The sequence below is a fragment of the Wyeomyia smithii genome, chromosome 2, assembly GCF_029784165.1.
Source record: "Wyeomyia smithii strain HCP4-BCI-WySm-NY-G18 chromosome 2, ASM2978416v1, whole genome shotgun sequence".
Classification (NCBI taxonomy): Eukaryota; Metazoa; Arthropoda; class Insecta; order Diptera; family Culicidae; genus Wyeomyia; species Wyeomyia smithii.
Genome location: NC_073695.1, coordinates 127,229,712 through 127,452,820, shown reverse-complemented (window position 1 = coordinate 127,452,820; position 223,109 = coordinate 127,229,712). Strand labels below are relative to the sequence as shown.

Below are 223,109 nucleotides of genomic sequence, written 5' to 3'. Positions count from 1 at the left end.
ATCTTTTGGAAACATCTTCGTTTGTATCTTATTTTCTGAAATCGGAACAAGAGAGTAATACTTTTGTGTGGCAGCTATTATTATAGATTTTTTGAAAATATTGCTCCATTCTGTTACTCCTTGTTCATATTCTTCATATAATACCCAACTAAATGATATTTTTGATGAATTTTTATTACTTTTCTGATTAGACCAATCATACAATTCTTTTGCGCTTGTAATGGGATGTTCATGATCTTTAGCTAAACTTGCATTTCCTGCCATTCGTTTTAATATGCCACCAATTGCATCGCATGGGCCTTTACCATGAGAAGTCGCAAAAAAATGCCACTCTGCATCGACGTTATATTTTGTTTTGAACTTGCAAAGTTTTTTCTATTTTTATATTGTGAGGCAGCTCCATCAGACATTAATATCGCTTTTTTCAACTCTATTGTTGTTTTAAAAAAACTCATTAATTTGGCGATGAACACCTGAACAGCAACAGTATCATGAGATTCTGATTCAGTAAGTGTTCCAGATTCTGAATAGTAAACAACGAAGGGATGAATGGTGGCTTGACTATCATTCCAATAACTACACGAATCACAAATTGATAAAGACGTATTAAAATGAGCTTGCCTGTTCAATATTTTTAATTTTGCGATAACGTTTTCGTTTAATTTGCGTAAGCTTGATGAGCACCGATGATCAGGAAAGGGTTTACAGCATTTGGGCTTGGTGTATTCCATTTTCACTTTATTCATCTTCACAAAATGCAAACTGTTACTAACACATCTGGAGTAGTGCAATCGTATTTATAAACGAAAACAGATATTATAGGTAACCCAGTAGTTATTGGTTGCGTACTTTACAAACAGTTATTATTAGTAAACAAGTAGGTAGTGTTGCACGACAAACATATTTTTTATAAAACATTCGGCAAGGGGGAACGTGTAGGTAGGCTAAGGTTTAGCGCTTGAGTTATTTATTCAATCGTTTTGTTGTCAGAGAATGAATTGTATATTTTTGATCAAGCATTCCAATGAACGTATGGTTTTTGCTGGAGAACCATGGACAAATTAAGAAAAACGTGTATTTTCCGAAATATTAATAATTTTTTGAGCTTAAATTCAAAATAACTCGAAAACCGATGCATTTAGAATGTTCAATACCAAGAGCTTTTTGATTTAAAATGACTCTTTGCATCTTTTAAAATCATCAGAATACAAATATTTTAAAAAAATTTTAAATTAGAACTTTCATAAAAAAATTAATCTACCATAAAAAAATTTATTTTTCATTTTTCCATCCTGGACTTTTTTTTAAAAGTTGCGTATTAACATCAACCTTCTTAAAAAAAAAAAATTCAACTTTTTTTTTTTAAATTGAAATTTAATGTTTATTTTTAATTTTTTTTGGTCAAAAATATTTTTTTTTGTACAGTGTATATTTTTTTTATGGTGCATTTTCAATTCCATACAACTCATTCTCAGACAGTTTTTCTATACAACCAACGGTTTCTGAGCTACAATGCTTCGAATAAAACCTATGCCAAAAGGCATACGCCCTTTTAGAATGTAACTCATGGGTGTAAAAAATCTCTCCATCTGTGAAAAATGCTCAGTTTGCTAAGCCAAATACGTGTGCAAAGTTTCATTCAAATCAAAAGTGGTCGATATTCGACCATAGGCGATTTGGCGCGATCTTGCTCGCCTAAACTTCGCAATTCCTTCACGACCCAATATTGAACAATCGATCATCGATATAGAAGCTGGGATGGACAGTTGTAAACTTTCCACAGAACAAACTGGTGAAGTACGCCAATTTTTTTCAAAAATTACTAAGACACTGCCACGTCATGAAAATTCGTCTGATATAAAGACAGTTGAGGAATTACGTAAAAAACCTGTTTTCTATTTAAAAGCAGATAAGGGGAACAAAACCGTCATCATGGACAAGTCTGACTATGATGAACAAATAACCCAAAAAACTGATAAAGGTCCATATTGGCAACTGCGACTTAATCCTCTTGCTGATATGGTAAAACGTGTAGAAAATACAATAAAAGAATGCAAACCCGTTTTGGGTAATGCGTTACAAAATCTTCGTGTTTCAAATCCAGTTCTTCCAAGAATAAAGGGTCTCCCCAAAATTCACAAACCTGGAAATGAAATGAGAGAAATTATCTCAGCGATAGGGGCTCCCACAGAAAAATTGGCTAAATGGCTGGTAAAAGAATTTCAAGCCATGCCCCATAAAATTCCAAGTCGATCAGTAAAGAGCACCGGAGATTTCGTTGAAAATTTAGGATCCTCGGGTAACATCCAATCTGATGAGATAATGGTTTCATTTGACGTTACGGCCTTATTTCCTAGCGTTCCAGTGAATGAAACCTTAAACCTTTTAGAGGACTGGCTTCTTTCCCAATATTTTGATAATACTTGGAAAAAGAAAGTTGACAGTTTGTTGAAACTTTCACGCCTTTGCATGAAAGAAAACTACTTCACATTCCGTGGTAAATTTTACAAACAGACTAAAGGGGCACCAATTGGGAATCCTCTTTCTCCCTTTCTATGTGAGCTCTTCATGGCAAATATAGAAAGTACATTAGAGAAGAGGAACATCTTACCGATTCGATGGTGGAGGTATGTGGATGATATTTTTTGTATTTTGAAAAGGGCGGTTCTTGAAACTTTTTTCATATCCCTTAATAATACCCATAAGAATATAAACTTCACAATTGAAAAAGAACTTAACAACAGTCTCCCTTTCTTGGACGTCGTTGTAATCAGAAAGTCTACGGACTTGGAATTTGAAATTTATCGGAAACCCACGAATACGAAACGGGTAATACCTAACACTTCAAACCATCCCTTCCAGCATAAAATGGCATCCTTCCATCATATGATCCACCGCATGGAAACTTTACCTCTAAGTGAAGTAGCCAAGCAAAAGGAACTGGAATATATTTCCGAAATTGCTAAACTTAATGGCTACAATGAAAGTATCATTCAAGCCATTGTTGATAAAAAGAAGCGTGCTCAAATTCGGAAATCTTTTACAACACTCACCCCAATAACAGAAGATCTGAAAAGGGTAGCCGTTGAATATGACGTTAACTTGACACGCCCCATTTCTACACTAGTAGAAATACCCAACTCAAAACAAAATTAGGGTCTACCAAAGACCCTATTGATACCCTGAACAAAGCTGGAATTTATGAAATTGCATGCAGTCACTGTGACATGGTTTACATTGGGCAAACTAAACGTAACCTAGGGATACGTTTCAAAGAACATTTCGCAGAAGTGACCAAAGCAAGTAAAGTTTCAACAAATGCCCCACCACACCTTTTCAAATCAAAAGTGGCTGAACATATTTTTAACGAGGAACATCCACTAACTTCGGATAACATTCACCTCCTCCGCCCCGTTAATAATTTATGGAAATTAGACGTAGCTGAAAGTTTAGAAATTTATAAACAACACTCATGCACGCTTCTCAATAAAGACGCAGGTAATCACCCCTCATGGCTATTCAACCTGCTTCCCAAAAACCCCAGACATGGTACGGTAAACAATCGACCGCATAATTCCCTACCTAACTCCAATTAAGGGTGCTAAATTTTCATTTTTACCTACTACAAATAAAAAAACAGGATTTACGCTTTGCTCTTTACCAGTCCTCTGAGTCCACTGAGGAAGACTGTATGTCACAGTCGAAATATATATTTGCGGACTGAATTTCAATATTTATTTCCAAAAAATTTAGTAGAGTATAACGGAAACCGATAACTATTTCTTCGATTGATCTCAATCACTCTGCTAAGACGCTCGTTATAGATTTTCTAAAATTGCTCAATAAATGTTTTCGATTCTAGGTCGCAACGCTCACTGCGATCGAATTTTTTTTCATTTGTAGAGTAATAAGAAGAATCTTTCACGCGTTGACCGTTACCGTTAAGCATCTGGCATTCGTTAAGTTTAAGTTGAAATAGTTTACGTGTGTTGAATTTTTTAAATATCTACTAATGCGTAACAATTTAAAGTGGTTTGATGAAAGTGACTCGTCAGAGATACACTCAGCTTTTTTACTTTGTGTTTTTCTACACGGATTTTCGAATAAACGGGTTTTTCACGCGTATTTTCAAATCGAAGGACTTTTTAATTACCGCGTCTTTCCACGCGGTACATATCAACGCGTGAAAAAAAAACTCAATAAAAATTAATTTACCTAATGTACAGTAGATAAAAGAGTTTTATGTTGTATTTTAATGGGTAAATCACATATTACGTGTTATATTTGCTCATACATCGAAGAATAGAATGGCTAAATTAAATTTGTGCAAGTAAAAGGTGTCCTGATTTCTAACTTCGACCAGATGGTATCCCTAGACCAACATCGCTAACCACAGAACCATGTATTTGCCAACGTTATGGCCATGGTTCAAAGTTCTGTAACATGGACCAAAATTGCCTGATTTGTGGAGACTCTTCTCACAAAAAGGACACATGTCCTGTGAAAGAGAGTAAAAATTTTCGCTGTGCGAATTGTAACGGCAACCATATGTCGAATTTTTATCAATGCCCAGTCCGTTTAGCAATTGTTAAGGCAAGGTAAACAAAATTCAATAATGTTTGAAGCCATTCAAATAGGTACCAATTTTACAATTAAAATTGTTTCCAATTTAAAATTTAGCAATGATTTTAAATAAACCGATTAAGATTTTAAATTGGAATGCTCGCCCATTGAAGGCCAATGAGAATGAGCTTTTTAATTTTTTAACAGTTAATAATGTGCATATTACAATTATTACTGAAACATTTTTGAAACCTAACATGAAATTAAAATATGATCCCAATTACGTGGTTCATAGATATGATAGGATTCAGGGTTCCGGCGGTGGAGTTGCAATTGTTATTCATCGCCGAATCAAACATCGTGCTCTTCCCCATCTTGGGACGAAAGTTATTGAAACTTTGGGAATTGAAGTTCAAACTGAACTTGGGATTTTATTTATTGCCGCAGCATATTTACCGTTTCAATGCACACGCGAGCACAAAAATTATTTTAAAGGTGATTTACAAAAACTCACCAGAAATCGTTCGAAATTTTTCATAATCGGCGATTTTAACGCTAAACATCGATCATGGAATAATTCTCAAAGTAATTCCAATGGCAGAATTTTATTCAATGATTGTTCTTCAGGATACTATTCTATTTTGTCTCCGAATAGTCCTACATGCTTTTCTTCTGTAAGAAACCCTTCAACAATTGATTTGGTGCTAACAGTTCAAAGTCATGTATGTAGTGATTTGATCACACATGCTGACTTTGATTCTGACCATCTTCTAATAACTTTTTCTTTATCACATGAATCAATTTTAAACCCTATGAGCTCTGTTTTTAATTATAACAAGGCTAATTGGGAAAGATACAAAACTCATATTGAGAGAAATTTCAATAATGAGCTTGATTTGCAAAACGAAGTGAATATTGATTCCGCTTTGGAAGCATTAAAATGTGCAATTGTTGATGCCAGGAATTATTCTGTTCCAAAGGCTCAAGTGAAATTTGATTCACCAATAATTGACGAAAATCTTCAACTTCTAATTCGTTTGAAAAATGTCCGCAGACGTCAATATCAACGTCCTCGTGACCCTGTTTTTAAAACTATTTATAAAGATTTACAGAAAGAGATTAAACATAGATTTACTCTTCTGAGAAATCAAAATTTTGAGACTAAAGTTGAAAAATTGAAACCATATTCGAAACCTTTTTGGAAGCTGTCGAAGATTCTTAAGAAACCTTCAAAGCCTACTCCAGGTTTAAAAGATGGTGAACGTTTCCTTGTATCCAATGAACAAAAGGCTCAAAGACTTGCTCAGCAGTTTGAGAGTGTTCATAACTCAAATTTGAATTTTGTGAGTCCAATTGAAAATGAAGTCACACGTCAATTTGATTTAATTTCTTCCCAGAATTTTTTACCTGCAGAAATAATTGAAACTAACTTGAATGAGATTAAATCAATTATTAAAAATTTCAAAAATATGAAAGCACCTGGTGACGATGGAATCTTAAATATACTAATCAAACATCTCCCTGAGAGCACAATAGAATTTTTAGTGAAAATTTTCAATTGCTGCTTCAAAATTGCATATTTTCCCAAATTATGGAAAAATGCAAAAATTACTCCAATTTTAAAGCCGGATAAGAATCCAGCTGAAGTTTCAAGTTACCGACCAATCAGTTTGCTTTCTTCAATAAGTAAACTGTTTGAGAGAATTATTCTTAACCGAATGATGTCACACATCAACGAAAAGTCAATTTTTGCAAATGAACAGTTTGGATTTCGCCATGGGCATTCCACAACTCATCAATTGCTCAAAGTTACTAATATGATACGAGCTAACAAATCTGAAGGTTATTCCACTGGAGCAGCTCTTTTAGACATAGAAAAAGCATTCGACAGTGTTTGGCATAACGGTTTGATTGCGAAATTGCAAACTTTTATTTTTCCAATTTTCCTAATCAAAATTTTGAAAAATTATCTTACTGATCGAACTCTGCACGTTGTCTATCAGAATTAAAATCTAATAGATTTCCTGTCAGAGCAGGTGTGCCTCAAGGTTCTGTCTTGGGCCCAGTCCTGTATAACATATTCACTTCAGATCTTCCTGATTTGCCTCCAGGCTTTTTTTTTTAAGGGGGGATTTGTTAGTAGCTTTAGTATTTATGATAAATATTAGTAAATAATGCGTATGTGTGTCCAATCACAAATGGTGATTTCTCAACACTGTTAGAAATTTGTAATTTTAATTGTTAGGATTTGTTTGCTTTCGCAATTAGGACTTATCATTCGTAGGGACTTAAACCTACTTGTCAGAAAAGGGGAAGTAAACTTACAACTAACTTAATTGCTTACTTATTGGCTATAAAGAGAGCTTATCGTAGCAATTGAGGATTGCAACGATTTTTGTCGAAAATTGTTAATAATTTTATTTGACATAGCTTCTAATGGTTCAACACCAGTAAGTCTATGTAATTCGAGTGTACCAAACCAAGGAGGACGCTTCAAAATCATTTTAAGAATTTTATTCTGAATCCTTTTGAGCGTTTTCTTCCTTGTTGAACAGCAACTTGACCAGATCGGTACAGCATAAAGCATTGCTGGTCTAAAAATTTGTTTGTAAATCAAAAGTTTGTTCTTTAAACAAAGTTTAGAATTCCTGTTAATGAGAGGATATAAACATCTCGTATATTTGATGCACTTGGCTTGTATACTCTCAATGTGCTCTTTGAAAATAAGTTTTTTATCATAAATTAGTCCCAAGTACTTAACCTTGTCGGACCAACTTAAAATAACCCCATTCATCTTGACAACGTGATTATTGTTTGGCTTGAGGAAAGAAGCCCTAGGCTTATGCGGAAAAATTATCATTTGAGTTTTTTCCACTTTTGCAAGTAGGAAGAAAAAATATCTAAACTTTTCTGCAATCGACTGCATATGACACGAAGACTTTTTCCTTTTACGGAAATGCTTGTGTCATCGCAGAACAATGACTTTGTGCATCCTGGAGGCAAATCAGGAAGATCTGAAGTGAATATGTTGTACAGGACTGGACCCAAGACTGAACCTTGAGGTACACCTGCTCTAGCAGGAAATCTATCAGATTTTGAATTCTGATAGACAACCTGCAGAGTTCGATCAGTAAGATAATTTTTTAAAATTTTTATTAGGAAAATTGGAAAATTAAAAGTTTGCAATTTCGCAATCAAACCTTTATGCCAAACACTGTCGAATGCTTTTTCTATGTCTAAAAGAGCAGCTCCAGTGGAATAACCTTCAGATTTGTTAGCTCGTATCATATAAGCACAGACTAACAGACGTAACACTGGAACCTAGCTCCATCGCCACAAAAAACGTTCATTTCAAATTTTCAATCGAATAACAGTCATCGCGCGAAAACGTCGTCTGGGGCGCTGTTATGCAATCTCATACATATTTTGTAGTTCACCATTTGAAACATGCAGTAACGCTGGCGCTGATGTCGAAATACATGACGCAGCGCGAACACGACAGCAGATGGTGCTGGTGTTACTAACGTAAAGTACTGGAATCATCCAAACGATGATTTTATTGAATATTTGTTCGACGTGTTATGTCTGTTAGTCTGTGATATTAGTAACTCTGAGCAATTGATGAGTTGAGGAATGTCCATGGCGGCCAAACTCCAAACTGTTCATTTGCAAAAATTGAATTTTCGTTGATGTGTTACATCATTCTGTTAAGAATAATTCTCTCAAACAGTTTACTTATTGAAGAAAGCAAACTGATTGGTCGATAATTTGAAACTTCAGCTGGGTACTTATCCGGTTTTAAAATTGGAGTAATTTTTGCATTTTTCCATAATTTGGGAAAATATGCAATTTTGAAGCAGCAATTGAAAATTTTCACTAAAAATTCCATTGTGCTCTCAGGGAGATGTTTGATTAGTATATTAAAGATTCCATCGTCACCAGGTGCTTTCATATTTTTGAAATTTTTAATAATTGATTTAATCTCATTCAGGTTAGTTTCAATTATTTCTGCAGGTAAAAAATTCTGGGAAGAAATTAAATCAAATTGACGTGTGACTTCATTTTCAATTGGACTCACAAAATTCAAATTTGAGTTATGAACACTCTCAAACTGCTGAGCAAGTCTTTGAGCCTTTTGTTCATTGGATACAAGAAAACGTTCACCATCTTTCAAAACTGGAATAGGCTTTGAAGGTTTCTTAAGAATCTTCGACAGCTTCCAAAATGGTTTTGAACATGGTTTCAATTTTTCAACTTTAGTCTCAAAATTTTGATTTCTCAGAAGAGTAAATCTATGTTTAATCTCTTTCTGTAAATCTTTATAAATAGTTTTAAAAACAGGGTCACGAGAACGTTGATATTGACGTCTGCGGACATTTTTCAAACGAATTAGAAGTTGAAGATTTTCGTCAATTATTGATGAATCAAAAATCACTTGAGCCTTTGGAACAGAATAATTCCTGGCATCAACAATTGCACATTTTAATGCTTCCAAAGCGGAATCAATATCCACTTCGTTTTGCAAATCAAGCTCATTATTGAAATTTCTCTCAATATGAGTTTTGTATCTTTCCCAATTAGCCTTGTTATAATTAAAAACAGAGCTCATAGGGTTTAAAACTGATTCATGTGATAAAGAAAAAGTTATTGGAAGATGGTCAGAATCAAAGTCAGCATGTGTGATCAAATCACTACATACATGACTTTGAACTGTTAGCACCAAATCAATTGTTGAAGGGTTTCTTACAGAAGAAAAGCATGTAGGACTATTCGGAGACAAAATAGAATAGTATCCTGAAGAACAATCATTGAATAAAATTTTGCCATTGGAATTACTTTGAGAATTATTCCATGAACGATGTTTAGCGTTAAAATCGCCGATTATGAAAAATTTCGAACGATTTCTGGTGAGTTTTTGTAAATCACCTTTAAAATAATTTTTGAGCTCGCGTGTGCATTGAAATGGTAAATATGCTGCGGCAATAAATAAAATCCCAAGTTCAGTTTGAACTTCAATTCCCAAAGTTTCAATAACTTTCGTCCCAAGATGGCACGATGTTTGATTCGGCGATGAATAACAATTGCAACTCCACCGCCGGAACCCTTAATCCTATCATATCTATGAACCACGTAATTGGGATCATATTTTAATTTTATGTTAGGTTTCAAAAATGTTTCAGTAATAATTGCAATATGTACATTATTTACTGTTAAAAAATTAAAAAGCTCATTCTCATTGGCCTTCAATGAGCGAGCATTCCAATTTAATATTTTAATTGTTTTATTTAAAACCATTGCTAAATTTTAAATTAGAAACAATTTTAATAGTAAAATTTGTGCCTATTTGGATGGCTTCAAACATTGATTTTGCCTGCAACATGGCGTTCATAAGATCGAACATTGCCTGTTGCAAAAAAGAAAGTTTACCTGCCGTAATAGGGCACAGGCAGTTGACATTAGAAAAAATATTTTCGGCAGCAATATTAGCTGGAGTAATAGGTGTACAATTATTTTCTAGCGTGTTTTGCTTACCCATATTAACGGTCATTTTCGAACTACCAACACTAGGCGGTATAATGTTCGAACTACCTGTAACCTGTGCATACGTTAAACGGGTATGCAAAGGAGTAGGTAAACAATGCGTCACTGGTACGCTTGGAGAATTTTGTTTTGAAGTTGGTTTTAATTGAGAAATTGAATTTTGTTTACCTTGCCTTGCCTTAACAATTGCTAAACGGACTGGGCATTGATAAAAATTTGACGTATGGTTGCCGTTACAATTCGCACAGCGAAAATTTTTACTCTCTTTCACAGGACATGTGTCCTTTTTGTGAGAAGAGTCTCCACAATTAAGACATTTTTGGTCCATGTAACAGAATTTGGAACCATGGCCATAACGTTGGCAAGTACGGCATTGGGGGAAATGCTTTTCACCTCCGCCATACTTCCTATAAATTTCCCACTTTACACGCACATTATACAAAGCATGTGCTTTTTCAAAAAATTTAAGTTGTCAACCTCATTGCGGTTAAAATGAATTAAATAAGTAACAAGGGAAATTCCAGTTCTCTGACTGTTTTCGCCTCGTGATTTTTGTTTCATTAGAATTACTTGGGTAGGGGCTATGCCAAGTAATTCTGTTAAAGTAAGTTTGATCTCATCAACGGTTTGACCGTTGATGAGACCTTTCAAGACAACCTTGAACGGCTTGGCGTTCTTGGTGTCATATGTAAAAAAATTGTACATCTTGTCAGTTAAATACTGAACAAGACGATCACGACCCTTTACTGAGTCGGCTTATAAGCGGCATTCACCTCTACGGCCAATTTGATAGGTAACTTTAACGTCAGAAACAAACGTTGAAAGTTCCTTTTTGAATATATTAAATTCAGAAGAAATAGTTACCACAATAGGTGGAACTTTCTCCTTTTTTAAAGATTTTATATTTTGTATAGTTTAATTATTAATAACTTCCATTTCACCAGCTCCTTGCTCAGGCGAAATATCAAAAGGATTGTCACTACAGACACTCGAAGTGTCAGAAAGAGATGCCTCTCTTTTCCTCCCCGCAGCGATGCGAGGTTTCTTTTTCCGTCCAGCCATTTCAGGTGATACGAAAAAAGTTAAAACAAATGTTAAATTCAAAAGTAGGTAGTCTTGAGAAAGACTGATGGGAAATAACTTTCAGGTAGTCTTTAAAAGACACACTGACAAAACACAAACTTTGAAGCTATAGGCAGTCAAAGACCAGTCCACAAGCAACCGAAAAAACGTCTGATCTGTAGGACAGTTCAAGACGCACTGATTTGCCTCCAGGTTGCACAAAGTCATTGTTCTGCGATGACACAAGCATTTCCGTAAAAGGAAAAAGCCTTCGTGTCATATGCAGTCGATTACAGAAAAGTTTAGATATTTTTTCTTCCTACTTGCAAAAGCGGAAAATCACTCCCAATGCTTCTAAAACTCAAATGATAATTTTTCCGCATAAGCCCCTAGGGCTTCTTTCCTCAAGCCAAACAATTATCACGTTGTCAAGATGAATGGGGTTATTTTAAGTTGGTCTGACAAGGTTAAGTACTTGGGACTAATTTACGATAAAAAACTTATTTTCAAAGAGCACATTGAGAGTATACAAGCCAAGTGCATCAAATATACGAGATGTTTATATCCTCTCATTAACAGGAATTCTAAACTTTGTTTAAAGGACAAACTTTTGACTTACAAACAAATTTTTAGACCAGCAATGCTTTTTGCTGTACCGATCTGGTCAAGTTGCTGTTCAACAAGGAAGAAAACGCTCCAAAGGATTCAGAATAAAATCCTGAAAATGATTTTGAAGCGTCCTCCTTGGTTTGGTACACTCGAATTACATAGACTTACTGGTGTTGAACCATTTGAAGCTATGTCAAATAAAATTATTAACAATTTTCGACAAAAATCGTTGCAATCCTCAATTGCTACGATAAGCTCTCTTTATAGCCAATAAGTTAGCATTTAAGTTAGTTGTAAGTTTACTTTCCTTTCTTGACAAGTAGGTTTAAGTCCCTACGAATGATTAGTCCTAATTGCGAAAGAAAACAAATCCTAACAATTAAAATTACAAATTACTAACAGTGTTGAGAAGTCACCATTTGTGATTGGACACACATATTCATTATTTACTAATATTTATCATAAATACTTACGCTACTAACAAATCCCCCTATAAAAAAAAACACAGAACCACGGAGACCACATCACATTGTCTCAAGAATAAACTGTAAATTTACAAACAAATATTCAGATTAGCAATGTTATATGCAGTCCCCATCTGGACAAGTTGTTGTACAACCAGAAAGAAGGTGCTTCAAAGTATCAGAACAAACTTCTGAAAATGATATTGAAGTGTCCTTGCTGTTTTAGCACGAATGAACTACACAGGCTGACTAATGTGGAAACATTAAAAAATATGTCGAACCAAATTATCAATAAGTTCTGACCAAAATCGTTGCAATCCTCAATTACAACGATTAGCTCACTTTATAGTCAGTAAGATAGGTGTAAGATTAGATTAAGGTTTAATTTTAAATTCATTTTTTTTTTCTTGACAAGTAGGTTTATAATTTTCCTAAAATTATATTCACTTAACTGCGGAAGCAATTACAATCTTTTAATGTAATAAAGCTTAAAATATATGTAATCGTGTTGATATGTCACCGTTTGTGGCAGAACACACAATAAAAATTCTGAATAGATATTAGTAAATGATCTATTCATCACTAAACATCCCCCTTTATAAAAATAGTGGGAGGGTGGTATTCAAGACACGACCGCATGACGTTGACTACGGTATTTTTATATTCAACTAATGCAAATAGTAGAGGGAATTGCCACTCCAGTATTTGCTGCAATTTTATCTAACAGTGCATTTCTGAATGCTGAGACGTTTAAACGTTATGAATAATTATATATACTAAAAGAATGGATCTCTCTTATTTAATCGCTGTCATTTCATACATATTCGAATCAAACCTTTGTTCGTTTGCACTACCAAGACAATCATTTAATTTAGCGAATTGGGTAAAATTTTCCTATCTAAGCAAAAAGCAAACTCAACGAAACTATCTGAAATTGGAGACCAGAACGATCCAAGCGAAAATTTTAAATTTAAAAATTGTTTGACATTAAATCGTTAAAGCTCATACTAGGTTAGCTCCAGCCCAGCATATAACTTTATGTATTTAAAAAAAAAGTGGAAGAGGTTGTTTATAATATACGACCGCAAGTTAACGTAGAATTACGACAGCCTGTCTTATTTCAATGATTTTTTTGCAATAGCTTTGGAAATACACTCGATAAGGGTTAATCAATTTAATGGTGTGAAGCGGTCGAAACTCTGCTGTGATACTATAACCACAGACTAACAGACATAACAAGTCGAACAAATTTTCAATAAAATCATCGTTTGAATAATTCCAGTACTTTACGTTAGTAACACTAGCACCATTTGCTGTCGTGTTCGCGCTGCGTCATGCATTTCGACATCAGCGCCAGCGTTACTGCATGAGTCAAATGGGGAACTACAAAATATGTATGAGATTGCATGACAGCGCCCCAGACGACGTTTTCGCGCGATGACTGTTATTTGATTGAAAATTTGAAATGAACGTTTTTTGTGGCGATGGAGCTTCGTTCCAGAGTTACGTCTGTTAGTCTGTGCTATAACCGTCTTCTCCAAGACGTTACATCCTTGCTAATAAAGTGTTGTGAATTTTCTAAAACAGACTCAGCACCGTGAGCAGAACGTGCCGAACTTTTCTGTTTGAAATCGGATTGAATCGCAGTATCAACAAATCGTAATAAACATCACACTGCTGTGCATTATCAGCAGCATCAAACCACAGTTGCAGATGGAGCTTCGTTCCAGAGTTACGTCTGTTAGTCTGTGCTATAACCGTCTTCTCCAAGACGTTACATCCTTGCTAATAAAGTGTTGTGAATTTTCTAAAACAGACTCAGCACCGTGAGCAGAACGTGCCGAACTTTTCTGTTTGAAATCGGATTGAATCGCAGTATCAACAAATCGTAATAAACATCACACTGCTGTGCATTATCAGCAGCATCAAACCACAGTTGCAGTTTAGTAATAACCATTCACAGAGCTGGTAGCGACTGAGTGACTCAAAAATAGGAACTTTAGAGACCAAATAACTGAAAAAAGAGACCAAATAGTAACCGAAAAGAGACCAAATAGTGATCATAAAGAAAATTTATAAGGATGAAATTCAGACTAAGAACCAAGACCAATCTATTGATTTGTGAAGAAGGCTTGTAAACTTTAGGATAAAAATGATTACATTAAAAAAGCAAGACAAACGTATAACAGGATGACCACTCAAAATCAAGTTTTGATTTCTCGCTTTTTCTTGGTTTTCCCAACAATATTTCTTAAATTTTCCCGTTTTTGAAAATAAGGAAAAGACAATGCTAGAAAACTATATTTAGCTGTTCGTCGACTCTGACAAGTTTGTACCTAGAGCCCAACACAATTTTCGCTCTTTCTAACTCCAAATCGTTTGCAAACTTCGCCATATGGCCTAATGGCTTCTGTTATGGGAAAATTTTGACCCTCGAATTTCAAGTTTCAAAGTAGGCAATGTAATTGATTTTTTCGAGGATGCGAATAATGAAAATCGGAAATCTAAAATATAGCTAAACAACCCAATTTTATCTTTTATTCGATCTATTTCTCTTCAATTGGCCATTGAAACCGCTACAAACAGCACGTGGTTTTAAAATACTTATTAATGATGAAATCCTAGACAGTGACGAGATCAAGGATGGCGGCCTATTTAATTTCTACTCCAAATGAAAGCTCTACCAGTCCTCTCCACAACGACGTGGTGTTTATAAAGGGTTAAATTACAAATTCAAGAACAATAGATCAATAAAAAGATCAAGAATTTCTCGAAACAACTTTCATAAAAACCGTTTGACTCCTTGGTGCGCGAGTAATCCATCAATAAGAACTAACCAAAGTGGTTTTCTGACTTTTTCTCTACTTTCAATCATTTAGACACAGAAATATCTCGTGCCACCAGTAAAACGGTTTCGGCGAGAATTGCTCTCGTGCGTAAATTATTTTTACTTATTTTCACCTAGCAAATTAGGAAGCGTCAACTTGTAAAACATGCTTCTAATGGCATGCATACTAGGTAACATTTTATACACATCTACAGAAAAATTAGGAACTGATGGCGCCAAGATGTTTTTTTTTTTTGAATAAATTTCTTTGAATAAGTCCTTTCCTCTTTCCCATTGACTAAGGAAAACCAAATGTTGATGGGAATAGAAAAGGACTCGCAAATAGTAGAAATTGATTCATTATGTTCTTCCAAATACATTCAGTAGCCTTGAAGAAGGCCGGTTGCTGCAATTGCAATTTTCATTTAATTATCGCATGAATGCTTCATGGTCAGATAGTGCGCGATATAATAACAAATCTGACATAACAAATCTTTCGTACGTTGTGGAATGGTATAACTGGGAAAAGGGGTGTGACTTAATTATTTTTGGTTATACCATTCTACAACGAAAAATACATTTATGTTTGTCGGTATGTAAGCGAAATTTGAGCGTGAAAGCGCATTATTTTATCGTCAACTGTGTACCTGCCAACAAATGTAACATTGTGATGGCACCGGAGGCAAGCGACAAAGGAGCCAGGAAATTTGTCGCAACAGGTCTAACCTCGTTATAAGAAGAACCAGTTTCGGATGCTTCCCGTTTGGCGCATTACAGCAAACGTTCTACTATTACTTCCCGCAAAGTTCAGACCGCCGCACATAGGAGTATTTGACTCGAAAAGCTGGCCAAAAGTCCGTCATACAAAATACATGATTTCCATTATTTTGTATCGATTTCAGTTGAAACATACCCTCATGCTATCCCAGAACCCATCGGTGCTCAATCACATACGCCAAACGGTTATATTCCAGAGTTTTTCCACAGGTAATTGATCAGTTTGAAAAATACGTGCTATTGTCCGGGTGGCATGTGAAATTGAAAAAAAAATCGAACAGTTTTTTCTCTCTCACGGGACATAATGTACAACATGAGGAGAATGTTTTGCAATATTTAAAACGTTAGATGCATAAAATAATCCCAGATTGTTTACGAAAAAAGTGATAGTGAAAGCCGACCGCGAAAAATCCATAATATTGTAAAATTAATTTTATGATTTAGTAACCTTCCGGGCAAGTCCCGTCAAAACCTTATTTATTAACAGAAAGGTCAAAGCCTTCCTTCTTAATATATGCGGAATGAAAAATCTTCCTCTTGGTTATTTTATTGACATTTTGATAAAAGAAGATTTATATGAAAATTGTTGAAGCTTTGTCATAGATCATGTGTAAAAAGACACTAAAAAATGCAGTAAGCGACTTTAAAGTAATTGTCATATCGTTGGATTTTATATTGGAGGTGTGCCATGGCGTGACGTACTTCTCCTGGTAGGGGTCATTAATGTGTGGCAAAACGTAAAAATGAATTCTGATCAAAATTTACGTGACGTACTTAACGATGTCACCTTGTTTTGTACTTTCTCTAGTTTTATTGGTTGATTATACGAAAATAACACGTTTTTGATGTAAATAGATAAATAATTACTACCAAAATAGAACGAATTGGATTTTTGGCCAGCTTTTTGATTCAAATACTCCTATGTGCGCCGTACGTTTGCTGAATTGTTTCCTTTCTCCTGCCAACCTACTGTTGCCTTATAAAGGCAACAATATAACATGAGTATCGTGTCGTGTTGCGCGGCTTGAAGGAAGAAAATGTTCCCGTTCTCGTGTCGGATATAAGGGTTGCAATTCTGCTGTGATGTCAAACAATAGCCGTCTTCTTCAAGACGTTGCATCCTTGTTAATGAAGTGTTATGAATTTTCTAAAACGAACTCAGCATCGTGAGCAGAACGTGCCGAGCTTTTTTGTTTGAAATCGGATTTGTTTTGTATATACCGCCTGTTATGCACAGTATCAACAAATCGGAATAAATATCACACTGCTGAGCACTTGCAGCAGCATCAATCCACAGATGCAGTTTAGTAATAACCATTTATTATGCTCTTCCAAATGCATTCAGTAGCCTCGAAGAAGGCCGGTTGCTGCAATTGCAATTTTCATTTAATTATCGCATGAATGCTTCATGGTCAGACAGCGCGCGATATCCGCTCTGATATAACAAATCTTTCGTACGTTGTGGAATGGTATAACTGTGAAAAGGGGTGTGGCTTAATTATTTCCGGTTATACCATTCTACAACGTTCGAAAAATATGTCGTAATATGTCGTAAATATGTCGTATGTCGTAATACTAATATACGAAAAATACATCTGTGTTTGTCGGTATGTGAGCGAAATTAGAGCGTGAAAGCGCATTATTCTATCGTCAACTGTGTACCTGCCATTGCCAGCAAATGTAACATTGTGATGGCACCGGAGGCAAGCGACAAAGAAGCCAGGAAATTTGTCACAACAGGTCAAATCTCGTTATAGGAAGAACCATTTGCTTCCTATGCTTCCCGTTTGGCGCATTACAATAAACGTTCTACTGTTACTTCCCGCAAAGTTCAGACCGCCGTACGTTTGCTGAATTGTTTCATTCCTCCTGCCAACCTATTGTTGCCTTATAAAGGCAACAATATAATATAAGTTTGTTTCGCATATACCGATACCGATACACAGTATCACTGAATCGTAATAAACATCACACTGCTGCATCAAACCACAGTTGCAGTTTAGTAGTTTAGTTTAGCTGTAGTTGCAATTCTCATAAATTATCGCATAACTGCTTCATGGTCAGATAGCGTGCGATATCTGCTCTGACATAACAAATTTATCGAACGTTGTGGAATGGGATAACTGGAAAAATATATGTTACTTAATTATTTCCGGTTATGCCATTCTACAACGTACGAAAATTTTTATTTCGTACGTCGTAATACTAATGTACGAAAAAGCCGTATGATTTCCTTACACATCTACGGAGGACTTACACCATAACGAAGGCGGTGCCGCGAAAGTGATAGTATTTAGGAATACGGAAAAAAGAATGGACTACGCAGCTCACAGTTTGTCAGTATGTAAGCGAAATTTGAGCGTGAAAGCGCATTATTTTATCGTCAACTGTGTACCTGCCAACAAATGTATCATCATTGAGATGGCACCGGAGACAAGCGACAAAGGAGCCAGAAAAATTGTCACAACAGATCAAACTTCGTTGTAAGGAGAAACAGTTTCTGATGCTTCCCGTTTGGCGGATTACAACGTTCTATCAGAGCCGTAGCTACTCCGTTTTGCGTGGGGGGGCAGAGAATTTGTATTTAAGAAAACGTTATTTTTTGTAGAGTAAGCAGTTTAAAGCCGTTATGTGCTCGACAGAAAAAAGTACCTTTAGTGGTGTCCCGGAAGAATTTTCGTTTTTCCGAAAATCCGGTTTTCCGGGTTCATATTCCAAAAAAAAAACAAACTGCGAATATGCGTATAGTTAAAAGTAAGCAGGGATATAAACTTTAGAATTTTTTTCTTGCAGTGGCCAGCTAGCTTGTTGCTAAAACCATGGAGGAAAAAAATCTGCATATTTTAATGAGTTTGCAGAATTAAAAGAACAGGTTTACATAGTGTAATTGTGCTTCAGGGGACCAACTTTTACGCAGGCTCAGCCATTTTTACTATAACTGAGTAAAAGCTTCGTACATTTACTTCGTACGCCAATGAGATGTATGAAAAAAAAAATAACATTCGAATATCGTTTAACGGTAAGGTTTAAAAGTTTTGTTATCTCGAAGAAAGCCCCATGCTAAATTTCAGCTAAATCGGATTTTGGGAACACGTGTGATCGATGTTTCAACTTTTTGACTAATGAAAAAAAATGCACATCGATTTTTTTTATACCAAATGGCTTGAAAATTCATGAAACGTCGAATCTACGGTAATTAATCGGATTTTTTTTTGGATAAAATCAACTTTCTGGCGCTTTTGAGCTGGGGCCAATGGAACAAATTGTTTAGCGGTAGAGCTGATGATTATTTTTTTTTATAAGACGAAACTTTTGAGCCCTATCACTAAACAAAATTTGTTATTTGTTATTTGTTATTTATTGTTAAATCATCTGACACATTGGTGGTCTTAATGATAATATATATTACTAACTAAATGCTAATTAATATTTACAAACGATAAGAAACACTTTAAAAACAATTGAAACGCGCTTCAAAAACAATTAAACCTGTCGTCTACGAAGAATTTGTTTGAATGTGGTTACTGTTGATGTTAAAATCGAATGAATCTGCTACGACGTTGAAGCTAGCTGACATGAAACGAACGGGGTCGTGTTGCCCATATGATGCAGTGCGATGCGGTAGCGATAGAAAGTTTCTCCGCCTTAAAGACCTTTCCGGAGCATACAAATTTAACTGCTGCAGAATTTTCGGGGCGTCGATTTCACCGGTTAAAATTTTGAAGACAAACACAGCCTGTGTATCGAAACGTCTTTGCTGCAGTGTTTCCATGCCCAAAAGCTGGCAGCGATCCGAGTACGCCGGTAGCTGCTGCGGGTCTCGCCACGGAAGAAAACGTAAAGCGTACCGTACAAATTTCCTTTGCACGGATTCAATTCTTGCAATCCAGTTTGCGTTGAATGGACACCACACTACGGAGTTTGTTTCAAGGACAGATCGCACCAGAGAGTAGAATAATGATCGGAGGCACAGTGGATCATGAAAATCCGAGGCTACCTTGAAAATAAAACCGAGTTGTCGGTTCGCCTTTGCTATGATCTCATTATAGTGTGGCCTGAAGGACAGGGCTGAATCCAACGTAACACCCAAATCTCGGACCTGGTTAACCCTTGTCAGAGTTTGACCAAGCATAGTATAGCTGAACATTTCCGGACCATTTTTCCTATGGAACGAAATCACACAGCATTTCAGGATACTAACTGTTAACAGGTTAATGGAGCACCACTTTAAAAAAACGTCGACTAGTCGCTGAAGTTCGAGACAGTCTGAAGTATTTCTTATTGTCTTGAACAACTTTACATCGTCTGCAAAAAACATTCGGCAATTTTCTGGCAACACTAACGATACATCATTTATGTACAAGGCAAAGAGCAGTGGTCCTAAATTACTGCCCTGCGGAACGCCTGATACATTTGAAAAATGAGCAGAATGTTGCGATCCAATCTTCACGTAGAGTGTACGATTTACCAAATAGGACCTCAACCATTGTACCAGAGCGGGGGCCATTCCAAGTTTCTCCATCTTAGCGAGCAGGATACCATGGTCGACGCAGTCAAATGCAGCTTTCAAATCAGTATAAACCGCATCAATTTGGGCTCCTTCGGTCATATTCTGCAGGCACGTTGCAGTGAATTGAACGAGGTTAGTAGCGGTAGAGCGTTTTGGATAAAAACCATGCTGATCGATCGAGATATAGTGTTTACAACTAGCGAAAAGTGCATCATAAAAAACGATTTCAAATACTTTTGAACAAGCGCAAAGAGAGGTTATGCCTCTGTAATTCTGCACGTTGCGTTTGTCACCTTTTTTGTGCACCGGAAACATGGTCGATATTTTCCAACTGGTTGGAAAAACACATCGTCGAAGCGACAAGTTAAATAGCAAGCATAGTGGGCGTACGAAAACAGCTTTACATTTTTTCAGGACGCAAGATGGAATGCCATCAGGCCCAGGAGCGAAAGAGGAATTCATTTTGTCGATTGCAGCTTCCACTTGACGGTCGGTAACCGTGAATGAGCTGAAGTCAATGACGTCTCTGGGGATACCATCTAAAGCTGAATCTATTTCTGTAGTTGTAGCAGTAGAGCAGCGGAAGATCTGCTGAAAATGTTGAGCAAATAAAGCACACTTTTCGAATGTCGTGTTTCCTTGACGATTGTTCAAAAACATGTTCTTCGGTAGACCTTCTTCTTTCCTTTTGCTGTTAACAAACAACCAAAAACGTCGGGGGTTTCGTCTGATACAACTCTGCATCCGAAGAGCATACCGTTTGTACAGGTAGCGATTATAAATCCGACAGGAGTTACTAGCATGATTGAATGTTTGTTTCGTTAACGGGTTACGTGTTCTGCAATATTTGCGTAGCGCCAAAGACCGCTGTCGTTTCAGTTGACGCAAGCGAGTGTTAGACCATGGAGGCTTAGGTGCTGGCCGGCGAACAGGAACACACTGAACAAGTGTAGTCTTGATGGTGTCATTAAAATACCCAATTGCATCATCGAGGGAGGTTCCACTTTCCAAAAATTGCCAGTCGATTTGAGAAATTAAATAGCTCAAATGGTCGAAGTCAGTTCTGCGAAAATCTAAATTTTGTTCGGTTGGACAATTCTCAAATTCAACGGGCACTAATTGCTGGACCGTGATTGCCAGCGCAGGGTGGTTGAAGTCTAGAGGTACTAGCGGCTCATCTGCCTCAGAAAGTGCACACAATGTTTCATTATTAGTCAGGGCCAAATCAAGGAGACGGTCATTACTATTAGGCTGAAACCATCTAACAAGGCTGAGCTCCCAGCTGAGATCTGCGACTGGATATAGTCGATAACTGGCATATTATCATTTCTACAACTCCAAATCAAACCAGACTGGTTGTAGTCACCAAATAGCAATGCGGGATCGTCCCGGTTCAAACGAGACAAAACAGATCCGATGGATTGGACATGATTTTCAATAGCAGTGACATCGGCTCTGCGATCAGGAGGCAAATAGATAACGCCGACACTGATTTTGTAAAGCGGCATTGTAACTAATACCCACAACTGTTCGAGAGTATTACAAACGGGAGCGGGGTCAGAATAGCTACTAAAACGGTTAGACACAGCAATCAAAACTCCTCCACCACGCGTCTTAGAACTATTGCTCTGATTGCGATCGCATCGATACACGGTGAAAGCGCTGCCAAAAAGCTGTACTGAATGAATCTGATCGTCTAGCCACGTTTCAGTCAATACAACTATGTCGTACTCACAATCGGTAACGGCCACAAAAAAGTCATCTATTTTTGTCCGGAGACCGCGAACGTTCTGGTAGAATATCCGTAGGCCAGGATTAGTCACGATGTCGGAACGATTTGTCGGTAAATGTCTAGAAGGTGCGGGGATATCAGGTGTTGAATTGTTATATACAGTAGAATACTTGCCAACACTAGCAAGCTGGAAGACCCCTTCTCCATACTCAAACACAGGACCGGGACGACTGTTGAGCGCAGGCTGCAAACAAAATTTAGAAAATCTGTTTTCATTGGCACCCTAATACATAGGTTACGGCTGGGTATTTGTATTCGAGCTCGACGTGAAGACCGCTATTGATTAGCGAAACTGTGTATCTTCCACTTAATTTCTTCAAATGTTCAAATGTCTTGAGGGTGCGACCATGTGCCATCGAAAAACTAAGGACAGAAGAGAGTTTTTAAAAGTTCTACTCTGAAGCAACATTGAAGAAATTACAGCGTTAGAAATCCAGCTTCGAGAGTCACCTCATTTAAAACCAATGTCAACCAACGATACTGAGATATTCTATTCACGAAAAAATACTGATAAAATGGAGCGATTCAACCGTCAGCCTAAATTCTGAATTTTACGTAGGCATTGTTTGATCAGTGTTTATTATCAGGCCGGGTAGAGTGTGGAATGCCCAGTGCGTAGTTCGGTCAGACTACAGTTTTTATAGTCCGATTTTATTTCGGACCGAAACGGAACAGAGTTGTTCGAGCCAGGTAAGGGACTGGGTTATGCTTCCGAGATGTGAATAATTCCGGCCAAAATATATTGAACTGAACATGAACATGAATCACAAGAAGAAATTAAGATTTGAAAAAACTAGTATTGTGTGTCGTTTTTTCCCACGATACTAAGTCAAACTAAGAAATCAAGAAGTGAGGAATAGAAACTTCTGGAAAAATTGGTCTAATTTCACAGCCAAACTTGTTTTTCATTGTTCTAATGTAATCAAACATATGAAACTGTGATTGGTTCTTTTTCAAAAATGACACTTTGAAAAACTGATATTTTCACTCCCAGACGCTGAACCGGACATCCGAAAGGGAAGTATGCGGATCGTCAGTTTCAACTTTGACGCGAATCAGGCTTGCTCACCAAAAGATTGAAAAATGTATCCTCTTTGGCATATGAGTTCGACCAAATAACTGACTGATATCGTTACCATTGAAAAAATACTGGAGACTATTCAACAATGCTTATTGCTTATATTTCAGATTTTTCTTTTGGATTTTTCACCTAATATCAATCACATACATGAGAAAATTGCGTGGTGGGGCAATGAAAACGCCCCCCCGGTAGCTACGGGCCTGATGAGTATGAAGGTGGAAATTCTGCTGTGATGTCGAACTATAAACGTTTTGTTTTAAAACGCAATAGCGTAAGTGCTGCATTTCTGTTTTCTGCTACCATCTAGCACGAGAACAAGTATAAATTACAACCAGCCTTTCTTAGGGCCACCAACACGTTCTTGAGGCAATGTTGAATTTTTCTTGGTTTGCAAATGCTAAAATTTGCGGTTTTCCGTATGTTACACATGATGAAAAATCTTAACTACTTCAATCACATAATTGTTGAGCACCAAAAGGTACTATTATATTTCACAACAGTAACAACACTGGCAAGTTTGCTCAATTATCACTATTTCGGATAACCATTCGCCGATGATTCTAGTACTCCCGTTTTCTTTAGTAGAATTGCCTGCCATTTTCAACAATTCTGCAGCTACCGAAAACTCCATAACAGCCGCTTGATAGACAGGTGCTTAAGTATCAACGCGCCCAGCGCGATCAGCCAGAAATTGAAACCCGGCTTTTCTTTCTCCGTCACGATCAGCATCCAACGTTCGTGTGGTATCGGTACAGTCATGGAATGAACAAAGCGCGTGTCAAAATCATTCGCACAGTAACACGCAACACGTATAAAGCTGCGTGTGCGAGAGCTCTATCGGTCCGGCTCCGTCGGCTGCCAACATGAAATGAAATTAATATTTTGTGCATTCGCATTACGAACCAGAGACAGGAAGAAACTTGAAATAAAGGCGGAGTCTTGTACCTGTAAGACTCCGCCTTTATTACAAGTTCTTTCCAGTTTGTCTCTGGTTCGTATGTTACAACATAGCTCTAGAAATATCAGGAACAGAAAGCGACCTCGAGTAAACAACAACAACAAATTGTTTACAAAACAAAAAATTAGGCAAACATTTGATTCGTCTAATGTCGTTCTTTGATAGTGAGATCACAACCGAGCGAATATTTGCTTGTATTTTTTTTTGTTCATCCCGAAATTTGGTATGAGCAAACAGCAGCAAATGGATTTCAATGTGTCACTTCACCTCAAATGTATTGATTTTACCTGAGTACTCCTTTTAGTTATCAGTGCACGTGAAACTGATCTGATTTCACCTAAGTAAAGGTTTCTTAATCGTTAAAAAATATCAAAACCAAATTTACAAGTCATGATTCATTTAATTATTATTTTATTTCTTCATCAAACCGGTTAATACAATTGAAGGGTCAAGTAATACGGTAAGTTTAACCTATAATCGACGTTAATAAATTGAAAATTGATCTGATTTTTCGAAAATGCGACTTTAAATAAATATTTTAATCAAACTCAAAGTCAATGATTTCTATCTTTCCCAGCACCAATACGAATTATTGCTCGCGCAATTATATAGTTCTTCGATGAAAATCGTCGAATGATGGAGAAACCTTCATGCTTATTAACTAAAATCCTCATACAAAAAGCTGTTTTTCAATCAATTGAGATACAAACTCCAAAACGCTGTTCATGCGCAAGAAGTTTTGATTTAATAGTGGTACTTCATCAGTTAACCGTGGCATTTTCGGTTCACCCTGAAAGTTTGGCCCAATCTCGCACCAGATTCAAACAGCCTTCTGAATCTCGTCATTTCCTATGGTAAATTGGCAAGCATGACCAGGAGGGCAAACTAAATACTACAAGGTATACAGCCCTAGGGTTGTATGAAATGGTGACGTGGGACTAAACGCTGTAATTACTGTAATTACAGACACAATAAATTCGTTTGTTCAGTGATAAACGTATTTAAATTCTCAGCCTTTCCTTAATTTTTTTCAGAAATATATTAATTACACTCGAAAGAATTTTATTTACACTTAGTGATGTTGTGCCGGTAGTGTTTTTTTTCTTTTGTACAAACAACATTCAACAATTACAACCAAGTTAAAGCTTGAAAAGATTCATTTTTGTTTTTTGCTTCTCAAGTTTGTTTTATTTGCCAACAAATACATTCACTGTATTACGAAGACAGTTAATATAAGTATATTATTTTTTTTGTTAAGTTGGAAATGAAAAAATATCTAATCAATGTTTAGTCAATGTTTAAATGCAAAAAAAAAAAGATTTTTAATAGATTAATTCTTTCTTTTAGGCTCTCGCTGGCTCTTACTCTTCTATAATTTTATATTTCTAGGAATTTGCTCGTTCGAGATTATGTCGGTCACGATTATTCAGTGAATGTCGAATATAAAAAATTGATAAAAATAACTTATAACCGTTGCAAAAAGTCAATTCTTGTTGCTTGTTGAGTAATTCATGGTTTTTATGGTTATCATATTAATGAGATAAACTTTCAGTCACCATCAGTAGCAGCGTTACAGTTTTGATTGCACGCGAATAGAAGTCGTGCCCGTTGCAATGATAGAAGACGAGAAACTAGCGGCGCTCTGCTCCACGTATACTCTACGGTACTGTTGCTTTTACCAGCATGTTTTCTTTCAAGACATCAGTTTCTATTACGCTTCTATTAGTTCTATTAGCAGGTTTAGAAATTGTTCAAAGCAAGGTGTTGTTTCAAACTTTTCGAAAAACCTTTACCTTCGAGACATCAAATTAGTCTAGATTCATGAAAGCAAACATAAATTGACCTATTGGGACGGGGAGACTCTGTCAATTTCATTTTGGATATTGATACAGAATAAATCGCAGGAAATGGTTGGTGTCTATTCATGTCGTCTGTGCTAGGAATACTCGCATGTAATTGGTTCATTGTTCGCGTAAATTTGTCCTTGGCACATTTTATGGATTTAAGGCGCTTTGCAATGAAAAAATAATGATAACTAGCATATTACAAAATTGTTATACATTTTATCTATCCAACAACATATTGGTTATTGTTATCCATCATGAGGTTACGCTGTTACTATCGTTTGAAATCTGACGCAACATTTGCCAGTTTCAACTCCAATTTTACAGAATGCATACGAGTATAGAAAACAAAGACGTAGTCCCACGTCAAAACACTTGCAATTGTCACTCGGAACAAAATAAATTATATTGCAACGGTAGCCTTCATGAGTCAAAACAAAGAAATTATATTTTCTAGTGGCAGTTGAAATATTGTTGGGCCATGGAAACTAGACTTGTTATATTTTCTACGAAGTTTATTTTCTGAAAATAATTTGCATCGTGTAATAGCACAGCAAGTATACTTGCGAAAAAAATGAGCGAAAAGACTTTGATGTCATTCTATCAGACAGAGTTTTGAAGAAATATTTGTTATAGTGTAACAGCTTAACAAATATATTTACCCGAAGAAAAATTTTGCGCAAATAAATTGTTATTGAATCAAAACACGGTTATTGAATCAAAACACGGAAATAATGTTTTCGATTGACAGTTGAATTGATGTTCCGCAAATAAAAACTAGATTTGTTTCAGATTTTCCGCAGTTTATATTTCGCAAATAATTCGCTTCGTGTAATAGCATAGCAAACATATGTTAACATAAAATGAACAAAGAGATATTCAAGCAAACAGGTTTTTAGGCAAGAATTTGCTATATTTTTAAAGCATAACAAATATATTTGCTCGTAGAAAAAAAGGTGCAGTTGAAGGCTCCCTAATAAAATTTAACGAATTTATGAATTCGATTTTCTAATTATAGTTTATTGCTATTTTTAACAAATCATGGAAACAATGACACTGGAATCACACAACGTTGTGAATGAATCTAAAAGATGTGGAATTGCTAGGGGAACGACGGAAAAGATGGTCACCCTAAAAAAATAATTTATTATTCTGTTTAAAAAAAAACAATATTTTAACCAACGATATTCATAATATTTTTTTCCTGTTGGGGGGTTTTGGACCACTGCGTCTATTTATTTGAACTATTGTTGTGTATCCGGTTTGCTGTACTGCGCTTCAAGCTTGTCTACCACTTATTATATAGGTGCCAATCGGGAATAACTTGTTTTATGAAACTAGTCACCCTGACTGGCGACGCAGACCAGATTCCTTTGGGTTCTAGGGAGCCCTTATTGAAGTACTGAAGTCTGCGTCAAATTAGTGCTCCGCAATTGCAGAGCAAATGCTCCGAGGTTTCGCTTTCTGGGTTGCAGAAGTGACAAATATCATCTTGGGCTAAACTAATTTTCTGAAGATGCTGTTTGCTCGGACAGTGACCAGTTATTAGGCCAGTGAATATACTAAGATCGTTTTTATTAAGGCTCAGCAACTTTCGAGAAATTTTTGGGTTTGGTGTTATAAATCTTTCTGATTGGTTAAGAGATTTCACTGCCTTCCAATTGGCTGTAATCTCTCTTTGTGCCCATTTGTTTAGCTCAGCCTTCAGGACACAGTCTGAGGTACCACAAAATGGTTCTGGACCAATGAAGGTTGATTAGAAACCAAATCTGGCGAGTTCATCTGCAACTTCATTGCTCTCTATTCCGCAGTGACCAGGAATCCAGTAAAGATTCATATAATTCAACTGGCTCATCTGTTGATATTCATAATATACAACATTGACTAATGCTTTTCATAAAATGATGCAAAGACTGCCCATTTTACCCGCACAATAACTGACCATCTTGCCCATCAGGGAAATATTTTTTTTATCATTCTGATTTCCGAAAAAATAATATTTTCACTCAACTATCTTCACCCACATGTTTGAAATATGCTTAACTATTCCAATGTTATTGAAAACTACAGTTTTCTAAAGTTTTACATCAGCAGAAGCTTAAATTCAACATAGCGAAAACTACATCACATTGCTCTGCTATCAAGAGTAAACTTAGTTTGATTATTTCTCAAATATTTAACTATTGTTTTAATTTATCTACTGTTTCGGAATCCATAAAATTATGTTCGTATGAGACTGCCATGAATAATTTTAGAAAAAGAACAATTGTCTATTTTGCCCGCCCTGTCCGTCTTGCCCGTTGTTCCCCTACGACTGTTCTTTGTTTTTTTTCCACATACATCGAACTGTGTGCTTTACTTTTGTCTGCAAATAAGTGCGAAGTAGACCCGAAAAAAATAACATTACCAAAACATTAAAAAACCTTGAAAATTGCGGTAACTGTACATAGTTATACCATAATTTAACTATGTTTTTCATTGTAGATACATCAATTTTACATTAAATATCATTGTCCAGAACAATGAAAACATCGTTTTTGCCATTTTTACAATGAAAAAAGGGGGGGGGGGGGGGGCGTTATGTATCTTAACAGCATTTTTTCAGGCATTTTTCCCATACATTTAGAAGTCACTGACAATGTTTTCCATGGTAAAATTATTGTCGGTGGTAGATTCAACAACAAAAAACGTTGTTAAAACATGGTAATGATAACAATCGTTTACAAGCTTATACAGTAAAAATACCGTGTTTTTTATGAACCATAAAAAACACGGTATTTTTACTGAGCGCTGTTAGTTAAGCTGTGTAAGTTGTTAGTCGGAATTTGATAGTATTTAATTCGTTAGTATTTGACACTTCAATTAGTTTATTTGATAGCGACTTTCAAGATTATAAATTGAAAAGGGTTGAATGTTTTCAATATTGTTTTAAATATGCAGTGAGTGATAAATGGTTTTAACATAATTTAGATTTTATAAATGTTTTATTAATTTTGATATTGCGCCCAAATTTTAAATTTGAGCACTTGAATATTATAGCACGAAAGGAAAAATATAATGAAAGAACTGACGTAAAAAAAAATTAGCTGAGGGCCAGCGATTCCCCACTGTGCTAGGTGCTATGAGGGATTCGTCTCAACACGTGTTTGCATTACCCCACATGCGCACACACAGTACTTCCACTATAGCTACCACTCAACAGTTTAGTATGCTTTTTTCGCCAAAAGAATTGATGGATATTTCTTTATGCAGGTTAGACATTCATAATCTGCCGTATACACAAGAGCTTGAATTGAATCTCAACCAAGATCGCGCTCTCTGGTTTGTTAGATAATATGTAATGAGAACACAAATAAACGTTATCATAACAAGTTTCGAGCAAACATGTCAAATAAGTTTGAACAAGCTTTTCATAATTTATATTACAGGTGTTGCCTATTATACAAATTATAGCTCAAAAAAACCTACTTGTTGAAGTTGCTATTTATGTGCCGAGCACTAACGCAGATACAAGAATGAAACAAAAATCATAGTAAAAGTAAGCAATTTATGACTTGCTATTGTCCTTGTTTCTATAATCGCATGAGGTCGAGGTGAACATTTCGGGCTTAACATGTTCAGTGAGGAAAGGAATCTAGTATACGCTGGTTGTTTGAATTGGCGATACCGTAGTCACGCCGCAGTGAGGGTATTCCACGATCTAAATAATACTATTCTTAATTATTCTATAGCTCAACAGAAATATTAGTGTGAGTAAACATCGACCGTGGATAATAAATGAACAGTGGTGACGGAATAATTGACCTTGAACTTGTGCCTAGCTACCTGTTGATAGAAATTGAATATCGTTATTGGACTAGCATCCGACTGTATAATAAAATAAGCCTTGGTATAGAATGGTTATGAAGAACGGATAGTAGTGAAATTACTAAGAATCATTTCATAATGACACTGCTGTAGGTAACTGCGTTGAAATGCATGAATTTAAATTTCCATTGATTTTATATGCAAATGAGAACTTGACTTGACGGGTCTCGTTACATATCGAGAAGATGTGGTTATTTCTACCATCAATGTAGCAGTGATTAAATAAAGCGTTGAAAATGTGCTTAATTCATTTTGGCGAAATGAAATAAGTGAAGGCAGCCGTTATGTGATACATCAAACAAGGTAATTGTTCATGCAAAATAATAGCGATTTTAATTACAGTGACGTGTCGATTTTATCACGGTTGTTTTTTTTACGTTTTGTTTTTATCACTCTCAAACTTATCACGTTTCATCACGTTTCTAAGATACATGAAAAATATTATAAAAACACGAATTAATTCACCTATCGGAGACATCTAGCCTTTTTCATGCGAACTTCATTATGTGTTGAAATAGATTTCAATTCACTTCAATTCAGTTGATGTTCTAAATTTTATATTTTCATTTGGCAAATTAAAAACAGCACTATTCATGAGGTTCCATTACAGCGAGAGTTGAACATCCAGATGATGAAAAAGTGCAGGTGCTCAACCCTAAATTGAAAAATAATGTTATTTATAGTGATTTTTTAAAACACTTCTACTTTCTATAAAATTGTTTACAGGTTGCTCAAACGTGATTTATGAAAAACTGACTTTATTATTAAACTATGAAATCACTTTTTGCAATTCCGTCTGATACCCACATTTTTTTCATGTTTTTTTTCTATTTTTGAATATTTTTCATGATTTAGTTCAGCATCACATTCAGTTATTTGATTCGCAAAGCTTATTAAACATCGCAAAAAAGTGATTTTTTCAAATATTTTTTAGATAAAACGCTTCGAAACACATTGAAAAAAATTAAGAAATTAAAAAAAAATCCTTGACATTCTATCGAGGGGCTGAAATATAGGCATTTTTATATGTGATAGAAAACTTAGCATTCTTACAAAACTGACATCAGAGCTCAATATACCGATTGATACTATACCAATTTAGCTAATTTATATTGTCAATGAAGGAAATTGTTTGGGTTCTATTGAAAAAGCGTTCTAATGAGTGGAAATAGCCGGTTGGTTTTGAGGCAGGATTCAGCTATATAATGACATGTGATAATTTCATTGTTGTGTTTTTTTATAACATATGAACGAGCCGTGGATGCTGTAATGCCGGACTTTGGATTGGAGGTGTTGCTTCCCGTTCACCCAGAACGGTACCAAAATTCACCGGAGAGGAAATATCGACGATTTTCCGTTTCACCTTTCAGCGTGAATATCTCGCTGGTCACCACTTTAGCCGTAACAAATTCACCGTGCCTGTCACGCTGGTGGCAACGGGTTCCTTAGCGCACGAGAATAGCGGAGTTAAAAACTTCACTTCGAAGTCGACCAGCACATTAGAATACAAAGGTTTTTGGACTTCGTACCCTCGATCGAGTGAAACAATTACTCTGTGTGGTTCGATTGGGGATTTAATTTCTACTGATCGGTTTGTACAAAGCTAGGCTTAATAGGTATCGGTATCCGGCTATCAGTTACTCCTCTCGCTACATCTCTCTTATCAGAGATTCAACTCTACAGAGTGCGTTTAGTAGTCTAGCGTTACGTTTAAGTTAAGTATGTTAAGCTCGCAAGAGTAATCTAAGTTTTAACAATTTAACATGCATACTATTTACAATTTTACAGTTATTAATTATTTACTTATACATTGGAAACAATTTTTATGATCAGAATATTGATCATTCCGGCCACCTTGAAATGTAATTTCAACCTTCAGATCTCTTTCATCATTCATTAAGGTTTCTCTATGACAGCTTCATTGAATGAAACTCGACGAGAGTATAGCATGCTCATTCGCCTCCGTGAAACATGGTTCGCGTCCATTCAGGAAAGGATTGATCCTCGGTTGTGTAGCCTTCTTCACTTCGTTTTCATCTGTAAACAACAAAAGACTCGGTAGAACGAACAGGGTTTTGACGAAGAATACGTCTTATGGCAACATATACAGGGACCCAACTTCAATACAATTTCAAAACCAAAAAATCGAGAGCGTCACAAAAATTGTCCAAATTCAAGCGTTTTAAACTCAGTCAGTTTCCAACCGATTTCTGTCATTTTTGCAGCAATCGATTGGAAAATCTTTTAAGCACTCGTCCAAATGCAGAAGTTTGTAATCTGATTGTTCGAACTATTGTACTATTGAAAATTGTTGAACATTGTCGAAACGCAAAAGTCGACTTTTGATTGGTCGCTTGCTGCCTTTCCCTATAAAGGACGACAGAATGGAGTACCGTTGAATTATGTTTTCAATAACTCTCATAACACAAAACGACATCTTCAGCCCATAGAAACATCTGTGTAAAATATCAGTCAGATCAAAAATAATTGGTTGAATCGCTTGCGCTATGTTGCATGATTTTTCAGTTGATCAACCAAAGATATTGCAGTGCCAAAAGTACCGGGCAAATCCACCTGCATCAACTAGCTTGGAGTATTGGAACCGAGCTGTGACAATTCCTTACCTTGATTCTCTTGTAACCGCACTGGAAACACGGTTCGATGTAGATAGTGCACCTGCCTACGCGTTGTCCTTGCTGCATCCCGCTAACGTAATACACATGTCGTTGGAAGAGTTGAAGCGCAAAACCGACAGTTTCGTATTTTTTTACGAAGTTGACAATTTTGTTGGAGAGGTGGAAGTTTTGTATTAACATTGCAGCAGCATGAGAGCAGACCGTAAGAACTTGGAAGTGCTGAGTCTTTTAACCTGCTAGCTACAGCCCGTTCTTTCTTCCCTGCGACTTCAAAATTCGAGCAATGTACGGAGGGTGTGAGTGATTAGACTTGTCGTGGTTTGCGAAGTTTTTATCGTTATTTAATGCTGCATACAAAACCTGATCGTGATTAACTGAGGTATCGGTTCCTGCTACACCTGTGTAACGTGAAGTACAGTTTCAAGTGTTGCTAATTTTGCCGTGAATTTACAAATCATCTCGCGGCACTTTACCCATTCGCATCTGCGAATTACGGTTGGCGTCATCAATTGTGTTCCTCTGCTCGAATTCTGATCTGTCATTTAAATGACCACCAACAACCTTGTCACTCGCTCTATGTCCGCCAAAACGAACAAAGATGCTACAATGTCAACATCGCAGTCTCTCACCCCCGCAATTTTCGGCAACAACTTTAAACGTTCCAGGGATGATTTGGACCGCACCGATGATTTCGAAGAATTGTTAGGACGGATGCAGATGATGATCGACGAGGGAAATAAGCGTATCGTAAGGAAGATCGATGATGGAAACCGTTCTCTAATGCAAGAAATCGGCACTCTTCGGTGCGAAATGGAAAAGCTAAGAGATGACACTTCTCGTGATATCAATCAGCTAACAGAAAAGTTTACGAAGACGGAGCTAGACGTAGGAACAAATAGAGATGCTATCGCCAGACTAGAAAATTCAGCTGACCTCCTGCTTACTGGTGTACCGTACAACCCATCAGAAGAAACGAGAGTCTTATTGTTTTTTTGTTTTTTTTTTTTTTTAATAGGGGGGGAATGTTTGTAATGATTTATTTATGTACTAATATCTATTCAGAATTAGTATTGTGTGTTCTGCCACAAATGGTGACATTTCAACACTATTATATATATATATATATATATATATATATATATATATATATATATATATATATATATATATATATATATATTTGTACGCTTTTTAATGATATTGAATGATATTGAAAAGTCTTGAATTCCTGTTGATAAGAGGATATAAACATTTGATATACTTATTGCACTTTGACTGGATATTTTCAATGTGCTCCTTGAAAGTAAGATTCTTATCATAAATAAGCCCTAAGTATTTAACTTGATCAGACCAATTTAAGACCACACCGTTCATCTTAATAACGTGGTTATGGGTGGATTTGAGAAATGAAACTCTTGGCTTATGAGGAAAAATAATTAACTGTGTTTTAGAAGCATTAGGGGAAATCTTCCATTTCTGCAAGTATGAAGAAAATATATCTAAACTTTTTTGTAGCCGACTACATATAACACGAAGGCTTTTTCCTTTTGCGGAAATGCTTGTATCGTCACAAAACAGGAAGATCAGAAGTAAAAATGTTATATAAGATTGGGCCCAAGATACTCCCCTGAGGCACACCAGCTCTAACAGGCAATCTATCAGATTTACCATTTTGATAGTTAACCTGAAGAGTGCGGTCAGTTAAATAACTTTGTATCATTTTTGTAAGGTAAAGCGGAAAACTGAAATTTGACATTTTAGCTATTAAACCTTTATGCCAAACACTGCCAAATGCCTTTTCTATATCTAGTAGAGCTGCTCCAGTCGAATAGCCGTCAGATTTATTAGTTCGAATCATATTTGTTACTCTAAGTAACTGATGAGTAGGGGAATGCCCATGGCGAAAACCAAACTGCTCATTTGCAAAAATTGAGTTCTCATTAAAATGTGTTATCATTCTATTGAGAATTATTCTTTCAAAAAGTTTGCTAATAGAGGAAAGTAAACTAATTGGTCGATAACTTGATGCCTCAGCTGGATTCTTCTCGGGTTTTAAAATTGGAGTGACTTTGGCATTTTTCCATTTCATAGGAAAATGTGCTAGTGCAAAGCATCTGTTAAAAATTTTAGTGTCTTTTTGTTTAAAGCTGCTCCTGCTCTTGGCTACTCTGACTCGGATGTTCCAGTTGTCTTTTCGAAGCGACTGGCCCGAGTTCCTATTGCCGTTGGCTCTTCACCACCTATACTTTTCCAGTTTGCTATAAAAGCGGCTAGAGATGACTTCTTTCATCGCTAACTGTTTCAAAGGAATCTCAACCTGTCGCAGCTTGGATTCGACGTTACCAAACGGGTTTACCTTAAAGAAAATCCGAGTGAATCTGTCCGTCAGCTGAAACGATATGCCTTGAAACTAAAAAAAGGAAGGCCGGATTCAGAAGGTTTTTACCAAGCATGGGGTCGTCTTTGTTAAAATCAATGCCGATTCTCCAGCCGAGGCTATACGTAACCAGGATCAGTTAAAACTGCTTAGTTCGAAAAATATATGACCTTTCCTAGTCAAATCATTTTCCTTCCATGATATTTCATGTTTCCACTCCTTTATTGTCCGTTGATTATTCCCCTCCTAAAAGTAAAGAGAAAATTCTGCTGATGTTGTTGCTGTTGGGCCTACTGCTGCTGCCGCTGCTGCTGAGGATTCGATGCTGCTGTTGCTACCATGGTGTTGTGTCTACGCTTCTCAATGCCGTAGTTTCGATGATAATCAACAACTTCTACAAACCTCAAAGTACATAACCACATTTAGTATTAATAATCACGATGGAGAATGAAATTTATTTGTTAGTTTTTTTAGTCTTAGCATTATATTCCTTTCGTTTAGTAGTTTAGTTTATTTGCGTTTGCTCCTCTCTTTCTTTTTCGATGATGTCGGTTAATCAAGTGAGCATTGCTCGCGCAAATAATGGTAGGTATAGCCAGTATCCCGCGTGCCGTGATGAATGTGGCACTCAAAAGTGATAACATTGATATTTGTCATATGAACATTCAGAGTTTATGCGCTCGTGGAATGAGCAAATTTGAAGAATTTAAAGACCTATTTGTAAATAGTAAAGTCGACGTGATTTGTGTGACTGAAACATGGCTTCATGATTCAATTTCCGACGATTCTATTGCACTTCCTGGTTATAACCTACATAGACATGATCGTTCTTACAGCCGTGATGGAGGCATTTGCGTTTATTTCAAGCCTGAATTGCGATGTAGAATCCTATCGAGCTCTACTTTATGTGCGGGTGCAGATGACAGCAATTGTACTGAATATTTGTTTATTGAGGTTCAATATGTTACCGAAAAGTTTTTGCTTGGCGTTTTTTACTGTCCGCCTAGAAAAGACTGTGCTGCCGTTTTAAACAGTAAGCTATTTGATTTTTCACTTCTCTATACCAATATCATATTGATTGGTGATTTTAACACGAACTTAAACAAAAGAATAATAGGGTTTCGGCTTAGCAGTCTTTAAACTCTATGTTTAGAACAAATTTGTTGTTATTCGTCCCAACGTTTCTGCACTTGTTGGTGCCTTCATCAGGGGAAACTGTTGAGGGGTGTCATTTATTATAATTTCACATATTTGATATATATACATATATATATATATATATATATATATATATATATATATATATATATATATATATATATATATATATATATATATATATATATATATATATATATATATATATATATATATATATATATATATATATATATATATATATATATATATATATATATATATATATATATATATATATATATTTATATTTATATTCAACTTACAATAATTGTATTGTTCTACGTCAGATGAGTTTCATATTTTTAACTATGGTTAGCAATTTTGAAAAAACTTACGGTCAATTACAAATAGCTGAATAAATTAAACACTCATTAAAGTAAATCTTATTGGAAATTTTGAAAAACTTAAGCTTACATTCGTGCACTTGGTAGTGGGTGAAATTGTATATGTTGTCGGAGTGCTTAGGCGGAATTTCAGTTTTCTGTTTCAGTGTTGTCAACTGTTATACTTCCTTCAGGTCTGTTTTTTAGTTTTTGTAAGATGCCCGCGTACGCTGTGTTGAGCTGATCAACATCAACACGACGATTTACTATGTGTGGGGTACAATATATGTGGTACATTTCTAAGAATGGTAGTGAAGCTGCGTGTTTTGCTTCGTCTATTATGTCTGTTTTGTCGAAGTCGAATCTGTGTTGTGTGTTGATACAGTGCTCTATGAGAGCAGTTTTCTCTCTCAGCTCTGATAATTGAGTGTTGGTTTGTGTGTCGGAATCTAGAATCTGGTTGAGTTTGTTTACATGAGATGCATGTCCGTAGAGTCTGGTTTTTAACTTGTTGGTTGTCATTCTGATGTAGTTGGTGTTGCAGGCACTGCACGGAATTTTGTAAATTATGTTGGTTTTTACCTTTTTATTTACAGGATCATTGACATCACTGTAGAAGCTGCCTACGGTTCTGTACAGTTTAGTGGCGATGCAGATATTCGGATAGTCTTTTTTAAAGCACTTAATGAGTCGGTCACTAAGTTTAGGAATGTAGTGAAGTGATCTGAAAGTGAGTTCTGTCGTCGATCGTTGATTAGCTGATGTTTGGTTATGCTGTGGATCAGGAACGGTTGTGTTAATCGGCTGGACCTTGATGGGCGGAAGATTTATGTTGTGTGAGCGAGTTTCGATCGGCACCTGTTGACTGCTGTTATCAGTAGCAGAAGCGTGAGTGGCAGGATCTAGTGGCTGGAGGGACGGCGGTGGTGCTGACGGTAGTGAAGGTATATCGGGTTGCGGTGGCGAATTGGTGTGTTGTTTCGAATGTTGCTGGTTGATCAACCGAGACACAAGTGTACGCGGATAGTTGTTGGCTTTTAGGTGTTGATGAATGATGATGTTCAGGTGTGTAGCATTCTTCTCCGATGTTAATGATGTGACGCGATGAATAAAGTTGCGGGCAACATTAATTTTGTGTTGATGATAAGAAAAGAAGTTCAGCATTCTCCCCGATGATATAGGTTTACTATACCATTCCGTTGAAAGTAATTGGTTCTCCTCTCGTTTTATTAGCATGTCTAGGAATGGGAGTTTACGGTCTTGCTCGATCTCGATTTTAAATTGTATTCGGTTCTCTTGGCGGTTAAAGATTTCTAGAACTGTGTTGATGGCATCTTTGGGAATGGCGAGAAACAAATCGTCTATATATTTGCGCAGAATAGGGACCTAAAGGGAAGTTGGACTAATGATGTGTTTATAATTGATTCAAGAACTATATCAGCTAATATTGGGGACAAAGGGCTGCCCGTTGGGGTTCCATACGTCTGGTAGTAAAATTTGTTGTTATATCGGAAATAGCTTGCCTCCATACAAAACTCTATTATTTCCAAAAATAGATCAATATTGATTGATGTTTTTAGCCATTTTACAGTCTTGGTGTCTATGAGTTTTAAGTTATGTAAGCTGGTAACAAAGTTGTTGTTTTTCTTTTGAATTTTATCAGTTGGGTCTCTAGTAACGTTACGGTATGTGGCTTGGACTTCAACGAGGGCCTGCATTTTTTCGTGATATTCCTTTGCGTACATAACGACAGTACGATTTCCCTTGTCAGAGGACAGGACAAGGATTTCAGGATGAGATTTTAAGATCTTACCGGTTGTCTTTTGCACCGCCATACACCATCTGCCTATTCATTCAAGTGCATCTACCTGTGATCCAAATCCATGGATGTAGTTAAGAATGATATTGGTAGCTTGGCAGCGGTTACTGTTTTGTACCCGTTTATCCTGATGGGACTGGATGATGGTTTCCACGTCGGACATGACATGGAAAAGCGGGGCTTGTGAAAGTTGAGTGACAGGGAACGCGAACTTGGGGCCCAGACTCAGTAAGGCAGAAGTCTCAGCGGGCACTTGTACGTTGGTCGCATATAGTCAAGGATCCTGTGAATAAAAAGGAAAAAAGCAACATAATTTACAAAATTCCGTGCAGTGGCTGCAACACCAACTACATCGGAATGACGACCAACAAGTTAAAAACCAGACTCTACGGACATGCATCTCATGTAAACAAACTCAACAAGATTCTAGATTCCGACACACAAACCAACACTCAATTAGCAGAGCTGAGAGAGAAAACTGCTCTCATAGAGCACTGTATCAACACACAACACAGATTCGACTTCGACAAAACAGACATAATAGACGGAGCAAAACACGCAGCTTCACTACCATTCTTAGAAATGTGCCACATGTACTGTACCCCACACATAGTAAATCGTCGTGTTGGTGTTGATCATCTCAACACAGCGTACGCGGGCATCTAACAAAAACTAAAAAACAGACCTGAAGGAAGTATAACAGTTGACAACACTGAAAAGAAAACTAAATTCCGCCTAAGCACTCCGACAACATATACAATTTCACCCACTACCAAATGTACGAATGTAAGCTTAAGTTTTTTAAAATTCGAATAAGATTTACTTTAATGAGTGTTTAATTCATTCAGCTATTTGTAATTGACCGTAAGTTTTTTCAAAATTGCTAACCATAGTTAAAAATATGAAACCCATCTAACGTAGAACAATACAATTATTGTAAATTGAATATATATATATATATATATATATATATATATATATATATATATATATATATATATATATATATATATATATATATATATATATATATATATATATATATATATATATATTTTTTTTTTTTTTTTTGTTTCAGGTGGAGGGGAAATTTGCATCCAAACCCCTGAGGTGACCAACCTCAGGGAGTGTGGGGTTGGTTTGAATCAGTGACCGGACCCACTAAAACCCCTTCAGTCTCCAGCCCATAATACTCCCCGGGACCACCGCTAGGTATTGCTTCGGGGAGCGGCTTTTGTGCTCTGTGCACCCTCTTGGTTCTTTAGGTCTTTTTGCTAACTTAGCTAACTAACCTGGAGACTGGCCGTTAGCTAACACTGGCGTGTCGGTGGTCAACCTGTCGCCTGTTTTGCAATTCTAAAACTATTTGAGAGGCGGCTGTACAAACCGCCCTCCAAATGTTTGGGTCTTTACACATCCTCCGAACTAGGTTGTCCGGAGTGGTGTCTGGCCCGCTCACTACCATCATGTCGCTCCGCGCATTCCGTTTCTTCCGCATCCGCGCACTCGGGACACATGGGGGACCCCGCATGCCCGAATCTGTGTAGATACTGCCTGAAGCAACCATGACCTGACAGAATCTGTGTCAAGTGGAAGGTAACTTCTCCATGGCGCCTCCCGACCCATCCGGATACGTCCGGAATAAGTCGATGCGTCCATCTACCCTTTGCAGAATTGGACCATTCCTGCTGCCATCTGATCATCGAGAATGACCTTCTGGTGCCTCGTATACCCCTTGTGTCACGTTGATCGAAGCATTTTACGTCCTCCTTAATGGCTATGCTGATAGGCATTATGCCGGACAGGACGCAGATTGCGTCGTATGACACTGTACGGTACGCGCTCACAACCCTCAGGCACATGAGCCTGTAGGTACTTTCCAGTTTTCGACGATGACTGTTGGTACCTAACGCTTTGGACCACGCTGGCCCACCATACCTAAGTATGGACGAAACCACGCTGGCAACGCTGGCGGTTGTTCACAACCGTAACCTCCGTTTTATGGTGCGCTAACTCCAGTTTCCTAGAGTGCATCCAGTCTTCGACCTTGCGTATGCAGTGCGCGGCCGTCAACTCGACCTCTTCGATCGACTCGCCGTAGACCTCTAGCGTGATGTCGTCTGCGAAACCGACGATCACAACCCCTACAGGGAACTTTAGTTTCAACACCCCGTCATACATGACATTCCACATCACCGGGCCCAGGATGGAACCTTGCGGTACCCCTGCGGTGATTGGGACGCACTTCTGACCCTCCTCCGTGTTGTAAACTAGTACCCGATTCTGGAAATAATTTTCCAAAATCTTGTACAACGACACCGGTACGTGGATGCTCCTAAGCGCGAGCGCTATGGAGTCCCAACTGGCGCTATTGAATGCATTCTTCACGTCAAGCGTGACGATTGCGCAATAGCGAATGCCCCAACTCTTACGCTGGAGTGCTACCTCTGCCGTCTTGGTGACAGAGAGAATAGCATCCAGCGTGGATCTACCTTTCCGGAAGCCGAACTGGTTACTTGCCAGACCGTTTACACCCTCTGTGTACTTCACCAGTCTGTTGAGGATAATCCTCTCAAGCACCTTGCCCGTAGTGTCCAGCAGACAGATAGGTCTGTATGCCGATGGGTCCCCTGGCGGTTTCCCAGCCTTCCACCCACGGACGGTCGGAGTATTGGCTCTACCCGTCGCCTGCCGCCTCACGTTCTGGACTACGCTATAGCAGACCGACTGGTGGTCACTATAGGTGTAGCCATCGTCTACCCTCCAGTTCACGATCAGTCCTGGGCTGGAGAACGTCACGTCGATGATCGACTCCGCACCATTTCTGCTGAATGTACACTTGGTTCCAACGTTGGCCAGATCTAGGTTGAGCTTTGCCAAAGCTTCCAACAAGATCTGACCCCTCCGGTTCGTGCGGCGGCTTCCCCACTCAACAGCCCAAGCGTTGAAGTCGCCCGCCACTACTAAGGGTGTTAGTCCCGTCAGCTCCATAGATAACAATATATATATATATATATATATATATATATATATATATATATATATATATATATATATATATATATATATATATATATATATATATATATATATATATATATTTTTATATATATATATATATATATATATATATATATATATATATATATATATATATATATATATATATATATATATATATATATATATATATATATATATATATATATATATATATATATATATATATATATATATATATATATATATATATATATATATATATATATATATATATATATATATATATATAGTTGAACGTTCCCGGCGATGCTCGGGATCAAAGGTTTTAAATTTAAGAAACTTTTTTTTTATAATTCATTACTGCTTTAGCACAACTTACTTAAAAAATATTTCACATCTTATACGTTCATCATCACTTTAAATACTTCAATATTTTGAGAACAGAACACACATCAACTGTAAGTCGCCATATCGGATTTCTAAACGACGTATGGAGTTTCGGAAATATTGAAATGGTTGGCCAAATACCACTTTAGATTATTTTTTTGAAGCCGGAAGCCGCCGTTTTGGAAAATGTTGTGTGGAGTCTTTCCAGTTTCGAATATACCTATACTGGGTGATATTCGGGTCATTTGACAATCGTTTACAGTAAAACCTCTTTTTATGAAATTAAGCTATGTAAGAAGAATTGAGCATGACCATTTATGCTTTTCTCCTCTATAATGAAATCTAAAGAGATGCTTGTGATTTTTTTCAAAACGAAAATGTTTGTTGGTGTCCAAGGAACACGTCTGAGAAGAAGTGAAGGTTTTCTGATAACTAACAATTGTGCTGTAATCCACAAAACTATGTATAAAATAAAAAATGACTTTCAATACTTAAGTCGCCTCTTAATCTATGTTCAAACCTTTCCTCCAGCTAAATGTTCCAAGATCTAGTTTGGGTAAAGGTAAAGAAGTAAATCGAATCCCATAATGTGTTACCATTCACAAATCTACGAATACATCAAAAATGTAAATATTTAATGCTCGACTCGCACTGATTCAAAACATGGATTTTTCTGCAAAAAAATATTTGGAAATGTTAAAGAAACAACGAACATTTTATTGAAAGAAAAATCACATGTCATCGTTTTGAATTTTGATTTAGATGCGATTTGAGCTTATGCTTAAAAAGTCAAAGTTTTGATCGAAGTAAACCACGAACGCGAACGGACGTGATTTTTCTCCTGCGTCAGTTTCCTCGCTGGATATATTTCTTTATTGTTTTTGGTGAAGGTGTTTGTTTTGCAGGTCGGTTCAGGAAGATGAGGCTAGGACTGAAGTGGTGTCTCTTGAAACTGAGGAAGAAAACATCTGGGCATGAACCAAAAAATTCTGCTGATCTTCTAGAAAGATCTCGAAGCCGCCACAAGGAGAGATTTTCGCAACAGAAGCCGAGGATACTGAATGTTCAACGAATTTTTTCTGCAACTTTATCCAGGCTGAATGATACTCGACAGATGGGCATCAATGAATAGGATGTGGATCAATTTTAAATGGTTAGAGCGTTCTTCTTTAGCTTAGCATTTCGCTATGATTGTGTTTAATATTGGTGCAGTATGACAGTTGAAGTTCTTGTCAATAAATATAACATGCTATTAAATACGGGTCAATTTTTTGATACAAATGTATCAAACGAATTGAATGTCTGAAAATAATAATAAAATCTGCAAGATTCTAATATTATTTTGAGGCGGGGCTCACCGATTGGAAAATTACTCCGGAATGTACTGCAAGTACTCAGTCATTCTGTAAAACGTCTTTGGAAGGTCGGTAGAGCTAACACCTTCTAGATCCCGAAACAAAGATAGTTGCAGAAATGAAAGATAATTGCAACTGTCTTTTTTTGTGGGATTTTTTGTGGGATCTAGAAAGGTTCCACACACACACATGCTTAAAAATTCAAAGTTTTACATGTATTATATGTTTTTTCAAAATCAAAGAAAGTATTTTAAGGTGTTTCTTTGTATGCAGAAAATCATCTTCAAAAATGCTTCAAACATACGTAGTTTTTCCAGTAATATGTCAACTTTTAGCAATACGTGTTATTTTTTCTCAAATGTCTTTCCTGAACATTAACTTGTATTTTATTGGAAAACTATCACATATCATAGCTTTGAATTTTGATTTGCAGACAAATTGAGCCTAAATATTCATGATTTTGCACTTTTTACTTAGTTTTGTGAATAATATATAAATTTTCAGCAATCAGATACCTATCATTTCTTCTCAAATGTCATTCCTGAACACGAACGAACATTTCATTGAAAAAAAATCACATGTCATCGCTTTGAATTATGATTTATAGACAAATTAAGCCTCAAAATCTTGGTTTTGCATTTTTCACGTAGTTTTATTCAAATTATTTAAATTTCAAATGATCAGGTACTTATCATTTTCCCTTAATTTCATTTAAAAAAACAACACAGATCATAGATTCGAATTTTGATTTAGAGGCAAATTCAGTATGAAAAGTCATGATTTCGCATGTTTCACCTAGTTTTGTAATTATTATCTCGAGTTTTTGTAATCAAATACCTGTTATTTTTACTCGAATGTCTTTCTTGAACATCAACGAACTTTTTAATGAAAAAAAATCACATGTCATCTCTTTGAGTTTTGATTTGGAGACGAATTGAGTATAAAAAGTCATAATTTTGCATGTCTTACGTAGTTTTGTGAATAATATTTCATGTTTTAGTAATTAGCTATTAATTATTTTTCCTAGAATGTTTTTCCTGAACGTAACAAACATTTTAATGAAAAAAGAATAACATGTCATCGCTTTGAATTTTTATTTAGAGGCAAATTCAGCTTGAAAAGTCATAAATTTGCATGTTTTACGTAGTTTTGTGAAAGAATATCTCAAGTTTTAGTAATCAGATACTAATTATTTTTCTTCGAATGTCTTTCCTTAACGTAACAAACATTTTAATGAAAAAAGAAACATGTGTCATAACTTTGAATTTTGATTTAGAGGCAAATTCAGCTTGAAAAGTCACAATTTTCCATGTTTTACGTTTTGTGAATAATATCTCAAGTTTTAGTAATCAGATACCAATTATTTTTCCTCGAATGTCTTTCCTGAACGTAACAAACATTTTAATGAAAAAAGAATCACATGTCATCGCTTTGAATTTTGATTCAGAAGCAAATTCAACTTGAAAAGTCATAATTTTGCATGTTTTACGTGGTTTTGTGAACAATATCTCAAATGTTAGTAATCAGATATTAATAATTTTTCTTCGAATGTCTTTCCTGAACATCAGCGAACATTTTCCGGTTAAAAAACCTTCATGTCATCGCTTATTTTTCTGATTAAGAACGATTTTAATTGATACTGATTACTGTACACTACAGAGACGGAGGGAATAATATCAATAAGATCAAGCGTTACGGAATTCCATTTTTATATAGTAGATAACACCCCTCAACAGTTTCCCCTGATGAAGGCACCAACAAGTGCAGAAACGTTGGGACGAATAACAACAAATTTGTTCTAAACATAGAGTTTAAAGACTGCTAAGCCGAAACACTATTATTGTTACCCCCTACAGTCGACCTCTACCACACAAATTAAACAAAAGAAATAGTAAAAGTTCGCAGTTTAGCAATGTAACCGACAATTTTGGATTTAGCTGTGTGAATCATCAGCCCACTCATTTTTATTCAGGGGGTTGCTCTCTAATTGATCTGCTATTAACAAATAATGACGAGTTCATTGTTAACCCTTAAATGCGCAATGTTGTTTTAAAACAACACTACTAAAAACGTTTTAAAATATACGTATTTTAGTATTTTTCAGGAATATAATTCATTAGAACAGCTCTCTAGATTCTATCGAAGAAAACTTAACAGCTGGAAGTACTGTATTTTAATGTTTTGTTTTTATTTTTGTTGTCAAAATCTCGGAAACGAAAAAAAAAACATGGCGAGATTCCCGACTAGTGGTGACTGTCTTTGAAAATAAATTTTAAAATAAGGTTAGTGGTTAGTGAAAATGTCTGAATTATCAGTAATTAATCTAACAAAAGGTCAAGTTTAAAGCTACTGTTAACAAAAGTGATTGTTAAGACTTTTTTCTGCTATAAAGTCACAGTGTTGTTAAAACAAAATGGTAATATTTGCACATTAAAAAGTAAATCTTTCATTTTTTTTTATGCATATTGGTTAGTTTTAAGGCAGTAAACCTGTTAAACATAAATTTTATGTTTTCAGATGATTTTTTAACGTCGCGCGCCTTCAAGGGTTAATTTCAAACAACCTGGTTTTTCTAAGCATGACATAATTTTTTCATACCTCAATATATCTCGCGTTTCCGCTGTTCAGCCGAAATATTTCAGAGACTATGGACGTATTAACTACGGAGAATTATATCATAGTTTGGATCAAATCGACTGGTCTTTGCTTTACAGTGTGCACGACTCTAATCTCGCAATTGATTTCTTAAATACTCAACTTTTAGAACACTTTGACACGTTTGTCCCAGTTCGTGCTTACCGTCCTTCAGCGATCAACTTCCATTTTACAGAAGAAATTCGTAATGCCATGATTTCGAGGAATGCTGCGTATAGTCAATGGACCAGCAGTAGATGCGATTTCGATCATGCTCAGTAGAGACGATTGCGCAACCGCGTGAATAATTTAATGAAGAAAGCTAAGGCTGATTTCATTTCGTCAGCTTTGCATTCTAATAACTCTAGCAAATATTACCAAATATTGCTAAATCCGTAGATAATCAAGCACAGTTATCACATTCAAGTGATGAAATATTAACTTTTTCAGCGAAAACTTTACTCGTGATCATGAAATACCCCCAACTCCTCCCAAAAATCCAAATGGTTTCAAATTTGTTCCATGTAATGAGTTAGAAGTCGGAAAAGTTATCGATTCTTTCACTTCGAACGCGGTAGGCTTAGATGGAATTTTCTCTTAGATATATAAAATTGATTTTACCCTTCATTATTACACCTATTACATTCGTTTTCAACCTTATCTTTTCGTCTTCTGAGTTTCCTCGTTCCTGGAAAGCGTCAAAACCTAGAACTAACTCCTTAAATAATTTACGTCCCATTTGCATACTCTGTGTTTCATCCAAGGCTTTTGAAAAGATTGCCAAAAAACAAATACAAGAGTTTATCAACACTTTTCACCTGCTTACACCATATCAATCAGGATTTAGAACTAGTCATAGCACCACTACAGCTTTGTTAAAGGTGCAAGACGACATTCACAAGATAGTGGACAAGAAAGGAGTAGCTTTTTTGCTTTTAATAGCCTTTTCAAAAGCTTTTGATAGGGTTTCCCACGCTAAATTACTGCAAAAACTATCAAACCAGTTCAGCTTTTCACGAGAGGCAGTTTACCTCATTCGGTTTTACCTCTGTGATCGATCTCAATTTGTTTTTTTTGTAAGATTTGGACCACTGCGACCATTATTTTGATCTTTTGTGGTAATCGATCTCAATTAGTAGAAACGCAAGGAACTCTATCGAATTCGGTCAGCATAATATCAGGGGTTCCTTAAGGGTCAGTACTTGGGCCTTTGCTTTTTCCATTATTTTTTAATGATTTGCCAACAGTTCTCAGACACTGCAAGATACATATATTTGCTGACGATGTTCAGCTTTATTTCTGCTCTGTCAATCTTTCAGTTGATGAAATGGGTTTACTCGTTAATTCGGATCTTGAAAATGTTAGCCGATGGCAGAACGAAATCTTCTCTCTGTAAATGCTTCCAAAACAAAGGTTATGTTTATTAGTCGTCGAGAAATTCCGTCTACATTACCGAGTAAAATTTTCACCTTTCAGCACAATCTTGAATGGGAAGCTCATATTAATACCCAGTGCTCAAAAATCTACGCAGGTTTACGTCACTTAATGCTAACTGCAAGCATGCTGTCTATTCCGGTTAAAATTACATTGTTCAAAACACTTCTACTTCCCCAGTTTACCTATGGGTTAGAAATAATTTCAAACACCTCTGTTGCTGCTTTCGACAGATTAAGAATTGCGCTAAATGGATGTGTCCGTTTGATTTTCAATATTAATACCTTTTCTCGAGTTTCCCATCTCCATAGTCAACTACTGGGATGTTCTTTTCACGTTTTCCTAAAACCGCGGTATATATCTACTTTATTTAGAATAATCTATCATGGTCCCCGTTATCTTTCAGAAAAACTCAGGTTTTTCAGAGGCACACGTACCAGAAGCTTTGTTTTGCCACAATTCATTACTTCTCACTACCGTGATTCGTTTTTCGAGCGAGCAATTACTTTATGGAACCAGCTCCCAGCCGACATTAAAAATATTAATTTACGAGGGAGGTTCATGCGCAGGTGTATAGATTGGCTAGAAGAAAGGAATTAAAAATGTTGAAGTAAAAATCAATGGATCTTTTGTTAATGAGTTCAAAATAATTAATTAACATTTAAGATGTGGTTACATTCAATCCAATTGTAGATTTAAAGAAGGAGAATGCCTTACTCTACAAGTATACTTTGAAATAAATAATAAATAATAATAATTCAAATTGCACTTGCTCTACCATGTGAAACATGCACGATTGAACGCTCGTTCAGCACATTACGGCGGGTGAAAACCTGGCTGAGGTCAACAATGGTTGAACAGCGGTTGAGTGTTCTCTGTTTGCTGAGTGTTCATCGGCAAATGGTTAACAACAATCGTGATAAGACACATGAACCGCTTCCGGAACGTTAACGTTTGATGCCCGAAGATTTTATTGAGAATCTTGACTGTGTCTTCAAACTTCACGTCCTTGAAAAGCTTTGACAGGATGTAGTTGAGATAGTGCGAATGGGTGCCCAGCTTCCGGAGAAATAAACACACCTTCAACCCATAATTCAGCTGACCTGCATCGTTCTCGGAGAGGTCCTGGTAGCGGTTAAACCAGCGTCCGAAAGTAACCCCGTCTTGCCCCCCCCCCCTCCCTCTCCTATTTGAAATTCTGGCTACGCCCATGGCGCGTGTCGCTAGCTATATAAGGTATGTGGCTAGCGTGCGTGGCTTGCTATATAGCGTGTAAGACTTGCTTTATAGTGTGCGTGGCTAGTTGTATAACGAGAGTGCTGTGACATGCAAACTGCACTTACTCGTTTCTTTGGAAACGAATGTACAGTGCAATCTGAACTGCTCTTACTCGTCTCTTTATAAATTAATGTGCAGTCTCCCAACGGCGTGTGCTTTGCACGCAAAAAAACGAGTAGCACCCGATCTCTACTCTCAGATAGAAAATCTCTCTCTCCTTCGTCCCTTACTCCTTCCAAATATTCCATTGGAGACGTGCACAAGAATCTGCGAGACGCACGAAGATTTTTTGCACAGCACTGAGTAGTTAGACGATCCCTGATGACAGCACATTTCGTAGTTGCTCATCCGTGATGGACTCGAGCTAGTGAGGTTGCACGGAGAATCACGTATTGGGCAACAATTCAGTAGCTTTCACTTTATATAGATCCTTCGCGACGCCGGTCACGTCCTTACGGTCGAGAGGGGATTGAGTTCACCTCTGCATCTCCACGACTGCGACGTGTAAATTTACAACATGCATATATAAAATCAATGGGTGAGCAATAGGGTGGCAATGCTTGTATTAAAAAAAATCATCATCGAATTTCAAAAACTGATCATGTACATTTTGTTCATTGACCCAAAAAAATTATTTGTACAAAGTTTCAGCTCATCGGACATGATTTGGGGGTGCCACAAAGCGCTCAAACTTGTGATTTTTCGACCTTCGAAAAATTACCATTTTTTTTCGATGCCAAATGTAAAAATGCATAAAACGTCGAGATCTAGTGTTATCTCGAAAAAAAGTTTCTGACCGAAAATCGACGTTCCAGTATCAATAATTTGCCTTATATACGTGTGAACTACACACTGAATGTTTCTGGTCACTGCTAGAAAGTGCTAGAATGAAATTACCAAATAAAAGTGAAATTGATATTTTTTAACACTTTTCTGATGTACTACTAGAGATACTAGAGATTGTTTTTACTTAAAAGAAATTTTAAATTAATTTTTACTACGTAGCTTGACAGCTGACTTGCATGAAAGTCCTTGCGCGATTTGTCCTTGCGCATTTAACCCGAGTTTTTTCACCATTGATTTGGTTTAAATCTTTGCGCTATATGGATCCTTCAAACGAAGGGGAGCTTCCAGTCTTAAGATTACTATGTCCTAATCTTAAATTTTTTTAAATGTCATTTTTTATTTGACTGAAAGTTTAAATGTCATTTTTGATTTTACTGAAACTTATTAAAAATTACAAATATTTTCAGAGCCAGAACGGTTTGTTCGATCCGTATAATATCTTAGCCAAAACGAATTTGTAATTTTTTATATTTTTATATAAAGTACAAAATAAGGTCTTCAAGTCAAAGAACCATTACATGGTGACGTTTTGCATCTGAGTTCGACAGATACTAGTAACTCTGTTTATCTTCAGGCGATGCAGTTCTTGATTTTAGCGGATCATTTTAATTGTGACCAAAATGCCCTTAAAAAGGTGCTACGCACCCGATTTTTCCGCCAGAAAAAAAAACACAAAATACAAATCGTAAACAAAATTACCATTATCTGTCAAAAAAGTGAGGTTAAGAGATTTGGTGCGATGGTCTAGAGCTGAGAGTCTGTAGGTCTGTACAACGTTTCAGCCAGATCAAAAATGTTGCTCAAAAATGATTTTGTAAAAACAAGGACTAACAAAAGTTGTTCAGCTTGCATTAAAAATAAATAGTTTTAAGAATGTTGTCATAAAAATTCAATTATTATCGGAATCGAAAAAGTAGAACCAAAATTATGACATCTTTCAAGCGCATTGTAATTTACAAAAGTTGTTGGTGTGCCAAAAATTCAATCTAGACCTTCTCCAAAATGCTCCTGTGGCTTGTACGATAACTGGATCTCCATTCTAGGGTAAAAAGACTGACTTGCAATTGTGTCGTAAAGAGAAGAACTCTAGACAATTAAGACAATTGAACGTTGTTTGAATGAAACATACTTCTTAAAAGTAACTTTCGCAGTAGAGTATGTTCATCGGTCGAAGCAATTTACGTACGCCAAGCAACGCAAGTAATTCACAGTTTTTCTAAATAGTTCTCTTGTCGCTTCTGTACAAAATTTAGCGGATTAGCGATTAGCGTTTCGAAGGCCAAAATTTTAGCGACGCTAACAGTTTCGCTAACCAGCTCAAAAATTAGCGAAATCGCTAAACCGCTAATTGAATATTAGCGTCGCTAAATAGCGATTAGCAAATTAGCGGAATGAGGCCCACCACTGCATCCAATTTATGTTTATTCATGTTTGCTGAAAGACGTTCCAGTGGAAAGCGCGATCACGCCTTATATTTTGTATGAAGTAGCCGTCATTACGCCGTGTGTGTATTTGGGCCTTTAGAACAATCAAAGATAACGAAAAAATGAACACCATCAATAATAAATTATTTTATGTACAAAATTTTATGCGCATCTTCAATCAATCAAATGTAATAAATAAACAATATTATTAGTTGCCAAGGTACAACAACATTGTTGCGTTGGTTTCATTCGGATTTTATCGTTATTTGTAACCGATTTATTAATGCAAGTTTGTCTTCACGACGAAGCTTTTTTTTTTAATCTCGTAAACAGTGATAACATTACTGGTTGAAAAAAGGTTTACACTTTGACTGTTTTATCTTGCTAAAGTTGTTCTTGGTGGATTATCGTGTCGACTGTTTTCACTGTTGTTGTATGGTAGATTATCGCTGGCTTCAAGTGTTTATTTCATTTATCGATGATTTACGGCGAATTCATTTGAATGCCAGAGGAAGTTTTTAGTTTCGGATTTTCTTGTGCAACAAAAAGCTTAGTGAACTCTGGAAGCAGTGTTTTCATTTTATTTGTCGAATACCATCGATAAACGAAATTGTCAAAGTATGACAACTGTTCTATTGAAAAGAGTTTAATCAATACCTGCCTACCTACTTTACAAGAATTAAAATGTTGTACTACACAGCTCAAATATTGTTGAATATGAATTTATGTGATTCGTAGTGATTCAGTTAAAAAAATGCTAAGAGAAATAAGCTTAGAAGAACGAAAAGGAAAAAAAATAAATTTAACAAATTTAATCCATGCTCAAAAGATCAGGTAAATGAATTATGTGTTCCGAAATGGGTTTGAATTGTGATGTACTAAGAGATAAAACTAAACATGTCAAACGCCTTCTCGTTCGATTCGTTTCGTTTTTGAATTATTTTCATCCATACTTATTAAAAATCAAAACACTCGTATATGACGTTTGAATATTCAGGAAAGAAATCAATATTCTTTAACATGAAGCGTTGTAGCCAACATTTAAATCATAAAAAAACCCATTTTATTAATAAGGTAAATACCGCTACCACACACGTATAATTTTCAAATAGGTACACGTAAAATTTTCAAGCATACCTCAAAGGACAATCATCTTTTGCTCAAACATCCTAATCCAAATTGCACAGCATCGATTTCATTATTGGGTTTTGTTGTGACTGAGGTATTTCATAAAGAATTATCAAATAATTGTTTGGCCAATCACAAATAATGATGTTTGACCACTATCAAAGGAACCATTCAAATATTACATAACGCGGAATTTGGCAATTTTCAATACCCACCCACCCCCATGTAACGCAATTTTACATGTTTGCCACATGCAATATAACGCTCCGCTGAATACCCCCCCACCCCCTAGAGCGTTATGTATTATTTGAATGATCCCAAAGATGTGTAATTGAAACTGTTAACGTCAACCAGTGCCGGATTTAAGTGGGGGCTTGGGGGCCGATTTACAGCAAGAAGATTTGAACAGACCATTTCAATCTGAAACTTTTCTTCGATGTTGTTTTTCCGCCGGCGCCAATATCACAACTACATCCACAAGAGTTCACCTTGGATTCTCTCGGAATAACACACATTAACACACCATTTGAATCGAACCAGTTTTCCGAATCAGGGATACCAGATGTGCTTTGCAAATTGCAGACTTTCAGAGTTCGTGTGCAGATTTTATTGACCTGCAGATGTGTGTAGTTTTTTCCTAGTTTCTGTATATTGTTGTCAGGGTCGCCTTATATTTGCGCAGTCTCTCTCAAGTTGTGCACAAATTTTGCCAGTGGATCGCATTTTTTTCAAATTGCGGTAGGTTTTTTTTTCAGATATCAAGAAAAAATTTCCGGTTTTCGAGCAGCTGCAGACATCTTTCAAAACCATCTGGCACGCTGAAATAGTGTTGCGGATTTATTTGCGGATTTATGTTGCGTACAGGGGCCTATAAACGTCAACATTTTGCCTACCAATCATAAATTCATCACGGCGGTAATATTTCATTTCAAATGCTTACAAAACTTATCTTATTCATTAAAAGTGCACATTGTACTGAAAACAAATGTTGAGCTCTTGTTTTTTTCCATCTAAAACGACATTTACTCGAGCATAAGTCTACCGACAAAATGGGACGTTTACTCTATTACACTTGTTTTAGGGCAAAACAACCAAAAAGTGGGTACCAGAAACACTGGTACCAGAATCAATGGGTGGTAGATGGAAATGTATGGAGTTTGACAGCCACAAGAGCCCCCTGGTTGCGTTGTTAAGGGGTTAGATACCTTTTTGGTCGAGAAAAATGAGGGAAGTTTGAATTTGCTTTTAAGTGCATAGCACCATTTTCATTGCGTCAAAGTGGTATTTTTCTGAACAACAAGAAAATACGTTTGATTTTGAGATACAGGCCCGGTTCGATTTTGGCAACACGCCAGAATATTTTGTGTTGCCAAAACTAAACAGTGCCAAAAACGAACGTTTTTTTTTTTTATTTTTTTTCATTTTTTAAGTAATTATAGGTCGTAGGGGATCATCAAAGGTTTACATAGTATGTAACAGTCCACTGCTCCCCCTGCCAACATTTATAAATGATTAAATGAAAGAAAAAGCGTATGTACTTAGGTGCAACCAAAACGGTACGACTAAACACCTCCGCACAACCACCTGGCTGTAAAATGTTGGCGAAAATACGTAACCTTCCAAGGGGGTGTGACTAAATGTTACAAAAAATATGTTTCGTCTTCCGCGTGACCCTTTTTATATGAGAGAGTTATTACTTTTGCATAAACCGTAACTACACACTACCTCAATTTCAATAGCACAATTAAACCACTTCTATCGTATCTATATTAATTCCATTGCCATTGCGACGCAAACACTTTTGAAGTAGTGTGCGTAAACACGAAGACAATATCCATTCATGCAAGTGTTTGTGTCAGCATCAATCGGATCGACTTCCTTTCAAAGGCTCTCATTTTTCATTCGGCATTGTTTACAAACGCTGTTTTCCGAGACAAAGGTAAATTAGCGTTCATTGTGTACATAATATTGACCTAATTAAATCATAAATTTCGACAGATGGTTAAGGTGGCTGTTGAGAAGTCGAAGCGCAAGAGCTTAACGCTGATGCAAAAAATGGAAATTATTAAAAAATTGGAGAATAATACTGGAACCAAAATAGCAATTGCGAAAGACTATGGAGTAAACCGTGCAACCATTCGAAAGATTGAGCTTCAAAAAGGCAAGCTAGTGCAAGCGTCATCCAGTCGTGGGTTCAAAAGTTCTAAAGTGAAGTACGCTACTCTCGGTAAATATCACCTGTTAGAGCATGCCTTATTTTATTGGTTTATTCAAATGCGTGATAAACATCAAATCATTACAAACAATTTGATTCGTGCAAAGGCCAGGGTTTTCGCAAAGGAGTTTAATATTCCTGCAGATTTTAAATTCAGTGAGACATGGATGCGAAACTTTAAGACTCGTTTTGGCATTCGGCGCCTGAAGGTTTCAGGGGAGAAGTTGTCTAGTGATGCTGCCAGCGTGGAACCATTCAAACTGAATTTCTTGTCTTACTTGCAAGAGCGAAATTTGACCGCGCAACAGGTTTATAATGGCGATGAATCATCTCTTTTTTATAAGGCTCTCCTCGGGTACACTCTGGTTCACGCTAAAGAAACTACTGCTCCAGGGCTAAAGATGGCAAAAGATCGAATAACTTTTATGCCATGCGCAAATGCTACAGGTACTCATAAATTACGGATGTTAGTTATTGGAAAATCTAAAAACCCAAGGGCTTTCAAAAATGTTCAAATTCCTGTAGATTATGCCTCATCGAAAAATGCTTGGATGACGCGCGAAATATTTCAGAAGTGGTTTCACGAGTCTTTCGTACCAAATGTACGAGATTTTTCCAATAGAGCGGGAATTGAAACAATGGCCGTTCTCCTTCTTGACAATTGTACGGCACATCATTTTCAACACGAGCTGATTTCGGATGACGGTTTGATTGAGGTAAAGTTTTTGCCACCAAACGTGACTCCGTTGTTACAGCCCATGGACCAGCAGGTCATTCAAATTATTAAGACAAACTACCGCGACAAATTACACCTTGAAATCGCTAATGAGCCTGACTTCGAACAACGTATTAAAAAAATCAACCTTAAGGACGTTTCTTTTTGGCTGCATGAAGCATGGATGGATGTCTCCGAAACAGTGATTCAACGATCTTGGAAAAATATAGGCTGGATAGTTGGAACGAACCTGCTGCACGAAGACAGCGTCCCTTTGCGTATTTTGTTTAATCCTCAGATGAACATCGAGATAAATGAAATAAAGAAATATCCCGAATATGTGTTGATGAATACTCAGACGCTGAAATTTTCGCTCTGGTATTCAATAAGGACGACAAAAGCTCCGGCGACACAGATGAAGAAGGAAATGACGTGAATGCCGTGGCTGAACACGATGAAGAAGATTTAATTTTGAAGAGCATCGTACCTCCAGATCCATCATTGACCCGAACGCAGCAAGTCGCACAAGAACTGGCCCGAGTGATCGAATGGGCTGAGGACAAACATTTGGAGATAGCCGATATTCTCCACCTCCGGAAAATTCGCAGTGTTGCGCTGCAGTTGTGCTTAAATGAATAAACTTTTGACGAAACATTTCCGAATATAACATTGTTTATCATCAATTAAAATATTCTACATTGTTTATTATGAATTATGATGCCCTGGGGGAAAAAACGAAAGATTGAATTCAAAAACAACTTTTATGGGTGAGGGGGTTTACATGCAAATGAGGCTTTGGGTGTCGCTTGATGAGTTAGGTTCTATAATAAAATAGCCGCCCCGAGAATATCCGAAACACAACCGGTACATGTCCGCATGTAAGGCGACCTAAACACCTAATATGACCACTAATGGATGAGTTTTCAAGCCACATAGTGGTAATGGTAAGATTCTTGGCACTGCTTTCTCATAGTCATTATATTACCGCAACATGTTTAAGCCATATATCCGGAACTTGCTAAACGATTCCGACGATCCTCATCAGTAACATGTATGACCATCGTAATCTTCTTTGGTGGTTGCCAAACTCAAATTGGTTGAAGGAAAAACGAGAAAATAAAAAATTTATGATAAAATAAAACCGTTCATTTTTGGCACATGTGCCAAAATCGAACAGTGCCAAAAGCGAACCGTGCCAAATACAAAACGTGCCAAAATCGAACAGGCCCTGTATACCAATTATTACTGGAGTAATGGCCGTTTCCCCGAAACGCTATTTTTTGCAGAGGCTTGCGGTGATCCTGATAGAGACCTAGCGGATCAACCGAAATCAAAAAACTCATATTATTTCATTAGTTTAGAAGTGTGCCGGGTCCTTGAACGATCGCTTTTATGAGTATTTTGTTTTCAGTGCAAACGGGAACGTTTTTCCCAGAAAATGTACGTTTTGAGCGCAAAAAATTGCATTAAATTTTTTTTTTTTGCGGCAAAATGTAACTGTAAGTTTCAAAAAGCGATCGTTCATGGACCGGCGAATTTTATAACGAAAATTTAAAAAAAAAGATGAAGGAAATCGGTTCAGTAGTTTTCCCGAAATCAGGACCACGACAAAGTCATATTCTGGAAACAACTATTCCGAGATAATCGCGTTTCAAGTTTAGCTTATGCGGCCGTGGCGAGGCGCGTTGCAAATCGCTCTAACTTTCTTCCTGTTGCTCAGATCTTTATGAAAATTTGTGGAAATGTTCTCAAGATGTTGTGTTTGAAGATAATGTAATAAAATTTTTTCCGGTTTTTTGAAAACTAAAAAGGTATATAACCCCTTAAGTTGGGAGTACGATATACTGAAGGAATTGAATGTTGATTATGTAATTCATACAGTCATATCAGTATTATGGGCCCGCTAATCAAAATTGTGATTTTGAATTAACGATTGAAAGTCGAAAAAAATAAGATTACACCTTCGTTTTTTCACTAACTTGTGGTAAATACATTGAATTTTGATGTTAAAAATACTTTATGGGCCACTTTTTGACTCTCCCAATATTATGGGCCAATGCTCCCAGTATTAAGAGCCAGACGAATATTTTTTGTTCCAAAGACAAAGACATTATCTTAAGGAGTAATTACGACGGTGAAGTTAACATCGAGAGGAACGTTAAAATATCATATAGATATTGAATCAATTACGCTAATACATTATTGTAATATTTTGCTTAGGCTTTTATCAAAGTTCTTGTTTTTCTCGTGCCTTAAATATTCATATGTTTGAACAATGGGACACCCGAAACAATGTTCAATTCTAAGAGATGGCGCTGTAGTGGTAGTGGTAGTAAAATCGAAAGTTCAACGAGCATTTTGGTTAATGACCGAAAAAAACTGCTATTAGTTACCCTGTTTTTATATTATTTTAACTTTCTAGTACTTACTTTTACTATATTCAATGTATTTTTATCAAAAAACTTGATTTTGCTGTACTACAATATTGACTCAACGGATTTGTATAAGAAAATCAAGTTTTTTGATAAAAATAGATTGCATATAGTAAAAGTAACTACTAGAAAGTTAGAATAATATAAAAACAGGGTAACTAATAGCAGTTTTTCCAGTCGAATTTCGATTTTACTACCACTACCACTACAGCGCCATCTCTTAGAATTGAACATTGTTTCGGGTGTCCCATAGGGGCCTTATAACTCCGTCGGAAAAAGCACAGTGGTCCTAGCTAGAAGGCTAGAGTTCGATTCCCGATACAGTCATTTGTCATTTCGAGGTTGAAAATTCAGTCGGCTGCCTTAGAGCATAAGCGCAGATGAAAACTGTGGAAATGCGGGATAAACGATCAGCGAGCTCTTATTTAAACAAGAAGAAGCCTCAATTTTCAAATTGGGTACAGTGATCAAAGATTAGAAATCACTGTTTTACATGGTTAATATTGACTTCAAAGCAAGATCATGAAAATTCAGGATGAACGAGCATTAGTGCCAGTTTCTGTACTACCTAAAATGCTGATACATAAATATATTCAAGAGTTATGGTCATTAGTGCAGAGAGCACGCATAGTCACGCAGAGAAATGTTGTTCACCTTCACCAAACTTCAATTTGACCATCAAAAGTCATTAACATGCGTTAAAAACCAATACAAAATGAAGCCCAGCCGATATTACTGGATGGCCCATAACACTGGGAAAACCGAATTTCATGACCAGTATTATGGGCCAATTTTTAGCAGCGTATGAAAATAGTAAAAATACGAAAGTCAGAACGGATATTTCATAATAAATACCAATTATTTACAGTATCATTCATTTTGTTGAACAAAACTGTGGGTTTCACGAACTCTTGCCATATTTTATAGCGGAATGAGGCCCACCACTGCATCCAATTTATGTTTATTCATGTTTGCTGAAAGACGTTCCAGTGGAAAGCGCGATCACGCCTTATATTTTGTATGAAGTAGCCGTCATTACGCCGTGTGTGTATTTGGGCCTTTAGAACAATCAAAGATAACGAAAAAATGAACACCATCAATAATAAATTATTTTATGTACAAAATTTTATGCGCATCTTCAATCAATCAAATGTAATAAATAAACAATATTATTAGTTGCCAAGGTACAACAACATTGTTGCGTTGGTTTCATTCGGATTTTATCGTTATTTGTAACCGATTTATTAATGCAAGTTTGTCTTCACGACGAAGCTTTTTTTTTTAATCTCGTAAACAGTGATAACATTACTGGTTGAAAAAAGGTTTACACTTTGACTGTTTTATCTTGCTAAAGTTGTTCTTGGTGGATTATCGTGTCGACTGTTTTCACTGTTGTTGTATGGTAGATTATCGCTGGCTTCAAGTGTTTATTTCATTTATCGATGATTTACGGCGAATTCATTTGAATGCCAGAGGAAGTTTTTAGTTTCGGATTTTCTTGTGCAACAAAAAGCTTAGTGAACTCTGGAAGCAGTGTTTTCATTTTATTTGTCGAATACCATCGATAAACGAAATTGTCAAAGTATGACAACTGTTCTATTGAAAAGAGTTTAATCAATACCTGCCTACCTACTTTACAAGAATTAAAATGTTGTACTACACAGCTCAAATATTGTTGAATATGAATTTATGTGATTCGTAGTGATTCAGTTAAAAAAATGCTAAGAGAAATAAGCTTAGAAGAACGAAAAGGAAAAAAAATAAATTTAACAAATTTAATCCATGCTCAAAAGATCAGGTAAATGAATTATGTGTTCCGAAATGGGTTTGAATTGTGATGTACTAAGAGATAAAACTAAACATGTCAAACGCCTTCTCGTTCGATTCGTTTCGTTTTTGAATTATTTTCATCCATACTTATTAAAAATCAAAACACTCGTATATGACGTTTGAATATTCAGGAAAGAAATCAATATTCTTTAACATGAAGCGTTGTAGCCAACATTTAAATCATAAAAAAACCCATTTTATTAATAAGGTAAATACCGCTACCACACACGTATAATTTTCAAATAGGTACACGTAAAATTTTCAAGCATACCTCAAAGGACAATCATCTTTTGCTCAAACATCCTAATCCAAATTGCACAGCATCGATTTCATTATTGGGTTTTGTTGTGACTGAGGTATTTCATAAAGAATTATCAAATAATTGTTTGGCCAATCACAAATAATGATGTTTGACCACTATCAAAGGAACCATTCAAATATTACATAACGCGGAATTTGGCAATTTTCAATACCCACCCACCCCCATGTAACGCAATTTTACATGTTTGCCACATGCAATATAACGCTCCGCTGAATACCCCCCCACCCCCTAGAGCGTTATGTATTATTTGAATGATCCCAAAGATGTGTAATTGAAACTGTTAACGTCAACCAGTGCCGGATTTAAGTGGGGGCTTGGGGGCCGATTTACAGCAAGAAGATTTGAACAGACCATTTCAATCTGAAACTTTTCTTCGATGTTGTTTTTCCGCCGGCGCCAATATCACAACTACATCCACAAGAGTTCACCTTGGATTCTCTCGGAATAACACACATTAACACACCATTTGAATCGAACCAGTTTTCCGAATCAGGGATACCAGATGTGCTTTGCAAATTGCAGACTTTCAGAGTTCGTGTGCAGATTTTATTGACCTGCAGATGTGTGTAGTTTTTTCCTAGTTTCTGTATATTGTTGTCAGGGTCGCCTTATATTTGCGCAGTCTCTCTCAAGTTGTGCACAAATTTTGCCAGTGGATCGCATTTTTTTCAAATTGCGGTAGGTTTTTTTTTCAGATATCAAGAAAAAATTTCCGGTTTTCGAGCAGCTGCAGACATCTTTCAAAACCATCTGGCACGCTGAAATAGTGTTGCGGATTTATTTGCGGATTTATGTTGCGTACAGGGGCCTATAAACGTCAACATTTTGCCTACCAATCATAAATTCATCACGGCGGTAATATTTCATTTCAAATGCTTACAAAACTTATCTTATTCATTAAAAGTGCACATTGTACTGAAAACAAATGTTGAGCTCTTGTTTTTTTCCATCTAAAACGACATTTACTCGAGCATAAGTCTACCGACAAAATGGGACGTTTACTCTATTACACTTGTTTTAGGGCAAAACAACCAAAAAGTGGGTACCAGAAACACTGGTACCAGAATCAATGGGTGGTAGATGGAAATGTATGGAGTTTGACAGCCACAAGAGCCCCCTGGTTGCGTTGTTAAGGGGTTAGATACCTTTTTGGTCGAGAAAAATGAGGGAAGTTTGAATTTGCTTTTAAGTGCATAGCACCATTTTCATTGCGTCAAAGTGGTATTTTTCTGAACAACAAGAAAATACGTTTGATTTTGAGATACAGGCCCGGTTCGATTTTGGCAACACGCCAGAATATTTTGTGTTGCCAAAACTAAACAGTGCCAAAAACGAACGTTTTTTTTTTTATTTTTTTTCATTTTTTAAGTAATTATAGGTCGTAGGGGATCATTAAAGGTTTACATAGTATGTAACAGTCCACTGCTCCCCCTGCCAACATTTATAAATGATTAAATGAAAGAAAAAGCGTATGTACTTAGGTGCAACCAAAACGGTACGACTAAACACCTCCGCACAACCACCTGGCTGTAAAATGTTGGCGAAAATACGTAACCTTCCAAGGGGGTGTGACTAAATGTTACAAAAAATATGTTTCGTCTTCCGCGTGACCCTTTTTATATGAGAGAGTTATTACTTTTGCATAAACCGTAACTACACACTACCTCAATTTCAATAGCACAATTAAACCACTTCTATCGTATCTATATTAATTCCATTGCCATTGCGACGCAAACACTTTTGAAGTAGTGTGCGTAAACACGAAGACAATATCCATTCATGCAAGTGTTTGTGTCAGCATCAATCGGATCGACTTCCTTTCAAAGGCTCTCATTTTTCATTCGGCATTGTTTACAAACGCTGTTTTCCGAGACAAAGGTAAATTAGCGTTCATTGTGTACATAATATTGACCTAATTAAATCATAAATTTCGACAGATGGTTAAGGTGGCTGTTGAGAAGTCGAAGCGCAAGAGCTTAACGCTGATGCAAAAAATGGAAATTATTAAAAAATTGGAGAATAATACTGGAACCAAAATAGCAATTGCGAAAGACTATGGAGTAAACCGTGCAACCATTCGAAAGATTGAGCTTCAAAAAGGCAAGCTAGTGCAAGCGTCATCCAGTCGTGGGTTCAAAAGTTCTAAAGTGAAGTACGCTACTCTCGGTAAATATCACCTGTTAGAGCATGCCTTATTTTATTGGTTTATTCAAATGCGTGATAAACATCAAATCATTACAAACAATTTGATTCGTGCAAAGGCCAGGGTTTTCGCAAAGGAGTTTAATATTCCTGCAGATTTTAAATTCAGTGAGACATGGATGCGAAACTTTAAGACTCGTTTTGGCATTCGGCGCCTGAAGGTTTCAGGGGAGAAGTTGTCTAGTGATGCTGCCAGCGTGGAACCATTCAAACTGAATTTCTTGTCTTACTTGCAAGAGCGAAATTTGACCGCGCAACAGGTTTATAATGGCGATGAATCATCTCTTTTTTATAAGGCTCTCCTCGGGTACACTCTGGTTCACGCTAAAGAAACTACTGCTCCAGGGCTAAAGATGGCAAAAGATCGAATAACTTTTATGCCATGCGCAAATGCTACAGGTACTCATAAATTACGGATGTTAGTTATTGGAAAATCTAAAAACCCAAGGGCTTTCAAAAATGTTCAAATTCCTGTAGATTATGCCTCATCGAAAAATGCTTGGATGACGCGCGAAATATTTCAGAAGTGGTTTCACGAGTCTTTCGTACCAAATGTACGAGATTTTTCCAATAGAGCGGGAATTGAAACAATGGCCGTTCTCCTTCTTGACAATTGTACGGCACATCATTTTCAACACGAGCTGATTTCGGATGACGGTTTGATTGAGGTAAAGTTTTTGCCACCAAACGTGACTCCGTTGTTACAGCCCATGGACCAGCAGGTCATTCAAATTATTAAGACAAACTACCGCGACAAATTACACCTTGAAATCGCTAATGAGCCTGACTTCGAACAACGTATTAAAAAAATCAACCTTAAGGACGTTTCTTTTTGGCTGCATGAAGCATGGATGGATGTCTCCGAAACAGTGATTCAACGATCTTGGAAAAATATAGGCTGGATAGTTGGAACGAACCTGCTGCACGAAGACAGCGTCCCTTTGCGTATTTTGTTTAATCCTCAGATGAACATCGAGATAAATGAAATAAAGAAATATCCCGAATATGTGTTGATGAATACTCAGACGCTGAAATTTTCGCTCTGGTATTCAATAAGGACGACAAAAGCTCCGGCGACACAGATGAAGAAGGAAATGACGTGAATGCCGTGGCTGAACACGATGAAGAAGATTTAATTTTGAAGAGCATCGTACCTCCAGATCCATCATTGACCCGAACGCAGCAAGTCGCACAAGAACTGGCCCGAGTGATCGAATGGGCTGAGGACAAACATTTGGAGATAGCCGATATTCTCCACCTCCGGAAAATTCGCAGTGTTGCGCTGCAGTTGTGCTTAAATGAATAAACTTTTGACGAAACATTTCCGAATATAACATTGTTTATCATCAATTAAAATATTCTACATTGTTTATTATGAATTATGATGCCCTGGGGGAAAAAACGAAAGATTGAATTCAAAAACAACTTTTATGGGTGAGGGGGTTTACATGCAAATGAGGCTTTGGGTGTCGCTTGATGAGTTAGGTTCTATAATAAAATAGCCGCCCCGAGAATATCCGAAACACAACCGGTACATGTCCGCATGTAAGGCGACCTAAACACCTAATATGACCACTAATGGATGAGTTTTCAAGCCACATAGTGGTAATGGTAAGATTCTTGGCACTGCTTTCTCATAGTCATTATATTACCGCAACATGTTTAAGCCATATATCCGGAACTTGCTAAACGATTCCGACGATCCTCATCAGTAACATGTATGACCATCGTAATCTTCTTTGGTGGTTGCCAAACTCAAATTGGTTGAAGGAAAAACGAGAAAATAAAAAATTTATGATAAAATAAAACCGTTCATTTTTGGCACATGTGCCAAAATCGAACAGTGCCAAAAGCGAACCGTGCCAAATACAAAACGTGCCAAAATCGAACAGGCCCTGTATACCAATTATTACTGGAGTAATGGCCGTTTCCCCGAAACGCTATTTTTTGCAGAGGCTTGCGGTGATCCTGATAGAGACCTAGCGGATCAACCGAAATCAAAAAACTCATATTATTTCATTAGTTTAGAAGTGTGCCGGGTCCTTGAACGATCGCTTTTATGAGTATTTTGTTTTCAGTGCAAACGGGAACGTTTTTCCCAGAAAATGTACGTTTTGAGCGCAAAAAATTGCATTAAATTTTTTTTTTTTGCGGCAAAATGTAACTGTAAGTTTCAAAAAGCGATCGTTCATGGACCGGCGAATTTTATAACGAAAATTTAAAAAAAAAGATGAAGGAAATCGGTTCAGTAGTTTTCCCGAAATCAGGACCACGACAAAGTCATATTCTGGAAACAACTATTCCGAGATAATCGCGTTTCAAGTTTAGCTTATGCGGCCGTGGCGAGGCGCGTTGCAAATCGCTCTAACTTTCTTCCTGTTGCTCAGATCTTTATGAAAATTTGTGGAAATGTTCTCAAGATGTTGTGTTTGAAGATAATGTAATAAAATTTTTTCCGGTTTTTTGAAAACTAAAAAGGTATATAACCCCTTAAGTTGGGAGTACGATATACTGAAGGAATTGAATGTTGATTATGTAATTCATACAGTCATATCAGTATTATGGGCCCGCTAATCAAAATTGTGATTTTGAATTAACGATTGAAAGTCGAAAAAAATAAGATTACACCTTCGTTTTTTCACTAACTTGTGGTAAATACATTGAATTTTGATGTTAAAAATACTTTATGGGCCACTTTTTGACTCTCCCAATATTATGGGCCAATGCTCCCAGTATTAAGAGCCAGACGAATATTTTTTGTTCCAAAGACAAAGACATTATCTTAAGGAGTAATTACGACGGTGAAGTTAACATCGAGAGGAACGTTAAAATATCATATAGATATTGAATCAATTACGCTAATACATTATTGTAATATTTTGCTTAGGCTTTTATCAAAGTTCTTGTTTTTCTCGTGCCTTAAATATTCATATGTTTGAACAATGGGACACCCGAAACAATGTTCAATTCTAAGAGATGGCGCTGTAGTGGTAGTGGTAGTAAAATCGAAAGTTCAACGAGCATTTTGGTTAATGACCGAAAAAAACTGCTATTAGTTACCCTGTTTTTATATTATTTTAACTTTCTAGTACTTACTTTTACTATATTCAATGTATTTTTATCAAAAAACTTGATTTTGCTGTACTACAATATTGACTCAACGGATTTGTATAAGAAAATCAAGTTTTTTGATAAAAATAGATTGCATATAGTAAAAGTAACTACTAGAAAGTTAGAATAATATAAAAACAGGGTAACTAATAGCAGTTTTTCCAGTCGAATTTCGATTTTACTACCACTACCACTACAGCGCCATCTCTTAGAATTGAACATTGTTTCGGGTGTCCCATAGGGGCCTTATAACTCCGTCGGAAAAAGCACAGTGGTCCTAGCTAGAAGGCTAGAGTTCGATTCCCGATACAGTCATTTGTCATTTCGAGGTTGAAAATTCAGTCGGCTGCCTTAGAGCATAAGCGCAGATGAAAACTGTGGAAATGCGGGATAAACGATCAGCGAGCTCTTATTTAAACAAGAAGAAGCCTCAATTTTCAAATTGGGTACAGTGATCAAAGATTAGAAATCACTGTTTTACATGGTTAATATTGACTTCAAAGCAAGATCATGAAAATTCAGGATGAACGAGCATTAGTGCCAGTTTCTGTACTACCTAAAATGCTGATACATAAATATATTCAAGAGTTATGGTCATTAGTGCAGAGAGCACGCATAGTCACGCAGAGAAATGTTGTTCACCTTCACCAAACTTCAATTTGACCATCAAAAGTCATTAACATGCGTTAAAAACCAATACAAAATGAAGCCCAGCCGATATTACTGGATGGCCCATAACACTGGGAAAACCGAATTTCATGACCAGTATTATGGGCCAATTTTTAGCAGCGTATGAAAATAGTAAAAATACGAAAGTCAGAACGGATATTTCATAATAAATACCAATTATTTACAGTATCATTCATTTTGTTGAACAAAACTGTGGGTTTCACGAACTCTTGCCATATTTTCCACGACCGACTTTTTGCGACTGTGGTGAAAACAACAACAAATTATCAGCTGTCGGGAGGCTACCGACATTTATCCGAAAACTTAAGAGTTTAGCTCATTAAAGCAGCGGTTTCGCACAAAAGGCATATATAGAAATGTTGTTCACGTCCATTAAACTTCAATTTGACTATTTAAAGTTATTGACATACGTTAAGAAGCAATACAAAGGGCAGACTGGCCCATAATACTGGTTGACCCACAATACTGGGATGACTAAGTTTTTTTTTCTCGTAAGAAAAAATTCTCACAAATTTTTGGTAACTTTTCAATAAATGTTTTTAACTCGTACGACAAAAAAAGGTTTTGTTTTATTTTGGGGCTCCACTTAAAATTGGCCCCCGGGCCCCCACAATTGTAAATCCGGCTCTAACGACAACAATATCGCACGCTAGCTTGTGGGGCTAATAGAGGTCTCGATCAACTAGATTAGTTGAGAATATTCGTTATCGATATTGTTTTTGGGAAGCAACCTATACACCAGTGAGCCGCCGAGACACACACCGTTATAGCAACTGTTACATCAAAACAAATAACGGCAATGCAAAATTATACAGCTCATCCGTTTTGATGTTGACAGTTGCGTTAACGGTGAGTATCTCGGTGCCTCTCTGGTGTATACGCTGACTAATTTTTGGCATATTTTGCATGTGTAGGATAAGAACAACGATACACCGTGCCACAGTGCTCAGTCGAAAAAATTTCCAGTTCGAAAAAATCCTCGACCAGACCGGAAATCGAAAACTAAATCGCAACCGTGTGAGAGGACTGACCAATCGATATTGCTAACCACAGGGCCGCGGGGACCACTTGAAATTGTTATGATTCGCGTTTTCAATTATGGCTTATCATTCTTATGGACTTAGACCTGCTGGTTAAGAAAAAGCGAATAAACTTTCAACTAAGCAATTACTAACTAATTGACTATCTAGAACGCTTATTGCAGCAATTGAGAATTCAGCGATATGTCCGTGTCGCTTGAATTCTCAAGCGATAAAAAACTTGTTTTTTAATGTTTTCGACTGAACAACCACGGACACCTGATTCAGAATTTTCAAGACGATTGGGTAAGGATTGTTGTACACTGTTTTGAAAAAGAAGCTCATATTTTTTCGAATTCGTTTGTTTAAAAATACAGTAAAATTGTTGGTTACATAGTCATTGGATACGCCGATGACATCGTCCTCATCGTCAGAGGTAAAGATGCCGCAACTCTGTCGAGCCGAATGCAAACGGCTCTGAATACCACCATGTCATGGTGTTTACAGGAGGGTCTAAACATAAACAGTCCTAATTCCATTCGGCAGACGAAGGAAGATCTCCATCACTCCTCCAATACTGAATGGAGTTAGACTGGGCTTCAGCAATGAAGTCAAATACCTCGGAATTATTCTGGACAAGAAACTGAACAAGTCTGCACAACTGGATCATGCCGCTAAGAAAGCGATCTCAGCGATCTGGGCCTGCATAACTATGTTCGGTAAAACCTGGGGACTGAAACCAGACTTGGCACTCTGGTCTTACAAGACCATTGCCCGACCAAGAATCACCTATGCTGCCCTAGTGGGGTGGCCTAAGGTGAACGGAGTGACTGCGCAAGCCAAACTCAAAAAAGTTCAAAGACTTGCATGTCTTTCGGTTACCAGCGCTATGCGAACAACTCCAACTGCAGCCATGGAAGCTATGCTTTGCCTACTACCTCTACATCTTCATGTGAAAAAGGAAGCAGAGCTTGGCGCTTCAAGGTTGCAAAGGTGGAAAACTATACTTGAAGGGGACCAAATCGGCCACCTTCGCATACTTAGGGAGTTCAAACTAACTCCGCTATTAACCACAGTCTCCGTTTTAGGACCAACATGGATATTCCATATAGAGTGATTGAAACAAACCGCTCTATGTGGAACAATAGAGGGCTAATCTTCCACCTGGCATCGTCAGTTTTTATACGGATGGCTCGAAAATGGGATCCCTAACGGGATCTGGTATATACGGACCCGGTATCAGGGAAACGTTTTCCCTGGGAAAATGGCCCACCGTATGTAAATATGTCTGCAACGCAACTACAGACATGCGAAAATCGGTATATTCTCGGACAGTCAAGCAGCACTACTAGCACTTAAGTCCGTCAAATGCGCTTCCAAACTTGTTTGGGAATGCATTGAAACTCTACGGGAACTTTCCCGACAGAATTCAGTTTTTCTGTTTTGGGTGCCCGGACCCTGCGGAGTCGAGGATAATGAACACCCTGACAACCTAGCAAGACAGGGATCAGCTCAGCGGTTTATTGGCTCCGAGCCGTTTCTGGGTACGTCCATTTCCGCTATCAAAAGCGAACTACTAACTTGGGAAAGGCTAGAAATAGTATCCCAATGGCAACAGGCACAGGGTTGTAGACAAGCTAAACAGTTTATCTATCCGAACCCTGGAACCGCCAGAAAGCTACTTAGTCTAAATCGTAGTGACCTACGGATAATCACGGGACTCCTTACCGGACACTGTCCCGCTTTTTATCATTTAAAGAAAATCGGTGTAGTGTTGAACGACATCTGCCGATTCTGCAAATCTGAACCAGAGAGTTCAGAGCATTTGCTTTGCGCTTGCGAAGCATTTGCTTCCTCTAAGTACAACTTCTTGGGAAGTTACCTTTTAACTCCATACCAAGTGTGAAGTTCTAATCCCAAACAGGTAATTAGTTTCATCAACTATGTTGTACCTAATTGGGGTACAGGTTTACAACAAAACAGCTCTACTCCATCAATGAGTACGAGCAATCCGTAACCTGTGCACAGCAATCGGGGCCCGCCACAAAAGACAATCAGCAAGAATGTCGCAGTGGCATTTCAGTACCCAGTGCCCTTCAGGCATACATTAGTATTGAAGCATGTGGAAATTGATGTATTTCTAATATTCTCTAAAAATAAAACACCGCGAAATTTTAAAAAATTCTATCGAAGGGACGTTGCGATGCCAATAAACAGCGATACTTAGAATCGATTCTTGCATCAAGAGTAGGTACTGATATTCTGATAGTATTGAGGATAAGGTATCGATACCTACATGTATCGTTGTGCGATACCAGTTCATCTTCTTCTTCTTCTACTATATATAAATGGAATTCCGTAACGCTTGATCTTATTGATATTATTCCCTGAGTCTCTGAGGTGTACAGTAATCATCATCATTTTGAATCGTTCTAAATCAAAAATAATAAGCGGTGACATGTAGGTTTTTTAACATGAAAATGTTCGCTGATGTTCAGGAAAGACATTTGAGAAAAAATAGGTATCTAATTACTAAAACTTGCGATATTATTCACAAAACTACGTTAAACATGTAAAACTATGACTTTCTGTGCTAAATTTGCCTCTAAATCAAAATTCAAAGCGATGACATATGATTCTTTTTTCACTCAAATGCTTGTTAATGTTCAGGAAAGACATTTGAGGAAAAATAATTAGTATCTGATCACTAAAACTAGAGATATTTTTCACAAAACTACGTAAAACCTGCAAAATTATGACTTTTCATACTTAATTCGTTTTCAAATCAAAATTAAAAGCGATGACATGTGATTCTGTTTTTCATTCAAATGGTCGTTGATGTTTAAGAAAGTCATTTGAGAAAAAATTAACAGGTATCTGATTACTTAAACTCGAACTATTATTCACAAAACTACGTGAAACATGCAAAATCATGACTTTTATGCTGGATTTGCCTCTAAATCAAAACTTGAAGCAGTGATCTGTGATTTTTACTATACTAAAATGTTCGTTGTGTTTAGTAAAGATATTTGAGGGAAAAATAATAGGTATCTGATTATTTGAAATTTAAATATTTTCCACAAAACCACATGAAAAATGCAAAACCATAATTTTTTAGGCTCAATTTGTCTCTAAATCAGAATTCACAGCGATGACACGTGTTTTTTTTTCTTTCAATTAAATGTTCGTTGATATTCAGGAATGACATTCGAGATGAAAAAAAGTTATCTGATAACTGAAAATAGAGACATTATTCACAAAACTAAGTAAAACATGCAATATCATGAATATTTTGGCTCAATTTGTCTCTAAATCTTAATCTTAAAATGTTTGTTTATGTTCAGGAAAGACTTTTGAGTAAAAATAACAAATTTTCGATTACTGAAAATTTAGATATCATTCACAACACTACGTTAAATAAGCAAAATCATGAATATTTGAACTCAATTTACCTCTTAATCGAAATTCAAAGCTATGATATGTAATTGTTCTTCACTGAAATGTTTGTTAATGTTCAGGAAAAACATTTGAGAAAAAATAATAGATATCTTATTGCTAAAAGTTGAGACATTACCTTAAAAACTACGTATGTTTGAAGATGATTTTCTGCATACAGAAAAACACATTAAAATACTCTTTTCAAAATTTACATATATTATACATATAATACATGCAAAATTTTGACATTTTGAGCAAAAGCTCGATTGTAAATTGAATTTCTTTTCAATAAAATGTTCGTTGTTCCTTCAACATCTGCAAATATTCTCTTGCAGAAGAATTTATGTTTTAATTTGGTGCGAGTCGAGCAGAAAAAAATTACATTTCTGATGTTTTCGTAGTTTTGTGAATAGTAATACATTACGGGATTCGAAATGCTTTTTTGCTTTTAGCAAAACTAGATCTTGAGACATTTGAATTTTTAATTGGTTTAATCTTTTTTTTAATTTCTACGTTGTCATGTGGATTTAAACGTTAACTTCTTCTCAGACGTGTTCCTTGGACACCAACAAACATTTTCGTTAAAAAAATCTACATGTTATCTCTTTAGATATGATTATAGAGGAGACCTAAGCATGAATGGTCACGCTAAATTCTTCTTACTTTGACTTCTTTCTTCTAAAAGTTACAGAAAAAGTGATTTTACTGTGAACGATTGACGAATATCCGGTTATCACCCAAGTGTGGTTTATTCGGAACTGGAATGACCCCACATAACATTTTCCAAAATAACGACTTCTGGTTTCAAGAAAATAATCTAAAGTGGTATTTGGCCAACCATTTCAGTACTTTCGAAACTTCCGAACTCCATACATCATTTTGAAATCCGAAATGGCGACTTCCAGTTTTTGTAAAACATCCCAAATCACAAAATGCAATCCAATACAGTTATACCTCGATATAAGGTAACTTTATTTTTATTTTCGTTACGTTATATCGAAGCACGAAAAAAATTTTTTTTTCATTGATGCAAAAATCTTGATGGGTACTCAGAATTGCGCAAAAACTTATTTCTCTTCACCTAAAAGTACATCTAAACCTGTATTTTGTCCCTTTAAGACAATTTCGTAGACAAACATAACCAGTCACAAAACATCGAGAAAATAAATATCAATTTTACCCCATTTCACGGTACTTATTGGTTTTAAAACTTACTCAAAACATTTATTCGGAACATTATACACACCAAGAATAATTGTACTTTAATTTTGGGAAGTTAGAAAAAGTTACGTTATATCGAGGTAAAAGTTACGTTATATCGAGTTACGTTATATCGAGGTTGCCTTATACCGAGGTTGCCTTATATCGAGGTATGACTGTATGGGTATTTCCGTTCTGTGCATTCTCAGAATGTTAAAGTACTTAAAGTGATGATGGACCTATAAGATGTGAAATATTTTTGAAGTGAGTTGTGCTAATACTGCAATGAATTATAAAAAAAAGATTCCTAATTTTGAAACTTTTAATCCCGAGCATCGCCGGGAACGTTCAACTAGTCTATTAAATAAAAATAAGTTGGTGTCTGTAAAACGGCGTTTCACTTGAAATAGAATCAACGGATTTGAATGATTCTTTTTGTGTTTGTTTTGTTTTGATCTCCGACGAGTTAATCAGCCATAAAAATAGGAATAATCGACTGATAAAGTTAAAAAAGTTAAGGGTATGTGCTTGAGTGTACAAACGTAGGCTTGCCGTGGGACTATGGTGGGTCTAAAGATTTAATTCTGCCATAGCCATAGTATATAACACACAAAATGTACAAATACCATATACAATAATCCATGAAGCATACCAATACTAATACGCACATGAACTGTCCCATGTAATTTCTCATCACTTTTTGCTTAAACCTCAAAAACTTTTTCACATACCCGGTGCTCTCAAAAAATTGCAAGAAAAAGATTTTTGTTGCTAAATTGATTAGAAAAATATGAATTGCGGTTAGTCCCATGTAACAAATAAACGCAAAACAAGCTCAGTGCTGAAAATAACTAGCATAAAATTATGGTCAATATCATAGAAATACCAGTTGAAGTACTAATAGAAAAAATAATTAATTTGTTGGCCATACAATTCTTCTGTCATAAATACCTCGGATAAATGCTACTCAGAAACACCCACGCTACTCAGACACACCCACGCTATTTACACACCCACGCTCAGGGATGCCACATGTACAGATTAATCTGTATTTTACAGATCTTTGGCCGAAGTAACGATACAGAATCTATAGATACAGATATACAGATTTTTGGCGAAAAGTACAGATTTACAGATTTTTCGAAATTGACATTAATTTTTAAAAACAATCCAAATTTTATTTCATTAAATATTAAGCAAATTGAACATATTTTCAACTCCTCACACGTTTTAAGCTAAAAATGTTGTTTATGTACCATAAAAAACTTAAAAAATACAAAGTTCTTTATGTGTAAACAATACAGATTTTTTTTACAGATATTTTTGTTCAAGATACAGATGCTCAGATTTTTTCAAGGGAAAACACAGATTTAAATGTGGCAACCCTGCCCACGCTACTTCCACACACACACACACACGTTACTTACACATACTTATACATACACACACATACACGCCACTCACACATACACACGCTATTCACACACCCACACGCTACTCAGACACACACGTTTGATATACGACACACTATACCTACACTATCGGCAGCACTCAAACGGCTTCCAAGTCTTCCAGTGGTCCCTTCCAACGGCTTCCAATGGTCCAACGGTCGACCAGGGAACGATCTTCTCTCAACACGGAATGTCCTGTTATAGCGTCACTTAGTGTGGGGAACTTGGGTGATTGGGGGAAAAACCAATCACGTGGAAGCATTCCTGCTTTCTTTCTTTGTCGCTTACATTAAGTGATGAATGCAATGCCAATTGGCTGGCATTGCTGGCAATGACTGAATGCGTGAAATAATTTCGTCTATATTTCTGAAGTCTGCGTTAGGGAAATATACCAATCGTATGAAAAATGGATGTGGATATTCAACCTTCAAACTTTTACACAATTTTTACGAAGCTTTTTCGCGGCGACTGTTTGTGATTTCAGGTTTTGGATTTTCGGCTTTGCAGTCTCAGTAGATCAAAACGAATATTTTCTTCACATCCAACGTTTCGGCCGTTGGTTGCGGCCTTTTTCAAAGGAATACTAAAATAGATGGGTGTATTCAACAATATTCTAAAATCATTGTGGTCTATCGTTCACTTACAACAAAAAAACAATATCGCACGCTTAGCCTTGGGGCTAATAGCAGTCTCGATCAACTAGATTAGTTGAGAGATTTCGTTATCGATATTGTTTTTTTTTGGCACATTTTGCATGTGTAGGATAAGTACAACGATACACCGTGCCCCAGTGCTGAGTCGAGAAAATTTCCAGCTCGAAAAGATCCTCGACTCGATCGGGAATCGAACCCGATATCACAACCGTGTGGGAGAGCTAGCCGACCGACATCGCTAACCACAGAGCCACGGGGACCACATTTAGGTCCAAGGCTGATTAAAGTCAGAGTTTCTGGTGGAATGTTGGTAGCTGTTCTCGCTGATATGGTACTAAACACACTTATAGAAACCACGATTAGGAAAATAGATTTTCCAATCCCATACATGAAAAATTATGTCGACGATTTTTTCCTGACACAACCAGCAGACAAAGTTACATCTACGCTAAACATCAAACTTCAACAGCTATAACCAAAACTTGCAATTCACCGTTGAAATAGAGCAAGACAAACACCTCCCTTTCCTTGACACTATGATCACACGACATGAAAATCAAAAAATGGCAACAGAATGGTACAGCAAACCGATTGCCTCAGGAAGATTACTGAACTTTAACTCATTCCATCCATTAAAACAGAAACTAAACGTAGCCACCGGTTTCATAAACAGAGTCACCAGTCTTAGCACAAATTTGAGTATCACAGCCAAAAAACAAATAGTACACCGAGAACTACGCCGCAACGACTATCCAGTCACCCTCATCAACCGTATATTTCATCGATGCACCACAGCAAAGCTCCTAGCAGAAAACACCAACGGCACCACCTAAGAACCGATCCAGCTTACGTACATTTCCCTGCCATATATCTCACACCTCAGCGAAAAAATCGCAAAGACACTGATGGAAGATTATGCCAACGTAAAACCCGCATATCGCAACCAAAACACGATGAAACAATGTTTCACTAGAGTAAAGGATCCTGTCGAAACAATGTCCCAGCACAACGTCATCTACCAGATACCATGCAGCAACTGTGACGGCAAGTATATTGGCATGACACGCAACACCCTGAAATCCAGAATCTACGGCCACAAATCCAATATGAACAAACTCGATCGACTTATAGAGTCAGGTCATACATACACAGACCAAGCAGTGGTAGAGTTAGGAAATAAAACAGCCATCTTAGAACACTGCATCCACCACCAACACCGCTTCACATTAGCAGAAACCAAAATATTAGACCGTACTCTGAACCCACAAACGCTCCCACTTTTGGAGTGTTTCCACATCAGCAACACCGCTCATACCGTTAACCACCGAACAGACGTCGATGGAATCAATTGCACATATGCAGGACTTTTACACCAAGTGAAAGCAACACAAGAACGAAGACAAGCCACCAAAACCTTACAGCCAAACACAACCACACACACAAACACCATTAACAACCATAGTCTCAACCAATAGACTCACCAACAACTCTCCGAGAAAAATACTTGCTGCGCTATTCCCACCAAAGCTTTACCGGTTTAAGTTAAAGCTCACACACAAGGGCTAAACAGTCAGTGAGTGGAATCAAACATAAAAAAGTGATAACGAAAATCGAAGAAAAATTGCCGATAGAAAACGTTGAATAACAATAGTAGAATGGTAGGAGTGAAAAAAACAACTAATAATTAACAGTTTAAACAAAAATCCCCCTTTCCCTTCAGCTCAAAATACCCTAGTTGATTAATTCTGATTACACAAACCCGCAAAGCTCATGCGCTAAACAAAAAACGATACCTTTGTAAGTGAACGATAGACCACAATGATTTTAGAATATTGTTAAATAAACCCATCTATTTTAGTATTCCTTTGAAAAAGGCCGCAACCAACGGCCGAAACGTCGGATGTGAAGAAAATATTCGTTTTGATCTACTGAGACTGTAAATTTTTACGAAGTAATAAAAAAATGGTAACTGAAATTATCATGTTATACAAATCTTGTATATTTCAGGTTTTCAACGGTATATTAACTATTGAAATCGGAACAGCTGTTGTTGAGGTTCACAGGAAATAAAACAATGGCGACTCCGGTTTCGACAGCGTATATTATAGCTTCAACTATGAAATTTATAAACTATAATTTTAAACATTATTTGATTATTTCGTAACTTACAATTCGGTTCGCCTTTTATTTTTATTACTTCACTGCTTTACAACTTTTCAAACTTTATTTTATTTACTTAACTTCTCTTAATTTAACGTCCATCCACGTTGACTGCTGGATCAAGAAGACTTGATCGAAGCCGACCAACGGTCAGCTAAGGCTCATGATCGTGGCGTCTGTCAGTTGAACTGGCGCGTCGCTTGATCAGGCGACGCGACGCCTCGAGTACTAAAAGTAGCTAGGGTGGTCAGCTGGGCGTTTTCTGCGTCAACAGTCTCCCCGGGTGGAGTCATCTAGAGCTTCACCTCTCTTCTTCACGTCCAGCAACGCCAACCGTGACACAGGTCGCACTGGAGTTTTACCACCGATCTTCACAACGGCCCGGCGACCTCGACCATCTCGATTTCGGATTATCCGTAAAATTCGCCCGCGTTCCCATCCGTTTCGTACCGTGGGGTCTGCAACCATCACCAGATCCCCTGGCTCCAGCTCTCGCGTTTCGTCAAACCATCTTGGTTGCCGACGAATCACCGGTATGTACTCAAATAGCCATCGTTTCCAAAAAACATCCAGCTTGCGCTGAATCTGATCCCAGGACTTTCCTAGGACTTGTCGTCGAGCCAGCTCATCGGAGTGGATTTTATCGTTCATTTCATCTGTTTGTCGATTTACCACGTTCGGAGCCAGCAAAAGAAAATGGTTCGGAGTAAGTGTCTCTGATTCTTCAGAATCGAGCGGTAAATATGTCAGTGGTCTAGAGTTTACGAGTCTTTCAGCCTCCACGACCAGTGTTTGCAACCCCTCGTCGTCAAGCTTCCCCTCGACGTAAGCATCACCCATTGCTGCTTTAACCGATTGCACAAGGCGCTCCCACGCACCTTCCATGTGGGGAGCTCCCAGTGGAATGAAATTCCATTTGGTGTTGATACTAGTAAACGTTTCGGCTAGTCCCTGGCTTATCTGATGCTGTAGCACACGGTTGGCTTCTTGGAAGTTGATCCCATTATCGCTGAAAAATTCAGCAGGCGATCCACGACGACCAACAAATCTCCGAACACAGGAAATGCAGGATTCGGTCGACAATGTATAAGCAATCTCTAAGTCAACTGCTCTCACCGTCAAGCAGGTGAAAAGAGCCACCCACCGTTTCACATTTGACCTCCCCATTTTCACCATTTGTGGTCCAAAATAGTCTACGCCCGTGTATCTAAAGGCTTTCTCATGATGTGCCAGACGCGCTTTTGGAAGTGGAGCCATCAGGGGAACCATCGGTTTTGCTCGACGAACCTTGCAGAGTTGACAGTCACGAAAGACTTTCTTGACTACTATGCGCAGCCGAGGAATGGTATAGAGCTGACGAATTTCGTTGGTTACTGTTTGAGCGTTACCATGATGATAGTCGCGATGATACCAATCCACTAGAAGCTCTGTTATTTGATGTTTTCTTGGTAGGATTATAGGATGACGCACATCATAAGACACCTTTGCTGCCCCAATCCGACCTTGCTCGCGCAACACACCTTTTTCATCCAAAATGGGTACCAATTGGTAAATAGAACTGTCTTTTCCAAAGGTTTTTTGATTAGGTTTGCTCGGCGCTTCGAATAACAAAGCAGCAATCCCATCTTGGTAAGTTTCGCGTTGCGCTTGTTTAATAATCATCGTTTCTGCTGCTCGAAGAACCCAATGCTGTAGTTGCCCAATTATTTTGGTTGTTTTTTCGAAGCATTATGACTGAAGCGTAGTGCATATGCAGCTGCTCGCAGCATCCTGTTTCAATTCGAAAACCGGCCAACGTTTATAATTGGCTCCTCTGAGTAGTGGTGTAAGATCGATGCTCGCATTTCTTCTTTTGTGTCAGCAACGGGTTCTTTGGTCCTTCTAACCACTTACTGCACTGATCGAAGTACGGCTCGCTGCCCCATTTTGTTGCTTCGTCCGCCGGGTTGCATTTCGACGGTACCCACCGCCAATCACTGGATACCGTGTGCTCCAGAATTTCGCCCACTCGGCATGAAACAAACTGCCTATAGTTGCGCGGATCTGCTTTTATCCAGGCTAATGCCGTTCTAGAGTCGGTCCAATATACTATGTTGGTGACAGGAACATCGTGATTGTCTCGGACGAATTTCGACCATCGAACTCCCAAAACACATCCTTGTAGCTCCAATCTGGGAATCGACCAGGGCTTCAACGGAGCTACTTTAGATTCTGCAACTATCAAACTGCACTGAGGATCGCCGTCTCGATCATAGGTTCGTAGATACGGCACACGCATACGCCACCTCACTTGCGTCAACGAAAACATGCACCTCGGAATTCACGTAGGTTTTCCCAGTAGCTTGAGGGAAATAGCATCTTTGGATTCGAATATTCACGATGTAACCAATCATCTGTATCCACCGCTGCCACTTTTCGAAAATACCATCGCCGACTTGCTCGTCCCATTCAGTTCCTGCTCGCCACAGATCCTGAATGAGTGTTTTGCCATGAATGATGAATGGCAAAAGAAGACCCAGCGGGTCAAACAGCGTCATAACGCACCGTAGCACCTGCCTCTTTGTTGGCCGAGTGGTTGTTCGAATCAGCGGTTGCATCTCTTCCGTCATCTGGGTGCAGAAGCTTAGTTCATCAGTTAACGGACTCCAAAGCATGCCTAATACTCTTTCACTTTTCATCCCATCGTCTAGGTTCAGCCATTCATTTGTTTCCGACTGCACTTCACATAATTGCTCCAAAACTAATTTTCTGTTCGATCGCCAGTTGTGCAGCTTGAATCCTGCTTCACCGTGTACGTATCTAACGTCATTAGCTACTTTTGCTGCCTCCTCTTCCGAGTCAAAGCTCGCTAAATAATCGTCGACGTAGTGGTCATTTAGTATCGCCCTTGACGCCTTCGGATAGAGCTCGGCGTGCTGCGTTGCGTTCAAGTTTTTTACAAACTGTGCGGATGCCGGCGAGCAGCTACTACCGAAAGTGGCCACATCCATCAGATAAATGGTAGGTTTTTCCGAGGGATGGCTGCACCATAAAAACGTTGAGAGTGTTTGTCTTCATCTTTAATCAAAATTTGATGAAACATTTCTTGGATGTCCGATGTAACTGCCACTCCGTATCGACGGAAACGAAACAGGACGGCCGGGAGAGACGAAAGTTGGTCCGGACCTTTCAGTAACGCACTGTTCAGCGACACACCATCTACCTTTGCTGCAGCATCCCAGATGATCCGGACTTTCCCTGGTTTTTTAGGACTTGTCACAGCTCCAACGGGCAGATACCACACCCTTCGCGGATCAGCAGCATTCAATTCTGCTTTCGATGCCTTGTGTGCGTATCTCTTCGCCTCATATTCCAGGATTTGTTATATAGGTTGTTTTTCAACGCCGGGTCACGATTCATTCGTCGCTCTAGGCATTCTAAGCGACGTTCAGCCATTGTATAGCTGTCCAGGAATTCTATGTCATCTTCTCTCCATAATAATCCCGTTTCAAAACGTTTATCCTTTCGTCTAGTGGTGGCTTCCATAATGGAAAGCGCTCTTTGATCTGCCTCCGACAGGGCAATTTCACACTGACTCGCACCTGTTGCTTCAATGGCGAAAAATTGTTTCACCGAATCATTGAGTTCCTCATTGCACGTACACTTGCTCACGTACAGGCTGTGAGGCTCTTTTTCGTTGTTTCCACGTTGACCGTAGATGCACCACCCCAATCTGGTTTTCACTGCTATTGGACCAGTTCCGTCACCTTCCTTCACCTTCAATGGTACCGCTAATCGTAGATTTTCGATGCCGATAAGTATTTGGGGCTTAACGTTCTGGTAGCTTCGAAGAGGGACGTCCTTCAAATAACCATACTGTTTTGCTGCCTCATCTGCCTGAAAACTTTGGCTGGGTAAACAGAGACTTTCTACCCTCCTGGCGTTCACGAGTTTGTGTCGTTTTTCCTGCCCCATGCCGCTAATCTAATGAGGAATCCTGTGTGACGTCTTTTCCATGCGTGAGGTGTTACCTGTCCAACGCAGGCACAAAGGTTGTGGCGTTCCTTTTACTTCAAGCGATGCCGCCAATGCGCTGTCGACTAGCGTTAGATTTGAGCCTTCGTCGAGAAAGGCGTAGGTTTCGATGGTGGCATTGGTCCCGTGAACAACGACCGGATTTATTCTAAACAAGATCGGCGATGTCGGCAAACGATGAGTGTGATTTTCTGCTATTTGTGTGAACGATGTCGGTGCTTTCGGGGGGCCTCGAACAGACAACACAAGTATTGACAACCTTCTATTTCGCAGCTTTTCCGATTACGACATCCTCGGCGTCCATGGTTGAACAAACAGTTCTGACAAAGTCCTAACGAACGAATCCTTCTCCATCGGTCGTCGACATCCAACGCTTTAATCGCGACACAGTCGTGCACTCGATGTCCACTCTTAGCGCAGTGGGCACAATCAACTTGTTTCGATGTTTCCCTCGGTTCATTCGCTATCTCAGAGGATTTTTTCAGACCTTCCACAACATGAGTGTTCAAAAAGCTCTTATTTTTCTGTCGATCACGAACGCTACTTTTCCTAATATCGGGCTCGAAGCCTACTACACTGGATGCGTCCTGTACGATCGACGCCATATAGTCACCAAAGGTTCTTAGGTCAACGTATTGTAACCTACGCTTGTATCCGGCCCACATCATTCTTTGGACTGCTGGAAGTTTAGCAACGAGCTCTTGCAAAAGCGACGGATTCGATAGATAGGCGTGTTCATTCGCTGCTTCTATGTGATCGCATAAAGCTTGCACCGCCATACCGAAGTCAATCAAACCTTCCAACCGGTCGGACCTTGGAGCAGGAATTTCTCTCACCTTACATAACAGGAAATCAGTAACTCTGGACGTCCAAATCGCGTTCTGAGGGTATCGATCACTTGAGAGACTGCTGCTGGCAATACTAATCGGCTGCGCACCGCTTCTAAGGCTGGTCCAGATAAGCTCTTTTGTAGACGAAGCATATTTTCCCCATCTGTAAAACCGCACGCGTCTATTGTGTAGTTATAGTTCGATATAAAAATCGGCCAATCGGCGGGATAACCGGAAAACCGAGGAAGCTCCTTAGCCAGGGACTGCCGTGCTGCTAGCTGTGTAGGACAACCGAAGGCACGAGAGTAATTCACTTGTCTTTAAAGCGTATTTTGTAACGAACGAGGGGGAAATGTTTGATTCTATCCCGGCGATAGCATAGGGTTATAACGAGTTTGTTGTCCGATAATATTTTGTTCGAAGTGTAACTCCGACGGAGGTAAGTAATTGATTTCACCCGGGCGCGCGTGTGAAACTCGCTGCTGCTCGCGGGGATTGTGTTGAGTATTAAAATATCCTGGGCACGCATCAATTTGCGGGTGCCTACGAATATTATTATCGTTTTTGGTCGTGGGGCAATAATCATAGTCTAATACGTTTTTATTATTGTTTGAGACTTGACATTTACCTGCAGGTTGAACATGGCTGTTGTGCCTATCGGCGAAAGTAATGGCTTCACTTACCGGCTGACCAGTTTGGCTTACCGGATTCCTCGATGAGTCGAAAGAGCGAAGCACCTCGACTTCGTTGGGTTGGCTGTGTTCAGCGGGGAAACGGAACTGTTGGTAGTGTCCTGTCCGTCTTCGGGATTGCCCCAGTTGGCTTCTGCCAACAAGGCTTATTCACTGCTGCCTTCACGCTCGCTGGGTTTAATGAGCTGGACTCTTCCGTATGCTGGAATGATTCGCGGTTGTTACCTCCGGGCTGGAACTTCTCTAGCATTTTTCGGCAGCTCTCGAGCTGAGCTTGTAACTCAGACAGTTGCTCAGGTGTTGGTGTAGCGCGGGCCTCACATAGTTCCACCTGATCCTTCAGCTTGATTAATGCTTTTCGACGTTCATCCATTCCCGACAGAGATCTCGAAACGGGTCGGCTTAGAACTGCGAGGGGAATTGAAACCATCGGTGGCAGAATAGATCTGGGTGTTTCCAATGGCATCGGTGAACGACGATCAGATGCAACGCGTGGCGCTGCTGGGGGAGTACAAGTCGCTGTGGCGTTATGGCACTCGTCGCGCTCGAAAATTTCACTGCATTGGCTGCGCGTTTCGTTCCCCTCTACAGCATTAGCAATCAACTTCTGCTGCTCATCTAAATGACGACGTTGTAATTCCAACTCCACACGTGCTCGTTCTAACCTCTGTTTCTCAACTAGGTTACTCAAGTCGATAGAAAATGTTGAGCTTGCGCGACTGGACTTGCTCATCAGCGAGATAGTTTCACCAGCTTCCATGGCATTACATTTGCCGCACGCCCAAGAACGGTTCGTTACGTCGTCCCTCACTCCCGCGCATGTGAAATGCTGCCAGCAATCACATTGGTCACACTGGACCATATCCTCTGCATCGTCAGGACGCTGGCAAGCTCTACAGTTGGCATCTTTATTTGGTTGCTCCCCATGTGCTGACGCCATTTTGTCCACAATGGAAACGAATTTTGAAGATTGTTGAGGTTCGCAGGAAATAAAACAATGGCGACTCCGGTTTCGACAGCGTATATTATAGCTTCAACTATGAAATTTATAAACTTTAATTTTAAACATTATTTGAATATTTCGTAACTTACAATTCGGTTTGCCTTTTATTTTTATTACTTCACTGCTTTACAACTTTTCAAACTTGATTTTATTTACTTAACTTCTTTTAATTTAACGTCCATCCACGTTGACTGCTGGATCAAGAAGACTTGATCGAAGCCGACCAACGGTCAGCTAAGGCTCATGATCGTGGCGTCTGTCAGTTGAACTGGCGCGTCGCTTGATCAGGCGACGCAACGCCTCGAGTACTAAAAGTAGCTAGGGTGGTCAGCTGGGTGTTTTCTGCGTCAACAGTTGTTTAAGTGCTATTAGCATCTAAAATCTTCCATTCCGCCAACCAAAAACGTTACATGTTTAATCCAGTTTTCACAGAATGTACCTTAGTATTGTGAAAAAAGACGTAGTCCCACGTCAAAAAAAATAAAAATCTATTTTCGCGTTTTCCCGCCTTTTACTCCAAGAACAACGACATTAGATTACTATGATTGCAGGCTATGAGCGGTAGGCAAGCTGTTGTAGCGTCGTTGTCGAGGCATCGTTGTTTAGTAAACAAGCACCTGTTAATGATTCACATATAATGTGAAATTCGTTTTCGCTGCCTACTACACATTTTACAGCGGTAGAGAAAAGTGTAGTTTTGATGTAGCACGAAAGCCAAAAACGAATAAATTTAGTGCAAAAGAGCTATAGCGTGGTAGCACTACTGCAAAAACAAACTCGAAATGCATGTAAATACTCTCAACGTGGCTTTGATTCCATTTAAGAGCATATGCTTGATTTATACAATACAATCACATTCTTGGTTTATTTAAGCAAAGTTGCAAATAATCGTCTTATGCATCAGTTTACTAAAAAAATAAAACAAGAATAACACTACAAATGCGATGATTTGATTTTCCATTGCTCGGATCTAAGCAATCTTTGCAATTTTCTCTAAAATGCACACTATCTTAGATCATATTTGCTCATGCTGCAATGATTATGTTAGCCGGTAAAAGGAACGTGTAGTTTTTGCTCCTCAAAAAGCATTGATTTTTGTTTATGTTTCATTAAATAGTCACTATAGCATTCCTACAAATCTCTGGATTCACAATTAGTTGTTGAATGTTGAATTGAAAACAATAATGTTGCAAAGTTTCAATTGCACTGTGCTGAAGCGGCAGGTCTGCCTCAAAAAACAGATGAAGTGTTAATGTCACTGAAGCGAAAATTTCGAAGTTTCGGGTATCTCGATGTTACTTACCAACTTACCGTTTCATTTCAACGTCTGTATGTACCTTCGCGCCTCGCAGTTAAACATGCGTGTTGCATTACAAAACTATCAATCAACTGTAATGTTTTTGAAGCAGTTGTTAGATACAGGGAATCGAGAAATCTATGTTGACATTTAAATCGGCTATTTAACATTCCCTGCGGATTTTTGTCAGCTGACAGATTTTGTGGTTGAACTCATCAAAAAAATGTTCCCGAAAATCGCGCAAAACTATGAAAACCATCTCTGGTTAAGCGAACGTGCGATTTTGACGCCAAAAATAAGGATTTAGATGAGTTGAACATCATAATTCAAGGTTAAATTAACGGCCAACTACATTCCTGAAAATCGGTGGATTCTGTCTCTAACCAAGACGACGTTGTGAGTTATCCTACCGAACTTTTGAATTCACTAGAATCGCCCAGCCTATCCCCTCACAATTTGCGGTTGAAGATTGGATCGGTAATTATAATGTTGCGGAATATCAATCAACCTCGACTGGGCAATGGCACCAGGCTTGTGGTAAAAAAAGCTAATGGCAAATGTCATTGAAGCAACAATTCTGACAGGAAACTACAAAGGAGAAGTCGCATAAATCCCGTGTGTCACAGTTATTCCTACCGACTTGCCGTTCAAATTTAAACGTCTGCGTCTCGCATTCGCGACCCAAGGATAGTCACTGACAATTTATGGCATAAACCTCGAGTATTCATGCTTCTCACATGGACAGCTCTATGTCGCATGTTTACGTGTCGGAAGAAACTCAGCATTATATATATTAACTCCAGAAGGAAGGACGAAAAATAACGTTTTCCACCAGGCTTTGCGATAACTCTATATATATATATATATATAAATATATATATATATATATATATATATATATATATATATATATATATATATATATATATATATATATATATATATATATATATATATATATATATATATATATATATATATATATATAGAGTTATCGCAAAGCCTGGTGGAAAACGTTATTTTTCGTCCTTCCTTCTGGAGTTAATATATATAATGCTGAGTATATATATATATATATATATATATATATATTTATATATATATAGAGTTATCGCAAAGCCTGGTGGAAAACGTTATTTTTCGTCCTTCCTTCTGGAGTTAATATATATAATGCTGAGTTTCTTCCGACACGTAAACATGCGACATAGAGCTGTCCATGTGAGAAGCATGAATACTCGAGGTTTATGCCATAAATTGTCAGTGACTATCCTTGGGTCGCGAATGCGAGACGCAGACGTTTAAATTTGAACGGCAAGTCGGTAGGAATAACTGTGACACACGGGATTTATGCGACTTCTCCTTTGTAGTTTCCTGTCAGAATTGTTGCTTCAATGACATTTGCCATTAGCTTTTTTTACCACAAGCCTGGTGCCATTGCCCAGTCGAGGTTGATTGATATTCCGCAACATTATAATTACCGATCCAATCTTCAACCGCAAATTGTGAGGGGATAGGCTGGGCGATTCTAGTGAATTCAAAAGTTCGGTAGGATAACTCACAACGTCGTCTTGGTTAGAGACAGAATCCACCGATTTTCAGGAATGTAGGCCGTTAATTTTACCTTGAATTATGATGTTCAACTCATCTACATCCTTATTTTTGGCGTCAAAATCGCACGTTCGCTTAACCAGAGATGGTTTTCATAGTTTTGCGCGATTTTCGGGAACATTTTTTTGATGAGTTCAACCACAAAATCTGTCAGCTGACGAAAATCCGCAGGGAATGTTAAATAGCCGATTTAAATGTCAACATAGATTTCTCGATTCCCTGTATCTAACAACTGCTTCGAAAACATTACAGTTGATTGATAGTTTTGTAATGCAACACGCATGTTTAACTGCGAGGCGCGAAGGTACATACAGACGTTGAAATGAAACGGTAAGTTGGTAAGTAACATCGAGATACCCGAAACTTCGAAATTTTCGCTTCAGTGACATTAACACTTCATCTGTTTTTTGAGGCAGACCTGCCGCTTCGGCACAGTGCAATTGAAACTTTGCAACATTATTGTTTCCAATTCAACATTCAACAACTAATTGTGAATCCAGAGATTTGTAGGAATGCTATAGTGACTATTTAATGAAACATAAACAAAAATCAATGCTTTTTGAGGAGCAAAAACTACACGTTCCTTTTACCGGCTAACATAATCATTGCAGCATGAGCAAATATGATCTAAGATAGTGTGCATTTTAGAGAAAATTGCACAGATTGCTTAGATCCGAGCAATGGTAAATCAAATCATCGCATTTGTAGTGTTATTCTTGTTTTATTTTTTTAGTAAACTGATGCATAAGACGATTATTTGCAACTTTGCTTAAATAAACCAAGAATGTGATTGTATTGTATAAATCAAGCATATGCTCTTAAATGGAATCAAAGCCACGTTGAGAGTATTTACATGCATTTCGAGTTTGTTTTTGCAGTAGTGCTACCACGCTATAGCTCTTTTGCACTAAATTTATTCGTTTTTGGCTTTCGTGCTACATCAAAACTACACTTTTCTCTACCGCTGTAAAATGTGTAGTAGGCAGCGAAAACGAATTTCACATTATATGTGAATCATTAACAGGTGCTTGTTTACTAAACAACGATGCCTCGACAACGACGCTACAACAGCTTGCCTACCGCTCATAGCCTGCAATCATAGTAATCTAATGTCGTTGTTCTTGGAGTAAAAGGCGGGAAAACGCGAAAATAGATTTTTATTTTTTTTGACGTGGGACTACGTCTTTTTTCACAATACTAAGGTACATTCTGTGAAAACTGGATTAAACATGTAACGTTTTTGGTTGGCGGAATGGAAGATTTTAGATGCTAATAGCACTTAAACAACTGTTGACGCAGAAAACACCCAGCTGACCACCCTAGCTACTTTTAGTACTCGAGGCGTTGCGTCGCCTGATCAAGCGACGCGCCAGTTCAACTGACAGACGCCACGATCATGAGCCTTAGCTGACCGTTGGTCGGCTTCGATCAAGTCTTCTTGATCCAGCAGTCAACGTGGATGGACGTTAAATTAAAAGAAGTTAAGTAAATAAAATCAAGTTTGAAAAGTTGTAAAGCAGTGAAGTAATAAAAATAAAAGGCAAACCGAATTGTAAGTTACGAAATATTCAAATAATGTTTAAAATTAAAGTTTATAAATTTCATAGTTGAAGCTATAATATACGCTGTCGAAACCGGAGTCGCCATTGTCTTATTTCCTGCGAACCTCAACAATCTTCAAAATTCGTTTCCATTGTGGACAAAATGGCGTCAGCACATGGAGAGCAACCAAATAAAGATGCCAACTGTAGAGCTTGCCAGCGTCCTGACGATGCAGAGGATATGGTCCAGTGTGACCAATGTGATTGCTGGCAGCATTTCACATGCGCGGGAGTGAGGGACGACGTAACGAACCGTTCTTGGGCGTGCGGCAAATGTAATGCCATGGAAGCTGGTGAAACTATCTCGCTGATGAGCAAGTCCAGTCGCGCAAGCTCGACATTTTCTATCGACTTGAGTAACCTAGTTGAGAAACAGAGGTTAGAACGAGCACGTGTGGAGTTGGAATTACAACGTCGTCATTTAGATGAGCAGCAGAAGTTGATTGCTAATGCTGTAGAGGGGAACGAAACGCGCAGCCAATGCAGTGAAATTTTCGAGCGCGACGAGTGCCATAACGCCACAGCGACTTGTACTCCCCCAGCAGCGCCACGCGTTGCATCTGATCGTCGTTCACCGATGCCATTGGAAACACCCAGATCTATTCTGCCACCGATGGTTTCAATTCCCCTCGCAGTTCTAAGCCGACCCGTTTCGAGATCTCTGTCGGGAATGGATGAACGTCGAAAAGCATTAATCAAGCTGAAGGATCATGTGGAACTATGTGAGGCCCGCGCTACACCAACACCTGAGCAACTGTCTGAGTTACAAGCTCAGCTCGAGAGCCGCCGAAAAATGCTAGAGAAGTTCCAGCCCGGAGGTAACAACCGCGAATCATTCCAGCATACGGAAGAGTCCAGCTCATTAAACCCAGCGAGCGTGAAGGCAGCAGTGAATAAGCCTTGTTGGCAGAAGCCAACTGGGGCAATCCCGAAGACGGAAAGGACACTACCAACAGTTCCGTTTCCCCGCTGAACACAGCCAACCCAACGAAGTCGAGGTGCTTCGCTCTTTCGACTCATCGAGGAATCCGGTAAGCCAAACTGGTCAGCCGGTAAGTGAAGCCATTACTTTCGCCGATAGGCACAACAGCCATGTTCAACCTGCAGGTAAATGTCAAGTCTCAAACAATAATAAAAATGTATTAGACTATGATTATTGCCCCACGACCAAAAACGATAATAATATTCGTAGGCACCCGCAAATTGATGCGTGCCCAGGATATTTTAATACTCAACACAATCCCCGCGAGCAGCAGCGAGTTTCAAACGCGCGCCCGGGTGAAATCAATTACTTACCTCCGTCGGAGTTACACTTCGAACAAAATATTATCGGACAACAAACTCGTTATAACCCTATGCTATCGCCGGGATAGAATCAAACATTTCCCCCTCGTTCGTTACAAAACACGCTTTAAAGACAAGTGAATTACTCTCGTGCCTTCGGTTGTCCTACACAGCTAGCAGCACGGCAGTCCCTGGCTAAGGAGCTTCCTCGGTTTTCCGGTTATCCCGCCGATTGGCCTATTTTTATATCGAACTATAACTACACAATAGACGCGTGCGGTTTTACAGATGGGGAAAATATGCTTCGTCTACAAAAGAGCTTATCTGGACCAGCCTTAGAAGCGGTGCGCAGCCGATTAGTATTGCCAGCAGCAGTCTCTCAAGTGATCGATACCCTCAGAACGCGATTTGGACGTCCAGAGTTACTGATTTCCTGTTATGTAAGGTGAGAGAAATTCCTGCTCCAAGGTCCGACCGGTTGGAAGGTTTGATTGACTTCGGTATGGCGGTGCAAGCTTTATGCGATCACATAGAAGCAGCGACTGAACACGCCTATCTATCGAATCCGTCGCTTTTGCAAGAGCTCGTTGCTAAACTTCCAGCAGTCCAAAGAATGATGTGGGCCGGATACAAGCGTAGGTTACAATACGTTGACCTAAGAACCTTTGGTGACTATATGGCGTCAATCGTACAGGACGCATCCAGTGTAGTAGGCTTCGAGCCCGATATTAGGAAAAGTAGCGTTCGTGATCGACAGAAAAATAAGAGCTTTTTGAACACTCATGTTGTGGAAGGTCTGAAAAAATCCTCTGAGATAGCGAATGAACCGAGGGAAACATCGAAACAAGTTGATTGTGCCCACTGCGCTAAGAGTGGACATCGAGTGCACGACTGTGTCGCGATTAAAGCGTTGGATGTCGACGACCGATGGAGAAGGATTCGTTCGTTAGGACTTTGTCAGAACTGTTTGTTCAACCATGGACGCCGAGGATGTCGTAATCGGAAAAGCTGCGAAATAGAAGGTTGTCAATACTTGTGTTGTCTGTTCGAGGCCCCCCGAAAGCACCGACATCGTTCACACAAATAGCAGAAAATCACACTCATCGTTTGCCGACATCGCCGATCTTGTTTAGAATAAATCCGGTCGTTGTTCACGGGACCAATGCCACCATCGAAACCTACGCCTTTCTCGACGAAGGCTCAAATCTAACGCTAGTCGACAGCGCATTGGCGGCATCGCTTGAAGTAAAAGGAACGCCACAACCTTTGTGCCTGCGTTGGACAGGTAACACCTCACGCATGGAAAAGACGTCACACAGGATTCCTCATTAGATTAGCGGCATGGGGCAGGAAAAACGACACAAACTCGTGAACGCCAGGAGGGTAGAAAGTCTCTGTTTACCCAGCCAAAGTTTTCAGGCAGATGAGGCAGCAAAACAGTATGGTTATTTGAAGGACGTCCCTCTTCGAAGCTACCAGAACGTTAAGCCCCAAATACTTATCGGCATCGACAATCTACGATTAGCGGTACCATTGAAGGTGAAGGAAGGTGACGGAACTGGTCCAATAGCAGTGAAAACCAGATTGGGGTGGTGCATCTACGGTCAACGTGGAAACAACGAAAAAGAGCCTCACAGCCTGTACGTGAGCAAGTGTACGTGCAATGAGGAACTCAATGATTCGGTGAAACAATTTTTCGCCATTGAAGCAACAGGTGCGAGTCAGTGTGAAATTGCCCTGTCGGAGGCAGATCAAAGAGCGCTTTCCATTATGGAAGCCACCACTAGACGAAAGGATAAACGTTTTGAAACGGGATTATTATGGAGAGAAGATGACATAGAATTCCTGGACAGCTATACAATGGCTGAACGTCGCTTAGAATGCCTAGAGCGACGAATGAATCGTGACCCGGCGTTGAAAAACAACCTATATAACAAATCCTGGAATATGAGGCGAAGAGATACGCACACAAGGCATCGAAAGCAGAATTGAATGCTGCTGATCCGCGAAGGGTGTGGTATCTGCCCGTTGGAGCTGTGACAAGTCCTAAAAAACCAGGGAAAGTCCGGATCATCTGGGATGCTGCAGCAAAGGTCGATGATGTGTCGCTGAACAGTGCGTTACTGAAAGGTCCGGACCAACTTTCGTCTCTCCCGGCCGTCCTGTTTCGTTTCCGTTGATACGGAGTGGCAGTTACATCGGACATCCAAGAAATGTTTCATCAAATTTTGATTAAAGATGAAGACAAACACTCTCAACGTTTTTATGGTGCAGCCATCCCTCGGAAAAACCTACCATTTATCTGATGGATGTGGCCACTTTCGGTAGTAGCTGCTCGCCGGCATCCGCACAGTTTGTAAAAAACTTGAACGCAACGCAGCACGCCGAGCTCTATCCGAAGGCGTCAAGGGCGATACTAAATGACCACTACGTCGACGATTATTTAGCGAGCTTTGACTCGGAAGAGGAGGCAGCAAAAGTAGCTAATGACGTTAGATACGTACACGGTGAAGCAGGATTCAAGCTGCACAACTGGCGATCGAACAGAAAATTAGTTTTGGAGCAATTATGTGAAGTGCAGTCGGAAACAAATGAATGGCTGAACCTAGACGATGGGATGAAAAGTGAAAGAGTATTAGGCATGCTTTGGAGTCCGTTAATTGATGAACTAAGCTTCTGCACCCAGATGACGGAAGAGATGCAACCGCTGATTCGAACAACCACTCGGCCAACAAAGAGGCAGGTGCTACGGTGCGTTATGACGCTGTTTGACCCGCTGGGTCTTCTTTTGCCATTCATCATTCATGGCAAAACACTCATTCAGGATCTGTGGCGAGCAGGAACTGAATGGGACGAGCAAGTCGGCGATGGTATTTTCGAAAAGTGGCAGCGGTGGATACAGATGATTGGTTACATCGTGAATATTCGAATCCAAAGATGCTATTTCCCTCAAGCTACTGGGAAAACCTACGTGAATTCCGAGGTGCATGTTTTCGTTGACGCAAGTGAGGTGGCGTATGCGTGTGCCATATCTACGAACCTATGATCGAGACGGCGATCCTCAGTGCAGTTTGATAGTTGCAGAATCTAAAGTAGCTCCGTTGAAGCCCTGGTCGATTCCCAGATTGGAGCTACAAGGATGTGTTTTGGGAGTTCGATGGTCGAAATTCGTCCGAGACAATCACGATGTTCCTGTCACCAACATAGTATATTGGACCGACTCTAGAACGGCATTAGCCTGGATAAAAGCAGATCCGCGCAACTATAGGCAGTTTGTTTCATGCCGAGTGGGCGAAATTCTGGAGCACACGGTATCCAGTGATTGGCGGTGGGTACCGTCGAAATGCAACCCGGCGGACGAAGCAACAAAATGGGGCAGCGGGCCGTACTTCAATCAGTGCAGTAAGTGGTTAGAAGGACCAAAGAACCCGTTGCTGACACAAAAGAAGAAATGCGAGCATCTTACGCATCTTACACCACTACTCAGAGGAGCCAATTATAAACGTTGGCCGGTTTTCGAATTGGAACAGGATGCTGCGAGCAGCTGCATATGCACTACGCTTCAGTCATAATGCTTCGAAAAAACAACCAAAATAATTGGGCAACTACAGCAGTCGGAGCTTCGAGCAGCAGAAACGATGATTATTAAACAAGCGCAACGCGAAACTTACCAAGATGGGATTGCTGCTTTGTTATTCGAAGCGCCGAGCAAACCTAATCAAAAAACCTTTGGAAAAGACAGTTCTATTTACAAATTGGTACCCATTTTGGATGAAAAAGGTGTGTTGCGCGTGCAAGGTCGGATTGGGGCAGCAAAGGTGTCTTATGATGTGCGTCATCCTATAATCCTACCAAGGAAACATCAAATAACAGAGCTTCTAGTGGATCGGTATCATCGCGACTATCATCATGGTAACGCTGAAACAGTAACCAACGAAATTCGTCAGCTCTATACCATTCCTCGGCTGCGCATAGTAGTCAAGAAAGTCTTTCGTGACTGTCAACTCTGCAAGGTTCGTCGAGCAAAACCGATGGTTCCCCTGATGGCTCCACTTCCAAAAGCGCGTCTGGCACATCATGAGAAAGCCTTTAGATACACGGGCGTAGACTATTTTGGACCACAAATGGTGAAAATGGGGAGGTCAAATGTGAAACGGTGGGTGGCTCTTTTCACCTGCTTGACGGTGAGAGCAGTTGACTTAGAGATTGCTTATACATTGTCGACCGAATCCTGCATTTCCTGTGTTCGGAGATTTGTTGGTCGTCGTGGATCGCCTGCTGAATTTTTCAGCGATAATGGGATCAACTTCCAAGAAGCCAACCGTGTGCTACAGCATCAGATAAGCCAGGGACTACCCGAACCGTTTACTAGTATCACCAAATGGAATTTCATTCCACTGGGAGCTCCCCACATGGAAGGTGCGTGGGAGCGCCTTGTGCAATCGGTTAAAGCAGCAATGGGTGATGCTTACGTCGAGGGGAAGCTTGACGACGAGGGGTTGCAAACACTGGTCGTGGAGGCTGAAAGACTCGTAAACTCTAGACCACTGACATATTTACCGCTCGATTCTGAGGAATCAGAGACACTTACTCCGAACCATTTTCTTTTGCTGGCTTCGAACGTGGTTAATCGACAAACAGATGAAATGAACGATAAAATCCACTCCGATGAGCTGGCTCGACGACAAGTCCTAGGAAAGTCCTGGGATCAGATTCAGCGCAAGCTGGATGTTTTTTGGAAACGATGGCTATTAGAGTACTTACCGGTGATTCGTCGGCAACCAAGATGGTTTGACGAAACGCGAGAGCTGGAGCCAGGGGATCTGGTGATGGTTGCAGACCCCACGGTACGAAACGGATGGGAACCCGGGCGAATTTTACGGATAATCCGAAATCGAGATGATCGAGGTCGCCGGGCCGTTGTGAAGATCGGTGGTAAAACTCCAGTGCGACCTGTGTCACGGTTGGCGTTGCTGGACGTGAAGAAGAGAGGTGAAGCTCTAGATGACTCCAGACTACACCCGGGGAGACTGTTGACGCAGAAAACGCCCAGCTGACCACCCTAGCTACTTTTAGTACTCGAGGCGTCGCGTCGCCTGATCAAGCGACGTGCCAGTTCAACTGACAGACGCCACGATCATGAGCCTTAGCTGACCGTTGGTCGGCTTCGATCAAGTCTTCTTGATCCAGCAGTCAACGTGGATGGACGTTAAATTAAGAGAAGTTAAGTAAATAAAATAAAGTTTGAAAAGTTGTAAAGCAGTGAAGTAATAAAAATAAAAGGCAAACCGAATTGTAAGTTACGAAATAATCAAATAATGTTTAAAATTATAGTTTATAAATTTCATAGTTGAAGCTATAATATACGCTGTCGAAACCGGAGTCGCCATTGTTTTATTTCCTGTGAACCTCAACAACAGCTGTTCCGATTTCAATAGTTAATATACCGTTGAAAGCCTGAAATATACAAGATTTGTATAACATGATAATTTTAGTTACCATTTTTTTATTACTTCGTAAAAATTTACAGTCTCAGTAGATCAAAACGAATATTTTCTTCACATCCGACGTTTCGGCCGTTGGTTGCGGCCTTTTTCAAAGGAATACTAAAATAGATGGGTTTATTTAACAATATTCTAAAATCATTGTGGTCTATCGTTCACTTACAAAGGTATCGTTTTTTGTTTAGCGCATGAGCTTTGCGGGTTTGTGTAATCAGAATTAATCAACTAGGGTATTTTGAGCTGAAGGGAAAGGGGGATTTTTGTTTAAACTGTTAATTATTAGTTGTTTTTTTCACTCCTACCATTCTACTATTGTTATTCAACGTTTTCTATCGGCAATTTTTCTTCGATTTTCGTTATCACTTTTTTATGTTTGATTCCACTCACTGACTGTTTAGCCCTTGTGTGTGAGCTTTAACTTAAACCGGTAAAGCTTTGGTGAGAATAGCGCAGCATGTATTTTTCTCGGAGAGTTGTTGGTGAGTCTATTGGTTGGCTGTAAGGTTTTGGTGGCTTGTCTTCGTTCTTGTGTTGCTTTCACTTGGTGTAAAAGTCCTGCATATGTGCAATTGATTCCATCGACGTCTGTTCGGTGGTTAACGGTATGAGCGGTGTTGCTGATGTGGAAACACTCCAAAAGTGGGAGCGTTTGTGGGTTCAGAGTACGGTCTAATATTTTGGTTTCTGCTAATGTGAAGCGGTGTTGGTGGTGGATGCAGTGTTCTAAGATGGCTGTTTTATTTCCTAACTCTACCACTGCTTGGTCTGTGTATGTATGACCTGACTCTATAAGTCGATCGAGTTTGTTCATATTGGATTTGTGGCCGTAGATTCTGGATTTCAGGGTGTTGCGTGTCATGCCAATATACTTGCCGTCACAGTTGCTGCATGGTATCTGGTAGATGACGTTGTGCTGGGACATTGTTTCGACAGGATCTTTTACTCTAGTGAAACATTGTTTCATCGTGTTTTGGTTGCGATATGCGGGTTTTACGTTGGCATAATCTTCCATCAGTGTCTTTGCGATTTTTTCGCTGAGGTGTGAGATATATGGCAGGGAAATGTACGTAAGCTGGATCGGTTCTTAGGTGGTGCCGTTGGTGTTTTCTGCTGGGAGCTTTGCTGTGGTGCATCGATGAAATATACGGTTGATGAGGGTGACTGGATAGTCGTTGCGGCGTAGTTCTCGGTGTACTATTTGTTTTTTGGCTGTGATACTCAAATTTGTGCTAAGACTCGTGACTCTGTTTATGAAACCGGTGGCTACGTTTAGTTTCTGCAAATATCTTATAATACCAATATAGTTCACTCTCGAATTCCTCATATAATTTCGAGAAGACGCATAGGGGACACCCCCTCTTGTGGTGAAAAAGGTAACTAAACTCATTGCACAGTGGTACAGTAACGCAATTTAGGCGGACATTAGCTTTTTGATGTGATTTTGTGGTTTTAAAGCAAAAGTTTCTTCTGAGGCGTTGTTTCTTATACTTAGTCCTTTATTAATGTTCAAATGAAAATTAGGGTGGCCCTAAAATCAACGAAACGAAATAAACTAGCTTTTTTATTTGCAGAAATAATTGTATACATTTTTCGGCAAAGTTGTAAATCGACTATTTTTTTGTAGCGATTTAAAGCAATTTGACGTAACTGACCTAGGGTTAAAAACAGATTTTTTGCTTTATTTTTTCAGTTCAAATGTAATAACAAAGTTTTCTTTGGTTAACCTTAAGAACACAAAAATACGCAACTTTTGACGGATAAACATTGTCGATATGTTGTATAGGTGAAGAGCTTTTATTTTTTAAATAAAACGTTCAATAAAAACATATTTTTAAGCTCTTGAGGTCTGAATACACTGTTATTAAATTTGAACTGAAAAAATAGAGCCAAAAAACTGTTGTTTTCGGAACCCACTCTAAGCCAGTCACGTAAAATTGCTCTATTTCGGTCAATTTATTAGCTACAAAAGAGTTTTTTTTTTGCTCAAAATTAGTTAATCTACAACTGTGCCGAAGAATGTAAAAAGTTACTTCTGCAAATAAAAAATTAATTTTTTTATTTCGCCGATTTTAGGACCACCCTAATTTTAATTTGCACATAAATTAAGGACTAGCTATAAGAAACAACTTCTTAGAAGAAACTTTGACTTTAAAATAAAAAAATCGCATCGAAAACCTCATGTCCGCCTAAATTGCCTTACTGTACCACTGTGCATTGTTGTTGCATTTCTGTGATCGTATGACACATTCTTACACACGAAACTGAAAATATTCAATTTTAGACTTAGTTGACTCAATTTCATATTTTCACAGAAAAAATGACAAATCATGTGGAAAAATTACTTATTACAGATTGCGTACGTAATTCCGGACTAGAAATGATAAGAGGAGGAACCTGCGACTCTAGTTGAATCTTCTATATAATATGCTTGTATTTCACAATGACCTGGTTGTACTGAGATTCGAGCCCGCAATCTTCCGCTTTGTACCAATTAGTAGTAAATACATGGCTAGTTTGTGCTTGATTTAATATTAAATGTCAAATACTCAAAACACCCGTGACGAAGAAATCTCCTAATACTAATGTTGTGAAATAAATTTCTAGAACTTTCTTAGCCTCAATAATGAACTTTGAGTACTTTATGCGAACAATATACCTGCATGCTTTTTCTTGCGTGCTCGAAGATTGCTGCATATACTTTCACAGCTCCTTAAGGGATTTTATTAGCGCTCCAATAGAGCGGAGTGTGGTTTTTTTGTCGACTAGTTTGAAACGTTTGTACCAGCAAATAATTGTCAGTGTTACGTATGTCTTAAGTATGTGGTTGTATCTCGACCATATTTACTGTTTAAAAGTCGTGTGAAACTTTCACTTGTAAATTCCTTGTTTCCACAATGGTGAATATATGTACACTGCGATCACTTTTTACACGGGCTGTTTTTATGCGTTTTTCAAACGGGACATTTTCACAATAACGCGGATTATTTTTACTCGATTCGGAAGATTATTTGTATGCGGTATCAAATAAGTTTAGTATAAATATATCGAATCTAATCTTTTAAATGCGGTACAACCAACCGCGTAAAAAGCAACCCCAGTGTATATTATTGTTTTAAGCTTTCACTTTCTTGACGTAAACTAATAATGCGATATATTTCTTTAATTTTAAAATTCTTGAAATAAAAAGAAAACAATTATGACAAATCTTCCATACTTACAAAGTTACAATTTGACATCTACTCATTCGAGTTACACTTTATTAAACATTTATTATATTCACTTGACATGTAGAACAGATTAGATGTACAAGTCACCTATTTTGTTATAAGAAGCGACAATTGGTTTATCTCCACGATAATAAGAAAATCCACGAGACAGTTGTGATCAGCTGATTACAGTTGAGGTCGCTACTTCGATAGAACCCCGATCGAATGTCCTGTAGAACAACATCAGAAGTGGCGCTCCTAGCGGTCGAAAAGGTGACTAGCGCTTCTGTCATTTTCAATGTGTCTTTATGATTTCACGTAAGTGAACTATATTGGTATTATAAGATATTTGGTTTCTGTTTTAATGGATGGAATGAGTTAAAGTTCAGTAATCTTCCTGAGGCAATCGGTTTGCTGTACCATTCTGTTGCCATTTTTTGATTTTCATGTCGTGTGATCATAGTGTCAAGGAAAGGGAGGTGTTTGTCTTGCTCTATTTCAACGGTGAATTGCAAGTTTTGGTTATAGCTGTTGAAGTTTGATGTTTAGCGTAGATGTAACTTTGTCTGCTGGTTGTGTCAGGAAAAAATCGTCGACATAATTTTTAATGTATGGGATTGGAAAATCTATTTTCCTAATCGTGGTTTCTATAAGTGTGTTTAGTACCATATCAGCGAGAACAGCTACCAACATTCCACCAGAAACTCTGACTTTAATCAGCCTTGGACCTAAATGTGGTCCCCGTGGCTCTGTGGTTAGCGATGTCGGTCGGCTAGCTCTCCCACACGGTTGTAATATCGGGTTCGATTCCCGATCGAGTCGAGGATCTTTTCGAGCTGGAAATTTTCTCGACTCAGCACTGGGGCACGGTGTATCGTTGTACTTATCCTACACATGCAAAATGTGCCAAAAAAAAACAATATCGATAACGAAATCTCTCAACTAATCTAGTTGATCGAGACTGCTATTAGCCCCAAGGCTAAGCGTGCGATATTGTTTTTTTGTTGTAAGTGAACGATAGACCACAATGATTTTAGAATATTGTTGAATACACCCATCTATTTTAGTATTCCTTTGAAAAAGGCCGCAACCAACGGCCGAAACGTTGGATGTGAAGAAAATATTCGTTTTGATCTACTGAGACTGCAAAGCCGAAAATCCAAAACCTGAAATCACAAACAGTCGCCGCGAAAAAGCTTCGTAAAAATTGTGTAAAAGTTTGAAGGTTGAATATACACATCCATTTTTCATACGATTGGTATATTTCCCTAACGCAGACTTCAGAAATATAGACGAAATTATTTCACGCATTCAGTCATTGCCAGCAATGCCTATATATATATATATATATATATATATATATATATATATATATATATATATATATATATATATATATATATATATATATATATATATATATATATATATATATATATATATATATATATATATATATATATATATATATATATATATATATACATATATATATATATATATATATATATATATATATATATATATATATATATATATATATATATATATATATATATATATATATATATTTATATTTATATATATATATATATATATATATATATATATATATATATATATATATATATATATATATATATATATATATATATATATATATATATATATATATATATATATATATATATATATATATATATATATATATATATATATGTACTATATTTACATTAGGCCCAGCTTTTAAATATTTGAATAGATAACGTGAGAATTTCCTTAAGGATATTCAAAGGAATGACTGTTTATTTTCAGAAATGTATTGAAATTTTTTGATCATGGTTAAAAGGTGCTTTATAATGTTCAATAAAATAAAAACTAAGTATATTACGAGCGCTGGATTTAAAAAAAAAAACTATAAACAAATCAGAGCTAAAACATATCTTGAGTATGTTTTTTAGTAGCAGTTAGATATTTCAGCTTTTGCAATACAACAGTCAATAAAACTCATGGCGGGGCGGTACGCAGTTTGCCGGGTCAGCCAGTTAAAACTAAAAACCAAATTTTTTTTTGTTATTTATTCCTCAAGATGAAAACGTTTAATTCAATTAAACCGTTCATTTTCATTTACTGAACCTAGAAAAAACAGCTTCTGCGAATACCGAAGGCCGATTACGCTTTTCCTTTATAAGCTCCCGTTTTCGAAAAAAGCGGCTCGCATGGCTCAGTAGATTTGACCTTCGGAACACCGTAGAAGAGGATCGTTCCCGTAGGTTAATCTACAGAAATTTTTGTTGAATTAGCATCGCTGATGAGATGGCATGCATGCATGTGATGCAACAAAATGGCACAGGAAACAGCAAATTTTCTGTTTCGTTCGTTCTTCTTTAGGCTGTTTTGATTTTTTTCGATACTGAGCGGTGTGTATCGATATTGATTAAGTATCACTGGTAAAACATTAATACCAAATATTCAAGTATAGGAGGTAGAAGGATCGGTTCTGTGTTAGAATCGATGGTATCGCAACGTCCCTAATCGAAACCGGGAAAAAACGGGAAATTGAAAATTGATTTTGAATGGCCACCCTGTTAACAGGTTAAGGGTTACATTAAACTCATGTATCAGATATGTGTACAATCGAATAGATATTCTAGTGTGTCACATTACCACGAATCGCTCATAGGGTGGCAATTCGATAAATTCTACTGCCATAGAATGTGCATTTACATTCACAAAACTATTAAATCTAGGAAACCACATTACATATTTACCAAACTCCAGTTTATGAGTAGCTAGCTGACCCGGTAAACTTCGTCCCGCCCACTTTTGTGTTTAATTAAATAATTTTAAACATTCCAAATTCATTGCTTCCTTGCGATTTGTTTATAGTTTGCGAATGTACGACGAATCGCCCATAGAATATAATCAAAATCAAAAGATAAAGAGTTTGATATGATTGGTTTTATCGGAATGACAGCACCTCTATTCTCAGAGCCGGCTTTATGATTGTGGAGGCCCGGGGCCCAGTTTACAGTGGGGGCCTCAAAATAAAACAAAACCGTTTTTTATCGTACGAGTTAAAAAAACATTAATTTGTTATTGAAAAGTTACCAAAAATTTGTAGGAGTTTTGTTTCAGCAGTGGTGGGCACCGCTAACCGAAAATTTAGCGACGCTAATCGCTAAGTCGCTAACCGGAAAATTTAGCTCGATAATCGCTGAACGCTAAACGCTAAACCCACATTAGCGGAACTTTCGCTAATCGCTAATCGCTAACTTTTTAATATGTAAATAGTCATATCGCTATATTTATTGCTCGTGTTTTGTAAGATTTGACCACTTTGATCTGTTTTGGTTAAACAAACGAAAACAATTACTTTCTTAAGCCATTTACAGTAAGAGGTTTACGGAACGGTACTCTTATTTGATTTTTAATAAACAAGAATAACAAAAAAATATTTAGCTTGCATTGAAAATAGATACTCTTAAAAAAAGTTTTCATAAAAATTCAATTATTATCTAAATCGAAAAAGTAGAACCAAAGTTGTCATAATTTCAAGCGCATTGCAATTTACCGAAGTTCTTGGTGTGCCGAAAATTTAATCTAGACCTTGTGCTTGTTCTTCAAAATGCTCCTGTGGCTTGTACGATAACTGAAACTCCATTCTAGGGTAAAAAACTGACAAAAGTAACTTTCGCAGTAAAGTATGTTCATCTTTCGAAGCAATTTACGTACGCCATCAGCAATTCACAGTTTTTCTAAATATTTCTATTGTCGCTTCTCTAGAAAATTTAGCAAATTAGCGATAAGCGTTTCGAAGGCCAAAATTTTAGCGACGCTAACAGTTTCGCTAACCAGCTCAAAAATTAGCGAAATCGCTAAATCGCTAACTGAATTTTAGCGTCGCAAATTAGCGAATTAGCGGAATGGTGCCCACCACTGGTTTTCAGCAGCGATGGAAACGAAACGATTATGACCCGATTGTCGTTTTGTCCCAAACTGTACAGATTGCGATGTGTTCAAGTAATGAATAAACTTGAATCCTCTCAGTACGTAACAAAATGTTGATGCATTGCTCACTCGGAAATAATAAATACATAACTAGACTATATACAGCTCTTAGAAGAGAATGATCCGCGCAACTCGTTGTGTTTTTTTCTCCGTACGTGGCTCGTCGCACGAGGAAAAACGATAGCAAAAGAGAATAATAAACTTGACTTGTCCCCTTCGCATCACAGTGACGCAGTAGCAATGATGTGGTATGGTGACGGCGGGAGGGAGAGTTATTTTAGGCTATCGGACTACTTGGGCAACGATTGTTTTCAGCAGGTATGCTACACCAATTAATGAAAAACTGCTGGAGTAGTGTGAAACATGATGTTATAAAATATTTTTTTGTTTTATTCATTTAAAAAAAAGGCTGCTTAAGCAGGTAATACAGAAATTAATAGGTACCAAACTTTGCTATTATTCAATTAACCGAATTATCCTATGTTAAGCTTGCGGTTATGCCGAAGAATTTATCTACCTCTCGTTTTGGTTATGGTTTGGTGAATGGAACATTTTCCTCATATTAATTTTAGAGGTAGTGCTAAGAGGAGAGAGAGAGAGAGAAGGTGGCTACCTGATATAAATAAATTTAAAAACGCAAGCTTGGCATAGTTTGCGTGATTGCTAGTAGACACTCAAATGCTTGAACCTATCTCCTAAAACTAAATTCTTTTTAGTCGTATTGAACTAAGATTTTTAGTAAACATAACAATAATTCTTTTCAAGCAACAATACGGTTCAGGGTACCTACGTGTAATATTTTATTTTTTTATCGTTTCCTTTCGGATTGACTTTTTACAAAGAATTACTGCGTTACTTATTGTTACGTAGGAGGGAGGGAGAGAGGGGGGGGGGGGTAGTAGAGACAGTTACGTAACTATCATGTTTGCTCGAAATTGAAAATTTCGGAGAGGAGTCAGACTGATTAGTGGTAAGTAATTTTAGGGGGGGGGGGAGTCATGTCGAACGCTACCTATCGTTACATAGGAGGGGGGGGGTCTGAAATCTAGATTTTCAGCGTTACGTAATTTGTAATATAACACGTCGATGTTGCACCATCATGTTTCATATCAGAGCATTTCCATCACAAAACCGGGCAATCAATTTAGTCGACCATTGCAAATACAGTGATCACCCGATTATATCACCCCCTTGATGATGTTTGGAGTGATAAAATAGGGAAAGTGATAAAATCGTGAATTTTTTTTTTTATTATTATTTTGTTATAAAAGATGGTAAACCAATAATTTAACACGTAAAATCAGCGATTTTGATTACTACAAGAAATCGAATCATATGAAAAAGCAGTTCTATCCGTCTGTCTGCTTCTTTGATTCTTATAGACGTGGGAACTACTGTACTAATCGGCGTGAAAATTTTTATGTAGGGGTTTTTGAGGCCGGAAAAGGTTATTAGAGTAGCTCGAGACCCCTTCTTCTTCTTAAAGGGAGGGCTTCCATACAAATATAACACAAACTTCTACGTAACTTAAAAACTAATCAAGCAAATGGAACCAAATTTGACATGGTGAGGTTATTAGGAGTAATAAATATGTCATTGGTCACTTGACACCCCTCCCTCCTCTGAAAGAGGGAGGGCTCTCATATAAGTAAAACATAAATTTCACTACTAGTTCGTAGGTTAGGTACTAGTGTTTGCATAAGTTGTTCTCTTAGTGTCATACATATCTCAAGCAGCTAAAAAAATTAGTTTCAGCTATTTTCTAAGGTTACGGAAGAGGGATCAGAAATGACCCAAAATGTGTTTATGTGGTTTACTGACAGCCCTTTCACAAAATATCTCTTCAATACATTTCAAAACACATGAAAATTGAGACTTTTTGTGCTTTTTCTTCATTCACCCATAAGCAGAAACAAATCGATGACGTACGTAACGTATCTAACAGTCACAATCCCTGGCTTTTTGGACCGATAGGCCTGAGCAAAACTAGAGAGGGAAAAAAATCGATGAAGTAGTTGAAACAACACCAATGATTTTAAAAATAGAAATTAATCGAGGATACTGTCTACAGACATTAAAAGTCGAAAGTTTGTATCTTAATTGACAGTGGAACTGGCACTTGTAAATAATTGCGAGATTCGGAGATGGTGGACATACAATGTTATATGATGATAAAATTGGGTGAAAAAGGTGATAAAATCGGGGGCAGATAAAATCGGGTACTGATATAATCGGGTGATTACTGTATTTTCATAGCCAAAAAAAAAATCGGTTTTCGATGGTTTTGATGCCAAATGACTTAGAAACGCATGAAACGTCGAGAATTGGTGTCATCTGAAAAAAAAAAATTGCAAAAATCGACTCTCTGGGACTTAATCGTTTTTTCAATTGTGGAAGGCGGAGTTTAAAACATTTAGAATTTATTTAATGAAATTGATTGCTAGTCTCTCGAAATAGCCTGTATAATGATATATACTATAAGTAGCATCGAATACATCATAATTCATAATATTGTGAAAAATTAAAAAGCACTTCGGTTCGTTTGATTGGTGTGACGTCTTCGACAAAGTTGTAGATAATAATTCTGTCTTTCCAAAAAAATACATTTGAAAAAATCATTTATTGAAAAATAAAATAAAACGAAAAATTAAAAAACAATTATGTATTCAAATGAGCTCATTTTTTAAAAATCGGATTTTTTAATAAAACCTACAAAAGATTGCCAAAACAATGAAACCAGTCCGACCATTTAGAAGTTAAGAAAAAAAAGTTATCGTCTTTTGAAAACAAATTTTTTTTTGAAAAAACAAATTGTTTGAATCGTTTTTTCAAAAGGAATATTTTTCTTTTGAAAGGACAAAATATTATCTACAACTTTGCCGAAGACACTATGTCAATCAAACAAACCGTTTCGACTGTAGACATATTTTTAATTTCCAATAGAGCACTGTATGAGGAATTAAGAATATTTTTACGGTCAAAAAGGTTTATTTGATTGTCATAGTGTACCTGGCAAAGTTGTAAATAATAACTTTGTACTTCCAAAAAAGATGTACCCCGTGAAAAAAAATAGCTTTTTTTCTGATTCCTCCATGACCGGTTTCGTTGTTCAGGTAATCTTTCGAAGTTTTTATAAAAAAAATCGATTTTTTTCAAATGGGCTGTTTTGGATAATCAATTTTTAATTTTCTTTTAATTTGTTTTTAAAAATCAATAATATGTTTTTACAGTCTATATTTTTTTGGAAGACAAAACTCTAAGTTACAACTTTGCCGAAGACGTCACACCGCTCAAACGAACCGTGTTGGCTCTAAAAGTATTGGTAATCATCAATACCATCATAATAGCATTTTTCAATAGCTTTTCAATGTGAGTTGTGTTTAAAAAATTGAACCTATAGCACAAAAGGGCATTTTTTGCCTATGAAAACGACTATGCACAGTTTCAGCCAATGGGCACGTTCACGTTCTGATGATGTAAACTTGACAAAAAAAGTATGGTTGAACTGTCAAAACGACGCAAACTTAGAAACAACGTGTCAATTGTGTTGCTTATGGATTGAGATCCCTATCCCTGGCGAAGGACATTATTGTGGTAAGGGGCTGTCCACATACCACGTGGACAGCTTGGGGGGGGGGGGTTGTGTGATGTCCACGGTCCTTACAAAAATTTTATAATTCATATGGGCATTTGTCCACGGGGGGAGGGGGGGGGGTTAAAATCGTTGAAAATCTGTCCACGTGGTATGTGGACGGCCCCTAAATAAAACGAATAAATTGTCTGGTACAGCATTCGCATAATCAAGTACAAGTGTCCTAGAGAGTATATTTTTCAAACAAAATCAAAAAAACATATTCCATCAGTATCCACCGTTTCATGTACTTTCAAGACACTTGGAATAGAAAACATTATTCAAATTCCATGCACCTCCCGTGTGTGATTTTGTAAATGACATGGAAGCATTCAACATTTTCCGCGAGACACAATCTCAATTTTGGTTGAGTTATATTTTTTTGCACAGAGTAGATTTTTGAAACATTTTGTAAATTTGTTTTGAAATATCTTGCCATTTTACATGGTATTTTTTTCCAATTCAACATTGCCACCCTAACGACAATGATGTGGCAAATATTATATTTTCAGGAATTTTTCTATTGGTATTGAGTGAAAAGTGATTTTTTTCTTTTTATACTCATTTTTACACAATATTATGAACCACTCTATGTCAAATAAATGAACCACCCTAATGAAACATAATGTTTTCGATGCTAGTTATAGTGTATATCATTATACAGGTTATTTCAAAAGACTAGCGATCAATTTCATTAAATAATTTCTTAATATTTTGAACTCCGCCTTCCGCATCTGAAACCGCCATTCTCTACTGCGAAAACTTGCCGAACTTTTTGCGGATATGTTAACCTTTTCTACCTTTATGTCCATCCTGACACACGTTTTATACAAGCAAGATCTCTAAACCAACTGGGAAATTGAACCTGCCACCAAAACAATCTCATTATGAGAGTAGGAGACAACACACTTTTTTGAAGTAGAATACTTCTCTCAGGAAGTTCGGCTACATAGGGATGTGAAATGAAAATCTAAAACCGAAAAAAGTGAAAAATATGTCCAATTTCAAATGCTAATAAATCGGTTAGTATTCGATGGATTTCCTTCGTTCTTGCAGCAATAGATTGGAAAATCTTCTAAGGTTCTTCCCAAAACAAGATAATTGTAATTTTTTTATACACACTATTGTTCTACTGAAAATAGTAAAGCCTTGTCAAAACGAAAAATTCGACCTCTGATTGGTCGTTATATGCTTGATTCCCAAGCACGGTCGACAGGATCATATACCTTGCAATTGAAAACATGCTATTTGGCTTATATAAGAGCCTGTTTCAGCCGGAGCCGCTCATAATAGTTCTAGACAGCGACAACAGCAGTCGTCCTTCCTTAGCAGCAGCACTAGCCCTGTGGTTGGTCACCACGTCACAGGAGCAGCGCGGTTTTTCTTAGCGTGTGTAGCCAGACAGCCATTATTCCCCCCGTGTTGGGGCAGCATAAAGATTGCCATCAGGAAATCCAATTTTGGAAATCAAAATGCCTTTTTCAAGGTAAATAAACAAGTCATTGAAAGTTAATAATTTTTGTCAACGTAAGCAAGCATTCTGTGTTGCATCCTAGCAATTTAAATCTGTCGCACCCGTCTAATTTACTGAATGTGAAATAGCTTCCACAGTACATGTTGTCCGTGTATCTTAATTCCCCCAATGTTAGGGCAGCTCAAAAGTTGTAATCAGTAACCGATTTTGTACCACAAAATGCTTTTTTCAAGGCAAATAAAAATATAATTGAAGGTTAATAATTTTCTGGCATCAACACAAGCAGACATTCTGTGCGGGATGCAATCAAATTCTGTTGTAATTGTCTAATTTTCACTTTATTTAGTAAACCCCTCACTGTAGGGGCAGCGCAAAGGCTGCGATCAGCATAACCGACATTGAATAATAAACTGCCCTGTTAGAACGCATTCACAAAAGCAGTTAGTTCGACTATGCAGAGCTAATATGAAGTCGATTCAATCAATCACCATTAACAGAATTTCGTCGTCTCCCAGCTGCCAAGTTGCAACATGATGCAACACGCAACAGCGAGCAAACGAAATCGCTTGATGTTACAAACCGCAATAAGATACGGGTTGAAACCGTTGCGTGTGTGAGAGCACCATCGGTGTTTATTCGCTGGATACAAAAACCAAATGCGAATTGTGGAATAATTCGTCTAAAGAACATAAGGAAATGGTAAACCTGAACTGAAAGGCGTGGCCTATTACGTAGCACCCTTCGGCTATAAAAGAAGTGTTTCTGGGAAAACTAGCTACATTCATTAGTCGGAAGGTGAACTGGATGGACCGTCCACTTAGTTGACAGCAGATATCAGCAATTAGCAGTAACAGAGGATAGCAGCGGGTTGCGCCTGTGGCTGCCTTCAAATTAAACAAATCACTTGCCCTGTGGTTGGTCACCACGTCTCAGGCCTCTGCCAGGCTGACTTTCGTACGATAGCGGCGGTATAAGCGGTTGATGCATTTGCCAACACTTACTCCAGTAAAGCCGTGTCTAATTTTTAATGTGAAAACACCTTTCTATTGTGTTGGCCGTGCGCATTAGGTCTCTGCCAGGCTAAACGCGAAAAGGGGCGCGAACCGATTTGCCCGGCCGTAGGTTAATGTACAGTCGTAAGTAGAGCTGTGTAAAAGTATTCTACTTCAACCTTGCGGTCGTGGCTTTGCACATAACCCTTCTGTGATTTTTTCACTCTCTTTTTGACAAAAATCACAATCATTGGCTGAATGATCATGAATGATCTTTGTTCATCATATGTACATATTGCGACTAATCCCATATACTCAGCTGTGCACATTTAGATACAGATGTTGTTGTTAGCATTCACGACAAGAGGCGAATAGTGCGAAGGAAGAGAAAGAGAGTACGCCAGCAGGGATACTATATACATGGTGCTCCTTTGCAATCCTCGTAACTCGTCTTACACATAGATCTGCTTGCAAATGTGAGAAGAGTAAATGTATATCACACACTGACAGAGATGTTAAGAACACGATCCAAAGTTGTAGCGCGTGAAAATTGCTCTTCCGTTTTTTAGATTTATTAATGGTTTTCTCTGATAAATAATAAAAAAATTCTCATTAACAAATCGCTTTATCAAGAACGTCGTAGGTGAAGCTTGAAAATTGTGAATAATTTATCAATCAAAGTGCAAATTAGCCAAAAAGGTGTTGTTTACTCGTGAATGATCCTGACGGTGTTGAAGAAAATGGCGAGATATATGTGTTGTGAAAATATATGTGTGCTTTACTTGAGCGGTGCTATGGAAAAAATGAGAGTGTTGTGTTATAATAGCCCTTTTTGAACAGCGTTTTACTAATTGGAATGAAATTAGAGAGTTACATAATTGTGCAATAATGAGAAAGTAGATTAACGAAATGGTGTGAGACTATGCCACCAGTCATAGTGGTATGCGTGAATTTTGGCTTTTGCTTTGACACGTTAGCACACGTTAGCATAAACGAGCTTCGCATAATATATATGAGAGACAGGAGATTTGATTTTATATCCCGACAGTGCGGTGATTTCCTTTTACGAGAATCACTGTATTGAGCAACCAATTGGCCAGATAAGTACCAAAATTACCAAAAATATATTTGTCATAATATTGCTTTTATTGGTGATTAGTGCATCCTATACATTTGTGTTGGCTGCGTGTGAAGCGTGAAGAGAGATGATGGTTGCTTGTGTTGTCCCCGATTGAAGTTTGCTTGTGTGTGTGTCGAAACGTGATGAAGTCGATGCGAAGTGTTGCTGTGTTTTCAAATATTTGCTCGGCGGCGGCATGTGTGCGCAGTAGGATTATTTTCAAGATTCATGAACCTGGAACTAAAATTCAATTTATGATTTCGTAGCTTTTGAACGAATAGTGTACTCTTTTGGATATTTATGTTCAATTCGTGTGAGTCGGGGTAACATGAGTCCACACTGACCATACCAACTAATTGTTGTTAAAAATTGTTATTAGTTCAACATTTTGTCAAAAAGCTTTGCTCAGTTCGGTCAAAAAAAAAAATTTGTACATATACACTTTATCGAATAATTAAGTTGGAAACATACAACACGCCGTCCATGATAACCGCATTTCAGTTGTGATCAGTTTGGCATTTTGCATATAAACTAAGAACTCTTCTTTGTTTCGTACCCATATTTGCCTTTTTCTAAACTTGTAGTAACTAGTAGTAACGAGCATTGATCCAACATTTGCTTCCTTTAATTGACCGGCAGGTGTCAGTATTGATTAGCATGCAGGCGTGAATAAATTATTAACCGATGTACAATTCCTACTGATTCTGGTCAGTAGCTCAAGCTCAGTAGATCAAGCTCAAATTCAAGCTATCTGATCCATTCCAAGTATTTACGGGTATTTTATTCGATGGTACGCTCCAATTTTATGCTTTTACTAGCATTTGGACGAATGTTGCAAAACCTGAACAGTATTTTTTTAAATCAATTTTGAAAATCTCAGTGGTCGGCATAACAATAGACCATGCGACTGAATGTTGATAGCGATTGTTTTGGCATTTTGTAAATGAACATCGAACTCTGTTTGGTTTGATATGCATATTGGCATTTTTCTAAGTTTTTTTGCTTTGAAGGCATGCAACTTTTCCAGTTTGTCTACTCAGTAGGTATTATAGTTTATATAAAATTCTCCGCGAATTATTAAGTCCGCGCTTTTTAGGCAAATATCCTTAACCGGTAACCCTGGTAGGTTTCTTCCCCGAATCGCATTATTACTCAAGACAAGAATGGTGCATAAGTAACCGCGTTTTACATTCGGCTTTGCGCGCGGTATTTTGACTGCGCTCAGTGTAACTATCCTCATACATCGGTTTCGAAGTTCAATGACCACGTATCATCGACCTTACATCGTATAATGCTCGGGTGTGCCTCGTATTGACTCTTTGGTCAGAGACCTTTTCCCCCTTACTTGCTTTATCGGTTATTCGAGCTCTTATTCGTCATGTCACGAAACAACGCGGCGTGATATTTTCCACTGGTACCAGTAGTTTGCTTAGTTTGCATTTGGCGTGCGGTTGTTGCGTTTTACGAAAACCATTCGTTTCATGGTTAATTTGAAAAGTTCACGGGATGAAACGCGAAGTTTAGTGGGATACAGACTGTTAACGATTGGTAGGTTGCCGAAGATAACTAGATACTTCAATTCTCCTGTATGCCGATGCAGCGATCGTTGCGTGGTTCTATTTATATCGTCTCCTGGTGGCCGGTTGCCCAGAGACCGAGACGTAACCATATCGTGCGCGAATTTGTGTAGGAAAGATCGCACCATTAACCTCGATGGATCCAGATCAATTCCTTTCCACTAACACCAATTCCTTCCTTTGATACTTGTGGATGATGCAGAGGATTCCTCGGTCTCTAGTAGCAACAAGTATTAAACTAACACTCCCGATATCCCTTCCTCTATTGATCTGCATTGGGCGTGGCCAGCTACGTTATTGACCAGTGAAAAGAAAGATCACCAGGAATTGTACACTGAAAATGGCTTGCTACTCCTAGGCACCATTTTGACGGTTCTTTGTACAATTTCAGCTGATTCTGGTCAATCGCGGGCAACACACGGGCGATCAAATATGCTATGCAATGCTATGCTATGCTATCACACACTGACAGAGATGTTAATGCATCACAAAGGAGATTTCTATGTATTCAAAAATCGCTAGAAACGATTTTCTTCCATCGCTGGTTTTCAGAAGACTCATTTAAAAAATCTACATTCAACTTCTTCAGAATATCGTTCTCTCAACTTGAAAATGCTAAGTTTGACAGCATTTTATTCTTAATAATCGTACATAACCTATTTTCAATCAACATCATCTTCATCTTCGAAAAAGACCTCTCTCCAGTTGCGTTCGAGATCATTATGCCTTATTCAGACTCCGCCACATATCACCTGATATCGCCAGATGATATCGGATATCACCTCGGGTGTTCTTTCTACAGTCAGATGATGTGGTTTGACATTTACTTTGGTAATTGAAAAAAAAAAAAAGAAAACAAAAACAAGTCAAGGCAAAAACAAGACAACAAGAGCAATGTAATTAGCAGAGCCGAATTCCCACAAAACGAGAAAAAGTTTTTTCGCTATCAAAAATGAGATTCAATCAAAAATTCGATTTACAGCAAGAAAATTTGAACAGACCATTCCAATCTGAAACTTTTCTTCAGTGTTATTTTTTCGTGAGCGCCAATATCACAACTACCTCCATAAGAGTTCACCTTCGATTCTCTTGGAATGACACACATTAACACACCATTTGAATCGAACCAGCGCGCATGGGGGGCAAAGCAGAGAAAGAAAATAATCCACAAGTTTTTTTAATGCATTGCTGTTGATTCCAAATAAAAATAAGCTTACTTGTCTGAATCAGGGATACCAGATGTGCGTTGCAAAATGCAGATTTTCAGAGTCCGTGTGCAGAATTTATTGTGTTGCAGATGTGTGTAGTTTTTTCCTAGTTGCTGTAGATTATTTCCAGGGTCGCCTTATATCTCAAATTGTGTGCAAATTTTTACCTGTGGATCGCAATTTTTCAAATTGCGGTAGGTTTTTTTTAAGATATCAAGAAAAAAATTTCGGATTTCGACAGTCAGATCTGGCTGTAAACCGTAAGCAAGCACCGAATTTATTATTACATATGTTCAAAGTGTGCGATCGCCACAAAACCTCGCGTGTATATCAAAGTGGAGCTCAAAAAACAAGATTACTTGAAGAAAAAAATCAAAAAGTCGTTAGTGCCTTGCAAAAATTATTTTATATGAGAATTTATTTGAGCCTAATACCTCGTTCACATTACACTGCAAATTACCGGATATCAGGCGATTCGTGCTGTCGAGGCCATATCACCATGTCATATTCATATCACCTGATATCCCATACAATCGAACTGTCATTGGATATCACTTCGGCTACATGGTATCGCGGATACCATGTTCGAAAACCAATAAAAACCAGATTTGCAGCAGTTGGCGACACGGCCAAAAGACATTTGACGCAACCCTAAAAATTTCGAAATTCGCGTTGCATGTGAAATAGAAGGAAGGATATATTTTAACTCTTGTCATCCCACACATTTTGACAATTGCATATGAGAGTTCGCGTTGGTGCGAGCGAACTAGCTGAAATCTCTATCCTAATTACATTGCTCTTGTTGTCTTGTTTTTGCCTTGACCTGTTTATGTTTTCTTCTCTTTTCAATTACCAAAGTAAATGTCAAACCATATCATCTGACTGTAGAGTGAACACCCGAGGTGATATCCGATATAATTTAATTTAAAAACGTTTGAACTCAGTCAATTTCCAACCGATATCTGTCATTTTTGCAGCAAATGATTGAAAAATCATTTAAACACCCGTCCAAATGCAAAAAATTGAAATCTGATTGTTCGAACTATTGTACTATTGAAAATTGTTGAACCTTGTCGAAACGTAAATGTCGACTCACACTTTTCCCTAAAAAGGACGACACAATGGAGTACCTAGTTAGCCGGGAATGCACTCTTTGGTCTATATAAGGGACTGTTTCTCCTCAAGCAAATCAGTTTACTAGTAGCAGGCAGCAGCAGCGGAATCAGCAGAAGGCAAAAGCGGCGTCGGTAGTGGTTAGCTGCAGTACCTACCTCTTTCAGTTCGGCTTCCCTTCGATCTGAGTTGGACCCGACCAGCGGTAATCCAATTCAGATAATTATTGGGTGAATACAACCCGAAGCGGAAAAAGACTTGCACCGCCAGGTGGTTTGTTTGTGTTCAATTTCCACGAACGGTTCAAAGCAGAGCGAATATGGAACGAGCTGCGTGCAACGTTGCTTTCCGCAAAAGGACCACCGCTTGGGCGTTCAAGTCCGTCGTACAATCTTTTATCGGCAATGACGTACCATTTTTCGTTTGCGTTCATGATTGACCGAAAAAACAGTTAATCAATTTGAAGCATTCTTTCGTTGGAGGCTCATATGCTGGTGGTATGCTATTGCTCCTACAGTACCAATTTTCACTAACCGGGACTTCATTCGTAATGAATTAACCTACGCTTGAATCATCTGCATCGAATATCGTACACGCTCGTCAAATTTAACTCTAAACTGATTGAGATGTCACTCATTCTCGTTAAAAGTGAACCTACCCTGCACAGAGTTTTTATGATATTATTCATTTATGGGTGAAGTCACCATGTGTCAGAAATTGAGTAGGAATCACCCTCTTCTCAGAAAACCGCTTTGAAATGAAACAGAGTAAAAGCTACTCAGTTTGCTCGTTTTGACCTTTGATCCCTTTGATGAATGAAATTGCCAGAGGGTTGTTGCATACAATTTTAACAAAAACAAACCTTATTAAATCATTAGTGTATCTTCTGCCTTAGCAGCTTCATTAAAAACTGCAGCAATACGGTTCACTGTTACCCTGGAACTGTGACTTGAGGTTTTGAATAGAACACATGCCAAAAAATCCATAACCATTCTCATATCTGGAGGAACTCAAAAACACAAATAAAAAACACGTTTTTCCAAACAACAACTTATTTTTAGCGAAACGTTTTTAAATGTTTTCAATACCACTCAAAAAAAGAGTAAAGCAGAAAATTATGACAATCTGAGTAACTGTTACTCAGTTCGGTAAACGGAACTTACTCAATTTTTGACGTTTTAATAGACATTGTAAAACTGAGTCAAAGTTGCTCACTTTAGAGTAAAATTAAAGGAGCGTGTAGAGCTTGTAGAGCAAGCGCACCGGTGAGTTGCCATTTGAGTTGCTATTTTCACAACGCTGGCCGTTGCTATTTTGGATAGCAACCGATGTTCGCACCGGTCGTTGTTATTGGGGATTACCAATTCATCTATTTCTTTTTAACGTCGGCAGTTGCTAATTTCTAAAGACCGTCACTAACTAGCATTAGCAAAATGTTTGTGTGTGTCGTATTTCCCAAAAATTCTGCGCATCTAGTAATAACCAATTTTTCTGTCCGTCAATTGTTTCCGAAATGATCTGCGTTCTTTTTGCTTCATAAAATATCCCCTTTATTTCAAGCAACTCTGTTTTAACTTTGTTTCTGTTCTCCAAAATTATCGATAGCACAATTCTGGTGCAGGTTTCTTCGTTTGTGCGTGCATGGATTTTTTTTATCCTTGTATGTTTAATTAAAGTAATTGTGTGGTATACACCAGATGTGAATTTCACGAATTTTATGAATTTCTCACAACTCACAAGCTATCTGCGCCTGCCGCGCACGCCTGTATGTTTGTATGTTATGTATTCAAATTACCAATCGTGGCGGCGTCATCAAGCTAGCCCACGATTGGATGACAAGTAAATGAGGTAGCTATGTTTTCTCCCACTAGTTCGTAGTACTAGAAATAAGCAGCGCTGTAAGAACTAATCTGTAAACGGAAAAAGAGAAATAAAGATGATTCTAAGTTATAACATCTGATCCATGTTCTTATAATATAGACCGTGGAACGTTTCGCAACGTTGCCTTTAATAACTATTATACTCAAAATTGGCGAATTGTCATTAATTGTATTTTGTACTTTGTGCTGTCTCGATTCCTACAATTTGCTATTAATATTTGCAAATTTGCAACCAAAAAAAAATTAAATGCAGAACGCGGAAATTGTTCTCGAGTATTTGGTTGCTTCTAGTGACGAAGAAAATGATTTCGCGAAACAAATCTTTTTATACGCGAGTATGAAAAGGATTTTTGGAAAGATTCGGGGTGGCTCTCAGCCTGGAAATCGGTAAAATATTGACCGCTATGCTGAGGAAGTTTGCTATCCAGCGTTTTAACAATGTTTGTTTCTTCGGAAACACCGGTCTATACCGATGACCATTTTTGACGCCGCTTTCGAATTCGTCTTACGTTGTTTTCGAAGATTAAAACAGCTGTAGATGCGAAAAATGGTTTTTATTCAACAACCGGACGCAACGGGAAACTGAGACTAACATGCCTTCAAAAGAGTCAGCAGCAATAGTCGGTAATACTCTCGAGCAATTCACTCAAACCTTCCAGGTTTATTGAAATAATGACTTGTGAGGACTTGAGCTTTATGCTTCATGTAGATTAGAGTGCCAACCAAAATGGTCATCTCGAATAAAAAAAAAAAAAACTATGAATGTTTACCCGCCCGAAAAAACACCCTGTGTTAAATTTCAGCTCAATCGTAATTAAAATAGACTGGTTCACGCCGATACTTGCGGCCAACGACGTGTTTAACCGAGGTAAAGCGTTTTGTCTTCTGGGGCCGACCAATTATGTTCGAAACACTCATTATTTTCCTAATATTGTTACGAACATTAACTATCGAGCACAACAAAACAAACAACAGTTTGACATTATTCATCAAAAAGCAACGATGCGGCACGTTGCTATTGCGTTGCCAAATTTAATAACTCGCTGCTACTCGAGGTGAGGATTGTTATTTCCCAAATCAAGATAGCAACGCCCGGTGTGGTTGCCGCGTTATGGTGGGAGTTGCCAAACTAGCTTTAGAAACTTCAATTTAGCCACTGGTGGGCTTGCTCTAAGTTATGTTCAAAATAGTCATCATTCAAGCCACTTGGTAATGGCTTTATGAGTAAGATAGTATTTCTCACACCATCGGCGGGGAAAAAGATAGGGTAGAACAGGGCTTGTTGGTTACGGGGTTAGTTGGTCAAGGTTGGTCAAGGTTAGTTGGTGAGGATAACTTCAAATCTACGCATCGAAAAAATTGTGTTATATGGCTGATATGATCAGATAAGCAAAGAAACTAAATGACTAAATAAAGTGCAGTTGTGCAAAACGTGATTTAAAAAAAATTTCGTTGTCCTTCGATTTTAAAATAAAGAATAAAAAACACCTCGAAATCTAGAGAAACATTTCAAAAGGTCCTATCTGACATCGATGCTTGTCAGAGAAAAATGAACTTGAAATTTTGTGAATCCTTTTCAATTTCCAATTAAAACCGAAATAAGATTCCATCCCTTTTATTACCTCAAATGTAAAAAAAGAACGTCATCTGAACTTCTAGTGCTTTCTCAATCGTTTCAATTCTTTTTTCCAGTTTTTATTGATGGTTTTGTTACATAGGACCTATGTTGTTTTCGTTATCACATGGGACCTATCTGATTGGTCTCTTAGTAACTATCAATGACACATTGGACCTTTGATTTAAATGGCTTCAAAGGCTTTATATGAAACAGTATATCATTGTGATTAACGTTTGATATCCGAATTCGAGATTCATTTCCATAAAAATATTGTCTATCATTTCTTATGAAAGTTTGGTTTTTTAAACCAACATTTTTTTTATTTTATTCTCTTTTCTAAATCAAAATTAATAGTAATCAATTAATCACATGATTTTTCAGTGAGGCAGCTGGGGTGTAGTGGTTTGTGAAACGGTAGCTTAAGACAAAGTGAGGAATCAAAGGGAAATGACAATGTCAAACTCGATTAAAAGAAAAATGTCATGTTGTAGGTTATACAAGAACATTGAAAATACGTAAATATATAACACTAATTAATTGAATGATTTATTTGTTTTGTTGCAATGATTATTATAATTTATTTCATTTTCCTATTATCAAAATTATTTACTATGCGCATCATTTTCTTCGGGATCCAGATTTCCATCGAAGTGACTATAGAACATAAGGAAAAAATGTGTGTTTGAAAACATAAGGTCGTCTCTCGTTAGGTCGTCGTTTACCAAAGGCCTTCTGAATTTGCTGGCAATATACAGCTGTCGTTCGAATCATTCTCGTGGGATTCCTGAATCGCAAAATCTAGCACTTGAAACTCGTCCGCTGGACACAGGGGGGGGGGGGGGTGCGCTCTGTCCGTGGAGTTAAGGTAGCAGCCTCGGAGAAGGAAGGTACCATAGTTACAACCAACATATATGGTGTCACGTTTGAAATTTTCTGAATAGTCAGAATTAACAGCAATATTCTTCATAGAATCAGTGACCTGCAACTAGTTGATTTTCCATTTTTCATCATTTTCAATGATGTTCCTTGGCTGGCAATGATTCAAAAAACCCCTATGATAGTGTGCGAAAGTTTTGTAAATTTTCCTTCTACTCGAATGAGTCCATGAAACGTCTGTTTCCATCTGGAAAATTCTTCATGAACAAATAATCGCGACGTGAACGACTCTATGAGACTTCGTGAGGGGAACCTACAACGATGACGAGGAGATGTTCGAGATCTGTGAATCATATTAGAGGTAATAATGTAGCATCTAAGCTAAACATTTCAATTAATATTTACCAGGTGCACGCTAGTCGTCCGTACCGCTACGTTTTCGGCGTCTTCTGTGGACATCGATTGCGACTTCATTTTTACTTTTTTTCACTTTCTCAGACCGGTGAAGAATATTACACAAAGCTCGAGGTCCAATCTGCAACTGTCAAAGTCTTTGTTCGTATAACAGATTGGCCTACTAGTAGACAAACGTCCAATCAGAGAGCTGTGCGATATTGTATTATTATTCAAATTGGACGTTTTCTTGCAAGATCTGGAATTTTTATGGATATCAAATATCTATTTTTTTCTCAAAGGAACTTATAGATAAGAAGCTCTTCCATGCGAATAAACATAAAATAGGTTTTGTTTACAAATGTCAGATAGGACCTTTTGAAATGTTCCTCGAGAAATGTGTATCAAATGACAATTCGCTTATGTATGGTCGAACAGTCATTTTAACACAGCAAGAAGCAATTCATTTAAGAAACGAAGGACAACGATGAACATTTCAATAAAACCACGTTTCGCTCAGGAAATTACACTCTTTCAGCTGATCTATAATCTAAAACTTTAGAACCCGATTGCGAAGTTCGGTTCGGGTTTTCAATTTAATACGTGCTTTCTTTGACTTAGTGTCTATCACTGTAATTTCAACATATAAAGTCGCTTTTTCGGCGGGGGATACGTGCCGCGTAAAAGGAAACCGCTTAAAAAAACCGCGATTTTGTAACTAACGCAGTTTTTTTCACGCGGATTTCAAAATTTACGTGTTTTTAACCCGGATTTTAGAACTTAAGTGTTTTTTTACGCGGATTTCAGAATTCACTCGGTTTTTAGAAATTACTTGGTTTTTACGCGAATTTCCGAAATTATCCGTTTTTTTACACGCACTTCGAAATTCACGCGGAGTTTTACGCGGATTATAGAATGTACGCCTCGTTTTACTCGGATTTTGGAATTTAAGCGTTTTTAACGCGGATTCTTTTTTCGCGCTACGTGAACTCTTATGGATGAAGTTGTGATATTGGAGCTCACGAAAAAATAACACTGAAGGAAAGTTTCAGATTGGAATGGTCTGTTCAAATTTTCTTCCTGTAAATTGGATTTTTGATTGAATCCCATTTTTGATAGCGGAAAAAAACTTTTTCTCGTTTTGTGAGTACCCCAAAAATGCAAGGGGCCCCTCTTAAATCCGGCTCTGTCTATTCTGAAAATATCAACATGGGTGGTATTCGGTCATTTTCAGCTGTTCTTCTGGCATCATTCTTACTCCGGAATGACCCATATTGGGTGGTGTTTATATATATAAATATTGGTTGTTTTAGAGAAACTAAACGTGGTCATCTTTGAATTCAAAATGGTGTCCATGGTCAATGCCTGGCTTCTATTCATCATCTCGATTACGGAAATATCCATATTGAGTAGTATTCGGTCATTTTCGACTTTTTTCCAGATGTTGCCATCTTACAATTCAAAATTTTGTCTGAGGTCAGTTATTAGCTCATTGCATTATGCTGACTCCGAGATACTTATATTGGGTGATATTTGGTCACCTTAGGCTGTTTTGACGTAGAATACGTCTTACGGCAACATAAACAGGGGTCCAACTTCAATACAGGGATCCAATTTCGATAACCGAATACATCGAGAGCGTCACGAAAATTGTCAATTTCAAACGTTTTAAACTCAGACAGTTTCCAACCGATTTCCGTCATTTTTGCAGCAATCGATTGGAAAATCATTTTAGCACCCGTCCAAATGCAGAAAATTGTAATCTAATTGTTGTATTGAAGTATTGAAAATTGTTGAACCTTGTCGAAACGTAAATGTCGACCTTTGATTGACCGCTTGCTGCCTTTCCCTAAAAGGACGACAGAATGGGTACCTAGTTAGCCGGGCATGCACTCGTTAGGCTAGATAAAGACTGGCAAGTTCAGTTTACTAGCAGCGGGCAGCAGCGGCGAACAGTAGTAGCGATGGCAATGGGCAATGGCGGTGTGGAGCAGCAGCGGGCAACAGTGGTTAGCTGCAGTTCCTACCTTTTTTAGTTTGGCTCCCCTTCGATCTGAGTTGGACCCGACCAGCGGTTATCCAATTCAGATGTCGTTGGGTGAATTCAGCTAGAAACTGAATGAGACTCGCACCGCCAGCTGGTTTGAGAAGCCACCATCATCCAGCGTGTATGTATGTATAGGGTGTGTGCACATATATAACGTGTTTGAATATCTATAGCGTGTGTCGTTAGCATGCGTGGCTAGCTATATAGCGCGTGCATGTCTGTAGCGTGCGTAGCTTCGTGTGCATGGTTAGAGCGTGTCTGTTCATGTCTATAGCATATGTGGCTTGCTATATAGCGTGCATGGCTAGCTATATAGCTTGTGCATGTCTATAGCGTGTCTGTGCATGTCTATAGTGTGCCTCGCTTGCCAAGTAGCGTGTGTGGCTTGCTATATAGCGTGTGTGACTTGCTATATAGCGTGTGTGGCTTGAGTGAGCATGTCTATAGCGTGCTTGGGATGTCTATAGCATGTGTGGCTTGTGTGTGATTGTCTATAGTGTGTCGTGCGTGTCTACAGCGTGTGTGGCTTGCTATACAGCGTGCGTGGCTTGCTATACAGCGTGTGTGGCTAGCTATATAGCGTGTGCGTGCTATAGCGTGTGTGCATATTTATAGCGTGTGTGTGCATGTCTATAGCATATCTCTAGCGTGTTTGGTTGGCTATTTAGCGTGTGTGTGCATATCCACAGCGTGCGTGACTAACTATATTGCTTGATTTATATTATCATATATAGTTGCAAATAAATCACCTCATGTTGATTTTAAATATCCCAGTAAATCATTCAGAACTAAATCAAAAATTTGCCGTATTGAAAAAACAATATTCAGTTGCCAAAAAATGGCTTTGACCAACATTATTAACCTCTCTTGACGCCAGCTAAGCCTCAAAATTTACTGACTGTATTTTAATATTTATTTGAAGAATGTTTGAACCAGTGAGCCTGAATCACATAACTTTTCGCTCAAACCCTATGATCGCGCACGGCCCTACGTTGTGTTGAATTTCACCCTTTGGCATCACGAGAGGGCAATTAAGGCCCAGGGAGAAGGTTTCTTTCGCGCACCACGAAACGCACAAACTTTACTTAGCTACTGTACATTTATTCTAGGGGTATTTACAAACTGGCAGCGTGACGGCGCTGCCGCCGTACGCTTATCGACTAACAACTATTTGAGATGGCAAGCACACTTTTATAGCTGGTCGCAAACAATGACCAGCTTTGGCGGGAAGCGCAAATAAAGCCTAATTGTGGCAAAGCAAAAACGCGCCAACTAGCTTGGCTTGGTTCTCGCGTCACTCACGGTGTTGCGGACAGTCGTTCCTGTCGCAGTGCGGATGGTGTGACGCAACACCCTACTATTTGCAGCATTCAGTTGTAAAATTATCTACGCTACCGTAAACTGCAGAAAATTGTTCGTATTAAACCTAGGTCACCGAGAATGCACGTTTATGACCTCTTCGTACCCACTGCCTAAATTAAACTATTTCAGTGCAACTTGATACAAAAGACAGCCTCAAAACAATTAAATTTAATTCTTGTTTTAGATACAAATGCAAAGAATACCACAAGTATCATTAATCAAATGAGCATGACACCCCACAATATTATCAGGAGATGTTTCTAATAGAACATAATTTTCGAAAGGTATTTTAAATATATATATTTGGACAGGCAAAATATATTGTGGACATTGTCCAACATATATTTTGGACACCTGAGATATTCTTGCATATATTTTAACATCTGATATTTTTTCTATATTTTAACGCATTTAATGAATTGTTTCTTACCCTTGAAAGTAGGGAACCATTGATATACAACGTGGACAAGATTTGAATAATTCAAGACCAACACCAACCACACCCGCCTCCTCAACTGTGATCTACCGCGCACGAGTGCCTTCTTATAAATATATAAGCTCTGTAAATTTTTATTTACCAAACGCTTTTTTTGTATACTGACCACCAGTTGATGTAGTGTCTACGTGGTACCAATTGAATGATTCATTTTCCATTTAAAAAAAACATGCAGCGGCGTAGTGAGGGGAGTGATATAAGGGTTCAAAATACTCACAGATCCTCAAAATCTGAGTAGTTTTTATCTGCGTAATCCTTTTTGAGATTATAGGTATAACACCAAGGTAACTTCAATCTGATAAAGACGGTAAACAATGAGCTGTCAAAATGAACAAAGCGCTTGCCTGGCAATGTGAAATTCGCCGCTCTTTTTTTTCTGTTTCACAGATCAAGATGATGTCCAAAATATAATTTTTCTCATTTTTTTGAATACATTTTGGACAGTACAAATTTAAGAGTTTTGAATGATTTTCTAAGAGTAGTAAATAAACAAAAATGTGTGTTAACCTAATATAAGTGCGGTAAGTCAACATTCAGATTTATAGCTTCTTGAAGTACAGTCGGTTTCACTCTGTTCCTCTTGATTTTGACTGAAACATGGAAGTCTTGAGTCAACAAATTTTAAATCATGATTTTTTTCTGTAATTTTGAAACATTTTGTATATATTACCATACAGCCTTGAAACGACAGTTCAGATATTGGTTTAGAATACTGGTATGAAGATTATATGCTTCAATTACGAAATAAAAGCTGATAATATACCCAGCCTGTCCAAAATATATGCATGTTGAAAATATATTATCTACCCTACATGGCTTTAAAATAACTAGATTTTGAGTTATTCGTGATTTACTGTGAAATAAAAAGTTGAATTTTAAAGTTTTCCTACAATAATCAAGGTCGAGTAAAAAAATTGAATAAATAATATTAGGTTTACTAAAGGGGAGGAAATGTATGTAATTTAACGAGGATGCGAAAAATGAATAAGCATAGCATAGCATTGCATAGCATATTTGATCGCCCGTGTGTTGCCCGCGATTGACCAGAATCAGCTGAAATTGTACAAAGAACCGTCAAAATGGTGCCTAGGAGTAGCAAGCCATTTTCAGTGTACAATTCCTGGTGATCTTTCTTTTCACTGGTCAATAACGTAGCTGGCCACGCCCAATGCAGATCAATAGAGGAAGGGATATCGGGAGTGTTAGTTTAATACTTGTTGCTACTAGAGACCGAGGAATCCTCTGCATCATCCACAAGTATCAAAGGAAGGAATTGGTGTTAGTGGAAAGGAATTGATCTGGATCCATCGAGGTTAATGGTGCGATCTTTCCTACACAAATTCGCGCACGATATGGTTACGTCTCGGTCTCTGGGCAACCGGCCACCAGGAGACGATATAAATAGAACCACGCCACGATCGCTGCATCGGCATACAGGAGAATTGAAGTATCTAGTTATCTTCGGCAACCTACCAACCGTTAACAGTCTGTATCCCACTGTATCCCACTAAACGCGTTTCATCCCGTGAACTTTTCAAATTAACCATGAAACGAATGGTTTTCGTAAAACGCAACTACCGCACGCCAAACGCAAACTAAGCAAACTACTGGTACCAGTGGAAAATATCACGCCGCGTTGTTTCGTGACATGACGAATAAGAGCTCAAATAACCGATAAAGCAAGTAAGGGGGAAAAGGTCTCTGACCAAAGAGTCAATACGAGGCACACCCGAGCATTATACGATGTAAGGTCGATGATACGTGGTCATTGAACTTCGAAACCGATGTATGAGGATAGTTACACTGAGCGCAGTCAAAATACCGCGCGCAAAGCCGAATGTAAAACGCGGTTACTTATGTACCATTCTTGTCTTGAGTAATAATGCGATTCGGGGAAGAAACCTACCAGGGTTACCGGTTAAGGATATTTGCCTAAAAAGCGCGGACTTAATAATTCGCGGAGAATTTTATATAAACTATAATACCTACTGAGTAGACAAACTGGAAAAGTTGCATGCCTTCAAAGCAAAAAAACTTAGAAAAATGCCAATATGCATATCAAACCAAACAGAGTTCGATGTTCATTTACAAAATGCCAAAACAATCGCTATCAACATTCAGTCGCATGGTCTATTGTTATGCCGACCACTGAGATTTTCAAAATTGATTTAAAAAAATACTGTTCAGGTTTTGCAACATTCGTCCAAATGCTAGTAAAAGCATAAAATTGGAGCGTACCATCGAATAAAATACCCGTAAATACTTGGAATGGATCAGATAGCTTGAATTTGAGCTTGATCTACTGAGCTTGAGCTACTGACCAGAATCAGTAGGAATTGTACATCGGTTAATAATTTATTCACGCCTGCATGCTAATCAATACTGACACCTGCCGGTCAATTAAAGGAAGCAAATGTTAGATCAATGCTCGTTACTACTAGTTACTACAAGTTTAGAAAAAGGCAAATATGGGTACGAAACAAAGTAGAGTTCTTAGTTTATATGCAAAATGCCAAACTGATCACAACTGAAATGCGGTTATCATGGACGGCGTGTTGTATATTTCCAACTTAATTATTCGATAAAGTGTATATGTACAAATATTTTTTTTTTTACCGAACTGAGCAAAGCTTTTTGACAAAATGTTGAACTAATAACAATTATTAACAACAATTAGTTGGTATGGTCAGTGTGGACTCATGTTACCCCGACTCACACGAATTGAACATAAATATCCAAAAGAGTACACTATTCGTTCAAAAGCTACGAAATCATAAATTGAATTTTAGTTCCAGGTTCATGAATCTTGAAAATAATCCTACTGCGCACACATGCCGCCGCCGAGCAAATATTTGAAAACACAGCAACACTTCGCATCGACTTCATCACGTTTCGACACACACACACACAAGCAAACTTCAATCGGGGACAACACAAGCAACCATCATCTCTCTTCACGCTTCACACGCAGCCAACACAAATGTATAGGATGCACTAATCACCAATAAAAGCAATATTATGACAAATATATTTTTGGTAATTTTGGTACTTATCTGGCCAATTGGTTGCTCAATACAGTGATTCTCGTAAAAGGAAATCACCGCACTGTCGGGATATAAAATCAAATCTCCTGTCTCTCATATATATTATGCGAAGCTCGTTTATGCTAACGTGTGCTAACGTGTCAAAGCAAAAGCCAAAATTCACGCATACCACTATGGCTGGTGGCATAGTCTCACACCATTTCGTTAATCTACTTTCTCATTATTGCACAATTATGTAACTCTCTAATTTCATTCCAATTAGTAAAACGCTGTTCAAAAAGGGCTATTATAACACAACACTCTCATTTTTTCCATAGCACCGCTCAAGTAAAGCACACATATATTTTCACAACACATATATCTCGCCATTTTCTTCAACACCGTCAGGATCATTCACGAGTAAACAACACCTTTTTGGCCAATTTGCACTTTGATTGATAAATTATTCACAATTTTTCAAGCTTCACCTACGACGTTCTTGATAAAGCGATTTGTTAATGAGAATTTTTTTTTATTATTTATCAGAGAAAACCATTAATAAATCTAAAAAACGGAAGAGCAATTTTCACGCGCTACAACTTTGGATCGTGTTGCCAGATCTCCCCTCCGAGGATGCGAAAAATGAATAAGGACAGAAAGTGTGACTTAAAATTAAAAAAAAATCTCATCCAGATGGGACTCGAACCCGCAATCTCCGGTGACTTCGGCACGGTGTTTTGGAGAGTTGCCGGGTCTGCAGACTGCAATTATGGTATCTTCAGGAGTCAATGTTAGCCTGGAATTTTTCGATAAAAATGTTAATGATGACTCGGAGAGGAAGGTGGTACAAAACTTGAAAAAGGTGAGCAGTGAAAGCGACATTTCATATAAGACTTGAATCAGAACGCGAGGAAACGATGAGACAGAAGCCTCGCAATATTACTGGACGGGAAAAAGATAAACCCAGACAGGAAAAGAGAGGCGAGCCGGAAGCGGACAAATCAGCGACGCAATTGGGTAGAGAGAGCTATTTTCATACCAAAAGCCGGAAAACGAGATAGGACAATCCGAAAGCGTTTAGGCCAATTAGTTTAACTTCCATCTTTTTGAAAACTATGGAAAAATTAATCGACTATCATATTAAAACAGTATATATGAAATCCAATCCATTAAGCAAATTTCAATTTGCTTACAAAAACAACGTATCAACCACTGACGCGCTACATATGTTAGTGGGAAAAATCGAAAAATCCATCCATGCCAAGGAAATTTCCCTGGCAGTCTCATAACTCAATGAAAATGGAAATGGAAAGGCATGGCATAGACAGGTACACAATAAAGTGGATTCATGCCATGCTAATAACTCGCGAAATAACAGCTAAACTCGGTGGGACGTCCCTAACAAGAAAAACTACGAAAGGATGCCCTCAAGGAGGGATATTATCTCCCCTATTATGGTCATTTATCGTAGACGATCTTCTTCGGAGCCTATCGGAAAACGGCTTCGAAGTGATAGGTTTTGCAGACGACGTAGTGATTTTAGTTAGGGGGAAGCACGACAGCGTTATTTCTGATAGAATGCAAACTGCACTTAATCTCACAGCTCAATGGTGCAGACGAGAGGGGTTGAATGTAAATCCATCCAAAACAACTATTGTTCCTTTCACTCGAAAAAGGAAATACATTATTCCTAAATTGCGATTGGAAGGCACTGATATAATGCTTCCCACTGAAGTCAAATATTTGGGAATCACACTTGACCAGAAACTAAACTGGAACACTCAAATTGAACAAACAATTACCGAGGCCACAAACGCCCTATGGGTATGCAGCAGAGCCATTGGAAAAAGCTGGGGTCTCAAACCCAGCATGATACACTGGATATATAAAACAATAATCATACCCAGAATAACCTACGCCTCGTTAGTTTGGTGGCCCAAAACCACTGAAACATCCACTCAAGCTAAGCTAGCTAAAATCCAAAGATTGGCCTGTGCATCGATTTGTGGAGCTATGAGAAGCACTCCATCAAAAGCCCTAGATGCAATACTTCACCTTCTTCCACTTCATCAGGTGGTTCAACTAGAAGCGGAAAAAAGTGCTCTAAGGCTAAATCGACAGTGCAGCCTAAAAGATGGAGATCTAACAGGACACATGAGAATACTGAAAGATTTCTAAATAAATAATCTAATAAAAAGTAAGGAGGATTGGCTGGAGAGGAAACCAAATTTCGGAATTCCTTACAGAACAGTAGAGATAGAACGAGAAAGTTGGCAACAAGGTGGACCCACAATTCGGGATGGTTCACTTTGCTTCTACACAGACGGTTCTAAAATGAATGGTTCTGCAGGTGCGGGATTCACAGGAATATACGCGATAATAGAATGCACGAAAGAAATTATCGACACGCAAATATATGCATTTTCTGTGATAGTCAGGCAGCACTCAAAGCCCTGAATTCTCCTTTCTGCCACTCTAAACTAGTGTGGGAATGCATCCTGTCGCTCCGAAAGTTAGCTATGAAAAACCAGGTGAACTTATACTGGGTTCCTGGTCATTGTGGAATCGAAGAAAACGAGAAGGCCGACTTACTAGCCAGACAAGGGTCATCTACTAACTTTGTTGGCCCAGAACCTTTCTGTGGAATCTCCCCGAGCGCTCTAAAAGCTGAACTCGGTGAATAGGAAAAAGCGACCATCAAAGCAAACTGGGATGTCATAAGTGGATTACGACAATCGAAAAGATTCATAGAGCCAAATCGCGAGAAGAGCCTCGTGCTGCTCAGATTAAATAAGAAAGACTTGAGGACATTCACAGGTCTTATTACAGGGCACTGTCCGAGTAAGTATCATCTCAAGAAGATAGGCAAACTTGATGATGATAAATGTCGCCTGTGTGGCATTGAAAGCGAAACTTCAGAACATCTACTCTGCGAATGTAAGGGACACATAGAACCTACCGAAATTTGGAGGGAAAGTCCTGGTGAGGTAATAAACTTCATACGAAGTGCGTTGCCCAACTGGGATAAATGTGCAATGTAGCAAGGACATCAACTCGCCAAATAGTGATGTACCTGCTCGTACGCACTTAGAGTAAGGTGAAGCATACCACAATAGATCAAACAATGGTCGCAGTGGTTCAGTCTTCTACAAGGGAAAGAAGCGACATTTCAAGAGTGAAAAAATGTTCGTCTATAAAAAAACTTAGTAGACTCGCAGAGAAGTCACTAAAGTTTTTTTTCAATAGACTGCGGCTTGATATCAAGCTTTTTTATTTAGAAGGATCCCAAGGCATGGATAGAAAGAAATGATTTTCTTGATGCCAAATCGAAATGTTGTAGCCTAACAGTTATCAATGACCATGCACGGGCCATTTGAGTAGCAGGTTATTTAGTTGAAATTATAATAAATCTGGTACGGCAAATGAACATTTTAGTATTGGAAAACATCAAAATGCAACTTTTTATTCCACAGTAAATCACGAATAACTCAAAATCAAGTTATTTTAGAGCTATGCAGTCTTTGGCAAAGTTTTTCCCCATAAAATTTCCTATCTTTCATTTATATTCAGTTGGGGGTAGCATTAGGCTTCATACCCAATTTTATTGAAAATAAATTGACGATAAACAACCCGAAACAAATATTTCTCTTATAGTTTTGGCCCTAAGGAAACATAAAAAGATTAGGTTACATGGAAAATTGAATAACTGAACATGTTTGTTGGATCTAACATAAGAAAAACCGATTTTTTTAAAAAAGTCATCTTGACCTGGCCAATTGAAAACATCATTTTCTAGAGCTACCGCCTCATTCTGTGCCGAACACGCATCAGTACTGGACGTGTTTGGTGATCGGTCCGATAGAGTATAAAACAAAAGACGTGTGAACAAGTGTTGGCATTGTTTGCCTGGTCGAGTGAAATAAATCCGGGTTCAAGGTCGTTCCTTTGTGCAACTGTTTCGCATCGTGACTGCCAGCTGGTGCGTAAGCCGATTTGGCTGCTGGCTGGATTGTGCTACAGCAGTGGACGAGACACAAACGAGGAAAAAGAAGAAGCCATCAGTGTCAGCGAGTCGTATCGCTGTGTGGAGTGATCTCACACCTGGCTCGCTGCTGGTGGCTGTTTGGTGCTGCTGTATTGGTGCTGCTGGCTGTAACGGCTGCTACTTCGAACGATCGGACAACCAACCTTACTGGAAGGGAGAAATAAAAAGGTACGTGTTCTTGTCAGCGCTAGTGCGCTAAACATAGCGCGATGGATGTAGATCCCTCGCCTCCCGCGCCACCATCCCCGAACCCCTCTGACCCTGACCCTTCTGTTACCCCCTCCCCTGTTCATTCTTCAGTCCCCCCTCGCCCCAGGCTTTACCCAGACGGAGCCCAGGGCAGCTATACTGTTTATTTTCGGCCAAAGGCAGGACCGAAATCGAAAAAGTTGAACCTCTTGCAGATTTCTAAAGACCTGACGAAGGAGTACAAGGGCGTGACCGAAATTTCCAAGGTCCGGCCTAACAAGCTCCGTGTCGTGGTCGGTAACCTGAAAGAGGCCAACGATATAGCTTGCTCTGAGCTCTTCACACGCGAGTATCGCGTTTACATACCCGCACGAGACGTGGAGATCGACGGTGTCATAACCGATTCGAGTCTGTCCGTCGAGTGTATACTGCAAAGTGCCAAAGGGTGCTTTAAGAACAAAACGTGTCCCGAAGTAAAGGTGCTCGACTGCAAGCAATTGCGGTCAGCATCGATCATCGGTGGCAAAACAGTATACACTCCGTCAGACTCGTTTCGAGTTACGTTCGCCGGGTCTGCACTACCAAGCCACGTCTCGATCCACCGGGTTCGTCTCCCTGTGAGGCTCTACGTGCCCCGCGTCATGAACTGCCTGAATTGCAAGCAGTTAGGCCATACAGCCGCCTACTGCTGCAATAAGGCACGTTGTGGCAAGTGTGGGGAGTCTCATGCGGAAGATTCTTGCAGTGTTAACGCTGAAAAGTGTATTCACTGCGGAGAAAATCTGCATGAGCTCTCGACATGTGCGGTGTACATGCAGCGCAGGGATAAAATAAAACGGTCTCTCAAAGAGCGTTCAAAGCGTTCCTACGCTGACATGCTGAAGAAGACCGTTACCACTTCTCCCGTTACTTCGAACCCCTTCGATCTGTTGCCCTCTGAGGAAACCGATTCTGACGATTCACCAGCGGGAGCATCTTACGCCAATCCTGGGGAGTCTAGAAAGAGGAAAAGTGTTTCCTCTCCTAAACTTCCCAGAAAAGGTCCTAAGATTTCTCAAAGTGAAATGAAGGTTACAAACAAACCAAACAGTGCTGCGGAAAAACCGAAGCAAACTCCTCCTGGGCTGGCAAATTTAAAGTCCCAGAAGGAGTTCCCAGCACTGCCAGGAACATCTAAAACCCCAGTTGCTCCTTTTACACTCCCAGTTGATGAAACAAACTCTGGATTAGTGAAATTTTCTGACATTGTGGACTGGATTTTTGAAACTTTCAATGTACCCGATCCAATTAAAATTTTTCTTACAGCATTCCTCCCAACAGTTAGATCATTTTTGAAGCAGTTGACTGCCCAATGGCCTCTCCTTGCAGCGATTGTATCCTTCGATGCCTAATTCAACTGCGTATATGAAGGATTCTATCTCTGTCTTACAGTGGAATTGTAGAAGTATTTTACCAAAAATTGATTCGTTTAAAGTTTTGATAAATAAAAACAAATGCGATGCATTTTCCCTTTGTGAAACTTGGCTTACTTCAAATATTGATCTCAACTTCCATGATTTTAATATTATTCGCCTTGATCGAGACACCCCATATGGAGGAGTACTTTTAGGGATTAAAAAGTGCTATTCTTTCTATCGTATTAACCTCCCCTCGATTCCAGGCATCGAAGTTGTCGCATGTCAAATGACAATACAAGGTAAAGAGCTTTGTATTGCCTCAATATATATTCCCCCCAGAGCACAGGTTGGGCAACGGCTGCTCTTTGATTTAATAGAACTTCTTCCCTCGCCACGTTTGATTTTGGGAGACTTCAACTCTCATGGCGTGGCTTGGGGTTCCCCATACAATGATAACCGCTCCTCTTTAATCTATAACCTTTGCGATGACTTCGACATGACTATTTTAAACAACGGTGAAATGACACGTATCCCGAAACCTCCAGCGCGCCCAAGCGCTTTGGATCTATCCTTATGTTCGACGTCGCTACGGTTGAATTGCACATGGAAGGTAATCCTCGATCCTCACGGTAGCGACCATCTGCCTATTCTTATTTCAATTACTAACGGGTCAACTCGCATGCGACCAATTGACATTCCGTATGACCTCACACGAAATGTCGATTGGAAGTTATACGAGGAAATGATTTCAAAAGCGGTCGAGTCGATTCAACATCATTCACCACTTGAAGAATACAACCTCCTCGCGGGCTTGATTCTCGACGCCGCGTTGCAAGCCCAAACGAAGAAATATCCCGGCGTAACGATCAAAGAACGGCCTCCCACTCCGTGGTGGGACCAAGAGTGCTCCGATGTCTACACGCAAAGATCCGACGCGTTTAAGGCCTACCAGACGGGAGGTATACCTGGCGACTATTTACGGTATTCGGAGCTTGATACCAAGCTTAAAAGCTTGGCTAAAGCAAAGAAACGTGGATATTGGCGTCGGTTCGTGAACGAGACGTCGAGGGAGACATCGATGAGCACTCTTTGGAACACAGCCCGAAGAATGCGGAATCGCGTAACGGTCAACGAAAGCGAGGAGTCTTCAAGTAGGTGGATATTTGATTTTGCCAGGAAAGTATGTCCGGACTCTGTTCCTGAGCAAAATATTGTTCGCGATGCGTCTCCGGGCCACGACGCGATAGAATCACCTTTTACGATGGCAGAACTTTCAGTTGCCCTCCTGTCCTGTAACAATAACGCGCCTGGATTAGATAGAATCAAATTCAACTTGTTGAAGAATCTACCCGGCAATGCCAAGAGGCGCTTGTTGAACTTGTTCAATAAGTTCCTGGAGCAAAACATTGTACCGCAGGATTGGAGGCAAGTGAAGGTGATCGCCATCCAAAAACCAGGGAAACCAGCTTCTAATCACAACTCTTATAGGCCGATTGCAATGCTATCCTGTATCCGGAAATTGATGGAAAAAATGATACTCCGTCGTTTAGACCACTGGATCGAATCAAATGGTCTACTATCAGAAACTCAATTTGGCTTCCGCCGTGCCAAAGGGACGAATGATTGTCTTGCGTTGCTTTCAACAGATATTCAGCTGGCGTATGCTCGTAAAGAACAAATGGCGTCTGCGTTCTTGGACATTAAGGGGGCTTTTGATTCCGTTTCTATTGACATTCTTTCGGGTAAACTTCACCGACAAGGATTTTCTCCAATTTTGAACAATTTTTTGCACAACTTGTTGTCCGAAAAGCACATGCATTTTACGCATGGCGATTTGGCAACTTTTCGCATTAGCTACATGGGTCTTCCCCAGGGCTCATGTTTAAGCCCCCTTCTTTACAACTTTTATGTAAATGACATCGACGAATGTCTGGCAAATTCATGCACGATAAGACAACTTGCAGACGACAGTGTAATCTCTGTTACAGGAGCCAAAGCTGCCGATTTGCAAGGACCATTGCAAGATACCTTGGACAATTTGTCTGCTTGGGCTTTACAGCTAGGTATCGAATTCTCTCCGGAGAAGACTGAGATAGTAGTTTTTTCTAGGAAGCATGAACCTGCTCAGCTTCAAACACAATTAATGGGTAAAACTATTTCTCAGGTTTTGGTACACAAATATCTTGGTGTCTGGTTCGACTCTAAAGGCACCTGGGGTTGTCACGTGAGGTATCTGATGAAAAAATGTCAACAAAGAGTGAATTTTCTTCGTACAATAACCGGACAATGGTGGGGAGCCCATCCAGGAGACCTTATAAGGCTTTACCAAACAACGATATTGTCTGTTATTGAATACGGGTGTTTCTGCTTCCGCTCCGCAGCAAACACACATTTGATCAAACTGGAGCGAATACAATATCGTTGTTTGCGTATCGCCTTAGGTTGCATGCAGTCGACCCATACGATGAGTTTGGAGGTTTTAGCTGGAGTACTACCATTGAAAACCCGCTTCTGGAGCCTGTCTTCTCGTATTCTAATCAAATGTGAGGTCTTGAACCGTCCCGTGATTGAAAATTTTGAAAGGTTAATCGAACTTAATTCTCAAACCCGTTTTATGACATTGTATTTCAATCACATGTCCCAAAATATTAACCCTTCTTCGAATATTCCAAATCGTGTCGACTTATCAAATACTTCTGATTCTACTGTGTTTTTCGATACATCCATGATAGAAGAAACTCGTGGAATCCCGGATCATTTACGCGTGCAGCAGATCCCTAAAATTTTTTCCAATAAATATCGAAACATCAACTGCGACAATATGTACTACACTGACGGATCACTTCTTGATGGGTCCACTGGCTTCGGTATCTTCAATAACAATTTAACCGTCTCCCATAAGCTCGATAATCCTGCTTCTGTTTACGTCGCAGAATTAGCTGCAATTCAGTACACCCTAGGGATTATCGAAAAAATGCCCACGGACCATTATTTCATCTTTACGGACAGTCTCAGTTCCATTGAGGCTCTCCGATCGATGAAAGATGTTAAGCACTCTCCGTATTTCCTGGGGAAAATACGGGAACATCTGAGTGCTTTATCCGAAAAATCTACTCAGATTACCTTAGCGTGGGTCCCTTCTCACTGCTCGATACCGGGTAATGAGAAAGCGGACTCTTTGGCTAATGTGGGCGCAACAAACGGTGATATTTATGAAAGACCAATTGCCTTTAATGAATTTTTCGCACTTGTACGTCAGAATACGATCATCAGTTGGCAAAATGCTTGGACCAGAGGGGAATTGGGAAGGTGGTTACATTCCATAATCCCCAAAGTATCGACGAACCCGTGGTTCAAGGGGTTGGATGTAGGTCGGGATTTCATTTGCGTGATGTCCCGGCTTATGTCCAATCACTATAGATTTGACGCGCTCCTCCGTCGTGTTGGGCTCGGGGAAAGTGGTATCTGTGCCTGTGGTGAAGGTTATCACGACATAGAGCATGTGGTTTGGTCATGCCCTGTACACCGTGACGCCAGGTCTAAATTAATAGCTTCCCTGCAGGCCGAGGGTAGACAGCCGGCTGTTCCTGTTCGTGATGTCTTGGCGAGCCGTGACCTATCCTACATGTCCCTTATATACGTTTTCCTGAAATCCATCCACGCCCCAGTCTAGTCCCGTTCCCCTCCGTCTACACCCAACAAAACGACAAGAACACGTTTGAACCTTAAGCACAAAACCAGCAACCAGACCCCGCACAACAGAACCAGGACCCAAGGACTACGAGCCTCTGTCCCAACTCACGACATCGTGGCTCAGCAGAACGAATCCATACATGCCATTCGACGATTATCAGACGACCATTGAACAACAAAACACTGATTGGAAATCCCATGCTAGTTTTAAGTTAGACTTAATTTCAGCTCGTAGTCGGCAGCGAGGATAAAAAATTTGCTTTAGTTTTTAAGTCATCAGATATAATTGGCGCCGTTAAACATTAAATTGTATTTGTGCCGTGTCAAATAAATGTTATGTGAAGAAAAAAAAAAAAAAAAATAGAGCTACCGCCGAACAAAAGTTCGGCAAGTAACACCATTTTCTATCATCAAATTTGGAGGGTAAAACCCCGGGATTCCAGACTTGATGCAATTTTGGGACGCCCTAATGCTCAATCAGTTTGAGAATTGAACATTAAGAAATAGAGTTACCGTAAAACGGGGTATCATTGATCAGCGGGGTAACATTGATCAGTTTTACCCTTCTCGTGAATAGTTGAAATAAAACTGCTCCGTGATTACTTTTGCTGAATTTGAGTATAACATCGTAGTCCTGTGTCATTCGAGGCCTGAACAATATTGCATTGGTTGAAATTTTTTATTGTTTTGATGACCACATTTTAAAATTATTTGACCGTTATATTTATTACTCTAAGTAAGTGCCAAAAAAGCATTTTATGCTAGTCGAATATTGAACATTTCGTATTTGTTGACATGTTTTCCAAATCCGTTATTTAATTTTCTGAATCAACTTGAAAAAAATTTAGGCAAATTTATTACATTTACAGTTGATTAATTTATAGTTGTTAAAAAAGTCCAGTTTTATGCTCTAGCCAAGACATCATCCTGGGCTACGCCAGGATGTTGTCTTGGCTAGAGCATAGAACCATATATGTTTGTTGCGTTTTATGTTTTTGACGTTTTTCAATTGGAATTGCAGCTGTAATTCAATTGATTTAAACAGTGGTGCAAATACAAGAGATATTCATTATAATATGATGGTGATTTCCATTGAATAGTTTTCAACGCAAGATCATTTCGTTGGAAAGTGTTAATCATTGTGAAATCAACACTAAATCACTTCAATTTACAGTGCGATTTGACGAATTGAGTCAAGTGCAAAAACACTTGAAGTAATCGTGCCATTCATTTACAGTGTAGACTAAAGAAACATACACGCTGCTTTATTTTAACTCTAATCTGATTAGGATCTACTCAGTTTGGTATTCTTATGCAAAATGTCAAAAAGTGAGTAATCGAGTACTGGACAATTGAGTAACATGAACCCAAATTTTCATAATTACCATGTTTACTCAGTTTTGAGTTATTATCCATGATGTTTACTCACCCTGAGTATATGTATATGTCAAAAGTTTTCAACAGCAATATTATCGGTTTCCGAAGAACAATTGGTGTCTCTTTTTATTCGTTGGCTAGCAGTAAGTATCTGATCTGTCATCAAATCAATAATTTCTTAATCAATTAATAATTTCAGCCCAACATCAGTATTGCAGAGGATTTTAAAACACCTAAAAGATCTCTTCAAAATGAACAACCGCATGTTGTATGTTCTACGATGCCGTTTAAAGCCGGACTTTTATTCGTGATAACAAACGGAAACATTTGTATTGATCCTTCGCAGTATTAGGTGACGAATGATGACGGATTTTCTGGCACAAAAATGTAAATCACAGTTCACGGGCACCTGTCAACCGGTTGGGTGCCACATTCAATGAAGACACGGGAATGATTTAGTAAATTTTCTAATGTTTCAATGAAAAATAAATCTGTGTTTTGATTGTTCTGATTTTATTTAATTCATTGAGTCAGATTTACAAAAACCAGAAATCATTAAATTTCCGTATTTAGGCAAACTGGGTAACTTGTACTCATTTTCGTTAATTTCTGGTTTGCATGAACAGAGTAGATTCTACTCAGTTTTTGACGTATGACGCCCTTACTCAGAAGTGAGTAACCGTAAAAGTACCCTAATTAGGGTACCTCCACTTTTTTCAAAAGTGGGTGATATCTAACTCACTTTAGAGTAACAAAAAATGAGCGTGTAGATATCCAAGTTGTGCTTCGCTGCATATAATCTTAAGGAAACACTATGAACTTGCCATCTGTAGGCCGTTGAGTGAACTAAAGCATACTCACACGGAAAAATATCATGGTACTTCTTATCATTTCAGTGGTGAGCTTAAGCAGATTCGCACACCCAGAAAAATGTCATGCTACTTTCAATCAAATTTGTACGGTGGTTTTCAATCGACTATCCTATATGGTCTAGATGATTGGCAATTTCAATTTATTACAAAAAATACTAAAAAGCAAATTTCGCGTGGTTTTACAAATTAGCGTGAGTCACAAAATGTAACCATCTTATAGATACTCTTATCAAATTGGTGAAGGTGACGAGAAAAAAAGGCTTTACATTCACTTCATTTAGTTTAGCATTGTTTATGTTGTATTTCGTATATTTCGTCAAAATTCACGAACGTCAAGTATGTTCGTGAATTTTGACGAAATATGTTATGCTATACTTTGCTACTCGTTGTAAGTAAATTTTAAGAATATTAAAAGACGTATAAAACAAGGATTTTCAGTCTGACACAAAATCTTGATCAATACTTTACTTTTGTAAAAACTCTTTCAATTTCAAACATAACTAGAATATTAAACGCAGTAATGTAAAACCTTAGTTAAAAATAGCGTTTAGCAGTATTTACCAAAATAAATATTGTTTCATTTTTAATTAGAACTTAAAAGGATTAGTAAAAATTTTCAAATTTGATTTTCTCAGTTTTTTGCAAATGTTGATCAATCGATTTGAAAAATTAAGCAAGGAATAGTGAAATTGATAATGTATGAGATCACAAACAATAATCTGCCACGGAAGCTACAAACTGAATAGGAGAACATTCTACAGCATTCTTTGACGGCTGAGGCAGAATTATTAACCCCACCAGTGCCGCAAAGGGATTAAAGCTGTATGTATGGTGGTTTTCAATCGACTATTAAAATTGGTACAAACAACAAATGCATGAGTTATGCTAATGGTGACTAGAGCAAGATACCTGACTTCATACATTTTGCCCGCAACACCTTCATAACGGAGAGTGCTGCCATCTGATGACCTCAATGCGCCTAAAACTGTGATTATTAGCAAAATTGATTTATCATTCTCAATCCACCAGATGAAAACAAAAACAAAATGGCAATACCGTATTAGGATATTGAAAATTAGATGACAGGACCATACAATGATACTGAAACAAATACTTCACCTTTCTCCACCTTATCGTCATCACCAAATTAACAGTATACAAATTAGTTCAATTTTCGTTCACGCGCAGCGAAACTCGTGTCCGCTGCATCTTGCAAGAGTAAGGTGTACTAGTCATCTTTGGTTATGCTTAAAAACATATTGTTGAAACGACTATAAACGACTAGTCATACTATTATCAAACTAATTAATTCATGTCATGGTCATCTAGTACATTGACAATTTCATCATTTGCTTTTTTAGTCCTGTTGTAATAAAATATTATTATTATCTAGACCATATATATTACACACTTAATTTATCTCGACAAACTTCCCAACAGCTGATGGAGCTCGGCGAAATTTTTACCAAATGTCAGCAATATATTTCGACGAACATTCAGCAAATATATCGATCTACCGTAAACCAGCAGATATTAAATTTCGTATGCCGAAGTTCTTGAAAATTCTGCCGAAAACTTGTAGAATATTTCGCTGAATTTATCAGCTGTTGAGTTTTCGGCAATAAAATCTAATAGCGAATTTCTTTATTCCACCAGCTCACCTCGTTTTGACCAGGAAGCGCACTAACTGCTGTCAAAACCCTTCTTTATTCGCTCGATTTTAACCCAGTTTTGACCTGGCTTGCTGCCCGAAGCGCACTGTGAAATTTGTCAGCTTCAACCCACTACCGCACGTGCTTAGTTCGTAAACAATTATCTGGCATCTCTTTCTTACTTGCGTCGTATATCGCGATGCCGTTTTTTTATTACTCGGCAGATTTGCCCGGACGCAGTGAAATAAAAAAATTCGCTATGAGTGTGTAGTCTGTTAAAAACACCGCACAAATCTGAACAAACCTTAAAAAAATAGCAATTACCTTAATATTTTTATGTGTGTGCGCATGAAATGTAGTTCATCCAACCACCATCATAGTCGCAGGGGCGCCACATTTTTGTTACCCGTATTGTTGGTTGAGTTGGATATTTATGTTTCAATAATCTAAGATAGAACGTAAGAGGCTAGAGCTGGCCTATTAATACTTCCGTTGTTGGAAATGCCTTGCATATATGATCAACATACGTATTCTGAACACAAACATTTTACAACAAATGCTGACTTACATGTTATCAAAGCATAAGTTAACATTTTTAGTTCAAAACGGTTTGAAAACTATTCGAAATTGAAACTGATCAAATTTACCCCAAATAAGGAAAATTGAAATAACGACGAAAAACAAATGTTTTTTATGTTCAAGATTTTCTAAGGGCTTTAAAAACTAACTTCTCAAGTTCTAAGGATTTAGTCAAACACAACATACAATAATAGATATATAACAAATCAAAATTTGAAACTAGGACATATAATTGATCTTGAAGTATTCTTTATAATTTTTGCAGTTTCTACAGTCCGAAAAAAATTCTGGAGCGTCTTAACATATATTTCAGTATATATACACAATCTGAAAAAAAAAAAAACAAAAATGTATTAAATAGGCACATCAATGGATTTAAGGAAGGAATACATGCAGGGAAGGAGATACATGCAGGGAAAATCAAAATTAGCTAAGATATCACGAACTGGAAAATTTAGTTGTTTATTCCGAGCTTTAAGAGAATTTTCTAAAATGAATCTTGCTTCACGATACAAGAGACATGACCAAACAACATGTTCATTAACATGGTAACCCTCACCACAGGCGCAAAGGTTATTCTCTGTGAGCCCTATACGACGAAGGTGAGCATTCAACCCGGTGGAATCAAAGCTGCCGTGAAAGACAGTGGCGCTAGTCTCATTTATGTTTTTGAAGGTTTGTTCACACAGCAGTGTAAGCGTGACGAGCGAAGCACAATATATGTTGTACAGAGTTATGCGTTTGAATCATTTTAAATATTAAAAAATAGCTTGGCTTAGCTTTGTAAATGTTTAAAACTGGCATTGATACGCTTTCTCTTTTACACATACATTGAGATGGTATTCCTTAAGTCATCGCATGTTTGCCAGCTACCTGCAAGAAACACCGCCATTTGCAAACGGCAAGAACAAACGTTGTGTACATTCTATAACAATGCAACGCATTTATTTTTTGTTTCATCAAGTAAAGCACTCGACGTTATGTGCAATAAATATATCATCCGAAAACATCACGTAAGTACACTGCCGCTGAACACCGACACTGTGTGCACGTATGAACAATGCTTTTGTTCTTTTTTAGATGAATCAGCTGTCAAATTGCATGTAAAATTGATCCAGTGATCCAGCTAATGCTGGCTTCACTTGTTTTGTACGTAAACGTCAGTGATGCCACCGGGTTGTGAGCATTGAACCAATAATGATTGGACATAAGCTGAGACATCACGCAAATGAAATCCCGACTTACGTATAATTTTTTAAACCAAGGTCTCAAAGAAACTTTAGGAATGATAGAATGTAACCATCTTCCTAGTTCTCTCCCAAGAGTTTTGCCAGTAAAATTAGCAACTGCTGACGTATAGTACCAAAAAATTTATGAAATTCAATAGGCCTTCCATAAATATCACCATGTATTGTACCCATTTTAGCTAAAGAATCTGCCATCTCATTGCCCGCAATTGAAGAATGAAAAGGGATCCACACTAATGTAATCTGGGATGAAATTTCGGATAAAGCATTTAAATGACGACGAATTTTTTTTTTATGAAATACGAAGAATGCTTTATACTTTTTATCGAACGAAGAGCTTCAATAGCACTGAGGCTGTCCGTGAAGATAATTATCCACAGGTATGTTTTCAATAACATTTAATGTGTATTGAATAGCAGCCAATTCTGCGACATAAACAGAAGCAGGACTTTCAAGTTTATAAGCGACGGAAAAATTATTGTTATAAACCCCAAAACCGGTAGATCCATTGAGAAAAGATCTATCAGTATAAAACGAGTTATTACAATTAACATTTTGATATTTATCACGAAATATATCAGGAATCAGCTGTATATGTAGTTCATCAGGAGATCTACGAATTTCGTTTAATATGGATGTGTCAAAATACAAGGTAGAATCAAAATTATCTAATGAGTGAATATCGTATGATGTAACAGGTGAAGGGTTAATGTTTTGAGACATGTAATTAAAATATACAGTCATAAAACGAGTTTGAGATTGAAGTTCCACAAGTCTTCCAAAATTACTTATTATTAATGGATTCAAAATTTCACTTCTCACAAGAATACGAGAAGTGAGAATCCAGAAGCGTTCTTTTAATGGGAGAACGCCCGCTAACACTTCTAAACTCATTGTATGAGTTGAGTACATACAAAGCAATGCGCAAACAACGATACTGTATTCGTTCATGTTTTATAACATGAGTTTTTGCGGCAGAACGAAAACAAAAACATTCGTATTCAATCACTGATAAAATTGTAGTTTGATAAAGTTTGATGAGATCTCCTGGATGTGCTCCCCACCATGATCCAGTTACTGTGCGCAAAAAATTAATTCTTTGTTGGCATTTTTGAATTCAATATCGAACATGACTTCTCCAAGTGCATTTTGAGTCAAACCAAACACCAAGATATTTATAAACTAAAACTTGAGCAATCGGTTCACCCATTGACATAAGTTGGAGTTGAGCTGGCTCATTTTTTCTAGAAAAAACTATGAACTCTGTTTTCTCAACCGAAAATTCTATACCTAACTGAACGGCCCAAGTAGATAAATTATTCAATGTATCTTGTAAATGTATTTGTAAATCGGAAGCTTTAAGACCTGTGACAGAAACTACACTATCATCTGCAAACTGTCTAATAGTGCATGAATTCACTAAACAATCATCAATATCATTTACATAAAAATTGTATAGTAGTGGACTTAAACATGAACCCTGTGAAAGACCCATGTAGCTAATTCTAAACGCTGATAAACTACCATGAGAAAAATGCATATGTTTTTCTGATAATAGGTTATGTAAAAAATATTGAACATAGTCCATTTTGAAAAATTTTATCTGAAAGAATATCTATAGAAACAGAATCAAAGGCTCCTTTAATATCTAAGAATACAGAAGCCCATTAAGCAGACACTATGTGAAGAAGGGAGAGCGAAAAATAAACGAACTGGAAATATGATACAGATTTGGAAAAATATACCGCATCCCGACGTGACTTAAACCCGCAATCTCCCTATCTCCGGCATGGTGTTTTGACAAATTAAACTACGAGGGACGGTGGTACTGTTCCACAGTCTATATCGTATCACATTCCACTGCCGACTTATTCTATTGCTCATCCCTAACTACGCACACTGCTGCGCAAGCGTTATTTATAGACTGAAAGGAATGTCTCATCACACACTGTCATATTTCCAGTTCGCTTAATTTTCGCTCTGCCTTTTTCACATACTGTCTTTTTTTTTAAAGGTGACGGGGAAATCTGCAAACAGACACCTGAGAAGAGAACTCAGGGTGTGGGGATGAGACTAGGGGAGATGTGCTGGGGTAGTTACACTCCCCCAGACACCTACTTATCCCTGTCCCGACCTACTAAAACCCCTCCAGTCTCCAGTCCTGGTCATCCCGGAACGACGGCTAAGTATTACGTCGGAAATGCGCAGCCGTCAACTCGACCTCTTCGATCGACTCGCCGTAAACCTCTAGCGTTATGTCGTCTGCAAAGCCGGCGATCACAACCCCTACAGGAAACTTTAGTTGTTCACAACCGTGACCTCCGTCTTATGGTGCGCGAGCTCCAGTTTCCTGGAGCGCATCCAGTCCTCGACCTTGCTTATGCAATGCGCAGCCGTCAACTCGACCTCTTCGATCGACTCGCCGTAAACCTCTAGCGTTATGTCGTCTGCAAAGCCGACGATCGCAACCCCTACAGGAAACTTTAGTTTCAACACCCCGTCATACTTGTCGTTCCACAACACCGGACCCAGGATTGAACCTTGCGGAACCCCGGCGGTGATTGGAATGTACTTCTGACCCTCCTCTGTGTGGTAAACCAGTACTCGATTCTGGAAGTGGTTTTCCAGAATCTTGTACAGCGAGACCGGTACGTGGATGCTCCTGAGCGCGAGCGCTATGGAGTCCCAACTGGCGCTATTGAACGCATTCTTCACGTCAAGCGTGACGATTGCGCAATAGCGTATTCCCCAACTCTTACGCTGGAGTGCTATCTCCGCCGTCTTGGTGACGGAGGCGATGGCATCCAGCGTGGACCTGCCCTTCCGGAAGCCGAACTGGTTACTTGCCAGACCGTTTACACCCTCTGTGTACCTCACCAGTCTGTTGAGGAAAATCCTCTCAAGTACCTTGCCCGTCGTGTCTAGCAGGCAGATAGGCCAAAATGCCGATGGGTCACCTGGTGGTTTCCCAGCCTTCGACAGTAGGACCAATTTCTGCCGCTTCCACCTATCCGGAAAGAGACAGTCATCCAGGCACCTCTGCATGACTACTCGAAACAGCCCGGGGGCCGTTTTTATCGCCAGCCTGATTGCCAGGTTAGAGATGCCATCCGGTCCCGGTGCCTTTCTCACCTTTAGAGAGTTGGCGATCACGATGAGTTCCTCATTCGTAACACTTGCCTCCTCCTGAACCTCGACACGGCTGTCGTCGCCCACGGATTGGATGCTCGGCAGGTTGGCCGACCATCCCTGGTCTGTGTCTGAGATACTGGAACGTCGGACGTGGGACTCGACCGCCTGAGGCCAAGGACTTGGCTCGTGGCGCGGAAAGAGTCCCTCGATGATTCGCTCCAGCATCGCTGGTGATTGCTCTGCAGGCGCCAGCGCACCTTTGGTCTTGGCCATTACGATCCTGTAGGCGTCACCCCACGGGTTCGTATTGGCACTCGCGCATAGCCTATCGAAACAGGCCCTCTTGCTGGCCTTAATCGCACTCTTCAGCGTCGATCTGGCAGAACTGAATGCTGCGCGGCGCTCTGTCCTCTGTTCGTCTGATCGCTCACGCTGCATCCTCCGTCTCGCACGGTCTTCCACCCGCGGGCGAGCGGAGTGTTGGCCTTACTCGTCGCTTGCCGCCTCTCGTTGTTGTCTACACTATAACAGACCGCCTGGTGGTCGCTATTAGTGTAGCCATCGTCTACCCTCCAGTTCTTGATCAGTCCTGGGCTGGAGAACGTCGAGTCGATGATCGACTCCGCGCCATTTCTGCTAAATGTACTTTTGTTCCCAAAGTTGGCCAGATCTAGGTTGAGCTTTGCCAAAGCCTCCAACAAGATCTGGCCCCTCTGGTTCGTGAAGCGACTTCCCTACTCAACAGCCCAAGCGTTGAAGTCGCCCGCCACCACCAACGGCGTTAGACCCGTTAGCTCCATGGATAGGAGATCGACCATCAGGGTGAACCTTTCGGTAGACCAACGTGGCGGAGCATAGCAACTGCAGTAGAACACTCCGTTCACCTTAGCAACTACGTACCCTTCTTCTGAGGTTGAGACAACCTCCTGAACCGGGAACTTGCCCGTCGTACATATGGCCGCCATACTGGACTTATCCGCAACCCAGTTACCGTTTCCGGGAGGGATGCGGTAGGGGTCCGATATGATGGCGATGTCCGACAACGACTCAGTGGCTGCTTGATGTAGCAGCTGCTGAGCCGCGAAGCAATGGTTCAGGTACAGTTGCGTCACCCTTACGCCCGTGGTTTCGCAGCCGGCATACCGGCTGGGCACCTGGGGCCTCCCATAAAGTGTTTGGCGTCCCGTTTCCCGGAACATACCATACACTTGGGAGACTCCCCACAGTCCTTCGCTTTATGGCCTGCACCTCCACATCGCCTGCACAACTGGCTCCTTTCGGGCCCCTTGCAGGTCCAGGACTTATGTCCACCCTCAAAGCACCGGAAGCAAATGTCTGGTTGCTGTAGTATGCCCAGAGGACATACAGACCAGCCGACCTTCAACTTGCCTTCTTTCAGGGCCAGGTTAGCGTCCGCCGACGGTAGTCGGAAGGTAGCTATCTGGGTCCCCGCCGGACCTTTGCGGAGGCGGATTGACTCCTTAGCCACCTCCACCCCGCACTTCGCTTTGAGGGCTTGTGCAATGTCGCACCCCTCGGTGATTTCGTCCAGGTTTTTAAGCTGGAGAGTCACCTTTGAGGTGAGTGCCCGCACTTGCACCTCCTTCCCTAGGACCTTTTCAGCTACCGTTTTATAGGTAGCCCCATTGTTCTTGGCGTCCTTCCGGAGCTCAAGTATCATCTCGCCAGTGCGAGATCGGCGGATACTCCGAACATCCGCCCCCAGATCCTTGAGCTGGGTTTCCCCCCTCATCTTCTTCAAGACTTCTGAGTATTTCGACCCGTCAGTCTTGAGTATGAGGGCATCACCCCTACTCCGCGCCTTTTTGACCTTTTTCGGTCCTCTGGCCACTCCGCCGCCTTGGCGCGTCGCACCTTCCCGACGCCTCCCACCCTCTACAGTAGCCCAAGGGTTGCCCGTAGCCTCCTTTTGTGCCGTTTTCGCGGCGGACCTTGAACCGGTTGGTGTGTTCTCCCGTTGGAGTAGCACAACCAACCGTTTCTTGGGGTTCCTGGGGGCCGCTTCCCCCGGGGACTGCCTCGTTCGCTTAGCGACCTGCTCTGTAGAGCAGACCGCCGCGAACGAGAGGGCGTCTGTCTGCACCTCTTTAGATGCAGTCGCCCTTCTGGTCCTTACCTTCTTCTCGGCCGCCTTCACCCGAGCTAGGAGTTCTTCGTGCTCTTCCTGGCTTCATCAATAGTAGCCCGAAGCAGGAGGAGGCTCTGCTTCAGGTCGCCAGCGAAATTCCACCTATTCGCCGAGAACTCGATTATAGCGCCGAGTTGTTCGGACAACGCTGCCGCTCTTGGCCGCGTGTCCATGCACCTTTCGCCGGCCTTGACTAGCAAGGGACCGTCTACCGAGATGTCTGGTGTGGACACCGACGGATTCGCCGGTTTCCCAACTCCAGACTTCGCCGCATCCGTCTCCGCCTTCTTCTGCGTAAACCGCTGGATGCCACCTCGTGCGAAGGGATTTGGTAACCCCTCCGCAACAGTCTCTTTTTGGTTTTTCGAGCTCATTTTTGTTAATTGGGTCCCCCTTCCAGCCGCTATCCTTGTCCATAGATGAGAAGTCGCTTGTATGGTCCCATGGTAATCTATGCCGAAGCAGTGAGGCCCTGGGTAAGGGGGGTCGCCATAGCACCTTATGAGCACTATGACGCCCCCGCCCGCGTAAGTCAGGAAAGGGGCATCGTCCTAGGAATAGTTCCCCCCCATCTGATCCTTCTCTGCCTGATTCCCACCAGGCAATGGACGCGGAACGTACTGGAAGGCCTGCCAGGTTTTACGGGACGGAGACCTCTGCATCGGGTACCATCTCGCCGTTTCAAGCCGCTGTCACGCAACTTTACTAAGGGAGCTCGATGCAGGTACCAGCCCTTGGTCATGGTTCCTTATCGTATCCGACTCGAATTCGTTTCGTTCGCTGCCAGTTGCCATAATTGGGACCTTACTGGTGTCGGCCCCAATGGGCGAGGGTGTGCATTTGGTTGATGGGAGCGGCACTACTCGCTCCGTCAGAGATGCTTCCGGGTAATTGTGGCATTTACGAGGAGTCGACGGCCCAGTGTACGACCCTCACCACCTCTGGGCAATCTCCCGCTGCTGGTCCGGGGCTGTTAGGTACTGTCAGCGGTCGCCCTCATATAGCGTGACCTCGGCGGTCGCCACGCGCCAACCCGTGGTGGCATGCAGCTCTGCCTCTTAAACTGTCTGCTTAAGGTGAAACCTCATTGAATCAAAAAATGGCCGACTTCGAGTCACCACTTCGAAATTTCATAAGCACAAAACTCGGAAATACTCATTGCGTTCCCTACGAAATTCTATTTTATGTTTGCTTCACCACAGCAAACATAAAATAGCATTTTCACAGGGAACGCATTAACTATTAACTATTTTGTGCTTTCGAAAATTCGAAGTGGTGACTCTAAGTCGGCCATTTGTGGATTCAATAACGTTTCGCCCTAATGAACTTGCGTGTTAACGGGAAAAAGCCGTTGTTAAAAATAAAAATTAAGCGGTACGGAGCACCTTCTATTGTTGTGTCGCACTTGCAAGCAGGCTTGCCAGATCTACGGATTTATTCGTAGATCTACGGATTTGTTCACTTCTACGGACTTACAAATATATGGGAAATCCGTAGAAAAGAAGAAGAAAACAGGGGAAATCCGTAGAAATCCATAAAAACCCGTAGAATCTACGGATTTTCACGAAATAGTTCTGGCATCTCTGCTTTCAAGTACGACGCAGACTGACTTTGGTCTCGATCACACAGGGTTATATAAGTTATCAGCATCAGCTGACTCTTCTGTGTGTGATGAGGCATTCCTTTCAGTCTATAAATTACGCTTGCACAGCAGTGAGTGTAGTTAGGGATGAACAATAACATAAGTCGGCAGTGGAATGTGATACGATATAGATTGTGGAACAGTACCACCGTTCCCCGTAGTTTAATTGGTCAGAACACCATGCTGGAGACAGGGAGATTGCGGGTTCAAGTCCCGTCGGGATGCGTTATATTTTTTTCAAATCTGTGTCATATTTCCAGTTCGTTTATTTTTCCCTCTCCCTTCTTCACATACTTACTTTTACTTTTATGGTGACAGATCATTAAGATCCTATGCCGAATCTAGAATACGTCTGCACAAAACTCGGTCTTGGGCTGCTACTCTCCATTCTCCTCATACAGCCGCTGCTCTGGCATCCTCGTTGACATCACACATCCAGCGCGTGCGCGGTCTGCCTCGAAGTCGTCGGCCTCTATCCGGTTCTCTACTAAATATTATCTTTACCGGTCGCTCATCCGCCATCCGTGCTACATGGCCAGCCCACTGTAACCTGGCGTGTTTCATCAGCTTGACAATATCAGCGTGTTTGTACCGTAAAACGGGGCGAATAGAAACAGTCTGCGATATATCTTGCAGTGTACAAAAATACTATAATATATAGAATGAATATAAAAGTTTTAAAACATGGGTCTTGCCTCCCTTTATTTAGGGTGTAACGTCCATTTTTATAAAATAAGTAATTCATTGTTTTATTGAAAAAAATGTTGCATGTTTCTATTCACCCCGCAATGGAGCGAATAGAAACAGTCGCAATAAAATACGTTTTCCTTGTTCTGATAGAAAATTCTAGTTTTAATTTGAAGAAAATAGAACAATTGCATCATATTTATTGATATGAGAGGCAAGAAAACGATATAAAATATCAAAATAGTGGAAATGTTTGGTTTATTACTTCATGTTTGTTATCTTATGAATGAATATGTTCTATTAATGTCCTTATTAAGAACAGAAGGCATCGGAGTTGGGTCAAGCATTTCCACCGGTCTGGCATCTTCCGGTGTTTCATCTAGGACACGACATCCGGGAACATTTTGTCTTGGTGGAACTGAAACCTTGATCCATATCTCTCGGGTCAGTCCATGTCGAGCATCATGCAGCAGATAAATCAGACTTTCATCACGTTTTTGGAAACTAGCGTGCTGGTCTACTGGATTGAAGTCTAAAGGTAACATCCGATTTATCACAGAGTAGTTGATTCCAAATTTCGTAACCGCTTGACAAGGAAACAGTTTTTGTGCGTAAAATCTCAACAGTAACAGGCGGAGCGAATACGTTTTTGGACTTTTTTGCTGGTAAGTCCTGACCACGATGGGCTGAAAATACACAAAACATGTTCCAGACAACATTTTACATATAAAACATTATAGCATTTCTCAAATCCACATGTTTTGGTTCAAAAAATAGCCACTACGGCGTTGTTTCTATTCGCCCCGTTAATCTGAGAACCGCGAGTTTTCCATGAAACATAGGTAACGTGGTGATGAATAACTTACGGCAATCCTTTATTTCACCGTAAATACTTGAAATGCTTAACTACCGACCCAGTATATCTTACGAACAAGTTCTAAGTGAAGCTGGCTTTCACAGATAAAGTTTTCTGGTACTCGGAAACGTTCAGAATTTGAGCCCCCATTTTGCATTTTTTTAAAAAAACCGACAGTAGTGCTGCTAACCCAAAAATGGGTTTGCAGGACTTGTTTATTATTGAACTATCCAAGAAAATAATTTTTGCATGGTTTTTAAATGTAATCGAAGACTTAAAATCGCATTTTTCAAGTTGGGAAGTTTTGTTTCTATTCGCCCCACTGTTTCTATCCGCCCCGTTGTACGGTAAACTTCGTACAGCTCGCGATTCATGTGCCTACGCTAAACCCCGTTCTCTAGTTTGCCTCCAAGTATTGATCGCAGGATCCTACGCTCGCAATCGCAGGATCCTACGCAATCCGTAATAAGCCCTATTCGCCGCCGCAATCCTCCTCCTTACCTCGCGGCTCACCTCGTTGTCACATGCCACGAGAGTACCAAGATAAACAAATTCGTCGACCACTTCGAAAGTATTCCCATCCATCTCAACCGCAGCACCAACACCCGTAGAACTACCACACTCTCTGCCAGCCACCATGTACTTCGTTTTGGCAGTGTTTATGGTGAGTCCAATTCTCGCAGCTTCCTTTTTGAGATCCGTGAAGGCCTCCTCAACTGCTCAACGGTTAACACCAATTACATCAATGTCGTCCGCAAAGCCCAGAAGCATGTGAGACTAAGTGATGATGATGCCGCTCCTCTGCACACCTGCCTTTCGCATTGCACCTTACAAAGCTATGTTGAACAGCAAGTTCGAGAGCCCGTCACCTTGCTTCAGACCATCTAACGTCACAAACGCTTCCGAAAATTCGCCCGCTGTCCTGACGCATGATGTGAAACCGTCAAGCGTCGCACGTAACAGTTTAATTAGTTTTGTTGGGAAACCATGTTCTAGCATTATTCGCCAAAGCTCGTTGCGTTTCACTGTGTCGTACGCCGCTTTAAAGTCTATGAACAGATGATGCGTCTGCGAGTTGTGTTCTCGTAACTTGTCGAGAACCTGTCTCAAGGTGATCACCAGGTCCTTTGTAGATCGCCCCACTCGAAAACCGCATTGGTGTTCTCCAACAAAGGCTTCCAGCAAGGCCTCAGTCGCTGGAACAGGATACGGGAGAAAATTTTGTAAGCGGAATTGAAGAGAGTTATGCCTCTATAATTACTACAGTCGAGCCTATGTCCCTTCTTGTAGATAGGGCATATGAGTCCTTCCAACCAGTCCGTAGGTAGTTGTTCCTCAGACCAGAGGATAATCTGGTGAATTGCACTACACAGCCGCTCGCTTCCAACTTTGAAAAGTTCGGCCGGTGAGCCGTCCTTCCCAGCGCACAGTGGTGCGAGAGCTCAAAAACGTGAACTTAAATCATTTGCTCTTTAAATAATTGTTTTATTGACATACTATCTTCCGAAGATATTTAGTATATAAAAAGGCTCAAATCATGAAAAAAAGTTTTAGTTCGAAACTCAACCGCCAGTGGCGCTGCAAAATCTAACTTTTTAGTCTCACACTTTAGAGAAATGGTGTCTTCAGCAAAGTTATAGATAAAGTTCTTACAAAAAACTTTATCGAAGACTTTTTTTCTAACTCTTCTTGTTTCGGGTAAATAATATTTCTTATTAAACTTGTCTTTAAAATGAGTTTTTTTTTCGACTATACAAAAAACTGTAACGTTTAGAAGGTTATAATGTTCTACATATATTTGTATATCATCAAAACACACAACTTTGTAGAAGACACAAAATAGATAGCTTCCACACAAACCGAGTTATTGCCAAAAAATGTTAAAAAAGCATCATTTTTTGTACACACCAAGAACACAAAAATGCAAAAACTAGCAGACGAAACCTACATAGAATGAAATATTATCATAGTCACTCTACAAAATCACTTTGATCGTTTGTCCCTTTTAGTATCTTCATTGCCTGATATGAAATTCATGAACACAGTTCATAGTGCAATTGCAGGGCGAATATGTCATAAGCTTTAAGTAGTAATAGCATTGGACAAATTCACGCAAAGAATCGATCTCACTGTATCGATCTTTTTTTAGTACTGTCAATCTAGAAAAAGTTGAGAAGGCTGTTTTTTAAACAAAACTTAGGCAATGAAGATACTGGAAGGGACAAACGTTCAAAGTGATTTCGTAGAGTGGTTATGATAATATTTCATTCTATGCAGGTTTCGTCTGCTAGTTTTTGCTATTTTGTGCTCTAGGTGTGTACAAAAAATGCTCTTTTGACATTTTTTGGCAATAACTCGGTTTGTGTGGAAGCTATTGTGGGATATAATAAAAACATGATCATCACCATGATTTTGTGTCTTCTACAAAGTTGTGTGTTTCGATGATATACAAATATATGTAGAACATTAAAACCTTCTAAATGTTACAGTTTTTTGTATATTCGAAAAAAACTAATTTTAAAGACAGGTCTGATAAAAGATGTTTAATATCCAAAACAAAAAGAGTTAGAAGAAAAGTGTCTTCGACAAAGTTTTTTGTAAGAACTTTATCTATAACTTTGCTGAAGACACTATTTCTCTAAAGTGTAAGACTAAAAAGTTAGATTTTGCAGCGCCACTAGCGGTTGAGTTTCGAACTAAAACCTTTTGTCATAATTTGAGTCTTTTTATATACTAAATATCTTCGGAAGATAGTATGTCAATAAAACCATTATTGGGAGAGCAAATTAATTAAGTTCACGTTTTTATGCTCTCGTACCACTGTGCAGCAGCTTTGTGGTTCTTTAGCTCTTTGCAAGCATTCTTCACCTCGTCCAATGTTGGTGGGTCCACATCTTGTCCGTCCTCCCCAATTTCTATCCTGTTCCCTTCGACGACTCTCCTACCTTCCTCACCGTTCAACACCACTTCAAAATATTGCTTCCAATGCCTGGCCACCTGCGATTTATCGTTAATCAAGTTCCCCTCCCTGTCCTTGCACATGGCAGGTACTGGCACAGTCCGGTTCCTGATTCCGTTGATCGTTCTATAGAAGCTATAGAAGTTCGTGTCGTGCCTGGTGAAGCAATTCTTCGCCTCCGCGAGGACGTGATCGTAATGTTCACGTTTCTTACGGCGATAAAGCCTCTATTCGGCAGCTCTTGCCTCCCGGTATTTCTCCCGCATCTGACGCGTTACACGATTTGCTGCTACTAACGTGTTGGCGTAGGCTCGGTTTTTCTCCTCCGTCAACTCTAGGCACTCAGCATCGAACCACCCACTACGCGTGGTCCACGTTGTCATGCCACTTCTCGCGCTGTTTCGCTGACCGCATCATGGATGTGCTTCCACTGCTCGTTCAGGTCCACTCCAGTTGGTTCACCGATCCGTCTATCAACTTTCCAAATATACTCTGGTGATTATGGTTGGTAAACGGCTGGGCAGTGCGTACTTGCAGTACACCCGTACTAGTTGGCATAAAATAGACCACAGTGTGGTCCAAAGCATAATGCCCAGCAACTCCTATCCCTACCTCCACGTGGTACCGACTGGGATACGAGCAACCAAGGGAAGATCGGTGTACCGGTGGGAACTTGGTCGTATGCTGACAGGGAAGGGGGAGCTGCTTTCCTAGGAGGGCAGCTTGTCCGAGCGTCTGTTCCCCATATTAGGGGCGGCTAAAACAGCGTCTGATCCGGAGCGGACCGCTGAATCATGACGCGAGACTAGGCATCCGCAGCCCTAGTAAGGCAGCATGCCGGAACATTAAAATACTACGAACAATCAAGAATTGAATACGGACCGGAACAATTGGCAACGACCTAGGCGACGAAATAAGGACGACGATCAGAAGCTCGGTACATGGATGGATCGCTGAACGCCCCGGGTGGCGACCGGATTCTGCTGGATCAGCTAGAACCCCGCCACTTCGACATCGTTGCGCAGGAGCTTTGCCGGAAAGGAGAGAAGGTACGGAGGATTTGTGGCCGCAGGACACAATACTACCAGAGCGGCGGCACAACCAATGAGCTGGGTACCGGCTTTATAGTGCTGGCAGGATGCTGAGTCGTGTGATCAAGTGGCAGGCGATCAGCGACAGGTTGTGTTTATTGAGAATAAAAGGCCGGTTCTACAACCACATTATCCTCAATGTGCACTGCCCTCACGAAGGAAGACCTGATGTGGAGAAAGAAGAGTTCTACGCACAGCTGGAAAAACTCTACGATAGCTGCTCGCGTAGAGACATCAAGATCGTCATGGGGGCATGAACGCGCAGATCGGTAGGGAAGAAATGTACAAGCCGGTGATCGGCCCGCCCAGCCTGCACACTGTGACGAACGACAACGGCCAGCGGTGCGTAAACTTCGCAGCTTCCCGAGGACTGGCAGTCCGAAGTACCTTCTTTCCCCGTAAGGACATCCACAAAACCACCTGAAGATCACCTGACCTACGTACAGCAAATCAAATTGACCATGTTCTCATCGACGGCCGCTTCTTTTCAGACATTACAAACCCACGTACCTATCGCGGTGCGGATATTGACTCGGAACACTACCTAGTTGCGGTATCATTGCGCTCAAAACTGTCGACCGTATACCACGCGAGACACCGCCAAACCCCGCGGCTCAACATTAAGCAGCTCCGAAACTCTTAGGTTGCGGAGAAATACGCGCAACAGCTTGAAGAGGTGCTACCCACAGTGGAGGGACTGGGCGCATTGCCTCTCGAAGACGGCTGGTGCAGCATTCACACAGCTATCGGGGAGACCGCAACGGCGACACTAGGAGTGGAAGCACCGAGTGGCAGAAACGACTGGTATGACGGGGAGTGCGAGGCAGCGGCGGCCTATGATACAGTCGATCGAGAACAGCTATGGCAGATCATGCACGACCACGGATTTCCGGATAAACTGACTCGATTGATCAGAGCCACCATGGCGCAAGTGATGTGCTACGTGCGTGTTTCGGAGATACTCTCGAGTCCCTTTGAATCGCGCAGATGGTTGAGACAAGGTGATGGACTTTCCTGTTTGCTGTTTAACATCGCCCTTGAGGGTGTGATCCGGAGGGCGGGCATCGACACGAGGGGCACAATTTCCACAAGGTCTGTTCAGCTTCTGGGCTTCGCGGATGACTTCGACATCATAGCACGTAACTTTGCGACGGCGGAGGAAACTTACACCCGACTGAAAGCCGAAAGCTAGACGAATCGGACTGCGGATAAATGCGTCGAAAACAAAATACAAGCGAGCGAGAGGCTCCAAGGAGAACAACATCAGCCTCCCAACTCAAGTCTCTGTAGACGGTGATGAGCTTCAGGTGGTCGATTTGTTCGTGTATTTGAGGTCACTGGTGACCGCCGACAATAACACCAGCAAAGAGATCCAGAGACGCATCCAGGCGGGAAATCGTGCCTACTTTTCACTTCGGAAGACACTTCGATCGAATGGAGTGCGACGACGCACGAAGTTGACGCTGTACAAAACCCTGATAAGACCGGTGGTCCTCGAGAAACTCGAGGGGATCGAGAAACAACGCTTCTCGCGGAGGACCATAACGCTCTTGGAGTTTTCGAACGGAAGGTGCTGCGGACTATCTACGGTGAAGCACAGACGGACGACGGAGAATGGCGACGGCGCATAAACCACTAACTGCACGCGCTGCTTGGAGAGAATCTCATTGCACACCTGGCGAAAGTCAATAGGTTGCGGTGGGCCGGTCACGTCGTAAGGATGCCGGACGACAACCCTGTGAAATCACTTCTCTTCAGCAACCCTACCGGCACCAGAAATAGGGGGGCGCAGCGTGCACGATGGCTCGAGCAGATCGATGGAGACTTGCGGGTGATGAAACGCCTGGGGAGCTGGCTAAACACAGCCCAAAACCGAGCAACATGGCGACAAATTCCTGATACAGCACGAGCCACCACGGCTCTCGTCTGATTGGTAAGGTAATTGAGTATACACTGAAGCAACTCCTTCCACTGATAACCTCTGGATATCCAGATGTATCTTTCTCGCCGATCTCGATTTAAATACATTGGACAACCGAGCGCGAATTTGCCTACCACGAGATAGTGATCCGAGTCGATGTTTGGCCCTCGAAAGGGCCGCACATCTATGATGTCTGAAAAGTGCCAGCCGTCGATCAGCATGTGGTCGATCTGGGAAGCCTCTCCATTGGGGTGTTTTCGGGTGTGCCTCCGAATGTTCAGACGTGCAAAGTGGGTACTACAGATGGCCATTCTCCTAGCCGCGGCGAATTTCCCTTCTTCACATACTGTCTGCTTAATGAACTTGCGTGTTAACGGGAAAAAGCCGTTGTTAAAACTAGAAATTTAGTTCGAAAAATACAAAAGCCATTTGTTCTTCACGAGTAAACGCAATCTGAATTTCTGTTGAAAGTAATGCATCGTTTGTTCCTTTCGTTCTACGGAAACCAAACTGCGTGTGTGACAATAAATTATTACTTTCAACCCAATCGTCTAAGCGATACAGAATCATTTTTTCAAATAATTTTCGAATACAGGAAAGCATTGCAATTGGACGATATGAATTATGGTTAGAAGCAGGTTTTTCAGGTTTTCGAATAGCAGTCACCTTCACTTGTCTCCAAAAGCGAGTAAAGGCGCTATATCCTTGGTTTTGAAAGCCGAACATAAGGAGGAAATACCTATGTTCCATCCCAGGAGATTGGTCAACAAAGAAGTGTACTTTCTTAGCCTTTTCACTCCCAACGAATAAGGTATATTATTTCTTACATACGGATCGGTTGGTACGGATTGTCCCCGATCTTAGATTATATTGTATTATATTGCGCTACACAGTAGGCCTGGCCGTTGACAAGAAAAATGTATGGAAATCATTTTTTTAAATGATGGATATCATTTTCCAGGATCCTTTCAAGTACTGGCTGTGTTAGTGTAGACTAGACTAGACTAGACTAGACTAGCAGTCACCTTCACTTGTCTCCAATCAAGTGGAATGGCGTTTAGCTCAAAAAACTTATTGTATAAATCTAACAAAAGTCTCTTGGCATTGTCTGGTAGATTCTTTATCAAAACTAATTTAATTTTATCCAAACCAGGTGCGTTTTTTTTTCTTCATCTATAACTTATTTGACACGGCACAAATACAAATTAATGTTTAACGGCGCCAATTATATCTGGTAGCTAACTTTCTAAAGTATCTTAATAACTAAAAGAATTTTTTTCCTCGCTGCCGACTACAAGCTGAAACAAAATCTAACTTAAAGCTAGAATGTTTTGCACTAAAAGCACTGGTTTGTTGTTTGTTGGTTTTCCATTGCCATAGGTAAACAGCATATTGAATATGTTCCGCTGCTGGGCCAAGATATTACGGACTGGCATATTGGGTTGTCTCCCTCGGGCCCTGAGGGTATCGTGCGGGTCTGGTTGCTGTTCACTGATCCGGGGCCTTAACGTGTTCTTGTCGTTTGGTTGGATGTAGGTGGAAGGGAATAGGACTGAACTGGGGCATGAATGGATGTCAGGAAAACGTATATGAGGGACATGTAGGGTAGGTCACGGCTCGCCAAGACATCACGAACAGGAACAGCCGGTTGCCTACCTTCGGCCTGCAGGGAAGCTATTAATTTAGACCTGGCGTCACGGTGTACAGGGCATGACCAAACAACGTGCTCTATGTCGTGATAACCTTCACCACAGGCACAGATACCACTTTCCCCGAGCCCAACACGACGGAGATGCGCGTCAAATCTATAGTGATTGGACATAAGCCGGGACATCACGCGAATGAAATCCCGACCTTCATCCAACCCCTCGAACCACGGGCTCGTCGATACCTTGGGGATGATGGAATGTAACCACCTTCCCAATTCCCCTCTGGTCCAAGAATTTTGCCAACAGATGATCGTATTCTGACGTACGAGTGCGAAAAATTCATTACAGGCAATTGGTCTTTCATAAATATCACCGTTTGTTGCGCCCACCTTAGCCACAGAGTCCGCTTTTTCATTGTCCGGTATCGAACAGTGAGAAGGGACCCACACTAAGGTAATCTGAAATGATTTTTCGGATAAAGCACTCAAATGTTCCCGTATTTTTCCCAGGAAATACGGAGAGTGATTACAATTTTTAATCGATCGGAGAGCACTGGAACTGAGACTATCCGTAAAGATGAAATAATGGTCCGTGGGCATTTTTTCGATAATCCCTAGGGTGTACTGAATTGCAGCTAATTCTGCGACGTAAACAGAAGCAGGATTATCGAGCTTATGGGAGACGGTTAAATTGTTATTGAAAATACCGAAGCCAGTGGACTCATCAAGAAGTGATCCGTCAGTGTAGAACACATTTTCGCAGTTGATATTTCGATATTTATTGGAAAAAAATTTGGGGGCCTGCTGCACGCGTAAATGAGCCGGGATTCCACGAGTTTCTTCTATCATGGATGTATCGAAAAACACAGTAGAATCAGAAGTATTTGATAAGTTGACACGATTTGGAATATTCGAAGAAGGGTTAATATTTTGGGACATGTGATTGAAATATAATGTCATAAAACGGGTTTGAGAGTTAAGTTCGATTAACCTTTCAAAATTTTCAATCACGGGACGGTTCAAGACCTCACATTTGATAAGAATACGAGAAGACAGGCTCCAGAAGCGGTTTTCAATGGTAGTACTCCAGCTAAGACCTCCAAACTCATCGTATGGGTCGACTGCATGCAACCTAAGGCGATACGCAAACAACGATATTGTATTCGCTCCAGTTTGATCAAATGTGTGTTTGCTGCGGAGCGGAAGCAGAAACACCCGTATTCAATAACAGACAATATCGTTGTTTGGTAAAGCCTTATAAGGTCTCCTGGATAGGCTCCCCACCATTGTCCGGTTATTGTACGAAGAAAATTCACTCTTTGTTGACATTTTTTCATCAGATACCTCACGTGACAACCCCAGGTGCCTTTAGAGTCGAACCAGACACCAAGATATTTGTGTACCAAAACCTGAGAAATCGTTTTACCCATTAATTGTGTTTGAAGCTTAGCAGGTTTATGCTTCCTAGAAAAAACTACTATCTCAGTCTTCTCCGGAGAGAATTCGATACCTAGCTGTAAAGCCCAAGCAGACAAATTGTCGAAGGTATCTTGCAATGGTCCTTGAAAATCGGCAGCTTTGGCACCTGTAACAGAGATTACACTGTCGTCTGCAAGTTGTCTTATCGTGCATGAATTTGCCAGACATTCGTCGATGTCATTTACATAAAAGTTGTAAAGAAGGGGGCTTAAACATGAGCCCTGAGGAAGACCCATGTAGCTAATGCGAAAAGTTGCCAAATCGCCGTGCGTAAAATGCATGTGCAAAAAAATGTTTAAAATTGGAGAAAATCCTTGTCGGTGAAGATTACCCGGAAGAATGTCAATAGAAACGGAATCAAAAGCCCCCTTAATGTCCAAGAACGCAGACGCCGTTTGTTCTTTGCAAGCATACGCCAGCTGAATATCTGTTGAAAGCAACGAAGAAAATCATTCGTCCCTTTGGCACGGCGGAAGCCAAATTGAGTATCTGATAGTAGACCGTTTGATTCGACCCAATGGTCTAAACGACGGAGTACCATTTTCTCCATCAATTTCCGGATACAGGATAGCATTACAATCGGCCTATATGAGTTATGATCAGAAGCTGGTTTCCCTGGTTTTTGGAAGGCGATCACCTTCACTTGCCTCCAATCCTGCGGTACGATATTTTGCTCCAGGAACTTATTGAACAAGTTCAACAAGCGCCTCTTGGCATTGCCGGGTAGATTCTTCAACAAGTTGAATTTGATTCTATCTAACCCAGGCGCGTTATTGATACAGGACAGGAGGGCAACTGAAAATTCTGCCATCGTGAAGGTGATTCTATCGCGTCGTGGCCCGGAGACGCATCGCGAACAATGTTTTGCTCAGGAACAGAGTCCGGACATACTTTCCTGGCAAAATCAAATATCCACCTACTCGAAGACTCCTCGCTTTCGTTGACCGTTACGCGATTCCGCATTATTCGGGCTGTGTTCCAAAGAGTGCTCATCGATGTCTCCGTCGACGTCTCGTTCACGAACCGACGCCAAATTCCGCGTTTTTTTGCTTTAGCCAAGCTTTTAAGCTTGGTATCAAGCCCCGAATCCCGTAAATAGTCGCCAGGTATACCTCCCTTCTGGAAGACCAAAAACGCGTCGGATCTTTGCGTGTAGACATCGGAGCACTCTTGGCCCTACCACGGAGTGGGAGGCCGCTCTTTGATCGTTACGCCGGGATATTTCTTCGTTTGGGCTTGCAACGCGGCGTCGAGAATCAAGCCCGCGAGGAGGTTGTATTCTTCAAGTGGTGGATGATGTTGAATCGACTCGACCGCTTTTGAAATCATTTCCTCGTATAACTTCCAATCGACATTCCGTGTAGGGTCATATGGAATGTCAATTGGTCGCATGCGAGGTAACCCGTTAGTAATTGAAATGAGAATAGGCAAATGGTCGCTACCGTGAGGATCGAGGATTACCTTCCATGTGCAATCTAACCGTAGCGACGTCGAACATAAAGAGAGATCCAAAGCGCTTGGCCGCCATGGAGGTTTCGGGACACGTGTCATTTCACCGTTGTTTAAAATTGTCATATCGAAGTCATCGCAAAGGTTATAGATCAAAGAGGAGCGGTTATCATTGTAAGGGGAGCCCCAAGCCACGCCATGAGAGTTAAAATCTCCTAATATCAAACGCTGCGAGGGGAGAAGTTCTATTAAATCAAAGAGCAACCGTTGCCCAACCTGTGCTCTGGGGGAATATATATTGAGGCAATACAAAGCTCTTTACCTTGTATTGTCATTTGACATGCGACAACTTCAATGCCTGAAATCGAGGGGAGGTTAATACGATAAAAAGAATAGCACTTCTTAATCCCTAGAAGTACCCCTCCATATGGAGTGTCTCGATCAAGGCGAATAATATTAAAATCATGGAAGTTGAAATCAGTATTCGAAGTAAGCCAAGTTTCACAAAGGTAAAATGCATCGCATTTGTTTTTATTTATCAAAACTTTAAACGAATCAATTTTTTGTAAAATACTTCTACAATTCCGCTGTAAGACAGAGATAGAATCCTTCATATACGCAGTTGAATTAGGCATCGAAGGATACAATCGCTGCAAGGAGGGGCCATTGGGCAGTCAACTGCTTCAAAAATGATCTAACTGTTGGGAGGAATGCTGCAAGAAAAATTTTGATTGGATAGGTTACATTGAAAGTTTCAAAAATCCAGTCCACAATGTCAGAGAATTTCACTAGTCCTGAGTTTGTTTCATCAACTGGATGTGCAAAAGGAACAACTGGGGTTTTAGATGTTCCTGACAGTGCAGGGAACTCCGTCTGGGACTTTAAATTTGCAAGCCCAGGAGGAGATTGCTTCGGTTTTCCCGCAGCACTGTTTGGTTTGTTTATACCTTTAATTCCACTTTGGGAAATCTTAGGACCTTTTCGGGGGAGCTTAGGAGAGGAAATATTTTTCCTCTTTCTAGACTCCCCAGGATTGGCATAAGATGTTCCCGCTGGTGAATCATCAGAATCGGTTTCATCAGAGGACAACAGATCAAAGGGGTTTGATGTTATGGGAGAGGTGGTAACGGTTTTCTTTAGCATATCAGCGTAAGAACGCTTTGAACGCTCTTTAAGAGACCATTTTAATTTATCCCTGCGCTGCATATACAGCGCACATGTCGAGAGCTCATGCTGATTTTCCCCACAGTGCATTTTTCAGCATTTTTACTGCAGGAATCATCCGCATGATTTTCCCCACACTTGCCACAACGTGCCTTATTACAGCAGTAGGCGGCGGTGTGACCAAACTGCTTACAATTCAGGCAGTTTACGACGCGAGGTACATAGAGCCGCACAGGGAGTCGAACCCGGTGGATCGAAACGTGGCTAGGCAATGCAGACCCGGCGAACGTAACTCGAAACGAGTCTGACGGAGTGTACACTTTTGTGCCGCCGACGAGAGATGCAGACCGCAATTGCTTGAAGTCCAAAATCTTTATTTTTACATCGGTGCACAATGAATTTTTGAAGCAACCGAAGCCACTTTGTAAAATACACTCGACCGACAGACTCGAATCGGTTAGGACACCGTCGATCTCCACGTCTCGTGCGGGTATATACACGCGATACTCGCGTGTAAAGAGCTCAGAGCAAGCTATAGCGTTGGCCTGTTCAGGTTACTGACACGACACGGAGCTTGTTAGGTCTGACCTTGGATATTTCGGTCACGGCCTTGTACCCGTTCGTCAGTTCTTTGGAACTCTGCAGTATATTTAACGGCTTTGATTTCGCTCCTGCCTTTGGCCGAAAGAAAACAGTATAGCTGCTCTGAGATCTGTCCGGGTAGAGCCTGGGGCGAGGGGTCGTTGCATCAGCAACCGAGGGGGATTGAGTGGGATGGACATGATCGGGAGGGTTCGAAGAAGGGAGACCAGAGGTTGAGGGATCTACATCCATTGCGCTAAGCTAGTGCGCTAGCTTTATAGACAAGAATCACGTACCTTCTTTTTTTTCCTTTCTCTCCTTTTCTTTTGTGTTGAAATTCTCTTCCATTGCCGGAGCACAAATCACTCAACAGCCAAATCGGCTTACACACCAGTAGGCAGCTACGCTGCGAGACAGTTGCACAAAGGCGGGCGACCTTGAACGCGGATTAAGAGACTCGACCAGGCAAACAATGCCAGCACTTGCTTACACGTGTTTTGTATTATATTCTATCGGAGCGATCACCAAACACGTCCGATACTGATGCGTTTTCGGCACAGAATGAAACCAGGTGCATTATTATTGCATGAAAAAAGGGCAATAGATAGTTCGGTATTTGAAAAGGTAATGAAAAAGGAACAATATTTTGTGTGGGAACAGTGTCTGGACATACTTTTTTGCAAAATTCAATATCCATTGGTTCGAATATTCTTCACTTTCATTAATTACAATTTGATTTCTCATTCTCCTAGCCGTATTCCAAAGAGAACTCATAGATGTTTCTTTTGAAAGCTCATTAGCGAATCGTCGCCTATAACCACACTTCTAGCATCGCGTATCATACAAAGTCTTTAATTTTTCCTTTCCTCCGAAAAACTTTGAAGGCATTAGATTTTTCCAAGTAAATTTTTGAGCACTCTTTGTCCCACCAAAGAGTAGGAGGTCGTCTTCTAGTTGAAACACCAGGGTAATTTTTCATTGGGCTAATATTGCGGAATTCAAAATTAAGCCGGCAAATAAATCATATTTTCCAAGTAGTGGAAGCTGTTGTAAGGACTCTAAAAGCTTCTGGATTTATTTCTCTATAAACTTCCCAATTAATATTTAATGTAAGGTCATACGGAACGTCGATTGGTCGAGTACTGTTTGTCCCACTGCTAATTGAAATCAAAATTGGTAAATGATCACTACCATGAGGATCCAGGATGACTTTCCACGTGCAATCTAACCGTAATGATGTTGAGCATAATCATAAATCCAAAGCGCTTGGACGAACCGGAGGCCTAGGATTACGTGTCATATCTCCATTGTTTAAAACAGTCATATTAAAATTATCACAAGGATTATAAATCAAGGTGGAGCGGTTATCATTGTAAGATGAACCCCAAGCTACACCATGAGAGTTAAAATCTCCCAATATTAAACAGGGTGCGGGTAGAAGCTCGACAATCTCAGAGAGCATTCGTGATCTAATTAGTGCTCTAGGAGGGATATATACAGAAGCAATTTAACAAGCCACAGGTTTAATGCCTTGAATTGAAGGTAAATTAATTCTATACAAAGAATAACTTTTTTTAATTCCCAAAAGTACACCTCCATAAGGAATATCTCGATCTAAACGTATGATATTGTAAAGGTTAAAGTTGAGATCAATATGAGAAGTAAGCCATGTTTTACAAATAGAAAATGCATCGCAATTTATATTATTAATCATAATTTCGAATAAATCGAGTTTCGGAATGATACTTCTACAATTCCATTGTAGCACAGAAATAAAATCGTTAGTTGCTGACGATGTGTTAGTCTTCGAATGATATTAACATTGAAATGAGGGACCATTGAGATGTAAGCTGCTTTAAAAATGTTTTAATAACTGGAAGTAATCAAGTAACAAATTTATTCAAAGGTTCCGGTATGTTCAATGATTCAAAAATCTAGTTTATAACAGTAGAAAATTTCAAAAATCCTGATTTTGTTTAGTCATCTGAAAGTATGGATGTATTGACTGAAACTTTGGATGACAGTCCTGGGAAGTCCTTTGTTGATTTTAAGTTCAATGTTCCAAGAGTTTGGTTTGAATTTTCAATAGTATGATTAAATTTAGGAATGTTAGCTATATTATTTAGTGATATTTTAGGACCTTTATTGGGAAGTTTATGAGAAGAAAGACTTTTTCTTTCTATCCACCAGAATTTGAAAAAGATGGACCAGCAACAGGAATGTCACATTCAGTCTTTTTTTTTTTTTTTTTATTCTCGCTTATTTTCCGTCGGTCTAGTTCCGCCACTGTTGTGGCCAATCACCGACGCCCAGGTAGGCGACTCCACACCCAGGACCCTAACTCACGACCCGTTTATTAACGGACCGGCGCCAACGGCTTTACTTCCTCATGCGATGGAAGGCGTGATCCCAGAGATTTTTCGCCTCAGAAAATCTCCCGGTTTCGGCTAGGATTGAATCTAGACCAGTTTGGGTTGGTTGTGAGTGGATCACGCCACCTCACAACCATCGACACCTATGTCGGCGGTGGGATTCGAACCCAGGCGTCGAGCGTGGTTGGCGGAGACGTTACCAACCACACAAGGCCCCCGCTCGTTCATTTTACTTGTCAGGGGTAATATAATGCAAGAGTAATTTGGTCTTATCAGAGGATATTAGATCATATATGTTCGATAAGATAAAGCATGCTGTAGTTTTCTTAAGAAGATCAGAAGAATAACGTTTAGAGCGATCTTTAAGAGATTGCTTTATTTTATTTTTGTGTTGTACGCATAAAGAACATTCTGAAAGTTCATGTTGAATTTCACCACAGTAATAACATTTATCATTAACTTGATTGCAAGTATCATCAAGATGATTTCCCCCACATTTGCCGCATCAGCTTTTATTACAACAGTAGCAAGATGTATGGCCTAAATGTTTGCAATTCACGCAGTTCATGTCCGGCGGAATAAATAAACGAACAGGTATGAGAACATTGTGAATTGAGATCTGAGAAGGTAAAGCTGATCCCGCAAAAGTAACTCGGAAAGAATCAGAAGGAGAATAAATTTTCTTCCCTTCTACATCTGAAACATATTTCAGTTGCTTACAGTCAAGTCATTTTAACCGATGGAATTTCAGTACTTTCAAAATATCCAAGACTGTTTTTTAAAAGACAGTCCATGGATAAACTGCAATCGGTTACAACACCGTCAATTTCTACATCTCGTGCTGGAACATAAACACGATATTCACGAGTAAAAAATTCAGGAGGAGCAATTTTGTTAGCCTGAATAAGGTTATTAACCACAACTCTTAGTTTGTTGGGCCTGACCTTAGAAATTTCAGCAATGGACTTAAAATGCGAATGTAAGTCCTTAGAAATTTGAACTATGTTTTAAGGCTTCGATTTAGGTCCCATTTTAGGTTGGAAATAAACAATAAATCAACCACATGATCCATCTGATAGTGGATAGAGGCCGACGATAGAACCGGATAGAGGCCGACGACTTCGAGGCAGACCGCGCACGCGTTGGATGTGTGCTGTCGACGAGGATGCCAGAGCAGCGGGTTTAAGGGGAGACTGGAGAGTAGCAGCCCAAAACAGAGTTTTGTGGAGACGTATTCTGGATTCGGCATAGGATCTTAATGATCTGTCGCCATAAAAGTAAAGTAAGTAAGATACATCTGGATAGAGTTTGATGCGCGGGGGATTGAAAGAAATCGTGGATGAAGGGACAGGAGGTTTTGGTGAAATAGACTCAGAAATAGATTTTTTTTCGTCCACTTCCATTGTGCGCAAGAAAGCGCACTATGGCAGGGCAGCAAATAATTGAAAAAAAAATAGAAAATAAAACAAATGAAATGTGATACTTAGCTTGTTTAAAATGAGTAACAACAGGCAAGAAAAATGTCTTGATTCTCAATTTCTTGAAACATATCCAAAATCGATGGTTTGTCTTACTGCACCTCTTGAAAACTCCGTTTATAATGTTCTTCAAAGTTAAAAGCAATGATCTTGATATAAAATCGATGATGTAGATCTGAAATTAAAGGAAAAATCAATTACGGTAGCGAGTGTAAATAAAACCATCACTTCCCAAGCGAAGGTTGCTGAACTTATGACAAATAGGTTAATTAGGTAAATTAGGCCGATACAAATTTCATTTTCATTTTATGTCACCCTCCCCTTCAAAAATGTTGAAAATTGGAAGGGGAAGAAAAAATGTTCAAGCCGTTTTGTTAGTATAATTGACTTTTCGACAACGTATATGCTTAATTTAGCAACAAACAAGTCCAGTGACAGTCAAAGCGTCATCAAAAGACAAGCCAAATGATTAATAATGATAATAGTGTTATATTTTTACTACAATTTTGCATGGAAGTTACGAACGTCGTAACTTGCACACATTTTTTTATGAAAGCTATTCTCTTTTTTTCTTCTCTTACCTTACCAAACAGTCCCAAGCCGTGGTATGGCCTTTGCTGTACGTAAGAGTCGTCTCCATTCCACTCGGTCCATGGCTGCAATTGGCCAGCTCTGCAGTCTGCGTAGGGTCCGCAGGTCGTCTTCCACCTGATCGATCCAACTTGCCCGCTGTGCACCTCTCCGTCTCGTCCCTGACGGATTGGTTTCAAGAACCATCTTTACCGGGCTGTCGTCTGACATCCTTACAACATGCCCAGCCCACCGCAGCCTGCCTATCTTAGCGGTGTGGACGATAGATGGCTCCCCAAGCAGCTCCTGCAGTTCGTGGTTCATTCGCCTTCTCCACACTCCGTTTTCCATCTGCAGTCCACCGAAAATGGTACGCAGAACCTTCCGCTCGAACACCGCAAGGGCGCGTTGGTCCTCCACAAGCATAGTCCATGTCTCATGCCCGTAGAGGACTACCGGTCTGATCAGCGTCTTGTAGATGGTTAACTTGATGCGGCGGCGAATTCTACTCGATCGAAACGTCCTCCGGAGACCAAAGTATGCACGATTTCCTGCCATAATGCGCCGTTGAATTTCTCTGCTGGTATCGTTGTCGGCAGTTACCAGTGAGCCCAGGTACACGAACTCATCGACCACTTTGAACTCGAGGTGGGAGGTTACTAATACTGTTACTGTCTTCACGTGAACCCCTTCCTTTCATGTACTTCGTCTTCGATGCATTGATGACCAGTCCAATCTTTTTGGCTTCAGCCTTCAATCCGATGTACGTATCCGTCATCTTCACAAAGGTCCGAGCCACAATGTCGATATCGTCGGCGAAACCAAACAGTTGAACCGACTTTTGGAAAATCGTGCCACTCGTGTTAATCCCCGCTCTTCTAAAGACACCTTTCAGGGATATGTTGTAGGCACGAGAGACCGTCACCTTGCCTCAGCCCTCTTCGGGTTTCGAAGGGGCTCGAGAGTGCCCCCGAAACACGAACTACACACATCACTCGATCCATCGTCGCTTTGACCAACCGCGTCAGTTTGTCCGGAAAACCGTAGTCGTGCATAATTTGCCATAGCTTGTCCCGATCGATTGTGTCGTACGCCGATTTGAAATCGATGAACAAATGATGTGTGGGCACGTTATATTCGCGGCATTTCTGCATAACCTGCCGAACCGCGAATATCTGATCCGTGGTGGCGCGGGCACCCATAAATCCCGCCTGGTAATGCTCCACGAACTGCTTCGCAAATGGCGATAGTCGACGGCAAAGTATTTGGGAGAGTACCTTTTAGGCGGCGTTCAACAGAGTGATTGCCCGATAATTGCAGCACTCCAGTTTGTCGCCCTTTTTGTAGATGGGACACACGATACCCTCCATCCACTTCACTCGTTCTTCCTCCCAAACTTTAACAATTACCCAGTGCACGGCTCTAACCAGTGTTTCTCCACCGTATTTCAATAGCTCGCTGGGAAGTTGGTCCACTCCAGCAGTTTTGTTGTTTTTCAGCCGACCAATCTCCTCCTCCACCTCCTGAAGCTCGGGGGCTGGAATTCTGATGTCTTCTGCTCGTGCACCAAGATCAGTTGCCATACCGTCCTCGCGCTCTACTGCATCGCCGTTTAGATGCTCGTCGAAGTGCTGCCTCCACCTTTCGATCACCTCACACTCGTCAGTAAGGAGGTTGCCGTCCAAGCTCCTGCACATATCGGCTTGCGGCACGAAGCCTTTACGGGAGCTGTTCAGCTTCTCGTAGAACTTCCGAGTGTCGTTAGCTTGGTAGAGCTCTTCCATCGCTACGCGATCTCGGTCCTCTTGCTGGCGCTTCTTCCTTCGGAGGACTGAGTTTTGGCTGTTCCGTGCCTGTCGGTATCGTTCCACGTTCGCTCTCGTGCGGTGTTGCAGCATTCTCGCCCGTGCTGCATTCTTCTCCCCGACTAACCGTTTACATTCGCCGTCAAACCAGTCATTTCTATGATTCGGGGCCCTTGTACCTAGTAGCGCTACAGCAGTGCTACCTATGGCGGATCGGATGCTCCTCCAGCCATCTTCAAGGGTAGCTGCGCCAAGCTGCTCTTCCGTGGGTAGCACTGCCTCCAGCTGCTGCGCGTATTCCTGTGCAGCCTCGGCGTCCCGCAGTTGCTCAATATTTGGTCGCGGCGTTCGACTTCGGCGGGTGTTATACACCGTCGATAGTTTTGAGCGCATGCACACAGCTACTAGGTAGTGGTCCGAATCTATATTCGCACTGCGGTAGGTGCGAACGTTGATTATGTCGGAGAAGAAACTGCCGTAGATTTGGTTCTCTGTCTGTTGGTCGGGTGATCTCCAGGTGGATTTGTGGATATCTTTGCGGGGAAAGAAGGTACTTCGGACTACCATACCACGGGAGGCCGCAAAGTTTACGCAACGATGGCCGTTATCATTAGACACGGCATGCAGGCTATCTGGTCCGATTACCGGTCTGTACATTTCCTCCCGGCCTACCTTAGCATTCATGTCCCCAATAACGATTTTCACGTCCCGTCGCGGGCAGCTATCGTAGACCTGCTCCAGCTGCGCGTAAAACGCTTCCTTCTCGTCGTCGGGTCTTCCTTCATGTGGGCAGTGCACGTTGATGATGCTGTAGTTGAAGAACCGGCCCTTCATCCTCAACGTGCACATCCTTGCGTTGATCGGCTGCCACCCCATCACGCGTTGGCGCATTTTACCCAGTATTATGAAGCCAGTTCCCAGCTCGCTGGTTGTGCCACAGCTCTGGTAGAAAGTAGCCGCCCGGTGCCCGCTTCTCCATACCTTCTGTCCTGTCCAACAAAGTTCCTGCAGCGCTCGAAGTTGCGTGGATGTAGCTCGTCATAGATTATCCTGTCGCATCCTGGAAAGCAGAGCGATTTTCAGTTCCATGCCCCAAGTTTCCAATCGTAGTCCTTATTTCGTTGCTTAGGTCTATGCCGATTGTTCCGATCCGTATTATCTCTTACGTTGTTTGTAACATGTTGTTTTCCGGGGCGGCTTGTTGGGCCTTCCCCAACCCCCTGTCTCGCCGGGGGACCATCATGTCAGCTCTTTTTAGAGTCCCACGCTGCCACCAGGACGTTGATCAGCCGCTCCTAACATAGAGATCAGACGCTGTTTTGAGCCGCACCATCTTGGTGAACAGACGCTCAGGTTGGCGAAGCATTTCCTCTACCGCCGGAATATGATTTACGCGCCAATGATCGCGTCGCACCTTCTCACTTAGCTATTGTCGGATGACAACATTGCCCAGGCAACACCAACCAGTTGTATCCATGTTCCAACCGGCAGTCTAGTGTAATCATATGACTCGCGGAGGTGTGAGATAGAAACTTGTGAGGGCCGAAGCTATGTTTGATCCAGGTTGTCAACTCACCATTTGTTTTTTCTTCTCAGTGTTATTTGTTTTTTGCTCTCCCCTTAACTAACTTTGATAACTGTGGACATAAAAACTATTCAAAATATGTATTAGCCTTATTATTTAAAAAATGTTGCAGCTGTGCCCTGCACAGGGTTGTGATTTTCTTCTACATATTTGGGGTCTCCGTTATACAAAATAGTTACTCTCAAACAATTCTCCTGAACCATATTTCCTAATTACATTTTGTTTTACAGCTGAACATTTGAGAAGTCATTTTTGGGTACATCGGTTTAAACAGCTTGGCTCATACGCGCTAGGAAACACTGAATATGACAGAATATGTAAACACCTCAAACTGAACTTACATGAATGTGTAAACCTCAAACTCAACTCTAACACGGAAACTTACTCCAATCAGGGCAGCATCAGGATCAATGGACAAAAAATCTGAAAACCACTCAAGATTCATCGCTCATAGCAAAGAATCCGTCACTAGGTGATATATAATTTCCATAACTTTGAATATCGTAGTTCAACCAAATGTTTTTACAGATCCAGGCCACAGTTAATAAAACATGCTGAAAATTTAAAAGTTTTTGATAGAACAGAAATAATTCCAAAATGTTCTTAATATCGTTCGTCATTTGTTCCTTACATAAAACACAAATATCAGCCAGATATCACGAGAAAGGAACGTAAAAATATATTATCTAAACCACTTTCGAGTAAAAAAGCCGAAAATGCTGATGTTATGTTAGTGCCCAATGTATTCACTATTATGGAGTTTCCAGTTACGAAGCGACAATCTGCACCAAAAATATCAAACATTGATTTTGGAGGTAATTTTAGCAGGACGCCATCGGAATACCGGCAATGTTACAGAAAATATGACACTTTCATGAAAAGTGGCCCTATCAAAAACATTGATAATCTGTGCTTAAGTGGAAAACTTGACTTCAACCCTGAATATAAGCATCGTTTTCAAAAACCTCTATCTAATATGCTATACAGATCATCATATACAAAAAGGGAAGACAGTCTTCATTTAGAAGGCGATTTTTTTTGCCGAACACCAGAATATTTCAGTAGCTATCAAAACCCTCATATAACACATCGGCCGGAATATGCCAAACCAATAAATACAATACTGCATCTCGAAGGAAACTTGAACTACGAGCCGTTATACAGGTAATAATAAGAAATGTACCTACTTCTTATTCAATAACTCGTTTACACAACGGGTTATAATGAAACTCGATAAGCAAAAATAATGTTTTAATTACTATTTATTCGAGCTTTGGGTACTCAGTTTGGTCTTGTACCAAGTGAATAAATATAAATATTCTGCAATAAGCATTAAAACTTTATAAATAAATGAAGATAGGAAAAATATTAGAAGAATATATTACAGAGTGTATCGATGCATTCTCACATATTCTGGGCATATTTAATGTATAATATCACTACGATATCATTAATTTGTAATAGGACGAAATCCTTACATGGCACGACCTCACATACCAACACATTCTGAGAATACTTAATAAATGAATTTTTACACCACTGAAAGAGATTTTAACCGTTATGTACTCGGCAATTTAAGGCTGTTCAGTCCTACGCGAACTCTCATATGCGATTGTCAAAATGTGTGTGATGACAAAAGCAAAAATATTTCTTTACTTCTTTTTCGTATTCAAAAACCAAACAAATAGCAGCACCTTCGCAGTTCTGAATAGGGGTTCCTGGGGTAAAACGCACCAGTTAACGAAAGCATAGTATATTATTGTTAAAGCTGAGAGATAAAACCAATGTTATTTACTGATCAAAATATAAAAATCCTTCTTTATTCGTTCAAACTCGCATCTGATGCGAAACATTAAAGAAAATGCATGATAACATTTTTTTAAGTGAGTGTCATAATTCATAAAAGTCGTCAATCGAGGCAAAATGCACCCTTGCTGGGGTAACATGCATCGCACACTCGAGCGGCATGGTTTCTGGAATCACCGTTTTTGATTGCTTCTTGCACCGATCGTACCTGTGCAGCGGTCTATGTCCGCTGATTGGATTTCCGGACAATGCTGGAATCGAGATGAAATGTAAGCAAACAATTGTTTTACAAAGAATCCTTTTGCCCCGAGCTATAGGATGCGTTATGCCCCGTATGTATTGCGGTTCTTTTCTAAAATCCGCAGACCATCAAACAAGTTGCGCGCAACAGAGTTGTGCGCCCAGTTGGGCGCCTGTCAAAAAATACATTCCGCTTCTTGTGAGTAAGGTAAAAAGCGTATTATTGCCCATATGGTTTTTTTTTTTTCTTTTATGACAAATATGTTTGGACATGTTAAACGTATTTTTTTTTGTTGAAAGCAATCGTCTGGTGCAGTAAACAATGGAATTTAACAGACCTACTTGTCTAACAGTTTATTAAATGGGCTTAAAATGTTTGAATGTATGTTCAATTATACCAGAGCCGTAGCTACTCCGTTTTGCGTGGGGGCAGAGAATTTTTTTTTAGCTAAACGTTATTTTTTTAGGGGAAACCCATAAACCGGTATGTGCTCGACAAAAAAGTACCTTTACGCGTCCAACGGAGTACCTAGAAGTACAAATCAAAATTCTCATAAGTTTTGCAGTTTTCCTCCTATGTCGATAGTTTTAGCACCAAAAGATTCAGAGCTCATCTATGTATTTTCAAATAAGCGTTAGTGGTGTCCCGTAAGAATTGTCTAATTTCCGAAAATCTGGTTCTCCGGGTATATATTCCGAAAAAAAAAACAAACTGCGAATGTGCGTATCGTTGATGCAGGGATGAAAACTTTATAATTTCTGCCTTACAGTGACGAACCCGCTATTCGACCATTTAAATATTCATTAAACAAATGATCATACCAGCAAGAGAAGCTATGCAAGGATGAGTGATGGAATACAACGATTCTATGACACTTATTAGAGACATTTACACAATGTTCGAAAAACTAAGAACAGAAGAGAGTTCTTAAAAGTTGTAATCTGAAGCAACAAATGCATTGAAGGAATTACAGCGTTAGAAACCCATCTTCGAGGGTCACCTCATTCAAAATCGACGATACTGAGAGAATGGAGCGAATCAACCGTTAGCCTAAATTCTAAATTTCACGATTCGCATTGTTCGATCAATGTTTATGTCCGATTTTATTTCAAACCGAAATGTAACATAGTTGTCCGGGCTAGATAACGGACTGGGTTATGCTTCCGGGGTGTGAAAAAGTCCGGCTAAAATAAATTGAACTGAACATAAACGTGAATCACAAGACGCACACTGTAGGAAGTTTAGATACTGGCTGAATATTTAATATTTAAAAAAAAAAAAGTCGTGTGTGTCATTTTTTGCCCACGATTTGTTCAATCCAAGAAATCAAAAAGTGGGAAATAAAAACTTCTGGAAAAACTGGTCAAATTTTGCAGCAAAACTTGTGTTTCATTTTTTTCTAAAACCAAACATAAAACTGTGTTTGGTTCTTTCGCTAAAATGACACATTTAAAAAAAACTGACATTTATATCCCAGACCCAGCGTCCGAAACGCAAGTATGCGGATCGTCAGTTTCAACTTCGCCGCCAATCAAGCGGGCTCACTTAAAGATTGAGTAATTTAATCTTATTGCCATATGAGCTCGACCGCTTTGATTGTTCGGACCTCAACATGGTTCTTTTGAGATTTAATGAACTACTACTGGAGACTATTCAATAATATTCAATAATGCAATAACAAATGTTTTTTGCTACAGCTTTCCAGTCTCAGAGAGATGGGGAGCTCCGTACTCTCTTTCTAGCTAGGTTGAAGAGAGGTGAAATAATTGGTGCGCCATCTTCGTTCATTAAAGGCTCCTCCGCGTTAGCAATGTACATTGATTCCCATGCATTCAGCAGAGAAACCTTCTGGACGGTTTTAATTAGCTTCGCATTCTCCCAGTCGATATCATGGTGTAGACTGGACGTGTGTGCGGCTACACTTGAAACGTTGATTTTATTGTTTTTAACTGCATGTTTATGCTCTCTTAAACGGGTTTTGAATTTTCGGCGAGTTTGTCCTAAGTAAACTGCTGTGCAATTTTTGCAGTTTATTTTGTAGATCCCAGATCGTTCATCTGGGGGGACCTTGTCTTTTAGGTTGCACAGCAGGTCTCGCAAAGTGTTCCTACTTTTGTGTACAACCGCCAACCTGTGCTGTTCCAGTGCGTTTCTCATAAGGTTAGTGATAGCCGGGTAGAACGGCAAGCTAATTCTTCGTCTCGTCTCTTCTCTCTCCGGTTGCAGGGTAGTTGCATTCTGGCGATGTTTTTTACGTTCGTGCTTACGAAGGATTTTGTCTACAAACCTCCTGTCAAATCCATTCAATTCAGCAGCTTTTCTAATTTTTTCTTTTTCCAAATTGAATTCCTCGTTTTCCAACGGAATGTTAAAAAGGCGATGGGCCATCGAGTGAAAAGCTGATTGTTTTTGTGTGCCAAAATGGGTTGAATCCGAAGTAATGTAGCGGTCTGTTGAAGTGGGTTTTCTATATATGCCAAATTTCAGAGTGTTGTCTTCTTTCCTTGAAACGAGGAGATCTAAAAATGGCAATTTACCATCCTTTTCTTTTTCCACTGTGAATTTTATCGAGGTATGTTGTGCGTTTATCAATTCAAGTGTTTTTGGCAATAAGCGTGCTTTTGTCACAGCGAAAACGTCGTCCACATAACGCTTCCAAATGCGTGGAAAAGCTATGCCTTTTTGTGCATTCACTTCAAGATCGCTCATAAAGACTTCAGCTAACAAAGGTGACAGTTTATTGCCCATACTAAGGCCATAGGTCTGCTGGTAGAACTTGCCACGGAACAAAAAATAGTTACGATTCATGCACATTTCAGCTACGGCCAGATACGCCTCAGCATGGTTGGGCGGGGCACGTTTACGATCCAAGTGTTCACGTAGACTCTGTAATGCACCGGCTACCGGCACGCTAGGAAACAAGGCAGTAACATCAAACGACACAAGGATTTCACTTCGGCGCAATTCGAGGTCCTTTATTTGCTCCACTAGCTCTATCGAATTTTTTATACTATTGCCATGCGGTACTTACGCATTTCATTCACTAACCATGCTGTCATCTTCTCCTTAGGTGCACAGATATTCGAGGAGATGGGGCGCATGGCAACCGGATTCTCATGAATTTTTGGTAGGCAGTATAACGACGCTACCTTCGGATTCAGAACAAGGAGTTTCCTCTCGAGTGTGTCATCACCCATCAAGCGGGCGATCTTCTGACGTACGCCATTGGCTTCCTCTATCATCACGTTAAGCGTATCCTTAGGTTTACCATTTTTAAATATACACTCTTCGTACGGACCGGCTTTTATCATTTCGAGTACGCGCGTATCGTAATCCTCTTTGTCCATTATAACGACCGCGTTTCCTTTGTCAGCACGAGAATACACTACATTACGCTCTTTTAATTTTTGGACGGTGTCCCAATTATCGGGTTTAGCACATATCGGATTTTTCGCGTTTGTCATTGCCCGGGAGATACACCCTGCAACATCGTGACGAATTGCCGATTTGGATGAAAAATCGTTGTATTGAACTACGCTCTCAACATTGTTCACTATTTCGGCTAGCGGCGCACACCTCGGAGTTATTGCGAAGTTTAAACCTTTGTTCAGAAGTTCTAACTCTGTGCGAGTGAATTGGGTGGGTTAAACACAAAATTTTCTATTTTTTTCGGGAGTCGTTTTTCCGGTTTTTGTGCTCGCGCGAGTGAACGTAATTTTTTATAATGTCTTTGCTCAACCTGTTTCACCCATTTTGAAATAATGCAATGAACGTTAAAAAGCACCTTTTGCCAACACTCATCTTCCCTCTCTGCACATCTACGGGCGACACATTCTGCTGCAGAGTGGTATTCTACCTCTTTCAGAAGTCGTAGGTGCAAATCGTATAATTCTTCCTCGACAACAGACACTTCCCTATGTTTAATTTTAATTTCTTCAGCTAACCAAATTTTCCTGCTTTTTCTGTAACTCTTAAGTACGATTCACTATTGGTGGACGGTTTAATGTGGATAAATTTTGGTGTTAAACCTTTTCTTCTGCACTGTGTGAGAAACTTGATATGCAACAGCAACGATTTCTTCTTTGTTACCAGTCGGCCATACAGGCGAAAGCACTTAATGTTTTTTTTTTTAGGGGGGGGGGGATTTGTTAGTAGCTTAAGTATTTATGATAAATATTAGTAAATAATGAGTATGTGTGTCCAATCACAAATGGTGACTTCTCAACACTGTTAGAAATTTGTAATTTTATTTGTTAGGGTTTGTTTGCTTTCGCAATTAGGACTTATCATTCGTAGGGATTTAATCCTACTTGTCAGAAAAGGGGAAGTAAACTTACAACTAACTTAATTGCTAACTTATTGGCTATAAAGAGAGCTTATCGTAGCAATTGAGGATTGCAACGATTTTTGTCGAAAATTGTTGATAATTTTATTTGACATAGCTTCTAATGGTTCAACACCAGTAAGTCTATGTAATTCGAGTGTACCAAACCAAGGAGGACGCTTCAAAATCATTTTCAGAATTTTATTCCTAATCCTTTTGAGCGTTTTCTTCCTTGTTGAACAGCAACTTGACCAGATCGGTACAGCATAAAGCATTGCTGGTCTAAAAATTTGTTTGTAAATCAAAAGTTTGTTCTTTAAACAAAGTTTAGAATTCCTGTTAATGAGAGGATATAAACATCTCGTATATTTGATGCACTTGGCTTGTATACTCTCAATGTGCTCTTTGAAAATAAGTTTTTTATCATAAATTAGTCCCAAGTACTTAACCTTGTCAGACCAACTTAAAATAACCCCATTCATCTTGACAACGTGATTATTGTTTGGCTTGAGGAAAGAAGCCCCAGGCTTATGCGGAAAAATTATCATTTGAGTTTTAGAAGCATTGGGAGAGATTTTCCACTTTTGCAAGTAGGAAGAAAAAATATCTAAACTTTTCTGCAATCGACTGCATATGACACGAAGACTTTTTCCTTTTGCGGAAATGCTTGTGTCATCGCAGAACAATGACTTTGTGCATCTTGGAGGCAAATCAGGAAGATCTGAAGTGAATATGTTGTACATGACTGGACCCAAGACTGAACCTTGAAGTACACCTGCTCTGACAGGAAATCTATCAGATTTTGAATTCTGATAGACAACCTGCAGAGCTCGATCAGTAAGATAATTTTTTAAAATTTTGATTAGGAAAATTGGAAAATTAAAAGTTTGCAATTTCGCAATCAAACCTTTATGCCAAACACTGTCGAATGCTTTTTCTATGTCTAAGAGAGCAGCTCCAGTGGAATAACCTTCAGATTTGTTAGCTCGTATCATATTAGTAACTCTGAGCAATTGATGAGTTGTGGAATGCCCATGGCGAAATCTAAACTGTTCATTTAAAAAATTTGAATTTTCGTTGATGTGTGACATCATTCTGTTAAGAATAATTCTCTCAAACAGTTTACTTATTGAAGAAAGCAAACTGATTGGTCGATAACTTGAAACTTCAGCTGGGTTCTTATCCGGTTTTAAAATTGGAGTAATTTTTGCATTTTTCCATAATTTGGGAAAATATGCAATTTTGAGGCAGCAATTGAAAATTTTCACTAAAAATTCCATTGAGCTCACAGGGAGATGTTTGATTAGTATATTTAAGATTCCATCGTCACCAGGTGCTTTCATATTTTTGAAATTTTTAATAATTGATTCAATCTCATTCCAGTTAGTTTCAATTATTTCTGCAGGTAAAAAAATCTTGGAAGAAATTAAATCAAATTGACGTGTGACTTCATTTTCAATTGGACTCACAAAATTCAAATTTGAGTTATGAACACTCTCAAACTGCTGAGCAAGTCTTTGAGCCTTTTTTTTTTCCTCATCTATATTTGAGCCTTTTGTTCATTGGATACAAGAGAACGTTCACCATCTTTCAAAACTGGAATAGGCTTTTGGTTTCTCAAGAATCTTCGACAGCTTCCAAAAAGGTTTTGAATATGGTTTCAATTTTTCAACTTTAGTCTCAAAATTTTGATTTCTCAGAAGAGTAAATCTATGTTTAATCTCTTTCTGTAAATCTTTATAAATAGTTTTAAAAACAGGGTCAAGAGAACGTTGATATTGACATCTGCGAACATTTTTCAAACGAAATAGAAGTTGAAGATTTTCGTCAATTATTGGTGAATCAAATTTAACTTGAGCCTTTGGAACAGAGTAATTCCTGGCATCAACAATTACACATTTTAATGCTTCCAAAGCGGAATCAATATTCACTTCGTTTTGCAAATCAAGCTCATTATTGAAGATTCTCTCAATATGAGTTTTGTATCTTTCCCAATTAGCCTTGTTATAATTAAAAACAGAGCTCATAGGGTTTAAAACTGATTCATGTGATAAAGAAAAAGTTATTGGAAGATGATCAGAATCAAAGTCAGCATGTGTGATCAAATCACTACATACATGACTTTGACCTGTTAGCACCAAATCAATTGTTGAAGGGTTTCTTACAGAAGAAAAGCATGTAGGACTATTCGGAGACAAAATAGAATAGTATCCTGAAGAACAATCATTGAGTAAAATTTTGCCATTGGAATTTCTTCGAGAATTATTCCATGAACCATGTTTAGCGTTAAAATCGCCGATTATAAAAAAATTCGAACGATTTCTGGTGAGTTTTTGTAAATCACCTTTAAAATAATTTTTGTGCTCGCGTGTGCACTGCAATGGTAAATATGCTGCGGCAATAAATAAAATCCCAAGTTCAGTTTGAACTTCAATTCCCAAAGTTTCAATAACTTTCGTCTCAAGATGGGGAAGAGCACGATGTTTGATTCGGCGATGAATAACAATTGCAACTCCACCGCCGGAACCCCGAATCCTATCATATCTATGAACCACGTAATTGGGATTATATTTTAATTTAATGTTAGGTTTTAAAAATGTTTCAGTAATAATTGCAATATGCACATTATTTACTGTTAAAAAATTAAAAAGCTCATTCTCATTGGCCTTCAATGAGCGAGCATTCCAATTCAAAATTTTGATTGGTTTATTTAAAATCATTGCTAAATTTTAAATTAGAAACAATTTTAATAGTAAAATTTGTGCCTATTTGAATGGCTTCAAACATTGATTCTGCCTGCAGCATGGCGTTCATAAGATCGAACATTGCCTGTTGCAAAAAAGAAAGTTTACCTGCCGTAATAGGCCCCAGGCAGTTGACATTAGAAAAAATATTTTCGGCAGCAATATTAGCTGGAGTAATAGGTGTACAATTATTTTCTAGCGTGTTTTACTTACCCATATTAACGGTCATTTTCGGACTACCAACACTAGGCGGTATAATGTTCGAACTACCTGTAACCTGTGCATAAGTTAAACGGGTATGCAAAGGAGTAGGTAAACTATGCGTCACTGGTACGCTTGGAGAATTTTGTTTTGAAGTTGGTTTTAATTGAGAAATTGAATTTTGTTTACCTTGCCTTGCCTTAACAATTGCTAAACGGACTGGGCATTGATAAAAATTTGACATATGGTTGCCGTTACAATTCCCACAGCGAAAATTTTTACTCTTTTTCACAGGACATGTGTCCTTTTTGTGAGAAGAGTCTCCACAATTAAGACATTTTTGTGTCCATGTTACAGAATTTGGAACCATGGCCATAACGTTGGCCATAACGGCATTGGGTGATATGCTTTTCACCTCCGTCATACTTCCTATAAATTTCCCACTTTACACGCACATTATACAAAGCATGTGCTTTTTCAAAAAATTTTAAGTTGTTAACCTCATTGCGGTAAAAATGAATTAAATAATTAACAAGGGAAATTCCAGTTCTCTGACTGTTATCGCCTCGTGATTTTTGTTTCATTAGAATTACTTGGGTAGGGGCTATGCCAAGTAATTCTGTTAAAGTAAGTTTGATCTCATCAACGGTTTGATCGTTGGTGAGACCTTTCAATACGACCTTGAACGGCTTGGCGCTCTTAGTGTCATATGTAAAAAATTTATACATCTTTTCAGTTAAATACTGAATAAGACGATTACGACCCTTTATAGAGTCGGCTAATAAGCGGCATTCGCCTCTACGACCAATTTGATACGTAACTTTAACGTCAGAAACAAACGTTGAAAGTTCCTTTTTGAAAATATTAAATTCAGTTACCACAATAGGTGGAACTTTTTTATTTTTTAAAGAATTGACATTTTGTATAGTTTCATTACTCATAACTTCCATTTCACCAGCTTCTTGCTCAGGCAAAATATCAAAAGGATTGTCACTACAGACACTCGAAGTGTCAGAAAGAGATGTCTCTCTTTTCCTCCCCGCAGCGATGCGTGGTTTCTTTTTTCGTCCTGCCATTTCAGGTGATACGAAAAAAGTTAAAACAAATGTTAAATTCAAAAGTAGATAGTCTTGAGAAAGACTGATGGGAAATAACTTTCAGGTAGTCTTTAAAAAACACACTGACAAAACACAAACTTTGAAGCTATAGGCAGTCAAAGACCAGTCCACAAGCAACCGAAAAAACATCTGATCTGTAGGACAGTTCAAGACGCACTCAAGCACTTAATGGTTGTAGCCATCATTACACTAGTATTTATATGAGCAGTGCTAACGTAAGAGCTTCACAATACAACACTGATAGAACGGACACGTAAACGGGACCAGACAACAACACTTATTGCTCTTACTTAATATTAAAGATAAATTATGAAATTTACCTTTTTAGAGTCGACCGGTTTCGAGCATTTTTATACTCATCTACAGGACGAGGCCCGATGTCTGACTGATAACAAATGTTTTTTGCTACAGCTTCCTAGTCTCAGAGAGATGGGGAGCTCCGTACTCTCTTTCTAGCTAGGTTGAAGAGAGGTGAAATAATTGGTGCGTCATCTTCGTTCATTAAAGGCTCCTCCGCGTTAACAATGTACATTGATTCCCATGCATTCAGCTGAGAAACCTTCTGAACGGTTTTAATTAGCTTCGCACTCTCTCAGTCGATATGGGAACATCCATAAATGAAAATTTATTTATTTTATTTTATTTATTTACTACTACTGCCAACAGACATGAAATAACTTGTCCTAATGGCTACTAATATAAAAGTCGACGGAACAGTAACAAAAATTTCGAGCGTATAACACTAAACGATAAATGATAATCGAAGGCTTGTGATCCTCTGTTGAAAGCGCGTTGTATACCGATGATGGCACTATTAGAGCTGTAGTTAGTTCGACGAAAGGGCAATAGCAACGCTGGCACCCTTCGCAGAGTTCTAGTGGGGGCATTCAGGTTGATTTGGCGAAGAATGGCAGGGCAGTAAACTCGTGATGTCAGCATATCTGATACTAGCATAGCACGCGCTGTTTCTCGGCGTAGTTGGAGAGTGTCGATCTGAAGAAGCTGACAGCGATCCTCGTACCTAGTATTACGCATAGGTTGCCGCCAAGGGAGCGTTCGAAGGGCATAACGTAGCATTCAAGGGGAGAAGAGGGGGTTTGCAGTTTTGTGACGAAATGTGACGAGGGAGAGGGTATGGGTTCAAGCCAAGCTACGTAGCAAATATGAAATTTAAAAAAAATTGCATTTGTTCTAAATGTTCGTTTTTATTACTGCTTTGTCTGTTTAGGGTCATTTTTAAAACTTTCTTGTCTTTTTTTGAGTGTTGTCTTCTTTCCTTGAAACGAGGAGATCTAAAAATGGCAATTTACCATCCTTTTCTTTTTCCACTGGGAATTCGATCAAGGTATGTTGTGCGTTTATCAATTCAAGTGTTTTGGGCAATAAGCGTGCTTTTGTCACAGCGAACATAACTGTAATTCTCATGGAAACTTACCGATATTTCATTAGAAATATGTTGCTCGACATATATTCGATACAGGTACACTTTTCGGTGGTGGAAAACAGAATTGAATTATTAGTGCGATTTCCAGGTTCTGGATAGTGAAAGAACAGTGTATAATAAATGGTTTTTTTTTGTCTCGAGCATGGGTTCAAAGAGACAATATATATATATACGCACTAATAATTAAAAATTTGATAAAGTAGTAGAAACCAAACATTTAGCAGCGCTTGTCTTTCTAATAGAGAAAATATAATACATAATTTTTAAAATCTGTGTGTAAATATGTTTACGTGTGTGAATATTTATATGTGTTTGTGAGCGTTTGTGTGTGGATTTGTAATAAAACACAATAATTAGTTTTTCCACATTCACTTCACAGAGAGTTACATTTAATTTAAACTAGAGCCACTAAGCCATACAAATAACATACTTAAGTCAATTTGGAGAGTTAAGTCAGTGGTGAATTATCATAATTGTAACAACACCAACAAGTATAATTTGGTATAAAATGATTTTGGCAAGTTTTTGGATGAATTTCGATGATATTGCATGAATCTAATAAGAATTATTTTGAAATTTATTAACTAACACACTAAAATTGAGATTTCTCGAGATCCAGTCGGTGGATTTTTTTAAAAATTTAACCAGAGGTGTAAAATGACCTCAAGAATTGACCCCTATACTTGAATTTGATGGACATTTTTTTTTTATAATAATGGTCCAGCGGGGCACCGTGTGTTTGTCAGTTCGTTGCAATACTATTGATATATGTATGTTGACGTATGTAGACAGTTCGTACTGATAATTACTGGTAGAGGTACCTTGTGTTACAGGCACCGTTGAGCACCGTTGAGAGATATTTTAATAACAAAATAATGATTCTATGATTTGAATCTATGTTTTCTATAGTCACTCTGTCAATTTGGCAACATTACAATGTCAGAAAATGTGAATAAATACAAAAAAAAGTTTTCGTTGCATACGATTCAATGTTTTTTCAGCTGAATTAATTGTTTTTAGCTATTCAATTTCTGTTTTCCACCACCGAAAAGTGTACCTGTATCGAATATATGTCGAGCAACATATTTCTAATGAAATATCGGTAAGTTTCCATGAGAATTACAGTTGTTCGCTGTGACAAAAGCACGCTTATTGCCCAAAACACTTGAATTGATAAACGCACAACATACCTTGATCGAATTCCCAGTGGAAAAAGAAAAGGATGGTAAATTGCCATTTTTAGATCTCCTCGTTTCAAGGAAAGAAGACAACACTCAAAAAAAGACAAGAAAGTTTTAAAAATGACCCTAAACAGACAAAGCAGTAATAAAAACGAACATTTAGAACAAATGCAATTTATTTTAAATTTCATATTTGCTACGTAGCTTGGCTTGAACCCATACCCTCTCCCTCGTCACATTTCGTCACAAAACTGCAAACCCCCTCTTCTCCCCTTGAATGCTACGTCATTTATGGATGTTCCCATATCGACTGAGAGAGTGCGAAGCTAATTAAAACCGTTCAGAAGGTTTCTCAGCTGAATGCATGGGAATCAATGTACATTGTTAACGCGGAGGAGCCTTTAATGAACGAAGATGACGCACCAATTATTTCACCTCTCTTCAACCTAGCTAGAAAGAGAGTACGGAGCTCCCCATCTCTCTGAGACTAGGAAGCTGTAGCAAAAAACATTTGTTATCAGTCGGACATCAGGCCTCGTCCTGTAGATGAGTATAAAAATGCTCGAAACCGGTCGACTCTAAAAAGGTAAATTTCATAATTTATCTTTAATATTAAGTAAGAGCAATAAGTGTTGTTGTCTGGTCCCGTTTACGTGTCCGTTCTATCAGTGTTGTATTGTGAAGCTCTTACGTTAGCACTGCTCATATAAATACTAGTGTAATGATGGCTACAACCATTAAGTGCTTGAGTGCGTCTTGAACTGTCCTACAGATCAGATGTTTTTTCGGTTGCTTGTGGACTGGTCTTTGACTGCCTATAGCTTCAAAGTTTGTGTTTTGTCAGTGTGTCTTTTAAAGACTACCTGAAAGTTATTTCCCATCAGTCTTTCTCAAGACTATCTACTTTTGAATTTAACATTTGTTTTAACTTTTTTCGTATCACCTGAAATGGCAGGACGAAAAAAGAAACCACGCATCGCTGCGGGGAGGAAAAGAGAGACATCTCTTTCTGACACTTCGAGTGTCTGTAGTGACAATCCTTTTGATATTTTGCCTGAGCAAGAAGCTGGTGAAATGGAAGTTATGAGTAATGAAACTATACAAAATGTCAATTCTTTAAAAAATAAAAAAGTTCCACCTATTGTGGTAACTGAATTTAATGTTTTCAAAAAGGAACTTTCAACGTTTGTTTCTGACGTTAAAGTTACGTATCAAATTGGTCGTAGAGGCGAATGCCGCTTATTAGCCGACTCTATAAAGGGTCGTAATCGTCTTATTCAGTATTTAACTGAAAATATGTATAAATTTTTTACATATGACACCAAGAGCGCCAAGCCGTTCAAGGTCGTATTGAAAGGTCTCACCAACGATCAAACCGTTGATGAGATCAAACTTACTTTAACAGAATTACTTGGCATAGCCCATACCCAAGTAATTCTAATGAAACAAAAATCACGAGGCGATAACAGTCAGAGAACTGGAATTTCCCTTGTTAATTATTTAATTCATTTTAACCGCAATGAGGTTAACAACTTAAAATTTTTTGAAAAAGCACATGCTTTGTATAATGTGCGTGTAAAGTGGGAAATTTATAGGAAGTATGACGGAGGTGAAAAGCATATCACCCAATGCCGTTATGGCCAACGTTATGGCCATGGTTCCAAATTCTGTAACATGGACACAAAAATGTCTTAATTGTGAAGACTCTTCTCACAAAAAGGACACATGTCCTGTGAAAAAGAGTAAAAATTTTCGCTGTGGGAATTGCAACGGCAACCATATGTCAAATTTTTATCAATGCCCAGTCCGTTTAGCAATTGTTAAGGCAAGGCAAGGTAAACAAAATTCAATTTCTCAATTAAAACCAACTTCAAAACAAAATTCTCCAAGCGTACCAGTGACGCATAGTTTACCTACTCCTTTGCATACCCGTTTAACTTATGCACAGGTTACAGGTAGTTCGAACATTATACCGCCTAGTGTTGGTAGTCCGAAAATGACCGTTAATATGGGTAAGTAAAACACGCTAGAAAATAATTGTACACCTATTACTCCAGCTAATATTGCTGCCGAAAATATTTTTTCTAATGTCAACTGCCTGGGGCCTATTACGGCAGGTAAACTTTCTTTTTTGCAACAGGCAATGTTCGATCCTATGAACGCCATGCTGCAGGCAGAATCAATGTTTGAAGCCATTCAAATAGGCACAAATTTTACTATTAAAATTGTTTCTAATTTAAAATTTAGCAATGATTTTAAATAAACCAATCAAAATTTTGAATTGGAATGCTCGCCCATTGAAGGCCAATGAGAATGAGCTTTTTAATTTTTTAACAGTAAATAATGTGCATATTGCAATTATTACTGAAACATTTTTAAAACCTAACATTAAATTAAAATATAATCCCAATTACGTGGTTCATAGATATGATAGGATTCGGGGTTCCGGCGGTGGAGTTGCAATTGTTATTCATCGCCGAATCAAACATCGTGCTCTTCCCCATCTTGAGACGAAAGTTATTGAAACTTTGGGAATTGAAGTTCAAACTGAACTTGGGATTTTATTTATTGCCGCAGCATATTTACCATTGCAGTGCACACGCGAGCACAAAAATTATTTTAAAGGTGATTTACAAAAACTCACCAGAAATCGTTCGAAATTTTTTATAATCGGCGATTTTAACGCTAAACATGGTTCATGGAATAATTCTCAAAGAAATTCCAATGGCAAAATTTTACTCAATGATTGTTCTTCAGGATACTATTCTATTTTGTCTCCGAATAGTCCTACATGCTTTTCTTCTGTAAGAAACTCTTCAACAATTGATTTGGTGCTAACAGGTCAAAGTCATGTATGTAGTGATTTGATCACACATGCTGACTTTGATTCTGATCATCTTCCAATAACTTTTTCTTTATCACATGAATCAGTTTTAAACCCTATGAGCTCTGTTTTTAATTATAACAAGGCTAATTGGGAAAGATACAAAACTCATATTGAGAGAATCTTCAATAATGAGCTTGATTTGCAAAACGAAGTGAATATTGATTCCGCTTTGGAAGCATTAAAATGTGCAATTGTTGATGCCAGGAATTACTCTGTTCCAAAGGCTCAAGTTAAATTTGATTCACCAATAATTGACGAAAATCTTCAACTTCTATTTCGTTTGAAAAATGTTCGCAGACGTCAATATCAACGTTCTCTTGACCCTGTTTTTAAAACTATTTATAAAGATTTACAGAAAGAGATTAAATATAGATTTACTCAAAAAAATCAAAATTTTGAGACTAAAGTTGAAAAATTGAAACCATATTCAAAACCTTTTTTGGAGCTGTCGAAGATTCTTGAGAAACCAAAAGCCTATTCCAGTTTTGAAAGATGGTGAACGTTTTCTTGTATCCAATGAACAAAAGGCTCAAATATAGATGAGGAAAAAAAAAAGGCTCAAAGACTTGCTCAGCAGTTTGAGAGTGTTCATAACTCAAATTTGAATTTTGTGAGTCCAATTGAAAATGAAGTGACACGTCAATTTGATTTAATTTCTTCCAAAATTTTTTTACCTGCAGAAATAATTGAAACTAACTGGAATGAGATTGAATCAATTATTAAAAATTTCAAAAATATGAAAGCACCTGGTGACGATGGAATCTTTAATATACTAATCAAACATCTCCCTGTGAGCTCAATGGAATTTTTAGTGAAAATTTTCAATTGCTGCCTCAAAATTGCATATTTTCCCAAATTATGGAAAAATGCAAAAATTACTCCAATTTTAAAACCGGATAAGAACCCAGCTGAAGTTTCAAGTTATCGACCAATCAGTTTGCTTTCTTCAATAAGTAAACTGTTTGAGAGAATTATTCTTAACAGAATGATGTCACACATCAACGAAAATTCAAATTTTTTAAATGAACAGTTTAGATTTCGCCATGGGCATTCCACAACTCATCAATTGCTCAGAGTTACTAATATGATACGAGCTAACAAATCTGAAGGTTATTCCACTGGAGCTGCTCTCTTAGACATAGAAAAAGCATTCGACAGTGTTTGGCATAAAGGTTTGATTGCGAAATTGCAAACTTTTAATTTTCCAATTTTCCTAATCAAAATTTTAAAAAATTATCTTACTGATCGAACTCTGCAGGTTGTCTATCAGAATTCAAAATCTGATAGATTTCCTGTCAGAGCAGGTGTACTTCAAGGTTCAGTCTTGGGTCCAGTCATGTACAACATATTCACTTCAGATCTTCCTGATTTGCCTCCAGGATGCACAAAGTCATTGTTCTGCGATGACACAAGCATTTCCGCAAAAGGAAAAAGTCTTCGTGTCATATGCAGTCGATTGCAGAAAAGTTTAGATATTTTTTCTTCCTACTTGCAAAAGTGGAAAATCTCTCCCAATGCTTCTAAAACTCAAATGATAATTTTTCCGCATAAGCCTGGGGCTTCTTTCCTCAAGCCAAACAATAATCACGTTGTCAAGATGAATGGGGTTATTTTAAGTTGGTCTGACAAGGTTAAGTACAATATATATATATATATATATATATATATATATATATATATATATATATATATATATATATATATATATATATATATATATATATATATATATATATATATATATATATATATATGTATATATATTTATATATATATATATATATATATATATATATATATATATATATATATATATATATATTTTTTTTTTTTTTTTTTTTTGTCTCGAGCATGGGTTCAAAGAGACAATATATATATATATATATATATATATATATATATATATATATATATATATATATATATATATATATATATATATATATATATATATATATATATATATATATATATATATATATATATATATATATCTTAGGCAGAGCTGTATGCCACCACGGGTCGGTAATTGGCGATTACCGAAGGCCACGGAAGTGCTCACTGCTAGCAAGCAGTCCCGGACCATCAGCGGGAGCTAGCCTAGGTCGTGGCGAGATTCAGGCACTGGGCCGCTGAATTCTCGCAAAAGCCACACTGGCCGGAAGCAGCTCCGACGGAGCGAGTAGTGCCGCTCCCACCACCCAAATGCACTATACCGCCCATTGGGACTGATGCCAGTAATGTTCCCAATTACGGCAACTGGTCGCATCACTATAGGATAAGAGTCGGATTTCGTTTTCGTACCATGATTTTGGGCTGGCACCTGCGCCGAGCTCCCTTAGTAATGTCGTGTGATAACGGTTTGAAACGGCGAGAGTACAACCGGTGCAGGGGTCTCCGTCCCGTAAAACCTGGCAGGCCTTCCAGTACGTTCCGAGTCCATTGCCTGGTGGGAACCCGGCAGGAGTAGGATCAGATGTCTTTTCCTGACTTGCGCCGGTCGGGGGTGTCATAGTTGCCCATGAGGCGCTATGGCAGCCGCCCCTAGCCATGGCCTCACTGCTCCGGCATAGACTACCTTGGGACCATTTAGGCGACTACTCCATTATGGATAAGGATAGCGGCTGGTAGGGGGACCCAATAAACAAAAATGCAGCAAAACAAAACTCTGGAGATGGGGGCAGATGGGTTGGAAAACCCATTTGCGCGAGGTGGCATCCAGCGGTCTCCGCCTAGAAAAGTGGAGACGGATGCAGTGAAGGTCGCCTGCGAAGACGGTAAAGGCAGTACGCCTACCGGATCTACGCAAGACATCGCGATGGCTGGTCCACAGCTATTGAAGGCGGTCGGAAGACAGCGGGACACGCTACCGAGGGTAGTGGCCCTGTCTGAGCAGCTCGATGCTATAATCGAGTTTGCGAAAAGTCGCAGCAATACAACGAAGTACTTGAAGCAGGCCCTCTACATGCTTCGGTCCTCCGTCGATGCTGCGAAAAAGGAGCATGCCGAGCTCGAAATGAAAGCTGCGGCTGCGGAGAAAGAGGAGACGAAGGTGACCGAGCAGCACGTTTGCGGCGGTTTGCGCGGCAGGACCAGCTGCCAAACGAACGCGACAGTCCCCGGGAGAGACGGCCCCCGGGGGCACCAAGAAGCGTTTAATCGCAAACAGCCCTCAGACCGGTGTAGGAGTGGCGCAAGCAACGCCCACGGTGGCAGCCAAGGAGCAGAAGGCTCCCGGTAACCCGTGGGTAACGGTTCCGGGAAGGAGTAGGAACCAAAAAGTGGTGGCCAAAAAACCGCACCCGGTTACAAATCCTGCGACGAAGAAAGTTAAAAATAAGGGCGACGCACTCATCTTTAAGACAGAAGAGTCAAAGTACTCGGAAGTCCTTAAGGCAATGAGAGGCGATGCGAAGCTCAAAGATCTGGGGGCAGATGTGCGTAGCATCCGCCGATCCCGCAAGGGAGAAATGATCGTCGAGCTCCGCAAGGAAGCCAGAAACAAGGGCCCAGCCTATCGGGCATTGGCCCAAGAGGCGCTTGGAGATAGAGTGCAGGTTCGGGCACTCACGTCGCAGGTAACCCTACAACTTAAATACCTGGACGAAGTCACCGAGGCATGCGAAGTCGTGGATGCCCTCAAGGAGCAGTGCGAAGTGGTTGTGGCACCAGAGGCAGTTCGACTGCGCAAAGGCCCAGTAGGAACCCAGACCGCCACTGTCAGGCTTCCGTCAGTAGACGCAAATCAGGCGCTAAAGGTAGCGAGGCTCAAAGTGGGCTGGTCAATGTGCCCACTCAGCATCTACCAGCCGCCGGAGGTCTGCTTTCGATGCTTCGAGCAAGGACACAAGTCCTTTAGCTGCAAGGGGCCTGACAGGAGCTCCCTATGCAGGCGGTGCGGTGCTGCAGGCCACAAAAGCAAAGACTGCGGAGAGCCCCCGAAGTGCTTGGCGTGCGCCGGGAAGCGTGACGCAAAGCACATAATGGGAGGCCCGAGGTGCACGGCCGGTAAGCCGACTAGCAAGCCACGGGCGCGAGAGTGACACAGCTAAATTTGAACCACTGCTTCGCGGCTCAGCAACTGCTATACCAAGCAGTCACTGAGTCGTTGTCGGACATCGCCATAATCTCGGACCCCTACCGAATTCCTTCCGGAAACGGTAACTGGATTTCGGACGGGTCCGGTATGGCGGCAATATGGACGACGAGCAGGTTCCCGGTTCAAGAGATAGTGTCAACTTCAAACGAAGGATACGCGGTTGCCAAGGTGAACGGAGTGTACTACTGCAGCTGCTATGCTCCGCCTCGTTGGTCTACCGAGAAGTTCGCAAGGATGATCGACCGAGCCACCGTGGAGATGATCGGTCTATCACCGTTGGTAGTGGCGGGCGACTTCAACGCATGGGCAACTGAGTGGGGAAGTCGACGCACAAACCAGAGATGCCGGATCTTGTTGGAGGCTTTGGCGAAGCTCAACATAGATCTGGCCAACGTCGGCTTGAAGAGCACCTTCAGTAGAAACGGCGCGGAGTCGATCATCGATGTGACATTCTGTAGTCCAGGATTGATCACGAACTGGAGGGTAGACGATGGCTACACTCATAGCGACCACCTGGCGGTCTGTTATAGCGTAGACTGTAAAACGAGACCGCATGTGGCGAGTAGAATTAACACTCCAGCTCCTCGCGGGTGGAGGATATCACACTTCAACGAAGAGGTATTTGCGGAAGCAATTAGACTAGAACACGAGGCGAGCAGAACTCGTAACCTGAGCGCTGATCAACTAGTTGCATTACTTTCGCGGGCGTGCGACGCCACTATGCCTAGGAACCGCCAGCCTAGGCATGGAAGGCCACCAGTCTACTGGTGGACCGACGCGATAGCGGACCTCCGCAGAGCGTGTCTTCAAGCGAGAAGAAGGATTCAACGTGCGCGAACCGACGAAGAAAGGGAAGATCGTCGAGGGGCATTCAGTTCCGCAAAAGCGGCGCTTAAGAGAGCAATAAAAGCTAGTAAACGTGCGTGCTTCGAAAGACTGTGCGCTAGTGCCAACACTAACCCGTGGGGTAACGCCTATAGGATGGTGATGGCCAAGACTAAGGGTGCGATGGCGCCCGCAGAAAAATCACCAGCGATGCTTGAGCGGATCATAGAGGGACTCTTTCCACGCCACGAGCCAAATCCTTGGCCTCCGGCTGGCGAGTCACTTCACCGACGTTCCAGTATCTCAAACTCAGACCAGAGGTGGTCGGCCAACCTGCCGAACACCCAATATATGAGTGACGGCGTTAGCCGTGCCGAGGCAGAGGAGGCGGAAACGGTTACGAACGAGGAACTCATCGCGATCGCCAACTCCCTGAAGGTGAGCAAGGCACCGGGATTGGATGGGATTCCGAATCTGGCTGTGAAGAAGGCCATCAAAGAGGCCCCCAGACTATTCCGGGAAGTCATGCAGAAGTGCCTGGATGACTGTACATTCCCAGAGAGATGGAAGCGACAGAAGCTGGTCTTATTGCCGAAGACAGGGAAACCACCTGGTGACCCGTCGGCATACAGACCGATATGTCTGCTCGATACGGCGGGTAAGGTGCTCGAGAAGGTTATTCTCAATAGACTGGTTAGGTACACCGAAAGTGCAAACGGTCTGTCGAGTAACCAGTTCGGCTTCCGAAAAGGCAAGTCTACGGTGGATGCTATTCTGCCCGTCACCAAAACAGCAGAGGTAGCACTCCAGCGTAAAAGATGGGGCATTCGCTATTGCGCAATCGTCACGTTGGACGTGAAAAATGCGTTCAATAGTGTTAGCTGGGATTCCATAGCCCACTCGCTTCGGAAACTAGACATTCCGGTATCTTTGTACAGGATTCTGGGAAATTATTTCCAGAATCGTGTGCTAGTTTACAGCACAGATGAGGGTCAAAAATGTGTCCCAATTACCGCAGGGGTTCCACAAGGTTCCATCCTGGGCCCGGTACTGTGGAATATCATGTACGATGAAGTGCTGAAACTAAAGCTCCCCCAAGGGGTTGTGATCGTTGGGTTTGCGGACGACATCACACTTGAGGTCTACGGCGAGTCGATCGAGGAGGTTGAGTTGACGGCTTCGCACTCTATAAGCGTCGTCGAGGACTGGATGCGCTCCAAAAAACTGGAGCTTGCGCATCATAAGACGGAGATTTCAGTTGTCAATAACCGCAAGTCGAAGCAACAGGCGTTGATCAGTGTCGGGAATTGCATCATCGCCTCTAAGCGCTCCCTGAAGCTGCTGGGGGTGATGATCGATGACAAGCTCGCCTTCGGGAGCCATGTCGAATATGCCTGTAAGAGGGCTTCAATGGCTATTGCAGCATTATCTCGCATGATGTCCAATAGCTCAGCAGTGTACGGCAGCAAGCGGAAACTTCTAGCTAGCATGACTTCGTCCATACTGAGATACGGCGGGCCAGTGTGGTCCAAAGCACTAGGTACTAGTAAACATCGGGGTAAGTTGGAGAGCACCTACAGGCTCATGTGCCTGAGGGTTGCGAGCGCGTATCGAACTGTGTCATACGACGCAATCTGCGTCCTGTCCGGCATGATGCCTATCAGCATAGCCATTAAGGAGGACGTAGAATGCTTCGATCAACGTGACACAAGGGGCATACGAGGTACCAGAAGATCATTCTCGATGATCAGATGGCAGCAGGAGTGGTCCAATTCCGTGAAGGGTAGATGGACGCATCGACTTATTCCGGATGTATCCGGATGGGTCGGGAGGCGCCATGGAGAAGTGAACTTCCATCTGACACAGATTCTGTCAGGCCATGGTTGCTTTAGGCAGTATCTACACAGATTCGGGCATGCGGGGTCCCCCATGTGTCCCGAGTGCGCGGAAGCGGAAGAGACTGCTGAGCATGTCTTCTTCGTGTGCCCTCGTTTTGTGCATGCGCGGAGCGACATGATGGTAGTGAGCGGGCCAGACACCACTCCGGACAACCTAGTTCGGAGGATGTGTAAAGACCCAAACATTTGGAGGGCGGTTTGTACAGCCGCCTCTCAAATAGTTTTAGAATTGCAAAACAGGCGACAGGTTGACCACCGACACGACAGTGTTAGCTAACGGCCAGTCTCCAGATTAGTTAGCTAAGTTAGCAAAAAGACCTAAAGAACCAAGAGGGTGCACAGAGCACAAAAGCCGCTCCCCGAAGCAATACCTAGCGGTGGTCCCGGGGAGTATTATGGGCTGGAGACTGAAGGGGTTTTAGTGGGTCCGGTCACTGATTCAAACCAACCCCACACACCCTGAGGTTGGTCACCTCAGGGGTTTGGATGCAAAATTCCCCTTCACCTGAAACAAAAAAAAAAAAAAAAAAAAAATATATATATATATATATATATATATATATATATATATATATATATATATATATATATATATATATATATATATATATATATATATATATATATATATATATATATATATATATATATATATATATATATATATATATATATATATATATATATATATATATATATATATATATATATATATATATATATATATATATATAATATATATATATATATATATATATATATATATATATATATATATATATATATATATATATATATATATTATAAACAAGTTTTGAAAATTATGTATTATATTCTCCTAATTAGAAAGAGTGATTTAAAAAAATATATATACAATAATACGATTTTTTTAAACAATTGCATTTCGCACGGAGTAAAACCAATTGGTAGTTACGCATTTTTAATATTTTTCGAATGTTTCAGAACAAAAAAGTTTCTTTTAGTGTGTATTATTGTATTTATTTTAGAACAAGAAAGTCGAATCAACAAAAAAGTACATTTTGGACATATTGGCTTTTACGTCAACCATGCATGAAAGGCAGTATAGGCTAACACATGTGATTACTGTTATACTAATTAATCAAGGCACTTAATATGCGATCGTTGTAAATCTGGAGTTTTGTTCAGTTTCCAAATCACGTTGAAATGAACAGGCTCAAAAACTTGTTCATTGTGATGGCCAAGACCTCTTTCAGTGTCTCTGCAGAACTCTAGTACAGGGTACTTGCCCTGGAAAGATGAGCTTATTTTGACGTGAAATTGATGCATAAATTTCAAATAATTTAAAATGAAAGTTTTTGTTTAAAATTTGATATTGAGTGATCATTATGGTGATAACACATCGATACATAACAAATACCAGAATTCCGTTTTTTTGAAAAACGTGAACATATTCACACTATTCAACTATTTGGGTAATGTCACTAAAGCGAGGACTCAAATTGACGCAGACTATTTTCCTAGGTTAAAGATGTGGTGTTTTAAAAAGAACGGAAGTAGTAGCTTTTTTCAGCTGCTGGCAAAATCAGAAATTGTCTCTTTGAACCCATGCTCGAGACAAAAAAAAAAACATTTATTATACACTGTTCTTTCACTATCCAGAACCTGGAAATCGCACTAATAATTAAAAATTTGATAAAGTAGTAGAAACCAAACATTTAGCAGCGCTTGTCTTTCTAATAGAGAAAATATAATACATAATTTTTAAAATCTGTGTGTTAATATGTTTACGTGTGTGAATATTTATATGTGTTTGTGAGCGTTTGTGCGTGGATTTGTAATAAAACACAATGATTAGTTTTTCCACATTCACTTTACAGAGAGTAACATTTAAATTTAAACTAGAGCCACTAAGCCATACAAATAACATACTTAAGTCAATTTGGAGAGTTAAGTCAGTGGTGAATTATCATAATTGTAACAACACCAACAAGTATAATTTGGTATAAAATGATTTTGGCAAGTTTTTGGATGAATTTCGATGATATTGCATGAATCTAATAAGAATTATTTTGAAATTTATTAACTAACACACTAAAATTGAGATTTCACCTCAGGGGTTTGGATGCAAATTTCCCCTTCACCTGAAACAAAAAAAAAAAAAAAAAAAAAATATATATATATATATATATATATATATATATATATATATATATATATATATATATATATATATATATATATATATATATATATATATATATATATATATATATATATATATATATATATATATATATATATAATATATATATATATATATATATATATATATATATATATATTATAAACAAGTTTTGAAAATTATGTATTATATTCTCCTAATTAGAAAGAGTGATTTAAAAAAATATATATACAATAATACGATTTTTTTAAACAATTGCATTTCGCACGGAGTAAAACCAATTGGTAGTTACGCATTTTTAATATTTTTCGAATGTTTCAGAACAAAAAAGTTTCTTTTAGTGTGTATTATTGTATTTATTTTAGAACAAGAAAGTCGAATCAACAAAAAAGTACATTTTGGACATATTGCTTTTACGTCAACCATGCATGAAAGGCAGTATAGGCTAACACATGTGATTACTGTTATACTAATTAATCAAGGCACTTAATATGCGATCGTTGTAAATCTGGAGTTTTGTTCAGTTTCCAAATCACGTTGAAATGAACAGGCTCAAAAACTTGTTCATTGTGATGGCCAAGACCTCTTTCAGTGTCTCTGCAGAACTCTAGTACAGGGTACTTGCCCTGGAAAGATGAGCTTATTTTGACGTGAAATTGATGCATAAATTTCAAATAATTTAAAATGAAAGTTTTTGTTTAAAATTTGATATTGAGTGATCATTATAGTGATAACACATCGATACATAACAAATACCAGAATTCCGTTTTTTTGAAAAACGTGAACATATTCACACTATTCAACTATTTGGGTAATGTCACTAAAGCGAGGACTCAAATTGACGCAGACTATTTTCCTAGGGTTAAAGATGTGGTGTTTTAAAAAGAACGGAAGTAGTAGCTTTTTTCAGCTGCTGGCAAAATCAGAAATTGTCTCTTTGAACCCATGCTCGAGACAAAAAAAAAACATTTATTATACACTGTTCTTTCACTATCCAGAACCTGGAAATCGCACTAATAATTAAAAATTTGATAAAGTAGTAGAAACCAAACATTTAGCAGCGCTTGTCTTTCTAATAGAGAAAATATAATACATAATTTTTAAAATCTGTGTGTTAATATGTTTACGTGTGTGAATATTTATATGTGTTTGTGAGCGTTTGTGCGTGGATTTGTAATAAAACACAATGATTAGTTTTTCCACATTCACTTTACAGAGAGTAACATTTAAATTTAAACTAGAGCCACTAAGCCATACAAATAACATACTTAAGTCAATTTGGAGAGTTAAGTCAGTGGTGAATTATCATAATTGTAACAACACCAACAAGTATAATTTGGTATAAAATGATTTTGGCAAGTTTTTGGATGAATTTCGATGATATTGCATGAATCTAATAAGAATTATTTTGAAATTTATTAACTAACACACTAAAATTGAGATTTCTCGAGATCCAGTCGGTGGATTTTTTTAAAAATTTAACCAGAGGTGTAAAATGACCTCAAGAATTGACCCCTATACTTGGATTTGATGGACAATTTTTTTTTATAATAATGGTTCAGCGGGGCACCCTGTGTTTGTCAGTTCGTTGCAATACTATTGATATATGTATGTCGACGTATGTAGACAGTTCGTACTGATAATTACTGGTAGAGGTACCTGGTGTTATAGGCACCGTTGAGCACCGTTGAGAGATATTTTAATAACAAAATAATGATTCTATGATTTGAATTTGAGTCCTCGCTTTAGTGACATTACCCAAATAGTTGAATAGTGTGAATATGTTCACGTTTTTCAAAAAACGGAATTCTGGTATTGGTTATGTATCGATGTGTTACCACCATAATGATCACTCAATGTCGAATTTTAAACAAAAACTTGCATTTTAAATTATTTGAAATTTATGCATCAATTTCACGTCAAAATTTTGAGTTTTGAGTTGGGTATTTCTACTAGTGTAGACAACAAAATTGGGGTCTACCAAAGACCCTATTGATACCCTGAACAAAGCTGGAATTTATAAAATTGCATGCAGTCACTGTGACATGGTTTACATTGGACAAACTAAACGTAACCTAGGGATACGTTTCAAAGAACATTTCGCAGAAGTGACCAAAGCAAGTAAAGTTTCAACAAAGCCCCACCACACCATTTCAAATCAAAAGTGGCTGAACATATTTTTAACGAGGAACATCCACTAACTTCGGATAACATTCACCTCCTCCGCCCCGTTAATAATTTATGGAAATTAGACGTAGCTGAAAGTTTAGAAATTTATAAACAACACTCATGCACGCTTCTCAATAAAGACGCAGGTAATCACCCCTCATGGCTATTCAATCTGCTTCCCAAAAACCCCAGACATGGTACGGTAAACAATCGACCGCATAATTCCCTACCTAACTCCAATTAAGGGTGCTAAATTTTCATTTTTACCTACTACAAATAAAAAAACAGGATTTACGCTTTGCTCTTTACCAGTCCACATAAGCACTGAGGAAGACTGTACGTCACAGTCGAAATATATATTTGCGGACTGAATTTCAATATTTATTTCCAAAAAATTTAGTAGAGTATAACGGAAACCGATAACTATTTTTTTGATTGATCTCAATCACTCTGCTAAGACGCTCGTTATAGATTTTCTAGATTTGACTGCTAGGTGAATTAATTCAGGTTTTTTATAACAATTTGATTTCACCACAACCTGGGGCTCTGTGGCGATTCGCTAGCCATCAGCCAAGAACAAATTTTTTGCTAACTGTTTCATAACATTTTTCCTTTATTGCTGTAACATTCAAATGTATAAATCTAAAATTTGGGCGTAATATAATGAAATCTGAATTTTTATGACTTTCAAAGCTAGGCATTACTGACGTTTTTGACATTTTTTGAAAAAAAGTACATTACATTAAAACGCTCTGTAGCTTCAATGATAGCTTGGATTTTTTGACGTCAGATAAAAAGCTGTTGTAAATATTGTGTAAAACAAATCTCTTTCATAACATTCGTTGTTTTGCTTTCGTCTCGATTAGACGCAAATTGTTTATCTCCGTTTGAGTTCGCAAAATAACAATACACGAGCTATCGTACGGGTGTTTTTCTGTCGATTAGTTCTTGTGCTGCGCGATAACAATAGCCTGTTATATATCGGCAGAAACATCTGCACACTGGTAGGGGCAGGCTACCCCGCCAGTGATTCGATACGCAGCTGATATATCAGCAAGAATAATTCTCCCGCACCGCTGTTACCCCGCTAGCAGCACGGACCATCATACGATCGAGCGAGTGGAAGTCAACTACAAGTGGCATCTACAAGGTCGCGTGTAGGACACGGCCACTGCGTCTCAACACTAAGCTGGATCGTCATTGTTTGTTCTGCGGAGACGCTCGATTAATTCTACTATCAGCCGTGAGGTCGTGACTTAGACGTTCGGTGAAGTATTACCTTTAGAATTTTTACTATTATTATCAATATTATTACTATGTTATAATATTATTATTAATATTATTATTGATATTATTATTGTTATTATTAATATTATTACTATAATCATTATTATTATTATTATTACTATTGTTATTAGAATTAGTATTACTGTCTTTTTTTTTATTTGATCCATTGTAGATTGAAAAATTGTTTTTAAAATTTAACATCAACTACTTGACCCCCCACCCCCACCCCCCCTATATTCGAATATTTATCGTTTGTGTGCGGTAGAGCGTAACGCTCCCGCAAAATGGACGACATGCAGGTGCAACTTTTCCTGGAGGTGGAAACAAACGGGGAAGAAATTGAAATTTCTCCCATCAGCTCACCCCTACCTTCCCCTGTGCCCTCCCCTTTGCCAAGTCCTGTACCAAGAGTACCGGAAGTACGGGTAAAAGCTTACCCAGATGCCGCTGGCGGTCCCTACGTTGTTTTTTTCCGGCCCATAAAGAAGCCATTGAATACTATTCAAATTGGCAAAGACCTGGCAAAACATTTTTCGGCCGTAACCGAGATTACGAAGGTGAGGCCGAACAAACTGCGAGTTGTCGTGAGTAGCTTGAAGCAAGCAAACGAAATTGCTGGCTACGAGCTCTTCACGAGAGAGTATCGCGTGTACATCCCTGCCAAGGATGTAGAAATCGACGGTGTGGTTACCGAGGGGAATCTCACTGTCGATGACATTTTGCGTCATGGAGTTGGCTGTTTTAAAAACCCCTTGATGCAAAGTGTAAAGATACTGGATTGCAAGCAATTGCATTCAGTATCCATCGAAGAAGGGAAGAAGAAATTCCTCCCTTCGGATTCCTTCCGAGTAACATTCGCCGGATCCGCGCTGCCGAACTACGTCCGCTTGGACAGGGTTCGTCTACCTGTACGCCTGTTCGTACCGCGGGTCATGCATTGCCAAAACTGTAAGCAGTTAGGTCACACAGCCACCTACTGCTGCAACAAGGCACGCTGTAGCAAGTGCGGAGGCAATCATGCTGAGAACGCTTGCAGTGGGGATACTGAAAAGTGTCTTTATTGCGAGGGAACTCGGCATGACCTTCCGGCATGTCCCGCGTACAAACAGCGCGAGGAAAATATTAAGCGTTCCCTTAAGGAACGATCAAAGCGCTCTTTGCAGAAATGCTTAAGAGGGCTGAGCCACCCTCGACAGGAAACATCTTTTCCTTTTTGCCAACCGATGAGGGTTCATCTGACGATCCCGTCGAAGGGTGTTCCTATGTCTTGCCAGAGGGATCTAGGAAGAGGAGAATGCTCAACTCTCCTAATCTTTCTCGTAAAGGTCGTAAGATAACCCCTAGCGGAATGACCAATAAGACAACACAAAAAGGAAGCGGTGAAGGACAACCGAAGCAAGTACCCCCCGGTTTTAATTTCAAATCAAACCAGGAGTACCCACCGCTTCCTGGGGCACCAAAAACCCCTCGTGCACCCATTTCTCGATCAGAAGACATAAAAGAAACAGGGTTCATAAAATTCTCTGATATTGTGGACTGGATATTTAAAACATTCAACATACCAGATCCCCTTCAAAACATTCTTCTTTCCCTTCTCCCAACAGTGAAAACATTTTTGAAGCAGCTCACAGTAACTTGGCCCCTCATTTCAGCTATCGTATCTTTCGATGACTAATACGTTGAAAGAGGTTAGGAATTTTGTCACTGTGTTACAGTGGAACTGCAGAAGTATCATCCCCAAATTTGATTTATTTTCACATTTGATAAACACATACAATTGTGATGCGTTCGCGCTTTGTGAAACTTTTCTCAATTCAAATGATCAACTTAATTTCCACGATTTTAACATCATTCGTCGAGATCGAGACTCACACGGTGGAGGGGTACTTTTAGGGATCAAAAAGTGCTATTCTTTTTTCAGAATCGACCTCCCCTTGATCTCGAATATTGAAGTTGTTGCCATTCAAACGAATATGAATGGAAAAGACCTTTGCCTTGTTTCGTTATATATTCCCCCATCCGCGCGGATTGAACAGAAGCAACTCCTTGATATAGCAGAATTGCTTCCCGCACCTTTTTTGATTTTGGGAGATTTTAACTCTCACTGTTCGCTATGGGGGTCGCTGTACGACGACAACCGATCTTCTTTAATTTGTAACTTGATCGACGACTTCAATATGACACTTTTGAATACTGGGGAAGGGACACGTGTACCTCATCCTCCAGCACGTGAAAGCGTGCTTGACCTATCCCTCTGCTCGACATCACTTGCGTTAGATTGCCAGTGGAAAGTAATCAACGATCCCCACGGTAGTGATCATCTTCCAATCGTTATATCAATTGCTAATGGTTCAACTCCCCCGAACCCAATCAATATTTCCTACGACCTTACACGTAATATTGATTGGAAGCGTTATGAGTCTATTACAGCGGAATCTATCGAGACTCACGAGGAACTTCCTCCGGAGGAAGAATACGCGTTCTTAGCTGGCTTGATAATCGACGCCGCGACTCAAGCTCAGACGAAACCGATACCCGGGGTAACGATTAGACAACGCCCTCCCAACAAATGGTGGGACAAAGAGTGCTCTGAGCTGTACGCGCGAAGGTCCGCGGCGTATAAGGACTACCGGGAGTACGGCACAGTCAACCTACTACGAAAGTACGAGGCACTGGGCAGGCAGATGAAAAGCTTAGTAAAGGCGAAAAAACGCGGGTACTGGCGGCGGTTCGTAAACGCGTTGTCGAGGGAAACAGCGATGAGCACTCTTTGGGATACCGCCAGGCGCATGCGGAACCGTGACGTTTCGAATGAGAGTGAGGAGTATTCAGATCGCTGGATACTCGATTTTGCCAAAAAGGTCTGTCCGGATTCTGTACCGGAACAGAAAACCTTTCGCGACGCGTTTATAGTAACTACGGAAGAGCCTCCATTTTCGATGTTGGAATTTTCAATGGCTCTCCTGTCGTGCAACAATAAGGCTCCAGGGTTAGATAGAATAAAATTCAACCTGTTGAAAAATCTACCCGACTCTGCAAAAAGACGCTTGTTGGACTTGTTCAACAAGTTTCTTGAGCTAAATATTGTTCCGCATGACTGGAGGGAGGTAAAAGTCATTGCTATTCGGAAACCCGGGAAACCTGCCTCTGATCACAATTCTTATAGGCCGATTGCGATGCTCTCTTGCCTCCGGAAATTAATGGAGAAAATGATCCTCTTACGGTTAAACAAATGGGTCGAAACAAACGGTTTACTTTCAGATACTCAATTTGGCTTTCGCCGGGGCAAAGGGACGAACGATTGCCTAGCGTTGCTTTCTACTGAAATTCAACTCGCATTCGCTCGAAAAGAGCAAATGGCTTCTGCGTTCTTGGATATTAAGGGGGCTTTTGACTCTGTCTCTGTAGAAGTTTTAAGCGCGAAACTTCATTCGCAGGGACTTTCACTAAATCTGAATAACTTTTTGCTCAATTTGTTGTCAGAAAAGCATATGTATTTTTCACATGGCGATTCGACAACTTCCCGAATTAGTTACATGGGCCTTCCCCAGGGCTCATGTTTAAGTACTCTCTTATATAATTTTTACGTCAATGACATCGATGAATATCTTGCAAATTCATGCACGCTAAGGCAACTTGCAGACGATAGCGTTGTATCCATTACTGGTAGCGAGGCTAGCGATCTGCAAGGCCCATTGCAAGATACCTTAGACAATTTGTCTGAATGGGCTCTTAAGCTGGGTATCGAATTCTCTCCGGAGAAAACTGAGTTGGTCGTTTTTTCTAGGAAGCATAACTCAGCTCAGCTCCAGCTCCTACTAACGGGTAAAACGATCTCTCAGGTTTTAGTCGCTAAATATCTCGGGGTCTGATTCGACTCTAAATGCACCTGGGCTTGTCATATTAGGTATCTGACACGAAAATGCCAACAGAGGATTAATTTTCTTCGTACGATTACCGGAACCTGGTGGGGAGCCCACCCAGGAGACCTTCTAAGGCTTTACCAAACAACGATATTGTCAGTTCTTGAGTACGGCTGTTTCTGCTTTCGCTCCGCCGCGAACACGCACATTATAAAATTAGAGAGAATACAATATCGTTGTTTGCGTATTGCCTTGGGTTGCATGCAGTCGACCCATACGATGAGTCTTAATGTGTTAGCGGGTATTCTTCCGTTGAAACATCGTTTTTGGAATCTCTCTTACCGGTTGCTAATTCGATGCACAGTTATGAACCCATTAGTAATTGAAAATTTCGAGAGGTTGGTCGACCTTCAATCTCAATCCAGATTTATGACTTTATATTTTGACTATATGGCTCAAGATATTAATCCTTCTTCATACGATTCCTCCAATGTCGCACTTTTAGATACTTCTAATAATGCTATATTCTTCGACACCACCATGAAACAAGACATTTCTGGTATCCCGGATCAATTGCGACCCCAAGAGATCCCTAAGACTTTTTCGAATAAGTTTAAACATGTTAGTTATGATAAAAGGTTTTACACTGACGGATCTAATCTAGATGAGTCCACTGGCTTCGGTGTTTTCCACGAAAATTTTACCGCCTCCTACAAACTCGATGCTCCTGCTTCCGTGTACGTCGCAGAACTTGCTGCTATTCAGTACTTTCTTGTAATCATCGAAACCCTACCCACAGACCACTACTTCATCTTTACAGATAGTCTCAGTGCCATTGAGGCTCTGCGATCGATGAAGCCTGTGAAGCACACCCCGTATTTCCTGGGGAAAATACGGCGGTTTTTAAGTGCTTTAACAGATAAAAATTACCGGGTTACCTTAGCGTGGGTCCCTTCTCATTGCTCGATTCCGGGTAATGAAAAGGCTGACTCTTTTGCTAAGGTGGGTGCTATTGATGGCGATATTTATGAAAGACCAATTGCTTATGATGAATTTTATAGCATTTTGCGTCAGAGAACACTCAACAGTTGGCAATCATCATGGAACTCAGATGAACTGGGACGGTGGCTACATTCCATTTTTCCTAAGGTATCGACGAAAGCATGGTTCAAGGGGTTGGATGTCGGTCGGGACTTCATTCGCGTGATGTCCAGACTTATGTCCAATCACTACACGTTAAACACGCATCTCTTTCGTATAGGGCTTGTAGACAGTAATCACTGCGTTTGTGGCGATGGCTACCATGACATCGAGCATGTTGTTTGGTCGTGTACCGAATACTGTGGTGTTAGGTCCGAGCTTATAGATTCCCTTCGGGCCCGAGGAAAACAACCGAACGTACCCGTTAGAGACATTCTGGGAAGCGGTGATCTCCAGTACATGACACAGCTATACTGCTTTCTGAAAAACGCTGACATTAAAATTTAAAATTTTCTTTGTCTATTTGTCAGATTAAGGATACAAATATGCTATGCTGAAGACACGGAAACGAAGAGCCCACATCTATGCTTACACAAATATTTTGAACCCACAACAAACAAGAATACAATTGCTCTACCAGTTGAAAAACAAAGTTCCAAAATAGTTTTAAGTCAAAATTGTATCTCCCCTCCTCTCACCTTAAATCCCCACTAGCTCGTAGTCGGCCGCGAGAATAAAGAAAAGGCCTCCCTCTTTTCCCTGCTAACGTAGAATTAATACGAATTGTACTTGGCTCAGTAAAACAGAAAATGTATCGTGCCGTGTCAAATAAACTAATTTAAACCAAATCTCTTTCATCAGATATTGTAAAATTTGGTCAAAGTAGACCTGCCACTAAAAAAAATTAAAAACCTAAATTAATCCACCTAGCGGTCAGACCCAGCCTTTCTCATTCAAACTTATATCAAATTGTTATGAAGTTTGTTGTTTGTAAACTTGAGAGATGACTCGTTCGTATGACACTATTTATGTTCAAATAAGTCGTGTAATCTTTGAGATAATAGAATTTCTTTGTTTTATTAACAATTTAATACATAACGGTTGCTTATTTCGATTATAATCAAATGAAATGGGAACGTAGAGGGCAGCCAAATTTGAAACCACGTGTTCAATCATAATTCATCAGTTAACCCTTAACTAGCCCGTTCATCTGATAATACTATTGATCAAATCGGTTGTGTACTTTCTGAGATAATGAAGTTTCGTGATTTTCACAATTCGGTACATTACAGACGAAGTTACAGTTCGATTACAGTAAAATTCAATAGGGTGTTATGAGTCAGCTAGACCTTTCATTTGACACTAACTTCGTGAAAATCGGTTCAGCCATCTCTGAGAAAAGTGAGTGAGTTTATGTATTCTTTGGAATATGTTTCTTTTCATAGCTAGATTTCACATTTCTAAACATAACAGGCAAAGTAATAGTCCGATTGCAAAAAAATCAATAGGGTCTTATGGGGTAACTAGACCTTTCATATAACACTGATTTTGTGGAAATTGGTCCAGCCATCTCTGAGAAACATGAGTGAAATTAAACAGTCTTTAGAACACGTTTCTTTTCATAACTTTTGAACCACATATTCAATCTATATAAAATTCAAAAGTTAAGGGTTTTTAAGATAGCCCGTTCATTTGATACCAATTTTATTTAAATCGGTTTTGTGGTTTCTGAGATATTGATGTTTCGTGATTTTTACATTTTTAAATCGGTCCAGCCATCTCTGGGAAAAGTGAGTGAAAATAAAAATCTGCACATACACACACACACATACACACACACGTACACACACACACATACACACACACACACACACACACACACACACACACACACACATACAAAAAATGCTCAGCTCGTCGAACTGAGTCGAGTGATATATGCCATTCGGCCCATTCGAGCACTTTCATATCTTCGGTTTTGCAAGTGATTGCTATACCTTTCTAGGAGAAAGGCAAAAAGTTGAAAAAATTATTAATTAGGAGTAAAATATTCGTGCTGAAGAAATAGCGAAATAAAAGAAATGACTTTGAATTTCGTACACTTCAATCACGAGCAATACCGGGAACGTACGAATAGCACAATACCAAATTTAAATTTTGTTGAGGCCATATGTTTTGATCAAAGCAGTTACAGTTTTAAATAGTCTTTGAATTTCGTTTCTTTTCATAACCTTTGAACCACATATCAAATTGCTATGGAATTTCTTACTTGTGAGTTTGAGAGACAACCCGTTCAAATGACACTAGATATGTTCAAATAAGTCGTGTGATCTTTGAGATAATAGACTTTCGTTGTTTTTATAATTTAATACATAACGGTTGGAAAAAAATACGATTATAGTCAAAAAAAATGGAAACCTATAGGAAAGCCAAACTTTTCATTTGACACTAAGATTGTTGAATTTAGTCCAGCTATTTTTGGGAAAACGAGTGAATTTGAAAAGTCACCGGAACATGTTTCTCTTCACAATTTTTGAACCACCTGTTTAATCACTATAAAATTCATCAATTAACCTTTAACTAGTCCGTTCATTTGATATCAATATTGTTCAAATCGGTTGTGTACTTTCTGAGATAATAAAGTTTCGTGATTTTCATATTTTGATACATTACAGACAAAGTAACAGACTGATTACATTGAAATTCAATAGGGTATTATGAGGCAGCTAGACCTTTCATTTGACACTAATTTCGAGGAAATCGGTTCAACCATCTCTGAGAAAAGTGAGTGAGTTTAAGTAGTCTTCGGAATATGTTTCTTTTCAAAGCTGGATTTCACATTTTTAAACATAACAGGCAAAGTAATAGTCCAATTTCAAAATAAATCAATAGGATCTTATGGGGTAACTAGACCTTTCATATAACACTGATTTTGTGAAAATCGGTTCAGCCATCTCTGAGAAACATGAGTGAGATTAAACACTCTTCAGAACACGTTTCTTTGAATAACTTCTGAACCACACGTTCAATCTTCATGAAACTCAAAAGTTAAGGGTTTTTTAGTAGCTTGCTCATTTAAAACCAATTTTGTTAAAATCGGTTGAGTAGTTTCTGAGATAATGATCTTTCGAGATTTTCACATTTTTAAACATTACCTCTAAACTAAAAATCCGATTGCAATGAAATTCAATAGGGTCTTCTGGGGCAACTAGACCTCTCATTTGCAATTAATTTCATGAAGATCGGTCCAGCCATCTCTGAGAAAATCGAGTGAGATTGGGAGAGCGTTGCACACACACATACACATACACACACACATATACGCACACACACATACAGAAAATGCTCAGCTCGTCAAACTAAGTCGATTGATATACGAGATTCGGCCCTTTGGAGCACTTTAATACCTTTGGTTTTTCCAGTGATTGCTTTACCTTTCTAGGAGAAAGGCAAAACAGTAGCTTAAAAGTTTAGTTGCCGCAGTTTGCCACGGTTGTGACTACATTCAAAATTTAGGTAAAAACGTAAGCTTTCAAATGCATACTGTTCGCTGTAGCGCAAAACTGCGCAAATTGTCACTTTTGTGAAAAAAGCTATAGCAGATTTTTTTTTAGGATGGAATTTCATCCACGGTTAATTTTATTCATAAGCATGATTCCCTAATTAATGATATCGAACTCAATCCGTAAGGATAAAATATGAGGTTGGGCAAAAATCACAAAATTTATCAATAAAAAGTGCACATGTAACACAACATGTTACATATTACATGATATTTGACATGTTACATTATTCGTGTTACATTACAGGTAACATGTTACAAATCACGTTTAACATGTGACAGGACAAGTGACAAGTTACATAACACATGTAATATGTTACATGTTACATGTTACATGATGGTAATACCTCGATTTATCTACATAGATCACTCTGTTCCGAAACAGAATGGCCATTCTGTTTCGGATGAAATTTCAACATGGTATAAAAAAAAGTTCAATTTTTCGGAATATTTCTAGTCTCCTAAATTCAGCTTCCTGAGTAGATGCCGTTTATGTAAAAAACTCATTTTTGAAAAAAATGGTCTTCAGACCACTCTGATTCGCAACGGCTCAAATCATGAAATTCGCTAAACTGATTGAAGTGTCAAATCCTAGCAGCACATTCATACCATACCCGCGCCACCACGGATCAGATATTCGCGGTTCGGCAGGTTATGCAGAAATGCCGCAAATATAACGTGCCCACACATCATTTGTTCATCGATTTTAAATCGGCGTACGACACAATCGATCGGGACAAGCTATGGCAAATTATGCACGACTACACGACTGCGGATTTCCGGACAAACTGACGCGGTTGGTCAAAGCGACGATGGGTCGAGTGATGTGTGTAGTTCGAGTTTCGGGGGCACTCTCGAAACCTGAAGAGGTTTAAGGCAAGGTGATGGTCTCTCATGCCTACTGTTTGACATTGCCCTGGAAGGTGTCATTAGAAGAGCGGGGATTAACACGAGTGGCACGATATTCCAAAAGTCGTTTCGACTGTTTGGTTTCGCCGACGATATCGACATTGTGGCTCGGACCTTTGTGAAGATGGCGGATACGTACATCGGACTAAAGGTTGAAGCCAAACGGATTAGACTGGTCATCAATGCAACGAAGACGAAGTACATGAAAGGAAGGGGTTCACGAGAAGACAGTGCTAACCTCCCACCTCGAGTTCAAATTGGTGGTGATGAAGTCGAGGTGGTTGATGAGTTCGTGTATCTGGGCTCACTGGTAACTGCCGAAAACGATACTAGCAGAGAAATTCAACGGCGCAATATGGTAGGAAATTGTGCATACTTTGGTCTCCGGAGGACGCTCCGATCGAGTAGAACTCGTCGCCGCGCCAAGTTAACCATCTACAAGACGCTGATCAGACCGGTAGTCCTCTACGGGCATGAGACATGGACTATGCTTGTGGAGTACCAACGCGCCCTTGCGGTCTTCGAGCGGAAGGTGTTGCGTACCATCTTCGGTGGACTGGAAAACGGAGTGTGGAGAAGGCGAATGAACCACAAACTGCAGGAGCTACTTGGGGAGCCATCTATCGTCCACACCGCTTAGATAGGCAGGTTGTAAGGATGTCAGACGATCGATCAGGTGGAAGACGACCTGCAGACCCTACGCAGACTGCAGAGTTGGCGAACTGCAGCCATGGACTGAGTGGAATGGAGACAACTCTTACGTACAGCAAAGGCCACACCACGGCTTGGGACTGTTTGGCCCGCTTGCAGCTTGCTATTGCTTCGCACTCGTTTGCATACAAAAGTAAAGCACACAGTTTGCTGTATGAAAAAAAAAACAAGAAACATTCGTTGCCTTCCGCATCTTTTCGTATTCATTTAGAACGTTATGGGACTCCAGTGTCTCGGTTTTCAAATTCTTAAATCTTTCAAATTCATAAATCCGTTACAACTTCAGCGACATTACCTAATTCAATGTCTAATAAGTTGTCAATTCATGATTTTATATATGTATTTACATGTCCTCTTATAACGATAGAAACCGGATTAGAAAGACAACATATATATGAAACAATGAAATATTGAAAATCACTTGAAGAAATGAAAATATCAGCGAAAGAATTTTTTCCTGCTGATAAATAGGTATAATGAATTTCAAATTTTCTGGAAACAATTCAACAGGAGATTACAGCAATCACAGCGGAAGATGATGTTGATGGTGATTTTTTCAATTTGTAATTAGTTGGTATTACTTATGTTGTTTTAATTAAATAAAAAAAATATATATATATTTTGGCGAAATTTGTTTAACTCAGAGGGTCGTCCATAAATTACGTATTTTTCAATGGGGAGGACGCCCAGTGGCACTACTTGTGATCAAAGATCATATAATTCTATAGAAATAAAGTAAAGAAAAAAGTACCAAAAAAACATTAAAAATTGGATTTTGTGCTTTATGGACTGCCCCAAACTAAAACGGATGCCAGATTCGTTTTCAGCGCCCCAAAGTTATGTAAATACCAAGTTTTTGTTGCATTTATCGACACTTTTTTTGCTTGGCCAGTCTTTTTATGAAGTCGCCCCACTGTGTGGGGAGAGGACACCCAGGAGGAAAGGAGTGACACCGAAATTTTCTGTCCCGGGTGTCACCCGGTCACGCTACACTCCTGAGTAATTCAACAAAAACCGTAAACAAGGCACAGTCATTTTTTGAGAAACACCAATCCGGGATAAACGCGTACCTATAAAGTTTCAAGTTAAGCTTAAGCGGCCGTGGCGAGGCGCACTGCTAATCGCTCCTACTTTCTCCCTACAACTCAGATCCTTATGAAAATTTGTGAAAAAGTTCTCAAGATGTTGTACTTTAAGATAATACAATAGTTTTTTTCCGATTTTTTTCAAAACTTAAAAAGTTTATAACCCATAAAGAACGCAAAAAAATTGTATTGAATTCTTATAAAACAGAATATGATATGACCGGGCCAGTTAATAGTATGATGAGTCTTTTTGACAAATATTATGAAGTTACGATGTCGTAAAATGCTCTTAGAAAAAAAAATTGAACACTAGACTTACGTAACTATATTTATGATGTTAGCAATAGTTTTAAGCCTAGTCTTCTACAGGAGGTAGACAAAATTATTGAGACAGGCAAAATTTTGTCAATCTTTAAATAGTCAGAATTTCACAAAAAATTAATCAATTTTGATGAAACTGGTTTCATTTTACTGGAAAACTATTCTAATTTCCATAAAATTACTAGGGAATTTGACTGAACCAACGGAGATCCTGAAATATTCCGGATTTTAGGAGTGTGTGTCGAAATGTGCATTCTTGCTCTAGGTTTTTCTGATATTTTGTTTCTTTTAGGTTTATATGTATGTTTCCAATAAACTAGAATTCATTCCGAGTTCATTTTACCCAAGGGTTGAAAATCCATCAAGAAACCATCGAGATATGAATTAATTAAGTATGTTTTTTGCAGTTTTTTTTGCTGCTGGGTACATAGTGCATGAAAAAGTTTTTGTTAGAACATTTCTTTTCCTCAAGAGATTGCACTGTGGTTTGTTCTGAAGAGTTTTATGCAACTGAATTGTCTATCTAAAAACCTTCACTTTAAAAAAATCTTAAACAACCGATATTTTTAAAATCACTTTTTGATTTTTAAAACTATATTTTTTCAATGTAGGCTCTGAAATTCAATTTTTTAATATTTTTAAATAAAAGTTCAGATAATTTTCTAGAAGTTATCCATTGACAACCATTTTCTATCTCTCGTCATTATTTAGATATGTTGATTTATAAGAAAGAGGTTTAATACTTCAAACCTTTTCAAATGTTAATTCAGATGAATTTTCAAAAAAAAATGTGCAAAGTTGCTTCGATTACTAAAGTATACACACCCACAAAGCTTCAGTGAGTTCTGCTAGGGTGCCCAAGGAAAATGGTACGCAACAAGAGAAAAAAACTGCCAAAAACAACACCCATACTTAAATAATTCATATCTCGTTGGCTCTTTGACAGATTTTCACTCTTTAAGTACCAATGATCTCGGAATGAATTCTAGTTTGTTGGAAACATATAAACCTAAAAGAAACCAAATGTCAGAAGAAGTTCTAAGCGTTGCAAGAATGCACATTTTGACACACACTCATAAAATCCGGATTTATTCCAGTGTCCGTTGGTCCCGTCAAATTCCCTAATAATTTTTGGAAACTAGAATAGTTTTCCAGTAAAATGAAACCAGTTTCATCAAAATTGGTTCATTTTTCGTGAAATTCTGGCTTTTTAAAAATTGACGAAATTTTACCTGTCTCAATCATTTTGTCTACCTCCTGTATATATAAGAATCAAATATTTATTTCGAGTTTTATTATCTTGGGAACATGATATAGATACTTTACAGAACTATGTTCACCTTGTATTATATTTAAAAAAATTACAAAACTGTATGAAATCTTTATTTGAGCTGATAAGTTGGTTTATGCCATTTACTTTTTAAAGATAATTTCTTTCAAATGTTGGCCACGGCTACGTTTTAAATGGTCCATACGAAAAGTCCAATTTTGGGTCACATTTTCGAGCATTTCGGCTGGTCTATATTACATCGATCTGTTGCAGGTATTTCACTCACACAACGTTCCTCAATACATAATACTTGTTCAAAGTAAAATTTAGAATCATGTTGAATCATGATGAATATTTCTTTAGACTGTGTATCATCAATTCAGTTTTCTCGTGAATAGTACAAACACAAATATTATGAGATCTTGAGCTTCCAAGTAATTTACAATGCTTAAGTTTCAAAGCTCTAAAAGAAGTTAACCCAATATCAGTTTTGCTGGTATCTTTAAAATAAACGTAAGCCTCACGAATTGAATACATGAAGAGTCACTTTTGCACATGCTGTCGCTTACCATCTTTTCTCACGGAAACGTAGACCCTTTGCCCTGGCATGGCTCTACTGACCTGGTCACTGTTATAAAACTGCAATACCTCGTTTTTTACTTCCAGGGGCAATCCATGTCCAAGCCTCACGTCAGGAATAGCCAATATTCTACTAACCTCTGATATGCACCGAGCCTGTTTCACAATGTATTCCGTTATTTCAAACTGTTCTGTTAACGTTTGTTGGTTCAAAAATTTCGGTGAAACCGAAAGTATCCTCACTTTAGCTTTTCCCTCGAGCATTCGGGCACAGTTAATTTTTCTTTTAACTGCAAAATCATCTCGTTGAAGTCTCTCGCTTTACGTTTCAATAAATCCAGGTCATCTTCAGCATCAAAATCGAAAATGTTTTTTCTTATACCGTCAGTAATGTCCAGATACTTTTTTTAGGATATTTTTCCTGACTGAGCTTTGGTAGTGATATCGGTGAAACGTTGATTCCAGCTAGGCCTTTGTTGAATAACTCAATTTTCAGTGCCCTGGAGTATTATTTTTGAATGCTTGCTTGAGATTATAATGATACGATTGTTGTAGTAGATGGTATCTCCGCCAATTCGTTTACAAATGCAGATGGTTGCAACTCCGTCGGTAAAATGTTTCTTCCGCATGTTTTTTTTGTTCACACAACATTTATTTAACGGCACAATTTCTTCCACATCCTGATGTTGATGGTTTCATGAATGAATTGTGTGGATGCTATTCGAGATCAAATTCATCTTTCACTTTGATACAATATAATCTACACGAATCACGAATTGATAAAGACGTGAGCTTGACTGTTCAATATTTTTAAGTTTGCAATAACGTTTTCGTTTAATTTGCGTAAGCTTGATGAGCACCGACGATCGGGAAAGGGTTTACAGCACTTGGGCTTGGTGTATTCCATTTTAACTTTATTCATCTTCACAAAATGCAAACTTTTACTAACACTTCTGGAGAAGTGCAATCGTATTTATATACGAAAACAGATATTTTGGGTAACCCAGTAGTTATTGGAAGCGTACTTTACAAACACTTATTATTAGTAAACAAGTAGGTAGTATTGCACGACTAACATATTTTCTTATAAAACATTCGGCAAGGGGGAACGTGTAGGTAGGCTAAGATACAGCGACTGAGTTATTTATCCAAATGTTTTGTAGTCAAAAAATGAATTGTATATTTTTGATCAAGCATTCCAATGAACGTATGGTTTTGTTTGGAGAACCATGGACAAATTAAGAAAAACGTGTATTTTTTTACTTATTTTTACAGCTTCAAAATAACCCGAAAACCGATGCATTTAGAATGTTAACTACCAAGAGCTTTTTGATTCAAAATGACTCTGCATCTTTTAAAATTATCAGAATACAAATATTTTGTAAAATGTTTGAATTAGAATTTTTATAAAAAAAATTAAACTACCATAAAAAAATTAGTTTTCATTTCTCCATCCTGGATTTTTTTAAAGTTGCGTATTAACGTCAAGTTGTTTTAAAACAAATTAAAAAAAAACAACTCTTTTTTTTGCATTGAAATTTTAATGTTTATTTTCAATTTTTTGGCCAGAATTTTTTTTTGTACAGTGCAGATTCTGTTTATGATGCATTTTTGATTCCCTACATCTCATTTTCAGACAGATTTTCTATACAACCAACTCACACTAGGAAAAAATGAACCAAAATTCCCACTAATTGAAAGCCGCTGGGCTGGCCACCTGAAATATAGCATTTCTTATGTAAAATTGGTCAATAAATCGGTTGGTGATATTTTCATTCTGTGCAGGGCACGGCGAAGGGTCTACATTCCCGAAAATACGCAAAAATAGGGTGAAAAGGGGCAAAATAGACCATTTCCGGTGCCCTGTTCAAAATGAAACCATCACCAATTGATTTGTTGACCAATTTTACATAAGAAATACTATATTCTATGTTGTCAGTCTAGCGGCGATTATTTAGTGTAAACACCGGAACCCACATTTCCACTAAATAATCGCCGCTGGGCTAACATTATGAAATATAGCATTTCTTATGTAAACTTGGTCCAAAAATCGATTGGTGATGGTTTCATTTTGAGCAAGGCACGGGAAATGGTCTATTTTGCCCCTTTTCACCCTATTTTGCGTATTTTTGGAAATATATATTTAGAAAATATCACCAATCGATTTATCGACCAATTTTACATCAGAAATGCTTTATTTCAGGTTGCCAGCCCAGCGGCTTCTAATTAGTGGGAATTTGGGTTTATTTTTTCCCAGTGTGCAACGGTTTCTGGGCTACAATGCTTCGAATAACCTATGCCAAAGGGTATACGTCCTTTTAGAATATAATTCATGGGTGTAAAAAAATCTCTCCATCTGTAAAAAATGCTCAGTTTGCTAAACCAAATACGTGTGCAAAGTTTCATTCAAATCAAAAATGGTCGATATTCGACCATAGGTCATTTGGCGCGATTCTGCTCATTTGAATTTGATTAGATACATCGCGCCTCCTTCAAATAGACAATGTTCTTACTGGATGTGCATTTGATTTATTATGTATATAAAAAAGAAGAGTGGGTTTTATGCCTCTGGAGACGAGGTCTAAAAGAACTTCACTCCCAAGGGCTTTTCCCCGCTCCAAATAAATAAAATAAATAACTGCTATCGTTGAATATGCACCAAAAATTACCCTAATTCGTATATAATGGAATTAATTATACTTCCGAAAAAAAAAAACAAATCCAGCAAAATCTCTCAAATCCAACAATACTAACGTTATTTCAATGAATGGATTTGTCCTGTTTAACTCTGATTAAATCGAAATCACTATAATGGATGTTACGGTCAAAATGTGGGGGCCACACACACACACGCGCGCACACACAAACACACACAAAACACAAAAGAAACACATGTTTCACTGAGTTTTTTGAGTTTGAACAGCAGAACTATTGAAAAAATCGATTTCAAAACTTAACAATCGTAAGTTAAGTCGTCAAGAAATCATGACACATTGAAGCCAGGTCATTTTTCAAATACTGAATCGATTAGAATAAGAAAAAGCCGGTATTTTTTTAAATTAAATCCCCCTATTTCTAACATTTCAAGCCAGGGTGTTTTCCCAGTGTCGGTAATCGGAAAGATCCAAGAACAAAACGCCCATTTTCATTCAATGAGGGATCGCCTAGTACCTATTCTGACGGTTGTCTGCACCGTTTGCACCAGGGGACTATTAACGTCAAAATTTTACCCACCAATCATAAATTCATCACGGTTTCAATATTTTATTTAAAATTTTTACAATAACTATCATTTTCATTGAAATATGTTTTTTCAACTAAAAAATATTCACCGGTTTTCGGCTACGATCTTGCTAAAGCTGGACGATGTCCGACTACCGGGGTTCTTACGTTGACATAAACCAATGAATATTGTATTATAATGTTATTATAAATCTCTCATAAAAATATTGTTGGAAAATGATCCATTGAATTGACCTGAACCTGGAGAACAACAGATACAACAGATGCTTTTTTCATCAATTACAGCCACGATTGAAAGAAATTTGCTGATGAAGATAAGAAGAGATTCTTCCAGTCAGTCTGTCTGAGCTGAACCAATATTTGAAGCATCATTATATGTGAATGTTTATTTTGTTGTTCAAACGCACCTGACATGCAAATTAACTTAAAATATTTTTAGGAGCTGAACGTGCAGCAGAAATTTGACATTACTGCTTTTTGGCGCAAGCAAGGCTATGTATTCCCGCCTTCTTTTGCAAATATCGAAGTGAGTGGTCGCCATATTGAACTCAGTTGCCATGCTGATTTCTTTCGGAAAAAATTATTTTTGAGTGGTTCTCGCCCACTTACCTTGAATTTGTTTATTCTAATTGAAAGATCAAGCTTTTTTACATAAAGTATGTCAAAATCAAAGATATTTAATGTTTAAAACAAGAAATATGTTAAAATTATTCAAACCGAATTACTTACAACGTAGCCCCAGAGTGAATCCGTAAGAGACAATTTCCCCTCACGGATCCACTACCAATCCAGGGTGTCGAAAACCTGGAAAATCAGGGAGTGCCAGGGAATTCCTTTTGCGATAAGAGAACTCAGTGAATATCAGGGAAAACTGAAAAACAATTAGGGAAATTTTTTTAACCGAGACACGATTCTTTTTAGACGGCTCTTCAGCGCCAAAACGGGTTTTTTTCTGCGTAAAAGGTTAGACCGGTACCTTTACTGTTTGATTTTATACCCGATCGAGCACTTTTTTTACTGGGATTTCAGAGTTGCGTTCAACTACGTTGAACTTTTTCGTGCTGAATGATGAAAAATATCAGGGAAATTAATGTTATACTTCGGGGAAAATCACGGAATTTGATTGAAATTTTTTTTTGCCTCCCTGCAATCTCCGCTGGTCTTCCTCGCCCCATCTTTCTTTTAGAACTCTAATTAATCACCTGAGTTCAGTTCACTCTATTCCTTATGAGCACTCTATGAGCTTCGCGCTCCGCAAACAACCGTAAACAGATCCTCGCTCACGCGGCGACGAGTTACACAGTAGAGATGGTCAGGTTTGATGTTTTTAAACCCGTACCCGACCCGAACCAGGATTTTTTTTTTCGGTCAAAACCCGAGCCCTACCCGAACGCGAAACTTTTTGAAGTAGAATACTTCTCTCAGGAAGTTCGGCTACATAGGGATGTGAAATGAAAATCTAAAACCGCAAAAAGTGAAAAATATGTCTAATTTCAAATGCTAATAAATCGGTTAGTATTCGATAGATTTCTTTCGTTCTTGCGGCAATAAATTGGAAAATCTTCTTAGATTCTTCCTAAAAGAAGATAATTGTAATTTTATTATTCACACTATTGTACCATTGAAAATAATAAAGCCTTGTCAAAACGAAAAATTCGACCTCTGATTGGTCGTTATATGATTGTAAGTAAGGTCAAGTAAGGTCGACAGAATCATATACCTTGCAATTGAAAACATGCTATTTGGCCTATATAAGAGGCTGTTTCAGCCGAAGCCGCTCATAATAGTTCTAGACAGCGACAACAGCAGTCGTCCTTCCTTAGCAGCAGCACGAGCCCTGTGGTTGGTCACCACGTCTTAGGAGCAGCAGGGTTCTTCTCAGCGTGTGTCGCCAGACTGCCATTATTCTCCCCGTGTTGGGACAGCATGAAGATTGCCATTAGGAAATCAAATTTTGAACTCAAATTGCCTTTTTAAGGCAAATAAACAAGTCATTAAAGTTAATAATATTTTACAACGTAAGCAAACATTCTGTGTTGGATCCTAGCAATTTAAATCTGTCGCGCCCGTCTGATTCACTGAATGTGAAATAGCTTCCACAGTGCATGTTGTCCGTGTATCTTAATTCCCCCACTGTTAGAGCAGCTCAAAGGTTGCGGTCAGCAACCGATTTTGAACCGCAAAATGCCTTTTTCAAGGCAAATAAACAAATAATTGAAGGTTAATAATTTTCTGGCATCAACACAAGCAGACATTCTGTGCGGGATGCAATCAAATTCTGTTATAGTTGTCTAATTTTTACTTTATTTAGTAAACCCCCCACTGTAAGGGCAGCGCAAAGGCTGCGATCAGCATAACCGACTTTGAATAACAAACTGCCCTGTTAGAACGCATTCACAAAAGCAGTTAGTTCAACTATGCAGAGCTAATATGAAGTCGATTCAATCAATCAGCATGAACAGAATTTTGTCGTCTCCCAGCTGCTAAGTTGCAACATGATGCAACACGCAACAGCGAGCAAACAAAATTGCTTGATGTTACAAGCCGCACCATCAGTGTTTATTCGCTGGATACAAAAATCAAATGCGAATTGTGGAATAATTCGTCTAAAGAACATTAGAAAATAATACAACTGAAAAGAAAGGCGTGGCCTATTTTGTAGCACCCTTTGGCTATAAAAGAGTGTTTCTGGGAAAACTAGCTACATTCATTCGTCGGAAGGTGAGCTGGATGGACCATGCACAACGTTGACAGCAGTAGCAGCAGATATCAGCACTCATCAGTAACAGAGGATATCAGCGGGTTGCGCCTGTGGCTGCCTTCAAATTAAACAAATCACTTGCCCTGTGGTTGGTCACCACGTCTCAGGCCTCTGCCAGGCTGAACGCCAACGCAAGCGTTCGGGCGTTCTTTTGAGGACAAATAAAACACCTAATTTGAAGAGTTAATAGTTTTGGGTACCAGTATGGTAACAGCCTCAGCGGTAAGTGCAGCCCGACTTCCATGAGGCCGATGTTATAAGGAAATAAATGGAAGCGGCACGGTGAAACAGTTCGGGTGTGCTTAGACGCGCGTCATTTTTCGTTGTTGATATTATTCTCCACATGAAACGACGCGCTTTCGTACGATAGCGGCGGTATTAGCGGTAGATGCATTTGCCAACACTTCCTCCAGTAAAGCCGTGTCTAATTCTCAATGTGAAAACACCTTTCTATTGTGTTGGCCGTGCGCCTTAGGCCTCTGCTAGGCTAAACGCGAAAAGCGGCGCGAACCGATTCGCCCGGCCGTAGGTCAATGTACAGCCGTAAGTAGGGTTTCGGCCTTCCTCCGATGAAGCTCTGTCTTACTTTGGCAACTACACAAGCATTCTGGATTTTGGCAATCAAAAATTCAGCTGGCTGTCTGATTTTCAGTGTGAAAACAGTCTTTAACTTTGTTATCAGAGTGCCTGACTACGATTTGGTAATAATGTTTGAATTAAATGTTTACAAAATTTTACAATATTCTTCTTTCTCTCATTCAATAAAACAGGTAATACGATGCCTTCGTCATACGCAAGTTCACCATAACGCCCGCTATCGGCGTAACATAGAGATGCAATCAGCGTCATATCCGATTCTAAATTCAACAACAAACTATCCTTTTTAGGACAACCAATCAAATGAATTGAAGATTTAATATTTTCTCATTCTGAGCTTTAACCAAAAGTTAATTATCTTAATGTGAATTCACATGTACATATACTCTGACTTTTCAAACTTGTCTGTGTCGCAAAGAGTTTGTTCTTCTCCTGTTCAGTGAGGTCGTATTTAAATGTGCACACTAAAATTGAGTAGTACTTCAACTTCATTTGCACAGAATTTTCAATACTGTCAATGAGCGGTCAACATTTATTTACAAGGAAAAATGACTGACACGCAAGCAGCCGGGTTATCTCTCTTGTAAAAGTATTCTACTTCAACCTTGCGGTCGTGGCTTTGCACATAACCATCCTGTGATTTTTTTCGTTAAAATCCGAACCCGACCGGAACCCGAAAATTTTATTTTCATGAAACCCGAGCCCGACCCGAACCCGAGATTTCATAGATTTTATAGTCGAGCTTCGGGTTTTCATAGCCAAACTTGACTTAAGCCCGGCATTTTCAAACCCGAACCCGAAAGTTTTTTTTTTCACCAAACCCGAACCCGACCCGTACCCGACACTTTCAAAAATTTTCGAACCCGAACCTGACTCGAACCCGTCGGGTACGGGTCGGGTTCGGGTTCGAAAACCCGAAATCCGACCATCTCTATTACACAGCGCATCGCGTCATTTTGTTTGGTTTTTTTTTTTTTTTTTTAAGGGGGGATTTGTTAGTAGCTTAAGTATTTATGATAAATATTAGTAAATAATGAGTATGTGTGTCCAATCACAATTGGTGACTTCTCAACACTGTTAGAAATTTGTAATTTTAATTGTTAGGATTTGTTTGCTTTCGCAATTAGGACTTATCATTCGTAGGGATTTAAACCTACTTGTCAGAAAAGGGGAAGTAAACTTACAACTAACTTAATTGCTAACTTATTGGCTATAAAGAGAGCTTATCGTAGCAATTGAGAATTGCAACGATTTTTGTCGAAAATTGTTAATAATTTGACATAGCTTCTAATGGTTCAACACCAGTAAGTCTATGTAATTCGAGTGTACCAAACCAAGGAGGACGCTTCAAAATCATTTTCAGAATTTTATTCCTAATCCTTTTGAGCGTTTTCTTCCTTGTTGAACAGCAACTTGACCAGATCGGTACAGCATAAAGCATTGCTGGTCTAAAAATTTGTTTGTAAATCAAAAGTTTGTTCTTTAAACAAAGTTTAGAATTCCTGTTAATGAGAGGATATAAACATCTCGTATATTTGATGCACTTGGCTTGTATACTCTCAATGTGCTCTTTGAAAATAAGTTTTTTATCATAAATTAGTCCCAAGTACTTAACCTTGTCGGACCAACTTAAAATAACCCCATTCATCTTGACAACGTGATTATTGTTTGGCTTGAGGAAGAAACCCTAGGCTTATGCGGAAAAATTATCATTTGAGTTTTAGAAGCATTGGGAGAGATTTTCCACTTTTGCAAGTAGGAAGAAAAAATATCTAAACTTTTCTGCAATCGACTGCATATGACACGAAGACTTTTTCCTTTTACGGAAATGCTTGTGTCATCGCAGAACAATGACTTTGTGCATCCTGGAGGCAAATCAGGAAGATCTGAAGTGAATATGTTGTACAGGACTGGACCCAAGACTAAACCTTGAGGTACACCTGCTCTGACAGGAAATCTATCAGATTTTGAATTCTGATAGACAACCTGCAGAGTTCGATCAGTAAGATAATTTTTTAAAATTTTGATTAGGAAAATTGGAAAATTAAAAGTTTGCAATTTCGCAATCAAACCTTTATGCCAAACACTGTCGAATGCTTTTTCTATGTCTAAAAGAGCAGCTCCAGTGGAATAACCTTCAGATTTGTTAGCTCGTATCATATTAGTAACTCTGAGCAATTGATGAGTTGTGGAATGCCCATGGCGAAATCCAAACTGTTCATTTGCAAAAATTGAATTTTCGTTGATGTGTGACATCACTCTGTTAAGAATAATTCTCTCAAACAGTTTACTTACTGAAGAAAGCAAACTGATTGGTCGATAACTTGAAACTTCAGCTGGGTTCTTATCCGGTTTTAAAATGGGAGTAATTTTTGCATTTTTCCATAATTTGGGAAAATATGCAATTTTGAAGCAGCAATTGAAAATTTTCACTAAAAATTCCATTGTGCTCTCAGGGAGATGTTTGATTAGTATATTAAAGATTCCATCGTCACCAGGTGCTTTCATATTTTTGAAATTTGTAATAATTGATTTAGTCTCACTCAAGTTAGTTTCAATTATTTCTGCAGGTAAAAAATGCTGGGAAGAAATTAAATCAAATTGACGTGTGACTTCATTTTCAATTGGACTCACAAAATTCAAATTTGAGTTATGAACACTCTCAAACTGCTGAGCAAGTCTTTGAGTCTTTTGTTCATTGGATACAAGAAAACGTTCACCATCTTTTAAAACTGGAATAGGCTTTGAAGGTTTCTTAAGAATCTTCGACAGCTTCCAAAATGGTTTTGAATATGGTTTCAATTTTTCAACTTTAGTCTCAAAATTTTGATTTCTCAGAAGAGTAAATCTATGTTTAATCTCTTTCTGTAAATCTTTATAAATAGTTTTAAAAACAGGGTCACGAGAACGTTGATATTGACGTCTGCGAACATTTTTCAAACGAATTAGAAGTTGAAGATTTTCGTCAATTATTGATGAATCAAATTTCACTTGAGCCTTTGGAACAGAATAATTCCTGGCATCAACAATTACACATTTTAATGCTTCCAAAGCGGAATCAATATTCACTTCGTTTTGCAAATCAAGCTCATTATTGAAATTTCTCTCAATATGAGTTTTGTATCTTTCCCAATTAGCCTTGTTATAATTAAAAACAGAGCTCATAGGGTTTAAAACTGATTCATGTGATAAAGAAAAAGTTATTGGAAGATGGTCAGAATCAAAGTCAGCATGTGTGATCAAATCACTACATACATGACTTTGATCTGTTAGCACCAAATCAATTGTTGAAGGGTTTCTTACAGAAGAAAAGCATGTAGGACTATTCGGAGACAAGATAGAATAGTATCCTGAAGAACAATCATTGAATAAAATTTTGCCATTGGAATTACTTTGAGAATTATTCCATGAACGATGTTTAGCGTTAAAATCGCCGATTATGAAAAATTTCGAACGATTTCTGGTGAGTTTTTGTAAATCACCTTTAAAATAATTTTTGTGCTCGCGTGTGCATTGAAATGGTTAATATGCTGCGGCAATAAATAAAATCCCAAGTTCAGTTTGAACTTCAATTCCCAAAGTTTCAATAACTTTCGTCTCAAGATGGGGAAGAGCACGATGTTTGATTCGGCGATGAATAACAATTGCAACTCCACCGCCGGAACCCTGAATCCTATCATATCTATGAACCACGTAATTGGGATCATATTTTAATTTGTTGTTAGGTTTCAAAAATGTTTCAGTAATAATTGCAATATGCACATTATTTACTGTTAAAAAATTAAAAAGCTCATTCTCATTGGCCTTCAATGAGCGAGCATTCCAATTTAATATTTTAATTGTTTTATTTAAAATCATTGCTAAATTTTAAATTAGAAACAATTTTAATAGTAAAATTTGTGCCTATTTGAATGGCTTCAAACATCGATTTTGCCTGCAACATGGCGTTCATAAGATCGAACATTGCCTGTTGCAAAAAAGAAAGTTTACCTGCCGTAATAGGCCACAGGCAGTTGACATTAGAAAAAATATTTTCGGCAGCAATATTAGCTGGAGTAATAGGTGTACAATTATTTTCTAGCGTGTTTTGCTTACCCATATTAACGGTCATTTTCGAACTACCAACACTAGGCGGTATAATGTTCGAACTACCTGTAACCTGTGCATAAGTTAAACGGGTATGCAAAGGAGTAGGTAAACTATGCGTCACTGGTACGCTTGGAGAATTTTGTTTTGAAGTTGGTTTTAATTGAGAAATTGAATTTTGTTTACCTTGCCTTGCCTTAACAATTGCTAAACGGACTGGGCATTGATAAAAATTTGACATATGGTTGCCGTTACAATTCGCACAGCGAAAATTTTTACTCTCTTTCACAGGACATGTGTCCTTTTTGTGAGAAGAGTCTCCACAATTAAGACATTTTTGGTCCATGTTACAGAATTTGGAACCATGGCCATAACGTTGGCAAGTACGGCATTGGGTGATATGCTTTTCACCTCCGCCATACTTCCTATAAATTTCCCACTTTACACGCACATTATACAAAGCATGTGCTTTTTCAAAAAATTTTAAGTTGTTAACCTCATTGCGGTTAAAATGAATTAAATAATTAACAAGGGAAATTCCAGTTCTCTGACTGTTTTCGCCTCGTGATTTTTGTTTCATTAGAATTACTTGGGTAGGGGCTATGCCAAGTAATTCTGTTAAAGTAAGTTTGATCTCATCAACGGTTTGATCGTTGGTGAGACCTTTCAAGACAACCTTGAACGGCTTGGCGTTCTTGGTGTCATATGTAAAAAATTTGTACATCTTGTCAGTTAAATACTGAACAAGACGATCACGACCCTTTACTGAGTCGGCTAATAAGCGGCATTCACCTCTACGGCCAATTTGATAGGTAACTTTAACGTCAGAAACAAACGTTGAAAGTTCCTTTTTGAATATATTAAATTCAGAAGAAATAGTTACCACAATAGGTGGAACTTTCTCCTTTTTTAAAGATTTTATATTTTGTATAGTTTCATTATTGGTAACTTCCATTTCACCAGCTTCATGCTCAGGCAAAATATCAAAAGGATTGTCACTACAGACACTCGAAGTGTCAGAAAGAGATGCCTCTCTTTTCCTCCCCGCAGCGATGCGAGGTTTCTTTTTCCGTCCAGCCATTTCAGGTGATACGAAAAAAGTTAAAACAAATGTTAAATTCAAAAGTAGGTAGTCTTGAGAAAGACTGATGGGAAATAACTTTCAGGTAGTCTTTAAAAGACACACTGACAAAACACAAACTTTGAAGCTATAGGCAGTCAAAGACCAGTCCACAAGCAACCGAAAAAACGTCTGATCTGTAGGACAGTTCAAGACGCACTGATTTTGTTTGGTTTATTATAATGTTGTGCTTACGAGTGACGAATAGCATTGGCCAAAAATTGTAGAAGTATCGATACTCGAGTATCGATAATTTCTTCCTGGTTGTATTGATGCCAGCTTGATATCGAGGACGGAGCATCGATACTTGAAACAGGTCTATGAGAAGCTACCATTTTTTCTTGATCATTAATACGGAAAATCAGAGATGCAAGGTGTTTTTGAAAAATTTAAGCAACTATTCGAAAAACCGACAAAATCTGCTTGAAGTCTGTAAAAAATTTGCCTGTGATTTAAAAAAATGCGTTCGCGCAGGCAAAAGTCTGCAAAAATTTTCACAGATATTGAGAAAGTCTGCGTAAACATAAAGAAACTCTGACAAAAATCTGCAGAGACTCTGGAAAAAATATAATTATCTGCAAGTCAATAAAAATCTGCACACCGACTCTAAAAATCTGCGTTTTAAAGACAATATCTGCATATCCCTGTGGTCAATAGACTAATGGTACCAGAATGGGACAGTGGTGACAGAATTATATGTCACACACACAAATCAATGCAATAGCATACGCGCGTCTGTGGCCTTATTTGAAATATAGGGCAGCACGATAATCCTGGCTTCTTATTCTTAATTGCCTGCCTTTTCGCAAAAACTCGGCGCTTACGATTTTGCTGTGCACAGACAGTATTACTGAATGCGGCAGCATTTTTCTCGCAAGAGGCATGAAAAAACGCCTTAGAAATGAGCGGGTATATTCAATCCTGTTGGTGTCTTTTACAAAAATAGCACAAACCAAATTTCTGCACTGTTTGTAGAAGACTTTAACGCGATGGATCATATCCGCGCACTTCTACAAGGCTTTTCCGTTAGACAATTTGAAGCAATCAACAATATTTTCCGATTTCATAGTTTCTCTTCAGTATCGAAAAAATATCGGGCTGAAAGTATCGATCCAGCTTTATATCGAAGTCGCTTGCATCGATAAAAAATAACGATATTTAGGCCCTAAGGTATCGATACCGTAAGTATCGATACGATATCGGCCAACGCTAGTGACGAACAGTTGTGGGTCACCAAAGCTTAGAGGAAGACTTGGCTTCTAATGTAAGCAAAGCTCTGTCCCACATACGACACGGCTTAGACCGTGCTTTATATGGGAATGTTTTCTGCATAGAAAGGGTCCGGTGAAAAACCGACTTGTTTTTGAATATTTTGCTTTTGAAATATCTTGCTTTGAAAATTACATTTTTCTAATATTAAGATAATAGATCCTACCATATTATTGTCAGTAAATCATAATACTTTATTGTTAGTATTTTCATCGAAATAAACACGAGATATCAGGAAAAAATAAATTTCATTGTTCCAAACTATCTGTTTAGCTAACATTGAAGGTTTTTTTAGTTTTTTTTATTTGTAATTTGTTATTGTTGGCTTGTGAATGATTTTCTGATCGTTGGACCTGATGACCTAAAATCAATTGTTTGTCAAATTAATTTCTAACTAATACCACACACACGTTATTATTTATCTATTTCCATCCTATTCATTCTAAACGGTTCTTATCCAGAAAGTTTTGCAATGAACGTGAAATCCATTTTCTTGTTACTAATATGATAATTATTTGTTTACAACTTACGATTCTTTTCAGGAGCTGCTATATCAATTATCCTGTGAGGCGGCCAGTATTGACGAAACCGGAATCGAACATCAGATTGGAAACTTTAAATTGTTTTATAAATAAAAAAATGGATCAAGAAAACAATAGTCGAAAACAACGTTCTAGAATACCCATAAGATATCATCACAATACTGAGCAAGAACTAAATACATTTACATCCCAACCTGAATATCGAAAAGCAAAACGTGAACTGCTTATAAAACCTCGAGCACCGTCTTCTTTGCAAAAAAGCACGTTAGCGCAACAAATTCTTAACGAACAACACAAAATAGGAATGTTGCAAGATGGATGTAATGTTTCGAACAAAGTGATAAACGAGGATTACTTTGAGGCTAGTCAACGAACATTATTTAATCCTAAAAACCACACATTCAAGTTAAAGGTAGATAACGTCGACATAGGGAAAAATAACACAACCGTCAACGATAGCGAATATCATATAAAAACTTCAAAGGCATCAATCCAGAAACAACATGATACTATTCAGTTATACAAACATAGCAAACAAAGTTCAATGCGAAATCAGAGCCAAATTGTTGAAGCTAATATCAACTATACAAGCAAGAACTTCAACAAGATTTGCAATGACGGTTCTGATGGAAAGCTTCCAACAACGCATTCATTTGTAGTTATAAATGCCCCTATAAAACAGAAAAACAAACACTGGCTAGGACCTGCCACTATTTACGACTCCCAAGTTTATTGAATTATATAAGCAGAATTGAACGAAAATATCAAATCATAATTGTCGTGTATCTAGTACCACCGAAATATTAATGGAAAACAACTGAACGCTAACAATAGATTGGCAATTGCATATATCAATAGTTTTTGTTTTCTTCGTGGACAGTTCCTTCATGTTTCATTGAAAAACTTCTTCTTTCAAATGTATTTTCCAGAGTTGCACTTAATAACATTATCTTCCGATCTCCGGCCGAATGCAAAAATCAATGCACTAACAATATTCTATGTACCAACGCAATTGCAATAATAGGGTAACGGGGGGTATTTTTATACCCCTTTTTGACCCACCTGTTAACATTTTACGCATTTTATCTGATAAATTCAATGAATATTAGAAAACAATGTATGCATCATTGAATAACATACCAAAGAAGCATACTACACTACAGTT

General features: G+C 39.1%; 5 protein-coding genes across 9 annotated transcripts; 4 read left to right on the top strand and 1 right to left on the bottom strand.

Moving 5' to 3' along the window:
* Nucleotides 1-29,592: 29,592 nt before the first annotated feature.
* On the top strand, nt 29,593-222,795 carry LOC129722490 (uncharacterized). Of its 5 annotated transcripts, none has more exons than XM_055675945.1 (5): nt 29,593-30,198; nt 162,244-162,501; nt 166,888-167,129; nt 167,186-167,821; nt 221,945-222,795. In XM_055675945.1, exons 4-5 carry the CDS (start codon nt 167,385-167,387, stop codon nt 222,678-222,680), a joined length of 1,173 nt encoding a protein of 390 aa, XP_055531920.1. In that variant the 5' UTR covers nt 29,593-30,198; nt 162,244-162,501; nt 166,888-167,129; nt 167,186-167,384; the 3' UTR covers nt 222,681-222,795. The 5 variants fall into 5 exon arrangements, with proteins under 5 accessions (XP_055531920.1, XP_055531915.1, XP_055531916.1 ...); XM_055675944.1 differs by lacking the exon at nt 29,593-30,198 and adding an exon at nt 150,090-162,198; XM_055675940.1 differs by lacking the exon at nt 162,244-162,501.
* LOC129719881 (jerky protein homolog-like) lies at nt 61,191-62,761 on the top strand. The gene is made up of 2 exons (XM_055671297.1): nt 61,191-62,400; nt 62,481-62,761. The coding sequence occupies exons 1-2, from the start codon at nt 61,191-61,193 to the stop codon at nt 62,759-62,761; spliced, it is 1,491 nt and encodes a 496-aa protein (XP_055527272.1).
* Nucleotides 80,784-81,653, bottom strand: LOC129719880 (uncharacterized). Its single transcript, XM_055671296.1, has one exon. It carries the CDS (start codon nt 81,651-81,653, stop codon nt 80,784-80,786), a length of 870 nt encoding a protein of 289 aa, XP_055527271.1.
* On the top strand, nt 86,326-87,195 carry LOC129719879 (uncharacterized). Its single transcript, XM_055671295.1, has one exon. The coding sequence runs from the start codon at nt 86,326-86,328 to the stop codon at nt 87,193-87,195; it is 870 nt and encodes a 289-aa protein (XP_055527270.1).
* Nucleotides 91,145-92,563, top strand: LOC129719878 (uncharacterized). The gene has a single exon (XM_055671294.1). The coding sequence runs from the start codon at nt 91,145-91,147 to the stop codon at nt 92,561-92,563; it is 1,419 nt and encodes a 472-aa protein (XP_055527269.1).
* Nucleotides 222,796-223,109: the final 314 nt, after the last annotated feature.

Coding starts and splice junctions, on each gene's coding strand:
- LOC129719881 (XM_055671297.1), top strand. CDS start 61,191: ATGGTTAAGGTGGCTGTTGAGAAGTCGAAGCGCAAGAGCTTAACGCTG. Junction 62,401..62,480: donor CGAAGACAGCGTCCCTTTGC/GTATTTTGTTTA, acceptor ATGAATACTCAG/ACGCTGAAATTTTCGCTCTG.
- LOC129719880 (XM_055671296.1), bottom strand. CDS start 81,653: ATGGCGTCAGCACATGGGGAGCAACCAAATAAAGATGCCAACTGTAGA.
- LOC129719879 (XM_055671295.1), top strand. CDS start 86,326: ATGGCGTCAGCACATGGAGAGCAACCAAATAAAGATGCCAACTGTAGA.
- LOC129719878 (XM_055671294.1), top strand. CDS start 91,145: ATGATTATTAAACAAGCGCAACGCGAAACTTACCAAGATGGGATTGCT.
- LOC129722490 (XM_055675940.1), top strand. CDS start 167,385: ATGTTAGTGCCCAATGTATTCACTATTATGGAGTTTCCAGTTACGAAG. Junction 167,822..221,944: donor AACTACGAGCCGTTATACAG/GTAATAATAAGA, acceptor GATTCTTTTCAG/GAGCTGCTATATCAATTATC.